We start from the raw sequence: 242,244 nt of genomic DNA on the forward strand, positions 1-242,244 counted from the left end.
GAATTAGGTAAAAAAAAATGCAGTGATCTTAACTGCAATACATTAAGAGGTCACTGGTCTAGAATTACTCAAAACGTGTTGTCATCTCATTTACCCTGGGACAAATCTTTCTGTTATATTAGTCCCAGATTTAACACAAAAATATTAAAACACTGCAAATACACAAAATGTACATGTGTGCAAATACATATTGACACTGGCTGATTTGTACAACACAAACAAAATGTGAGCAATAACATATTCATGTACATGTATAATGAGATTAGCTAGCCTGGCATGTACTGGTATACTGTTGAGGTACAACTTAACTGTACAAATACATACATGTAAATCAAAACTGATAAATCACAGAATGAAAAAAAGCAAAACTTTGGAAAATTATATACGCTGTGGCACCAAAACATCACAGATAAATTCCTGACACATTTACCAGTGTGCCACTCAATGTAATAAGCTTTGTACCACATCATCACACGTGTAACTAAATGTAAATTATAAGCATAACAAAACAACTGAAAATACATCCAATACACTGTATTAAAATGATTTCTGAGACAGGCCAAATGATTGAAAACTAAGTACAGTATGTTGTATATGTACTATACACTATGTATGTATTTATATAGACACGGTTTGTCCTCATGTTAACTCTGGCGATCACAGCTGCACTTAAAACATTCAAATTAGCGTGTGACAACATGAATACATGAGTACACTGATTTGTATACCTGATATACATGTATCCAATTCAGTATGGCTGCTTTACATGTACCTACAGGTATATCCAGAAATTCCAAAAATACAGATGCAAATGCATATGTTTCAAAAAACATAAATTATCTTTTAGAAAAAATAATTTTACATTTAAATTTTGAAGCTCAATTTCTGAAACAGTTTTCATGTTTCTTTAGCACTTTTTTGGAGGCCTAAACACGGGCAAACGTATGGGTCTCTGAAAGCAGAGCTACTGCAGTAACTAGGGTGGAACGATCATGTTTGTATCTGGTAATCAACCTTACTCTGTTGCATCTTTACCCTTATTTTGCAAAAAAATACTGCATTGTTGTGTATTATATTTATAAGGATGTCCACCAAAGATACTGTACATAAATTTCCAGAAAACATAAAGGGACACCTGGACTAACTTTCGGGTTAATGACTAAAATATTTTAAAAATATGGGGCCACCATATTAAAGGTTAATTAAGTGACCAATCAAATTGCCACTCCATTGTTTCCCTGACTACATCCCTCAGGAGTCTAGCCAAAAAGTCACTTGTGGATCTGACTTGTGATACTGCTAAACATGTACATAAAGCTGTGGATAGAACAGACAAGTCTACCTGCAAACATTCATGGATTCTACACATTGAGCAGGGGCCGGTTTCATGAAACATACTGAGTGTAAGGTTGTCCTTAGCTAAGTGCACTTCATATCTCTACAAACATATGTTGTCATGGTAGGGCAAACAGAACCATTCTATATTGTGTGACTCAAAAACGTTTACACCTATCTGGCACTGTGTGGTGGCCTTTCAGTTCACCACTAAGTAGTAAATGCACAGTGTCCTTCTTTGATAGCTTTGCTGTGTAAATGGCAATGCTTGACCCTACCCTCAGTAATGGTAACTAAACATGTCTTCCAGATATACATGTACATACAACCCTCACACAAGGGATCTCTGGTTGTACATGTACAGGTCGATCTATATCTTGTCAATGAGACAATACATGCTAGTAATTATTAAGCATATCTATAGTTTTTCAAACAGACCATAACCAAGTGTTGAGCTTTGAACTGAAATGTCCTAGAGCAAATTTTAATCATAGGGTATTCAGTTTACCGTTTTCTGCTAAAAAGTGCCTATTTAGACATGAAAAGAAACAACGTTGTTATCAAAACGACAGATGAAACACTGAAGCAAAGGCACTGATCCCATATCCCTGAAGAAGCCACATGTACACTGCACCCGTTTTTATCCGCAGATCTCACTTTCTGTTTCTATGCAGAATTTTGCAGCCAGATTATACGGCTGTACAATCACACTGTTGTTTCCCTCCACACAATCAACCTCCTATTCCTATTATGAGGTGATGGTTTCACTGGCAAGTCTGACATGACTGTTATTTTGCGTTCTGGCTCGAAAAAGTTCCTGGACTTGAGAAATGTTTCAGCGTCGTGATAGCCACGGTTGAAATATTTGGTCAGAGTGTCTTTGGAGGGAGGGAAGAAAGCGTGCAGGCCTCTGGCGATGTTTCTGCGGTTCAGCTGGAAATCTTGACTGTGTAGGTTGAAGAAGAGCCCCATACCTCGCTTGTCCTGAGGCGATATCTCCTGCCCTCCACTGAAGGGGGACACCCTCACCGTAAAGCCATCCTCGAACACTGGCAGGTTGTTTGTGAATCCACCGTCCATGTAACGCTGCAGAAACACAAGAGTAGAGAGCATTCTAAATGTCCAATTTTATTTCTTTTGTTCTCTTGAAACTAGTTCTTGCACAGTACATGTATATAAACACTTTTCCATCATTGAGATAAAAGCATGCCCATGGAATTATAAGTGGTACTTGTCGCATGAGGGTTGTTAGCCTTTGACATGTAAATCAGTTAAATTGTGCAAAAAAAGGTATATTTTTCTGGGAAAATAAAATTTGGTGCTGAAAACTATTTTTTTCCATCAGGGTATCATCCTACCTTTCAAACAAACCTCAAAACATCTTTGTGTAATCAATAGATCTTTACTCATTTGTGAAATTTTAGTTATTCACAAAAACGATGCTGGACGATGTAAGAAAATATATATTATCATGGGTTTCAATGAAAGAAGATTTAATTTTCTCCTGCAATAAAGTTTTCATGTATATGTATAGATACGAGTAACAATAATGTGGTGGAAAATCTGGGTGACCAATTTTCAACTTCACTTTGTTGTACTGGGTATTATAATAGTACATTATCTTTGATGAGAAAAATTTATACTGAAACACTTTTGAAACGCCTCAAAAACAACCAGTGGAACTGAAAATTCTTAATTATTAAAAGAAGTCAGGTTTATCAGTTAACAAACCACAAATGTTATGTTTGTCTCAATATTTTTTGTTTTACCTCGATTATGTCTTCAAAATTTCAACAGCTTCTTCTCTGCTTCTATTTTGTGCATTTCCAAAGTGTGTCAGTATCTGTATGGCTTTCTTTGACTTTTTTTTAATAAGTTAATAATAGGTCATGCTATTCGGAATTTGTTTGATCCACTGAATAAAATTTGAATAAGGAATAACCAAAGTCACTGGAGTTGGAGTATGGCAACATGAATTTTGACAAATCACAAATCGTTCGACATTGATCAAGTTATCATCAGGAGAAATTTGATGTATTTGGAGGTATATGTACCGGAAACTGTATAGTAAACAGCCAACAACAAAAAAAAAAGATACCTTGGGATGGGATTATGGTACAATAAATATTATCATTTACTTTGCTTCTCTGTTCAACAGGTGCCATCTGGTATACACATGAAGTATCTTCCTCATTACACACATGCAACGGACGCCCACAAAAACACTTTCAACCTCCCTATCATGAAGATAGCAAACATAAAATTTTGGCCCCTGATGAACAACAATCTATGAGATACTACGCAGACGTTCAACTCTGAGCAGATAGCAATCAGAAACTACAGCAGCAGCGATGGACGTGACGTCTGGCTCTATGGGTCCAGACGTACTAACGACTCAGTCAGCAGATGGTCGGATTCTTCCCTGAAGTACTCCATCTAGACTCCATTATAAAATCTATTTCAGGCTGAGTGTGTGCTGGATCTTAGCAGATGGCTTCTATTTTTAGAACAGGTATGGATTAGGCAAACATATGAATTCATCATTACTCCAGATTTCAAAAGAAGAGAAAAAAGGCTAGTGTAAGCTAGCGTACAGTCAAACATTTAAATCTAGATTATATTTGAACAGTATAATACATGTAAACTGTACGTCTATCATGCCTTGTTTTCACATTTTATAACCCTGCACTGTTTGCATGTGGCACGCTGTTTAATGTCAGTCACACTGGTTTTTCTAGGGCTCACAAAACAGATATTTTACATGTATATGTACATCTGATACAACCAATGAAGCATGAAACCATATGTAAACATGTGAGAATGTGGAACATAACCCCCACCAAGCATTCTCAAAATTTCCAATATTGTTTTAGTACTAATCAAAGATCTGCACGACATTTAGCTGTTACACAACAGCTCTAATAGTAAATTTCCTCATTAACAATTGCCATTTATCAGCTAAAGTCAGCCTCATAAAGTAAAAACAATAAGAACAAGTTTTAAAGAATGTTAAACAGCTACTTTGGTGTCAAAACATCTGTGTTTTAAAAGCAAGGTGAATTGACAGAGACTGGGATAGTCTGAATTGCTTCCTAAATTGTGAAAGTATAGCAGTGAATTAAAACCAACATTGTACGTTTCGTCAAAGTATACGGAAACAAAATATTTTTGTCCCTTCCACTTGGCCTGGTGTGATGTCACCCACGAACACATGACATCATCAATCACTGACGTATATCCACAAAAGACGCTGCCCTTTCAAACGCTCCTGACGTCATCCCAGCATAAATGCCTAACTCAACATCACATCTTCTTGATTCGACGTCAAACAGGGAATATTATCACATCACATCAGGAAAATTATATGGACACAGCTGAAGATTTTGTTTTTCAAGGAATCTTCATTTATATGGCTTAAATAGTGTTATTCATCAAAATCCTATTGAAACATAGTGTTAGGCTAACTCCTTAGGATTTCTTTCATATCATTCCAATATTTTTACGCAGTTTGTATTCTGATCAGAGTGGCACTTTAATATTGTCCCTGGAGAATAAATATTTTGGATTTTTCATATTCACATTAGCTTTGCTTGCCCAGCTTTATCCTACCCTGGTAAACACTTAGGAATAGAAATCAATATTTCTATGTACATACATGTATTTTAGATTAACACAGAGCCAGATGGTCTTGTCAAGGTCTCGCTGCCATACCGTAAACAGGCAAAAGTGTCGTCATTTTTATACTACACTTCAGACATCTTGAACACAAGTGTGTAACAGACAAGTTTTAGTTGCGATTAAAAGATCCTTTTCTTCTCATTTACGACACAAGAACCCCAGAAAGAAAGATTTAAGTGAAGATAAATTATTTTTCTTTTATTGAATGTAATTTTATTGTAATGAATCTGTTCAATTTTCATAAAGAGAAAAATGTCTTTATACTTCAAATACAACCAATGTCATTAACATTACATTTTTTACAAGGAGGTCGTTTTCTCATGTACAGTACTGCCCAATCCTAACGATATACATGTACATGTAGCTTTTGCCCACACGCTAGCTGCAAACATGACACTATGTATCTTCAATTTGCTCACCTAGTAAGGCAGGCCTGGTGAGGATAAAAGTATTTGTGAATGTTTTATCATTTGCCTAACTCTCACTAATTCAAGCCAGTAAAAAGGTGAGCTAGCCAAGTGCCTGACTTTCGAGTTTCGCTTTCCCGTCTCTGGACAAAGTTAATTAGTGTCAGTGTGAATGTAAAATCGTAACCACAGTCCAGGACAACCAATGACGTAAATTCTCATCAACTGCTGTACTAATATTACAAATCAGCCGCTCATGGTGCCTAATTATCATGTATAATTTTTGTTATAATGATCCACTGTATTTAGCGGATAATTTCGGAAACAAAACTCGATTTGCTTATTATTAGGACTGTGCAAATTAGTAAACATGCCAGGCTATACCGTTTGTGAATGTTCTTTTAAAAATTTGGTGACAAACAACATGGCATTTGTTGTAAGTTAGATGAGATTATGTATGTCGTAAAACCCTACTCGGATAATGGTCAGATCCTATGCCCATCATACGCGAATTCTACGCGGATGGTACGCCCATTCTGGCTGTTTGATCAGCGTATGATGTGAACATCTTCCTGTGATATTACGCTCTTACTACATGGATGTTGCAACAAACATGCGTGTCAGATATATCGTTAAAATCGAGCCATATTGTACTGTGTAAATGTCCGCCTTATAGTTCTAATAATTGAAAGAAGTCCTGAAAATCCATGATGAATCTTCATTCTATCCTTAGACAGGTTACTTTATCAGAGTGTCAGTGGTCCTTTCTACATGTAAATATCCTCCTACACACTTTAACATGCACCAGCTGTTATGGTCACATCCATGCTAGTGTTTTCAGCGACAGGATTTAGTTTATATGTCAAGGAATGATATACCTATGCTACAGGGGCCGATATTTGGCCCCATTCCCAGTGGTGTGTTTTCGAATCTGCAACTACAAATGTCCCAATTCAAAACTGCTTTTCCAAAATATACACTTTTCAGATATGAACACCTCTCTTTTATTGTTTAAACAGAGGTGGTAAGATACAATACTAGAACGAAGGCATCACTCTAATATGATATTTATTAACTTAAATACCCAAGCACGAGTTTTTAATCAAGGTATGTAACCTACATGTAGGTTTATAACAAGTACCAGTCACTGTGACGATAAACAGGACTTGAAAGTCACATCTCCCTGGTATGCTTTTTTCCCGAAATATGCAATTTTGCATTAAAGTTTGGAGTCCACAGGCCCTTTCTCAAAATCTTTGGATTATGCCATTCATGTTCATACTCATAAACAGTTTACAGATCAGAATTAAATCTATTTTTCAATTATTAGATTACAAATGTTACATTATATACATGTAGGTGTGCGAAAAGAGTGAAACGAGGTAGACTAGCGTACAATCAAAGGTTGCGTAGTGTACAATCAAAGGCTGCATAGCATACAATCAAAGGTTGCGTAGCATACAATCAAAGACTGCGTAATGAGCAATCAAAGGTTGCGTAGCGTACAATCAAAGACTGCATAATGAGCAATCAAAGACTGCGTAGTGTACAATCAAAGGTTGCGTAATGTACAATCAAAGGCTGTGTAGTGTACAATCAAAGGCTGTGAATGTACAATCAAAGGCTGTGTAGTGTACAATCAAAGGCTGTGTAGTGTACAATCAAAGGCTGTGAATGTACAATCATAGGCTGTGTAGTGTACAATCAAAGGCTGGAGTTGGAGTATGGCAGTGAAACGTACAAAGACACAAAACTTATGCTTACCCGTCCTCGTATCTTGGGAGGCCTGACGCCGGCATAGAGGGGAATGTAGCTACTGGCCAGAAGACACTGTAGACAAGACAAAGGCAAAGGAAAATGATTACTGACCTTTCTAATATGTTCAATCTTGTGCTTCAAAACAAAGGATGAGGGGAGTATCAGGTTATTCTCACATATTGAGGATTTAAGATTGCTTCAGTGAAGATGTCAAGCATAGCCTTCTTGCAGGCTAGCCCCACTGCTGAGAATGCTGCTTCACTGAAATATCTTTCCAAAGACATGACACTCCACACTCTCACATTTGCTTTATAACAGTTTTATTCTCTGAATTTTATTAGTTATGAAATGAAAACTTAAGAAGTAAGTATCTTTCTCATGGTACAAAATAAAGAGAAATTTCTGAATCTCCAGTAAAGAAAAGTAGAGGAAGTTTCTGTACGACATATAACCAAACCTGTCTAACATTAAACAAAAACAGCAAAGTATCAACTTCCTGCGACTAATAGAAACCACTGACCTTTATTAACTCTTCTCTGTTGTTGTATTCTGAAAAGATTTCATTTTTTCTTGTTTTTACATTGGTCAGTGAGATGTAAAGTTTTCCAGAGGCACGTATATGGGCATCCTCAGGCATAGATCTCTCCAGGAACTTTTTTAACGGCTTCATCAGATTATAGCCCGGAGTTAAGGCCCCTACAGGTTTGGACCGCAATTCTGCTGCAAGGTCATATGTGAACTTTATACAATCCTGTAAGGGGAAAAAGAGTGAAATTTGTAGTATACAAATCTGGTACAAATTCCATCATGCAAAAGGAAAAACAAGAACAATATAAAAGACGATGACAAAGAGAGTAAAACAAGAGCAGCCACCAAAGTATGATAGACTGTAAATGGTTGCATGTAATCAGTAAAAAGTAGCCTCCTGTAAATTTACCTCAGTTAGGCTTTAATTCTAACTGTTCATGTAAAGCTATTTTAACTTACATGATACATATACATGTATTTCAAGATCATATATCCAGAAAATATTTCAATACCAAACAAACATCAACTTGAATGCTTAAATAAGTTACATACATGCACATGCAGTTTACATGCAGTCGTTTCTAATGACTAACTCATGATTATAAAAGTTCTACAAAAGTTTACTCTTTGCACATTATTTTGGGATTTTATCTTGTACTCTTTATATATATTTTTTTCCCATTTGTTAAATTCTCTTTGCTTACAATTTCCGTTTTTTTTCCTCAATATCCAATTCCCCAAAACACATGATGTTTCAGAGGAGAAAGCTTACATGTAAGTGGGTTTATTGTCACAACATTAATTCTCTCATTTTCACCCACCTTTAACTTGTCCTGGTCTGTGACTATCGCAGAGGCCACCAGGGAGCCAGCCGAGGCACCGACCACCTTGTCCACCCCTCTCAGGAACCCCTGGCCGTGTCGCACCAGGCATGATGCTGCCCCTAGGTGATACATGCCCAGGAATCCACACCCGCACATCGACAGGTGGAACACCTGCTGCATGTCGCTGTATGCTGATGAATACCTCCTAGGATGATCTCTATCTATACTCAAAGCTGATTGGTCACTGGTGGACACAGCATCTTCAGGCATTGCCGAACTTCCTTATCCTGTATGCAAAGGGACATGTTCACGTTTATTTATTAATGGGGAACTCATAAAACTCAAGACGGTCCAAAGCTATAAACTCATTTGTTCTTTCCTCTATTACATCACAATTATGGGTGTATCTGTGCTCATAAAACATCTATGAAGTACACATGTACTCTAACATCACAGAAGAAAACGATGTGTTCTACTGCCATTTGGACCTTTTGTGTAGCTCGTCCTTAACTCTTCCATTGGTGTTTGACGGTGTAATCTAGAATATTTCTTTTCACTTTAATATGATGGCAGTCAGTGACTGAAATAATGTGTAGTGCACATATTAGACATATTAAACTTGACACAAGTGGTTATCCAGAAAATAGTCCACTACACAAATATCAAAGTTATATTAAAATTACGACAATAATTCTCAACAATTCTGGCCTTGCTTGCATTACTTTGAGGCAGAGCTGCTCACCTTTCAATGTATAAAATAAACAGTTCCACTTACATCAAAATACAAAGAACAGAAAAATGTCTTTCATATACATTTATTTGACTGACTTAGTAAGTTTGCTTAAATCAACAACCTTCCTCTGCAGCCGTACACGGGAAGGTCTTCCAGCAACCTGCGGATGGTCTTGGGTTTCCTCCCACCATTATGCTGGCCGCCGTTATATGTAATCGAAATATTCTTCAGTACAGTATAAAACACCAATCAAATAAATAAATACAGAAATAAATGAACAACTACTGTACTTTGTGCCACCTTCCACATTAATGTTTACAGGCAAGACTAATCATACATCCAGGATTGGAGAAGCAGAAGACAAAAAATACATCCAGGCACATGAGAAGCAAAAGATAAAAAATACTAAAAATAACCATTACTAACAATATGACTCAAATACTACTGTAGCTCTTTTCTCCTTTTCTCATGCTTGCAACAAGTTTTTTTATTTAATCATATTCTTAGGGCATTATTCTGTGCAGACTGATAAAATGACTTTCTCTGTGAAGAGCTGACATTGGCCAATCCAACCAATATAGTTTTGTCTTCAAGATCACCTTAAAAATGTGCACAAATTGCACTTAACGTTGCTTGTTCATGATCCCTCAAGAGCAACATGGTTATACGTCAGAGAATGTATATATAGAGAAAAGCACACCAACAACCTTAGTTCCTGATTCGATCTTTGTGCCAATCCTACACTGCCAAGGTGATGATGTAAATCAATAGATCTTTCAGACAGCATATAAAATTGTATAATAAGCACCTGTGAAACACATGTCTGTGTGTGTGCTCCATCACACAGTATCAGAATCAGACACATTGTTGGGTGCAGGCAAAACAATATCAAGGTGGTCACACATGGTGGTGGGTTTGGTGGTGGTGATCGGGTGGGTGGGGATTTTGTAGCAAAGCGGACACCAGATCCCCCAACCCACAACCCTCACTATTGAACACTTCCCATAAGACTCTATGAATTTATATACAGTATGTACATAAAGACATATCCTCTTGGACAGTACAGCCTACAGTCTATTCCTATGTGTAGTGCTGAACAACAGAATGGATTACAACATAACCTGTTTCATCTACACAATCTGCATACTGATCATTCAATCCTACTAGACAGATAACATTAATTATTGTGACATCACAGTGTGAGAATAGGTTGACCACACCAGAGCAGGATACACATGCAAACAAACACTTCCTTTTTTCCTCAGTACAATTTACGTGGACACCGGTTTCATAAAATAACCTAAATGACCATAAATTTCATCCATGACTAACTTCCCCATTTTTCCTGATTCTGAGAGTCCTATAGACTTAAGAAAAGTGTTTTGCTTGGAATATGGGATGATATTCTACTGGGAAATTGTAAGTTTCAGCACCAAAAATAAAATATTTGTGACATTTATTTGCCTCTAGAAATGCAATTTGTGGGCGAAATTTTAGGTAATTTAGGGTTGTTCAAGTATCAAAAAAACAAAAAATTCTCAAAATTGAGTTTATGATTGAATGTTTTATTTTTGAGATACATTTTATCCATATCTTCCTCAATGATCAGAAATATTCAAACTTGATGCCATCAATGAATATACTGGGAAGGCAGGACAAGCATAGCGCCCTCAATACCGGCTCTCACCACCAGTAAAGTCATAACAACACCAATAATGACAGCTACAGTACCTCTATTGGCGCCACCACGGTAGCCTACTTAATTTTCGGATGCTAGGTCACATCATGGACTCCATATTAAGATATAAATGCCAAGCAGATCTTGTATCCTTTAAGGCATGAAATAGATGGCCTCACTGAAATGCCTTTAATGGTCAAGATGATACTTTAAGAAAAGCTGTACTTGAGTAGGGTGGAATATTCACCTGTACATCAGGTGTGGCAAAAATCAATAACATGTTCACAGAAACTGCACCATATGATACATTTAGATGTGGCGCATCAATACATGTACATACGTATAAAATGTCTTAAAAGAACAAAATGGCTTTTGCTTGAACAGATACAGGCTTCTCGAGTTGGTGCATGAATGAAAATCAGGGCCTGATACAGACAATTCATTTCATTTATTTAATTGATTGCTGTTGAACGCCATACTCAGGAATTTATCCCTTATACCATGGCCTTCACTTATGACTTTTATGGGCTGAGGAAACTGGAGTGCCTGGGGTAAACCATCTATCTTTGGCTAGTTACTACAGAACTTTCCCACATGTGGCGTACAGATGGAAGATAAGTTAATGTGGTCTTAAAGGAGCATTGCTGATTGCTTCTTGTCTCCATGGCCCACACCAAACTAGACATACATGGGAATGAGAACCATGTCCTCATAACTTTGTGTTCACAACAAAATTTGTGAATGGAGATCAAATTCACATTATCATACTTTATTATTTCCTTATCACGCTTTTAAATGTTAATTACCCTTGTTAAACAGAGAAGTGATAACGGTTGGGGAAAGCCTTGTGGGAACTATACACAATGTTGGACATGTCCTGTTTAGTGGACAGTGGGGAATTTGGCATATGAGATGAAAGTCAAATTAAAAACACTTCCCCGCCTCAATTCATTCCTCCTATCTCCTTTTGTCTAACTTCAATGTGCCTACAGTCACACTGTTAAAGTTTACACACTCCATTGATTTTAGATGCTAAAGGCTTGATTTTTGGCAAAAAAAAAAATATTTCTTAATAAAATCAACTTTCCACTATTTACCAAGAATGGCCGTAATTACTCCATGAGAGTACAAAGGAGACTCATGCCTGTACTATTAAGGCTTAAAATGATTCTAAAGTTTGAAAAAGCTACACTGCGACCACCTTCATAAATTTTATTATTGGTAATTTAATTACTGACTTTGAACGATAAGACATGCAACAGATGAGGTTGATATTTTGTTAAAGGAAATGCGACGATTGATTTTTTGCCAAAAATCTTCGGCATAGCCTGGGATAGAATACATGCACATACATTGTATGTATAAATTGTAAAATATCACCAAGGAAATGTCTGATGAAAAAAATAATACTGTGCAAATACACTAGGCCCCTATTTTTAATTACAAAAGCTTAACTGTTTGATGATTCACATGTTGTAATGTGTTGTATACTATTTGAAATATTTTTCTACATTAAAAGACCAGCTGTTCTAATAGCGTAGCCTTCAAAAAAAAAAAAAGAGAGAAAAACACATGACCAAGGTTTGATCAAGGCCAAGGAAAAGCAAAGACATGGCCTCGTTTGTATAGTAACGTTCCAGTCCAGTATTTACTTACGTGTAGTGATGTCAACAGACTGTCTGATTAAGACGAGTCCAACAAACCCAACAGCCTTTTTGCACATAAATAAACAGTTAACGCACGTACAGTTGGTTGTACACTATTCCCAGGAACTGTAGCGCTTAGCGTGACAACGTACCTCCTCACACAAGCGCGAGACTTCTGCTGTGCAACTTTAACAACCCTACAGCCTGAAACAAACTAATGTCTCAATATAGAAACTGTGCTTGCCCCGTCTATTGTCACCGGAATTGCTGACCTTCCCCGTTATGATGTGAACAAGAATAAGGATCCATTTCTTCCTACACAAAACCTGCTACCGCTCCTCATGTAACTTACTCGGCTGAATTTCACTGTCAGATATGAAGTACCGAAGGTTGCAGACGACTTCCGGTTTTGACCGAGATGTCACGACGCGGCCCTAGAGTAGGGGTTGCGCAAGACGACGATTTAACCCACATGTCACAACTGGGGCTCATGAGCGGTAACTTTATATTAATCACCTTTCAAAAATGTCTACCTATAATATTTTCATGACATCCAGGTGAAACGAAACGGATGAATACATTAAATAATGAACGAATTAATAAAAGAACCACAGCAATAAGAACAATTTTTCATTTAGTGTCCAACGGTGTGGGTGTAATCTGGGATATAGTATGGATACTACAGCCCAGTTGTAATCAAGAATTTTTCTCTCCTCTTTAAAGGCTATGGTTATTATCAGTAATAACAGAATTAAATATGTCTGTAAAGATATCCAGATTATGGATCAGATAGGGATATAACCTTTTCATGGATTCTTCATTCTTACTTGCATGTTTGTCATTATACCGGTATATGACAAATTAATAAGGTATATATCGAAGTATTTTTAAAATTGTTTTAATTTTTTCATAAAATCGTTTATAACGGAAATGAAAGCAACGTGTTCTCAAAGATGAGCTTGGATAGGAATTTGTGTGAAGAGTTTCACCGGGGAAAATTGATGTGTGACGCGCAGTACATTGGAGTTAATATATACACCATCTTGGCGAGTTCAGATTAAATGTCAAATGAGACAACTAACCCCATTCAGTTACATCTTATCCACACTAAAATAAAGTAACCCTACAGTATTAGGTAAGTGACGTGATGTGAACCTTTAAATCTAACATGTTAATAGTTAACATGTACACAGAGCTATACGGTAAATCTTCAACCTTTTCAAGCACTAAGACGTTGTTTTCAGTAGATTTTATGCATATATACAATTTATTATTAAAATGACCCTAAAATTATTAATGTCATTATAAATAAGCTTCATAGATCTGTGCAAATTATTTCTCTACACCTTTTTTTTTTCGGAATGTTTGCAGACGCAGTTGAAAAGGCGGAAGAGTTAGGGTACCGATGAATAACATTTTCAATACCGTACTGTTTGTGTGCGTGTGTGTGATGTCACCAGCCGATGCGATATTCGTCTTTCATCGTCGCTTACAAGTTGTACCTGAATTGATTTCCTTTCTTCATTTATTACAGTGTATTTTATTTATTTTATTTTATGCGTGTGATGTGGTGGAGATGGTGTATGACCTCTTCTGTCTGTACAAGCCTTTACACAATGGCTGTATGAGTACATAGATTTATAGGTCTGTGGTCACGAGTGTATGTCGGATCCAAATCATACGGGTCGATCATTTGTCACATCCTGGGTGTTATATGCTTTCTTTGTTACAGGAATATTCTTTTTAGTTCTAGCTTACCACAATTCAACCTCCAGCTACATTCAAGATTCGTTCATATATATGGTTACCGGTGGTTTGCATATAGATGGTTTGCTATGGCAGCCATCTTTGAGGTAAGTTTCTGAAATGCCCACTGGGTGTCTATGATAGATATGTCATAAGCTAGGCAGAGACCCTCGGCTGGTAAGGGCATACAGTGGGCAATATACACAAACTTACCTCAGAGATGGCTACCAATGCAAGCCATCTCTCTCTCTCTCTCTCTATATATATATATATATATATATTTGTTGTGTGCGGTGTGGTAAGTTTCTCTTGGCGTAAACACATCAGAATAATGATGACGTCTTGAGCCACGATGAACGTTCAGGTCAATAATCACAAGACCACTTTCCAAAACAAGGTTCACCATAAATCACCAAGGAACTAATGTATGTAAGAAATTAAGACTTGAGGATGTAAAGAGCAAAAGTCCACAGTTATCGATCATGCCAAAAACACGCAAGGAATGTTCTATTGGGAAGGAGGGATATTTTTTAGCCCTGTGGGGTGGCAATAGTGTGAAGCAAGATAAGGAGCAATTCTTACGTGAAGAATGGATTGTAGCGTAACTTCTACATCGTTACAATGTATCAGTTTCTATTGTAATGTGGTACTGTCATTGTACATTAATAAAATGTCATGTTTCTACTGATTTGACAGGTTCCCATTGAATCAGTATTGATATCATTAACCATCATAGTGTGTGCATGTGTACGTTAAAGCTCATGCTTAAAGCGGTGGCTGGCTGCAACTTGTCAGGCCCTTTATGACAATGCGGTCGGGTGATCGAATCCAGCTGTTGCGGTTTCCAGCGTTAGCATGATTAATCAGGTACAGCTTCCTGCCGGTGGTCAATGGTTTACTCCTAGCGATACGGTTTTCTCCACCTACCCATAAATCTGACCACCGTCATTTATATTACTTCCACAGTGTTCAATAATATTAAACAATATGAAAGGGTTTAACCCTAACCAAATACATGTACACAAATATTTCGATGGTGACGATTTTTTCTCTACACAAGGCATGCAGTTCCCTTACCACCAGGTTAAGTGGAATTATGTAGAGACAAAAATAAAGGAACACGGATTGTGGACACTCATATTTAGGCCTAGGCATAGAAGAATTGTACTTTACAATTCAAGAAATTTAGAGTGAAAGCATAAGATGGAACATTCTGAATAGGTGTATTCACATAAGTCAAAATTGATATAGAGACTTCAACGACTATTTTTGGACCATGAAAGTTAAAATTAGGAACACCTAAAAAGTGTTCTGTTGAGACAAATCTTTCACAAGTTCAACTTTTGGCACAATAAGCAAAACAAACAAAAATCATATCAAAAATATTAAATTTTGACTCAAAAGTAAAAAATCACTTCGTGAATGGTGGGCTAAGTCAATATGTTAAATGGCGCAATACAGCACAACAACACATGTACGTGCTGTACCTCAGTTGTAAGTTTTTAAAGTTTTCATTGACTGTTAACTAGAGAAGTTCACAATTTAACAGACCAAATAAATAAACAATAAACACTTAAATAAATAAATAAATCCCTGCCTGGGGCTAATTTCATGAATCTCACTTAGCTAAGTAAGCCCTTAACTACCATGACAACATATGCTGTAGAGATATAAGGTGCACTTAGCGAAGGGCAATTTAACACTAAGTATGATTCATGAAACTGGTCCCTGGTCTTGTGCTATACATCAGATTGAACAAGGTCAACAAACCAAAAAGACACAAATGCGAAATTTTTAAATATTAACATTTATTTGTTATATAATATCAATACAGAGTTTATGTGAGGAAAACGAATCACAAAAACAGCACTGGACAATTCAAAATACGTGTGGTATGGGACAATAGTACTTGCCAATGACTATGAACAAGGGCTGTAAGAGTTGCAGTATCGTCAACCGAATTCTGATTTAACATTTCCATACGACATCATCTTTATCCACTCACTTTATATACATCCATATGTTTTAGCTTTCTATAGAATCACAAATGGCCAAATCTCCACGATTTCTAAACACCTTTTTTTGCACTTTGTATAGAAAAAAAAAAAAAACATGCAAATATTGTATGCATGTACCTTATTATTGCTCAAAAAATAAGTTTAAAACTGAATTTCACACTTTGGTTTCAAATTAAAAGCACTAGAATTCAAGTATACAAAAGTTTATATGGTTTTATTATAACCACTGTGCGATTTGTAATGCCATTTGCTTGTCTGATATTTAGCCATATCTTACAAATATAATCATTCATGAATTTGCATAGAGCTAACCAGCAAACTGACAAAGAACAACATGTCATCCAGCTAGCCATTTTAACAACTCAGTTATAACCGGATGTAGTTAGATCTTAGAATGAAGAGATGTTAGGTATACTGTAAATCTTCAACCTTTTCAACCACTAATGCATTTATTTTAGCGAGATTTACACATACTTAATTAAGAAAAAAAAAGTGATTAGTTTGTGTCATTAAAGAGGGCACTCTTCATAAAACTGTGCAAATTATTTCTCTCTACACCCCACAGTTCTTCAGAATCTTTCAAAATATTGGTTGCAGAAGCAATTGAAAAGGTTGAGGAATTTAGGATCACAACTGGAATAACCAGCAGCCTGGAGTTAACTTGAGAGTTCAGGTATTATATGAATAACATTTACAACTTATGGTCACAAAAATGACATACATGTAAAATAAATCGAGACATACGTTATAAAACAAACTCTTACTTCTATTAAGGAAGTATCACAAAACAGACCTATATGTCAATAGGATCAAGAGGAAATTCCATGTTTAGATTGTCCATCTCTCCTGGCTATACATCCTCCTCCGGCAACATACTGATATAGAGTTCAAAAAGGACGTTTCCAATTTTCTTGACCTTTTCCGACAGTGGCTGTCTTGAGTAATCGAAAGGAAAAAACCTGAAATCAATCGACCATGAGCTGTCCACATTTTCTAGGAAGCATTTCAACTACAGTTCTTAAGAAATTCTAGCTACACAGAAATATGGCATACGAGTTCAGCAATCCTCATAATGGGTGAGGCGCGGGCCTCAGTATAAGGATTACCAACTCCACATACCGTTTTCAAGTCTCCTTGACACAGAATAACAGCATTAACAAATTTATCCTGCAGAAGAACCATCAATGTGGACTTTTAAAAAAACCAGCCAATATACTTAGGAAGATAAATGTTCTGAACTCATTTAGACCTAAAACTCCATTCCAGGATAATAATCCATACAACAAAAAGCTTAGGTAAATCAGCAAGTGTTCCCAAAACATGCTTCCTAATAGATTCCTTTCTGCACAATTCCATCAATCATTTCAACAATATGCTATTTGCTTTAAAAACCGGTCCAACTTTCCGATATATTTACAGGGTTACAAAATAGCATACAAAGCTGAAAGAATAAACATTGTTTTATGTACACTAATACAGACATTCTTAACTTGTAATGGAATGAGACAAAATGGTGGTACAAAATATTGTCTACGAACTTTACACTACATGATACATGTACATGTAGGCTAGATTATGTGTTCACATTAGGTACACTGCCTTGCTAGGAGTCTTCATTATTCACTAACTTATTTCAATGTTACTTATTTCAATGGAGTTTAATTCAAGAATTTCTCCCTTATACCACGGCGCCCAATTTCATAGGTGGAGAAAACTAATGGCCTGATTAAATCACCAGACTTTTGATAAGTTACTGACCAACTTTTACAAGTATGACATACATTTAACGGTGCAATAAGTTTCTTGTCACCAATGCCTCTAGTACAGTAGAAGCAGAAGAATCTTCAAAATTCCCAATCCATGCCCAGGATTGAACCACTCCTCTGGGGACCTAGCGATCACTTCAATATCCTGCACACTGGATTCAGGTTAAACTTTCTACCAAGAGAGCTCTAACCTTGCGAGAGTAGTTAAAGAGTAGTCAAGTATCAATATGGATTTCAAACGGTACCATCGTCAACACGTTGCACATCATGTAAACCTGGTTTTGACATGCTCAATGCCGTCACGTATTGACTATCCTATACAATTTCTTTACTCAATGACGTCAGGTAGACTCCTCCAAGAGCGCCTTTCTAGATCACAGAGGGAAGAAATAACATTTCTTGTGGAATGCAGAGATAATATCTGCAGAAAATAATACAAAACAGAACAAAAGTGACACATTGATGTAACAACAAAACCACCATACAATTATGGAAATTCATCCTTTGACAAATGAACACCAATTTGAGTGTGCTGTACATTTTATCATGCATATACATGAACCTTCAGTTCAACCCATGATGCAAAAAGTAAATCGCCAATAGGCATAATGACAAAGAGTTATCTCCCTCATCAAACATGTAGCTTCAAGAACTGAGTAAACTACATGTACTTAAGAGCATATTTAAGAGGGTGTTGTGTCATATGACCTGCACTGACACAGAACACCTGTTCAGTTTATGTACAAAGAGATATTTTAATATAAATGCTATTTATTTATTACATATCACATCATTAAGAAATACCTCATAGTATATTATAATACAGTACATGCAAAATCCCTCATGTACAGTTTCACACATCAGCTAACAAGTTAACAACCACCACAACAACAGCGATGCAAAAGGAGCTGTGGTTGTTGGGATTGCTTACATCAAACAGCTATGAGAATATGGTATAACATAACCTATGTATAGTATGACTATGACATCTGCGTTTTTTTTGTTTTTTTTTTTTTTATAATCCTTGTACAGCGGTTTCTTGTAACGTGCATTTCACCATTAATTTCATACCTGGTATAGTTATACTAACAGTCGTTACATTACAGGTAAATATGAAAAGAGTATTGACTTAACTTTCATATGTTTCAATATACCTGACTCTTTTGCAAACTATGCCCTCTGAAAAAAAAATAAAAAGAAGAGTATAGGCCATATGTCTGCTGGAGCCAGCCATCACTATGCCTGAACCAGGTAATGGTAAACCGGATAATACATTATCCCATGACTCCAAGATGCTCCACAGCCCAGCAAACCTTTGCCATATCCTAGTACACGCACTGTGGTAACACAAAATACCGTCCATGTGGGGGGAACTTACGTGTAGAATTATACACAACACTGGCAAGCAAAGGTATGAATGTTGTGGAGAGACTGGTACATTTACATGTCATACACCTGTAGCCTAGAGTACACATTCTTACGTCAGGTACAAAAACACAAGGCTAACTTTTATCACAATATCCTCATAAAGTCATCCTGTCCGGTATGGTTTCCAAAACACACGAATGTTGAGGCATGCTTGTAGATTAACTGTTGGTTACAGACGTCCACTCACACAATCCAGTTGGTTTTCCTCTCGTCTTCTACTTGCTGAGCAGCCATTTCATCCTGGTCCTCCTCTACTGAGTTTATAGAACCTGTCATGGAGCTGACTGAATGTGTCTCACTGGAGACATCTTCCACGTTGATCAAGGCTTCCACCCCACCCACAGCACCTTCTGATTGGTCATTTGAGGCGAGTGTACCCTCAGAGCCAGAGACCTCACAGGCTTCATTGACTTGGCCAACCTCTGACCTCACCGACTCAGGAAGGCCTGCATCGCAGAAAACACAGATGGTAATTCTTCACATCTTCTGAGAAATTAGTCGGAAGTCAACAATCAGAAAAGTCTGCAGATACAAGCACTCTAAAAAGTTCATCCAGGAAAGCAAGAAGTTAGCTAGTAATGAGAAAAGTCAGCTCATACAAGAAAGCCAAAAGTTTGCCATCACAAATTTAGCTCATACACGAAAGTCTGATATTAGCAATCACAAAAGTAAGTTGATCCAGGAAAGCCAGAAGTTAGCAATCAGAAAGTTTAACGGATACAGGGAAGTATAAGAGGTCAGTAATAGAAGGGTTCAGCTGATACAGGACAGCCAGAAATCAGCAATTCAAAATACCAAAAGTCAGTTGATACAGGAAAGTTCTCAAAACATGGCAATCATAAAGAACGGCAAAGTTTGAATGTTTCATTATAACAAAACAATGGCATCACAATTCCCAATCAATCTAATCCCACTTATATACTATCACAAAAGATTAGTTTACTTCTTTTTTTTTTTTTTTAATATATACCCTGATAAAGCTCTGGACATACCTGAATTGTCGAATGTTGAGCGTCTCTGGGGATCAGTTGGGGGTCTGTTTGCCAACAGCGGTGTCCTCTCTGTGTGCGTCTGCTCTTCCTCCTCACTGTCCGAGTCTGAGTCGTCGCCGGGGCCAGGGAACACCTTCCTCTTACACACGGGACACGTCCGCTTGTTCTTAGTTAACCAGGGGTCAATGCACTTCAGGTGGTATGCTGGAATGATGACAGGAAATGGTTTTCTTTTGAGAATTCGGCAAAGTTTGGATCCCAAATGTTAACAAAAATAGGTTCTTTGATCCATTTGTTGTTGAGCTCAATCTATAATGAAGACAGGATATAGAAGTCACAGATATTCGAGGTTATGCCATGTTTTGAGGCCTGTAGGTTCATGCTATCTTTAATATCACATTATTTATTTGACTTTCTTTTTCTTTTTTTATGACTTCAATTTTTTTAATTTAACATTTTTATTTGATTTTACACTTGTGCCATTTTCATGGACAATGTGGGCCCCTAGATCTAGCGATGTAAGTTGCGTGCTTGAAAGATAATGGGATGGACATGATGAATTACCTCAAGAAAAGACAGCAAATATTCTGGATTATAGTCATATTTATTTTATTTGATTGGTGTTTTACGCCGTACTCAAGAATATTTCACTTATATGACGACGGCCAGCATTATGGTGGGTGGAAACTGGGCAGAGCCCGGGGGAAACCCACGACCATCCGCAGGTTGCTGACAGACCTTCCCATGTACGGCCGGAGAGGAAGCCAGCAAGAGCTGGACTTTAACTCACAGCGACCGCATTGGTGAGAGACTCCTGGGTCATTACGCTGCGCTAGCGCGCTAACCAACTGAGCCAGGGAGGCCCTGATTATAGTCATAACTTCAGATGCCAATATATTCTTAAATGTACTGCTCATATGCTGCATCAGCAAGGACATTAGAGAATATCACACGTATACAAGACTGAGGTGTAAATTTTTTCAATGCAGGCCTAAAACTGATCCTGCAGAAAAATGGATTTGTACTCTGCATTCCATTGCTCCTAATGTCATACTTCCTTTCACCTTCCCTCATACTTCAACACTTCCAAAAGTACATTGTTTTCAACCAAATCATGAAGACAAGGCCAGCTGGCTGAGATTTACAGTGATTTTTAATGATCTCACACATAAACTAAGCTAAAAGTAATGAGGAGGATTACTGTTACTGTTGTTTTTGTTGACAAACTTACCGTGAGCACAAGGTAACACTCTTAGCTTTTCTCCCTCTTCATAGTCATCGAGACAGATTGCACAGACGTCGTATTTATCACCTGTGGAATAAATGGAATACAGGTGTGTACGTGTGCAGGATACTCAGTCAGGCAGCAGCTTGACAGAAAAAATCTTCAAACTGAGACCATCAAAACGTACAAGACAAGATCTTAAGCCCTATCCTGTTTTCAACCTGTCCTCTTCAACAAAGTGATGTTGCCATCCTCAAACTCTCATGCCTCACCACATCTGCTATGATACGCCGTACTCATGAATATTTCACTTACATGACAGTGGCCAGCATTCTAGTGGGAGGAAACCCACGACCATCTGCGGGTTGCTGCATACATCTGGAGATGAAGCCACCATGAGCAGGACTTGAACTCACAGAGACCGCATTAGTAAGAGACTCCTGGGACAATGCGCTGCGCTGGCACGCTAACCACCTAGGCCACAGAGGCACCTTATTTGTTTGATGGGTTGGGGTCTACTATGTACCCATGTAAGTAAATAATTATGTAAAATATTTCACTTTAAAGGGATACACAATTGATTCTGATTGGCTGGTGTGAAAGACAGGCAAGTCCAGGCTATGTTAGCCTAAGCCGAACTTTAGGTATGGCAGCTTTATTCAGGCATGACCAAGGTTAAAGAGCTTAATCCCTGCCAGGTTTATTGATGAAAGAATAATATGGAGAAACAACACTGAATATCCTGATGGGAAATAAAGCCACCTGCTGAGCCGGAAAAGCCAGATTTTGAAAGCGCGACCTTAATGATCAAGGGCCAGAAACGCTGGAATAACAAGCTTGCTTGGTCTGTGTGGGCATTTTAAGTGAAAATTTTATCCAAATGGTATGGAAATATGAAAACCTTTCCAAAGAAAACTTTCCTTTTACTCACCTTTCTTAAATTTTTTGATGGGTATTTTCTTCAAGTTGCTCTTGGACAGTCTGGATTTACGCCTCTTCCTCATATCCCTGCACAATTTGCCAATCTGAGAAAAGAAAATCAACCAGTCACTTTCTGATTCTCATTAGTCCCACAATTATCCAAAAAGACTTGCGTTGTCGCCGTTCTGGGTCCATTCAGGAAAAGAACATAAGAAAAAAAAAAAAAACCCAAAAAACTGTGACTGGTCTATAAAGGCTGGTGACACTCATGTCTCCGCATAGCCATAAAGCTCTTAATTTAGAAGCGCTGACTATCCTCTACATTCTTTTTAGCATTTTTCTTAACAACCCATGCACCGCTCTCTGTGCTTGCTTTACATCACTGCCTCCACTTGCGAATTTTGTACACAAATCTTGAACAACAATGAGTTCACTGGGGTCAATGTGATATGGGAGGAAGTGAGGTCAGGAGAGCTATATCTCAATATTTGTTTCTATTAATTACTGATACACATACATTCTCTTTATCTAAAATAACCAAGAATTAAAATAATTTTATTGATGAATGCTTATTAAACAGTTCTGTGTGAGGAAAGCAGTGGTGAGGCTAAGTCGAAACAAGCTTAGGTGTGTCGCACTGGCTCCAACAGGTCAAGTCTGTCTTGTGGTCGCAGTTATGTAAAGTGAGCACAAGAGAGAGGAACATGCGCTGTAAGGAGTCTGTCTAGCTCAAGAAGGGAGATAGTCACTGCGAAGGGCAGACAACTCCTTACCATAAATATAACCATCAAAGTGAAGCAACAGCCAACGACAATGGCAAAGGGAATGAGATAGAGGTTGTAGTTGAAGGGGCTTTTTCCATCCAGTGTCACTGTGTACCTGTTAACAACAGACAACACAAAAAATATAAGGCAGATTATAATAATAATTTTAGTAAAGAGCAGAAACATGTTTCAAAATTCATTCACCTGTGGCAATGGCAAACGGACAATGAGTTGAAATATGGCATCAGGAGGTACACAAAAATGAACAACCAATGAAAGGTATTCTGAGAACTATGGCTAATAATAACGTGAAATTCTAATCATGAATAAACTGATCATTACTAAGGGTAATATTTTATGAGCTTTAATTGCCTATAAAATACATTTTTATGTAAACTTTGAGTGCAGGTACAGTATTTGAATTGGTCTTACATGAGTGCATAGTTCCCGTGCCCGACAGTGTACTCGTCTGCCAAGTACTGTCCATCTGACTCGCCTATGAACACTGATGGTATGGTCACCTTACTGCCAACTGAAACAGAAAGTGAAACCATTCACATACTCCATCTATGTACATGTATGTATGTTACGTTTAGCTGGTCTACTTGAACTACAACCAGGTGAAACAAGCAGGCTTCCACATATAAAAACTGGAAAGAGACATGTTTATAGATTGCAATGGTTCACTACATCTTGATGATCTGGAAACTGTCGTACTACAACAATATTTTCACAAAAGTGTCTACAATTTCAAAATTGAGACAAATGTGGACTACATATTCACAGCAGGACGCCAAGCACAATGCACCAGGCATATATCAATGAGTTTTGAAAATATATGAGGATCTTATTACACACAGAAAAACTTGCACGAACTGTATACACTGTGCACAAATCTGAAACACTAAGCATAATGTAAAACCGAAGTATTCCGAACATATCAAGACATCACAATAAGTTTTATTTGTCATCTTCCTGAATATCTAAGCTTTCACATTCTGCTAACTTTATAGGTCGATATAAATACTGTATTACTTCTTCCTGTACGTATAGAAACATTCGATAAAATATATTAAACCTTTAGACAGTTTTATTTAACTTTATACCAACAAAGTGATTCTCCTTGGGAAACCAAGAGATGAGTGTTCAATTGTGTATTAGCTGTCAAGACCGTTTCAACTTTAGTCTAGTCTATTAGTTTTGCATGACACCAAGATTTAAGACTTTTAACACACTTTTGAACAATCAGGTGTTGATCTCCAAAAGAACTTATGGAGACACAAATGTGTTTTCTGATAGACAAATATGATGAAGAAATAAACTGTACATAGATGCATGTATTTGTACAACAGAAAATAGGCCTACTACTAACATGACACCTCGACAATGAGTAAGTAGGCTGCAGAACTTTATCACTGGGGTCACAAGGTCACCTTGAGAAAGGGTATACAACAGGTGTTACAAGTATAGGAAAAGATAAAGCCATGGGTTTACAGGATGATGTATATCTAGACAGTTATTTGTGGCTGAAGCTATGCAGGTAAAGCATGGTGAAATGAAAATGGCCAGATTGACAGCTGATTAAATCAAGAAAGCTTGTTAGATAAGCAATACTTCATATCAAGCTACCTGTAAAAAATAAACCACACAAAAAAATGAGAAGAATAAAATGCTGAGAAAACAGGCACATAATAACTATCCTTCATAATACAATATATTTTTCATTGGTCAAACAATCTTAAAGAACACTATGTCTGTCAGTTTTAAATTCAGGATTTGTTTATAGTTAGACAAAGATTCCAAGACAACTACCAGATTATATTTACACTACTTAAATGTATATGTATACTCAAACTCAGATCAATTCCACAGAAGAAATACATGCATGCATATTTTTTTAATCCATAACAATCATTGCAGATGAAACCTGCGGATGGTCATGGGTTTCCTTCGGGCTTTGCCCAGTTTCCTCCCACCACAATGTTTGCTGCCATCATATAAGTGAAATATTCTTGAGTATGGCATAAAACACCAATCAAATAAATAAGTAAATCACTGCAGATGAAATTTTGCCCAGAAAACACCATTTTCCAGTGTAAGGTAAAACATATAAATGTACTGTCATACTGTACAATAATTTGAATTCTGATCTCAGCTACTAATACTGTACAGGGACATGCAATTGGGGTAAGAGGACGAAATACCTGTTACCAATAATTAGGTATCATTAAGCCCTGTTATACATGAAGGATGATATTTGCAAAGCAAAGCTTTGGTAAAGAAATCAGGCAGTTAACTCAAGAATTTCTACACAAAGTAGAAGTACAGTTCAACATTTTGGCATGACATACTTTACAAGCGCACCTGTTTAGCCAAACCAGGATGACTGTTAAGAGATATACATTCACATGCAGTGTACCCTCAAGCTAAGCATGCTAAATCCAGAAAGGGCCAAATTTATGCTAGAATGAAAAAAACCATTTTGAAAGTTTGTGTCAAGCATTAAGAAAGCATGCATCTATAGATGTACATGAGTGCAAAGCAAGACGACGACTACACCAGCCAGGATGAGGATTACAGGTTCGGGAGAGAGAAGGATCTACACTGTATGTGTAGGGAATGGCTTGTGTCCCCTGGTCTGCAGCATACTTACATGCCCCGGACGGCATACTCAGTAACTTTTCTGACATATCATTGAACACTATCACTGCACGGTAGCTGGCATTTTGGGCATTAAGCACCTGACAAGGAAAATAAAAGAGCAGGTGAGAAGACAGGTAAGCGAGGTGTTTTACTCACTTTCGCCTCCCCCCATGGGTAACAAGTCTTCCCCGCCCATGTTATAGATGATGGCCCCAGAGTACCCGCTCAGTTGGCTGTTAAGTACCTGCAACAAGCCAGGTAAGGTGATTTCTCTATAGATGTTGTTCATTACAAGACAATCTTTCTTAGCTAGTAAAACATCAAATACACATTTGGGCTTGTCGCCTTCAACATTACTTCCCTCATTCACTGTTTCAAAAATGCATCTTTTTGTTAATGATGCCAATATACTCACAAAGCTAGCTGAGAGGAACACTGTGTCCAGAACACTATACACGCTGCCACCTCCTACCCCATCCGCCCTCTCTTCCCCCTTCACATAATACACCAACATCAGGCCAAGCACTTCACTCAAATGACAGCGGCCCGCACACACACACACACACTTGCATTCATCAACAGCACTTCAGGACCACCCAGGATCATTATGTATTAGGAGTGTAGTACAAAAGTTGGATTAAACTCATTTCATAAAATGAAGACATTTCTGTGTTTCTGTAAATAAGACAGGCGATAATGAGCACTATTAAAAGAGACATAATAAAACGGGCAGGTATGGTTTGTTGTTACCTGACCTTACAACAGAGCTAAATCAAACAAAAAATAAGAACTGTTACACAAAAAAATGTCTGATATTTTTCTCTCTGCTACAGTAAACGCTCTTCATTACACAAAGCTGAAAAAAATATATACCTTTATATATATATTTACATTAACAATTTTAGGGTAACCATGGGGACCTAAACATGTGCTAACACTGACCAGCTAATTGATCAGGTAAGCCCCTCCCATACTGTACCTTGATAGCAAAGTCACATCCTCCTCTCTCTATGATGGCAATCCACTTGATTTGCCCAGACTTGTTGGAGGGCGGGGGCTGTATGGGCAGACAGGCATTCCGAGGTTTGGCCACTACCAGATAGCCCTGTTCAAGGAAAAAAACACACACACAAATCAAAGACGAAATTGACATCCACATGTAAATGTATTGATTTAAGTTTTGCCCAAACTAAAGTGTCCATCTTAAAGAGATTTCACTACCATCACAAGGAATGTCCACTACTTTGAGAATCCCTGATCTAAACTTGGCACGCTTGTCTTCAAACTTTTCAACTGCCTCGGATACTAATATTTTAAAACATTCTGAGAGAATTATGGGGTGTAGAGAAAAGTTTTATATAGTTTTAAGAAGCTTGCATATTTAGTGAGACAAAGAAATCATTTTAGCATTATTTTGATAACAATTGTATGCTTACATTCCACTGAAAAAATGAGCTTTAAAGGTTGAAAAGGTGAAAAGGTTGATTTACAGTATTACACACTTGGTAAAATCTATCAAATTTAAAAATTTGAAAATTTCCCTGGCTCACAAAGGACAGCCAGTGTGCAGCTAAACCCTTGATGTTGCTGAAATGTTCATTAAAATGACACATCCTGTCAGAGAGACATCAGCAAATAAGCTTACAAAAAAGTTAAATTGTGAACAGATTATTCATAGGGAAGTCGTCCTGCTGAATTTTAAATTCTGATAATCAAAGAGATCAGTTTCTCATAATTCATGGAATACCCAAAAAATGTTTTCCTGAGTGCTTCAAACCTGAAAGGGTCAGGTACATGCATACTCACCGTTACGCCGTCATCAGACAGACGGGATCCAAACTTTGCTGGTAGATCGTGGATAACATATACTCACTGCCATGCCGTCATCAGACAGGCAGGGTCCTAACTTTACTGGTAGATCGTGGAAAAATTATACTCACAGTTATGTCGTCACGAGACAGACGGGGTCCAAACTTTGCTGGTAGATTGTGGTAACGTATACTCACGGTTATGCCATCACGAGACAGACAGGGTCCAAACTTTGCTGGTAGATTGTGGTAACGTATACTCACGGTTATGCCGTCATAAGACAGACGGGGTCCAAACTTTGCAGGTAGATCATGGAAAACGTATACTCACGGTTATACCGTCACAAGACAGACAGGGTCCAAACTTTGCTGGTAGATTGTGATAACGTATACTCACGGTTATGCCGTCACGAGACAGACAGACTCCAAACTTTGCAGGTAAATCGTGGAAAACGTATACTCACGGTTATGCCGTCACGAGACAGACAGGGTCCAAACTTTGCTGGTAGATTGTGGTAACGTATACTCACGGTTATGCTGTCATCAGACAGACAGGGTCCAAACTTTGCGGGTAGATCGTGGAAAACATATACTCACGGTCATCAGACAGGCAGGGTCCAAACTTTGCAGGTAAATCGTGGAAAACGTATACTCATGGTTATGCCGTCACGAGACAGACAGGGTCCAAACTTTGCTGGTAGATTGTGGTAACGTATACTCACGGTTATGCTGTCATCAGACAGACAGGGTCCAAACTTTGCGGGTAGGTCGTGGAAAACATATACTCACGGTCATCAGACAGGCGGGGTCCAAACTTTGCAGGTAAATCGTGGAAAACGTATACTCACGGTTATGCCATCATCAGACAGACAGGGTCCAAACTTTGCTGGTAGATTGTGGTAACGTATACTCATGGTTATGCTGTCATCAGACAGACAGGGTCCAAACTTTGCGGGTAGATCGTGGAAAACATACTCACGGTCATCAGACAGGCGGGGTCCAAACTTTGTAGGTAAATCATGGAAAACGTATACTCACGGTTATGCCATCATCAGACAGACGGGGTCCAAACTTTGCGGGTAGATCGTAGAATATTTCCAACGTCTCATTTCGTGGACTGTTCTGTTATCATAAAACACAGCAACAGAATTACGACCTTCTACCGATGCCCACAATCACCCCCACAGCAAATCTTTACATAATACATGTACATGTCGATTCAACCCCATCCTACACCACCTTTTCATTTTTGTGTTTTGTTGTTTCATTTTCCAAATAGGGTCAAGGTCTGTAGCGCAGTAATATGGGCATTATTTACTGCACACAGCTGTTGTCAGAAGGATTTCCCCCCCTCCAAAAATCACAAACTTGAACATTACTGAATACATTTAAAATGTTAATCAAGTCCAACCATGTGTCATGGGATGATGGTAACAATTTCACCTGTGATTAAGTTGCATATTTTGCCTGACTGAGAATTCTATTGATCTTAGAAAGGTGTTTTGGGGCTTGTTTGTAAGATACATTGTAGGATGACATCCTGGAGGGAAAATGTTAGTTTCACCACCCAAAGAAGTATTTTTCATGACATTCAATTGCTTTTAAAAGTGCTATTTTTTTAGGCAAATTTTTAGGATATTTACTATTTGTTTATCTGTCCTTGACATTTTATAGGGTCCATTTTTTTTTTCTAAGCAGAGATAAAACTGGATTAGTGCAATAGGGGACTGTCAAAGGTTCCTTCAGGCAATTAGAGACAAGTTTGTGGCCAGAACATATTGGAGCCAGGAAAAAATAACAGCTTTTGACATGAGAATGCAGGGCCATATCTAGAAAAAAAACAATTAAATGTTCTAATTCCAAACTTTAATGGTGACACTGCAAATGTGCATTAAGAAATTTTAAAAATGTAACTCAAAATGATGCTTTTTAAGGCCTTTTAAGTCTGTGAATGAAAGAAATTTATATGCGAACTTAACTTTTTCTTTGGTAAACCATCATATTTTTGTTTAATTTAGTAGTTAGTTTTAATATATCTTGTTTACATGTAAATGTAGTTTGGGAGCCCAAACATTTTCCAGAGCTGCTTATTAGTAAAAAAAAATCTTTCAAATTCACACTTTTTCTCCTGGAAGCTAACTTACCAGTCTGACATCTGCTGTTACAAGCGTTACCCGGAACAACATCACAATGTTAACAAGGGTAAAGACGTAAAGGCCTGTAATGTGGCTCGGGATTGGACGATCAAGTAACATCCTGTCACCTTATCAACTGAAACATAAGCAAAAACTCCATGTAAATACTCAATATTCTATACACTTACTGTACTGTTAACTCCGTATTGAAGTTAACCTTATCAACTGAATCACAAACAAAAATCCGGGTTGTTGCTCAATGTTCTATACACCTACAAGTACATGTATTGTGCTCAGTACTGAGCGATCCAGTAACATCCAGTTACCTGATCAAACAAAAGAAACAAATCTCCAGGTAAATACTCACTACTCTATACACCTATTGCACTCACGAACAGATGATCCAAATGACATTAAAAAACTTTCCATAAAGATCATTTGATTCTTTCACAATCAGGCAAAATGCGTAACTTATCTTTAGATGAAACACATGTATGGTCAAATGCAGAATTTCATCCACCTACTGAAATGTAATATATCCCACATTTACAATTATTTGTGATTAAAGCTGGAATATACATGTAGATGTGCACAACAGTGGTCCAGCTTTACTGTACATGGTCATCACAACTAGAAAAACCATGTCACTTCACTTTGATTACGAAAAAGTGTGCCTGATCAACTGGAGAATCTTAACACTACTAAAGCGGAGGTACAAATGAACACCTCAATGTCACTGGTCAAACACCACTGATCATACATGTAGGTGATAGTCAGTGCGGGTGCATCTACATGTATAATGACTAAATATGAGGAAGCTCATGTGATAAGCTTATGCATGCTGTACAATGCATAGTTGTATATGTATGTAAACACGTGATCAGTACACGTACATGGAAAAGTCAGTACATGTATACAGTGTTGTGTACTTCACTTCCATGGTTTGAAGTAATGTTACTTAAGCAAAAACAAAATAACCACTTGAGGTCATTATCAAGGTGAACTGCACGTCCCTGACAGGTACACTTCTTTTTTTTTTTTTTTTTTAATCTAAAAATGAAATTTTAAAGTTCTAATTTTGATCTATTTCTGCACAAATCATGCACTTTTGTCAATATTTGAAAAGGCAATAATATTGAACATAATACTGATATCTGACTCTTTTCTATTTATTTATTTATTTGATTGGTGCTTTATGCCGTACTCAAGAACATTTCACCTATACGACAGTGGCCAGCAGTATGGTGGGAGGAAACAAGACTGAGCTCTGGGAAACCAGAAAGAAGGCCCGCATGAGCTCACAGCCACCACATTGGTGGGAGGCTCCTGGGTCATTGCCCCATGTTGGCATGCTAACCTCTTTAGCAATGGAGGCTCCTTTTCTGCTATATTACACAATAATCTTAAGCTGCTGACACATGTACACATAACCTCTATCCACAATTCCTCACAGGCCTGTAACCACTTCAATTTCAGAGGCAGTGACATGATCAGTCCCTGACAGCGGCATTGTTTCAATCAGCATCTAGAAGAACTGTCGCCAACTTTAGCTTAAATATAACTCAGCACTTCCCAGCAAGCATTTTCACACAAAACAAAATACATATAGTTTCCTAACAAAACAGCTACATGGTGAAAGACCTTAATACACAGTCTACATGTACTGCTGTGGACTAAATACAATGTACATCTCTAAAAACATGATTTACACATGCACACAACACGAATCATTTCAAATATCATCCTTAGAATACCAAATGCAGTTCAAGATAACTGCCTGCTCCATTTACATGTATACACGTAAAAAAGGGGAGAAAAAAAAACAAAAAAATGAAATAACCCAAAATGTGTCAAGCATTAGTGCATACACAAGTATGTTACCTTACTTTGTATATGATGTAGCAAAATATATGTACATGTAAACAAACACAGATACTGTAATGTACTTTAATCTGACAGTAAAGATAAAAAATCCTGGAGGAGATTGTACCTGTATTTAAGTCCAAACTCCGGTCGTTTCCCTGTTCTTGACACTGCCGTACACACTACACATACTGTTTTATATGTACATCACCGTTCATCACAAATATTGGTACACACAGGAATTCCCTATCAACATGCCACTTTGGTTAAGGCTGTTCACCTGTTGACTTTTATTTGATATTTCATACAAGTCACTGTTATACAGTACAGCATAATTTAAGACGTGATCTATATGTCATGTTATTGTATCCGGGTTTTCAGTTGGCCCAATGTAGCCCTTAGACTGCAATGGCATCATACATGTTGTACATGGAAGAATGGCAAAATTGTCCCCATTTATTACAACATAGATAGATCAGTTGAATGACCAGTTCACACTCGAATTTTTTGTGTAGAAGAAAAGTTTGATTTTCACCAGGCTGATGTTAACAATCTGAACATACATCAGCTAAGAAATATGTACATTCAGGTACATGTATATACCACTAAAGTACTAGAGAATTACATAAAAGGGACTGAATACATTTACTTTATTATGACATAAAAAGTCATGCACATTTTCTCAGTGGTGGTGTAAAGGAGATATGCATACAATTTATTTTATTCAGCTTTTTCTATACGCTTTATACACATGTCCTACATGTACATGTACACATGCAACCTTTGTTGTATATCTTGTGACTCATTCTTAAACATGGTCTGTAACTTTTCCTTTGAATAAAACTTCCTTGTTACCAATAAATGCATGCAAATGTAGACAAATCAGTCAAAGAATTCATTTATTTCTTTTACTTATATGTACCGGTACTTGCTGTTTAGTACCATATACAAGAATTTTTCATTTGCACAATGGAAATCAAAAGGCAAAAACTTTCCAAAATGTGACAAGTGCTCTTGAACAACACAAACAACACAATTAGTCAGGTAATCTACAAATTTGCTGTCAAAGGCCAGACTTGAACCCGCAAATCATGTATTCTCGGAATTTTTCATGTGCACAATGGCAGTCACATGGCACAAACGTTCCCACGTGACATACATATACATGTATGTATGCAGATGTACTGGTGGAAGACAAGTGCTCTTGAACTACACATACATTGAGTCAGGTAATCTACAAATTCCCTGTCAGAGGCCAGATTTGAACCCACACCTCATACTGTATATCCTGGGAAATGAAGATCCTCAAACCACTAGACCAGGGACTGCTCCATCATTCAAACTAAGACCAGTTTCTAGTTACTCTAACATGGACAAGAGAGTCATGGACAACTAAGTCAGGGATTCGCCAATGGTTTCATGAGTACCTAGATGTAGGTCAGTGGCTATATGAGGCCAATAACCCACATGTTAAAAACTATACCCCTACATAACAGGGTAGGCAGATTTGTCACCACACTACAGCCTTTCTTAATAATGAAGGAGTCAGAGAAGTACATTGTACTCAGCTGTATGTAGGCGATGTAAATGCACACTGCATGTGACAGTGACTAGGCCTGGCTGGCACAACTAGGTCTACGTTTTTCATGATGTTTTGCCGCAGTAATGTTCAAACAATGCTGTGATAAAAGGTCACATGCAGATCTATGTAATTTCAGACCCTAATAAGGACATTTGAAATTGAAATAGAAGGAAAGTAAAAATCACAGGGAGACCAGTACAGTAATTCTTCAACATTTTCACATGTATGTGCAAGGTGTTTACTCAGGCATATTCTGAGGGCATTATTCTCTGTTGATGGAAAAAAAGTATACTTTCTGTGATGCCCTGACACTGACCAATCCTATCAGTGTAGTTTTGCCTAAAAAATCAAATTAAAAAGGTGCATAAATTGCACTAAAAGTTCCTTTTTCATATGCGAAACGGCTGAGAAATTAGGGCACATTTCACCCATAGTTCAGCTTTTTTCTCACTTTGCTTGATTCTGATTGATTTTATAATTCAACTTCTAGGGTCACATGAGTTTTCTGTCAAGTTTGATTACCTTTTTATCAGAAAAACTTAACTGTTCGCATCAGAAGAGTCATTTTAAGGCCGTACCTGCTCTTGCCATTTTCCAGCAGAAAGCTATAAGATGAGTACACGTGAACTCGAAAGAGGCAACTCTAGGCAACTTCCACAATGACACCTGCACACCGTGGTTGAAACATACTAAATTACTAAACTGAACCAGACCCCTAGTGAGCAGTTTATCTTGTGGTGCAGCCCCATGCCTATTTGGGGGTACACCATGCTTCTGTGAAACCACCGTGCAGTGCACCCTGCCTCTGCAAAATAATACTGTAAAAACTTTCATTCGCTTGTCGTATCATATTCACTGAACAACGCTTCCGATTTTGGGATGATTTTTTCCCCTCCAAATAGTGAAGAGTAACTATAAAATCAAAAACCTATGTTAGCCTCATAATTCTTACCGTGAAAGGTTTTCGAGATTTTAACATTCAGCCAACCGGGCATAACAATTAAACTTGAGATTTAGACCATTGCCAACAGTGTGCCGAGTTAGGGTCATCTGGAGGGGAAGATCTCAGTTCACCCACAAAAAAACTAGCCACCCAGAATTCTATTCCATCTTTTTTCAAGAACCAGACGAACCCAACTGTCAAAGCAATAACGACAACTTCCGAGTTGGCCCTCTGTCTTGAAGATTTATGCAATCTTATCATGCTTATGGGGAAAGGAAATCTTTATACAAAGTAATCCTCAGGCATATCAGTCAAAATTTTGAATTTTTTGAGAAAAAACATGATTTTAAAGGTATGAATTTTACAAATAACTTAAGTGACTGACTGAAGCGACAAACTTAAGTGACTTCAGTCACCAAGACCCTTTTGTTTCAAATTCCTTACCCAAATACTATTAGTAATAATCCCTGAACAAATACTATTCATGTCCATGGTGCTATTTGTACTTGATGTCGTGCAAATCACAAAAATATAATGAACTAAAACTACATGCAGTTATACGGCATCCAAGCAGGTGGTACATACAGCTTTTACTTCCACTTTCTAAAACTTTCCACTTTCTCCACCACAGACCGTTCAAATCTATTAAGTTCTATGCTCTTTAATACGAGCAAAAAAAATTAGACATAATCTATTTCTAATCTGTGGGGTTTTATGTCATACTTTTGATGTTTTCTTGGCCATAACCGGAAAACAAGACCAAGTACAAAAATAATTCTTACAGATATGTAATCCGGACGTCAAGCAGTAATGGACAGTTATTGTTATCAAACAATTTTGAGCAGTTTTTTGACTTAACATACTTTTAAACTAATTTCACTGGTCAGTTACAGAATAACTTGCATGCCAAACAAACAGTTTTTGTACCATATAGGTACAGCAATCCACCTAAAACTTTCAAGTGAAATTTCATCCAAAGACCATTGGCCGATTTACGGAAAAAGATGGTTTAAGCTTATCAATAAAATTTAAATTGGCTGCTAAATCATGTGACTGGCTGAACAGCACAAAATGTCGAAAGCTGCTTCATATGTTGTCTATTCAAAATGCCAAGTCTCTTTTTCCTACATTTACCGGTTTTGGAGATATTGCAATTTTACCAACTGACAATGAATGAAAATAACAAGTTTTGAACACATTTTAATGGCAAAACTATCAGTCCTAGCTGTGCGGTCCTAAAAAGAAATCAAGATCTGTGGTTGATGTATCTACTGACCAATTTTCAGCTTCGTAGCTAATATGGTGTTCGGTCACATGACATTTGAAAAATGACACTGAAATGAGCTATAATTGTAATTTAAAGAAAAACTATACAACGTCAGAAAAAATTAAACCCATGGATGTATTCAGAAGGCCAAACTACATCTAATAGCTCTCTTGTTTTTTCAAAATTCATCCACAGGTCATCAGATGACTAAAACAACCATTTATGAATCTGTCCATAGCCATGACCTAACGATCAGTGCCAGGTTTGTTCCTTGCGTTGAGAACAGTGAGGCGGATATTTTGTCTAGAGGGTTTAGCGACTCTACAAAGTCGATGTTAGATCCAGTAATATTTAGGAAAATTTGTCGTACTTATTTTACCCCAGATATTGCTTCTCACACAAATCATCAGTTAGAGCATTACGCATCCCGGGGTCCTGATCATATGTCTTGTATGGTAGATGTATTTAAATGTTCATGATCCAACCATTCAACTTACAACCATACCGTTTTTGCCCCTTTCAGGCTGCTGCCACAGGCCATTTTGGTGGTGCCTCAATGGCCTACACAGCTGCAATTCCCTCAGCTCACAGGAATGCTGATGGATTTTCCAACACTGCTGCCATACAGTCAGGATTTGTTAACCATACCGGGCACCGGAAAGCGTCGCCTAATTGGGAAGAGACTGAGGCTAGTCGCTTGTGTCGTATCTGGCAGAGGCTCAAGACATCGAGCGTTTCTCTCGAGGCTACAATATTCATTGCCAAGTCATGAAGAGAATCCACGAATCAACACTACCAGTATGCATGGAAGTCCTGGTGTTTTTGGTCTCATAACCGGAATGTCAAAATTCCGTTCGCAAAATTCAATAGAGGTTTTAAACTACTTGGCAGAAATGGCCAATACACATTCGTATAGCGTAGTTAATACAAATAGGTCAATGTTAATGCATACGTTGAAATTTTCACTGTGAATTATCTGCATATTTAGTTAAACGATTAATGAAAGGGGTGTATGAGGCTGCACCCCCAAGACCCAGGTATTCCACTACCTGGGATGTATCAATTGTGCTTTTCAGAAACTTTAGTCCCATTGGAAAATTTATCGCTGAAGCATCTTACATTTAAGTTAGTAGCACTTATGGCTTTAGTGACAGCAGAAAGGGTGCAGACATTACAAACTTTGGCCATTTCTGGCTTGAGAATGTCCAGGTGTAGACAAAAAAATGACATTTTTTGTTAGTGCAATCCATAAGACCATTTGATAGGGTGGTGGCTTAAGAAAAGCTGAGTTGATAAAGTATCATCACAGTAGTTATGTCATGTTTCCACTTTGATAGAGTACCTGAGATGTACTGTGTTCGAAGGGAGACCTGATCAGTTGTTACTATCTTTTCAAACAAGTAAACCTGTTTCTTGTAGTAACCATATCCAGGTGGTTGTGTGAAATATTGGACATGGCTGGAGTTGAAGAGTACTACTGCAGTCCTGAGGGAATTTGGTACTTAAGGGTGGAAAGTTTCTCTATGTTATATGTATGATAGTCCATGTACACAGAAAATGCGTAAAGGTTGTTGTTCTGTGTTAATAAATGAGATCTTGTGTACATTACAAACATGTATATGAATCTGTTGTCAGTTCTTTAAAGATGCACTGTGACTCCAATTAGGTCAAGGCCATATGGAAAACAATTTCCTCTCTCACCCAAGCATCCTGGCGGTGAAGGATGAGAGGAATACTTTGAGTAGGGCTGAAGGCCTTGAGGGATCATACCCACCCCGTCAGTGGGGAAGGTTCTCTTAAGTTACCTCTCGATTCTTGACTACCCGCCCATTTTTGGACTGCCAACAGATTGAATTATACTTTGCAAAGACACCGGCCAGAGGTGGTGTGGGCCTTATATAGGGCCTAATAGTAGACCCTGTGAAAATCACGTAATCAGCTGACTGTATGATGGGACATGCACTGTGACCCCTCAAGGCCTTCGGCCACACTCAAAGAATTCCTCTCATCCTTCACCTCTGGGACAATTGGATGAGAGGGGAAATTCTCATGGACCAATTTAAATATAAGAAAATAAGACCAAGGAAAAAGTAAAATTAAAAACTCTTATCAAGATCATACGGAAAACTATAGGGTAGGACTTTTTTTTTTCAGATTACACCCAATGAGGTTTCCTCCCACCATAATGTTGGCCATCGTCGTATAAGTGAAATATCCTTGAGTATGGCGTAAAACACCAATCAAATAAATAAATACACCCAATGAACTTATACTTAATGCTAGCCTAAATACACAGTGGAGGAAAGAGAAACAAAATTAACAACCATAGAGGGAAATTTAAATTCATAATTTCCTTACACGTTAACACTTGACTCTCTTGAAGAGGAAATCACCGCATCAGTTCAGTTAGCAAGTCAGTTTCCACCAATTCATAAAAATCAGATCTCAGGGACATTGCAACATATACAATGCACAAAATAACCAGGAAATACAAACCTAAACCGCCCAAACAATAAAATGACCTTTCCTCATAAACAATGAGGTACTTGTAAACATGTACATGTAATCCTTGGCTATTGAGTCTAGTAATCAACTACAGCTGATATTTTTGTGACAGACTAGGAAGTTACAAGAGCAGCATTACATGTACATGTATGTCTACATACACTGAACACTATTCATCCATGTAGTAAGTAATGGCTGGCCCAGCCACACCCACTCAGCCTGCAGCATGGCACCATGCCTGGTGGATTAAGCAAGCAGTTCACAAACAAGTTACATGTAGTATATCTGTGGTGATCAACACTGCCAGTACATGTACAACTCTTATCACATGGGTTGCTATGGGGAACTAACCGCATTATGACAATCCTATACACTGTCATTCTGAAAGCTTGCAGCCTATCGTTTTCCCTAGACGTCTTTTCTTTTTGGAAATCACAATGCCATTTTTCCAGAAAACTGCAAATCACAGCCGTTATTCACTTACACTTCTCATTACCAAACTATCCATTGGGCTATGTACTGGGTATAAACTTGTACATGTAGACCTACTTAGCCATCACATTGGAGATATATGCAAATCCCTTAAAAAAACGTATTCTTCTGCACCGCTTATCCAATTGCCTTGAAATTTAATTAATATGTGAAGATCTAATAAGCTACAAAATTTGAAAAGTTTATTCAAACTGGCTGAAAGTTCGCCGCAGATTCATTAAGTCCTGTGATGATTTCAAGTTTGAAATAACAAGATTGCAGTTACTCAAAATCGCAGTTGATTTGCTGAAGACAAATCTTGTTTTTTGTCTTGTCCAATGATGTTTTCTTGCAAACTGCAATTAAACCTGAAAATTGTGTGGATTTTTCTTTTCATTTTAAACAGTCATCGAATCATGTGACCTCAAAACATAACCTCTATCTAACTTATAGTGAATGACAAAGAATTTTGACTTACCCTGTGAAGGCAAAAAACTAATAAAAAGTTATACTTTTGACAATCTTATCCAAGACCAGAGAAAAATGGAGAGCAGTAGTTTGTGTGCATCGGTGCATGATTCCTGAAGGCTAGTCCTACATGTAGACGTCCGTACTATTTCTTTGTCTATGCAAATGTACATGCTTAAATGTATATTTAAGTACATATATATTGCCACAGCTCACTTTGTGTTAATTTTGCCAGAATTCAAATGGATTTCATGAGTTGGATAGTAATTATTATGAAGGAATAATTCTGTGTTAACTGATAAAGTTGTACTTTTTGTGGAGCCCTGAAACTGACCAATGTAGCTTAGTCTCCAAAATCAAATGAAAAATCTGAATAAATTGCACTTAAAATGGCTCTTGCATATATGTAAAATGGTACAGGAATTAGGGTATATGTGTACTTTTTATTCCTCAACTGCACAATTAACTGTGCGCTCATTCTCACATAGAAGTCCTGTTAAACAGGTACATACAAATGTAGAAGAATAGTTGTTGTTTTTTTTTAACATAACCTATGGAATCTTTTAACAAAATATTCACTCACCTTGCAAATCATCTTATGACACTGTAAGGCTCCGTGAGTTTACATGTGTCCTGTACGACCCCCTATACAGGTAGCATACAATGTCAGATATATGCATCTTTCACGAAGTGGTAGGAACAACAGTGAAAATCAAAGCGTTCTGTACGCTGATGGCACACCTGTACACCTGAACTAGAAAGCATGCCTCACAGTAAAAGCACAAAGTACTCAGTCAATTTGGGTTTTGTATGTATTATTCCAAGCATGAACGTGTCAAGCAGACTGACTCCAAAATACACAGAGGTAACCTGTTTTATCTTACAGGGCAGTGCAAAGTACATGTCAAGTCTGAGGCATACATGTATATGTAGGATATATACATAGAACTACAATACACAAGCATGTAGAGTTACTCATACAGCACAAGGATGGTACAATTATCACTGAGGTCAAACCATCCTAATTTTAAAGCATCCATTCATCCTCTGGGACCATCCTCCTTACAAACGTTAACCTGGGCGCCATCCTTATTACATGTTAACCTGCTGCTAATGCTAGAGCTCTGACTGGTACCTGTATAAATAGTGCAAGCTGCGCCAGACCAGACGTGTTAGGGTAAATCCCTGCTCGTGACATGAGTGTCGAGGCCAACATGTGGTAGAGATCACAGCCAATATGCAAAAGGATTTATAGGGACAGTGATAGCAGCAGTTTATCCCCTCAACGTGTACATGTAATAACACCTTCGTGTCCTCACCCAGATATTGTACTTCGAACATTACACATGTAGCTTACCAGGTTATATCAATCCAGAAAGGTCAGTCAGGTCAACCAAAACAAACTACTCAATGCACTTGAAATGGCATCTCAAATTACAACCATGTAATTAAGCTTTATGATCAATATCTGTATTCACATGTCTTAACACTGAAGTACATACACATGTACATGTTCTGTACACCTATGACAATCACAATGACTAATGTTGCTTAACCCTTTAGCTACTGAATTATTTATCAGTATTACTTGAATTATAGGCATGTATTTTTGGAATGATGTAAGGTTGAAAGTGGCAAGAGGTAGAAACTTGGTATAATGGTAAACTTTATTGGGTATTACTAGTACCTCAAAATGACACTAATTAATTTGACCTATTTGCATATTAATTAGGTCACGTGAGGTCAAATGAGGTCACAAAAATAGGTCAACCAGTTTATTTCATGTTTTCGTTACTATTTTTGCCCTATTGTCACATGTAAATCATTAGATATGCTAAAATGGATATTTTATAAACACAATAAACTATTCTGGGACATAATTTATGAATTTTACTTCATTTACTTATGTATTTACTAGATTTTCTGGAGAGTCGCCTTCAGAAAATCAATAGGGTTTGCATCAGTCATGTTTCGATCAACACTAAAACCTGTGTCTTTATTGAATTCTATGATCCACGGATCGTAGTTTTCCTCAGTATCTAGCATTTCCCAGTCATTTTCAGGCCTTTGGAACTGCCGATTTCGTCCCCCACCGCCTCTTGCTCGCCCTCTACCACGCCCCCTGCCTCGCCCTCTGCCACGCCTAAAATCCACTTCCTGGTTTACAGTATGATTTGCCGGTGCATGGAAATCACCTTCACTGTCCGTTTCAAAGTCACTTTCAGCGCCATTACCGCTGATCGGGAGATCGGTAGAATCCAATTCATCGTCCAAATCAGACAAATTCGGCTCACTTCCCGAATCATCGTCATTTTGTATCATATCCACCACTTGCCTCAGCGAATACGTTGCCATCTTTCTGACGGAAACTCTCAAAAATTCAGAATGTTTCGCTAATCAAAAACTCCAAAAAATTCAATGTAAACATGTGCGGACAAAGGTACGAAACAGTGGCTGTGGTAGTGGGCTGCGTATATACACAGAGTTATTTCTGGGTTACAGCCGCCTATGCGTATTTTTGGCGCGAAATTTAAACAGGTGTTTTTGCTCGCATTTTTGCGAGCTCAGTAGCTAAAGGGTTAAAGTACACACAAAAATGATGTCCACAATAACAAAAACATTGTTACTGTTACAAATCCAGGGCTCAACAGACAATTTCAGGGCTGTAAAAGATACAGTTTCTTTTCTCTTGTCAGTAGCACCTTTAAATATGTTCATCTGTCCATCAGTGAATTGGCCAATCTGTCAAATTTTTAACAAACACATCTTACATGCATCTTTCTGTTCAACACGGGCCACTGAACAATAAGCTTGAGTACAAGATGACATCCACTTTTTGCAGAATGTTGCTACTATTGTAAATCTGCACTTGTTTTTCTTGACGGGGATTTAAATTTATTTGGTGCCTGTTTTTTACATGCAACAACAATTTTCTTCCTCAATAGGCTTCCTCGACATACATTTGAAGAGTAAAATGTAAGAGACAAGGCCCCCGCTGGCTAATTCAGATAATTCTTGTTCTTGCTACAGCCAATCAGCCCAAGACCAATGAGATTACAGGTTTAAATCCAGATCTGTGCCATAAATACAGCATTATATCAGGCCATTTGTCTGGTACCTTGCCACTGGCAGTGGATAACAATTTATAATCTATCTTAATCATAATTCTATCAAAAACCAGTAACATTGTTTCATCACTAATCTTTCAAAGAATACTGTAATTCACAGCTGAAGCTACAATGAGACAAATTTTTTTGGTGACTGGTCATCTGAACACACTCTTATAAAAACCTGAATGCTGGCTTAGCAGGAAAATACTGGCAAATTCAAGCATAAACATCACATTGATCATGCCACAATACCACTTATTATATGTTTGGATCATTTATCTTCACATGAACGCCTTTGCCAGGAATTATCAGCAGGTCACACAAAATCTGAAAGTGTCTCCTGCCTTGCAACTGTCTTGCTTAAACTGCCATCACATATGAAGTAACGATATATCAAAGTGAACTATCATGAGGTAGCAGCCAAAGGACAGGTTTCGAATTTATGGTAGTGTTTGTATGTATGCGTGAGGTTTTATGTCGTACTTCAGTTATGTCAAATTCCAGTCAAGTATCAAATGACAAAGAATCATAGGCTCTGTGAGCATATGTATACTGTGTCTTCATGTGGCAGGGCGAGTCCATGCCGCCAAAGGGGAATTGTAAAGATAAGGTTGAGTTTGCCGACTCACTTCCCAGATGTTCACTGTGAATATGAGATTCTTTAATGGATGCTACTGTAAAACATGATACCAACCTTGTCTTTACATTAGCTCATTCCTGTTTCCTTGGTCTGACCTCTCAACGCTGAACGCCAAGTGGGAGAGCAACAAATACCCTTTTTAAAGTCTTTGACCCCACCTGGGTCTGTCTCTAGGAGCAAGTCGACATGTTAACCTCAGGTTACTGTCAGTCGTTCATGTGGCAAATTGACAACAATTCATTGAGGAACCAGCTTTTCACAATGAACATCTGAAAACTAGAGGAAGGCGTCCTATGCACTGACTAACAAAAGTATCAACCTTGTCTTTACCATTGCCAGAGCGTGTTTAGACACTACTGACAAAGTTGTTTTAGTGTCTGAACTTTGGACTAGCCGATATTTAACCTCCGTGATAATATTTTTGTGATCGGTCGCCGGATGATCAAACTCGATTCCTTGTTTCCTGTTGATACTTGTTATTTCATTTTTTTGGACCAAGGTGCAGGGTTCACTTTTCACATACTACCATGTGAGATCTACAATACTGGGGCATAGATTGTAAATGAGAATTTCCGAGTCACTTGTTTTTGGGGACACCTGTCTGGAATTGATAGCTGAGACGACTATGAGTACAGACAGACACATTATTTGGTGGCCAACAGTAGTGTATTAAAGCCAGCACAGAAAGTACAAAGGTGTTCAAGGTAAGCTTATGAATCAAAACTGGACTGTGATAATATACGTAATCACAGCCGTACAGAGCCACACTTCACTGTACTTTATAGTTTCATACACTTCAGCAAAACGTTTTGTCCTTGCAAACAGAGTAAAGCAGACAGTGTTTTCCAATCTTGTCCACAACACTTTGGTCATATCAGAATATTCACATGCAAAGACGTGTTTGTGCTAACTGAGCGATGACTGGTCACACTTTTTTTTTCTGTGACTTTGTGTGACAGTCTTAGAATAATGCAAGGATTACATTTTTACACAGGCGTTGACAATGACACGTACTCTATGTTGTTTTTTTTTGGACTTGTACCTTTACTACATCCCCTCTGAAATAAAGAACTACCTAACGGTTCCGGGAATTCTGCTATGGTTTTCAGTTGTGTGATAAACAAAGTGTTACTTACCAAAGATGTTCAGAGTTTTCCTCACATATTTCACATTACCATCACCAACCACACGACATGGCGGATTTTTGTTTTCGTGGGTGACGTCACATTTACGGAGACACGCGAAGGTGAGGCAAAAATTACAAGTGACCGAAATAATCTTTAAAAGTTTATAAAATATCCTACATAGTCCTTATTCATCTTATGAGCTTTGAAAAACATCGATTTTATTTGCTTCTATCATATTCGATATCGCTCGATTTTGCGAGCGATACCAACGCGCAAGGCAAAACTAACCGATAAATCCTAAGTTACTAAGGGGGCGATACCGGCACAAGTACACAATCGCAGTACCGCGCATTTAAAATGATTCCTCAAGATTTAAACAGCTTTATTTCAGGACACACTTAAAACAGAATCAGCACTCCGGTATCCGTAGTAATTATACAAACATTCTGATTAATATTAGATTCAGTATCACACTACGTTATGCAGTCCAAAATACATGCCGCATGCGCAATCAAGGGGTGTAACTCTAGTAGGCAAACGACTGATTCTGGTGGACCTTCGTCCTGTTGTCATGAAAGCATTCTTGACCTACTTCGGTGGGTTTCACGCTGTATTCGGCTGTTTTATGCCACTTTCAAATCAATTTTGCTCATATGATAATAACACTTATCCCCATGTTGCAGTCCCGAGACACTGTATACCTGATATGTCAGCTATATGTTGGCCTATAAAGTGCTTGCATTATGAAGTGCACCGCCGTATAACGTTCAGTCCCATATTTTTTTTACCTTTTGATCGACCCGAGAACAAAATATATCAAGGCAAGAAAGTCCAGCCAAATTAGTCTGTATCACCATTGTCTTATTGTATGCATGCATTCAGTATAACGAGTTATATTACTGTGACGATGAGCCAACAAAGTTCGTCCATATATTGAACGTGCATGCCGCTTCACTGCAAAACAATACATAAGATAATTATAGAGATGGGACAGCCGCCCATCATCATTGACCTGTAGTGTATATGCTGTATGCGTAGTAACACCTGTCCATTATAACTGACATGCAGGGTACGCTGTATACGTTGTGACACCCGCCCATTATCATTGACGTGTAGTGTACGCTCTATAGGCCCTACGTAGTGACACACGCCCATTATCATTGACGTGCAGTATACATGCTGTATACGTAATGACACCCGTCCATTATCATTGGTATGTAGTGTATGGTGTATACGTAGTGACACCCGTCCATTATCATTGACATGCAGTATATGCCGTATATACGTAGTGACACCCGCTCGTAATCATTCACACTCAGTATATCCCGTATACGTATTACCGACACCCGCCTATAATTACTGAAACTCAGTACATGCCGTACACGTATTGTCGACACCTGCCCATAATCAGTGACAATCAGTATATGCCATATACGCATTGTCAACACCTGCCCATAGTCGGTGACACTAAGTATATGTCGTATACGTATTGTCGACATCCGTCCATCATCATTGACAACTAGTGAATGCTGTATACGTAGTGACACCCGCCCAAAATCAGTGACACTCAGTTTATGCCGTATATACGTATTGTCGTCACCCGCCCATAATCAGTGACATGCAGTATATGTCGTATACTTAGTGACACCCGCCCAAAATCATTGATATGCACTCTATGCCGTATACGTATTGTCGACACCCGCACATAATCAGACACTCAGTACATGCCGTATAGGGCTTACTTATAGTGAAATATTGCTCGTGCACCAGCTCTTGCGCTTGAGTGCTAAATACCATGAGCTCAAAAGAAAAACGGTCTTTTTCACTGAAGACTGTGAAATTGTAGCTATGTAGTGCCGCCTATATGGAAGTGGATTAGCTACGTTGTAGCTGCGACTGTCCGCCTACACTCTTAACAAAAGGGGTTCTTTGCCACTCCCATGGGTTCTGTATTGGGTTCTTTTTCATCTCCAGCACACGAAAGGGTTCTGAAACGCCTAGTCGGTTCTGTGTCTGAACTCATTTTTTGTTTTACCGCCGATTTCATTGTCACGAACCATATTTAAAGGGTTCCATATTAAACCTTTTCAAAAGGGTTCTTTATAGCACCAAAAAAGGGTTCTGCAGGCGAAATAAGCCAAAGAATCCTTTCTAGTTTCATAAAGAACCCTTTTTCTTTAGAGTGTATAGCTGTTTTATAGTTGCCAAATTATAATTATTTCACACGAATTTTATATACCAGACAAATCTATATAGTTTATATGCAAGTCAAAATTCCAATTACGGCTGGAAATGCCGGAACAACCTTCAAATTCATCGTCTCAAATACTCTGATTAGAGCTGTCTTTTGAATTCAAATGTTTGAACGCCATTAACCCTTTAAAAAAAAAATCTAAAAAAATAAATGAAAGTATATTTATGCATTGTTATAAATGGTCTATTTAGTGCTGCATACTTCGATTTCGAGAGGTTTTTTTTTCCTTTAAGAAGGTACATCGTTTTTTACGCTATGATGCCCGCCTCCAACTCCCGCTGGTTAAGTTGTGGTGATACGTCTACGGAAGATCTAGTTTCCATAAATTCCATTGTTAATGGTGGGCATTGCTTTTTACTCTATACAATCTCTACCCTTTCGAATACCCTTTGGAACAGCTATTATTGTACGCCCGGAAAGATCTATAGTTGAACTTTCCCAGTTAACGAGTTGTTCGTTGGCTTTTAAACTGATCCCTGCCAATCTCCACTGGTCAACTCAGGTGGTACATGTACAGCTAGAAGGTCTATAGTTACCAATTCCCTTGTTAAGCAGTTGCATATTGGTTGTTACGTTATTATCCCAGACAACTCATGCTGGATCAGCTGCAGGTCTATAAAAGACCTACTTGCCATAAATTCCCTTGCTAAACAGGTGCGCGTTGGTTTATACGTTATATGAGTCCTTTTAGACAAGCTACTACTGTACAACTAAATTTCTGATTGCCATGATCCCTGTTCATTAGGCGCACCTTTATTCTTACGCTACATCTGGGATTAAGGTAGATGTTTATCCTAATCTCAGGTTACATGTATGCCTATCCACTTTCTGATGCATATTTTTGTCATATACGCTGGAATGAACTATCTTAATTGAAAACGACGTACAACATCGGCGAATTAAAATAAATGAATAATCGAATGAATGATAGAATAATATATAGCTATATAAGCTGGATAGACAGAATGAATAAACAAATAGAATGTAAAATAAATGAATAACGACCATGTAAATTAATTGACGACTGGCAGCAATTAAGGGATGGACTGCGTCAATTTAGGCAGGTAAATGAATAGTCTAATCATCGCTGATTGCAAGGCTGGTGTCAGACATTGACAAATTCAGACTGTGCCTAGGATGAGCTGAATTCAGTTAGATACGTGGTGGATTAATTCAAGCGTGACCTAAGCCCATGCTTTAACCTAGGAAATCCTATCTCCAGTGTCAGCCAATCAACATCCATTCTGTATCCCTTTAAGATTATATTACATGTAGTTGGAAATAATGTGTGTCAAGAATATACCGTCAAGTATGGGTGCCACGGATACAACATCAAGCACGTATGTCAAGGACATTCCATCAAGCATGTGTGTCAAGCCTGTTCTACCAAGCACGTGTGTCGAGGATATTCCATCAAGCACGTGTGTCAAGGATATTCTATTAAACATGTGTGTCAAGGATATTCCATCAAGCACGTGTTTCGAGGATATTCCATCAAGCATTCCATCCATCAAGGATATTCCGTCAAGCCCATTCATCTTATGCCTCTTACATTTTAAAACGAGCTAAGCTAGATAAATGATATATGAACAGTTGCAGTCGATACATATTGATTACATATAGATACATATCGATATGCTGATTACACTTATACACCTTACATGCACTGCTTGTGCACTGTTTTGTAAATTAGCCTGTTGACCAGGAACATTCATTGCATTGTTGACGATTGTTATATGAATGTGTTTTTCGACACCTAGATCAAGCGTACATTGCATACACGTCGACCCATCCCTGCGGTTGAAATCCCGTCCCGTCATATAATATATATGTTAAAAAGTTCATTATACATTTGACAAAAAGCGGTGGATTTACCCCTACTGGACTCTAGTTTCCTCGACCCATGGGACCAACCACTGTGGTATTTAAGCGAAATATTCGCTCATTAAAAACAAGTTAATCAGTCAATCTGTATTTATTTGAATCTTATTGCCCCGCTCTCACCGTGGGGCCATGATGAACATGAATAAAGCGGTCGACGTTGCTAGCATATATATGGCCGTTTGCGCAGTATAACACTCGCTTCAAAGACCATTTGTCTTTGTCTTTGAAGATCTGTATACGTCTTATACGTGAAGGAATTCGTCAATAACTAGCCAAATGTCGGTGTTTTACCCTGAGCACACGGGTTTTTTTCCAGCCATAAACTGACCACCGTTGTATAAGTGAAAAGATCCACGCATAGCGTTTCTGAACAACCTTGAAAATAAATATTTAAATCTCTTTCATGGGAGGATGTACCGTACAGCATAATGTGGTTAAATACCAATGATGAAAACATCCTTGACAGTTTGTTAAATTGGCATCACCTCCAACCTGATTCCACGCAAACCATATTCCCAGTGGGCAGCCTATAACGATCAATATACCAATACTTCAGACTAAAACCTTGTATGTGCCAATAAGCCCTAGTTAGGTAGTGGTCTGACGTCACTCTGACGTGCAGACTGTGTAGACATCAAGGATACAGACACGTTGTTTGCCGGTGGTGACGTCACGGTTACGTCATATGTCTGGATCAGCTGCACTTCAAGACATGAGAAATTTGAAGACTGCTAACCTTGCTACAAAAGGTTTGCTTTCCCATGCATATGTACACATGCAAACAGAAATATGCATGTCGTTTATACGTAATGCTATAAACTGGTACAGACTGTTGTTTTTATGGGACAATGGCTTATCAGCTAGTTGTAAAGGAAGCCTTTAAAATATGATGTTTTAATCTGACCCTTCCTCACAGGGCATATATTTATATATACACTCGTTTTGACCGGTTTGGAACACTGTCCTCTGCCAGAAGAAAGGCAAAGTAGGGCAGTGTGTTAGTAGGTGAGATTTACAGCACTCATATCACTGGACTGATGCTTAACAAAGAAAGGGTAATGCGATCCACCGAACTTTCTATTTATACGATTATGTTCTGGAGAAACAAACCTCTCATATGACCTCACTGAGCCTGCATATCATCTCAAACTGTAGGCCAATACGGCTGTTCTTGGGTATCGCAATACATTAAATTGACATTTAGACGTACTCTTAGTCAATCATGTTAAAATCATGTTAAAATTAATATGAACTCCATATTATTTATTTGATGGATTGATGTTTTACGCCGTACTCAAGAATATTTCACTTATACGACGGCGGCCAGCATTATGGTGGGCGGAATCCGGGCAGAGCCCGGAGGAAACCCACGACCATCCGCAGGTTGGTGACAGATCTTCCCACATACGGCCTGAGAGAACTCCATATTAAGGTACATCTATTATGTATTAGTGTAGAGTATGTAAGAATGTATCATTACGTTTAAGTGGATGTCAAATGTAAGGGGAGGTACAGAGTATGGATGAAAAACTGATAGCTTACATATGCATCACAGCTATGTAGTCTTATGGATATTTAAGTGCACGTGACAAAGGTTTCGTTAATTTCATGACAGCCACCAGCATGTATGCGACAATACCAGCTTTTGATCAGATGGACATACACTGTACAAGCGAAATGAAGGGTACTGTTGAACAGAAACCCAAGAGGGTACGTTTGGTCTAGCAGCTCCAGTCTACTCGTCCTTCCGTCCGTTAAAATCCTTGTATAGCAACTTTTAACAAACTTATACCACACGTACACTTACTCTCATTCCTCAACATTTTCGCGTATGAAAGAGCAATTTTCAGGCCAATTTATGCATGTTTTTAATTTGATTTTAAAAACAAAACTGCTTTGCTTGATTGGCCAATTTCAAGGCTTCACAAAAAGTATACTTTTTATCAGTCTACAGAGAATTAAGCCCTTATAAAGTTGCTTGAATAAACACCATGCAAAGGTGTGAAAAGGTTGAAAAATTACTGTAGCAATTGGGAAGACTCTAATATATTTTTGGTGACCCTGGAAAATCTTTTCAAGGTCATTGAGGTTCATTCTAGGTCATAGTTTGTGAAAAGGTTGTAAACATGTTATGCCTTGACGTATTCAAGCAACTATCATCACAGTTTTGCCACAGTTGCATCTAACCATACGGAAGAAAACACTTTTGATTGACCTTGACCTATTTTCTCAAGGTTGCTTTGCTTATGTCTTATATATAGCTTGCAAACAAACTGTACCTCTGCATCATACAAAGGCCAATTTTATGGTGCATTCCATGGATTTTTTTAGTTTTGTGCTGTAAAATATTTTGAGTTAATGAAATACACATTTGTGAATTATTCCTACAACGTCGCCCCTCAATGTGGTAAACATTAACGCGATTTTAATAAAAGACAACATTGTAATAATACCTGAGCTATTTCAGAAGAGAAATTTTTCCAGGTGAGCTTCTTAACTCTATAAATCAACTTTTAATCTGGAATTCGCACAAGATCATGGGAAAAGCCTTGTTAGAGAAATGAAAAACAAATTAATCATGAATTTAATGCAATATGCATGCATCATTATTTTTTTTCAGGACCATGGATTGCGTGCGATGCAATATGTATGATGTATCAATCACTAGGTAAACTCTAAAATGTCCAAAGTGTGAATAAAGAATCTGAATATGATAACGAACATATCGGTGCTTTCGATTTTCTCGATGTGTCTTGATATTGCTTATATATTATCAGATACTTCAGTTATGTGCCATTATGAAAATAAAAAGGAATATATGATTTCTAAACTTATATGTGGGATACTTCATCGATGCATATATCTAGTGTTGTCTTTTCTTTGAATTAGGACTAGACGAATTAACATAGACTGTATCACATATAAGGGGCAGTACGTGGGATGGTCTTCCAGCAACCTGCGGATGGTCGTGGGTTTCCCCCGCGCTCTGCCCGGTTGCCTCCCACCATAATGCTGGCCGCCGTCGTTTAAGTGAAACTTTCTTGAGTACGGCGTAAAACACCGATCAAATAAATAAAGAAAATAAATCACATATAAGGGCATTATGACCGAACAGACATAGAGGCTTTTCAGACAACAGACTGCGCTGACAAGACGTACTGTCTGTTTAACTAAGGACCGGATATAAAACGTGTGATGATTTAAGAAGAGCCGATGGCGGGAGCTAGGACAGTGCCATCGGGAAATTCCGTCACTTGTGGCGCAAGTTCGTGCATGAGGATCCCAAGGTGACCTTCACTCAAAAAGTTAATCTGTTCAATTTAACAGAAAGCCTGTTGTCTAAGTAGTGCTAGAATGTATTTTGTTATCGTAACATAATACTCTATTTTATTCAACAGAATATTCTGTTAGCCTAATAAAATCTTTATGTTGAATTAATAGAATGTATGTGTTATATTTAACAGAATAATCTGCTGCAACAGAAGAATATATTCTAACATTACTCAGACAAAAGACTTTCCAACAGATTAATTTTTGAGAGTTTGTAGCTAGCTAGGAGAGGCTTCATCGGGACAAATACTACCTTGTTTTCTTGTGTATGTATATACAACAAAAGTTATAACATATATATCTATTACAGTGAAGGGCGGCTTATACGTGAACAAATGTAGGCCAACATCCAACTTTCACCTGTTCAGGCTGGCTTGACCTTTGGCCCCTGTGGTTCAGGCTAGCTTGACCTTTGGACTACACAGAGGTCTGAAGGGCAGTGTAACTGCATATTTTTGACACTCGCAGGTAGAACGCATCGGCTTAGCTGTGTTTTGAGCGGTGGTTTTACGAAGTGGATAAGAACCAGCTTTAGCATGTTACGCACGGCGTAAGGTGGGATCAGTGTACCGTGGCGTATCATGGTCAGTCGTCACACTTCAGCGGATTATACAGATCCGCTCTTCACTTGAACACTGTGAAGGTCATTTCAATGTCAGCGTGGCAATATCAGGTTTTCGCGGACTTAAAATACGGTGGCTGATAGCCAGGATCGTCACTTACACGTGTCACGTGACAAACCGGCAGTGTGTAGCACAAGCTGCATGTATATGAGATGGACTGTATTTGTTTAACTGATACGATCACATGTATGTGGTTGCCTGTTCGCCGACCTGAACTGCAGTTGACGTAGATTTATAGGCCGCGTATATATGTCGAATCATATAATGCGGATGTATAGGGCCTGTAAGCCATGCAGTTAATTATATTGTCAGGTGTTCGCACAATCCGAGACTGGGAAGAGCATAAGGCATGTGCATACCGTTTCCCCAGCTAAACCTGCATCCCCACCCTCGCACCCGCCACACACCGGTTCTCGATATTCTCCCCCACCCACCCACCCACCCACCCCTTCCTACAGGCAAAGCAGTTAATCAAATATACATGTGCTCACACAGTCTGAAAACTGGGAAGAGCACATGCGTACAGTTCTCCCAGCTAAAACTGCACCCCAGCCCTAGCGCGCCCACGGACCTTTTCATATTCTCCACACTGTACTCCTCACGTCGCCACCCCCTACCCCAGCTGCCGATCCATATGATTATGCGATGAATCTGAATTCTCTCACACTGACAGTCCAATCTGTCAACCATTCATATATTCATGCCTGTCTGGGGCTCCTTACTTATATGGGCCAGGCGTATAACTATAGTTTAGTATATAAGTGGTCGTCTTCTTCTGCTAAGCTGGTATTCTCTATAAGTACTTAAAGGCCAGGTTTGGACCTGTCACTCAAAACGCGAATTAACATAAAACCTGCATGAATGAAATCTCCACCTATAGAATTGGTATAACAAAAGCTCAGTGAACAAAACATAACTACAAATATGGACAAAAGCTTTAATACCTGCAATTCTTATATATATCACAGTGACAGGACAAATATGTCGATCCCCAGTGTATATATAAGGCCTATAGCTGCGTGCTAAGCGTCTTATACAGATGCTTTAACCGACCAAGTTGTTACCTATGTAGGACATACGAACGTATACAACTCTCAACACAAATAATAACAGAATGTGTTTTCCGGTCTGAGTTATGCTAAAATGTAACTGTACTCTGTTAATCCTTGCAGCAGATTATTCTGTTATTAATAAATGTAGCTCATATATTCTATTATAGATATACATGGAAACTGTATTACACAAACAGGATATTATGTTGAGTATGACACATTATCATGTTCTGATAACAGAATACATTCTATAGCGTCACTCAAACAACAGGTTTCTGTTAACACTAACAGATCAGGCTTTGTGTGTACATAGAGATTATCATCACACTGTGCTGATATGCATCGTCGTGTCTGCTCGAGTTCTCTGCGATTAGGTCGACATTATTCACATACGTATATAGACCTGCAAAGGCTTTGCAGCTATACTGTACGTGTGTACGGTGTTTACTGCTTATCCCGCATCGGACAAAATACTCCATATTTCATTGGACAATAACGGTCACATGAGGTACAGATATATTCTCGAATTCTGCACTCGACGTTACACCCCCATTACAACTATTGTAGTTCTGTGTATTTTAGGGTATAAAGTCTTTTTTTGCTCCCAGGCGTTCATTTTTGGTGTACAGGTGCATGCTTGGTATCAAAATGCTGGAAACTGTCTAAACTTTGAGGAGGTATGAGCTTTATTGATGAAAGTTTGAAATTCTGGGTGAGAGGACACAAGGTGTGAGGTAGTGATGAGGCTGCGAGTGACGTCCCCTTGGCGTTGCTAGGCACGCCTCCCAGATTTTTATGGCTTGTTTCTCAAAGGCTGGGCCAGGTATACACCAAAGCTTATTGGCCAAGGAATGTTTGGGACTGAGTTACAGCGCTGAACGTTAACATTGTCGCTTATGACAATTAATGGGGGGCTGAGGCCATGCGTGTCTGCTGAGTAGCTTACCTCCCCTAGTTTGGGGTCCAACAATAGTCGTATCGCAGATGCGATTCAGCTGTACATCGGTCTTCTGCACTGAATTGATGATTACGCTGTGGTTTATCGGCCGGGTCAGGAAATGAGTCGGCCGGATCAGGAAATGAGTCGCCCCATTTACATGCACTGGCAACGGATGGCATAAGTGCACTATAGCTCTGTATCATCAGAACGAATCTTGGTAATTTCGTGATGAAGTTGACTGAATACTGTAGACCTCTATGTTTGAAATATCTGTCTGGATATGTCTTTACACAAGGCTTTGGTTCGATCATTGTAGGACCTTGTGTTCGGACAAAGAAATTGTATGCAGGGCCGGATCATAGACAATGATCACAATATCGTCTATAAACTTTCCATTGAGCTATTGTATAATAAGCTGCATTAAGAGGAAACTAAGTGGCTCGTCTGTTTTGCTTGCATACGTGTATCAACAAGAACATGCGTCTGTATCTGTAATATGTTCACTGCACTTTTACTTATATAATTGGGGTAAGACCCAAATCGTCATCACTTGCTTGGATCATGACATCCGGATTTACGCAATCCTTTGATCGATACCCTCGCATTTGCCAGCTTTTTTCCCGTTTTACTTCACTTGCTGTACTGTTTCCTTCATTTGGCGTCAGCCCAAGAGCCGTAATGGTATAATTTATAGCACTCCCTTCATGAAGCATCAAGTCAATAACAAAGACTAAAACTGGCCGCCATTGTACATGTATTTACAGGTGAATAATTCTTGAGTGGCTTTAAACACATCTGTCATGGAAAACGCAACAACAAAATCCCGATTAAAAATTTTATTTTTCAAGAATCAGTGATATTACACAACGCTACATATTTTTTCCCCAGTTTTCTTTACATCCCTACACAACCACAGGGACAAACAATACACATGTGGGTGCGCAAAACTGTGCCGTAGAAAAACAATACATCAAAAAAATACCAAGGCAGAACGTGAAAAATGTTCGAGTACAAACTGACCCATACATTTCCACGCGTCCTCGACTCTGCCTCAGCGTATAACTGAAATCATAGGTGATGAATACAAAAAAAAAAAAAAAACACAACGGTTGGAGTACTGAACTGCAGGAGATAAACGTCCACATTTGACGTCAGTCGCCCCCCCGTGTGATGTTGGCCAAGAGCTAGCTTTTCCACATGCACAACCCGCGGAGTTGACACATCTGGGGAATAGCCCAGTGGTGCTACTGGGATCGTCTTCACATTTGTATTATCACGTCCGAAAGGCCAGTTCTATCCGACTGCTGGTTCACTAGGCCTAGCTAAACACGTATCGGGCGAGTATCTGGGATATATATATATGTGTAAACATGAAGTTCTAGGGTACACGGCTGCAGCTATACCTACATACAATGGACATGACTAAGTTTGCATACTTCCTAACGAGATCTGACCGTTTCCATAGAGGAGAGGACCTTGGTGGTTCTATGAAATACTGGTGCGAGCTTAATAAAGACTGCATGAAGCGAAAATAAGAGAGACTGGGTACACCAGAACTGCATGGAGACGAAAATGCCCTCTGGATGTGATAATACGTTATATAACGATCACCTGATTGGGGCAAAAAATTGAAAACTCGATATATGACGCATCTGCATGCAAGACCACATGAAAAAGTTGCACTTTCTCAACGGATCAAACAGTAAATGTCAATATTACACCCACGTGAACAAAAACATATCATTGCTTGAGCGCTAAAATTATGTGGCAACAGGTGTAAATAACGCCTAAAACTAGGCTTCCACAATTTATTCTTTGTGATACACTAAGGAGAACTTGGTTTATTGACTTACAGGACTTCATTTTTTTCATCTGCTTTAATATACGAAAGACGACCAATTTTTCCAGGATCCAATCCATTGTTCTTGCGTTTTAAATTTAATATGCTAAGCGTCATACTGTTTGGCATTTTTTTGTCCTGTCAAAAAAAAAACAATTTGGGCATCATACGAGGAATGTTGGACACAAACATAAGGGAATCACATCAAATGGTTCATCACATGATGCAAACAGACACAAAACATACCTAGAAAGAAAACAGAATTACAAAAACATATAAAAAGTACACTAACGGAACCTAAATAATGTTATTTTGTCAAAATTTACACATATTCCATCATGGTTAAATATATGTTCCCCTCAACTGACGGTTCAATACTTCCATATTAACATGGTTATCTACAAAAAAATTCAATACAGTTAAATTATGAAATGAGTACATACAAATTAGGTTCCAGACATTTCATTCTCAAAAGTTGCATTTCAGGCACTGGATTCTAACACCACGCACACAGGGAACAAGAGGACACCATTGGTCTACTTTACAATCATTTACAACTTTAAATTCACACCCAATTAGTTTGAAATATATCCTTCAGCCTGCCTGGAACAAGCAATGTAAAACTGGTTCACCATCCACCTAGCTACCCCACAACTTTGCAGCACACAGGCTAATAATGCTGCAGGATTTAGGCTATGTTCCAGCATACAAGCTAAAATCCACCGGATCAACTAGGAAAATAAAAAGGACATTAAATTTAAAGCAGGTAAAACTCTCCTCAGCTTTTAAGACAGGTTTAGCAGTAACATCTATATCCCACAATCCGTGTTGCTCAACTCCAGTCTGTGTTGATCCTTCCAATTCCTAACAAATACTGGATATCCACGCCCTTCGTGACATGTACATAATCGGGTAGCTAAAACACACGCACAAAACAAAACTATGACAGAGGATCCTGAGTATTACAAAAGCCATCATTTATCTTCATCAATAATGTATGGATTTAAAACAGATTCCTAATGAAAACTAGACAAAGGTGAGGAATAAAAATTACATATTTGTTTTGCATAACTTTAAAAAAAAAAAAATTCCTGGGAGTCCTTCAAAGCTTTACAATACAACAGAAATGTGCAGTAAAATGTTTTTTTTTTTTTTTTTTTGCCTCAAGAACATTTGCCTCAGTTATCAGTCAAGCTGGAAACGCTTACTTTCTTCCAGTAATATTAATGTACACTTCATTAAAAAGCGATTTAATTTTCTATAAAATGTGACCTGATACATAGAGCAGCTTTATTTATAGAGAAGTATTTAATAACAAAGTGAAACCTGCTACAACAAGCAAGACCGAAAGCAGATACAGACAGCAACGCAGCTCCCAACTTTAATAGACTTTCTTGATTATCCAAGACTGTTCTTTGGCAGGCTGATAACAATGAGCAGCTCTGAATAGCTTAACCTATCATACTATGTTTACATGTACTCAACACTGATTCTCAAAGCTGATATTAAATGCATTTTCAACAACTCCAAACTGTAGGACAATTTGAAGACAGCTATTTAGCTTTAATAAGTCGGGTCATCTCTATGTACACCAAGCCTGAATGTTACAGCTGACAAGTTTACTGGACCACCCCCTTTCAGAATAATGGACAAATCCTTAACAGGACCATACCACTTTCACAACATGGGGGATATAAAAAAACAAAGGTCAGCTACAAAATTCAAGCCTGAAAACAGCAAACTGAGAAAAAAGCATGAGTGTGGTGAAGACAAGATGCAACTGTACACAGGGAGACCCGACATATTTATACATTTGTGAGATTTCTATATAAAACACTACATAATCAGATAGAACTAGCTAGTGGCTTTACGTTAGTCAACCATAAGCTCAAAATGCACGCTGCCTGCTCTCTCGTTGGTATCATAGGCAATGTTCTTTGCGAAAGCACGGCAGCGGACCATGATGACAACGCCATTGGTTACATTCGTGAACTGTGCAAACATGATTGGCTGGCGATATCCTTGCTGGTTGAGAAAGGGGAAATACTTGAAGTGGAATCCTTCTGGAGGGTAATATGCCACATTCCCAATATTTTCCTGGTCCGATGGGTTCTGAAAATAGAAGACACCAAAGAACATTAAATTACAGACAGGCGGAAGTTTACTTTCCTTGTGGCTGAACATGGCATTCACCAATATTTTTCATCACATCACATCACAAGTTTTAGCAGGCCTGCCTCAATGATGAGATATAATATTGTTGTCCAATTGAAAATCCCTGCTAAAACCTCCATGACACAGGAAGATTCAACTGACCAGCACTTGGGTCTATCCCTAGTCCCGCAAGACTAGAACTCCTTTTCTTATATTGGCCTAGTGCCTCAATGCCAACAGTATTAATTTCGCACTCAACGAAGGTCCAGGCCGATTTTCATTATTATAGAACAAGTCTTGTGCAAATAAAATACACCAAATTAAAGGCCTGCCTTCCACACCGCGACCATATGTCCCTACTAGCTTTAGAATAGATATATCATAGCCATGAAGGCTTCCATGGCACATGCTCCTCGGACGTGGCCACCATGTTAAGCAGATACATATAGGACTATACCAAAAGAAACACCGTGATATAAAAAAATGGCCAAAACATGTCAAATAGGATGATTTTACTATCTAGTTTTCAATGACTTCTGAACCTACATGACTAGCACTGAATAAACATGTGTTAAAACACCTATTCTGCTGGAAGTTCTTACCTCTCCAGTACACCTGATATTGACAGCATTATCCATGTAGCCTCCACCCACTTCACCTGGGATTGACCCATTCTCATACTTCTGTGGCATCCAATTGTAGATCTGCAAATGATACATACAAAGACCTAATGTACACTTGTGTGCTTGATGTCAATCTTGATACCGTTAATTTGTAAGTTGTGTTTTGTATTTTAATTTGTCATTTTCCTTTTGTTGCCTGTTTACGGGCATGTATATATGTTTTTAGTTACAGCAAGCTAGACCAGACATCTTCATGAAGATCTTTTGATCAAGACATTTGAAATTTCATATAAAGTCAACCTTCAAGTGACACGTTTTGCCAGATGCAGATTTGACTGATCCACTCACCTTATAAGGAATAGTTAAGAGTTTTCATGAAGTTTGATTAATTTCTTGTACAAAACTCTTAAATGTGGACTTGAAAAGTATCATTTTTAGGCTTCAATACACATCTAGAAGTGCACTTTTACAGGCCAAACTTTAAATATGGTATTTAATTCTCTCTCCACAGATTTATGCAACTAAAAGGAGGGAGGTCCCTAACACATACCTGCATGTAGGTGTTAACACTCGGCTGTATTAAAACACATCACATTGTCTCACTTTCATATAACTTCTCTATTCATTAACAGTTATCACATTTTAGTTCTAGAGGTCAACTGCTGCCTTTCAACCTGATTGAACATTAAAGCAGTATAAAGACATTTGTCTACACTGCCTTTAATCCGAGGGTAAGAAGCCTACAGTTGTTACCTTGTTTAGCTTGATGAGCACACATGGCTGACCGTCGTCGTACCCAAAGTCGTCCTGTTTGATGCAGGGATTGCCCTGTCCCAAGTCACGACTCAGATCAAACTTGCAGACTTTGTTCCAGTCTTTCTTCTCTCTGTAATTAGGGATACTGGAGCAGTCCATGACGTTTTCACCCACCTGTCCAGCATTTTCATAGACTACAAAACAAAAATGAAACCAGAACACTCAAATCCACCATCAACACTGAACAACTAATTAAAGTGTGTCAACTTGTTGGTGAGAAACTGGCACCCAAGAAATCTGTTATTGACCGTACTATGCCAGGAGCCTGATTAAATCATTATTCTTTAGTTCATTCAGGTGTACAACTATACTCAAGAATACTTCAGTTCTACAACAGTGGTTAGGTTTACGAATCAGGTCTGATACAAAACAGCAGGCCTGTAGCTATCTCTTTCAGCTGTGGTTGACAAATGTCAATACCCATGCAATCCAACTGCTGCTCTGAATATTCCCTATGTTCTTGACATATGAAGTTCATCAGCCACTACTTACTTAGTGAACGACAAGATGGGATTTTGATGCGTGATTATTGCTTATTTATTTGATTGTTGTTTTACGCCATACTGAAGAATGTTTCACTTATATACGACAGCGGCCAGCATTATGGTGAAAGGAAAACTGGCAGAGTCCAAAGGAAACTCAAGACCATCTGCAGGTAGCTGCAAGACCACAGCAAGGAAAACTGGCAGAGTCCAAAGGAAACTCAAGACCATCTGCAGGTAGCTGCAAGACCACATATGGCCAGAGAGGAAGCCAGCAAGAGCTGGATGAACTTGGAGCGACTCCAATGGTGGGATACTCCTGGGGCATTGCGCCGTGCTGGTGTGCTAACCCACCTCGGCCATGCAGGCCCTGCCAACAGTTCAAAACACCACGCTCAATCTTGAAAATCAGCTAAAAGCAGTACTGCATCCTGGAGGGAGTAACTGCCTCATGACAATTAGGGTAGCACCGGGACCATATCACAGCCCTGCCACTCATACGTAAAACTTACATTTGAGGAAGGCCTCAATATGATCTGTGTAGGGTTTATATGTGGAAGGCTTGCCCTTGATGAAGCGTATCAGTGTGGTCTTCACATCAGGAAGGGGGCGAAATCCTAGGCCTGAAAAACAAATAATACAGTTCAGTATAACTTCAGTCTTCAATCCAGGTTTTTTGAGATCCTGGTGGAAGTAATAAAATCTACTTCCATGTATTCAGTGCAACAACTGCTCTCCCAATAATTTCGTAAAATCCGACAGGTAGTTCAACTCCATTAAATAAATCTTTATGCCGATTTTTACTCTGGACATTAAATTAACTTTATGCCATATCATCCACTCTTGAAAGATTATGTTGTTTTCCCTTGAAGTGAACAGATGAGATCAATGTTTGTGGATATCCAAAATAATCTTGTTTTATAATGTATTCACAGGGGCGAAATATAAAGTATGAACTCGCGAGAAAATGATCTATCTGATCCCCTGTATGGCTCTTTCGAACATTTGTTATCAAGTGTGACTCCTCTAAGCGCCAACACAGAAGTTTTGTGCTGCTCAGATACTACACGCAAAAGGCCTGTATTTCAAACTCTGACTCAAGATGACGGAGATGTTTTTATAGATCTGTGTACTAGTACATGTAATACCTTAATTCAACTTTTTTAAGCAGGAAAGCGTTAATTTCATTGTGATTTATGCAACATTTTAATTTGATTTTGGAGATTTAAACTACACTTTCAGAGATTAAAGCTGACAATCTCAGGGCTTCACAAAAAGTATAACTTTATCAGTATAATGCCCTCAGAATATGCTTGAATAAAAAGCTTGCAAACATGCAGAAAGGTTGAAGAATTACAGTAGTACAAAGGAATCACTGCCATGACGATACCTGGATTATCTCTCAGAAGGCTGTCCTCTCCAGATAACCTGGGGTAGTCCCAATCAATTGTCTGATAGAACACGGCTATCATAGCAATCCAGAAGCCAGCCAGACAGATATAGTAGATCACGTAGAACAGGATAATCTTGGCTGTGGAAAAAACAGAAAAAAGGCATGGTCAAAATAAGCATGCAGATGGTTAAAATAGATGGGCAGTTCAGTGGTACACTTTCATTTCTACTGCCAATGGGAATTATTATCCTATGTGAGGATAAACCAACAAATTGTACAAAAATGTGCAAATTATTTTACAGCAGATTTTGAAACAAAATCAAAAGATGGTAGGTTGGAGTGAGTGCGAGTGCTTGGGGTTTAACATCATTCTCAACAATTTTTTACTCCTTGAACAATCAGTGCATCACTAGACCAATGAGCCAGGCGAGAATACCAGCCAACTCTAACCTCTGAAGTTACCCCTTAGCACAGACCCTCATATTGCTCCCATAGACGTTTTGATGGATTCTCTCCACACTGAATAATTCCAATAAGTTATTGGCAGTGCCAGGCTCCGGGACACCACAGAATTCAGATGAGTGTAAAACTAACGAATAAATGCTTTATTTTTAAAATTGGTAAAAACTTTGTTTTCGACCTTGGCCTTCCCTATACATACTGAACACAGTGTGACCAGACCTGTTTGATTGATATGGGGACATGAGCCATTGGTAGAATTAAACTGGAGGAGTGATTGAGATTGGGGATTCAACTCCACACTGGCAGCATTTCAGCTATATTGTGGTGCAAGTCACAACATAGGGTAAGACAGTTAACAGGGCACATGTATAGTCACATGCAAATAATCACCATGGCAACCATATTAAAACAAAATGCCTGGTTTCCTTGATATATGTAGTTACATGCATTTAACACTCCAAGAACTTTGTGCAAGAGAGTGAAATCAGTTTTTCCTTGCTTTCTCTGAAAAGGCCTATCCCATTTTACTGGATGTTCTGATTTATTAGCATGCAAGTTTCCCTTAGTCTTTCTGGTGCATATTAAATGCAAAGCAAGCTCTTCTGCAATATCAATATTGAGCCATTGATTATTTCTTGTAACTGTAGATTTACCAATGAATACCACCTGCAGATCATATCTTCACTTCTCTCAATCTTGGCTAATGAAAAACCACCCTTTTTGATATGGCTTCTTGTTTACGATTAGAGCTTTCCCACTACAGTTATCTGCATATAATATAGAATCATATAATGTTAGAGACTATTCGGAAATCATACACCGGACAGGAACTGACGCCAGGCCTGTAATGAACGGTGCAGGCGACCTACATCATTACAATATTCGATGCAAAGAGATGCAAATAGGCCTAACAGGTTTTCCGTGGTCAGGGCGAAATGTAATTAAGTATACTAATAAACACAAGTCTAAAATGTAAACCACAGGCATCATATACACATATCAGCGAATAATGTCACAACAGATGCTGGAAAATGTCATGCAATTACAAAATGCACCCCTGTGTTTGTTGGTCGATGTCGAAATTCGGGTCATAGCAAGTTGACCCCTGCAAGGGTACGCAGAGGAATTCGTAAAAATGTAAGTAATATACATACCCCAACTCAAACCGGTGCGGCCAAGACATTCCGATGTTTCTGGGTTCCACACAAACGTAGCAAACTCTCCAAGCCTTTGGCCTATCGTTTGCTTTTGTGGGCCGGTTGCGCCCGTATCAGCTTCAGAACCTACAGTCGACGCCATTTTCCTGGGATCCGCTTCGGCTTGTGAGAGCGTGAGTTCTGTAGTACCCGGATGATCAGTCCAGGCATGTATAGTCGAACAAATTTAAACTTGCTCTACCAGTGATGGGGGGATAACTCTTGGTTGAAGTAGTTCTCTGTCACATGCCATGTGCAAATTTGAAAGTCCCTGTCTGACGGATAATACTGAAATGATTAAAATTAAGCACTCTCAAAATATGCCATCTCAACTTAAAAATACATGTAGGCTGCTTAGGACACAGAATTATTAAATGTGTTTGCTGCTCAAACCTAGTTTAATTAATTTAGACGATGATGTCTATTTTCAACAATTTGTGATATTTAGGCCTACCTGCCTGAATATCAGAAACTGTTAAAAATACGTTGAATTTAGTTGAACTAGCTCAGACCACGGAGGCTATATACGTTCAAACAAAGAGAAAGGCGAGGGGGAGGAAGAAGGGTGAGTGGTGTGGGGGTGGTGGCGGTGGTAATGAGCCATAAATATCCGAAGTCAACATATAAATAGATATAGCAAACAAGCAAAAGGATAAATGAATTTATTAATCAGTATTATAGAGGGTAATCACCTGTTATGGTATATATAAATGTGTCGTTTAAGCTGGAATAACGCGGAAACGGAGTTATATTAGTTCAAGCCTTGTATACTGCTTTAGACTCATAGTTTTATCTGTTTTGCTGAAATATCCAGCGAGTGCTCTTGATTTATTTGATTTATTTGATTGGTGTTTTACGCCGTACTCAAGAATATTTTACTTATACGACGGCGGTGGGAGGAAATACAACAGAACCTGGAATCCCACAACCACTTGCAGGTTGTTGTCAGACCTTCCCATGAATGACCGGAGAGGAAATTAGTATGAGTTGGACTTGAACTCATTGTGGCTGCACTGGTGAGAGGCTCCTGTGTCACTCCGCCGCGCTGGAACGCTACGAATACACATGACGATAGACAATCTCTACATATCCGGGAAAGCAAGAGCAAACAGAGAGTATAAAACTTCTTAGTTTTCATAGGTCATTTATCTCGAGAGCAGGATATAATATTTATTTATTTGTTTGATTGGTGTTTTACACCGTACTCAAGAATATTTCATACGACGGCGGCCAGCATTATGGTGGGTGGAAACCGGGCAGAGCCGGGTGGACACCCACGACCATCCGCAGGTATCTGGGAGACCTATGACATAATAAAACAAATATTTAACTTCAATGGTTCCGTACAAATGTACAGTACACCTATATTGCTGGGAGTGGACCGTGATCTAGCCGGGTTTATAAAAGCGTTTGCCCGTCAGTCCGACAGGAGTGGACGTGTGGTCCATGAATGGCTGTAGCCGCTTATATAATTTCATCGAGAGTGATCTCCCCTGAATCTGAATTTGAATTAATCAAACAAAACTATTTGTGGTTGTAAATATTCACTTCCCAAGGTAATAATACAGAAATAGAAAATAAGTTTTAAACAGTTATCTTATATTTTTGCGGTCATATTTGTTGTCTTGTAATTAAAATGATCTATTACGCGTACCTTACGTCAGATGTCTAAAAAAGTGCTAGCTATATACATGTATAACACGCTCATGATGTCAGTGGGCATAGCTGATACAATGCTCCACAGTTTCGAGAATAAAGATATGAAGAGTACATTAATTATTCCTTTCCACTTAATACTTCTACATTTTACACAGTGTATATAATATAAACTTCACTAGGTTGCAAGCGCAGATCTACCACTTTAGTTGAGACGAATCGCTCTGTGGAAGGACAGCATTGTTGAAACTTGTTTTTTTTGGTCTTTTTTTTTAATTTTTATTCTGTTTTTTTTTTATTCTTATACTTACATCATCTCGTTAGTGTGGCTGCAATATTCCCATATCGTAGCGCAAAGCCTATCAGTTAGTCAGTCAATCAATCAATCGATTTATCCATCGATCAATCGATCCTTTCAATTATTGAATAAATCTGTATATGCCTTTATCGACCAATCTGTTGAACAAATGACTACTATAGTACCTAAAGGATATCAAGCTTCGAATATTGGCACTTTATACAGAATCGGCGTTGATTGGCTAACAGTAGAGATAGGGATTCCTGGGTTAAATCCTGGAGCCCTAAAAACGCTTGAATAAATCTGCCGTACATAAAATTCAGCTTATTCTAGGCATAGCACGGACTTGCCTGTCTTTCACACCAGCCAATCAGAATCGATCCTGTGCCCCTTTAATAAATGCGAAACATTTGCAGATTTCCATACATATGTAAGTTCTCTACATTGTCCCCCACAGAACTACTTTTACTGTGTTTCGATCCAAGGAGTGCATGGGGAATATACTGTAGTACAGACGTCCATTGAGCAGATCTATATATACAGAGACGGAGCTGTTCTATGAATTATTAAACACTGTTTAATGTCAGTTTGAAATGTCACTGATGAATGTATATGCTGGGTCGGTTGATCCCAGGACGGGAGATGACGATAGCAGGGAGAGAATGGGATACTGTTACGGACAGTTACGTGCATTATCCAGCAGGTGTAGCAGGTGGGCGTCTGGACAGGGAATATCACGGACAAAGCCGGACAAAGCCGAACTCGTAATCCGGCTTTGTCCTACAATTCCTATTTGCAGGATGCTGGTCTACTCATGCGCACTAAACCTGCGGGTATGTACGTTTTAAGTGATAACGAAGGTGATAGCCATGGTTTCGTAATTAGGCCTCATCAATTTTTTTCGGAATACCTTTAATGCTCACAGCGAATATATGGTGAAAGGGTAGGTCTGTGATAGAGGGGTGCTGCAGATCACATAAATGCTTATACATACACTCAAAAATTATTGTCTTAATTTTAACAGAAAGTCTGTTGTCGGAGTGATAGCGGAATACATTCTAGCATCACTCAGACAACCGACTTTCTGTTAAAATTAACAGATACATTTTTTGTGTGTACGACTCAAGTAAAATGGTACATTATTCAGCAGGGCCAGAAAGGTATGGGTCAGGTCGCTTTGTTGATTGGACTGGTACTATACCTGCGTGTCACCGATTGGTCAATAATAAAGATTTCTGGACCGAATGCTTGTTGAATGGTCAAAATCACTGCATTCCGATTGGCCAGGCAGAAGCTGAGAACTGGAAATATTCAACCGGTCCGTGGCTAACAAAATTTGACAAAAATAAACAAATCATAACACAAAGATTGGTCACTGGGGCATGTGTTCACCAAACCTCTGCACGAAAGACTACATATGGAGCGCAATGTGTATAACACTTGTCACTCTATCACTACTCACGTTTTCTCGAATTTACCTGCCTTATACTACATACTGCGTGCTCATTTAAAAATGACGCAAAACAATTACTACAACCTCATTCTTCCTGGGCACATAACTTTTCAAAAATAAATTAATTAATACAAAATTTCACACAAAGTTAGCTGAAATAGAATTAACCTTGGTATTCCCCTTACTTAATAATTGCACTTTGATTATATACCAAATGTAGGCTTAAGCCTTTATTTAACAGTAACACTTCTCCGATCATTTAATAATTATGGTGTTTTCTTGACACACAATAGATTCTCTTCACAATGTCAAATAACCGCAGTATGTATGTTCATGTTATAGACACATGACACGACACTCCCGTTGAACGATTGAAAAGACGGCATAGATTTAATCCCGCTAGGTGGCGCCAGTGTGAAGCAGGACCAAGAGCCATTGTTCCGTTAAAAAAGGATTGTAGCATAACGTCTACACCGTTACAATGTATCAGGGTTTTTTTTTGTTAACGTCAGACTGTTTTTAATGTGGCATTATCGTGATGAGCTGAAAACGGAACATTTGACGTCAATAAATCGAGTTCAAAGTTCTGCTGTCGGGCGTTTTGCCTGTCTCCATTAGTAGATGCCTTCGTGCTATATATGCAAGCCACCCTTGAAATCTGTTACTTGTCAACGTTTAAAATTGATAAGAAGGAAATCCATATCAAATATTCAAATCAGATTTTTTAAAACCAGTTAACAGATTTATGATCAAATAAATAAACAAAATTAAATGTGAGTCACACTTTTTAAAATTAATTCCCACATTTTACTCCAATAGTCGCATGAACATTGATTTGCAAAACGTATCACTTCCTTCTCCCTCCACACCAATTAAGTGATTTGTTTGTTTCAGTTTAACGTCGTTTACCACATTACATGTATTTATATGCAGGTGGGGGCGTCCGTGGCCAAGGTGATTAGCGGGCCAGCGCGGCGCAATGACCCAAGAGCCTTTCGCTAACGCGATCGCTTTCAGTTCAAGTTCAGCTCATGCTGTCTTTCTCACAGGCAGTACGTGGAAGGCCTAGCAGCAACCTGCGGATGTTCATGATTTTCTCCTGGGCTATGCCCGGTTTCCTCCCACAATAATGCTTGTTTAAGGGAAACATACGACGTGAGAAACCAGTCAAATAAATCAATAAATAAATATTGAAAACGTTGTCTCTGACGCGTTTCCGCCATACACGAGATTCCCACCAACTCTGGCCCAAAAGAGTGAAGCACTGACGTCATGCGTTTTGTTGCTAATATCAACGCGATCGTCATACAAGCAGTAACAAGAATGGCGCCGAAACATGTACGTCAACCTCCTCCTGCTGCGAATATGCAGAACTGTGAATATCCAAGCGAGATAAACGCGAGTACAAAGCGCCGAAAAAAGGCGGACAGAAAGGAGATTGGTGATTGTCTTGGACAAGAAGACCATATTGATAAGAAAGTGGTGAGTAAATTATATTGTTGTTCTACAGATCTACACCGTATGAAGTGTATAGGAGTAGACCTATCCCTACACACAATCATCATCGCTGTATTTTTCAGCGTGTATAATTTACTCCTAGTTAATTAGGCATTCACATGAACATTTAGAATAAAATCGTAACTGAGATATATTTAGGATTAAGAGGATGTATATTTCTCCGGCTTCGTGTGGCCATTTTCCAGCTATCACACTGTCGCTTTTGCTTTTGTCAGCAAAAGAAAAATGCAAACTATGTACTCCATGTAGATAATTAAGAAGATGATATTTTTTATAAATGTCATTTTATTAAATCATGATCGTTTTCCATGCATGTAAAATGTATAAAAGGTCAACTGTATGCACTCATGCCACAATATGTGTTATGATTACGAAGGTATTAAATAAATGGATGTTTTCGATTGTTTTATTTCGATAGTGCATGCTGTACCGGTATTGCTTTTGAGAGCCAATATGTGCATGTCATGGCTAATCAAACAATCGTTTGTTTATGGTGAATCACTCCGAGAAATTGGTCAACCAGGCTGGGGTTGTATCTAAAATGCAAAGATTTTTTCAAAGATGTTATTTGTAAACTGATCTGACGGTGCAGATTCCTCTAATCTTTAGTAAATTTTCACATATTGTGTACATACGTGTTGTCTTTACGCATGTATGTTTTGTTTCTCTTTCAGGTGAGGACTGCAGGTGATGATGAACCAACCTTTCGTGTACCGGGTCCTAGAAAAAGACGAAAACGTCAAAGACCCTCCACTGATCCAGTATCACCTGGCCAACCTGTCGCCAAAAGAGGCCCTAGAGCAATTCAAGAAGAGGCCAAAAACGGTCCGGAAACCAAGAATGGCCGGACAGGTACCCCTATCATAGCGGAAGCCAAAAGGCGAGGCAAAGATCGAGGTGACACCAAGGGTTTTGAGACAAGATGGGAAACCAAAAATGTCCAACAAGGTACGCGCGCCATTGTGAAGGAAAACGGACGAGAGAAACATGGCGACCAACCCATGCGGGATGATCCAAGACCGGAAGTTAAGAATGCCCGGCAAGGTACGCCCACCATTGTGGAGGAAAACGGGCGACATAACCATAGCGATGACTCCATGAGGTCTCCGTCAACACCGGAACCAGGATCGGCACCGTCAGGTTTTCACCAGATCAGGGTGCCATACCTGAACGCTGAAGAAGTCAGGTATCGGAGGACGGTTGGGGGAATGGTGAAGATATTCGGAGAAGGAGAGTATGGATATGTGGTCAGAGGAGAGTACACTCCGACAGGTGCTGATGAAGCTGCAGACGTCGTGGCCAAGTACGTCAAGAACGGCAGATCGAGCTTAGGTGGCAGTCACTACGAAGCTCGGATGTTGGCGCATCTATCCGACACAGGGTGTGTGCCGAAAGTTTACGGTCTTTTGAAAGACGAAACGGGCAAGGGCGAACCTGCCATAGTGCAGGAATGTGTGGGTGGTGGGCTGAGCTTAGAGGACGTCCTTAAACTGAAAGCCGCTCAGTCAACGTGGGTGGAATTGTGTCTTCAGTCAGCCCAAGGCCCTGAAAAGATCCACGCCAAACATGTCCTCCTCAACGACATCAAAGCCGACAACATTTTGATGGCTTGTGCTCCTGGAGGAAACAACATTCGGTTCATCGACATGGGAATGGCTTCTTACAAGTGCGGGGTTCGCTTCCGGTCTGAAGCATCCATGGCCAGAAGCCATCACCTCGCACCGGAAGTGAGGGAATGCGGCGTGACCTCTGAACTATCGGATATCTACAGCTTGGGAAAGGTCATCGAAAGTATCGCCCTCAAGGCCAAGAATAAAGTGCTGCATGCCACTGGTCAGCTGATGACATGTGAGGATCCTTCTGAAAGATGTAGTTTACAAACGGTAATCGAACTTCTCAAAGAATTCGCCAGTCGGATGGCTCAAATCCGATCAGTTCATGAACAGAATAATCTATGACTTCATGTACACGATAGAATCATTTTAGCGGAGTTTATCGAATCATGCATGTCTACATTTAATTATGCACTCAAGAATGTCGCTCTGCCATGCACAATACAGACCTATACACGTTGGACGTATTTTATAATTACCGTATACTTAACTGTAGGGCATCTATAATCATATATAGTGGGTGATATGTGTGATCCACTTCATATAAAACACGACTCAAATGAGTAAATAAATCATATCCCCATATTTCAGGTTGTTGAACAATACTGTTTGTGCGATACCGTGTGATACACGCAGTCATGTCCAATTAACACAAGCCTTTCAAGTACATGCATTCCACAATGTTATAAATGAGGTTCTCTCCATGCAGAACCAGCTATGTACGACATGATAACTTTTCCAAGAACATCCAGTATGAGCTATACGTTTTTATCGTGCATATGATATGTTTATATAGCTGTAGCTGTAGGTACATGTAAACAACTGTGCATTGCTGATGTTTGGAGTAAGGTGTGATATTCAATCTATATTTGAAGATACATGTGATATAAGGTACGTACCCTATATAATTTATTTTTCTTGACAAGATTGTGGAACACTGTGTTTAAAATAAAACTGGTCACATATCTGAAGTCCCTGTGATGGTGTTTGTTGGTGGTTTATTTTTTAACTATAATGGTATTACTTTATGACAGTCTCGCTGTGCATGTAGGTCTGCTTACAAGTCAGACACTGTATATATAGGTATTTTGACTTGGCGCAGCATCAAAGGGAAAGCGCTAATAGGTTTATGCCAGTATGCCCGACCCAGTATTAGGGCATGTACATGTACCGGGTGGTGGTGACACTGATACTGTCACCGCATCCTGTTGTGTTTCGCATCTTGTGTCGCATCATGTTTCGGTGAAGCAGAACGATTACAGTTTGAAGTCATTTGGACAGCAAACGAGACATGGGATAGTGAAATGATCTCCAAAATCTTAAAACGACGCGCAACTCGAACCGATATACAATGGAGGGGAAAAACAGACCTACTTATATTTACGCACAGATGTAGGGCCATGATGGTTATGAAGGTATGTTACCTCTAATCAGTAGCATGCTGCGTGAAATATACTCGCTCTTTCTTGCATCAATATATGTGTATTGGTATCGTATCTACTTTCCAAGATATAAGGCGACTTAGAAACAGAAATTTAAAAATATGGAATGGAGATGAGAAGAGTTATCGTTCTTTTGTCCAGTTAACATTTATCGCAATCAAGGTATTGCGATGCGATATTGCACCATGCAACGACGAAGCAATGGAACAGAGCGACACTGGATGTAATACAGCAGTATGGAAGAGAGCACTGGACAAATGAAACCGAGCGAGTGTTGGAAATGCGAATGTTTGTTGGCCTGTACCGGTAGCCTACGTGTAAAAATTGATGTACAGAGTAACATGGAAACCGCTTACAGGCAGACAGTACTTTGGATTGCTTAATTTTACCTGATTTCTGAAAGCCTCCCAGATTACACCGGAACATCAGATGGAAATGCTATTTCGTTAAAACACAAGCTACCGCATTCTGATCAGATAATGAATGAATAATTGACATGGTATACGCCAAATAAATAGCATTACAAATACGCAGTGGTGGGAACAGTGGTGAGATTACAAAGAGTCTGTACATGGTTTTCACGTTTGGATGAATGCAAAACATGAAAGGTAATTAAAAACATACATAAAGAACGTAGTAAAGCACACTTTAAGAACCAAACGTGAGGTCAAATGCTCAAAACTATTCTCAAGGTCATTTTACATATACCAGATCATACATATCAGACATGTAGAATAGGTGTGTGATTTAAAGGTAAGCTTTGGGGCCTTTGTAGCCGAGTGGTTTAGCATGCCAGCATGGAGCACTGACCCTCTCGCTAGTGCGATCGCCGTGAGTTCAAGTCCACCTCATAGTGTCTTCCTCTCCGGCCGTACGTGGGATGGTCTGCGGGTAACCTGCCGATGGTCGTAGTTTCCCCTCCAGGATTTAGCCATTTCCTCCCACTGGCCGCCGTCCTACAAGTGAAATATTTTTGAGTACGCCGTAAAACACCATTCAAATAAATGAATAAAGAAAGAAGAAAAAGATTTAAAATATTCGTGTTATTATTTTCATAATATCCATCTTCCCTATAGCCCTCTTCGCATCACCATATCGAAGAAACAGTTCAGAGCACGGTGTGATCAACCAGCCGGTACTTTGCCAAACAATTTCTGTAAACTTTGTTCCATCCAAGTATTTTTAAACAGGCCCGTTTAAAAGCATGCATGCATGTATTACTTAATGTCCAAGTACCCTATAAAAAGGTGGTATGAAATGCTTTCTGTATTGGTGACGTTGTCTCTGACACGTTTCTGCCATGCTATAGAGATTCGCACCAACACCTCTCTAAGGCAGTGAAGTGACGTCATAAAGCTTGACGTCATGCGTTCTGTTGCTAATATCAACGCAATCGTCACACAAACAGTAACAAGAATGGCGTCGAAAAGCGCACGTCAACGTTCTACTGCTGTTCTAATGCAGAATTGTGAATATCCAAGCAAAACAAACCCGAGTAGAAAGCGCCAAAGAAGGGCGGACAGAAAGGAGATTGGTGATTGTCTGGGACAAGAAGACCATATTGACAAGAAAGTGGTGAGTTAATTATATCATAGTTGTTCAAATCTACACCGTATAAAGTGTATAGGATTAGACCTAACCCTAGACCTAAATGTCTTTTTATCAAATCATGATCCTTTTTCATGCATGTCAAATGTATAATAGGTCAACTGGATGCACTCATACCGCAATATGTGTTATGATTACGAAGGTATTAAATAAATGGATGTTTTCGATTGTTTTATTTTGATAGTGCATGCTGTACCGGTATTGCTTTTGAGAGCCAATATGTGCATGTCATGGCTAATCAAACCATCGTTTGTTTATGGTGAATCACTCCGAGAAATTGGTCAACCAGGCTGGGGTTGTATCTAAAATGCAAAGATTTTTTCAAAGATGTTATTTGTAGACTGATCTGACGGTGCAGATTCCTCTAATCTTTAGTAAATTTTCACATATTGTGTATATACGTGTTGTCTTTACGCATGTATGTTTTGTTTCTCTTTCAGGTGAGGACTGCAGGTGATGATGAACCGACCTTTCGTGTACCGGGTCCTAGAAAAAGACGAAAACGTCAAAGACCCTCCACTGATCCAGTATCACCTGGCCAACCTGTCGCCAAAACAGGCCCAAGAGTAATTCAACAAGAGGCCAAAAACGGCCCGGAAACCAAGAATGGCCGGACAGGTACCCCTATCATAGCGGAAGCCAAAAGGCGAGGCAAAGATCAAGGTGACACCAAGGGTTTTGAGGCAAGATGGGAAACCAAAAATGTCCAGCAAGGTACGCGCGCCATTGTGAAGGAAAACGGACGAGAGAAACATGGCGACCAACCCATGCGGCATGATCCAAGACCGGAAGTTAAGAATGCCCGGCAAGGTACGCCCACCATTGTGGAGGAAAACGGGCGACATAACCATAGCGATGGCTCCATGAGGTCTCGGTCAACACCGGAACCAGGATCGGCACCGTCAGGTTTTCACCAGATCAGGGTGCCATACCTGAACGCTGAAGAAGTCAGGTATCGGAGCACGGTTGGGGGAATGGTGAAGATATTCGGAGAAGGAGAGTATGGATATGTGGTCAGAGGAGAGTACACTCCGACAGGTGCTGATGAAGCTGCAGACGTCGTGGCCAAGTACGTCAAGAACGGCAGATCGAGTTTAGGTGGCAGTCACTACGAAGCTCGGATGTTGGCGCATCTATCCGACACAGGGTGTGTGCCGAAAGTTTACGGCCTTTTGAAAGACGAAACGGGCAAAGGCGAACCTGCCATAGTGCAGGAATGTGTGGGTGGTGGACTGAGCTTAGAGGACGTCCTTAAACTGAAAGCCGCTCAGTCAACGTGGGTGGAAGTGTGTCTTCAGTCAGCCCAAGGCCTTGAAAAGATCCACGCCAAACATGTCCTCCTCAACGACATCAAAGCCGACAACATTTTGGTGGCTTGTGCCCCTGGAGGAAACAACATCCGGTTCATCGACATGGGAATGGCTTCTTACAAGTGCGGGGTTCGCTTCCGGTCTGAAGCATCCATGGCCAGAAGCCATCACCTCGCACCGGAAGTGAGGGAATGCGGCGTGACCTCTGAACTATCGGATATCTACAGCTTGGGAAAGGTCATCGAAAGTATCGCCCTCAAGGCCAAGAATAAAGTGCTGCATGCCATTGGTCAGCTGATGACATGTGAGGATCCTTCTGAAAGATGTAGTTTACAAACGGTAATCGAACTTCTCAAAGAATTCGCCAGTCGGATGGCCCAAATCCGATCAGTTCATGAACAGAATAATCTATGACTTCATGTACACGATAGAATCATTTTCGCTGAGCTTATCGAATCATGCATGTCTACATTTAATTATGCACTCAAGAATGTCGCTCTGCCATGCACAATACATGGGCAATCAGGAATATGACTAATTGCATTGCTTTCGCATGCACTATAATATTGTTTTTTTTTTTTAAATTATAGACCTATTCACGTTGGACCTATTTTAGAATTACCGTATACTTAACTGTACGGCATCTATAATCATATATCGTGGGTGATATCTGTGGTCCAATTCATATAAAACACGAATCAAATGAGTAAATAAATCATATCCCCATATTTCAGGCTGTTAAATAATACTGTTTGTGCGATACCGTGTGATACACGCAGTCATGTCCAGTTAACACAAAGCCTTTCCAGTACATGCATTCCACAATGTTATAAATGAGGTTCTCTCCATGCAGAACCAGCTATGTACGACATGGTAACTTTTCCAAGAACATCCAGTATGAGCTATACGGTTTTATCGTGCATATGATATGTTTATATAGCTGTAGCTGTAGGCACATATAAACAATTGTGCATTGCTGATGTTTGAATTAAGGTGTAATATTCAATCTATATTTGAAAATATATGTGATATAAGGTACGTACCCTATATAATTTATTTTTCTTGACAAGATTGTGGAACACTGTGTTTAAAATAAAACTGATCTCATATCTGAAATCCCTGTGATGGTATTTGTTTGTGGTTTATTTTTTAACTTTAATGGAATTACTTCACTAACTGGTTATTAAACTGAATGACAACCTCACTGTGCATGTTGTCAGACACCGTATATGTGGATATTTTGATCTAGGCGCAGCATCAAAGGGAAAGCGCTAGAAGGTTTATGCGATTATGCGTAGCCTAGGGTCAGGACATTTACAGGGTATGTTGTGTTTCGAATCTTGTGTCGCATCCTGTTTCAGTGAAGCAGAACGATTATACCTCGAAGTTTTTTGGACAGCAAAAGAGACATGGGATAGGGAAATGATCTCCAAAAGCTCAACTGGAACTGTTATATAATGGAGGGGCAAAAAAAGAGAAAAATCTGCTTATATTTACGCATATATATAGGGCCATCCTGTAGCTGATGAAGGTTATGACGGTATCTTACCTGTAATCAGTAGCATGCTGGGTGAAATATACTCGCAATTTCTTGCATCAATATATGTCTAACTGCTTGAACCGTTGAGACAGAAGGCCTACTATATCATTTACAAGGAACTCCAGCCATCCTGCTTAAATAACCTATAGCTGGAGATGGTTCAGGTCGTGGCCTCCAGAGGGCTTGTGTTGGTGATTTTGACCCATACTGAATGTTTACAAAATTACATTAGGATTGTTGCACAACTAGATTCATGCTCAGTTCTTAAACAAATGGAGATAAATCTAAGCACCACTGAGGCTGATCAAGGCGTTTGACTGTCGCTGGATTTTATGTTTCAATTTTGTAGCGGCGGCTTCCCAGATGAAAGCCGGGCTGACCTAGATATCGCACCTATTACACGGTTTGTAATCAACTGATTTTACGTCTGTGGTCACCTGTAAATGATACAGACCTGTCCCACAACACTTTGTGAAATTGCCCTTCGGCTGCATGTAACTAAGTCGTTTTTAACGGTCTCAAAATGATGTCTTATGCAGTAGTTCTATGCTATTATATGTCACTTGATGGAGTGAATGGGGAAGGTCACAGTTTAGGCTGTGCAATCGGATAGCAACGTGTTTGATTGGATCAAATTCTCAAGATTTCTGCCTCGTCTTACAGAAGCCGTTTGTGCAGTTTTGTCAGTTTGTTCCATATGTTATTCGGTGAAATCTCATTAAAATAATAAAGTATGATACCTTTTAGAAAGCCTGAGTATCCTGCTTTCGATTGAAATATGTTTTAGCCAGGAGCTGTCTTGTCCTTTAGTATTACCTGATTTCTGAAAAACCTCCCAGCTTGCACTGAAACAGGAAATGAAAATGTTATTTCGTTAAAACACAAACTTCCACATTCTGATCAGATAATGAATGAATAATCGATGTGGTTTACGCCCGATAAACGGTATTATAACTACGCAATGGTGAAAACAGGGATGAGGTTACAAAAAGTCTGTTAACGGTTTTCACCTTTGATTGAATGAGAACATATGAAGATTTCATTTTACTTATACCTTAGCATATGTCTGACATGTACAGATTAGACTTGTAATTAAAACATAAGAGTTTAAATATTATTATTTTTTTTTTATAATATCCATATCTGCATTGAATCGCTTCCATAACCCCATCTCTTTATCACTGCATCGCATCGCCCCTCTCGCTCCATGGCTGCATTGTATCACCCCCATCGCTCTCATTGCTCCATAGCTGCATCACCCATACAATCTCTCCACCATAGCATATCGTCCCATGGGTGCATCGCATGGCTTCATCAAGTTATGATGAAACCTCAAACGCTTCATACCATCGCCATGAAAGTACGCAGTAACAAGTGAAAACAAGAGAGAAAATCAGTTCAGCTGGATTTTAAAAGGAAAGAAGTATTTCTGGTTGAAAGCACATAATATATATGTGAGCAAAGAAATGAATTTCCACAGTGTAACGATTTCGTACACACTTAATATTAAAAGCACTCATACGCAAACCCAAGCAAGCGGACATTTGATCAAATCAATCAATGAGATGGATTTCTAACAAAATGACATAACACTATAAAAATATTCCTTTACATTTTCTCAATGCCCTGAATCAAAGCATGATGAAAAACACCAGTTCCCGTATGTCTACAGGATTATTTTGGTTAACACTACACGCAAGTGTATCGTGAATCCTGAAGGAGACGCAGGCTGTTCTTCAGACTAGACAAATTGTCTGTCACCCGGTGGCTTCATACGGAAGTCTTTTGTTGTCATTGCGGGAAAAAATTGAGAGGAAAAAGGGTTGAAATGTGTCGAAGTTTCGACTTCCTTTTCAACTTTATTATGTTAAAATTTTGACTGTTTTCTCCACATTTCGACATTTTCGACTCTAGAACATTTTTTCTAGAGAAACCTCGAGAGACTTGTGCGCTCTTCGGGCGCATCCATCAGTATCCCTGTTGATGTACTGTTCTGGAAAGTTATCTTGTATGCATGACTGCAACACCAAAATATGATAACTTCTATTCATGCACCAGAAAGAGGGGAACATTTGGATAGCACAGATAAATCCAGATAAAAATAAAATAAACACTTTTCCACATACACAATCAGTCATTGTCATTACCGGATACTGTAAATGCACATGCACGTCACACAGAAGACGAAATATCGAGATAGGAAAGTTCAAATTTTGAGATAAAGATGTCGAAATTTCGGGAAAAAAGTCTCCCACATAATTTTTTTTCACCGTGTCTAGAATAGGTTTCCTTATGGCGTCTATAGATCAGTGACGTCTAAAAATTGGCTAGACCTCTAAGCTTTATTGAAAGTTTTTCTTTTTTACCTATTTCTCCTTAAGTCACGGTGATATATGGCGTGGTACTTATTACCATTGAGGCATTTACCTGAACAGTTAGGATTAAATCCTAACTGAGGCCATTCATTGACTAACTGAGGTGATTCATAGACTAACTGAGGTAATTCACAGACTAACTGAGGTAATTCATTGACTAACTGAGGTGATACATAGACTAACTAAGGTAAATTATCCAGAGGCTGGATTTCAACGGTTAGATGGGTTACTATCCATGCTGCAGCATTTTATATTAAATATTATGAAAGCCGAATGTTTGGGAGTGACAGGGTCTGGCAGGTTCTCTAACACTGTACACATATATATCCTGTGCCACAGGAGCAAACATTACAAGGCACTTCCAAAACTAGAACAATGACTTCGCTGTGGTGATTCATGGATCGACTAACTACACCACACCTACACAATAAAACCACCAAACATTACTAATCAGTGGAAAGGAGGAAGTTTCTCCTTTAACAACGACAGAAGTATATTAAAGACTATAGTCATATGAAGTATGCAATATGACAAAATCGATATACTATATACAGTCATCTGGTAGCACATTGTTCTGGCCTTTCACATGTATTGCTGCAACAACCCTAACGGAACAATCTTACTTTAAAGTTTTCATATATGCAAGGATATAGCAGTGAATTATCTTTTGTTTGTGAATGAATGAATGAATGAATGATTATGATTTAACGCCACATCGACAATGTTTCAGTCATATCGTGGTGACTTTGTTCTGTTTCTGCCATCAAAACAGACATTCATACACCAGCCGTTCATCAAAGTGGACGTTCCAGTCCAACAATCGCAAGGCCCATTCCCAAAACAACTTTCAACACAAACCACCAAAGAACTAAGAAGGTGTATAAATCATGAAGTATGAAGTTGGATTCATGCAAAAAGCAGCAATCAAGAGTTTTCATTGATGTAGGAAAGACACATATCAAATGTTCTAGGCGAATGAATGATATCAGTATTCAATATTTTATTTAACTTCTTATAGAGGCAGTACACTAGTTTATCTATATACCATATTAACCCGTTCCTGATAGCGAATTAATACGTAATCAGGAGGCGACTAATCCATTAGCTAGACCGAAATGCAATTGGTCAACAGTCAAGGAATGGATTTAATGAACGATTTTTTTTAGACGGTGACGTTTCTTGTGACAAAAGAAATTTATGACATATGGTTTCCAATAGTTTGCTCCAAGTCCGATCATACCAAAGACTTTAAAAATGGTACTTGCTGCTACCTTCCTTGATGCTCAGCACTTAGAGGTTAGAGCAAGGACACGTAGCTGGTTGAACCATTGTCAACATAATGACTATGTGTGGTGTCATATCTGGTGTCTTCGGCGTCACAAAAAACATACTATGTACATATATACACACGCTGAAAGACTCCTCATCTTCATATGACTGATAAATTGTTAACTACGGCGTAAAGTCCTAAGTCTCAAGCATACATATATATGCACACATATACTGCGATGATGTTATGTCTGATGTTTTCTGAATAACGCCTCAGTGACGTAGCACTGTAAATATGAATGATCTGATGATGTGCTATAGAATCCATGAAGCATCAGCGTGATATCACCAAAATGTTGAAAGCAACGATAAATGCCAATCATATAAAGGCGGATCCACATTTGACTTTCAACTCTCTACATATAGTAGCTAAGAGGTATCCACATCTGACTTCTCAACTCTCTGTTCTACGATTCATCACGTTTTCATGTCTAACATTTCGGCCTGGTGACGAATTGCAAATTTGAAAAAGTTGAAGGAAGACTTATATGAAAACAAATAATCATGTCCAATCGACGTAATAATTTTTCATGCCACATGAGCGACCATACAGTGGATTATACTCTGGTTCACGCTGTCCCCTATATACTTTCAAGATGTTGTATACACATGAACTCTTGCTTACGCTTTCCCTTCGTCCATTCTAAGCCAGTTCGAGCTCATTTCCGCATACTAGCTGTTTGCTTATATAATAACAATTCCAGAATATGTCACGTTTGAGGATCTGTCCACCTAACGGTATATTTTGTACCATGGACGTGTGCATTGTTGTATGGTTGGTTTCTATCCAATGTCGATGGTAAGCTGGATGTGGCTCAGTGACTATAGGTGCGCCAGTCTCTCAGGCTTGCTTTCAACTAGGTCCTCGCTCAGCCCAGCTATATGGACTGGAAATTTCTAGATTTCTATACGCTCTCATTGTTCGTGAATGAGGTGCCCATGAGGCTGCTTGCAGAGTCCCTTAAACGCTATATTTATATTCAACCAATATACTGTGCATGCCTGTATGTCATAATTACCAAATTGCCTTTCTATATACAGGACTACATTATTTGCAATATATGTGTAATATAATATAATTCAAATATTTGTTTATTGTAACTGCGGACAAACTGGTTATACAAATCAATCCATTCTATTGTAGAAATGCATATTTCTGCTCAAATTGCATGTTTATTTGTCTATATACATATGAGTCACAGTGAATTTCTATAATACCCCCCCCCCCCCCCAATATACGTGCATACATGCATGGATGAAGTGAGATGGGAGCGTCTTCTCCCATCCATCATATATCTGTGCATGTACACGTATGTGTTTCTATGGATTCACGCGAGTGTGTTTGCCCTGATACAGATAACAGATGGTCATCCTGGCAGCGATATTTTTAGACAATTCTTGGAACAAAAATAGACTATGGTTCTTCATCGACTCTTGCGCTGGCGCACGAGACGAACTCCTTGCAAGTATAAATATTCACTTTCATTTACATTGATGGATTCGGTTTTTCGGAATTTTATAAACATATGTGGAGTATGTATTACAAGGGATTTGATTATATAACAAAAACTCGAACCTCTAATCTTGTCTCTGTGAGTGATGCGTGATGAATATATTGGCCTAAGCCAAACAAATTGCATGCAGTTCGAATTTCTGACTAAACCACTATACATGTTTACAACACAAGAGCTGAAAGCCTTGGGAATGTTATCCTACAGGCCTGTGATCCGATTAACGCCCTGAGAGTAATCACTCATTTGTATCCCAATAAAACGTATATACAAGGTGATTCTCACATATAAATCTATACAACACAATTAATGTGTACTGCGTATATTTTACTTTACCGATGAGCCTTTCAAGAACGTGCAAGCAGAACTATATTCCCACTGGACCGTCGTGACGTCATACTCTGACTCGGCCGACTGTCAAATTCTTCAATATAACACAGTCGTATAATTTACAGGAAATGGCTTTCCATGCATAACAAATCTCGTATGACCACAAAACACAGCATCAAAGGATACTCCGGTATTGTTATATCGGTCTTATTCGAATTAGTATATAGAGATGGAGTCCCTAAGACGTCCGGAAGACTACGATTGTATATATACAGGCCTTGTATACCATTATGGCAAATTTCTCATATATGTTCGAAGCGTCTATGCATTCAGGCTGAATAACAGGATCCCTGACAGCCAAAGGTGACTGTATAGGTCAGAAAATCGGACATGAAAGAATAGGCGAAACACCACAGCTTTTAACCATCTAAAGCTGCACACACTTCTTGAGATTTGCTAGTCAAGAAAAAAAAATACACACAGATTACAGTATACACATATGATTTTGTTATAGGAAATTATATATACTGAAGGTATATATTTTTTACCGAAGGAGAGAAAAATGACAATGGCATCCTAGCTAGTGTAGAAAAAATGGGGGAATATAGCTTATACACCCCAAAACGGCCAGAGCGTTAAAATGATGCCCAGTACCAGCGTTGTAGTGGACGTCACGACATCTTGTATGGCTTAGCAAAGGCTGAAATGACGCAACGAGTTGAGATCGTTGTATACAGTATTAGAGGTGAAAGATTTTTGTATGAAGTTCATTGTTCATCAACATACGAACACCATGTGCCCTGAGTCTACCGTTTACACGTAATTTTTGAACGGTCATATTTCATGTACGTTAATAAATTTTTTTTTGCACTGTATGTGTTTTTTTTTTAATATGAATAACTTTAATAAAGATATCCTACAGGTATATAGGTATATACCTATTTACAATATAATTTCAATAGGTATAGAGTATAGAAAAAACGAAACAAAACGAAGGAGTTCAGAATGATTGTTTTTCTTCCATTTTGCCTACAAACGTCGCCATGCACCATAACTGCACAGAATCCTCCTATATAGGCTAGTACAATATTTGTGTTTTTTTTGGCTCTTTTTCTATCACACATGGGTAGATTAACTACATTTCCAGGAACTGAATTAAATTTGTACAATTTCCAGAGTTCTAAAAATTTTCTGCAAATCGAATCATTTCACGTGGGCTGTCCGAACCATTTATGGGGAAGACAGAACTTGTCCTAGAAGAAAAATCGATTGCGGCGCCGTCGGCAATTGTCACTTAGAGCGAAGAGATAACATAGGGGCTGCTTGATTTAGGCCAATAAATCTGCAAATTTGATTGGCAGGACTGCTGGCCGACTGAGCAGCGTGGCAGCGTGGTCGCGAGCGTCAACCTGTCGCCCCTGTCAACCCGACCAGAATGGTACGACCCCGCGCGAGACTGTCCGAATGTCAGGCAGTGATCGCAGAAAACCAAAATGGCGGCCGACGTATGGCGAGGTGTGATGGAAGGCACGGGGAAAACAGGAGGAATCAGTGGGCAAGATGATTCTTCTGAGAGCGATGGCGAAACAGAGCCAGCCAGGGCCTTCCACAGACGGATTTCCACCAATAAAGAGATTAAGAGCGCCGTGAGTAGAGAGTCTTTTTACACGCAAAAGACGTATTCCGATCTTTTTCGGTGTTGAGCATGTGTGTGGATAACGGGCGGTATCATTTGTATGATAGCAGATAACATGCCGGTGGTGAGAGACTAAGTGGATTGATGATCTGTCGATTTCTCACCATACATCTTCTCACTGACTTGTGATTAGGCGATATGCCAAGAAATCATTCATTCATGAGTGTGTGTCAGGCTAGCGTGCTGGACATCGACACGGACGTCTGGGACGATGATTGTACGGTGTAGTAGTGTGGGCCAGCCTTCTGACGTTCTGTTACACAGGGGTCGTTGTTGTTATTAAATGTCAAAACTTTGCAGTTCATTAGGGTAAGTTATACACGTAGGCCTACTTCATCTATTCCTATATATTGGTTGTCAGACCACTGCAAATTTTAATTTTAAGTCGTTAAGATTTAGTACACTACGTAAATCACCAAAGGTAAAATTTACCCCCTTGCTCCATTTCCCCCATGCTGGTTCAAGTAGACTTATAGAGGTAGTATAGGATAAGGCCTTATATATGTAGAACTTTGTATATACTGGACGAGTAGAGGCAGCTCAGTCTCTGATCTGTCTGAGTTATTACAATACAGTCACAGTGTCACACTTGATCTAGTTGAATTGGTGCATGTGCACTGAATGATATTAGATGACAAAACACAAACAACAGAATAACCCTGTAGCATAATGGTGTCATAATTCAGTCAGTGGTGACATTCACAGTAGGATAACTGGGTTCATTAGCTACTTGCAATCTGAAAAAAAAAAAAATTCAAATCAAAAAAGAAAGCAATGACTAAGCAAAGACCAAGTTTTACTTTGTTAAATTCTATATCAGGTACATCTAGCTGGCTAGTAAGTGCTTTTTCAGGGTAACCTCCAACTACTCAAAAACATGATGTACACCTTGGGTAAACCCTAGACTCAAGGTGGCAGTAAAAGCTTATTGCATGAACATGAAATAGTGCTATACACTTTATGCTGCTTGAAGTTTTGTCAGCCTATAACACTTGGAATACTGTAAGATAAAGTTAGAGTAGCACCATTTGTAATCATCAATACTAATTTTCCAAGAATTTGATGTGGAAGTGAATGCCATGGTCTGGTATAGATAAATGCTTTCAGGAATTTTAATCTCAGACCAAGAGATGGGTTTGATCTATACTATATCTGTATTTTTGTAGCACTCATATGTTTCACTTCATTTCCCATATGATGCATGGTGAGTGATGTCATTGTGTTATTAAATGCTATACTACTATTATATGTTCATGTGTTAAGCCCCATTACAGTTTATGGACACTCCCTTCACAATCCCTATGATTACAGTTTTCATGTGATGATCTTGGGAAAAATATGTATTGTTTCATTGTTTACCGAATAATTTACCACATATGTGATTAGATGGTAGCCAGTTTTGTGGATGGAGGATTCCAAAATTAATGCCGGGTGTAAATCTTCGACCTCTGGCAAGTTACTGATGAACTTTTCCATGCGTGACGTAAAGAATTGGACCTTCGTTGGTGGTTGGTCCCATGAACAGTGTTGACGATATATTGTCACCAAGGCTCCACAAATAGCGACAGCACTAGGAACCCTGTCCTAGGTCAAGATCTAGTCCGCACCACCACGTGTGTCTTGTAATTACCTGCTGAACCTTGTCCCATTCCCTCATGACTGATATATCTTATTATAGTCCTTTGTAAGCCCAAAAGTTTGCCTGATTTGTGTGAAATAAATCTGACCCGGATCTTCAGCTTCTAACACAAATTCCACAAGGACATGACATTGGATGTACTGTATGTGAATTTTCTTATGTCATAAAGGACATGTTCTGGGTATGTTTTTAATATTTAATAGTAGTAAATACATTTACTGACCTTAAAAAGATAAAATAATATTTTAAAGTTTTATCTTCTGAAATGTGAATTTAATGGCACCCAGACATGCTTTGACTTTTTAGCCGATGACGTCTCTCAGGGAAGAACTTTAATGTAAGCAAGCCCATCAGTCTTTATAGCCCTACAGGGATTCTTCTTACAACTCTGTCCCAGTCTGTCAAGTATGGCAGAGATCTGAGATCCTCCACAGACAAGATTTCTAACCAGAAGGCGGAAACATGAGTTAATATACATGTAGTAAGGTGGTCAGTATGATTTTTGCCAGCTATGCAAACAAATCTACATCCAAACCATTTTGAGCCATTTTACGAACCTGGGCCTGGGCAGATTGATAATGACAAGAAGGTTGACAATGTAAGAGATCAGTTGGAATACACTGTAAGTATTAGATGCTGCTAGATGATGTGAAATACATGTAAGCTGAAATCATGCTGCAGAGCAAGATTTGCATGTTAAAAAGTACTTCATTTTACCTAAAGTTTGATATGTAAAAATGTATATTCAGAAGCACACGAAGGCCTGAAAATGGTACTTATGATACCAGCAATAAAGTTTTTTTTTGATAAGAAATTTATCAAATTTCACAAAAAACTCAATAAGTGACTTTATCACAGGGAACGAATCAAGCAAAACATGTCATTTGAAGAAATGCCAAGTTTTGAATAGGTGAAATACATTATACTGGTCTTCAAATGTCCAGTCATTTTGAAGAAAATTCATCCGGAACAGCAGGATTTCGCATCAGTGTATCTCTACCACAAGTAGATGCTTACATGTACTTGCACCTACTGTATTCTGGTTAGACGTAAACCCTACACTGTAGGATCATGGGAAGGTTCTTCATGCTGTTCAAACTCACATCATGTGAAGATGTGTTGTTACAGGCCTTAACAATACATAGTTGGCAAAAAAAAAAGCCCTGCTGAATGGCTTAGATACCATTATATTTCTCAGGCGAGCACACGAAAATGATTTACTACACCTGAGGTTTTTGGGATAGGAAACGCAAACAGTGGCATCCCTCATGTGATGTCACTCTACTGTACATGCACTGAGCCACTCTTGGATAGAGATGTTTATTTATAAATACATCTACCAGTATCTCGCAAACCAATTATGTTTTTTTTGTTTTGGGTTTTTTTTTAAAATTTTTTTTATTGACACATAATTCTTAATTATCACATTTCCCCTATGCTTTATTTTGTGAAGTATTTACAGGTGTTAGCTCTGCGGATAAGCTTCATCTCCTCTGATCTCAGCATCTAGGAGATGAACACTTGTCTGTCTGACCAACCAACCAACCAACCAACCAAAAGATTTACAGATATATATTTTTTTTTTTTACATCTTATCTGTATCAACTTTTTAGCTCTGTCTGAGCAGCTCTCTATGGGTCAGATTTTTGACATTCTGTCTCTTTAATGGGTGTTAACACAAAGGTTCTGAGTGCAAGACTAAATGAAATCCAGTTATGGCAGAATCTGAAAAAGTCTAGATGGACTCTTTTTATCATGTTCACTACTGTTTATTATTCTGTCGAGAAAGGCTATCATAGACTTGTACATTATGTACATGTACTGTGTGATGAGTGAAAAGTACTCGAGGTTGGAGCTAAACAGCAGTAAAAAGAAATGCTTGTAAAAGGTATGCTTTGTGTAAACCAGGAAGTTGACCAACAGCCAGAATAGTTTTTATTCCTATGTACATGTAATAAATTGCATTTAAAATCCATTTTGACATCAGAAAAGGTTAAGGAAAAAGGGTAGATTCCTTGACATTTCTTATATTTTTTTAGTGCTGAACACAAGCCATTCAATCTGCTCACCTTACATACTGTACATGCGTATGTGATTTATTTATTAGATGGTGAGCGGTAAAGTTTTTTTGGCTTGATCCCAGCAATGCCTGGTTTCGCACGGGCTTTACTTCCTGTGCTCCCATGTCTCCCAACCATAAGTCTTTGATTGTTACATGAGTGAAAAATTCTTGAGAACTGCATTAGAACACCAATGTTTTCAATGAAAAAGGCTTACTGTAATTCTTCAACATTTTTGCATGTTTGCAAGGTGTTTATAAAAACATATTGTGAAGGCATTATTCTGTGTACATTGATAAAATTATGCTTTTTGATGAAGCCCCGTTTACCAACCCAAACCACTGTAGCTTTGTCTCCAAGATGAGATTAAAAATGTGCATATATTGCAAAAATATTGAGGAATTAGGGTAGATTAATGTTGTTAAATTTGATTTCCAGTGCACTGTGTTGTTTTATAGTGCTTTTTATTTAAAGAACAGGAAATCTTCTGTCAGAGAATCAAGAGGATTACACTATAGATGCAAAACATCTATAGTGCTTCTTGGTCCGTGGGTGATGAAGAGTTAAAAGTGTTAGAAAAGTCGTAAGAGATAAGAAGATTGATGATTTTGAGACCTGTGTGTCACCACCAGGTTGATAATGACGGATATTATAACAGGTGCTAAGCGTATAGGTAACTTACCTGGCAATGCTTGTGTAACACATCATTACAAAGGCACCATGTAGGAACACGAGGTAACGATGTACAGGTACATGTATGCTGACTGCAGATGGAAATGATAGATGCACCAGAAAATGAGAAAGTAGTGAAGGAAATCATCCCATCTTAAAGTAAGATGGTCGAATTTGAAAGTCTTTATTATAAGATCACTTACAGACTTGGCCTTTTTTCAGGATGAATGTTCTGTGAAATATTGTTCCTGATCCTGATTCCTATATCTGTAACTCAATATGCACTTTAAATCTTCAACCCTTTCCACCACTAAAGCACTTTTTCAGTAGATTTATGCACGGAATTGTTATGGAAATTAAGCAAAAAATGACTTTTGTCATTAAATATGGAAGCTTCATAAAACTGTGCAAATTATTTCTCTGCACCCCATAGTTCTCTCAGAATGTTTCCAAATATTACTTGAAGAGGAAGGTAAAAAAAGTCGAAGAATAAAGGTTATTGTGTTTAAATACATGTGTACAACTTGTTTTGAGACAGAATTTGTGAACATCATGAAAGAAAATAACATTTGTTGTCCACATTTTTGGGATACCCAGCTGTGCCTAAAGTCCGTATCTTTGTTAAAGGGTAGAAAGCCAGCAGGAGGGTGAATAAGTACCAGAGGGTTTTTCAAGGCTCAAACTATTGTAGAGGGGGCCAAACTTTCCTCTGCAATCCTTGATTTATAAGTGGACGATGTTCACTTTGGATTCAACATGACAGAGTTTTTAGTCTGCATTTTCAACCCAGTTCAGTCTTTGATGTTGATGCTCTTTTTTTCATTTGAGCAAACAGTGGGGATTTGCCCAGATGACCTTGGTCAGGGGAGCTGTTGTTGAAATGCAAGTGTTGATGCACCAAAGACCATAATTACATAGAAATTACGCATCTGTACTCGGTTGAAATAGAATCAGGAGATTGCATTATGCTGTCAAGGTCTTGAATTTAGGCTGGAGCCAGCTTGGAACAGTTGACGTATTGGGTGGTGGAAGTGGAAGAAAGAAACTTCCATGAACTAAATAGCCTGACTTGTTACCTCAATTATGTACAATTTCCTGAGTTACGCAACATTCTCAGTGGCAGAGTAGTAATTGTGTGCGTGTATGTTTGGAATGACCGCAGCGCATTTCTTATTATCACCCTATGGCAGCATGGCAGACTATAACAACACAGACTGAGCAAGGCCATTTCATCTGCTCACATGTATGTGTAACAGTGTGTACCATATCTACACAGATGTTCTTGGCTTCGAAATACATGTTTAGCTAAAAATAAATAAGTGTTGAACTAGTGGTGGAGACATGTATGCATTCAGATTTGTTTGATGGGTCAAATTCTTTAAATGTGATTGTGTACTTTTGGATTACTGTGTGAAAAAGTATTTCCTGGTATTGACATCAGTGTATGGTGAATCTACATGTACATGTAATTGTGTACATTCCGTGATAATTTCATAAGTATACAACAAAATATGTGCGTTATAGCAATATTCATTTAACCTGTCTAATAGTACGAGGGAGTTCATTGGAAGGCATTTATTGGCTACCTGCAGCCATTTACTTCTGCAGAAAATTGAGCAGGTAGCAGCTTACTTTGACCACTGCTTCTATTTTGCTTCATTTAATTCTTTATCAGGTGCATGAAGCTGGCTCCTTTTCCAGAGTAGCCTCCTGGTAAAGAAAACCCCTAGCAAATACATAGCACAACTGATTTTCTCTGCAAAGTACCAAACACGAGAATGTCTGAAACAATGACAAAGTGTAGGTGTCAGTGCCTGATTTGATGGGGAATGGGTTAATGATGGGTTAATGCTGGTGGTAGTGCATGTGCTTAGTGCTTTTACAATACACGTACACGTCAGAGTTGTTCTGCTGCGGAAAACTCAGAATGTCCATGTATTCCTGCTGAATGAACCATATGTTAACCATTGGCATCCTGCAGTGGCCTTTTTGTGGCTAGGAGTCTCTATATCAGCCATATGTTGTGAGAAGTAGTGTTTTGGGTGTGCCTTTTGTCACTAAATCTGTAGAGCTCATGTTAATCTCTTCCCTACTGTCATTTAATCCTGGACTCATGACTGGGCTACACCTCTAATACCCGATTGGTGGGGACTATACCCTGGTAAACTACAGTACAACATGTACAGAATGCAATGTGCAGAATAAATCCTGAACACAGCTATGAATTCATCAAGCACATGTGCATGCAAAAGGCACTCCAAAGGAACTTAAATGAATGAGTGACTAACTGAAACCTTTATTTAATGATGGTGACTTCTTGCAACTTTCAAGCCATTAGAGTAGCCTTTAAAGCTTATGGTATGTGCAGAATAAGAACACGAACACAGTTACAAGTCTTCATGTAAAGGGCAGTTCAAAGGAACTTAAAAGAATGACTGACTGAAACCTTTATTTAATGATGGTGACTTCTTGCAACTTTCAGGCCATGAAACTAGCTTATCGATCTAAAACATACCGAGTGAAATCCTAAGAGTGCTTGGTAGTTTGTTTTTGGTGAGTGTCACTAGCTTAAGTGATCTCATGCTGAATGACTTAAGGGTAGCTTTGTAATTTCTGGAAATAAGACATCAAATTTTTTACGTGGGAAGGTCTGTCAGCAGCCTGCTGATGATTGTAGGTTCCCCCTGGTCTGCGCGCAGTTTCCTCCAAGCACAACGCTGGTTGCCATCATATGAGTGAAATATTCTTTCTTACGGTGTAAAACACCAGTCAAATTGGGGCAGGGTACTGACAAACTTTCCCACAGGTGACACGATTACATGTACGTAGATCATATCAGTGGAATACAAGCGGCTGTCATGAACTGTCAAAAAACTCCACGCATAATGAGACTACATGTTAATAACTATCAACTAAAAATTCCGATCTTGGGTTTGAACCTGTACCTTGAAGCTTGAAAGTCCAGATCTGACAAAAGACCTTGCATGTTTTTGACACAGACATGCCAGTGATCAGATTTAATACATTGGTGCAAATATTGAAGTGTTCATAACATTGCATTTGTTTGCATTGTTGCTGATACGGTTGCTTGCATTGTTTCTGATACTGGTGTTTGCATTTTGGCAGCTGTCTATTTGAATTGTTGCTAATACATGTAAATGGATGGAGTGGTGATAGGTTGCTTGCATGGTATAGAAAGCTGTAGCTACTGTGTACATATACTCCACAGTTCCATTAGTGCAATAGCACAAAGCATCAAAGGTGGACAAAACATAAAAATGATATAAAGTTCAGATGAAAGAGTGCGAAAAGTTATACCTAAATGTGGTTTTTCTGATTTTTCCTTAAGGAAAAAAAGGCACTTGAAAATAATTTTTGTATGGTGGGTATTTGGGACCACCTTTTGGTATTTATACTCATTGTTTAATAATGTCATAAATGAGGATGTTATACAGGTTTAATAAATATTTTTGCACTAGAATTTGTTCTTTCAGCAAACAAATGTATTAAACCTCAATTTGGATCATATTTATATTTTTAATACGTTCATAAATATTATCATAATTTATGTTAATGCATATGTTTCAATATAAACAACAGATTTACATTGAAATAAATTTATTACACAAGCATCACATTCTTATTTAGAACATTTTATGCAACAACAATAAATACCAAAAGTTGGTCCCAAATACCCACCATAAAAAAATATTTTCAAATATCCTTTTCTCTTGAAAAAAAAATCCCCCAGAAAAGGCCATATTTGCAAATAAGTTTTGACGCTCTTTCATCTGATTTTGGCATCATTTTTATGTTTTCTTCACCTTTAATATTGCCCTCAATCAGTATCTGATATACTTCATATCCGTAAATAATGAATGTTGTGGGGAATGTATATTTTTTTTCAAGTAAGTAAAAGTATATTTGAGGGATATATTTATAGTATAAGCATATACCATATGTGTACATGTTGTATACTACTCAGTTACACATGTGTTTATCAAGCAAGTCATAAATTGCAAGCCCTTAAAAAGCCAAACCCAGACAGGAAAGAACTCAAATTTTGGTTAGTACTTTGTTCTGTACAAATTTTAAACATTTTAGAGCAAAACATTTTAATTGTACATGTAGCTGTGTTTGGAAATTTGAAATAAGTCTTTAAGACGTTTGGTAAATATGATGCCAGATGTTATTCCTGAGCTTAGATTTGAACTTTACGTCTAATTTTCATTTTTGTCATAAAGGTCTCGAGACAACTCTAGAATCAGTTCCTTTTCCATGTTTCCTGGAAAAGACTCTAATCCCTGCTGGCATTTTCGCTAAGCCATCGATGATTATTGTTGTTGTTGCAACCTCGTCTTTGTCTGGTCTCACATTGACACGTCTTTGACAAACTTTCTTTGACGTACTCTGCTGTGGTAATTTCTACAGCGTGTATATAAGCATGTTTATCTCACCTTTCACTGTTATTGTGATGCTGGTCACAATTTGTAATCAGGAACACTCAAGGCAGGATTTACTTATCTACTGAACACTTTATGAACGATAGGAAAACATGCACATATAAATTAGACAGATTCACACTAGCTGGTGTAACTTTAGCTATGGCACAATTGTATCGCAGAGTCGGTGGTATCGGGGCTCTGGGTACACTTGACAAGTGACAGTACATTTTTATACAAAAACATACAGCATAGTAACAAACAAGTTTTAACAAGGTTTACAGACATACAATTCTAACAATAACGTACATGACTGGTCCTGATATGCAGCGTTGCGGAGGATTAAACAGTAGGTGGTCACCAAGCCTACAGTTCCACTGCAAGACCAGATTAAAACAGATTATGTGTAAGGCCTGCTAACATTCACAATACAACACTGTCACTGTTTTGAAAGTAGCTGTTGCACATTTCGGTCCATTTGTGTGAAATACCTGGTCGTATTGTGTCCTATCCTAACATAATCTGTTTCTCATACTTACATATGTGATATATCGCACATTATTAAGTTTGATGCCCTTCAATTTGTATTCTAGGGTAATTTGAAGGTAGGACACATTCGCATTGGAATTACGACCTATAATAATGTCAGCAGGGAACAATTGATAGGTTTTGTTATGAAACCAAACACAGTTTCAGATGTAGGTTTTTTGTTCTGATTTCAGTTACGTGCACGTATGCTTTTGTACAAGTGTGAATTTGAAATTCCACACACTTTTAACGTACAGTGTGCTAGTCTCAGTGTGAAAAACAGGCTGTTCACAATTGAGGTTGTGAGTTCGAATCTCACTTCAACTTGTTATGGTGCAACTTTACATCAAACATGTTAGGGATTTTTTTTCAGGTACAGGCACCGTACATACATGTACATTGCTCATGGTCAGGGGACCACTTCAGGGTTTCAACTGGGCTCGGAATGGCTATTTTGGGCAATTTTATCAGATTTTAAGGCCTTTTCTCATTGCTTTGTTCTTTTTAAATTGCCATTAGGCTACAATTTACAAAATGATTGTCAAAGTGGAGCACATGTACTTTGTATGATGTGCACACCTTTTTACATGTTATTGTGAGGTTTCATCTTAATACAGTGTTTGTAAGGGATCATGTAACATTTTCTCTGATTGTTGCCTGAGAGTGGTGATAGTGGAGTGAGGTCATTAGGTTAGGCATATATGAATGGGGAAGCAGCCAGGAAATCTACACATTTGTTAAATATGGCATATATCTACAAAAGACCCTAAAGCAAGCAGGGCTGAAAAACAGACTGGGTGTGAATTGGGTCATACACGTGTTGATTGTTGGCCAGGCCTCTTTGATAGACTTTTTTGTTTGTGTGTGATCTGACAGGAGGTTTGCATTATTCATCTGTTATTCACAGACAACTCTCATCATGTATTTACACTGCGCTTAAGGCAGCGGCGGAATTGCCATCATGGGTATGGATGGTCCCTGTTTGTTTGATGGGTGCATCCGTTACGCATGTGTCCACTGTGTACAGGAAGATGAATGGAGATAAGACAATGGCTTTGTAAAGTTCCGGGGTACCTGGTGGTGGATTGAGTCAGCAGTCTCGCCCAGGACTTTCCATTGATAAGGGTTAGCTAGATTAGTCAACCAGACTGTTCTGTAGTTAGTGCTTAAGAAGTTAATGGGCCGCACAGTTGATGTTTGGTATTCTGGATGATCAAAGTACAATCCACAGAGATTAATTTGTGTTCAGTGTACATTGGATCTGAGTTCATACATAAACGGACACATTAAGCTCAGACCACTGAGAAGGGCAGATTTAAAGCTATATGAATCCTCAGCCTTTATTGTTTGGAAACATGTGTTACGGAGCGGGAGCTTTTGTTGCCGAGTGCCAGCGCGGCTACTAGGAGTTCAATTCCAGCTGGTGCCGTTTTCCTCTCATGGTGAATGTGGGATGGTCTGTCAGCAATTCGCCCATTGTCATGGGTTTCCCCCAGGTTTCCTCCCACTATAAGCTGACCGTCGTGGTATAAGTGAATATATTTTAGGATGGCGTAAAACGCCAATCAAATAAATAAAATAAAATAAAATGTACATTTGTGCAGCAAGACTGTGTCGTCGTTCCTTTTCTGTGCATGTACATATGCATTTGCGTGTCCCAGAACACTTTTTTTTTTTAGGAATGGTTGATGTAACTTTCTTAGCTGATCAATTTAGTTGTGTTTTAAGATACATGTACATGTATCTTGTAATTCATGTATATTAGGATAGTGTAATCATGGTCAAAGATGTTGTTTGCTGAGACAAGTGGTCTGAGGTTTCATGTTAAAAGATTTCAGAGGTAACAGTACCTGTCTTTTTTATTAGTACCCTGCTGATCCGGCGGTCTGCCATTTAAACTCTTCAGTAATGTAGAATCTATTTTAACGACTTCATTCGCAAGACTGCATGTACAATATAGACCATTTCTTGTTCATGTTCCTGGTTTTACATAAATTGAAGATATGTTTCCTGCTAAGTTGTGGTCTTCAAAAGAGGGCATGCCAGCTTGTGTGAATTTCTCATTCCAGCATCAATGCATCATACACTGTGGATGCAATCTAGTTTGTTCCAACAAATAGATGCCTACAGTGTCTATATATATATACATATATATACATATATATATATATATATATATATATATATATATATATATATATATACGGGACACATTGTAGAAGACTGCCCTATTTACAGACTTGTACTGCCACGTGGGCTTTATAACTTCAAAATCCATGTACATGTACTCCAGAGAAACATGGATTCACACTAAGCTACTTTACAATGATGTCACAGCTCGGGGGAATTTTGATAATTTGCAAATGCCGTTTCTGTCTTCCAATTATCATTTATCCTCGGTAAAAAAAAAGTTTTTTTTTTCACTGTGTACATGTAAATATCTGGCTTGTGTACATGCAATATGTGTGGCATCAAACAGGAAAAGAGTCAAGATTTCAAGAACCGGGTTGCCATGGCTACTGGAAAGAATGTGTGAGAAGGAGCTAGCTGTTATCTGCCAGCATTTTGCCCCAGAAAGGTCTTTGTTGTGAAGCATGTATACATGTGCACCTTTGAACCTATATCTGCAGGGGCTATCATCAGCCTGTGGCTGTCCGATTTCCTCTACATATATGACAATGACAGGTGTTGAACAGTTCTGTATGTATGAAATATTCATAATTATGGCTTTAGACATCAATAAATGAGTGAATCATTCCATAGCTCTCTGAAGAGTCATAGAGATGTTGTCAGCGCGGAAATTGTACGTTTTGTCTGACTGAAATAGGAGTGATGTTGCCTTAAACTACAACATTTGTTAAGAAAAGCTGTTAAACTGTTTTCCATGCAAGTACAAGGGCAGTATTAACCCTGTCTGTTATCCATTATACAGGTTAAATCCTGTTGAATCTTATCCTAATTGTTTAATATGGTTGTTCTAAAACTTTTGTACAAATCACTCCATGCGATGACGCCCCTCAGAGGTACGTTATTTGAAGATGGTCCCCAATCAGGATGTTGCCCTAATACATACACCACATGCCTATGGTTGAATGCATCGGCTTTTATGATCTGTGCCTCAATGCCTCATTTAGATAATGGACTGTATCTGATCTGTGTGATAATGATACATATGGGTTATTGCAAGAGGGGGTACATGTGGTGTACGTGATTCTGTGGTTTGCTGCACTGCCTGACAGGTTGGGCTGGCGGACGATTTGTTGCCTTCTCCCCAGGCACAAATCCCTTGTCGGCAGATCAGGTGTTGAAAACCTCTTTTCTACCGTAGTCATTCTGGACTTGGTAAAACTACAAAAAAAAAGAAAAATTGTATTTGTAATTTAGTGTCTCTCATTGCTTTGCCTAGCATGTCCATTTTCTTTTTATAGTGGGGGAGGAGGGGAGGGGAGAGAAGGCTAGGCAAGGATTGGTATAAAACCCATAAGATTTGACAGAACTAATCAGTGGAATTTTCCTGTGGGTTTTAAAATGCTTGTTGAGTTCCGATGCAGACTATTGGTGGAAAGGTTTCCATTCAAGTGGAGATTCATGCTTGGGAAGAATGAGTTAGGTCTTAGGCAGTGGGGCTTAGCATACTGAATTATACACAACAGTGAGCGCTGCTGTGGTAGTCTCTCCACTCCCCCAGCAGTGACATTTAAAATAACCCCTGTTTAACAGAGAGACCAGTCCCTCGTATCATTTCACATCCAATAGCTCTGACAATAATTGTGTGTCAGCAGTTCACATGTACCTGAGCCAGACTTGGGCAGCTGATAATCACAACACATGTGGAGTGCTCAGAGGTCATCCTCTTACATTTATTTATTTGATTGGTTTGGTTTTCTATGCCATACTCAAGAATATTTCACTTAAACGGCGGTGACCGGTATTATGGTGGGAGGAAACTGGGCAGAGCCTCTGGAAACCCTTGACCCTCCTCAGGTTGCTGTCAGACCTTCCCACATAGAGGAAGTGAGCGTGCATTGTTTTACAAGTGTTATATGTAACTATATATGTACATGTACATGTATATGGTGGGTCCTTGTCAGTACATGTACATGGTGGGTCCTTGTCAGTACATATACATGTACATGGTGGGTCCTTGTCAGTATATGTATATGTATATGGTGGGTCCTTGTCAGTACATGTACATGTACATGGTGGGTCCTTGTCAGTACATGCACATGTACATGGTGGGGTCCTTGTCAGTACATGTACATGTACATGGTGGGTCCTTGTCAGTACATGTACATTATGTACTTTATGTACATGTACAAACGACATGGTTGCATTATAACAGATACTGTACATGTACAATGTTACATGTCAGCAACAAAGAAAACACCTGCATTGCAGTGCAAGTTCGTATGCAGCATGTTAGGCCAACATTGGGCCAATGAGAATACCCTAGTGTAGCTGTAAAGTAGAACAGTGGGCCAATGAGAACACTCCGGCATAGCTGTGAAAGAAGCACATTTGCCCAGGGAGAACATTCCAGCATGGCTGTGAAAGTAGCTCATTGGGCCAGTGAGAACATCCCAGCATAGCAGTGAAAGTAGCTCATTGGGCCAGTGAGAACACACCCCGGCATAGTTGTGAAAGTAGCTCATTGGGCCAGTGAGAAGACCATGGCATAGGCTATGAAAAGTTCACATTGGGCCAAGTGGAAACATTCCAGCATAGCAGTGAAAGTAGCATTGGGCCAGTGAGAACATCATAGCATAGCAGTGAAAGTAGCTCATTGGGCCAGTGAGAACACCCCGGCATAGTTGTGAAAGTAGCTCATTGGGCCAGTGAGAACACCTCAGCATACGGTCAAGCAATGAAAGTAACACATTGTGCCAAGGGGAACACCCAAGCATAGCTTTTAAAGAGCACATTCGGCCAACGTGCATTGTAGCATTGAAAGAATCACATCAGGCCAGTGAGAACACCCCAATGTAACTTTTAAAGTAACACATTGGGCCAATGAGAACACCCCAGCATACATTGTAGCATTGAAAGTAACACATCTGGCCAATGAGAACACACAAGCATACATTCTAGCATTGAAAGTAGAACATTGGGCCAATGAGGGCACCATAGCAACATAGCAGTGAAAGGAGCACATTGGGTGTAGGAGAACACCCCAGCATACATTGTAGCATTGAAAGTAGTGCATTGGACCAGTGAGAAGACCTTGGCATAGCTGTGAAAGTAGAACATTGGGCAAATGAGAACACCCATATGTGTACGTGTAACAGTGAAAGTGGCATGTTGAGGCAATGAGGAGATCCCATCTGTTCCTATGAAAGGAGCAGATTAGGCCAGCGAGAACACCCCAGATCAGTGAAAGTATACTCTCCAAAGAGAATATGCCTTGAATACGAATGTTCCTTTTCGTTATTTTAGCTTAACTTTGATTTACAATAACATATCCAGAATTTACATTGTCAGGCAATATTTTGACCTTGTTACCTAAGAAATAACAATTTTAAAGTAATTTGAAATTTGGACTGAAGTCTAAGATCGCTTTCTGATCCAAGGGCCTAGGTCTTGACGGTTAGATAGCATTGCATAGCTCTGTGTACATGACTAGTGTGTGTTAACAGCTCTATTTGTCTTCTGGTTCAGTCGCTGTAAACAGTGAATTTCCTCTGCCTGCTCGGCATCTTCAGGCCCAAGGACATGCCATGGCATGGAACTAATCGGCCTTAACCCTTGTTTGAGCAGCTTCATATTGCTGCGGAATGGAAATTTTGGGGTCCGATTTTTTCCCCCCGTCTTGCTGTAGAAGCTTACATGAAGAGGTCAGCTTTTTCCTATATATGCGATGGAAAATCATGGTCAATTAACTCGCTTGGTTAACCAGGCTCATGTGGCTTTATTGACCAGAGGAGGTTTTAATTTGTCTGTGCTGTCTGTACAACAATCTAATCTCCTAATCTTTTTTCACAAAAAAAACAAAAACAACTTTATTTGAAATTGATGTCACAGAATGGTTCTGTTTTGGTCGTCATTATGTGTTTGTGCAAATATTCAGGGTGAGCAGATAGAGGAAGAAAAAAAAGAGCATGATTAAGAAAAATGAAAGAGCCTGAATAAGAAATATGAAAGAAATATGAAAGAGCCTGAATAAGAAATATGAAAGAGCCTGAATAAGAAATGTCAAAGATGGATGACAAATATAAAAGAGGATGATAGATGTACATGAAAGGTTTCCCACAACACATGGAAATTTGAAGTATGGCAAAATAACAAAAAATGCATCAACATGTACCATATTTCTTCCAATTTTTCACATGTTCACTTGATGTTGTTTTAAGAATATTTTGAGGGCAAATATCTTTTTGCAGGCTAGTCTTGAGGCTAGCTAACTCAGCAAATATTAATAATCTTTGTGATCAAAACCTTTAGGTGGATAACTTGCTTTCAAAGTTGCCCATATTATATGTGAAAGGTTGAAGAAATATGGTAAAAGGGGCTCATCTGTCCACTTTGCATAGAAAAATGATGATACTTTCATTTAAATGTACCATATTGTACTCTAGGCTCTATTGATAATATCAAAGCCTGTCCTCTAACAATTTACAGACCTAAACAAGCCTTCATCCACACAGTCTTTGGTCTTTGGTGGAGTGGAATGTCCCCGGGGTAAAATTTAAACAGCATTGTCCTGTCAATACACCTGTGATCCAAGGCTATCCAGATAAAGCCCAGTATAAGCCCAGGTGGGCAGGAGCTTAATCACCATCTGTACCTGTGCTGTGTTTTAATGCGCCTCAGTATTGACATGTTACAGGGGAGAGTTGTGTGAGAGGGTGTTAATTGTGACTTGATTGTTTGCGTTCCTCCAGGGCGTCCAGGACATTAACCCTACCTTTGAGAGGTCGTCAGTTTCCATACTTATGTATCCATTAACTAATGCAGGGCTTGATCAATGACTTGTCCAGTGCACTATTATGTACAGGGGTAGCTTATGCCATACCCCGAGCATCGGCGTCAGTGTCCAATAACAGGAACGACAATGTTATACAAAATGTTAGGGATGGTTTCCTGAAACGTAATGCATGTGCTGACCTCAGGTTTTGCACACACAGAACGCATTCACACAATGGGATCTACTATCATTCATTCACTGTCTGCATATTAAATACCGTAAATTGCAAAATTCATGACCAGTGTATCGTGTATTAGAATCACTGCTTAACAGATTTTAGGGGTGGTATCTCAAAAAGTGTGGCATGTATTGACCTGAAGTTTTACATGCATGTAAAGCACAATGACACAAGGAGGATTTTTCATCGCTGATGCTCTGTGTATATTAGTTACCGTAAATTACCAAATTCACGCTTTCAGCACTTCATGTATTGAGCTGAAGTTGTGCATTCCTGTATCTCCAATGGGGAGTGTCTTTGGTAGCTGAATCTTCAGTACTCAGTACAACTACTGACAATTACAACTTTAGATGAAATATTCATAATTTCAGACAATTTGTTTGATTGCTTGTTTATTTTTAATGATACAAATGGAATTTAATGAATTTCACACCTGTATATTATTTTGGATGACTAGGTCTTCTGTCTGAATTGCTTGAAATATCGGAACATTTTTGATCCCTGTTCAGACAATTTATTGATTGCTTGTTTATTTTTAATGATACAAATGGAATTTAATAAATTTCACACCTGTAAATTATTTTGGATGAATCGGTCTTCTGTCTGAATTGCTCGAAATATCGAAACATTGTTGATCCCCATACAGTATGTATAGCCAAGCGCCATCTCAGTATTTACACATAAATAAGATTCCACTTCAGACACCTTGTGGTTTGATTGTCCTCCTTGAAGTCTGGGGATCTAAGATCAAAACCAGGCTGGGTTATACCAAAGACTTCAATAATGATACTCGTGGCTGACGTTCAGCATTGAGAGGCTTAGAACAAAGGAACAGAACTGGTTGGCTTGGGGTCACCATAATGTGACCAGTTGGGGACCTACCGCAGGAAGACACAGTGTATTGGGTGGGCATAAAAAAATGGGTCGTACTTTGATGCTGCATTGCTCCATTATCCTTTGTTCAAACCCTTTCAAACTTTAGACTTTCAAATGGCATGTTTTTGTTAATACACTGACAAATTTTCAAGGTCATAGCTTAAGTAGTCTGTACACAGGGTTAAAATGAAAACATAGCCTCAAAAACGCACGTTCCGGTGACCCACATTGCATCACCTGTCAGGTGTCATGAGTAGAGCGTGCGCTTCACCTGTGTGATACACACCAGTCAAGTGTCTGGAAAAATTGTCTGGCTCTAGTGTCAGAGAAACCCTTCTGCCAGATAGGCACAAGTTTTGCTGAATCAAGATGGTTTTCTCTGCGGCGGACAAGGGATTGATCACCCTTTCAAATAAAACAAGGTAGAACATCATTTTTAAATGTCCTGAACATGCGTTTTTCACTCTATTTTGATTTTGTTCCTATGACAGGGCCTAATCTGGCCTCAGAAGGGCAGTGGGTGGAACCACCAGTGAAGGGCACCTCATTGTTGAATATTTTGAATCTCATACATTTTTAAGGGCCTCGGTTCCTGTGTTGACCTCCATCCCACGTGCACAGCACAACACGTACCTAGCCCGAAAATTCAGTCTTTGGATGGGTTTTATTTACTGATCTCTGGAGGACTCTGCCATCCTGGATGATGTGTACATCTGATCATCACAGTGTATCATAGCTACCCCAGACTGTCATTAAAAAGTTCTTTATTTTGGATAACAAACCCTGTTATTTGAAGTCGGGTTGGTCGGAATGTTTTTTTTTTTTGAAAGTAAATTAAAAGTAATTCCTGGTCCGCATAATCTGAATGCTAATTGAATTTCCATTTAAAATACATTTCCAATTTTAAATGCTCTTTTAAAAACTATGTTGTTTTCATTACCAAATTCTTTAAAACTGAAGTCAAATACTCCTTCTTGATTCTTGGCGAAGGGACGCCAATTTGCTTTCGCCACACAGAAATTATATTTGCCAAAACAAATGTGGCGATTGGCTAGCCCAAGCCTAACGACTAAGTAGATAGTCTGAGTCTTATAATGAATTTGGGTTGTTTCATTTTTTTTTTTTTTTGTATTTTTAAATTTTTGTTATTTTTTTTGTTTTTTTTCTGGATACTTACTACTGGATATTTTGGTCTGGATACTTAGGACCTAATGGCTTTTGAGTGTGTAAATTTCTAGAAGTTGATGTAAGAGTGTTTAGGAGATATTGAGCGTCAAAGTATGGCCCATTTTTTTATGTCCACCAGATATATGTATGTGTTCACATCAAATGACTCCTCATCATCCTGTGATTTACAAGTACGGTTTAAGTTGCCAAGCATACATACATGTACTTGTCATGGTGCTTTACAGCTACAGTTTGTACACACGCTCATTCTGCCTCCCTCTACAGCCATACGTGGGAAGGTCTGCCAGCTACCTCAGGATTGTCGTCGGTTTCCTCCCACCATAATGTTGGTTGCCTTTATGTAAATCAAATATTCTTGAGAATGGTGTTAAACACCAGTCAAATAATTAAATAAATAAATGCATGTTTGCATGTTTGTGTACAATTTGTGGATTTTTTTTTACTGAGGGTAAATAAAACAGCAGACAAGAAAAAATATGTCAGAATTGATATCATAATGATATTTAATGACTTCATGACTTTGACAGGTATGCTCCTATGTATAAGTACATTGTGCAAGTTTTAAGAATATAGAATGAGATCCAAGTTTCTTACGTTCAGTCTGTGAGTACGAAGATTTTAAATTTTTGATCTCATCTCCCATTCCATGTACACGCACAGAGAGAATCATTGCACACGTATATCTGCAGGGAAAAGCTTGTACATTTGGTGCACTGTCATGTTGATGAACTGAACATAATTCCACCTTTCTTAATCTGGGAACAGTGATTAAGTACATGTACTCTAAATGACCTCATATTTCGTCCATGACTAAGTTGCTCATTTTTCCAGATTCTGAGAGTTTTACTGATTTGAAAGGTAGGATGATAAACAACTGGGAAAATGTAAATTTATGAACCAGAAGTAACATCTCATGACATTTATTTGTGTCCAAAAATGCTCTTTTGAGGTTGAATTTGTAGGTCATTTAGGGTGTATGCTGGGCTATCTTTGTTAAGTATTAGAGGAAATAAACATGAAGTATAGAGCATGATTTAACATCAGATTTAGAATTTTGCTTTGGTTACTGTATTATATTGTATAAAATCTATTCTGTCGTTACCTGATGTTTGCTATGTCAGTAATGTGAGTTCTTAATCTTTGTTCTGATATAAGATATGTTAGAAGTGATAACATGCCTGTATAGACATTTGCTCTAATAGATTCTTGTGAATCAGCTCAACCATTGCACAGATATCTACTTGACAAAGTTGCCTCCCTTGAATAACACTTTCAGCTGTATGTATTTATCCCTGTGGTAATACATGTACACGTATACCCCTGTGTTGATAGATCCACTCGTTTGAGATTTAAATCAGTGACCTGTTCAGTGACCTTGTACAGGTCATAATATTTAGTTTACATGCAGCTTGTAACATCTTAAGGTGGCTCATAGAAGTTGATAGCTAGCTGGACTTGGTTTTCAGTGAATGTAAGCCTGCGCACACCATGGCATGAGAGGTTATTTTCACCATGGTCTCATGAATGAGAGCTTGAAAGAAAAAGACATCAAATAATATAACCAGGGTTATTTAGGGAGAGGTGTGGAAACAGGCCTAAACATCATTTTTATGACGTCATTGTTAACTCTATCAATCAAATTTTAATTAAGAATTCCCATTTGTAACCTATGTGCGTATGTGTATGGTTAAAGGGCAAAGCAAGGTTCAGATGTTGTAAGCGAAAATAGCAGCAATCTTGTGTTATGGAAATAACTTTTAACTCTGATTAGTTAAAACTGATAACATGTTGACGCTTTCACCACTGTTATATCTCCATTGAGCAACATGAGCTTTTCAAAGTCTCTCCTGAATACTTCATTGATCCATATAGACATTTGGTCTAGTGTTTTTCATATTGCTACATGTAAATAAGTACATGCAGTTCCTGACATCAGTCAAAATAGTTCAGTGAAGTTGAATAAATAAAATATCATTATAACTCAAGTGGACAGTTTCACATTTTAAGAACACATTATGCTACAAGACCACAGGCCTGGTTCCCTTACGCTTGATCACCTAAGTAAGTAATCCCTTATCCACCATGCCAGCATGTGTTATAGAGATATGAAGTGCACTTACATACATGTAGTAAAAGGCTACTTAACAAAGTACGCTTCATGAAATTGACCCATTAGGTCAGTACCGTGTATACATGTATTTATGTTAGCTTATCGTTAAAATTTGTTAAACTGTACAAGTTTGACAACAGCTGTATGTGAAAGAGGTGTCTGTCTAATGCCTTTTTAAGTCTCACGATGCCTACTTTATTTGCCGTGGCAATCTGTATTGGTTGCTGGGCCAGACCAAGGCATAACTTCAAGCTTCATGTACTTGTAGAATCCCCACTCTCATTCCAGCATCCCGAAGGGATGAGCAGGATAAGAGGGATTCTTTGAGTATACAAGGCTGAGGCCTTGAGGGGTCACATTGCATATTCATGATGCGGTCAGCTGACAGCGTAACTTAACGAGAGTCTGGTATCACATGGTATGACCCAATATAGGCCATGCTGTGACTCCGCCACATATCTTGTCAATGACAAGTTTGTTTGCATTAATGGTATCACTTGGGTGGGTTGAAAGTAGCTCATACATCATGCCTCTCAAGGTAACCTGAAACTCATCAACAAAATTGACAAACGCGGGTGTGACCCCTAAAGGATTCGGCCTTGTATACTCAAAGAATCCCTCTCATCGTGCTCATTCCTTCGAGATGCTGTAATGAGAGGGGAGATTTTTTGTTGTAAGGGCTCGGCCATTTCAGGGTCACATTGCTGGTTCAACGAAATGACAACCGACAATAAAACATCTTTAATTTGTGCATGTATATTCTTTTGTCTTTCTAAGACAATACAGATCCTGCAAATTGTTTAGAGGTTTCATTTAAAGAAATTTACGAAAAGTCCAATCAGCTGTTCTCAACATATCACATACAGAAACTCCCTGGCTTAAAGCCTTGGGTGTGGCTGTACTTCTGAATGAATGCCCATGATAAATATGTATGTCTATTTCTGACAGTTTCATGACTTGGCACAACTCGGCGCAAAATGCTTTGAGAGCATACTGGCTTGAACGTTTTAAATGAAAGAAGTAACTGATCATCACATCTGCAAGGATTTGTCATGTTAAGGTACACAAATAAAGTCTGAACAACACTGAACAACATATGGGCCCCATTTCTGCATCCTGAAACTTGCTAATTTCAACACATTTTGGAGAACTATTCCATCTAGAGTTTTTAAACAACTGGGTATTATAAGAGAGATTTTCCGTCGACATTTGCTCTAGATAATTCACGACAGTCGACATAGCTGGCGAAAGTGGTTCAACTATCCTCCAACTGCACCAAATACACCATTGTTGCCACGCATATTGGTAATGTTTATTAGTTGACGTGCGCTAGGACTTTGTGACAAGTTATGAAACCCGAAAGTCCTGAACCATGCAGGTGTCGCCAGATATTGTGCAAGCAGTTAGTTTTAGCTTCCATCCCATAGGATGACGCTTGGTTGTACCAGTATCTTAAGCACATGTGATAGCATGGATGTTGGGTTTTTTTACCTCCCGATGATTTATACAGGTCACTGTAGTCGTATTATCCGAAATAATTTGAACATGTTTATTTCTACGATTAGGCATAAAAAGGGCTTGCAATCATAACAGAACTGCATGTAGCTCCAATTCATTTATGTGTCTAGGCACCTCTTGTAGGCGGCCGGCAGCTTTACGGCCATCACAGGTGGTACCCCAGCCAACCTTAGAACTATCCGAAAACAAACAAATAGCCACTGGAGGCTTACGAATGCTGTTGCCATTATTATTAATCTTATGCTCAATCTACCATGCAATATGTCATACCCCCCCCCCCCCCCCCCCCGCACAGGAAATAACCATTGGTAAATTATAATCATCTTTTCCATTCAAGGCAACTATTTTATCTCTTTCCAAAGCCCTGCACTGCTGAGCACCTAGTTTCATAGCTGGTACACTGGAGGTAAACAACCCCAACAGACGAGTCACCTGCCTGATATTTACTGATGAATTTATTTATTTGATTGGTGTTTTAAGCCATACTCAAGAATATGTCGCTTATACGACGGTGGCCAGCATTATGGTGGGAGGAAACCGGGGAGAGCCCGGAGGAAACCCATGACCATCCACAGGTTGCTGGAAGACCTTTCCACGTAGGGTCGGAGAGGAAGCCAGCATCAGCTGGACTTGAACTCACAGCGACCGCATTGGTGAGAGGCTTCTGGGTCATTATGCTGCGCTAGCGTGGTAACCAACTGAGCAATGGAGGCCCCCCTTATTGATGAAGAATACAGTACTGTTTCACCTGTGTTAATGACCTTGTTCATTTTCTCGGCTCACAGTGAAACAGTAAACGTCCTCGAGTCAGTAATAAAGCCAAGATATTCAATTACTTGAGTGGGCGTTGGTACTGATTTATACTGATTTAATATGACCAGTTTGTTGAGAAAGTTTACATGTAGCTACATCTCTATTCATAATTAGATACTCGTCTTTAAAGTAGCCACACTGAATGCCATTCGCTCTAAAGTATGAATATATTGGCTTTAATGTTTTTGTAAAAACCTGCAGGGCAGATGACAGGCCAAATGGGAGACAACTGTACTGAAAAGTATTGTTTTTCCACACAAAGTCTTCAATATTTTCTGTGATCTGAATATAGAGGTATACTATGATAAGCATCTTGCAAATCAGTTGATGTGAAAAAAAAATCACCTTGTTGCACTGATTCCAGTGTCATTTGTAAAGTCTCCTGCTTGAAGTGGTTGTACTGAACAAATCCATTCAAACCACGAGTTCAAGTCCAGCTCATGCTGGCTTCCTCTCCGGCCGTGGGAAGGTCTGTCAGCAACCTGCGGGTGGTCGTGGGTTTCCACCGGGATCTGCCTGGTTTTCACCCACCATAATGGTGGCTGCCGTCATGTAGGTGAAATATTCTTGAGTTCGGCGTAAAACACCAATCAAATAAATAAATAATTAAATCAAACAACGACGATTTAGGATTGTTCGGAATTTCCCATTCTTCTTTTTCTCAAGAAAATATTTGACAGAAATTGACCTGGCTCATTACCAGCTTGTTCTATTACTCTTTTTCCTAGTGATGTGCATATTTCTTGTTTAATCTGATTTTTTTCATCAACACCAAAACTAATAGGCACTGGTGGTGTAAGTTGGACTGGATTACCAACAAACTCGATATTAAGGCCACAGACATTTTGCAAAACCCAGGGGTTATCAGTTAATTTTTGCCATTGTAGTAGATGATTACCTACGCCACCAGCTTCAAATCTTACCTCTACTTCCTTGAGCCTTAACTCATATCAGCTGGCTGAAGCTGTGTTCACCGGCCTCTGGTGGCAGTGTAACCTCCGTACCTTAAATTGTACTGTCTTCCCCTGCGGAAAAACTCTGTTGGTTTTGCTGTGACCCACTGGTCACAGCAAACTGAAACTGAAACTGTTTTTTTTGATTGAAAAGAGTCAGTTTTCCGGCTAATTTGTGCAACTTTATCAATTTCTGAGACACCCTCTTTTAATGTCATCATGAAAAAGGCTGTCTGTTCTTGGGGTCGTATGATGTGCATAAGGACGCATATTTGCGAGACAGGAAAGGCTTCACCTCCAGAACGACAGACGGAAAAAAGTGTTTGTCAACAGTGAGAGTGATTCAGAAGTTAACTCACGGCACTGACGTATATCAAGTTTTGTTTCAGCCCCACGGGGTGCTTGGGCATTTTGTTTCAGCCGCACACAGCACTTGGGCTAAGTGAGTCACTGACATTATCTCATGGCCAAGAAACTCTTGCACTTTAAGTGTCAAGTTATCTCTAGTTTTGCAGGTAGTGTTTTAGCGTATCCCAGATTTCAGCGTTGATCTTGGGTGGAGTGAAATACTTACAGTTCTCTGGTAAGGGGTGTTTGTCATAGCTTCTACATTTGTCATTCGTGACGAAGCACAAGTAATAAATTCGGGGCCTAATGTAGCACCAGAAGACTGCCTTGTTCGTGAAAATATTTTGGGTAACAAACCCATCTGTAATATCCTTATGTTGTTGTTGTTCAGCCTGTGGGACCTGATTCTCAAAATCCTCTGAATCGCTCCGCTTCGGTACATAACTGGAGGGGTTGTACCGAACAGCATTCGTCATCGTAACGCTCTCTGCCTTGTGGCCATGTAGCCTGCATGAAAAAATCTGGCTGTGACTTGTGAAGTCAGTCCAGTTTTGCTTCTAAAGAGTCCATGCCTAGGTGGTCTCTTAGCGCCAGTATGTCACCATCTTGGACTGTGTCTCCATGTAGACCATGTGGTCCCTGTATGTGTGCTTCTGTGAGCAGTTTACTGTGATAGTGCTTGGTTACGTGTATATGTACATGGTAAACTGTGATAATGCATGGTTACTTGTATATGTACATGGTAATCTGTAATAGTGCTTGGTTACATGTATATATACATGGTAACCTGCGATGGTGCTTGGTTACATGTATATGTACATGGTAACTGTAATAGTGCTTGGTTACATGTATATTTACATGGTAAACTGTAATAGTGCTTGGTTACATGTATATATACATGGTAAACTGTGATGGTGCTTGATTGCATGTATATGTACATGGTAAACAGTGATAATGCATGGTTACATGTATATGGCTTTGTTTGGACAACATGACATACGCGTGAATGATCTGTTACTCCTACTACTACTGTCATGTACCATTTGTAAATGTACATGTAGGTGGTATGCAAATCTGGACATACATAAACATGTCCATGAATATTCATAGTATGCAAATTTACCTGGTTGGAAGTGTGTCACTATTACCTGTGTAGAACTATGTACAGTGTACTTTCACATCATGATTAGGATATGCACATGGTGTGTACATGTGCATTTATGTGAATGTGTGAGAGGGATTATTTATAAATGTACATTTACCTATATAACTGTTATAACTGAGTGATGCCAAATACATGTGCATGTACGGTACCCTAATCCCTCAACCTTTTTGCATATAAAAGTGCAATTTGTGCACATGTTTTTGATTATTAAGGCATAACTACTGTACATAGGTTGGACCAGCCAATTTCAGGGCTCCACAAAAAGTATAATTTTATCAATCTACATCGAATATTGCCTTCAGAACATGCCTTGCAAACATGCAAAAATGTTAAAAACTTACAGCACTGTTTAAATAGTGACCCAGTGATAATAGTCAAATCCGAATATGTTCTTTCCTTGGTCTTTATATTTTGTTGTTGTTGTTGTTTCACGTAGATTGCTACTGTTCATTGCATTGGTCTCTTCACAGTTCAAGATTTTGATGGTAAATTTCATGTAAAGGTCACAACTTGTACACAGTTTTGGAGTGATGACAATAACAGAAATGTTATAGAGTAATACAACTGTAAATATGTTCATTGCTTTGAATTACAACAGAAAGTAATTTAACGTGTTAAAAAGAAATGTTAACTAGCCTGCCTGGCTTTCTTGGAACTCTACCACAACAGCCTGTTAACATTTTCAAGGTAGACTTTAGTCCAGAAAGTTTTTTTATTGCGTTGATGTTTGAAAATCTGCTCCATGTTTCTTCATGTAATTAATGTTGGTTTAGGACACCTGGCGATCAGACATTGTAAGTCACTGTGTTACACTTCTCAACTGTGCGTGCTATCAAGCAACTTTTGTGCCTGTGACTGATGTTCGCCATTTTGATAGACGTTTGTTGAAATCGTAGTTATTAAACTGAGTGTACTATGTGTAAGACATCTCCAACTTGTTTCGTCACAAATAAAACTTTAGTAGCAGTAACTATGGTTAAAATATTCAGCTGTTTTTTGTATTTGCCACATGCGGCAAGTGGATTCGTTTCTTACTTTGCCAGCAGCAGATAGGACATTTGATATTTCAACCCCTGATCTGTACATGTAGCAACAAATATCATTATTTTCAGCATTACTACGTTTACTATTAAGGAGTACACTAAAGAATAGTAGGTCTTGAGCTAAAAATGTAACACCTAGAGGTTAGATGTGATCAGATGATCACACACCTGTATTATACACTAATACGACCCTACCTAGTTTTTTTACCTGTAATTTCCTGCCACAGGTGTGTAGTCTCTCGCTGTCACATTCCATTTTTAGCGGGAACCACAGCAGGATTTGCACTCTTATACATGTCAGTTATGAGTACCACATCTCGGTTTACATACATGTAGGTGTAGCTTACTGTAATTGACACAATTTTAGTGAGCATCTGTCGTGTGCAGGTCCGTTTTTAGCCGAGTCCAACAGCAGGATTTACACTCAATCTGTGTGGCTTTCCTGATCATTATATCCACATTTAGAATATAGTAGTTGACAATAGACATTGTGTGGTGGTCTTCTGCCATGTACTACAAATGGACTTAGTAGCCAGGCACAAGTTGTAGCCAGGTATTTTACCAGTGTTAACGGATCATTGTGAATATACATGTATGCTCCCATATGTGATTGTCACATCAGATGTACATGTACGTCTAGTGTAGATACTTGTGATTATTGCCCAGGATTATACGTCTTCACAATACTACCAGGGAACAGTGGTACATGTATCCCAGTGCAATCTGGTAATTGGATATGTGCCTCACTAATAACAGATTCATGGACAGATTCTCGGTGAAGGTAGGTACATTTACATGGATAATCGCTCATGATTCAGAAATCTCACCATAATGGCTCATGATTCAGACACCTTACAGTACCATAATGACCCATGTGACATGTTATCATAATGGCTAATGATTAAGAAATCTCACCATAATGGCTCATGATTCAGACATTTTACAGTACCATAATGACCCATGGTGACATGTTATCATAATGGCTAATGATTAAGAAATCTCACCATAATGGCTCATGATTCAGACATTTTACAGTACATAAGGGCTCATGAATCTGACATCTTACAGTAGCAAAATGGCTCATGTGACATGTCATCATAGTGGCTTATGGTTCATAAATCTCACCATAATGGCTTATATTCAGAAACCTCACCATAATGGCTCATGAGTCAAATATCTTACCATAATGGTTCATGAATCTGACATCTTACAGTAGCAAAATGGCTCATGTGACATGTCATCATAGTGGCTTATTGTTCATAAATCTCACCATAATGGGCTTATATTCAGAAACCTCACCATAACGGCTCATGAATCAAATATCTTACCATAATGACCCATGATTCAGAAATCTCACCATAAGGGCTTATGATTCCGAAATCTCACCATAATGGCTCATAATTGAGGAGTACTATAATGGCTCATGATTCTGATCTTGCCTAGTACCATAATGGCTTATGATTCAGAAATCTCACCATAAGGGCTTGTGATACAGAAATCTCAGCAAAATGGCTCATGATTCAGAAATCTTGCCATAATGGCTCATGTTTCAGTATCTCACCATAATGACTCATGGTTCAGACTTCTTACAGTACAATGGCTCATGATTCTGACATCTCACCATAATGGCTTACCATTCAGAAATCTCATCATTATGGTTCCTGATTCAGAAATCTTGCCATATGACTCATGATTCAGAAATTTGTTGTCTTTGTCAGATGGTTATTCTTGGATTTTCACACTTACTGTTCATAACAACAGGCAAACTCATTTTAATATTGCTGTTCTTAAACATAGAGCAATATATGTATTACATGTATTGTCACTCCGGATAATGGCATAATAAGATGCAAAACTTCAACCAGAATGAAAGTTTTGTTTTTCAGAGTTACATTTTTTGTGTATCACATGTATTTTTATTTTGGAATTTTTTGGTTTATTCTGTCTACACTGATAAAAAAATATATATATATATATATTTTGAAACGCAGAAGGTTTTGGAAAATACAAAATTTGTCTGTGGACAGCTGTGCGTGTTGTCATGTGATTAAGATTGAATTTGTGATTAAATCAGTATATTTTACCATATTAATTGTTATACATGTATATCAAAATGCTGATGATAAATTCTGTGAGTATTTGCCTTGTGTTCCAGTCAGACATTAGATCATGTATATCTGGTATAAGCTGCACATGGCATCATGTGATGATGTTGTATAGGGGAAATGTTCTTATAAGTATAGTGTAAACAGACATGATTTTTTTCCGCTTTTTAGGCGGAATTCCGCTGTTTCTTTGTTCAGTTTCGATTAATTTACCTGTTTTCCGCAGATTTTTCCAGCTTCCAGGGCCTAGGCGGCCCCTGGACCCGGCCTTTTTGGGCTATGATAGTAAATTTCAGCTATTTTCTTGGTTCACCACAAATCATGTCTGTGTAAAACTCAAGTCCAAGAGATAAATAAAATAAATACATAAATAAATTGTTTACTAGGAAAGAATGGAGGAAATGTACAGATTCTCATATGCTGAGCATTGGGTTATCAGTGTAGTATCAAAGTAGGTATCAGATAGATCAAGGAAGGAATATATGTGTGAACATTGAACTGATGACCCTTTTCATTCTGTCACAGTATTCAAACAGAGAACAAGCAGTACCACAGGGTTTTCATGTAGAATTGGAGACGGAGGTCAGAGTTCAAAAGTAGATGGCTGAAATGAAAGTAATTAGGCCACATTTACTATTGATTTAAATAGTAAGAATATTCAAAATAGGTGGCTACAGGGATGGCAGTAGACAGCTGTGTGCAGCCTGCTACTTGACCTTTTTGAACACCCTGTTGTAGGTTTTCATGTAACACATAGTTCTGTGTTATTCTAGATTTGCATCCCACTTTTAAGTACTAAACTGAATTACAGTGGTTACAGCTTTGTGTGAACGGGGCTTTTATTTGATAATAAATCCTTCATCTCCTTTACCTGAGTACATATAGATGGTACAGGTTGTGAATTGACAAATATCCAGAGCTCAATACAGTCTTCAACCTTTTTGCTTATGAGGGAACAACTTCCAGTGCAATTTATGCACACTTATATGTAGATTCTGGAGACAGAACTACATTGGTTAGACTGGCCAATTTCAGGGCTTCACAAAAAGTATAACTTTTTCAGTCCGCACAGAATAATGCCCCAGAGTATACTTGAATGATCACCTTGCAAGCATGTGAAAAGGATGAGAATTACTGTTGTTCTTGAGTGCATTCAGGATACAGTGTATAAAGGCTAAGTATAGTGATGCATGTATAAAGACTGCCTGCTCAGAAGCTAGCTATCCTTTAACTGGGATGACACAGAATCCTGTAGTTTTAGTACTTAATGACTTTACTACACAACTGAAAATGAGTATAACGTTGATTAAACAGGGAACTTGGAGCAGGATTATAAAAGATAGTCATCTAGGTAATGACAATGTAGCTGTTGAGTTTGGCCATGTGACCATTACATGTGATGTACCTGTAGCTACGGGGTGTGGTTTACAGTCTGACCAGCATTGTAAGTCAGAGATCCATTGTATTTGCTCCGTGTACGTTTTGTTGTTTTATGTGGTACTCAGGTATATTTCGCTTAAATACATGCGCGGCCAACATTATGGTGGGAGGAAACTGAGCAGAGCAGGTTGCTGGCAGACCTTTCAATGTATGCCCAGAGAAGAAGCCAGCATGAGCTGGACTTGAACTCATAGCGGCTCCCTATACACAAGCTGAATCCACACTACATATTTGATTGTCGTTTTCAGGAGAACTTCGTGCCAGTGTGAACAGAGATTATCTATGGTGTATATAATAATGAGAGAACAATGTACAGTGAGTGTGACAGTTGAAGCTTGTTGTCCCATTCACACCTAGTATGAACAATTTATGTGTGTATGTGTGTAAGTCGTCAAACCCCAGCATTGTGACAGGCCAGTTTTACAACAGCACTTCTCATAACATTTTGCATTTAATATCAGATACAGTAATGTAAGCTATTCTAAAGCAGTGACAGCAATCCTCAGAATTGTTTCTCTAAATGGCTGTTGGGGGGGGGATATTATGTAACAAGTACAAAAGAGAAAAAAGGGGAAATATCAACAGTGTTTTGTAAGCTGGTGAGCAGACACATAATTTTTCAAATAGTCCTTCTGTTGGTAAGGTTCCAGCACACATTATGTAAGATGTTAGGCACTAGAGTGGCACTGTTATCTCCAGTGTACAGCTAATGACTGAACGTCCTTAATCCAACATGTCTTGACCCCACTTGGCCTGACCATCAAGTACTGGTACATTTTTAGTACAGTAAGATTTGTGTATGTCTTACATGTATTAAGGGGACCTCTGTGGCTCAGTTGGTTAGCGCACCAGCGTAGTGTAATGACCCAGGAGTCTCTCACCAATGCAGTCGCTGTGAGTTCAAGCCCAGCTCATGCTGGCTTCCTCTTCGGTCATACGTGGGAAGGTCTGCCAGCAACCTGCGGATGGTCGTGGGTTTCCGCCAGGCTTTGCCCGGTTTCCACCTACCATATTGCTGACCGCGGCCGTATAAGTGAAATATTCTTGAGTACAGCGTAAAACACCGATCAAATAAATAAATAAATACATGTATTAAGGCGTAATTAACATTAAAGTATACTGGTACTGTGTAAAGTCTTTAACTTTTAACCGTCCATTCAAGCATATTCTGAGGGGATTATTTTGTGTTAGGATTCATATCACCAAATAGTGAAGAGAGGTCAGAACATGTCTTAAAAGCAAGATTAGGGGATAAGGATCAAGATAGTCGGAATTGCTTTCCTAAATTGTAAAAAAAAAAAGATTGCATTACATTAAAACAACTGTTGTTAGTTTTGGAGGACAATATGGAAACAAAAGTTTTCTGTTGTTTGCAATTTTGCCTGGTGTGACGTCATATAAGAACATTTTCCCTCTCATCGCTGAAATATAGCCTCCAAATGATATCATGCTTACATGTACAAACACACAGACTGTCATTCTAGGGTAGTGATCTACTCGACGTCACATCGGCCCGATGCATCACATCTCATCAGGAAAATCTTACTGAAACTGCTGAAGAATGTGTTTTTGAGCGCTCTTCACTTATGGGGTTAAATAGGGTTATTCATCGTAAATCTTTTTGAACTATAGAGTAAGTTTTTCGATATCTTTCACATCATTTTAATACTTCTGCCTGGTTTTCCTTGGGACTGAAGTAGCTCTTTAGATACATGTATACTTTCATGCTGCAAGTCAGTGACGCTCTGCATATACAGGTGTTGTCAAGAGGTTGTTCATGCTGTAGGAATGCTTGATACAAGTGTACAGTACATATATTTGTTATTGTGTGTTGGACTTCTCATCATTTTCCACAATGTACAGATTGAATCATTTCTTGGTACAGGCACTGGTAAATCTCCTTGGTGCCAGTTTATTTGTTTGTCCAGGTACAAGTTCATCTCTTTCCAGGTATTTGGATTAATTGACCTGACATTTCTAGGAACTCGCTGGCACATATCTGGCCATTGGTTTGTTTATTGACACATATTGCTTCACCTGTTTTTTAGGACTGGATTGTCTCTCTTGTGAATGGTTATATGTATTTTTGAATATTGGTTGGTATTTGTTGACCCATAGTTCTTGTGCTGGTTGATGTGTTTCTCTAGGTTCTGATTGATGGATTTGGGAGTTCTTCCTGGTGTATTTCTTTGTAGAGATAATCCCTTTTTTTTTGTAGTCTTGATATATTTTTAGTCACTGGTTGATCTAGTTCTAGGCACTGGTTTGTCTAGTTCTAGGCACTGGTCGATGTATTTATAGGCACTGGTTGATTTAGTTCTGGGCATTTGTTGATCTAGTTCTAGGCAATGGTTGATCTAATTCTAGGCATTGGTTAATGTATTCCTAGCCACTGGTTGATCTAGTTCTAGGCACTGATTAATGTATTTCTAGGCTATGGTTGACCTAGTTTTAGACATTGGTTGACCTAGTTTTAGACATTGGTTGACCTAGTTTTAGGCACTGGTTGATCTAGTTCTAGGCAATGGTTGATCTAATTCTAGGCATTGGTTAATGTATTCCTAGGCAATGGTTGATCTAGTTCTAGGCATTGGTCGACCAAGCTCTATGTACTGGTCAGTCTATTTTTAGGCATTGGTTGGTCTGTTTTACTTTTAGGCTGTTTGGAGTCATTGGTAGGTCTATTTTTAGGCATTTGTTTATCTGTATGTTGCAGCATGTCTTTTACTAACTAGTTTTATATTTGGTTGTATATCAATAAAATTATCTGCTGTCATTAGGAAACAATGAAAATTCCCTTTTTTACACAATCTGGCTATAACTCTCTTTAGTGTTAATATCGTACATCCAAGAAAATGCTTTCGTACATGTATTTCCAATGAAGATGTATTCCCTAATGCAAATTACAACTTATGTGCCTTTTATACCAGAATACTAATCCTACAGTATGTTGAACCGCGGAGTATAAAGGAGGGTATGGTGTCCAGAAGGTGCTACTGTGGCCCTGCACAGACATTCTGGCCTGTGTTAGGCTGAATGTGGACAGAGCTAATGTCTAAAATAAGCCCTGCTGTCCAACAGCTGGCTGTAGGAGGCTGACATTACCAGCAAGATCTGGCTAAATATAGGTTTTCATGAGGAGTTTATTATAGTGAGATCAGACACAAGGGGTACTCTGAAATGTGGAGGGGAACAAGACTTGGGGTGGATGCTGAATCAGGGCAGCAGTGTACATGTATCTACCCCAGCCCCAGCCCCCCCCCCCCCTTATCCCACCTCAACATACATGTACTGCCACTACTTTGAGATGATATATTACAGGCTTAACACCACCAGTCTTGGCCGTCACTAACTTAGATTATTCAGTGGGAACAGAGTAGAGGCATGTGGCCTGCGATGACAGGGATCTGTGGTCAGTTTTGTGTTCTGGCTGGATTCTTGGTTCAGATTTAGTAGATGGACATATACCTGAACCTGGTAACTGTGTTATGCAGGTCTTTGATCTTTGAAATGGTCGTTTGAACATTGTAGGTAAGTTTGTTAAGAACAGTGCACAGTTTTGTGTTCTGGCTGGATTCTTGGTTCACATTCAGTAGATGAACATATACCAGGACCAGTTATATGTACCTGTGTTGTGCAGGTCTTTGATCAGTGAAGTGGTAGTTTGAACATTGTAGGTAAGTTTGTTAAGAACAGCTCAAATATGACACTCTTGTACAACTTAGGTGCAGGATTCTCTTTCCTTCACAATAACTTTTGCAACAAAGTAAAATATGCAGAAATCATAGGAGACGGAATTGTTATCGGGTTACAGTAAGTTTTGATGCTATAATTTTGTATAATGATAAGAATAGATTTCCTCTTTAAGTTTCCTTTCAGATGTTAACTTTGTGTTTTTTTTTTCTATGAAAAAAAGTCATTGTAATGAGACCATCTCTTGATGCGTGTGGATGTACTGTATATCTCAAGTCTTCTCTAATAACAAATTCCAGTATCTGGTGTTTTAAATGTCTACATGTATCCAACAGTAATAAATATGTGTGTATTTTACACAGTGCTTAATAGTAGCCAAAACTGTCACCAGCCATGGTAGTTTAATGCCATATTCTCACCGGAGTTATCCCCCCTGACCCATGCTGTTCCACACCGATTTGCCACACTGGCACTATCCCACACACTCAGTGCATGAGGCCTCCAGACAGTACTTGTTCAGTATTACAAAATGTAACTTAATGTCACATTTGATCACTAAATATTTACATGAGCCTTAATTTTTCCCAGCTTCAAATTCTTGGTTAATTTTGCTCATTGTGGAAGTCACCAGTAGAGCTTTTATCTACATTAGTAGAAGAAATACATTTGGTATACTATATACTATATTTCACCTAAAGAAATGAATCAGACTTCAGTTCTTAAGTGACTGTAAGGTGGATGATTAAATCAGAATCAAGCATTATGTGTCACTTGAAAAATGCTAAACTTCGGTGCATTATAGTGTTTGTTGTAGTCTGGCTGGGCTGTGGCTTCATGTCAGGAAGTTTGCCAGATACCTGACAAAATGGGGTAGCTTTGTCCAGGTGCTACCCATGTTTACACCTAAACCTAACAGCTGTGACATACATGTGCATGCTGTATGCAGTACATACGTAACTGAAAAATGCTTGGGTGCTGAATTGAACCATCAGTCAAATAAGTAAATACGTACTTGTACATGTTCTGATATGGTCATATTTGTGTTTTGCAGGCCTGCACCAAGGATGGATACCTGATGAAACAGACCAGCTCCTTCCAGGTACGTGTATCTGCCGTTAAGGTTTTCCCGGTGTACAGCCGTCATACTCTCCCCTCAGGTGTTCTACAAGTGTTCTGTATGGTACGTCCTTCAGCATCTGATCACTTGATGGGAGAAGTACTGAAACCCTTGTTTGAAGTACCCTATTTCCTCAACCTTTCGCATGTGGAAGAGCAACTGTCAGCACTGTTTATGCACATTTTTAGTTTTATTTCGGGGACAAAACAGCACTGGTTGGGTTGGCCAATTTCAGGGCTTCAAAGAAAGTATAATTTTATTTTTCTGCACAGAATAAAACTCTTGAAATGTTCTTAGACAAACATCTTGCAAAAACATAAGAAAAGGTTGAAGAATTACAGAGGAATTAACATTTCGCCCGTGAAAATGTGTCCTTGCACGGAAATGGAAAGTACCACAGATGGTCTGAAATTTTGCCAGTGGCAATATTTTTCCCAATGATTCATGGCTTTCAACAAATTCTGTTTTGCAGAGATGGAGACGAAGATATTTTAAACTCAAAGGAAGAAAACTGTACTATGCAAAAGATCATTCGGTATGTATTGTTTGTCCCACAAGACAGACAAGTCGGAGCCGATTTCACGGAACCATTTCTGACAAGTCAAAAATCTAAAGTACGATCTTAACGGTTATTTTCAGGCTTTAGAAATTGAAATTCGTTCGCCTCATCAGTGTTATCTTAAGACAAATGTGACTAAATTTCAACTTTCTGTGTCAAAAAATACGCAAGTTAAAGAGTATTAAAATTTTGACTTGAGTCAGGAACAGCTTTGTGGAACCCTCCCCCGAATTGTTTTGTCATCTTAGAGTTCTGATTGTAGCATACAGGTACAATGTACTCGGTCCATTCTTTGATTGCACGTAGATAGAGAGTCTTAGATTATAAGGTGAGAACCCTGGTTTCAAGCATTGTCCATGTCTTGTCAGGAGAGACATGTATGTTGGTCTTCAATAAATTATTAACCTGTCTGTGTCATTATTGAGAAATGAAACATCAGAGCATAACGTATGAAATTTAGTACACATCTGTGATTACCATAAGCCTCCAGGTTACCTCCACCTCTAGTACAGGCTGCCATTGTGCATTTAAGTGAAAACTGTTTGGTCTTGACACTAAACAACAATCAGTCAAAAATATAATTTAGAATTTTAAATTTGGTTTCAGTTTACCCTTGGTTATTTCAGTGGACAATTTTGATGTGCTCAACTGGCATTTTTCTGTTTTCATGACCTGTCACCTGAGCCCTGGTTTGCGTTTTAACCATTAGTGTAACATGAGTGCTGAGACATCATGTTTCCAGTTAGTTTAAAATGGCCCATAAAGAATTCCAGATAACAAAAATTCATTTATTGTCTTATCAAGCACATCAGAAAAGTTTTGTTCCTCCTCTCTTCCTGAATGTCTCCAGTTACATTATTCAGTGTCTTTCCTTTTAATATAAAAGTACATGTACATATAGATTATGGTCTGTCTTTTTCATCAATAAGAAAATGACTGTTTACAGATGCTCATTCTACCTTAGCTGCTCATTTGCCTAGGCTCATTAGCTGCTTAAGGTGATCATTATTTTTGCATCCATATCTTTAGCTGAGATTTATTTATTTTATTTATTTGATTGGTGTTTTACGCCGTACTCAAGAATATTTCACTTATACGACGGCGGCCAGCATTATGGTAGGTGGAAACCGGGCATAGCCCAGGAGAAACCCATGACCATCCGCAGGTTGCTGGCCTTCCCACGTACGGCCGGAGAGGAAGCCAGCATGAGCTGGACTTGAACTCACAGCAACCGCATTGGTGAGAGGCTCCTGGGTCATTACCCTGTGCTAGCGCGCTAACCAACTGAGCCACGGAGGCCCCTCTTTTGCTGAGATGACTATTATTGCCCAACCTTTTCACATATAATATTGCTGTATAGTTTTAACACTTTTTGAGTAAATTTCTTCTCCTCAACGCAAATAAATGATTTATTTTCATGTATAGCTAAAGTGCTTTTGCTGGGCTAACAAGAAATTGTTGTTTTGTGTCAAAGTGCATGGAATTATTCACATAAAAATGATGTTTAAAGTCACCTTTCCATGTCAGGTATGGTCGTGAAATTTTGGATACGAGCAATTCAAGTAGAAATTTGTGATTTCCCGTGTCACCATTTTTTGGAATCACATTAATCCTATCCAAAAGAAGCCTAGTTCCCTAATGCTTTTGAACCGTGAAGAAACCTGACAGAGGATTTTGTTCCCAGCTTGTTTTTACCGCTTACTCTCTAACAATGGCAGAAAAATCTGGGTTAATTTCGGCCTTTCGTTGTTTAGGCTGACAGTTTGGGGTTGAAGGAGGATTACATGGTGATGTGAAATGTGTCACTGTTTGAGAGGACTTTACCATTAGTGTTCATGTTGAAAGGTCGTGTACATGGTGTGACAAAATAATGCTTGCGAAAAAACCCCCACACCTTTACACTGAGATCGACCAATGACGAAGCGGAACCGCTTTACGAAATCCCCTCATCCAATCATGATGTTTTGGGATTGGGGTCTGTAAATAGCGTCAGCAATGTATATCTGCAGCACCTGGCCCGATAGGAAATGTTTCTCCATGCTGACATAAAGGAATTCTTTCCGGCCCACAGGAAGTGAAGTGGTGATGCTTCCATTTGGGATGGAACTAGGTCATGGTTAAGGAGGGAGGTATTTGGGGGTATCTTGTCTGGTGGCCTTAGGCATCTGCCTGTTCCTCATAGGATCCACTTAGACACGAACATCAATACGCTCACCATTTAAACAGCTTGCCCCCCCCCCCCCTTACAATTATCAGTTATCAAATGACCCAGACAGAATGCCTAAACCCTCAAACTCCCACCATCCCCCAGCATTTCCCCTTGGCGTCTAAGCATGCCTCCTCAGTCTGCCTCCCAGGGACAAAGATAGTATTAACACAGAGATCCTTAGAAGTGGTCCATCATTGTGCTATTTACACAAAAAATTTGAATTTTCTTATTTATTTGATTAGTGTTTTACGTTGTACTCAAGAATATTTCACTTATGGAAAGGTAGCCTTTTTCGTTGGAGGACACTGGGCAATGAGCCCGTGGGAAACTTACGACCATCGGCAGGGTGCAGGAATACCGTCTCATGTATGGGCGAAGAGGAATCCAGCATGCCAAAGAGTTGGAAGGCTAGAGGAATATTCTGTCTCATGGGAGAACGCTGGGTTTTGTGGACTGGTATTAACATACAGGTACATGTCCAGTCCATAAGCTCTTACTGCTCATTAGACATAAAGGTCCTCTGCTGACCTTGACTGTAACAGCTGACCAGTGTTTATGCATCATGGCTTGTATTCATGTGACTGTAATCGTGATTCTAGGAACTGAGTGTTTTAACATTAACTACAAAATGACATTACCTAGAGGGAGCACACATACTTAAACCATCTGATGCACTGAACATGATGATATCCTCAGTTCTCAACCTTTAAAAGCATATGGGGCCTCCATGGTCCCCAAATATATATATACTTGTACATATAGGTTTATACAAAATGTTGAAAAACATGCACCTTGCTGTGATTGTTTGTGGGGACTTTGTGACCGTTATAAGGGAGCATAGTCAGAAATTGCGAGTGTTTCAAACGCGAAGTTTCCAGGTCGCAAATGATTGATTCTAGATTGCAATGGCAACTTTCATACTGTTTCCAATTAAATTTAAATTCAAGTATTTATTGAGTGATATTTTGAATTACTCAGTGTCAGCTCAGCTGGGTGCCACACTTCGCGGGGAGTATTCTGATGTTACATATTCACCCTTCAGAGAATTGTTTCACCACCTTTACTGATCTCCTTGTATTGGGATTTTCTTCTCCTGCTGCTGACCCTGCAATATCCAGCAGTGAGACAAAGTGTGGCAGCTTCTGCAGGCCTACAGTGCAGCACCACGCTGGGTCGGTTGCATCAGCAGTAACAGACAGTCACATTTCTATCTTATTGTAATGCATATGCTTTATTCTGTTTGCCAAGGTCCTAGACACATACATTCCAGTCAAAAACATTATGATACCGCCGAAAATTGTCCTACTTTGTCTTCCTTTATGTACAATAAAACAATGACACAATGTTATTGTAAATACACATGATCCTTATAGATGCTTTGCTGTATATTCCCAGACCTTACCATTGGCCAGGAATATGGTGGCTGACGATGAAATGGCAAATTCCCAGTCGTAATTGTTTGTAACCTGTTTACCTCCAGTCATGCTGATTTGTGAATCAGTAATGAGGCAAAATAAACAGATTTAACTGAAAGTCTGAGGGACATTATGCTATATTCTCTGTGATAAAATAAATTATGATTAAATTATAAATAAGAGTATTTTAAAAATTTTGTGAAAAAGTACAGTTTTCTGTTGAATATGAAAGTATATAAATAATCAGTGGGACTTTCATGACAGCATGCTTAATTTAGGCAAAAGTCCCGCGTGCACATGTTATTATTAGCATAGGATTTTTAAAAAGTGTCAAGTACATGTATGTGGGCTAAACGGTGCACCCCATGCAGATTATGTGCATCAGTAATAAAGAAAAATATTATTGGTTTTCTGTTAGTTTAAGCTGGGTTGCCATGTCCTATATTCCGTGTAATAAAATGACACGGATCTAGATCTTATTGTGACGAAGCTTGGTGGAATTTTCCTGGATGAACAGTCGTGCCGTTGTTGCCATGTTGTACAGAAGAGTCAAAGAAATTTGTCTACATCAAAAGAAAACACTCAGTATTCACGGTCAGAATTGTAGTTATCTTCTTGGAAAGTATATACTGACAAGGAGTAAAATATATACAATATCATTTACTAGTGCTCATAGAGGGGATTTCCAGATTAACATCTGGAAATGAAGTTCTGACACGCCTGTGATCTGATTATCAGCAGGTGTCGTAAGTTAATGAAATAAACTCACTCACATACCAGCAGAGGCACATCTAAAAGAGCAGTTTGCTACAAAGACCAAATAAATTGAACATTACCTGTATGTAATACTTTATATTGTATTAATTTTAAATACTATGCCATATCATCCAAGGTTCAAAATGACTTCCTGAACTCCAAATGGATCACTTAACTGTTCCCATCCACTGACCGCTATGGTAATAGGTAAATATTTGTTGGTCTTGCACGACTTCCCACGTACAAAGCGAAATAAAATCATGATGAAACTCTGGAAACGTTAGGTCATGAAGTAGAAAGCTGTGAAGAAAAATTGTCTCTGTTATCTGTGCATAGAACTTCCATTTGTTGATCGCTCTCCCGCATTATGTTGTACATCAGACATAGAACTCCGAAAAACTGAAAGAGTTATACGCTGTCCTGAAATACATGTTTAGCTTTTTATGCAGAGATTATTTTATATAACCGTCCTTTCAGTAAGAAGATTATTTAAATGTATACTGGCAGAAGCACTGTTGTATGTAGGTCTACTTCTAACTTGACTCAGAATTTATAGTATTATACGAGTTTGTCGCTATTTGGTCTACAGGTACCCGCATATTTTCTTTTCAAAGTGAAATATAAAAGAAAAACGTGTAATTTTCATGAACAACTTTAATTACTTTTAGTAATCAAAACAGCAATTATTGGGGCACGATAGTAAGCCCAGTATCTCTCCGTTACTCTTTAGATTCCCTTTCGGCAGCTCTCCGAGGTGAGGAGGGCCACTGGATCTGTTTCAAAATTGATAAAGCGCAAAATTTTCAGATCACGAACGATATGTTCTCGATTGATATTTGGCTGAGCTCCCTAAGTGGTCAACAATGCTGGCGTGGCCACTCACACAATCTTATTGTTCGTGGCAGATCATTTATTTTCCAGCAGTGGTGTGCATACTTGTATGTCAACTGTGGGAAAGTTTGTCAGTAACATGTCAGAAGTTGGTGGTTTACTCCAAGCACTAAGGTTTTCTTAGATAATAACAGTACAATAACATAATTGTTGTTCTGTTTTCATTTTAAGCGCTGAGCACCAAAACGCTGTTGACCCCTCTCTGGTTGCATTCCCGAGTTTGTTGCCAAGAAAGATGGCGAACTCGTGAGTTCACATGATTAATCCAGTTCTTGCTGATTCCGTTAGGGCCACCTGTCAACTAGGTGAAGAAATCTAGAGAGCGACGTAAAACATCTATTACATAAAATAGGAAGAAAAAAAGGCAAATGTATCAAGTTAAAATGTTGTTGTTATTGGTTAGAAACATACTCTTGGATACAATGAACAGTAATCAAAATGCATTTGAGCAGAAGCATTGAGGCTTTCTTGTGTATAAGTGTTGTTTCGTATGTATGGAAAGCAAAAGCACAGTCATCATCTGTCCAAATCTGTAATTTGCGCTGTCAACACAGCAATTCAAGAAGCACTTACTCCTATCATGTACAAGATATTATGCTGGATAAATTCATATCATTAGGACTGGTAAATTCAGACTGTCCTGTTTATTATCCCTGGAAATACACCAATCTTTGATGTCACAGGTTGTTGTAAACAGTGTTTATCTTGGACATTAACATTAACTTTATTGTACATAACATTTTTACATAACCAGTGTTAAGTTAATTTCACGAAGGGCTACCTCACAAACGGAGTGAGCCATAAACTGTGATGTTTGTTCTGTCTGCAGAGTGCTCACTCTGTCAGAAGAGGATGAATCAGGTTTTATTTTTTTTCCTTTTGCTTTATCACCATTGTTTCAAGTAAGGCTCACAAAGGCAAAGCATGGCTTCCTCTTCAGCTGTAAGTGGGAAGGACTTCAGCAACCTGCGAATGGTCGTGGGTTCCCCTGGGCTGTGCCCGTTTTCCTCTCACCATAATGCCCTCCGCCATCGTATAAGTGAAATATTCTTGAGCACGGTGTAAAACACCAATCAAAGAAATAAATTTAAGAGACTTTTCTGGTGAAGTTTAGAATGGCAGTTTACGGTAGCACCTACGACAGCTCACAGTAGTATCAGTGGCCGCCCACAGTAATTTCATTGGTAGTTCAGAGTAGTATCAGTGTCAGTTTACAGTAATATCAATGACAGTTCACAGTAAACCATTAAGGGAACGTCCACTTACTGGTCAAATCTTATCATGAACTTTGTCAACCAAAAATAGGCAATGCAAGCAGGTTGTCATAATTTTCAAAATAACCAAATGGTCTGAAATTTCCAGTTTACTACTGGTAAGAGTTTCGCTTCATTAAAATTATCAACATGGAATACGCAAAATCTGTTACTTCTATTTGAATTTAAATCATTCACTTTAAATAACATCCCTGTGGTATTAAACTTGGACTAGATTTTTATACATTCTCTCCATAGCTAATCTACTAGAATCAATTTAGAGTGGCAAAAAAGTGTTAGGGCTTAATAGGAGTGTCCAGTGGTTGTAACATCGCCCTTAAGGGAGGATATAGAGGTACTTCTGTGTTGGGGTTTAGAATGACAGCCCTGCGGCTGTAAGATAAGCCCTAAGGGAAATGGAGGAACTTCTGTGGTGATGTTTAGGATGACAGTCCTGTGGTTGTAACATGAGCCCTAAGGCACATAGAGGGACTTCTGTGTTGGGGTTTAGAGTGACAATCCAGTGGTTGTAACTTGAACCCTAAGGGACACAGAGGGACTTCTGTGTTGGGGATTAGAATGACACTCCAGTGGTTGTGACATCATCCCAAAGGGACATCTAAGTACTTCTGTGTTGGGGGAATAGAATAGCAGTCCCCGTTGTAACATGTAACATGAACCCTAAGGAACATGGAGTGACTTTTGTGATGGTGATTATAATGACACTCCAGTGGTTGTGACATCAGCCCTAAGGGAAATTGAAGGACTTCTTTGTTGGGGGATAGAATGACGGTCCAGTGCTTGTGACATCAGCCTTAAGGGAAATTGAGGGACTTCGGTGTTGAGGATTAGAATGACAGTCCAGTGGTTGTAACATCAGCCCTAAGGGACACAGAGGGACTTCTGTGTTGGGGTTTAGATTGACAGTCCAGTGGTTGTAACATCAGCCCTAAGGGACACAGAGGGACTTCTGTGTTAGGGATTAGAATGACAGTCCAGTGGTTGTGACATGGAGGGACATGGAGTGGTTGTAAAATCCAGTCCAGTGGTTGTAAAATCAACTCTAAGAGACATGCATGGAAAGACTTTATGCTGAAGTCTAGAACAGCAGTTCGTTCAGTGGTTGTAACATCACCCCTAAGAGACATGGAGAGAATTCTGTATTGAGGGTTAGAATGACAATTCAGTGATTGTAACATTATCCCTAAGGGATGTGAACAAATTTCTGTGTTGGGGATTAGAATGACAGTCCAGTGGCTGTGACATGAAGGGACATGGAGGGGTTGTAAAATCCAGTCCAGTGGTTGTAAAATCAACTCTAAGAGACATGCATGGAGAGACTTTATGCTGAAGTCTAGAACAGCAGTTCGTTCAGTGGTTGTAACATCACCCCTAAGAGACATGGAGAGAATTCTGTATTGAGGGTTAGAATGACAATTCAGTGATTGTAACATTATCCCTAAGGGATGTGAACAAATTTCTGTGTTGGGGATTAGAATGATAATCCAGTGGTTGTAACATCAGCCTTAAGGGACATGTTGGGACTTCTGTGTCATCACCCCTTGATGTGGTTACAATATGTCCTAGCTGAAGGACTGTCACTGAAGCACTGTCGCTGCTGAAGCAAACATTTGAACAGTGAAGTATAAGTTGAGGTGAGAATTATATATTGTATATGTTTATAACATTTTAGGGGTATTCATGGCCTTCCGAGATATCACAAAACGACCTACCCAACTAGGAGAATTGCTAATCTTCTAATGTAATATGTATAAATGGTCAATTGTTGTCAGCATTTAGACTGGGAAGTTTTGACTTGTTTTGTGTACATGTACGCATATGAGATCAATCAAGTTTATAGCTTTGAAGGCATTAAATGCCAATCAGTTAGATTGGAAAGAGATAGTTTTGATAATGAAATAGGAGGATAGCAGGGTTCCAAGCCTGCGTCAAAACAAATAGGATGAAAGCATGGTTACAAGCCTGCGTCAAAACAACGCAGGAGTGTTTACATGCGCCTTTCATGGCCAGTGATGCTGTCAATAACGTAAAACTGAGAGAAGTGATCTGATTGGTGGGACAACCAGAGCAAACCTGCCACATGCCATCAGTTGTCAGAGTAGGTTTGATGAGTTGGGTGCTGCCGCATGCCCCTGGGATATTTGTAGGGAATTAAACTGATGAAAGGTTAAAGCACTGTTGTGTTTGGTCTAGACAGTGGCGCTAAGGCAATACCTATAGCAGCAGCTCCCAGTCTCCCACCATATATGATGCTCATCTCTATTGATCCTCTAATGGATGCTTGGAGAACGGCTTTGGTCAGTGTTCCATGGATGCCCCACTAACAGTGCCCCTGTGTTTGCAGAGACAGATCTTTTGTTTTCATTTTTGTTTTTCTGACCGTGTTTTCTGTCAGATGGATCAGCAAGTTGGATTGTGTTCAGGTGGTTTGGACTGACACATACGTAATGCTGTGGACACCAACTCTGCATGGTACATGTAGCAGTAGTGTTCAGATAGTGCCAAGATGATGATCTCCATGAATAAACTTGAATCATAATTTTTGAGTGGAGTCCTTTTTTATTCATATTTAAAATAAATTTGCTTCCAATATGATTTTTAATACAAATCTACAACCTTGTAATTGCAGTGATTGGAAGGAGGGGGGGGGGGGGTGCTAGGTGGGGAAAGAATTTTCAATTTCTTTTTCATTTTCCTACATTTTGTACACATTTTGATCTTTCTATACTAAGCAATATGAAAGGAACATACATGTACCGTCTGTGTTTTGTGAACACTCATTGGAGCTTCTAGTAATTCAGCTATGTGTAGAGCAGCCTTTTGGGACTTCATATTAAATTTTAATGAAATGTTGCGAAATGAAGGTGTGCGCATAGGGAAGTTGATGTGTCTTATTAAGTTACATTGTACTTTGTGACTTGAAGTCTTTTTTTTTTTCTTTTTTTTTTTTTCATTACACAAATGCTGTGATTGTGATATTGAGTGAACTAGCCCAGAGATCTGCACCATAGATACTGTGTAAAGACGTTTATTTTGTTAATAAATCAATTTTGACTATTTAAGACCAACGATTATGGTGCATTAGTCAGTTGATGCGCATAAACAAATTTCCTTCCATGCAATATGTTACAGAGAAACCCCCCTTTTATTTACATTTTAGACTTCTAGTCCTACACCATTGATGCTTGTAACAGTCAAATGTCAGTTTGGCCCAGTTCTGGGACTTGTGCCGTTAAACGCACACTGCTGGACGCTGTTGCCATGGTGATATGACTCGCTCTTGTACCAGGCGACAGGAAGCGCTTGGCTAGCTCTTCTCTGATTAGATCGGCAGGTAATGGAGAGAGTAGGGAGCCCGTCATTTGACTGGGTATTTCCTCCACAATAACTTAATGGCCGAGGTATTATGGTGTCCTGCAGAGCAGGTCTGACCCGCCTCTCTTATCCGGTCACTGACCTTGACCTTCAGCTGCCTTGTATGTTGTACATGTAGTTCATGAGCTTCACCATTTGAGTCTGCATTTCTGTTTACATGAATGTGCAATTTATGACAAATTTATGACACAGTTATGCAGTTTTGTCTGGTACATGTATATTTGGCATGGCGTTGCACTGAGGTTACTCTACTGACATTGGTTCTAGTTTGCTACAAGTTGACACTGTCATGATCTGATGAAAATATTGTTGAGGACTATGTAAAACCCCAATGAAACATTTCAACTACAACTACAAAAAAAAGTAAGGAAGATTTTAAAATCAGGAACCAACAACAGTGCATCTTTTACCGGCAGAATTAATGAATCACCAAACACGCCGCAAGCTATCTCTGATAAGGAATAGTGGTAAAAATTATGCCTTTTATTTATTCTATAATATTTTTTATGCCAGCTTAACGTAATTGTGACTCAAGAAAAATAGTGCTAGTTGAAGCCTCGGGGCTGCGTTGACCTTTGTCCAGGGATAAACCCTTGTTGTCACAGCACAGCTTTGAGTTAATCAGAGATCTGACCCAAAGGCTTACAGCCTGGTTTGTACAATCAACATTTTGTTTGATCACAGATTTTATACAATCTATTCCCAGAATGTATGTATTTTAGAGCTGATACCAATACTACTTGTATTTGAACAGTCCAATAAAAGATCATTTAATATCATAATAAAGCTTTCTTGTTACAAGGTTTGCCATGGTAGATGATCTGCAAAAACAGGTAAGATTTCACAAGCAAAAGCTTAAAGGTTCAGGCTCAACATAATGTCTTTAGCCTTGAGGAGCATTATCTAAACAATAATTGAGTGTTGAATGGGATGTGTGAAAGTGTGTGTGTTTTAACTGAAAACCAGAGGGCCCTGTTTGGCAGATTTGGCAGGTGTTGTGTTTTCGGAGGCCAATTTGTCTTTCACCACTGTGGTCAGGTGTTCGAATTCAGCCCTTGTCAGATGCAGTTAATGGATTTCAGGATGTGGGTCAGGTACCTGCTGAGGGGCAGTGGTTTTCTCTGGGAATTTTCTTGCTTCTGTCCACACTCAAACCTGGCTGATTGCTGTTGCAATGTTGAAGAACTGGTAATTTGATAATAAACCAAGGCTGCGGTACATAATAGTATGAAGAAAATTTGTACATTCATCCCAGTACCGGTACATCTAGGCGTAGCTTGTCCCTAGCCTACTGGTTGTTTGGTTATTGTGTGCCTGAGGTAAGTAAGTAACAACTTTCCCATGTGTGACATATAGACTGTACAAATGGCCCCATAAGCACTAACAGCCAATTCTTGTCACCATTGCCATCTGGGTACTGGAGAAGTTTAATTTCTCCGCCTCTTGTATACCAGCAGTTGATAATCATGAGCCTTTTACCTCTGGGGCATCTTGCACGAAGCAATCGTTACCTAAGTCACTACCATGGAAACATATACATGTTTTTAACATGTTCTGCCATAACGATTACAATCAATTTAGCATTAAATATGATTGCTTTTTTGCGAAGCAATCATATTTAATGCAACCTCCGTTGTGAGCAACCTCCAGATAATTGTGGGTTTCAGAGCCTAGTTTCCGCCTACCATAATGTCGACTACTGTCATGTAAGTGAAACCTTTTTGAGTACTTCATAAAACAGCAATCAAATAAATAAATTTACCTCTTAAATACACATGAGCCATTCCCATTCAGTACATGTACCAAGATAAGTAGCTCTTAATATGCCCCTGTTAACAACAACAACAAGCTTAAAATCCCAGCATTCTCCATTGTACACTGGCATGTGTGTAAATGGATGGAGTATGCAGGTGCTGTCTTCAAGGGACATGGGTAATACCTGTGGGATCTTCTCACAATATACACCGAGCACAATCCTGTATCCTAGCTTCTCTTGTCGGAAGAAATTCCTGTCTGACGTAAAAGGATTTTGTTTGAGTGTCAGCATGGACGCCCTCTGGTCCTATTGCAGCAGCGCGTTCTCTTTGGCTTTAGGCCAGCTCAGTTGGCAGAAAACCCGTGCCGACTACAGATGGAATTCAATCCCTCCTTTTTAATACCTCGGCCGCAGGCTCAGAAGGAATATAGGCAATTAATGCTGGCCCTTAATGTGTTTAGTAAAGCAGAAAGTTATGGCAGTTTGTTACAAGGTCATAGAGTCATGTTGTGTTGGGTGGAACCTTATATCCCCCCTGAAGCTAAGGATGACCGCCCCTGGTGCTTTGTCATTATGATGTTGACTTCATAACTGTGCATCAAGATCGCAGGGTCAGGTACACTGTGTGAAGGTCTCACAGCAAAGCTTGAATCATATTCTTACAGGCTGAGAAAGCTGTTTCATATGTTAAAGTGAACATAAAGTCTGCCACTATATATACATAGAAAAAATAATATATGACACAGTTATCACAGAAAACTATGTAAAAAAGTTCTATTAAGTTTTGAAAGCTGTGAAGATAAAATTCAACATTGGGGATGTGGCAATGACGAACAATTCACTCAGAGCAGCCATGTTGTGGAAGCCCTCATGAACTCGGCCAATCACTAGCCCTGAAAGTGTCACATGATAATTAGCTGTCACATGAAACCTGTTAGCTCTTGATTGTCATTGTGGTTTCTCATAGTGGATAGACAGATACATGTGTTGATGCAATAAATTGGATTTTGCAGTTAGCATAAGTGTTAACACAGCTGCCTGTGCACTCTTTGGTTGGGTATCAGGCGTTTTTTTTTGTATTTTCTCATGGTCACTTTGTTTAATACCATTGATGGAGGAGGGCTCCTGGGTTTTCTGACGTACCCTAGACAGCTAAAACATGGCAAAATGGTGTCACCATTTGGTATTTACTTTGGTTGATAAGTGGTGTAGAATATTTAAAATATTTTAGGAACATTTCTGGAATACTACTTTATTAATTAATTCGGCTTTAGTGCCTGATGTTATGTTCACTTTAAAAGCGTAGATTTGTTGGTTAGAAGATAGTTTTAATTGAGATTTATTGAAAAGTCCAATATTTTAATTTTATTTTTTCATTGCGCCCAAAGCGATAGCTACATGTATGTAGGGATCTGGATATAGGCACCTCTCCCTCTCCCTGTCTCCTCGCAAGATTTGCAGGCCTTTTACCTGACACAAATGCGAACAGAAAATTAATTTCTTTTTGCCTTTACATGGCAGTTTGCCTTGAATGCAAAGTTTTCTTGACACCATTTATATTTCTTTATAGCGTAGTGTAGCGTGCATTATATACTATTTTTTTTATTAGGATTTGACGGTAGACTGATCATTGTTAGAGCCTTGTCAGTCAAAAATGCATGTAAGGCGAAGCACAGGGCATACATTTGCATGTAGTTGTTAAAGATGCAGCCCAGTATTCATTGTCAGAATTGTGTTGTCATCCAGCAGCACTATTTGTTTCCTTGACTCCTTAACAAAGATGGGGAAAGCACCTAATGGTATCACTTTGTGCATGCATGTATAATTTTAAGGCCTTTCTCTTCAACATTCCCCAAGTTACCCTAACCATTACTCCCTCCCTCCCCCCCCCCCCCCCGACATCCACCCCCTTCCTGGTGATTTGAATTCTTTCATATGACCTAAACTTGCATAGAGCATGTAGAGAGGAACAAATTAGAGTAAATGGTGCAACTCTGATTGCCTTACTTTGTATGATCAGTTGGTTATAGAAACGCAGAGGATGATTAGTTGGTTATAGAAACGCAGAGGATTCTCTTGTCCCCAATCAGCTCTAACTGCGGAACCCAATAGATGTTTGGTTAAATTTATGATTTAGCTGACTGTGCTTCGTTGCTAACTGAGTTTTTGTTCCTGTCTATGTCTGTATTTTAATGATACTCCTATGTATGGCAGTTTTCGATGTTACCCTAAGTACTCAAGCTTTTCGTGTATGGAAGAGCAACTTTCAGTTTGATTTGTGCACATTTTGAATTCGATTTTCAAGACAAAACTACAGTGGTTAGATCGGTCGGTTTCAGGGCTGCACAAGAAGTATAATTTCATCAGTCTATGCAGAATAATGCCTTCAGAATACCCTTGAATAAACTCCTTGTCAAGCATGCCTAAAGCTTGAAGAATTACAATATGTATAGGTTTATATTAAAGTTGACATAAAATCAAGAGGCCAACGTTATTTTAAATGTGGTATTTTTGTCTGAATGACTTATTTTAACTTGCGTCGGTCAGTCGTAGAGCTAATAATTTTTGGGAGCCTACGGGGCGTACACTAACTTGAAGAAAATGATGAGCTTTCTGGGTTCCTCCTATGAAATGGCATATGAGGTCATGTCCAGACATTCTCAATTCTCTTTGCAGTGGTCATATTGATTTCAGAACAGCTCCAGAATTCAACTAAAGACACAGTACTTTGTCTCAGTGCTATACAACAAATGCTTATCAAGGATAGTCTTTATTTTTAGTCAGTTGATTTGAGTTGACTGATTAACTATAATTAACTGTCAATATAATCCGAGAATGTTTTAGTCCAATGCCATCATAATTTGGCAGCGTCTGTGGAAAACCACTTCAGTGGTCTATTTGTCTGCTATGAAGGCTGGAATCCTTCCATCAAACGTGTGTTGGGCCTTACTGATGACTTTAAAAATGGTGTGTTTGTTACTGCCAGGCTTGGTGCTCAACATTGAAAGGTTGGAGCAAGGAAACAGGACTGGTTGGCCCAGTGTCAATGTAATGTGACTGGTTGGATGTCATGTCTGGTGTCTTTAGCATGATACAATAGTTTTGGTAGCATGCACTCACCCTTCCACAGAAGACACAATATATATGTATGCATATAATGGCTCCTCGTTGTCATATGACTGAAAAATTGTCAAGTATGATGTAAAAACCCATTTATACATACATGTATATTCTGTGGAAAGCAGGGTGTGTTTATAAATCAGTCGAGGCCTGTGTATGTGGTGGCACTTTGTGAGAAGTTTACCTCTGCCTGGCGTCAATATTCATCCATGAAAATACACGTATTGTAGTGAACATGAAATATCATTAATGTCTATAAACCATGAAAAATGGTTAAGTAAATTTTGGTGTGTTTTTCTCTGTTTCTGCAGTCTGAGATATTTAATGAGATTGAGCTGACGGATTTAAGTCTGGCGGAATGTAGCACCAAAAACATCAACCACAGTTTTCAGGGTAAGTCAGCATACATTATGTCTGATTGGTAGAGGGTTTGCACACCTGACTGTCCTTGAAACTTCTTGGGAAAACAAAATTCTGTTGTCAGATAGATTTACTGTAAGTCTTCGACCTATTCACATGTTTGGATGATATTTATTGATTCGTATTCTGTGGGCACTGTTGTGTGTAGACCAATGAAATAATAGTTTTTGTGATGCCTTGAAATCGGTTAATCCAACCAATAAAGTTTTCTTCTCCAAAATCAAATTATAATGGTGGTTAAATCATATTGAAAGTTGTTCTTCCATATGTGAAAAGGTTCTGGTACATTCAGAGTTCCAGAACAAAAAGGAAACCTCCTTTGAACCAGTTTTGCATGTAGTGAAGTGTTTGTGTACATATTTTAGTGTTGTTTTTTAATTTTTTTTAAATGCAGAGAAGTTGAATTCGTAGTGCTAATCTTTCAGACCAAACCCTCAGGTGCTTGATGCATCGTGGTCTAAAATTTTTTTGTTTTTACACTAGCCTTCATGTTAATAGTAATATGAGTATATAGACTTGTAAATCTTCAGCCTAAAGAGCTAATTTTAGACCAGTAGAAATCGGGGTGGTATTATATGGTGTGGTTTTCTGGGGAGCTCTGTCCATTAAACCTGTGCACTACCATAAACATTATTATTATCAGGTATTGTCTTTGAGCACAGCATTTAACAGCCCGATACAGGGAGACTCAAAGATGGAATTACTGAATCATTATGGCTTAATGAAACACATTGTCAATATTTCACCCATATACATGTATATCAAGGTGATCTAAATTGATGGGATAATGCTGAAACCTGGAGCAAACAAATAACGAGATCTCTAAGGAGTGACATCAGGGTTCCCACTCATCCTGGAAGTCTTTGAAACTACACTAATTCGACCTTTTCACATGTAAAAGAGCCACTTTCAGTTCAATTTTTTTTTTTGATTTTGGAGATGAAACTACATTGGTTTGATTGGCTCTATAATTATATCAGTCAACACAGAAAAATGCCTTCAGAAAATGTTTGAATAAACAGCTTGCAAACATACAAAAACACTGAAGAATTACAGTACTTGAATTTTGTAGAAAATGTTTTACTTGAAAATAAAAAAAACCCCTTATTTTGGGACATCAGAGTCTTAGAAAGTACATGTACATAATTCATCAGTAGCCCTTAAATGTGGCTGAAAACATTTGATACTTTTTGAAACCCTGTGATACAGTTTGGAACCCTGTGATACAGTTTGAAACCCTGTGATACACTTTGACACCCTGTGATACAGTTTCAGCATAAGAACTGTGAAGGGTGGAAACATCTGTTAGGAATCTGTTTGATGGTATGCATGCTTGATGACCGTCAGTCAATAGTCCACTGTTTTTATAGTTCCACTGATCTTGGCTAGATGTATGTGGATAAATTCATCCGGTCTGGAATTCATTTGGTTTATGTTCACGTACCAGTCATAAAAATGGGACACAACATGATATAGAGCATTACTTGGACTAAACCATTCCTCATTGCAATGTATGTAGATAGGTGATTCCCATTCTTGTCAAAAGCCTGGTGAGAGGCTCCTGACAGGCCAACCACCTTGGCCACAAAGGTCCCCAAATAAAAAAAATGAGAAGGAATCTCTGTGTACATGTGTATGTGTGAACATATGCCTGTGCTTTTTCCACAACCATTCATCTAGTGGACTGCACACTTTCCATGTGTGCTGCTGAGGACAAAAGGAAATACAGTGTCTTAAAAAAGAAAAAAAAAAAAAGAATTTATTACGCAAATTAGGCAGTGAGTTCATAAATTATGTCGTTTATTTTAAGTGGGCGCTGCACTAGTATTTTTAGATTTTTAACCACTCGTCCTATGGGATAAGTGGGCACTTTTTGTCACACATGCCCCTGAAGACTCATTGTGACGTCATTGTGACCGTTTAATGGACACACCACTCGTAAACCTGCCCCAGGAGTTGTGCACGCAACTGGAAACGAGTGGGGTGGGCCGTGCTTTTTCAATAAGTATTAAGTAACATAAAATCTGATGAAACAAATAGGTCATTGAAGTTCCTGTGTTATTGTAATAGTTGTGATTAGTCTCCCCTTCCTCTGAAGGGAGAAGCGAGCTGATAACTCATGGTTAACTTTCTCATAGTTCAGAGCTTGCAGATGGCGCAGTTCCTTAGCAAAGCGTGGGACACAAGATCTATGATGGCTCTTTTACACTGCGTATTTTTACACACGTATAAATGTGATCTGAATTAAAGCCAAAAAGGTCAGTGTATCATGTGCAAATGGCGGCTGCAGTGTGTTTGTAGAAGATCCACTGAGCCTAATTCTTCAATCTTTTCAACCACCACTGTGACCAGTATTTTGAAACATTGTGAGAGAACTACGGGGTGTAAAGGTGTAAAGAAATAATCTTCACAATTTTATGAAGCTTGTATCTTTAGCCACGTAAACAAATCATGTTGGGTGTCAGTTTCATAACAGTGCATAAATATCACTGAAGAAAGTGCTTTAATGGTTGGAAAATTGGAAGATTTACGGTATGGTCACAATACTCTGGTTTTTGACCATGATTGCACCACCCTGTGTAGATAAATTGTTCACATCCAGTAATAATGACAAACATTCCTGCTTATACACCTCCTAAAGTCGACTCCTTAATTATTACATATTGTACATGATTTTGGATAGAATGAATGAAAGATTATACTCCACTGTTTCAGCGCTATGTGCGTTAAATTTCTGCAGTATGATGACGAAGTTTTAGAAAGGTATTTGTTTTGGATGGAAGATATTTATTGAGTTTTACATGGCTGATGTTTCAGCTTTCAAAACTGTTCTCAAGAATATTAAACTTCATCACCTTGGTCAGATCTGGGTGGAGAAAACAGGGATAGGCCACATCCACGCTTTGAAAGCTGTTGACCAGCTGATGTAACTAAAGTTGCTTAAACTAAATTCAAAGTTACGATCTCATTTGTAAGGGGATAAGTGATCTGAACTGAGGACTGGCATTCAAAGAGTAACCATTTTTTGGAGATAGTCCACAATTGTAAAGGATGAAAGTGCAATAACTGGAGAATATTTGTTCATATTGTTTGTACTTAAGACACTAAAACAAATCCTTAAAAAATCACAACGGCAACATGAAAGGGGACACGGCCCAAAGATTAGGTATGTTTGCATTATTCAAGAATGACATGAGTATCGGGTGTTCTTCTCAAAAAATAAAAATCACAAGCTTTTTGTTAATCCCACTCCCAGCATTGTACCTTAAGTGAATGTTTAACAATAATAAAAAACTGAAAATTCTGCCAGAATATTAAAATGAGGCGCTGTCAATTTAGTGGCGGTAAAGCATGCACACAGTGCTTGGTAAACTTCATTTGCAAACAAACATAGCTGATTACAGGCGTACAAGATGGACATACTGCTTGCCCGTGACAGGATCGTGACGGGGATTTCTATTTTTGTGTAAATCTTATAATATTCAAGCACCATTGGCCTTTGTGTACATGTGCCTTTATTAGCAATCCTGTTGATACCATTTCGAGGTTTTTAATGTAGCCTGTTCCCTTGCATTCTGGTTCTCAGTTGGTACATTTTTTGTGGAAGTCATTGGGATTGTCTCTGATGTTATGATATCCCCCTGATAATGGTGATCCCCTACAAGTTTATTTTCCCTAGACAAAATATTTATGCTATCTTTGCCTGTAAACTGCATTTAAAAATATAACGTTAACTAGTTCCAATTAAAAAAAAAAAAACATTTAAGTCGAACTGTGTACCTATCTTGATGGCCACAAAGCCCTGGCCAGGTGACATCATGCCATGAAGGCCTGCTGGAATTATGTACTTACAAGCCCCTGCAAAGCCTTAACAAATCAATGCATTACCAACTTTGTGCCTTTGTATGATGTGATCTATAAATTACCCCTGTTAATGAAGGTAATCTGAGTAAAACAGCTTTACAACAGATGTTTTGTTTGTCATATTTTATCTTAAACTTACACAACTTGTGCAAGATAACCTGAAGTGATGCCGTGTCAGATTATTTTGTCACTTTTTGATTTTCTTGCGTAATTGTCTACACTTACCCATGCAACAAAATATATGTGTCTCTCGGGTATGATATGGCATGCATGTAGGATTCTTAAACTTACACAGTATTCTCTGTGGCTGAGTGGTCTAAGGCACTCGCCTGACGATTATTGTAGCCTCTCACCAGTAGGTCAAGGCTATTATCCAGCTTATGCTATATTCGACAGTGGGTCACTGTCATATAACTGAAATACATGTATTATTCTGTGCGGCGTAAAACACCAATCAGATAAATAAATCTTTAAGTGGATAAGTCTGTGTTATTGAAGCATGCCAATTAGTGTTTGAGACATCCCCCCCACCCCTGGGCTGTGTAAGGCCTCCTCAATGTGATGCACTGGCTGCTGTCACATTACCTGAAACACTGCAAGGTACCCAAGCAAGCAAGCAATTAACCAACCACATATAATCAGATTTTGAAGATGCAATTATAATGTAATCAGTTCTCAAGCATTCTGCTCCTCATTTGGTACATTTATTATGGTAGTACTAAGGATTATGTCATAATTTTACTCTGTTATTTTGCCATTCATATTCAGATGATGGGAACAAATGTGTTCAGACTTTAAATGGTAACTTAGAAAGTCAGGTGAATATGACCTTTGGCAGTCTGTTGTTGTAGTTTTGCTGTTAGGGGATGATATAAGTGTTCTTCACCTGTCATTTTAAAGATTAAATTCTGCAGTATTTTGGTTGGTCCAGAATGCGACCATGACTGTTTAGCAACATTAACATGAAGGCTAGAGACAATATGTGTTAACTTTCAAAATATGACTGTGACCTTTATTGTTATTGCTTTTTACATGGACGCCATATTTGACAGACATAAGCTGAACTGTTGTTTTCGTATCAGATATCGTTCTGCCCTCTGACTGTTCTGAAGGATTTGCCCCTGGGTTGTTTTCTGCACCGTTTACCCGTCAACTGTTTGTAATTTCCTTACACGGCCACAGGTTGATGACAAAGTGTTTTATGAAACCTGATGACTTTGGACTAAACACACCTGTGGCCTGCTCACTCATATTGCTCTCACCCTCCAGACCAATTTCTTGATTTCCATTTTTCCCCTCCCATCCCCTGAACAGTTGGCTGAGCCCTAGACAGGATCTCTGATTACCTGAGCTTAGCCTGACAAGATCTGGTGTTTCCTCATGTCGAATGGACGAGGCAGTCATAGCAACTATTATCATTGCTGCTTTCAGAAATTTACCTAGGCCAAGAGTTCCTTAACCAATTGTATCATTTTGAATCTTTGCTAGTTGTTTTGGACAACATTGATTTAGGGATCATTTTAGGTTCAGAAAGATACAGATTGTTGGATTTGATTCTATATTATTAAAAACTGGCTTTTTGATCAGATGTTTTCTTCCTTGAGGTCTTTCATGTGAAGAGGTTTTTACCTAGACCTAGATATTGTTGGAATTGAACATTTATTGCATAATTTGTTGCCTGCCTTGCGAAGTTTGATTGTTTACCCCGGGCACTCTGTAATTTCCTCCGCCCATAAATTTGATAGTCCTATTCCTGTAAGTGAAAAATTCTTTAGTATGGTGTAGAACACTTAAAAAAAACCCAGCAAAAACGTAAAGTAAAAAAATTATTAGTTCGGAATACAGGATGCTGTACTCCTCGGGAAAGGGTACCGTAATTTATGTTGCTTTAAATGTTTTTTATGATGCAGCCTAAACTGTTTACAAAAAAAAAAAAAATAAAGTAGTTTTGGGGAGACTTTTGCCCGGTGTTTTGAATGGCACTGACTTTGACGCTTTGTTTATGTTTTAAAAGTCTGTCAACCTCAAAGTCATTTCTCAATGACATGTGTTTTCATTCTTCTCAGTCATCTACATGAATGGCTAACTACTACGTGTAAAATCCATACTTGGTCTATTTTGTCTGGTATAATGTCGTTAAGATCAAAATCGTTATCAATGTCAGCAATCTCCCTACAGCATGTGAATATGTGTGTTAATTACATGGTAAAAGCATGTGGAATTTGTAAAGCTGTGCAGGGGGTGGGTTGTTGTGTTGAGATGTACAGGGGGCGAGTTGATCAGATACCTGTATATACCCCAGCATGCTTTAGCTACCACAATGGAGGGCTGCACTCATGCCTGCAGGTGGGGAAATCATTCGCATTCGAGATCACTATCGATAGAACTTTGACCATTTTAATTCATTTCATCCTGTAGAGACTGTTAATGAAAACTGGGATTAAGAGACGGATTATGAAGACATCGCTTAATCCCAGAGTCTGTATGTCATTGTAAAACGTAGCTAGCAGAGTGACCAGTTAAGTGTGTACCTGCTGTTGCTGCTGATAGGCCTGAGGAGAGTAGATGGCTCCCTAGCGATGTTTACCTGACACAGGTTTGAGGGAGGGGGATAGTGATTGTGATGAGGAAAGGCATATAACATGGGCGTAATTCCAGAGTCACTTTGATCCGACGTATGTAATGGTGGGTGAAACCCCAGGGGGTATTCTGTGATGCTTGGCCCATGGAGAGCGACGATGACCTTTGGTGTTATCCTGCTCTCACAGGGATTCAGGCAGGAGGAGGCGGGTGCAGCATGGCCGTCACAGCCGTGTTGTTAATCTGTTGAGCTGCACATGCTGATCTCCGCCACATCAGGCCTTCATGTGGCTGGGCTCAGAGGCTTAACGCAGGACCGTGGAGAGAGGGGTGGGGATCAGCCACAACCGGTTGAGCGGCCCGAAGCTTTACGCTCATCTGATGACGACAGAATGGTAAATCGCTAACGCTTGGCTGGGAGTGAAACGTCAGCCACTAATAAGCCCTCGTTGACGACATCTCCCCAGTTTGTCACCCGTTCTGTCCTGTCTGAGGCCATTATCTCAGTGGCTGTCATAGCTGCAGCAAGTCGTGGAGACAGAGACACTTAGCTTACCATTTGGATACTTTAGGGCATCAGAAACAGCATGAGTCATTCCAAACGCCACCCGCTTGATGCCATCGTCGAGGCCAGCCTCAATAACATTATACCGGTAAGACTTTTTCCAAAGTAATATAATACCTGTAATTTCCATAACATGTTTACCTGTTAAACAAGTTATGTGTTATAACGAATAGTTTGTGTTTAGACGTTCGGGTTCACACAGTCAGTGCAGCCACATGGGGTTAACAAGAGGGCCAGAATTTTTAAGTTGAACTGATTGGTTTTTGTGAATTCGATGAAATGCTTGTATCGTTTGATTTTAGGGTAAATGAATTTCATCTTTGACTGAGTTACTCACTTTGCCTGAATCTCACTAATATTGATTTTATAAAGGCATTTTGAGTTTTGTTTGGAAGGAAAGTTCATATCATACTGTAAAATTATTAGGTTTCCTGCTCTGGAACATAAAATTTTGTCACCTTTTGTTGTTTTAAGTCATATTATTTTTTTAAATCATTTAGTCATCATACTCGAACATAGATTGATTTGCAATGATTAAACCACCCAAGATATTGATATTGTTGGGTTTGAGTGAAATGTAGAATTTCAGTTTTACTGTGGAGCAGAATTTGAGATGATGTCAGTCTCTCTGTATGCCTCAGAAACATTGATGTGGATGCCGGCAAGTTCATACATGCATACATATAGGTGTATGTATCTGTGTGCATGTAGGTAGATGTGCATACACAAAACTTCTGGCTTAATCTTTTTAATTATTGCTGAAAGCAAATCAAATCAGTGAATTATTTATGTCATTATTACTGATTTGGGAGCTGTAAATGCATATATATATTTATATTTTTATTTGTGTTAATGTGCAGTTTTATGCCAGAGATGGAGGGCGTTACCCTTTGTTTGTCAAGTCAGATTTTCGATAAACTGAAAAACCTGCTGAAGGGTGTAAAAGTGTTCTGTCAGTTTGTGCTGCATTTTATTAGACTAAAATGTGAACATGATGTAGAGCAGATCGAATCTTTAATTTGGGGGTTTTCATTTAGTCTTGCAGTGATCAAGTTGTGTAGGAATTATTTTTCCAATTACTGAATCAAATTTTACAGCTAAGAAAGAATTTTCCCTTTGCATACAAATTAAAGTAGGAACAATTTTCCCAATAATCCTAACATCTGCAAGGATATAACATGTTACCAGCTTGTTGTAAATTAACAGGGAGATTTATAATGGACTTCAGCAATTTAAATATAAATTAAAAACTTAAAATTAGAACAGATTAATTTATTTGTTTATTTATTTGATAGGTGTTTTCGCTGTACTCTAGAATGTTTCAATTGTTTCATTATGGTGAAAGGAAACTGAGAAAATCTGTTAATTAAATTTCTGTCTGGGCATTGAAATTTTTGTCTATGTAGGCAGTAGAGGGTTCTTGTATATAGGGTTATATGGGGTGTTTCTTGAGATTTGTGGTTCAAGATTCTATTGGACAATTACAGCGCTTTGTTAGAGGAATACCGAAAAGAACCAAAAAAAAAAAAAAAAAGAATAAAACCCCAAGTTGTGTTTTAAAGTGGGATTGGTGAGGATTTCAATGAGATTTGCTCAGACAGGCATGCTGATAGAATGAATTAAGTGAGCATAGTGCTTTGTCTTTTTTATTCAGACACATTGTGACATGTTGGACAATCCAGTTTGATCTGGTGGATTTGAATTCTGTGTGTTGTTTGAATTAAGTAACCCACAAAGACCACCCATTTCTCTCTGTATAATGTCCTAAATGTAAGAGCTGGGATTGTCCGTGCGTCATCAGTTTGTGGCTAACGATTCAAAACTGACACTTGTGCGAGGCCTAGATGTAAGTTAACCTGGTCAGTGTCGCTCCACGTTAAAACAATGAATCATAAAATGAAATGGGTTAATTTCATCTAAATACTCCGTTTTTCCGCGCCAGAAGGCTGTAGTCTACCTTTTTCTTCCTCTGCATGGCCGCTTTCCTCCCACTACAATGCTGGCTGCTGTCAAATAAGTGAAATATTTTTCAGCATGGTGTAAAACACCAATCGAGTATGGCATAAGACATCAATCAAATAAATAAAAAAATTTGAATGAATAATTTTGCATTCAGGAAGCGATTGTTACATTGTAAGGCTCAGGACAGGTATGATAAGTTCTTCTGACAGGTATCATAAATACTATAAGATGGAATAAGCAAAAACAGTCCTACAGAGAAACTTGAAAGCATTACGTGAAGTAATGTATCAATTTTTAAGAATTCACAGGAAGGTGGTCCACGTGAAAGTCAATGATTTGTACAGTGGTTTTTGTATTCAGAGTTATCAAAGTTAATATTCAAAATGTTGAGTTTGGTATACATACTTGTATGTACGTAGAGTTAGGTCATGGGATTGTTAGTATGTAAAACACACAGTTGTAAGATTTGAGTTTTAGCCTGAAGCAGTGTTCAGTATCAGTCTCTCTGTTAGTCCATCTAGGTGGACTCGGTGTGCTGAAAAATTCTGACATTGATTATTATAGTGAGTCCATCAACCGCTCTCAAAAAACATGATTTCAATCTCCCATCTTCTTCCGACTTATTGTAATGTAATTTTATGGTGGAATCTCTGAAACTATCCTGTTAATTTACTATCCTCGTCTTTGAAATTAATGATTTTGCTGCCTGGTGGTCACATTGACTGCTAGAACTTCGGCGATACCGAGTGTCTCTGTCGACAGCCATTTTGAACTGTCATGTGACCTACTTCTGAGTTTGAAATACAACTGAGTTTTGGTATTGAAATTGTCCAAAAAACTATTATATTTCTATTGCCGTCTGCAAGAACAACTTCAGCCTTCTTAATTCAGTGCAAAAAGGCATGAAAAAGAACTGGTTTTTTTAGTGCAGGTAAGTTTGGGTGCCGTGAACGTGGACCTCATTGAGATGGGCTCCATTGAGTTGAGGTGCGCAGATGTGTGGCGATGGACTCAGTGTTACGATGAACGTCAGAATTTTGAAATAGCACACTGAATCTGTCTCGATGGATTATCTGTTTGTGTGTTTCAGGGAGATGTGCGTGGCAGAGTGTACACATTCAGGTGTGTGCATAGGTAAACTTGCATGCACGAAACCTGTGGCTTAATCTCATTGATCTGTATTGAGTCTTTAATTATTCATGGAAGTATCCCAGAAAATCAAATCAGTGAATTATTTATGTTTAAGTCATTATTACTGATTGGTGAACTGTTACTGCATGTATAGTTATGTGGCTGTGTTTTTGTTAATGGGAAGTTCGGAATGGCAGTGCCAGAGATAGCTTTTGTTTGTCATGTCAGATTTTTGATAAACTAAAAACATACTGAAGGGTTTAAAAGTATTGTTAGTGTTGGCTGCAAGAATTCATAGGAAGGTGGTCTTCGGGAAAGTTTAATGATTTGTACAGTTGCATTCAGATGTATTAAATTTAATATTCAATATGTTGAGTTTGGTACATGAACATAACCAGCGTTAGGTTACGGGATAGTTGTGGGTAAATGACACTGGTGTAAGGTCCTATAAATATGTTTTCAAAACAAATTTTAACATTTTTGTCTCCAAAATTTCAATGGGCAAACAAGAAAACAAATAATTTACCTAGATAACAGTGGGTATATGAGACAGGTGTAAAATCCCATGAATGTGTTTTCCGAAAAATGTTAACATTTTTTTCTCCAAAATTTCAGTTGACAAACACGAAAACAAATGATTACCAGGGTAGCAGGATAAGTGTGGAAATAAAACTATGTGCGCAGTGGTAAAGTTAAACAGTTCGATTCTGGCCTAAAAAACTGAATTTGAACATCAAATATAATGTTGTTAGGCTGATAGCTAGCTGAGTTCTCTGTGGTGAGAATTTTTTGTTGATTTCACCCCTTGACTAAGTTGTTGATGTTTGTCCATCATGATTTCACGATTAGCTTAACAAATCCTGTGTGTTCCAAATAGGTCAAATGTCCAAAGGTTCATGCCAGACTTGACTAGTGGTCTTGTCGCTAACTGCTATGTCCATATTAGTTGCTAGTGATGAACCATAAAGCCACCCCTGGGGGCAGCTTTGGGGGGTGGGGAGAGACTGTTGGAATTCTAAGTAGAGTAGCCTTGGATGTTTGTTTGTATCAACATCGTTGGTTAATCATCTGTGTGAGAGTGTTGGAGACAACTGTACCATGACCTGTCTCTCTGATGCTCTGTCACAGCAGCAATATTTAAGTAGTGCAGTGACTGTCGGCCTCCAGTGCAGTGGTCAGCGGCTTTAATCAACACTTACAGGGATATTTCGAAGCGTCGTGATGAGGATACACCAAAGGTATGACTGCTTTGTCGCCAACTGTTGCCATGGTTTTCAATGCTCGCTGTTATGTAAGTATCGAATGAAATAATTAGTTTGATATTGGATGCATGGGTGGAGGCATAAGTGATGCATTTACGGACATCAGAGTGCTGCTCACAAATCATTGCTTTTCTTGGGATAATTAGTATAATATAATGTTTATTTGGAAATAACTTGATTATGTCACATATACAACTCAATCAAGAAATGTACGGACTGTGCCTGCCATGATAGTCCTCTTTATCTTGTTTCTGGCAAAATGCGCTAGATCCACCAGATCTCTAATAAAGCAATGATGCCAACAGTCTTGATGTTCAAATTTGATTTTTGAAATCACTCTTGATAACTTAGCCATGCTGGTCTGAGCACACATATTTTGAACACGATTTTATCAGTGCAAAAATGCAATCAGTATGTGTTGTCAGACGAGGGAGTGGAAGTGTGTCAGTTGTAGAAATTATATTAAGTCACATATGGCTGCAGCCAGTTAAAAGTGTGCATTGAAACAGGTTTTTTATGTCTGCACTTGGATTTATTTCAGAGTTTTTCGGTTAGAATTGATGAAATTTAGAGGTATCTAGTACTGTGATTTTTCAGCCTTTTCCCCATGTTTGCAGGGTGTTTATTCAAACATATTCTAAAGGCATTATTCCTTGTAATGTGGAAAAAATATACTTTTTGCGAAGCCCTTAAATTGGCCAATATAATCAGTCTAGTTTTGTCTCCAAAATCAGCCTCAAAATGTACATAAATTGCACTGAGAGTAGCTCTTTCATATGCAAAAAGGTTGAGGAATTGGGGTAAATATATGAAAATGTGTATTAAGTTGCATTGATTAAGGTAGAGCAGGGTTTGTTTCTGACTGTTTTGAAAATTTCAAACCGACATCAAATTCACAGCTCTGGATAAGGTAGTGGCAGTAGCTGATAAGGGTCGATATGCATGGGAAATGGACCATTCTGGTCCGAACTTTCAGTGTTAAATTATGAAGAGTGCATATTACATGCTAATTTAAACAAAATTCATAATCATAATCAGAAATAATAATCAGAAAAAAAAATGCAGAATTTTTTTTTATTTATTTCTTTTTTATGTGAGTAAATCATGATAAGCTAGTTATGAATTTTATTTGTTGAGCTCAATATGTATTTATATGGTTTCATATCCGGTCATGATAGGGATTTCTTAATAAATCAGCTTTTTTTTTAGGGTTCGATATAACGACTTCGTGTAGTTCTTTGTGACCAGGTTTGGTTAACCACAAATCACTCATATCTGTAGTTGCATCCTTTTTTCTTTTCTTAAAACGTGTTTGAAAATCATGTCGTGTAAACAAAATTAAGACGTTAAGGCTAACGTAATGGTTAGCTGTGTGTAGTCTGGGCAGATTTCATCTCTGGCCATTGATGCCTGCTTTATAGGATTAAGGAAAAAGGCCTTGACGCCAGAGACAAGCCCTAAGGGTGGGGGAAATGGGGGAGGGTTAACCTGGCTTTGTGTCTGTTTGTGGTACATGGCTGATAACCCTTTCCATTGGCTTGGAGGAAGGAACAGGCTAACTTGTATCATATTTTACTCATCCCATTGATTACATCTTCTTAAGCCTCTAATGCTGTAAGCTAACATGGCGTAAATCCGCAGAAGCATGATTTTGTGGTTTGGACTGATTGAGCAAATTTCTTTCTTTTTTTCTTTTTTTTTTTGCTATTTTGCCGTACATTTCCCCTTTAATGCCATCATGTGCATGCAGCAACAACAACCATTGATGAGGATTTCATCTAATGGCGTTTAGCTGTTAATCTTGTGGTTCCTGACTGAAGCTAGTCTAGAGTCGATTAGTCAGCTAAGTGTCCAGCACGTCAAACACACTAAACACTGTCATCGGGTGAGATATTAGTAGTGAAAAAAACAGTTGCCTGTTTGACCTCTGGACCGGCCAAAGGTCAAATGGTTGTTGACATACTCTTTGTCTCAATTGTCTGAGTGAAGAATTTCAAAACAAAATGGCACTGAAGTATTATTAAAAACAGGAAAAAAAAAAGAAACCTCAGTGTCTCAGTTTAAGGAAGAATACTGTAAATGTGATGAAATTTTTATTCCTGATTCGGAGATCTATATTGATTTTATAAGGTGCTATAAAGTTTGTTCAGATGATAGAATGATGACGCGGGAGGAAAATTTAAATTTCATCTTCAAAAATGATATATGCCTCTAAAAATATGCTTTTGTAGGTGAAGTTTTAGTTGATTTAGGATAAGAGAGGCATGCACATGCAATTAGGTTTACTATTTAGCAACCACTGGAAAGGAATTTGACCCCAGCCTTGTCAGTATCACAAACCCTTTAATCTCCCCTTACCTGCCCACCCCCCCCCCCCCCCACCCCCGCCACACACAACCACCACAACCACACACCCCCCCAAAAAAATGAATTTTTAAATGGCAGAAGCCTGTCAAAGGATAGATTTTTCAACATTTGTTAATTATCATATTGCATTATGTTCAAAATGAAACTATATGCCAAAATATTATCCATTAATCTTCACTTGAAGGTTTGTTCTTGAACTTAATATCTTTAAACTGAATGCCATTAGAAGCAAAAGAAACTTTTTTCGCGATGGGTTTTACACAGTTTGTCAGTGCAAGGATCAGGTATTTCCTGGCAGGAAGAATAAGAAGTAATTTATCGTGGATGCTAGCATGGATTGTGATGGATTGCCCCAGCTTATGATTGGCTGCAGTTCACTAGTGTCTGGTCCTTCACCTGACACACTCGTGCCGACCGAGGCATGGGGGGGTGGGGGGTATTTTAATTGCGTGTACATCCTCTGGGACCAGTAGACAAGGAAGATAGGGAGTGAGGGGGAGAACCTCTAGCAATGGACGTGATCAGTATAAAAGCTGTCCACTTATCCCATCCCTGCCCCAGAGCCCTTACCTCTTAGGTGCATTAAGATTTCTGAGCTAGATTTGATTGAATGGCCAGTTCTCCCCACTCCGACCATTTTCAATTTTGTCTAAATTGATTTGGTTCTGGAGGGGAGCAACGTCTTGCTGCCTTGTATTTGCACTGTGGTTCTATCGCTGGTATACATCGTTCAGGACTATTAACCCTCTCTGTCCCGCCCTGGCCCTGGCTGGCGAGATTGTCGAAGAGATCAGTCATACGATTGGGTGCGTTTTGCTGCCCGGCCACTGATGGCTAATGGTTGGTTCAGCTCTCTATCAACAAAACACAGCGACAGTTTGTGGGCTCTCAACAGACTGTAATATCCAGTCTTAGTGCTTTATAGGGTATGTGAGCTATTCCCAAATAGCTTTTCTATTTATCGTCGTATAATTTTTGGGAATTGGAAGCCTCAAGGTAGCCATGAAGTCTTGAAGTAAATTGGTTTAAATCATTACTGTCTTGAACTGCACTTCTAAAATTAAATGTGGAGTTAAAAAATCTATATTATTCAGCTAAACAAGGTACAGGGAACACGGTTGTTGGTAGCATAATTTACACCATATTTGTACCGTGTCAGGAATTCTCAGTGGTGTTACTTAACACCTGCCCACATGCCAAATGCAGGCTAAAATTGCTGCAGGCATGTTATTGGCTAGCGTATCCTGCCCGATTGGGCAGCCACTATTTCTCGATACCCATTTTCTTCTTTACAAATAAATTCAAGACGTAGTGTCTCACGGATGTCATGCGTTATCGTTTTACTGTTGTTGTTGTTAACTCCACACACATGCCTCAGCCACACAAGAGTTCCGCAAATTGGTGAGGAAGTTTTCTGTTTTCCCCGTGACTCTGTTCCTTGCGGTAAAGTAACCACAATGCATACATCCAGGACGGGAAGCTGGGCACTGGAGAGTTAGAATTTTTAACGTCAAATCCCTTGCTAATGAGAAGCTACAATAGTGTGGCGTGCACTGTTTTCTGACGAACATTGTTCCGAAAAATCCAAACAAAGGTAAAGCTACCAGTTTCTTAATTAAATTAAACATTAAGATCAGTTTTCAACAATTTCTGATACTCATTTCGTAATGCAACGTAATGTGCGAAACGAAGTTGGCCGTTAAATCCACTCCAAAACAGTGGTACACGCCGATTTTTGATATGGACTGAGAAGTCTTTTCAATCACTCCTGTAAGTTTCAACCAATTTCAGACTAGCTCTATGCAGAAAAGGTGATGAAGTGTTGACTTTTATTTTCAATATCGCGTTGTGCAGCCTGATGCATTGGGTGCATCCAAGACCCAGATTGTATCTGAGGCCACAGGTAGAAAGCATGGATAAAGAAGCAGATATGCACATGATATCTGCAAGCCTTGACCGGAATCTTTAGGTCATTACCTGACAAATTGTTCTTTCTATTCTACATCTATGATGACAGATGAAATCATGGCTAGTTGTTATTTAAGGTTGGTTTTTTTTTTTGGTCTTGTTAGGTTTATTTCCGTATTTTTTGGCATGCGGTTCTGAGATTTAAGCGCACCCGACTTGCCATAACAGCAAAGTTATTTTGTCAAGGGAGAAGGAATTTTTTCTGTGGATTTCAACAACATTTCGACTCGGGAATGGATTTATTCTTGCAGGAGTGGTAATAAAGGTCCTGTTGTCTTCAATGCACACCACCATTTGGCGTTTCAAATTGGATTTAAATGCCCACTTCGTTCTGCAAAGTGCCTTGCCGAATGGACCTCCCTGGCTTTTTAATTCAATGATTAAACGTTGGAGCAGCTAAATATTAGAAATTGTTGAAAACTATAGACCTCAGCATTTAATTTAATTGAACTAGTATGACCAAGACAGGCGAATGATCAATTTATATACATTATGCGTGTGCTTCATGGTGTCATCCATTTCATCGATGGCATTTTAGTTGGTAATGTTTGGTCTTGTCGAACATTGGCTGTGGGAAGGTAGATTAAGGCTATTACATGCCCTGATGTTAAACCCTTTCCAGTGAGGGCAGGCTGACTTGAGCTGCATGCTGCCCTGATGGCAGGCACCAAAAAAAAAAATTAAGTTACACTACTGATTCTATAAACAAAGTGACCTGTCTTTCTTAATGTTACCATTTCTTGGCAGGTGCCTTAAATCTCCATTGATCGACTGTAGCACCAAAATCTAGAGTGAAAGCATAATACATAATGAAGATATGTCAGTAACCAAATGAAAAGAAAATTGATTTGTTACAGGATTTGTTACCTGATATAATGATATATAAGCTTAAGTGGTTGGCATGCTTTGTTGGATAATATTGCGTTGTGTCAGTGCAGTGTGTGAGACTGATTGTTGAGTATGGGCAGGACAAACCACTTGTGTATGGTGTATTGATTTGACACATTTCCAGTGCTGAAAAGTGACGATGATCAACACAAAAAGCCAATTCCGCTCTCCTTCTTGCCCTCTGGGCTTAAATATTGGTTGATGCATCGCTAATCCTTGCCCCATTATGGGGCAGTGTTACGAGGGGATATTCTCGAACGCTGTGTAATCAGTGGGCATGATCCACTTAGCCTTCCTTTTGACAGGCACTGAAAACCTGTGCTACTGGCAGAGCATGGGTACAAGTACACCAATGACTGTGCTATTGTCAGAGCATGGGTCCAAGTACACTGATGACACTGTGTTACTGGCAGAGCAGAGATACAAGTACACTGATGACACTGTGTTACTGGCAGAGCAGAGATGCAAGTACACTGAGAATCGATTCTATGGAAGAGCTTGGGTACAAGTACACTGATGACTCTGTGCTACTGGCAGGGCATGGTTACAAGTGGACTGATGACTCTGTGCTACTCGCAGTGTGTGGATGCAAGTACACCAGTGACCTAGAATAGGTTGAATTACTGCCTGTCAGTAGATGTCAGACTTGCACCTGTATTACTTAATATGTTAAAAAGATTTTAAAGTTTGGAAAAGTTACAGTGCAACCTACTTTTTCTATTGATTTTGAATAGTAGCAACTGCAAATAAACCAAATAGATGTCCTCAATGTTTATTGTTCGGAAACTGCTATAGGCATAAATCAGAGTATTATTCAGAAAGAGTCATTAATTTGCTGACGACTGTTGTGGGGATTTCATGTTGACCTTATTACTTCGTCCAAAGATGTTAGGTTATCGCAAAATGTATTTTTCTGTGTGTCAGCAACAGAAAAGCATTTGACTGAAATTTAGATTTAGATTACCATAAGGATATACATGTAGTATTTATTGAACGATTCTTCAAAATTGCCATATAGGACACAAATGCATATTTTTCTTTATATTGGAATAGAGTCTAGCAGGAACTCTTCATGGGCCAGATAGTCCGAATTTCGGCTGACTATAACTAACAACAGATATTGTGATAAGCCTAAAGACCGGATTATCCATTCTATCCTCTTGTTTTTTCTATATGTACATTCAAGCACTTCTCGTTCTTTTCTCTTCATCTACGATCGTAGTGATGTGAGTGGAAGTGAGACAATTTGCATTAGCATTTGAGAGCGACCGTGCTTTAGTGGTGGTTTGTGGTCTGGGAGTGCCGTTCAGTTTTAGGATCTGCCTTTTCCTTACATGGGGAATTTAGATAACTGTCAATATCAAGAGAGTGAGTGCTTGGGGTTTAACGTTGTACTTAAGAATTTTTCAGTCATATGACGATGACTGTCAATATCATTGAGAAAGCCCCATTGTATTGCCATCTTGTTGACTTTAAACAATTGGGTGACTGCCATACTGTACTTACTAGACCTCTGTCAATTTTGGCTAAAAATATCAACTCCAAAAATTACCTGTGAGTATTTGTTTGATTTACGTTAATTTTTGTCCCCAAATCCACCTCTGCATGTAGGTAAGGAGAGTAAATATTGATATGTAAAATTAGATTGCATCTTGTGGGAATCAGTGTAAGTTACTGTTGGTAAAATCTGAAAAAGGAGGAGTTTATGAGGCTCATCATAAATGTACTGTACGTATACATTACTCTTATTAACATGGCATCAGGTAAAATTGCTTTCAGTTTCGTTGTATGTATCTGTAGTACATGGTGGAGAAGCTGACCTGTGCATCTGTGTATACCAGGCTTCAAAAAGTTTTACAAAGTTTGGCATACTATACCAAAGATTTATAAGATATAACCAATACATGTACCTGGCGTTAGGCTGGATTTCAAGGGAGGTAACTTCGGATTACATCTCACTTCTGCTCTTCAACCAGAGCCCCATCAAGTGTTAAATGTGCTAAGCCACTTAACCCATCAGTGCCTATGATCACCAGGCGGCGCTGGTGCTCCAAATAACAATCTATTATAGAAACATTAACATGATAGTGTAGCTTTGGGGATTGGGCAAGGAGGGTGGAGAGGAGTCAAACAAGGACCGTCATGTGATGATCTCGGCTTCATGCTTGTTCTCACATTTTTTACCGATGCTGAAGTACACTTATATAACTGCCACAAGTTTTCTCTTGCTATTACTGTACGTGTATACACTAAATAGTATTAACCATCGTCAAATTGATCAGGTGATTGCAGCCATGCATTTTGTATATATGGCAATACTGCATTTTGATTTTTTTTTTTTTTTTTTTTGTACATGTATGTATATATGGAAAGGAAGGTGTCTCTGTTGCTGAGGTGTCAGTGGGCTAGTACAACACAATGACTCGAGAGCCTCTCACCAATGCGGGCATTGTGAATTCATTGTGAATACGTGGGAAGGTCAGCCAGCAACCTATGGATCTGTTGTGGGTTTTCCTCTGGGCTCTGGCTGTTCTGTGGCAAGAGGAAAGAAAATTAGACGCCAAAAATGTGATCCATGCTTTCACAAAATTACAAATCATGTTTCACAATTTTTATTTGTCCATTTATTGGAAATAGTTTATTAATAATATTACTTAAATTAGATACATCTGTAAAGACCCTCGTGATAAATTATAAACTGATCAGCCTGTGGTCTTATGTTATTGTACAAACTATTTCATGTATGCTCTAAAGATGTCTGAAGTAAAGCCTGTCAGCTACCTGCAGAGGGTCGGAGTGGGAATTCCCCTCGGGCTGTGCCTGGCTTCCTTCTGCCATAATGCTTTGCTGTTATGGAAGTGAAATATTCTTGAGTAATTTAACAAACTTGTGGCAAAAACAGATTATCTCAAGTATGTAAAACTACTATCATATTCACCCATTTGATCCTGACTTTTGCTAAATAAAAATGTAAAATTTGCAATTGTTTGAGATGTAATAGTTTTCCAGTGGACATGAAATATAATTTTCTAAGCTGTCAAATTTACATTGTTTCTATATATGTAACATTGCTAGTTTGTGTTAAAAAATGTGTGGCTTGACAGCAGTGGTAAGTAAAAATTAGTGTGTGGCACATGCCCTCTGTTTTAATGATGTAAAGTAGTGAAGGTACTTTGGGGTGCAGCATTTTTTCGTTAACTCTGGTGATGGTATTTAAGACACTAACAACATTACCCCCTTACCCCCTTATGTTACATTTTGGGTGATTCAATTCAGCTGACACCTTCCTACAGGTATACCTGTGTGATACAGTATGCAAATTGAAGAGTTGCAAGATAATATTGGCTTGAACATCTGCTGTAAATAGTATATCATGTTACAACCAGTAGTAAAAAGTCCATGGTTTGAATGTATGTATGTATGTATGTATGTATGTTTGGGGTGTAGCATCATACTGAACAATTTTTTCACTCGTATGATGACGAGGGGTCAATAGGTGCATCATGGTTTGAGGTGTCTTACTCAAGACACGAAGGTTTCTTGTAAAAGGAAAAAGGGAGAGTTTGGCAAGCAACACCAGTCAGTCAATCTCCATTTTCACCAGGGGACCTGTGCAACTCATTAATAAAATATTACTATAACATGGTTGATGGTTGATGTAAACAACCAGTAGTATGGGATCCATATTTTGCCTGGTAATCTGACCGTATAATTAATAGAATATGTATTCAACATGATTTCTCGTTAGTGTAAACAACCAGTTGTAAGCGATCCATATTTTGCCACAAGACCTGTACAAGTAATTAATAATTAGGCTTCATTAACAGGTGTGTTGACAGCACTGAGTACAGTTCGGGTATGTGTGGATCAGACAGGCAGTCTTAAGGCGCGTAACCTGTGCTGAATTATTCAAATGTGACATTTCCATAAAGGAGGCAAACGGGAAAATGTCGGCTGACTGGTAGTAATCCTTCCTGCTGTATGAGGGGTGTCGGGTAAGGTGAACAGAAAGTGTGCCTCAGTAGGATCGTAGATTACCCCTCAGCACTGCAGGTGTGAAGTGCAGATTTTAACGCTTGTGTTTGAGCGCTGTGTTCCACTGGCTGCTCATTCAGCTGGCAGTGTGCATGCTTCCTCCATCCCTCGTGCAGTCCCACCTGCCCCTCCCTGTATTGTGGTGGACTCTACCACTTTGATGAGTCTTTTGCTAGGGGAGGTCATTCCCATTGTGAGCTGAAGAGTGGGTGAATCCAGGCTGTGGACACTTGTAAACACACCCAGTCTACAGCCGGCTCTAGTGACATACATGTACCATATTAACCTAATTGCCAAGCGAAAGGGAGATACATCCAGCCTCGATCGCTGTCATGTGGAGTCTTACTTATAACCAGCAACCACTGACTTCAAACTGATCAAACAGGATACCTGTGTTTCTTCCTCTTTTTTCCCTTTGATTCCAGGTAAGTTTTTTGCTTTGTTGCTTTTTTATTTTTATATTTTTTTTATGGTAATACAGTGTAGAATGTATCTGCTCATTTGCTGTGTCAACATGGCCTAACAAGTTCAACCGTGGCCAATTTACGACACAATTCCTTCACAGAGATGCGGAATGTTTAGCCGACGAGACATAAATGTCCCTCTCGAGGCAGACGGTCTTTAAGTGAATGTGGGTTTGCTTTTGCAAGTCAGGAGAACATACAGGAGTGTATTCATGGGTTAATTACATGTGCTGAATTATATCACTGTGTTAGGGAGCTTGAAATAAATTTCGAGTAGTGTGTGTGCATTGTTCAGATTGCTCATCAGTGCTACGCCCATGTTCTCTTAGTATACCGTTACATGTTCTGTGTGCACTTCAGTTTTATAAGCAGGGCTCGGGTTCTCAAAAGAGGCGTAATGTTACACAGGTGTTGCATACTGATAGCATAATGCCATCTTGGTATTTGTGACTAGCGCAATGGTATGACCACTGTGAGAATCAGCCCCCATGTGTCCCACTGGTTCTGAAAGCCTTGATGTTAGCATTTGAATGTTGTTGACAATCTTTGAAAAGTTGTTTATTTTGGGGTGAGTCCTTGAAAGTATTTGATATTTCAATGTGAAGTAAGGTACCAAATTAGTACATCAATTAGTCTCCATGTGAAGGTTTGTACTGAATGTGAATGGTCCTTGAAAGAGCTGGCAAGCAGAGGTTTTTGGTACATCCATTAGCGACCACGTGAAGGTTTGTACTGAATGTGAGTGGTCCTTGAAAGAGATGGTAAACAGAGGTTATTGGTACATCAGTTACTCTCCATGTGAAGGTTTGTACTGAATGTGGATGGTCCTTGAAAGAGGTGGTAATCAGAGGTTATTGGTACATCAATTACCCTCCATGTGAAGGTTTGTACTGAATGTGGATGGTCCTTGAAAGAGGTGGTAAACAGAGGTTATTGGTACATCAATTACCCTCCATGTGAAGGTTTGTACTGAATGTGGATGGTCCTTGAAAGAGGTGGTAATCAGAGGTTATTGGTACATCAATTACCCTCCATGTGAAGGTTTGTACTGAATGTGAATGGTCCTTGAAAGAGCTAGTAAACAGAGGTTATTAAATAGGTCCTTGAAAGTTCTTGAAAACTGTTTTCTTTAACATACAGCCTGGAAAAGTGTGTAAACCCCCAGGCTTTCAATTTACTTGAAAATGGCAGAATTTAAATTCAGTGAACTGTACTTTAAGAGAAAGAAAAAAAAAATAGCAGGGTGACTTTTCCAAAAGTAAGACATGTTTACTATTTTAAGAAATCCAAGTATAACCTGTAGAGGTCTCTGGATTTGAAATGACAGAAGCAATTTACACAAGGTTGATTGTTTAATACAATTAAAGCATGTAAAGTGTATCTACCTACTTGACATGCTGTCCGGACAGTTTAACCCAGGATATTACTGCGATCTCATTTCTTTTATTAAGCATTTAATCTTTTGGTGCAGACTAGTCTAATTTTATCCATGGTACAAAAGTACGACTACTATTGTACATGTACTACATCCACTCACCCTTGACTAGGCAGGTCAGCTGTTTAACACTTCAGCAAGTAGTTTTCTTAGACAGAGGTTTTGTCGCATATCTAGCATATGTAGAAGCTTAACTCAGTTTTTAACAAGTCAAAGTTGTCTCAACCCTGTATAAATCTTGACTTGTCAGTGAAGCAGTTTGGAATAGATGTGTAACATATGTCATCATAATCAGTTTTATACTTGTACCTCTCTCTGAGAAAGCTTTCTTTCATAAGGCTGATGTTTTAATAATACAGGTATTTCAGTTTATTCCTCCCATGACACTGAAAACCAGCATCTAAGGTACATGAACCAAAATTTTGCCTTATGACTAAATTGCTAATTTTGTCAGATTTTGGGAGCTCTGTCGTTCTACGAAAGGTTTTTTGAGGGTTCAGCATGGAAAGAAATATTTTCTGACCTTAATTCGCCTCTAAAAATAGACTTTTTTTGAGTGAATTTTTTAAACTAATACAGTGTATGTAACACTTTCCATCAATAAATAATTATGTACCTCTATGTGAGAAAGGCTGTCCATTGCTTTCCAAAGTGAAATGCAAGAACTTCAGTTTCCTCCACTCGTGTGACTGAATCATGTCATATAAGTGAAATAATCAAGAATATGGTTTAAAAGGCAGGAAATGAAACAAGCCAATAGTCTGTGAGAATCAGTGAGTATCATTGTTTTATTGACATAAATTTCTCTTTAAAATTATAACTTTGCTTATCGGCAGGTGTGTAGTCACAGGGTTATAGTTTCTAAGCATTTTCCTCGAAGCTGGGACACCCTTGGATCAAACCTGGGTCAGATCATACCGAAGACTTTAAAAATGGTACTTGCTGCTGACTTGCTTAGCACTGAGAGGCTAGAGCAAGGAAACCTGACTGGTTGGCCCAGTGTCAGTATAATGTGACTGAGTCATATTTATATATGTGTGTGTATATATATATATATATTTATATATATATATATATATATATATATATATATATATATATATATATACACATATATATATATATATATATATGTATATATATTACCAGGGTATCTTTCTCTATTTCTTGAAAAATATATATATATATATATATATACATACATTCATTCATTTTGATTTTGTTTGTGAATTTATAAACCTAGAGTTTAGGAGTACTTTATACAGATGTGTCTTACGCAAAACCACACAGAACTTGTAGGCTGTGGACCATGACATACCCTCATTTCATGTAGGCTGTTTACCAGTGAAAACACCACAAAACAAGCACGCAATATGCTTATGCCGATATTAATGGTGCAGAATATGCCCCTAGCTATGTTCTATAAACAGTAAACCTGTGAGAACATGTTGTTTGTGCACCTGGTGCATTTCAGTGACAATTTTGAGGATCGGTGAAGTTTTACGCATCTCCTGGTGTGTGCATTTCCATGCATATTGTACATGTTTGCTGTTTCCTGGTATGAACGAATGATTATGGGTGAAGGGCACATCAGCAATACTAAATCAGCCATGTCTTGGTGATCTTCTGGTGTGAAATCATACATGTGTTCTATGAGATGAGCGTTACATTTGTGATATGACATTATGTTTATTTTTTATATAATTATTAGAAAGAGAGAGAGAAAAAAAGACGTATTGTGAATTAATAAAATGGTCTGTTGAGTGAAATGTGGATTTTTGCGTTCTTCAGAAGACTACGCATTTTGGGACTACCTACATGTATTACACAATCACCAGCTGACTCTCTGTCTCTCCTTCACTCTCTCAGTTCTACTAACATGGCTAAGAACACATAACCCATCTCCTCCTCTCCATCCACACACTGCCCTTCGCCCAGCTTCACTTAAGCTCTCATCTCCGCACCCTTTTTCACTAATTCTCGAGAAAGCCCCAGCACCGTCATGATATAAATTTATGATGTACTCAAGAGCCCACATAGCTGTGCATTATTTATATGCACATTCCACATTATGTGAACAGCGCCCCAGCATTCCACATAAATGGCTTGAAAATTGCTGGCAGATATGACGTAGGCTGTACAGCTATTATTAGGCATGCACGATGGAAAGGTAACATTTAGGCAGCAGTTGTACTATGTTGCTGACATTAAGACGAAATTTCAAGGCTGCTGTGATGCTCCTCTTATTATGTCCTCACTATCTTTTTTCAATTATCGAAGCTCAATAATAGCTCATAGAGGCAGTTTTAGGATGGGAGATATGTGATCAAATGTGCTTGGCTTTCATCAACCTTCTGTCCTAAACCCATGTAACCCTGACAAGAACAATGCACTTGTCGTTCTGGGGTTTGTGTTTTTTTTTTGCCAGAAAACTGTGTTATTTTTTTTTCCGAATAGCTCATACATGTAGTTAGATATAGTGGAGAGAGGTGGTTTTAAAGAGTTTTAAAGATGCTTGTCTTTCAAATGAAAGGGTTCAGTTCAGTCCTAGCCTTGGACTGGGAATGATTGATTTTGTCTCACCTCCACAGTTACATGTATAGGGGCCTTGGGAGGCGACAAGAGGTTGACAGCATTGGTCAAAGCTATTCAGGTAGTGTTACACGAAGTTTTGTTGGTGATAACTTGAGTGAAAATCTGTTTTTTTTTTTGTGCCCACTCATGTCATGTGTTAAATAATTGTGTTTATTATAAATGCCAGACTTGGTTTCATTTCACCAGACATACATGTGTGTATTCGGTTGGTCTGCATGGTTATTTTCAGCCTCCAGATGTAGAAGAGCTCCTGGTTTGTTCTAAACTTAACTCCTTTGTTTAACTTAGGGATGTCTGTTTTAATTGGTCTATTTATTATACACCCCTAGCTCACCCATTTTGTTTTAAAGTGGCCTCTTGAAAATCACTTCCTGCTTGTGAATTCCCTTCCATGACTTTCAGTTGGTGCTATAACTTGCCAGAGAAATCCGGTATTTAAGATCGCACACACGTGCCGTGCTGCATGTCTTAAGAGGTACACGCTCCTTTGCTGGGATTGGTCTAAAAATAATTTCATTTTCAAGCCTGAGGGGAAAAATCTGATGCATTCAACATGTGAGTCAGTGAGAGACTGTAGTTGTATTATTAATAGTTTTGACATTAGGCCTGGTAGATGAGCTCTTGTCTTAGGGATCGGTTATAAAGTGCTTTGCTCTGGCCTCGGGATCAGTGTAGGACTTCTAGTTTGAAATATATCTGGCATCTATCAACGATCAGGCCTCTCTGTTATCCATGATCGTAATGTAATTTTGCTTGACCAACCACAACTGCTCTGATCAAACGTATTTACTGGTGACGTTCTTTGTGTCCTCCTCCCCCCCCCCAACCCCCACCCACCCCTCAAGTTGCTGCCCTATCCCTCAGGCTCCCGGTGTGTTAACATGAGACAAGAGGATGTAGAGCTGTGTGGCTATAAGGTTAGTACTGGCACCCGAACTGATGACATGAAAGTATTTGTATCTTACACTCTTAACAAGTGTATAAACCCGAAAACAAAGGTGGCTGTATGTATGTATGTATGTATGTAAGTACATGTTTAGGGTTTAGTGTCGTACTTAACGATTTTGCAGTTATTTAATGAAGAGGATTCATTAGGTATGTGTAAATGTACATATACTGTATCTTCTTGGGACAGGGTAAGTCCATGCTGCTACTGAAGCGTCAAACTGAAGACACCAGTCGTGACGTCCCACCCAGCCACATTATACTGACATTGAGCCACCCCGTCTTGTTTCCTTGCTCTAACTTCTCAGTATAGACAGAGCGCCAGATGAGGCAGCAACAAATTAACAATTTTAAAGTCTTCAGTATGGCCTGCCCCAGGTTTGATCCTGGGTGTTCCGTAAATATTTGGCCACCTAGCTGACTGGTTTCTGTAGTAATTTGTGGGTTGAAACATTATTCTTCCCACAGTAGATTTTTCTCTAATCAGTGATGTTGAACCCAGATCTCATTGGTCCAGCAGCTGCTGTGAGTCCGGTATTTTATCTGGTATATTTGATAATGATGGGTGATGGTTTTGTACTCCGAGTAGCTTGATTTTCTCAACTGATAAGTGAAACGTGACTTCTGTTTTATGACACCATTTCACCACCAATCAATGAACAAATGAATTAATTTTTTTTTTTTCAAAAGTTTAAACTTTAGTTCACATGTACTTGAACTCATTAGTACTTATGTTACACAGGTGATAATTTGTCTATGTAGAAATGATGAATTTCCCATCATTGATACGAGCACATGTTATAATATGACGTATGATGTACGTCAACGTCTGCAGCATGACTACATGTGGTTACTGTAGATAAAGTTACGGTATGAAGTGATAACTAGGGCTGTCAGTGATTGGGCGTGGCACCTAATACCTCACCGCTCCTTCAGTACAGCTAGGCTTTAGCGGGACTCCATTGGGCAAATCTTTTCTCATTCCAGGGATAATGCCAGCTTTTTACCTCCTGTTCAAATGTATATTTGTTCTGTGCGAGTCTGTGTGTGCGCGTCAGGCACAGAGTGAAATGCCTGGATGAACAGTGAAAGCCCTGAGCTGGTGACAAATTAACAGGCAAACTAACTCGTGCACCAGCCATATGTATTGATGTGTATATGTATACATGGAGATGGGTTTTCACAGCTACTTTATATCCCGGGCCTTAGAATTTCTTGTTTACGTACCCATTTCAAACACATTTGCAAACAGGAATCCTTTAGTATAATGCGATCGTGTATTTATTTATTTATTATTCCTTCTGCGTGTGTCATACATGGACTTGTATACGACCCAAACAGGGTGTGGTACGTGGCTCGCTCACAGAGACTTTGGCCTCCACCCATTACAGCTACTGAACTCCACGCTATCATAATTTAACCAGACATGATACTGTCACAAATTTGCCATTTAGATCCCTCTGTCATTAATCAATCAGTACTAAGACAGAAAAAAAAGTAGACAGTAATTAGGGTGGGTATGGTAATTAAAACGAGAAGAAATTGGCAACACACCCATTAGACTGTGCTTTGTCTTTATTACTGGCTTATTCAGTCTTACCCTTTACAATTTAGTTAGTTTATTTGATTTGGTGATTCACACAGTGAATTATTTCATTAATTGTCATGACTGGGGTAAGGATTGTGGATGGGGGAAGGGGTAAGGATTGTGGATGGGGGAAATCTGGCCTAGAAAACCAGTTCGCACCTCACCAAGTACAGTACCCACTTCTAAAAAAATCATAGATGGATTCGAGCTCAAACAAACAGGCATGTAAACTCAGTGGTCAAACGTGAGCTGGGAGAACCCTTTGTTTATGGGGAAGAGTAGTTAAGGATGCATGTTTATAAGTAGCTTCTGCACTTGTCACGTCACGGGTTCAAACCTGGCCTTTGACATTGTGGGTATTTATTGATTCCTCAGCTGTTTGACCTTAGCAGCATCAAGCAGTGAACATTGTGTGACCTTTCGGGTAATGTGTAACATTTGCTGAAGACCACATTTCTTGTATCTGTACCATATCTGATGGAGAGTCAGTTAGTAATTACACAAAAGGCAAAGTTGAAGGCAACTTTAGATGTGAAGAATTTTATGTATTGAATGTAATTGCTTTAGTCCCCCCTGGATGTTCAGGACAGGAGCAGCTACCTTTTCAGCCTAGAGCCAACTTCAGTGACCCACATATCGCAAGACAAAGGGCAGAAGTCTAGCAGAGTTCAGTGTGACAGTCAGGAAGTGGCATAAATGCTAGTAATTATACACACAAGATTGGAACAGGACAACTTTGAAAGTCTATTTTTGTTCTGGTGTAAGCTGCACTTGTAGAACAGCTCAGGAAAGTTAAGGGCTACTTGCTGCTCTAAAATATCCACTGTAATTCTTCAAACACTTTTTTGCATGCTTGCAAGGTATTATATTCAAGTATATTTTGAAGGCATTATTATGTGTAGACTGACAAACTTATTGGCCTGCTCTTTTTAGCCGGGTCACTGTGGGTTCAAGTCCAGTTCATGCTGGCTTCCTCTCCGGCCGTAAGTGGGAAGTTCTGTCAGTAACCTGTGGATGGTTGTGGGTTTCCCCTGGGTTCTGTTCACCGTAATGCTGGTCGTCGTCGTATAAGTGAAATATTCTTGAGTAAGGCGTAAAACACCAAGCAAATAAATAAATAAATCTTTTTAACCAATACACATGTAATAGGAGTAGACAGTCCATCTAATGAACAATATATATCCCTACTGTACTGAAGAAAAAAAAAGAGAGAGAGAAATGGAATTTATTCCTTTCAGCCATTAAAATCAGAAGTGTCCTTTATTTTTAGTGTTCTAAAAATTAGAAGAATTACAGCATGCACAATTATATTGTAGCCTATAGTGTCAGTTCATCCCAAACATGGCTGTTGTAATTTTTCAATGTTTTCACATGTTTCCAGCATATTCTGAAGGCATAATTCTGTGTAGAATGATAAACCTGTACTATTGGTGAAGCCTGAAATTGGCCAATCCAACCAATGTAGTTTTGTCTCCAAAATCAATTAAAGGTGCGCTTAAATTGCACAGAACGTTGCTCTTTCACGTGTGAAAAGGTTGAGGATTTAGGGTATAGTAGTAGCTGTTAAATGTCAAATAGATTATTCGTCGTCATATGACTGAAAAATTGTTAAGTACGACGTTAAACCCGAAGCACTCACTCACTCAAATAGATTATATAAATCTTATGTTGAAAATGTGCTGAGGACTTAATTTGTCCATTTTTTGTTTGACACTGACACTGATTTGAATACTGAATCGCCTGAAACAACCATCATTAAAAACTGCCATCATTTACTGCTTTTCTTTGCGCAACTGCATACGTTCTTTATGTACTTTCCTTAGTTCTCTGGTGGTTTGTGTTAAACGTCGTTTTGAGAATTGGCATTGTGATTTTATTGTTACACATGGTGGTTGACGATAGAAGTTTCTGTTTCAGTGCGTAGATTGATTTCTTACTTCTCATCCATGGTTGTTGAAAGTTCAATGTTAAACCCCAGGCATATATACATACATGTACATATATACATTGTTGTTGTTGTCATGTCTCACACACAGATAATACCTAATTAAAAGAAAAAGTACTATATAAATGAAAACAAAAATGTACGAGATAGTACAAGATTTGAGGCTTACACTTGTGGGACTTCTCATTTAATATTGTGGCACTTGATGTTGTAATATGTATATGTATGTATAATTACATTGTAATTTACATGCACATTCCTAATATATGAAGGTACCTGCATGTACCTTCATGTACATACATGTAAGCCTTATTCTCAGGGGTGACATCTGATACCTTGCATGAATTGTAAATTCCCTCCACCACCCACCCACCAGGCATAAATATGGATGTACAATTTACATGTCATTCAGTATCAGTGGTATATGGTTATATACACTTAGATACCTTTATACACTTTACATAACAATAGGAAACAGATGTAGTGCCTGCCTGTCTGCCTGCCTGCCTGCCTGCCTGCCCCGGTCACTGTTGATAGGGTTTCTGCATGATATACAATTTATGCCCATGTTTAAGTTCATTTTGGAGATACAACTATCTGGGTTTGATTGACCAGTTTCAGGAAGAAACCCCCCCAAAAAGTATGATTTTGTCAGTCTACATAAAATAAATACTTTGAGAATATGCCTAAATAATCACCTTGAAAACATATGAAAAAGATTGAAGAATTACAGTATATTGAATTTTCACTCGCAGTGCGTTCATGTGAACATTGGTATTAATTTGGTGTGAGGATGAAGGGTTTGGGTGCTTGCCATAGAGGCATTCCTGTCTCCCTGAAAACCAGTGGACTACAGTTACGTGGTATACTATATCCTTCACATGCAATTCAACCCATTGTATGGGCATTGCTATAATTTAATGATGACTGTAATGATACAAAGGATAGGGATAATAAGGAAGAGAATAGCTATTACATTAAGTATGCGGTTTATTTTCTAAGGGAGTACAGTTTGTACAAAAGCTTATCTTCTGTTTCTAATTTTGATGGAAATATTCCAGTCTAATTTCACTATGCCCCGAAGGCATGTAGCTGTAGCAACTGTGTGAAGACACGATTGTTCCTGATTTAATATTTGCCTGTGTAGTGTAACTACTGTCCGCCTTCCTGGATTGTCTTATATTAATTACATTTTCGTACATATAAAGTTTGTCATGCATTTGATCTTCATTCATGGCTGATTTTCATTTTCATGCTCATTTGCAGTTTTGCTTTGTCTTGATATTTGAGTAGGATGAACTTTGTCTTAGTCTCACTTTGTTCGTATATGCCATAATCTTATGAGGAAGATGTATCGCAAACTAATATTGTGATACTGTTCAAATTTGGTATACACTTTCTTTTTTTCAAGTTTTACCGGATCTTTCAGATTGAGCAATTTCCCTTTTCTGTAGGTTTGAATACTATTACACTCTGGGCAGCTGTGACCAATAATCAGCATATGTGGATGTGTTTATAGAAATTGCCCATTACACAAGGACGCATGGGCTGGTGGGTTGGGAGCGGGGAGTGGTGGTGGGGGGTTAGGGGTGGGGTTTGTTGGGTTGTGAGGCTTAAACCACCATATGTGTTTTGTAAACAACTATATAACATGGCTTTGATATTATCATCCAGCATGTCAACAGTAGATGTTTGTGTTATTGTGTGATGAAGCATTTATCACATTTACTATTCCAAGAGAGAGTAGTTCTCACGAATGGATTTGTTTTGATCATTGTTGTTTACCTCATTTTGGCTAAAGTGAACCTGGCCCATTCCACAAGGCCATTTCTGACATAAATCAAACCTTGAAATACGATCTTAACGCTTTTGTGGGGAAATTAAAATTCTATCCACCCAGTCAGTGTTATCTTAAGACAAATGTATCCAAATTTCAACTTTCAGTACCAAAAACTAAAAAAAAAATTTTTTTAAAATTTTTGTGTGGAATCGGCCCTAGCTCTTTACCAGTGGCTAGTGGGGTCACCGGCTCTAATCCAGCTCTGGCTGCTTATTAGGCTATGGGTTTGTAAGTAGAGTTGCCATGTGTGTGTACCTACCAGTAGTTCTAATATGCATAGTACAGGCACTCCAGCCTCTTCCAACTGTAACTCGAAGATCAAGAAAATAAATAAATTGTAAACTGTGAGCATGGCACTGCATACTAAGGATGTAATCTATACTTCTGCGTGCACTGTAATACTGCAGAACTGGCATATAGCCACAATCAGTTTTTATACATCCATCTCTGAGGTTTACAGGCACACGTACATGTATGTGTTTTAAGCAGCTGTAATATTCAGCAATTATCTGTCTGAAAACTATGAGGAAATTAGCCCTGGTGTTGTCCTCTCAGCGGGTAGATGCACTCGTGAACCCCTTATACCTCCAACCTCTTGAACAGACCCATCAGAGAGCAGCAGGTCATCACAAACCTATCCAGACATGTTGGTTTACCTCATCACAGTTTGTTTGAACCACTGCTGACAGATAGGGCCTGTTGCTAATTGAGCACAGCAGTGTATATGCCCTACCGTTGACCTGGAGGTGTAGAGACACATACAGCCTATAGGGCTGGACGTGCACTTGCAGCTCTGTACCTGTGTGAAGGCCTTGACTTGTGATTGACAGTAAGGCGGGAGCCAGATGTACATATCTTGCCTTACAAAATGTGCATACATATACACTTCTTACATAATATATCAGCTTTATTTTGTAGGAAAATTAAATTTTCGGCTGCAGTATATCACGTATAATTTCATGAACTTCTCGACAAAGTAATCGTCATACTGTACGAACTGTGTTGCAGAAGAGTGATCAGTTGAAGATAAATAATGTGTGGGTACGTGTGATTTACTATTCATTGCATAAAATTTCACATGATTTTTGTCACCAACCTAGTCCAACAGGATGGTCAGTCGTTATAGTTGGGTGATTTATTTCGGTAGTCTTCTCAAATTATAATTTTTGTTACCTCAGTTCTATAGAGAATTGGCGCTGTTGTCTCCAGCCATACATATGTTATCAAAATCAAATCAACAGATTTGTGTAGGCTTATTATAAATTTTGTGAACGTATTTCTGCAAATGTGCTGCAGAGTCTTTGATTTATTTATTTGATTGGTGTTTTATGACATACTCAAGAATATTTCACTAATATGAAGATGGCCAGTATTATGGTGGGAGGAAACCGAGCCAGAGTCATTGAGTTTTGTTTGATGCAGCTTCTCAGAAAGTTTTACATGTATATTACACAATTTCTTCACTGAGTCACCCAAAATTCAGCTTTTGATAAACATACCGGTCTAAGAAAATACAGTTTTGAAATTACGTTCAGATTTACTGCCTGAGGTCACCAGCAGAACGACTGTGTAATTAAGGTAACCAGCAGGAGAGGCCTGAGAAGGTGTAGCTGATAGCCCTCCGTACAGCAGCTACCACAGGTGTAATAGTTACTGGCCTGTAAACCCAGATCTTCAGGTGTTTACATTCACTGTGATGATGTTATAACATCTGGCCTGTTCCACAGTCATCAGTGCCCAGATACCTCCTCCACAAGTGTATGTTCTGCGGAAAGTGGCTGATGTTTGCAATGTTAACCTGTAGTTGATCTAACCGTAATGTCTCGAGAAAACTACATACCTCTCGGTATGTTGTTTCTCCCTGTAGTGATCAAATGATTTATTCATTTGTGTAGGATAAAATTACGGTACATGTATAAGGCATAAGGGTTTCCCCAGGGCTCTGCCCGGTTTCCTCTCACCATAATGCTGGCAGCTGTCATATAGAAGTGAAATATTCTTGAGTAAGGTGTAAAGCACCAATCATATAAAGTGTGAGGCAAATTGAAAACAAAAGTACCATTTACTTTGTGAAATCTTTCAGTCATCAACCCTAATAACCCTATCCTGTACAACCGATTTGTACAATATATCTGTATTCACTATCCCAACAATGTCATAAACACAAGTCTTCATTACTAATGTACAATGCATTGACAAGTAGAATATGTGCTGAGATGTACATGTATCTTTGAACAAAAAGAAATAGAAAAAAAAAAAAAAAGAGATTCATTTACTATAATTGTATAGTATATCTATCATATAATTATTTCAGTTTTGTTATTATAAAAGGATGAGGTAGTTAGCTGATTTTATGTGTGGGAGTGAAGGATAGAAAGTAGACCACTTCTCCCCTGTGGCTCATATGTTATCCCAGCTGGTGTCTGAGGTAACGTGCACACCACTGCTCTTATTAGCTCGTTCCGTGTTTAGACTCCACCTCTGTGCTGAGCTGAGCAATCTGAGGTGTCTCTGTAGTCATGAAATCCCTGTGCTGAGTGATATTATATAGTGTTATTGCTCAGGTGTTTCACGTGAATATATGTGGATGGTGAAGGGTGAAGATCAAAGCTGTCAGGTAAACTTCTCAGAAGATCATCAGTTTATAAATGGAGTAAGCTGATGTGTATATGGGGATGACGGGTGAATATCAAAGCTGTCAAGTAAACTTCTCAGATGATCATCAATGGAGTAAGCTGATGTGTATACGGGGATGACGGGTGAATATCAAAGGTATCAAGTAAACTTTTCAGATGTGTGATGTGATCATCAGTTTGTAAATGGAGTAAGGTGATGTGTATATGGGGATGACGGGTGAACATCAAAGCTATCAGGTAAACTTCTCAGATGTGTGATGTGATCATCAGTTTGTAAATGGAGTAAACTGATGTGTATATGGGGATGACGGGTGAAAATCAGAGCTATCAGGTAAACTTCTCAGGTGTGTGATGTGATCATCAGTTTGTAAATGAAGTAGGCTGATGTGTATATGGGGATGACGGGTGAAAATCAAAGCTATCAGGTAAACTTCTCAGATGTGTGATGTGATCATCAGTTTGTAAATGGAGTAAGCTGATGTGTATATGGGGATGACGGGTGAATATCAAAGCTATCAGGTAAACTTCTCAGATGATCATCAATGGAGTAAGCTGATGTGTATATGGGGATGACGGGTCAATATCAAAGGTATCAAGTAAACTTCTCAGATGTGTGATGTGATCATCAGTTTATAAATGGAGTAAGCTGATGTGTATATGGGGATGACGGGTGAAAATCAAAGCGATCAGGTAAACTTCTCAGATGTGTGATGTGATCATCAGTCTGTAAATGGAGTAAGCTGATGTGTATATGGGGATGACGGGTGAAAATCAAAGCTATCAAGTAAACTTCTCAGATGTGTGATGTGATAATCAGTCTGTAAATGGAGTAAGCTGATGTGTATATGGGGATGACGGGTGAAAATCAAAGCTATCAAGTAAACTTCTCAGATGTGTGATGTGATAATCAGTCTGTAAATGGAGTAAGCTGATGTGTATATGGGGATGACGGGTGAAAATCAAAGCTATCAAGTAAACTTCTCAGATGTGTGATGTGATCATCAGTTTGTAAATGGAGTAAGGTGATGTGTATATGGGGATGACGGGTGAATATCAAAGCTATCAGGTAAACTTCTCGGATGTGTGATGTGATCATTAGTTTGTAAATGGAGTAAGCTGATGTGTATATGGGGATGACGGGTGAAAATCAAAGCTATCAAGTAAACTTCTCAGATGTGTGATGTGATCATCAGTTTGTAAATGGAGTAAGCTGATGTGTATATGGGGATGACGGGTGAAAATCAAAGCTATCAGGTAAACTTCTCGGATGTGTGATGTGATAATCAGTCTGTAAATGGAGTAAGCTGATGTGTATATGGGGATGACGGGTGAAAATCAAAGCTATCAGGTAAACTTCTCGGATGTGTGATGTGATAATCAGTCTGTAAATGGAGTAAGCTGATGTGTATATGGGGATGATGTGTGAAGATCAGAGCTGTCAGGTAAACTTCACAGGTGTGTGATGTGATCGTCAGTCTATGTATAGAGTAAGCTGATGCATATATATGGATGAATGGTGAAGATCAAAGCTGTCAGTTAAATGTCCTAGGTGTGTGATTTGTCCATCATTCTGGATACAGACATGTACATGTATAGGTCAGAGTGAGTTTACATCAAATTAGTCAAGATATTATTTTTAATGTCTTAAATGAAGGTGATGCAGTGTGTAATACACAGTGTATAACATGTAGTGTATAACACAGTGTATAACTTCCAGTGTAGAACACACAGTGTATAACTCACAGTGTATAACATGTAGTGTAGAACACACAGTGTATAACTCACAGTGTAGAACACACAGTGCATAACTTCACTGTAATCTATTACAGATGTCAATGTGTTTGAGTCATGGACATTATAAGTCTTCTCACACTAAAACACCTTTCAGTTACATACAGATGCATGTAAATAGATCTGTGCGTGGATTGAATGATGTTAGAGGGTTTCTCCCTGTATCCAGGATATAGGTTTATACTGATTAGGCTTCAAGTGTAATTACACACAGGTAGAATCAATACAGAATTGCTAATTAATGCACCTGCTTGAGTATCAAGATTTACTTGTGCATTTATATATGTGTATTACGTGCTGATATCCAGAGTTAATGTTCCAGTCATTCAGGTCACCAGTCTGAAAAAAATACTGTCCGATTTTGAAAAATTATGGGGGTTATCTATTCATAGAGAGTCAAAGTCCAGGTAAATATTTACTATGATTATTTCAGGCTTCTTTGGTGGAATGTCAGACTACAGCATATTCTCATAGATACTCTACATACCAGTTGTACATGCGTATGTGTATGGTGTACCAGTGTACATGATATTTTTGTGTGTTGTAATCTACACTTGTAGCTTATTGATGAACGGGTGTATGTATTATTTAGCAATGTCTGTTTTTTCCTTGCACATGGGGGCCTCCATGGCTTGGTTGGTTAGCGCACTAGAGCAGTGTAATGACTCAGGAGCCTCTCACCAGTGCAGTCACTGTGAGTTCAAGTTCCTCTCCGGCCATAAGTGGGAAGGTCTGTCAGCAACCTGTGTATGGTTGTGTGCTTCCCACTGGGCTCAGCCCACCATAATGCTGACTGCCGTTGTATAAGTGAAATGTTCTTGAGTGCGGCGTAAAACACCAATCAAGTAATAAGTAAATAAATACTTGTACGTGTTCGAGTTTGCTAGAAATAATGTGCACATGTTGTAACACACTGCACCAAAACTGACTTACAGTTTTGCTATACTCATACATGTATATACCCAACCAACCGGCAGGTCTCTGTACAATATGTATATGTGTGAATGGTATGCTGGTGCAGTAATGGTTGTCGATTTAGTGATCAGTGAACATGCCCTATTTCTACTAAAATTTGGGACAACTGGTCTGCTCATTTTAGGCAATATATTTGTAATTCTAACAGGAATATTGAGTTTTTTTTTTCCTCACATGGTGAGACCATCTAATATCATTACTTTTCCAAAAGGCTTGTAAAGGAATGTAATATTCTACTTTCAACACTACTAATATCTGTCCAGAATAAGGGTAGTTTAGATATATATGAACGGATTAACTCCATTGACTTAATTTATCTACACAATTATGCGGAAGCTGCTACAGAGAAGTGTACATAATGCTCATGATTGGAATCTCGGTTCACAAATTTGGGGTGTAACAACTGTGTGAATTCTGTTAAGCAAAGAGCTTAATCTAATCCTGTTAGTGAGATGTTTTCACTTCTGAATGAACGACTCATTCCAGCATTAGATTTTCCTTTGTTTCACTGATAAATGCAGGGTTTTCATTTAGAATTGGAAGAGGAGGTCAGAGTTCAAAAGTAGATGGCTGAAATGAAAGTAATTAGGCCACATTTACTATTGGTTTAAATAGTAAGAATATTCAAAGTAGGCTGCTGCAGGGACGGCAGTAGACAGCTGTGTGCAGCCTGCTACAGGGACGGCATTAGACAGCTGTGTGCAGCCTGCTGCTTGACCCTTTTTGAACACCTTGTACAAGTATATTGACATCAGTAACAATATGCTTGTCTAGTGTCCTTGATCACTGCGTCCATAGTTAATGCGTCTTACCTGAACGACCTACACACATGTTTTAAGCCAACCTGATCAAATAATATTGATCTAACAAGGCCATATTAATTATTTATTAAGATGTATTCATGAGCAGCCCCAGGTTCTCTTCCCCTCCCCTCCCCTCCCCAAACCTCATCACAAACACATACACCTACACTCCTCTCCCTATTTGACTGCAGTAGCCCCAGGGTGCAGTTGTTACTACATCATTGAATGAATAGTAAACAGATGTTCATGTCATTCTTTCAACTAACGGCATGGATAAGTTACATGTACCCATTGTTTTACATGTACCTAGTGATAATGGTCTGTGTTGTGTTGATCTCTGATTTACCAGCAAGCCTGAGTAGGCCTATAAACAACCGTGTGTAGGAGCTGATGATCGCCTGTTTGTGTCAATCCCTGTGTTATGATTTACCAGCATGCCTAAGTAAGCCTGTATACAACCATGTGTAGGAGCCGATGATGGCCTGTTTTGTGTCAATCCCTGTGTTATGATTGGCCAGCAAACCTGAGTAGGCCTGTAAACAACGAGAGTAAGAGCTGATGATAGTCTGTGTTGTGTCAATCCTTGTGTTATGATTTACCAGCAAACCAGAGTAGGTCTCTTAAACAACCAGTGTAGGAGCTGATGATGGTCTGCTTTGTGTCAATCCCTATGTTATGATTTACCGGCAAGCCTGAGTAGGTCTCTAAACAACCAGTGGAGTAGCTGATGATGGCCTGTGTTGTGTCAATCCCTGTGTTATGATTTGCCAGCAAACCTGAGTAGGCCTGTAAACAACGAGAGTAAGAGCTGATGATGGCCTGTGTTGTGTCAATCCCTGTGTTATGAATTACGTGCAAGACTGATTTGGCCTGTAAACAACTATGTGTAGGAGCCGATGATGGCCTGTGTTGTGTCAATCCCTGTGTTATGATTTACCATCAAACCTGAGTAGGCCTGTAAACAACGAGAGTAAGAGCTGATGATAGTCTGTGTAGTTTAAAGCCCTGTGTTATGATTTACCAGCAAGACTGATTTGGCCTGTAAAGAATGAGAGTAAGAGCTGATGATAGTCTGTGTAGTTTAAAGCCTTGTGTTATGATTTACCAGTATTCCTGAGTATTCCTGTGAACCACCAGTGTGGGAGTTACTGTAGCAGTAACTGATGGATATCTGGGCATTGCTGCTCCTGACATAGATGCAATGTTGCTGAAGTTGTGTTAGGTCGCAATCAAACATTTCTCATGTAACCAGATGAGACTGGGACTTTAGTTGAATGCAGTACTGAATAATAACTGAAGGCATTACTGTCAGCTGAATGCATTACTGTTCAATAACTGAATGCATTACTGTTTCATAGCCGATTGCATTATACTGTCAGGTGAATACATTACTGTTGGCTGAACGCATCACTAGTAGCCTGCTGGTATTTCGAGGCCCCTTGTATTATCTGTTATGAGCATCCCCAGAACTTACATGAAGACTTCCTGCTTGTATAGTATGAACATGTTACAGATGTTGGGTTATTATAACATGGTAAGATCATGACATTCCTGTAAGTATATACCATGCCAGAGCATCAGCCACCGTCGGCTGTTCCAGCAAACACCCTCGGTAATTACCATGGTTCAGAAGAGCTAAGGGAAAAAATAAATCATTTATGATATATGTTCCTAGCTTTTATGCTTAGTGATATAAACCATTACTTTGAAATCCAAATTTCATGAAAAATTCTGAATGTCAACCATAACTTTGACTGTAATCAGAAAAAAGTACATGATCACGCCTGTACCTATCTTAGTCCCCCACCCATTGCTCTACATATGGATCCAGTTGTCCATTAAACTGAGCTGGTAATTCAGACAGTCCAGTATGTAGGTCACACTGGTCAGGCTGTAGTAGAAATACAGGCAGTACTTGAGTTGGTTTGTGGGGTGGGGTGACAAAGGTACATTGCCCTCAACTCTTGCTATTTGTGGGGCTTTGGTGACAACAAAATGTCCACATGTACGATACATGTGGATATTTGTGCATTCAGAAGATGACTTTTCTTCCACCAGCACTGCGTGCATATCTGTAAATTACAAGTGGGAAAGTTTGTAACTTGTCAAAATGCGCTGGTTTAACCACCCTAGGCACCTCGGTTACATGCAACAGTGTCTGCAGTGAAAGATTCTTGAGTATGCGTGGTTTATTTTACTAGTTTTAACCAGTTTCAGTTTGTTTTGATGAAGCTATAATGTGACCTATCTAAGTTTGATTACCTGCAGAGAGGAAAACAGCTTCTTGAGAGACAAACATGTTAATTACTTCAGGTAAATACTTGTCAGGTGTGAATTTCAAACATCTGTATGGTCACAGGTGTATATACATGTAGGATGAGTACTTTTTATTTGTTACATATGTATCTCTTGACAGTTGGCTGTATACAATGTGCTGAAGTGTCAATCAAAGCGGTTGCTTTGTAATGGTATATCTAGAACAGGTAAAGCATACCTGAACAGGTGAGCTGTGGTTCACTGGTATTAAAGACTTAGGCAATTGATCAGCTTACACAGGTGGGTAGTTTATTGTAAAGGGTTGGTGGCACTAGGCGAGTCACATTACAGGGGACAGCGGCTGAGCGATAGTCGATATCAGGGGACGCATCGAGTCGGCATACCTGCCTGCAGACAAGTTCATCAGCACTGCTGTGAGCGTCGTGCGTGGGAGGCAGGTAGCCGCTGTGCAGAGTGCGAGCTCAAAGCAAACACATGTGGCGGGAATGTAGGAAGCTTCTGGAGTGGCAGCAGGCGGTGGGCTCGATTGTCATCTATTAGATGGGTTAGAGTCGTAATCAAATGCTAAATATTGTCCTAGATAGATGATGATTTGTGCCCGTCAATGTTGACTCAGCTAGACAGAGACTGTTAATTATAATATGAGATGTTAATAATACACGAAGAATCAGATACGTGTATATGTTTGGTAGCATATGTGCAGTTACTGACCAGTCAGTAGAATTGTAGTCTTGACGTCATTATCATTTTCATTTGATGTTGTATTTATGGCAGCTGTGTCGTATCAGTATAAGTGAAAATGTTGATTAAATTTGTACCACAATCCTGAACATAAATGGAATTGTCTTGTGTACAGAATTAAAGACTAATAAAATACTACTACATGTAGTTGCCCTCAAAATTCGCCCCAAACACTTGGGCCCTAAAAGTTCGCCCCAAAGACAAAAGGTCATAAAATATTAATTTTGGTACTGAAGCTTACAGTTTTCCATAAGACTGTTTTCTTGCCTTCCAAAGAAAGATGAAAATATCTTTCTAAGATGAGTAATGGAGTGATGAACAAAAATTCGGCCATTTTTGTAAATAAAATTTGTGCTCAGTATAAAATACATGCAGCTGGAATGCACATGCACGTAAGATGTGTATTAGACCGAGCGAAACATGCGGATGTGTGACACGTGCACACATAAGCTGCTGGGAATCCTAAATGTCTGAATATAGCTGCCTGACAGAGACTCACTTTACAATTGAAATGAGTTACTCCAGTGAATAACACAAGTGGGAATTGCATAGAATTATCCACAGCCTGGGGGAATCTTACTATTATGCAGTTAAAAGAAAAATTGTGTAGATTTTTAGCTTGCCATTAAGTAAAGCAAGGCGATGTATTGTGATGGGAAAGTAAGACTGTTTGTTAAGACTGGATTGGGTGAGTTTGCAGGGTACATAAATATGCAAAGCTAGACTTCATTGTACATGTTGTTATTGTGTTTAGTAGAACAGGTTTAATAAAGGCGTAAATGTATCTTGAAGGCTGGGTTACACTTGTTTGTTTATCAACCTGCAATTTGCTTGGTCAGGTTATTTGTTTTTTTTTTTTTTTCTTTAGTTTAGCAGATTCCATGTGACATGCTATGGCAAGATCCATGTATAGACCCTGTGTGTTTTTCTGCTCATTTCTGAACTACACCTGTAGAACGTCTCCCCAAGCTGTCAGACTGTTCTATGAGTTGTTGTTGTCCTCTGTTCTACCTCAGGTTATTTTTAGTTGTTTTGTCAGTAACATGCTAATGTGGTGTCATCTCGTACCAATGTTCTAATTGTTTCAGATCTCACTTGTGTGCGTGTTGGTCTCACCTATGGTCTTTTCTCGTTACAGGTAATCACACCTTTTCGTAACTTAGTGCTGTGCGCCGAGAGTCGCCGGGAGATGGAGGAGTGGATATCCGCTTTAAAATCTGCCTCCAACCGGGAGTACTATGAGGTGAGACATGTGTTAGCTGGGTGGCAGTTAAACAGGTAAATCTTGTTCACCTCAGCAGCATATCCTGTGCCTGAGTCAGTCTCAACATGTGAGAGTCAGTTTGCGTGTCTTAGTTACCTGATACATGTTAACTATCCCATGTATTTGAAATGAAGTTGGACGATGTTTACACTGAAATTACTAATGAACATAATTTATGTTTCAATCTAACATGTGTAATGAATGTACCTGCTGAGTGAGCGGTCTAAACTGCATCTCCAGATCTCACATACTGAAGCTACATTGTACCTTCTGCTGGAATGAGTGTATGCTCCAATCCAGCTCCTGCTGGAATGACTGTATGCTCCAATCCAGCTCCTGCTGGAATGACTATATGCTCCAATCCAGCTCCTGCTGGAATGAGTGTATGCTCCAATCCAGCTCCTGCTGGAATGACTGTATGCTTAAATCCAGCTCCTGCTGGAATGACTGTATGCTCCAATCCAGCTCCCGTTGGAATGGCTGTATACTTGAATCCAGTTCTTGCTACTTTGACTGTATACTTGAATCCAGTTCCTGCTGGAATGGCTGTCTGCTTGAATCCAGCTCCTGCTAGAATGGCTGTATGCTTCAGTCCATGTCCTATTGGAATGACTATGCTTCAATCCAGCTCCTGCTGGATTGGCTATATTCCTGGAATGGTTGTACTTGCAAGGCTTGTCAGGTGGTGGTATTCTACAGGCTCTGCTCAGTTCCTAATTTTATGAATGCAATTCCCTCCATGTAAAATACTAGCGTTATAATTCAAGGAAGAAATGTTATTGAGTACAGGAATTCGATATGGTGATTTATAGTGTTCTGTGAAATGAATGTTTGTTTGTTTATTTATTTGATTGGTGTTTTATGCCGTTCTCAAGACGGTGGCCAGCATTATTATACCTTCCCAGGTATGGCTAGAGGAAGCCAGCATGAGCTGGACTTGAACTCACAGCGACTGCATTGGTGTGTGCTCCCACCAGAGTGGTCCCTGTTAGTTCAAATCCAGCTCGTTCAGACTTCTTTTGTGATCGTTTTTGGGACGGTCTACCAGCAACCTAAAGATGGTCGTGGGTTTCCTCCGCGCTCTGCCCATTTTTCTTCTACCATAATGCTGGCCTCCATCATTTTGGTGAAATATTCTTGAGTACAGTGTAAAACACCTTGCAAATAAATAAATAAATAAATAAATAAACTAAATAGTGGACTATTTTACAGCTTGATCCTTATTTTGTTGTTTTCAGTCGAGTAGTGACCACAAAGAGATGATGTCCGGACAACACAACTGGTACGCCTGCTCTCATGCTAGACCAACATACTGTAACGTGTGCCGCGAAGCGCTTTCAGGAGTTACCTCTCATGGCTTGTCATGTGAAGGTGAGTTGAAGTCGTCAGGTAGCACGGATTCTCATTAGTAAGCGAGAAGCCCCTACATACCTGTGTTTGGCATTTTTACTAAAACTAAACTATGTTTACTAAAACTTACAAATTACTGTGGTATGATAAACAAGGAACCAGTCAGACTTCAAAGGGGAATTGGAATTATCAAGGATGGTGTCTTACCTGATATAGGTTTGTAAGACTGTTGCCTACAAAACTGAACGATCACCGATAATCAGCTGTCTTTACACTTAAATGAACCTTGCTGACAAAGTCTTCTAGAAGTCAAGTACTCTTGTACTGCTCCTGAATCCAGCTCCAGTGTTATGTCACATATTTGCTGCACAGATGTTTGTATTCTGTGAGCTATAGTTTCTTCACAACTCTCCAGCTGCTTCCTCATGAATATTGCAGATATTTTCTTTCATTGATATCAAAAGCAGTACAAATTGTAACCACTATAGAACAAATACACCATGTCTGTTTCTATTGTAATTATGCCAGGCATGCTGTTGATGACCATTCTCTTTGCCTAATCTGAATAATTCTGATTTGAAATTTGCTTACATTAGCCAGAAATACATTTTTGAGTAAATTGGTTACATTTTATTGTTGTTGTTGGTTTGTTGTTGTTGTTGTTGTTGTTTTTCCATTTCTCTTGCTTGATTTGTCTTTGAAATGTGACTGGGGGGCATAATATATAAAAAGTTGAAAAATGAAAATTCTTGTCTACGTGACAAGAATTTGACAGGCTTGACTGATATTGAGCAGATACATGTTCATGTAGGCCATTTCCGGGCACCTGTGAACCTAAACTTAGAAGTGAGATAAGAAACGGAGTCGCTGAATAAAAGTCTATTAAAGTGAATCCGTGATAAATAAAAATGTCTGCAGTTTGAAGCAGGACATCACAGAAAAATTATACACAGCTTATGTGTAGCCTCAGAATTAAGATAATAAAAAGAGTCCCAAGGATATTATTAGATGGAAAACCTTCATCCGCCCAATTTGACTTGAGTGTCAGAGGAAAGAAGTTGTGACTGTGTAATGATGCAACCGAGCTGACGTCGTTCTTCTGGTGGGGATGTAACCCAGTTTGAAGAGGCCGCGTGGAATTGGGTCAGTTTTGATGGCTTGACATTGTGACGCAGGGGATTTTAACAGACCCGATCGTAGTATTAGTCGTCCATGGAGAAGTTTGGGGGTTGTGGCGGATGGGGGAGGGGATAAATTTGGCCATTGAGAGAGGCCAGTGCGTGCAGGCAGAGATCATCCTGCCATTAACGAGTATTAGAAGTGCGGACCTGACCTTTCTGCCGGGCACTGTACATCAGCCGATCAGACTCTGATCAGACGAGTAACGTCACAGCACCGATAAATGACCCCAGGGCCCCTCCTTGCTAGTATGAGGAATCAAAGATGGATCAGCTGGGGATTAGGCCAAGGGGTTTTATAGACATCCCTGCGAGAGATGGCTCGCGATGCTTCCCGATAGCTCTGATATGTTTGGTGATTACACAGCATAGAGACTGATTACAGCAGTAGGCAGACAAGCACTGGTGAATTTGCAGGTGACTTTGCAGCCGAATATGCATCATTTCAGGGCAAATATAGGTTCCGAACCGTGGTGCCAAGGCTGGTGGCGATGTATTATAAAAAATTTGAAATCATTAAATACATACAATATTTGCTATTCTCACACACCACCACCACCACCATTACCCCATAAATGACCTTTGCTAATCAATGAAATGTTATACATGTATTTTATTTAAGAAAAAATATGTTTGGATGTGACCTGATTTAATTTTTATTATTTGATAAGCTTCATGGCTTACATCAGAGAAAGTTAACTGACCAATCAGAAACTGAAATCTGAATAAGTCTCATACATGCATGACAAGATTGAGGGGATAATATCCTGTCATGGTTGTACTTTGTGAAAATGTTTTAAAGGATATGTAATAATTGAATAATAACCCTCGATTTTATTCCCTACGTAATAGCAGAATTAAAATGTTACGTAGCTGGTCTACACCCCCTTTGCCTTAGTAAGCTAAAGAAGTGACCTTTTGTTAGCCACTCAGCCTCTGACCAAGGAGATTGTTGAGTGTCATCCAGATCTGGCACGGTCAGCTGTAGATTCACACTCGGTTAAATGGTTTATGAAGTACACAGCAAAGAAAGGGCACTTTACCCATGACCCCAGACACCATCATATTATAAGCTTTAAACTATTTAACAACCAATCACATGAATAAACAGACAAATAAATATTTAATTAAAAGAAAGGTGTGTCCAGGCAATTCCACAGACATAGGCACTCCATTTGGACAGGCTTTAAGTACCTTGTTCACACAACCATTGTGTTTGGGGCTTTACTTTATGGGCTATGAACGTAAAATATCTCAATAATCAGCCTCGTTTTCCACCCTGGCTTTCTGGGTTAGGATGCCATGCAGTATTATGTAATAAGAGCTAACTGGAAAAAAATCTCCTGTCATTACCAAAACAAAAAAAGGTGTTCATTTCATTGTCCCTGAGTAGGTCATTGATTAGAGGAACTTATCTCTCTGCCATCCATCAAGAGGCTGTTCTCGTGGAAAAAAAAAAAAACAGCCAAGTCATGTACTGAATCAATATGTATCGGCTTAGGTACATTATTTGGCACTGGGGTTATCCCAGTGCTGTTTTACTCCAGGGTTTTAGTTTGGTGTTGTGTTACAGCCACCATGGTCGAGGAAATGAGCAGATGATGATCAACATCAGGAGACTTTGATAGAAACTTGACTGATGCCCATCTTGTTACTAGCCAACTCCCTCCTGAAAAGGTCACCGTGGACATCTATAGACGGACAGACGGATGTAAAATCAATAGTCGAGTTGAATGCACTTTTTACCCGTTGTCTCTTTGCAGTGTGTAAGTTCAAAGCCCACAAGCGATGTGCAGTACGTGCTAATTATAACTGTAAATGGACAACGCTGGCATCTATAGGGAAGGACATTATAGAGAATGAAGATGGGGTAAGAGCACTGTGTAACCTCTGAATGATGGATGTTGTGTAGTTGGTTGGATTTAATTAGCTCAGCATGAGACACATTTCAGAAATTTATACATACACTTTATATACGTGGGGGGCCTCCGTGGCTCAATCGGTTAGCGCGCTAACGCAGCGTAATGACCCTGGAGTCTCTCACCAATGCGGTCGCTGTGAGTTCAACTCCAGCTCATGCAGGCTTCCTCTCCGGCCATAAGTGGGAAGGTCTGACAGCAACCTGCCGATGGCCTTTGCTTTTTCTCGGTTTCCTCCCACCATAATGCTGGCCGCCGTGGTATAAGTGAAATATTCTTGAGTACGGCGTAAAACACCAATCAAATAAATAAATAAATTTATATATGTGTTCTTATGTGTTTCTGCCATGTCATGCTGTATTTTTTTAGGCGTATTGTAATGTTGTTCTTGTACCTGTTCCTGTTCTGAACTTCACCTAATGCAAAAATGAAAAAATCCTTATATCTTAAGTGACAACCTTATATCCTAAATGAAATTATTTCATTTGCAATGGAGAAATAAGAATACTGCTTTTCTAATAGTTTTTAGATCGCCATGTTTACGGTTTCTCTGCTTTCACCTTCAGACCGCCATGTTTACAGTTTCTCTACTTTCACTTTCAGATTGCCATGCCCCACCAGTGGATAGAGGGTAACCTTCCTGTCAGTGCTAAATGTGTGGTCTGTGACAAGACGTGTGGGAGTGTCCTGCGATTACAAGATTGGAGGTGCTTATGGTGCAGAGCCTTGGTAAGTCTACAGCCATGGACCCATCTGTCAGGCTTTTGGACTGGAGAGAATTCATTTTGACTCCCTCAAATTTGCACCATTAAAATTAGAAAAAGGATAACCAGAATTTTTAATAATGTGGTCAGGACAGGCATTTCAGAAATCTTGGCGTAGACACTATTGGTAAAGAGCAGTAGCAGTTGGAATCAAATGTAACTGTTTTAGCTGGAAAAAGTAGCTCTATAGATTCATTAACGGGTCCTCATATAAGTTTCCCACACTTGGAATTATATCTCCTTCAAAACAAACCTCAAACCACAATTTGAAGATCATTAAAACTGATAGAATCAGGTGGGAGTTGGACTGAGGAACATGGATGAAATATTAGGTCACAGCTTGTTTTGTCATCACATGCATTAGTTTGGGATTGTGTGGCAGAAATACTTGCTGTATTCCTCTAGTGTTTTCTGTTATAGGTGCACTCAAGCTGCCGGGAGCAGTACCCTAAGGTATGCCCCTTAGGTCAGTGTCGTATATCTGTGCTACCCCCCACAGCCATCAACAGCACAGACTCTGATGGCTACTGGGAGGCATCTCGACCCCCAGGGACAAGTCCTCTACTCGTCTTTGTGAACACTAAAAGTGGGGACAATCAGGTGAGAGGGCTCCGGCAACACTAGAAATACCATGTGATTTAACCCCACATTAAAGGGCCATATCCAGAAAATCATGGTTCAGTGTTCATTGTTGCAAATTTTTGTGGATCAGTTTTTCATTACTCGTGAATCACTTTTCACCTAAATCACATCATCTTTTTCTGGGATTTAACCTAAACAATGTAAAATTTTTTTTTTTGATATTTACAAACTAAGAAGGTTAGTTAAGCATATGCTCGTCCAAAACTTTATAGGCCACAGTGTGAAGTTGTGTGAAGAATTTTTGTTATATGTAAATGGAAGTGAAAAACATGCTCTCTAAGAGCTTTTTACAACGAATCACTTATCAAGGCTAAGACGACTTTCCATATTGTCCATTTAAACTTTTCTCCAATTATAGTACTGTATGAATGTTTTGTGTGTGTTGCAGGGAGTTAAATTTTTACGTCGATTCAAACAGTTGTTAAATCCTGCTCAAATCTTTGATCTCATGAATGGGGGACCACATGCAGGGTAAGTCAGATTTTCACAGGAAACTTTCAGTGGGACAACATTGTTGGTGGCATAATGAATGATTCCATTAGGCGTGTTCTGGATCTGCATAGCGGTTGTGAACCATGTATTCTTAATTCATCCTTGGTTAGGTGGCTCTCTGCAAATGATTTTCTTTGATCTTTATAGTGGTAGTGACTGGTAGTGTGTGTCATATTGTCATGTAAAAAGTGATGTTTTTTTTTTTCAGTTATATGTACACTAGGGATTTCTTATTTTACTGGCTGAAAATTTGCCTCTGCAGTTTGTGTGACAAAAGTGATCTGATTTGATTTGTACAGATGTTAGGGTGTTATATTTGTTTTGATTGGTTCTTCACTTACATTATAGGGTATAGCTGACCTGAATGATTGGTAACCATCAGCAGTCTGATTGGATGGCAGTTGTCAGCAGAATGTTACATCTGCTGTGATTGTATGACAGTTGCTTCTCAGCATGCTACATCTGCTCTTATTGGATGACAGTTACCAGCAGATCTGTTGTGATTGGTCTTGTTTTGTGTTACAGGCTACGTCTGTTCCAGAAGTTTGATCCATTCCGTATCTTGGTGTGTGGAGGAGATGGCAGTATAGGTTGGGTTCTGTCAGAAATAGACAAACTAGATCTTCACAAGCAGGTAATTACCACAACGTGTAAATGTTGTTAACGTCCTCGTTAACATTTAAGAGACACATCATAGTGTTCAACATCTCTTTTGAATTGCCTTGACACATGGAAATATGCTGTCGAAATATTTCATGTTAGCGACTGTCAAGTCCGTCCTGTTCTCTCTCATAGCAGTTTTAACATTGTCATAACTTAGTGAAGCAGCATCTGTACCATGACACCAGATGTGACACCTGTGGTGTAACATGGCACCAAAGTGTTCATTATGGCCACTGTGTGAGTTACTTTGTCCTCTCTCATAGCAATGTTAACATTGTTCTTAACTTCGTGGAGCAGCATCAGTTATGTATCTGTACAGCAAACATGATATGTGTTTATTATGTCCCTGCCATAGATAGGGTATCAGTTATGCACCCTGACACCAAATATGACACCTGTTCTTTTTGCCCACAGTGCCAGGTAGGAGTGTTGCCGTTTGGTACAGGTAATGACCTGGCTCGTGTGCTAGGCTGGGGAGGGGCCATAGATGATGACACACAATTACCTGCCATACTGGAGAAGTTAGAACATTCACAGATTAAAATGCTAGACAGGTGAGAAGGCATGGATGTAACAGCTGAACAAAATGCTGACTGTCAAAGTGCATAGCCATTTGATCAAATCAGTATTAAAGTGCTTCTTAAAGTTTGTCAGGACAGCTATTCGGCTATTACTTTCTCCTTTGCAGCACTCAGAGAGAGAGTGTGCCATAAGAAAGTAATGCCTCTGATTGAAGCTTATTATCTCACAGATTTTCACCTAATATAAGCTTAGATTAAGTTTTGCATCTTATTTTTGTGTTTTAAATTTTCATTTACTTGCACATGTACGAGTATATTGGATATAATGAAATTCATCAATTTGAAGACATCAAATTACATTGCTTGAATCTATTGACATTAGTTATTCACTTCAAGTATGATTTATCAGGTAAGAAATAAGTACTGCTCTCTCAGAAACTGTTAGAGGTGGAGCGGGTTGTGATCACTGTTGTTGTTGTTGCCAGGTGGAGTATATGGACGTACGAAGGAACAATGCCACCTCCACGAAAACTCTCTCAACAGGTACGTGTGCCTTTATTTATAATCTTTCAATTTGTAAAATGTGCAAATTTTATAATGGTTGGTAACAAAAATAATAGGGGTTGCATTAATATGTTTTCAGTGTCTTTTTCATATGACTGAAAAATTGTTACATACATTATTAAGTCAAAAGCATTCACTCTTTTTAAGTGTGTTTATAATGATCAAATCAGTTTTACTTACGTAATGAGCAGATTCTGAAATTAAAAGTCTTTATTAATATTGAGAACATTTTCCAACAAAGTTTAAAACAGTTTTAGGGTTTTTGATTGCAAAATTCTCTTTACCTACATGTATACATTTTCAACAATGATGCTGTCAGTATTGTCAAATTTGAATCTCCGTAATGTAAATAATGGTTGAAGTTTTGTAAGTATTTGGGGTGCTCATTGGCTCATTTGGCTACAGTTTTTTTAATTTGGTTGCTAACCAATGAGATTGCGGCTTTAATTCAAGCTGTCACTTGTTTTATTGGGGATTTAAATCTGGAGATTCATTATCTACAGAGCAAAGGACTCAACCTCTGCCAATTGCTTTCTTCCACCCCACTATAGTCAGAATAAATCTGGCTTGTATGAATCTCTGAAACTAAACCACTCATAGTTTGTATTTGATGGTCGTTTTCAGTTTGACCCTATATCTGTATATGAAGATTCTGTGGCAGCACATCTGTCCAAGATTCTTCATTCTGATGACCACGCCACTGTTATCTCATCAGCCAAGTAAGTAGGGTTATACTAGTTTTAGGTGACGCCCATTTTATTTTGTGTTTTACATCGGAGCCAACACTAAAAAATTAAAACATGGAATAAAAATAAAACTGAAAATCCGCCTTTTTATTTGGTCCGATCTTGATGTCTTCATGATTTTCCTGTTTTTCAAAGCTTTCTGATTATGTAAGTATGTCTTAAGAGGTAAAAACTTGGTGAGAGAGTCCACGTTATTTTTATACCCTCCAATGACATTAGAAAAATATTTATTCTGCCCGTAAAACAACAATTTCAGTTGATGTGGCCTTATCTCACCAGCCAAGTCAGTCCTTACATCAGGGTTGTCACAGTAGTGAGAAAGACCTCAATAGTCGTCAGTAAATGTACCAGTCATGAAGGATCTTAAATTGCAAAGTCATGAATTTTCGAAATTTCGGAGAAAGTTGTGAATTTGTTTCTCTCACAACATCCTGAGGTGTACATAAATCCAGCGTTCAACATGTTGAGCTGCAAAGTGTACATGATAATATTGGAGTTGTATTCAGATGCTATTGTTTTGTGCAGAGTTTTGTGTGAAACTGTGAAGAACTTTGTGGCTAAGGTTGGAGAGGACCAAGAGAAAGACGGGGATGAAAGTGAAGAGTCTATAACACAAAAGGTGAGAGTTTGTAACATAGAAAGTCATAGTGTATAACACAGAAGATGAGAGTCTTTGAAACAGAAGGTGAGAGTCTGTAACATAGAAGGTGTGAGTAAGACAAAGGGGGTGTTTAACACAGAAGGTGTGAGTATAGCAGAAAGGGAGTGTATAACACAGAAGGTGTGAGTATAACAGAAAGGTGTGAGTAAGAGAAAGGGAGTGTATAACACAGAAGGGGTGAGTATAACAGAAAAGGAGTGTATAACATAGAAGGTGTGAGTATAACAGAAAGGGAGTGTATAATACAGAAGGTGTGAGTATAACACAGAAGGTGTGAGCATAACAGAAAGGGAGTGTATAATACAGAATGTGTGAGTATAACAGAAAGGGAGTGTATAATGCAGAAGATGTGAGTATAACACAGAAGGTGTGAGTATAACAGAAAGGGGGTATATAACACAGAAGGAGAATGTAACATAAAGGCTTCAGTGTATAACACAAAAGGTTAGAGTCTTTAACACATTGTGGAAGGTGATATTGTAATAGGAGGCAATGTCATGCAAAAAATGAGTCTCTAACAAACCATTGTGAGTAGATAATGAAAAAGGGGAGCCAGTAAATGTAAAAAAAAAATATATATGAGGATTATGGCACAAAGGAAGAGACCACATAACCTAAACAGCAAGGATGAAGTAAACCATAAAAGTTCATTCAGATATTTAGATGTTAAAGAGAGTGTAAAGTTTTCGAGCTATTTTCACTGACACACAAACTATTCAATCTACCTAAATGACCATAGATTGCCCATTTATCCTGATTTTGAGAGGTCCATTGATTTTAGAAAGGTTTTTTGAGGTTTGCTTGGAACATGGTTTCAGGTTTCAGCACCAAAAATAATATTTTGTGATATTTATGTGCCTGTGGAGAAATTTTAGTGTATTCCCATGTATGGATTTTGTTAAAAATAGCTTCTGTGTTTTAAAATTTTTTCTTCTATTTCTATTTTTTGCAGTGTGTGGTATTGAATGAAAAATTAAAAAATCTGCTTTCTACACTTAACCAAGAGGCCAAAGCTTCAACTCAGGTAAGTGTGTTTATAAGGAAAGTAAAATGTTTGTCTGCATTTCCTCATAAAGGATTATTGTGTGGCAATGTTACAGTAACTCATAGATAAGAAAAAATGAAATAAAATGCTGAAGTTATCAATTGAAGGTAAATATTGCTTCTGTCAACACATACTTGTCTTGGGATGTGTGAAGTGGAAGAAAACAACCTCCTAGTTCGGGATGGGAGTAGTAAAAATATGAAGACTCAAAATGTTATTGTAAGGTTCATTCTCTTTGTGTTCAGGAAGAAATCCAGCCCGTGGAGGAAGTGATCGTGGGGTCACCAGAGAGGGACACAGTGCCAGGGGAGATAACTGGACCAACACGCAAAACTAGAATAGTAAGACAATGTACTATGTATATTACAATGATTCTTGAACCTTTTTTGACTTGAATTACTGAAATCTATAACAGGTTACTATTGCTCAAATTCAGTGTTTTGATTATATTTTTGTGAAAGAGAAAAAAAATGTATTTGTGTCTGATCAGGGTAGAAAGATTGAAAAAATAATGATAGACATGAGAAAAAAGAAAGTTTCATTAAAGTAGCACAAAAATTTCACACAGGAAAAACAATATAATTTATTTTGGGTTTTTAAAGAGAAATTTTATTTTTGGGGAGAAAGTCCTTTATAGAAATTACAATTACAATGGCCAAATAAGTCAATCACTTCATCTTAACATTAAGCTGAAGTCTCTGGTTCTCCATAATGCTATCTTCTTATTAACTGAATAAATTATTTTTGTTGTCGGGAAGGGGCCTCTGTGGCTCAGTTGGTTAGTGCTCTAACACAGCGTAATGACCCAGGAGCCCCTCACCAATGCGGTGGCTGTGAGTTCAAGTCCAGCTCATGCTGGCTTCCTCTCCGGCCGTAGGTGGGAAGGTCTGCCAGCAGCCTGTGGATTGGCGTGGGTTTCCCCTGGGTTCTGCCCACCATAATGCTGGAAGCAATCGTATAAGTGAAATATTCTTGAGTACTGCGTAAAACACCAATCAAATAAATAAATAAATTTTGTTGTAGGGAACATTCAAGTCCAAGAATGCCTTAATGTGTCGAGCAAACAGTCTGAAGAAAGCTGTGCGTCAGATCATAGAGCACACAGAGAAAGGTAAGCTCATAGCAAACTGCACATAACTCTCAGTGGAAAACTCCACACCAGTGTTAAAATACATGCTCATACTGTGTTCTATGGTTTTAGAAATGAATTGTTTTATGGGGCTATTTTTGCCATTGTTTTTTTTAGCTGATTAGTTCGACTGTCACCCTGAAGATAAAATTATCTTTATGTAATTAAATTATATTAAGTACACTGCTCACCAAGCCAAACATTCTTATGGAATTCTGCCACCTAACCAGTAGCCTGCTTGTAGCATTCTCACTGGTGAACTAGTAGCAAACCACCAGCAAGCTACTAGCAAGCCAATGGCTGGCTTCGGGGTTACCCATACAGAATATGCAACATGGCTCGACAAAATAGGTCAATACACAAGTAGATATGAAGAGTTGTTTGTTTGTTTGTTGTCTAGCTGTTGATGAGCAGAACGCCCAAACGGAGCAGCACAGGTTGGAGTTGGAGGAGCGGTTACACGGCCTGGACGTGGGCGACAACCGTATCATGGGTCTGCAGGCGTCTAGTCACACGTCACGGTCAGCGCCTACATTTGTGGGCATGGAAGACACACCCAGAATACCCACTGTCACCTTCAGGGAGCCAGGTAAACACCCGAGCTGGTCAGTGCGTGAACACAGGTGTTGCTTGAAATAGGTTGTCTACCCCAGGTGTAAAGCTGTGGGTGACGTGTAAGATTAGTTTGTGGACTTCCCATCCTGCCATCAGAAGCTTCTATTCAGTTATTAATTAACCAACATTTGCAACATTTAAATCAACATTAATTTTTCTAAACCATCAAATACAGAGAAGTAAACATCATTCTTTGTATTGTTATAAACTTCAAGGTTTTTTACTAGTTCTCTGAAAAGTCAAGCCATTCAGTGGTTGTGCAAGTCCATTCGCAATATGTTTTCAGTATAAAGCATCACAACATAAAAATGACATCAAAGTATACATGGGTGCCAGTCTTTTGAGGCTCCCGGTATTTGTAATTAAAATGTCGGGGGATTTTCCCAGCTGACCAACCGATCAACCAATATGAGGGTACTTGTGTAAATTAGAATGAGTTTTTATCAGATAATCATCTCGTTCTGTTTTGATGTTGTCATTGCTGTCTTTTCACTGCAGTGTTTAACTTCTTTTTCAGAGGGTTCACTGTCCCCTAAGGGCCCCACGTCGCGTCGTATCAGCAGTATGAGTACCTTTAACAAGTCTGCCAGTGTGGGTTCAAACCTCAGCAGTCGTGGACGGGACAAGAGCCCGTCATCCATGCCCGCACCTGCCCCACCTGAGCAGCCAACTGTCACCACACTGCCCTTCCTGGGCTTAGGCGTTCAGGGACTAACAGCTTTTCCCAGTAAGATCGGACAGTTGTTGTCTGACATCCTATGCACTTCACTCTATGCCAGGACTGAAAAATTTTTAACATTTTCAACCTCTAAAGCACTTTTTACAGTGGAATTTATTACATACAATTACAATCAAAGTGACACTAAAATAATCTGTTTGTTTCACTAAAGATACAACCTTCATGACACTGTGCAAATAATTTATCTACACCTCAGAACTGGGCCTAAAAACAACAACAACAAAAAAATACAGTCGGTTGACAATAAAAAACAAAAAGTGTGGTTCAGTTGTCATTGGCAGAATTTTTTTTTGTCTCGCCCAGAGCTCAGACACCTCAATTTAAAAACTGGACTGGAGAATGTGTTTTTTTTTGTGTGTCAGTTTCCTCATGCTGTTGTTGTCAGTTGTTGTTGTTGTCAGTCCTCTAGAAAGGCTATCTTGTTTCTGTTAAAGGTTTAAGCAGCAGTATAGCAGGCCGACTAGCAGGAGGTAGTTTTATCAGTAAGGTGTTGTTGGCAAACGCTGACGCTCTCTGTGCTGCGGCTTCACCGTTGATACAAGAAGACATTCCACTGTAAGTAAATCAGGAAATGTTCGATGTAACATTGGTTTTTTTTTTTTTTGGCCAAACAGCATTGTAATATTGTGACTTCATTGACAAGGTGTTTAATATTGAACTCAAAATTAAAAATAATGCTAACTACAGAAGTGACAAACTCTCCGAAATGTTATTAAAGCAATGTGATTTGTTGTTCAGGATCAACCTTTCTGTATTCTGAAGAAAGAATTTAAAAAAAAAGGGTGTTTATCTTTAGGATCAACTATGAACCATTTTGAGGATAATTTACCAAAATCTAATCGAGTTATGATCAAAAGCTGTTGGTTTGTTTTCTCAGGTCAGAGTATGAAGAAAAATGTGTGATGAATAATTATTTTGGAATTGGTTTGGACGCAAAAATAACTCTTGACTTCAACAACAAACGAGAAGAGCACCCTGAAAAGTGCAGGTGAGAGAGCGCCAGAGACTTTGAACGAGGCACCAAACTTTCTGATTGGACAGACTTTAGTTAATCCCTTGTTCCTTGACGCTTCTAGTCAAATAGCATTTTGTGTGAAATCTTGTATTAAGTGGTACTGGCATAATTAATCAAAAGGTAGATGAATAATGATTAGTAATAGAATTGTTTATTTATTTACTATTATTATTATTATTATTATTATTATTAGCCTATAATACTTCATGCAAGTACATTCACAGATATTCTAACCCAGTTTTCCACTCTGAGATACTTGTTAACATGATTAGGTTAATAAAAATTATTTTTTATCATTTATAGTTTATGTTGGCCTCTAAGAAATAGACTTTATAGGTTTTAGAAGACATAACATAGGTGACCTGTCTTAGCTGTTACTCATTTCTAGATCAACATCACTTTAATCATGCTAATGCTTGAATTAACTAGCATTTAAGATTATTAGGTGCTAACTAGCTCTCCTTTACCCAAAATATTGCTGCAAGAATGGTCAATATGGAATTGCAATTACTGCACCATAAAAACTCAGATTTATTCCTCGTTGCACTTTCCAGGAGTCGAACAAAAAACTTCATGTGGTATGGAGTTATAGGTGGAAAGGAGATGCTTCAGAAAACGTTTAAAAACCTGGACCAGAGGGTACAGTTAGAGTGTGATGGCCAGAGGATACCTTTACCCAGCTTACAGGGCATTGTCATACTTAACATACCAAGGTATATCTCCCCTTGCTGTTAAACCAAACTGCTCTGGTCGAAAGATACCTCAAATTTTACTGCAGTTGTTATGCCTTTTACCAATGAAAACGCCAGTTCAAATTCAGCTATGGCTGTTTTTGAGTCCGACTTAGTATGAAGTTCTTCAGGTACCCGGTGAAGGGTGGTTTTTCTTCCATCATAAATATAAGTGAAAAATTCTTGAGTAACGTATTACGTACCAAATCAAATCAAATGACTTTGCATGAATCGAGAGATTATTGTGTTTTTGATTTGTTTTTGTTTTCAGTTACGCTGGTGGGTCCAATTTCTGGGGGGGGCCGTAAAGAACATGATGTAAGTGAGATTGTAATGGACTAACCTGTTTATACATACATGCAGGGCTTCCTCTGGGTCACTATTTTTTTTCTTAGCCCGTCACGTTCGCTACTCATCAGATTTTTTAGCCAGTATTATTTTTCTTTAGCCACACTTCCTTAGCGACCTAGACTTAATCTTTGTGATCATCAGCTGATTGAATAGTAGCAGTATCCGTATGATATTTGTTGGTCTCCAGCTATAATTTGTTTTTATCCGCCTTGATATAGCTGCTTGAATCAGTTTGGTCTCTTCCAGCTATATCTGGAGTTTATCCCAGTCTACATTTAGAACAATTGCCATCAAAGTAATGGACCAATGCTTGGCAGTGTTTTTGATTTTTGAAAAAATCAGTCCTTTTTTCAGTCAATCTGTGTAGGGTCCTAGTAAAATGCAAAAAAGATAATGCTATCAGAAAAATTTGAAAGTTGAATTCATTTAAATTCAGCATTAGGATCAGTACAGTGGAGTAACACAGTATGACAGGAGAAAAACAGACATTGTACACATCGGTACATATTCTGAAACATTTAATTACATGTTCTTGTAAAAAAAATAGATTATTGAAGCCGAAAGGTCAAGGGAGGTAACTTCTTTTACAGGTCCAACACTTTCTATATTCATCTCCCGCGCCAGCGGAAGCCCTGTACATGTATACTGTGTGTGTCAGCTTAAGTCATGCTACACGGAGACCATGTTGGCACTTGAACCAATTTCATGTAATGTTTCGTGGAGACCGATTATATAAAAACCGTTTCCTTCCACCATAATGCTGGCCACCCATTGTATCAGTGTACAAAATACAAGTATGTATTTATTTACTAACCGTGTCTTACAACACATCAGCCTAGGCCATGTTCAGACTTGAAACCATTTCAGGTGATGCTACAAGGTTATCAAGTATATGAACCAAATATAACAACCCCGTCTTAGACAGGTTTTATAGACATACTGTATATATACATATATGTATTGTGGTATGTGGTGAAGTTACTGCTTGTGCTGGTATGTTAGTGTGTTTCATAGTTACACTTATATTACCAGCTCAACCTTATACTGCAATCAGCCCCAGATAAAAATCTGCTAACCTTATCTGTAACATGTGATTTTAACAAATGCGGTTTTGTTAGTGCATTTAGGTTATTTTGTACCTGCATTTCAGAATTTTACAGCTCCAAGTTTTGATGATAAGGTGTTAGAAATCGTGGCAGTATTCGGCGGAGTCCAGATGGCAATGTCTCGTGTGTTGGAGTTTCAGCATCACAGGATAGCACAGGTGAGAACGGTTGAAGAATGGCAGTTAAGTGTGTTTCAATTATTAAGGGAATCTCTGTATCAGCAGATTTTGAGACTCTGAACAGTACTGCATGGTTCAGGGCAACTCAGTGACATGTTTAACCTATCTAAGAGGTCTGCCATGACCTAGTGGTTAGCATACTAATGCAGAACAATGACCTAAGAACTTCTCACCAATGTCATTTCGGTGAGTTTAAGTTCAACTCAAGCTGGCTTCCTCTCTAGTCGTACGTGGGAAGGTCTGTCAGCAACCTGCAGACAGTTGTGGGTTTTCTCCAGGCCCTGCTGGTTTTTCACCTACCATCCGCAGTCACATAAGTAAAATATTCTTGAGTAATCAAATAAATAAATAAACTCCAATGAAATAATAATATAAAATAAAAACTCTGAGGTGATCTTTTGTGGCTTTGTGACTGTGCTTCTTTAATGGTTTAGGAACATCACTTTGACAACTTGAAAACCAGAAGGTAAAAACTGTGAGCATAGTAGTAAAACACCTGCATGTGGCTTACTGTGATGCTATCTGTTCACAGTGTCGCACCCTGAAGATAACGATCATGGGGGACGAGGGTGTACCTGTACAGGTAGACGGAGAGGCCTGGATCCAACCCCCAGGGTACATCCGCATAGAGCACAAAAACAGGGCACAGATGTTAACACGCGATCGGGTGAGTAGCACAGTCGACTTTAAAAGTGAAAGTGAAACACTAGATGTCTCCGTGCTTGTGTCAACACCTTTTGCTCATATGCCTGGTAAAAGTGATGAGTATATTTACAGGCAATTGTATGTCCCAGGTATTTAAAGATTGAGGTAGGGTATGGAACATTTGAGTTCAGCTTATGCATGGTTGTGATGGTGAACCAAAATAATACCAAATAGAACATGTCCTTGTCTTAAATTTGACACCACTAAATTCACGTTGATTGTTTTTCAGTCTTTCGAAAACGTTTTGAAATCCTGGTCCGAAAAACAGAAGATGGATCGGCCAATTACAATTCAATCACAGTCGTTAAATGAAGAAGAGGCAGCAATTTTACAGAACTTCATCGAAGTTGCAACATTGTTAATAAAAAGGTAAGCCAAAGCATAACTATGAGATGGACGATGTTCAGAACTTGGGACTTGTTCAGCTGAAGCGTTATAGCCAATTGACATCTGACCCATAAATCTGATTGCTGTAATAGTCAAAAAAGTCTTATGTAAGGCATGAAAAAAGAAAAACAATTTAATAAATCACTGCTGTGTTGACTGTTTATTTGTTTGGCCTGTGTTTTACCCCATACACGCTCTGTCGACAAAGCGGATAAATGCTGAGATGATTTTTGTGGTTTGGAGGATCATACAGTAAATCCAATAGTTATGGGGAGAAAGCCCCAAAAGTAAAGAAGAAAATGCTGACTAATTATTGTTATATATACATTGCCAACAATCTGATGTATGAAATGCCATGTGATGAGATAAAAAGTGGAGATTTTGTTTTTGGTCTGTCCTCAGTGTCAAAGTGGCTGCTTTGAGCCACAGTACAGTAGAGCAGGAGTTATTTCCCTTGGCCACTCTTGCTTCAGACTGTTTGGATCGACTTTACCCCTCAGGAAGATTACTAGAGGTATTTCAATGACACTTTTGTGATTTCTTTCTTTTTTTTTTTTGGAATTTCAGTATTTCTTTGCAGGAGATGCCGTACTATTCTTGTACATGAAGGCATACTGACAAAGTGCTGATTCTTTGTCAGCACTTCCAGTAGCTGTGTTTGTGTTTTAATTAGGGTGATGTGAATGGATCTTTGGTGCACAACTAGTACACTTGTTGCTGGCTTCTAGCTTTCCACTACCACTTTTCTTCATCTTCATCTGGTGAAATGAAGAACAGTACTGGAGTTTAAAGATTGAGCTCTTTTGTCACTAAAGGTAATCAGAGTCGTACAGTACATCATTTCACTTGTCATAAATGTCATACAACTTTTGTGGACATTGATTTACCGATCACCTGCTTCATCGTGCTCCAGAGGCAACAAATGACACCCCTTTTCTTCATGGACCTCTCAACTTCACAAACACTCAGCTCGTCAATTTTTCTTCATCGTTTTTCTACTGTAGATAACTTTTTGTGGGACTCAGACACCTGTGTTATAGTAAATGTAATCAGAAATAGTTACCTGTACATAATCTTACTGACAGGTCACATGATACAGTGGGACTTATTTTACCTTCAGTGATAAAAGTTCAAAATTGAAAGTCCGCGGTTTCTGTAGGCTGTGTAAATGGTGGCAAGCTAACTGGACAATTCTTGCAGGGTATCTACAATGTTTTCTGAAGGCCCACCTGAGTCAAACAGGCTGGGTAGTGGCCCACTATTTAGCTCACTGTGGAGATCATTTATTTTGGTTTTTACTGTTGTTGGATTTCTACATTTTTAACTTGGCATACCCTGAGCGTCGGTGCCCAGTAACGGTCAAAGCAAGTGTTAGGTTTGGTACATGTATTGCAAAAAGTACTGCATGCATTGAGCTCAGGGTTTGCACATATGTAGAGCAAAATAGCACGAGGGGCATATTCCACCGTCCATACAGTGTGTAAATATTAAATACTGTAAATTTACCAAGTTTAATAGGCACGATACAGTAAGTCAGGAATTACCAAATTCCTGACATAGTGTATTGTGTATTAGAATCACAATTCTAAGTTGAAGTTAAAAAAAAATGTTAGAGGTGGTATCTCAGAAAGTATTTTATGTATTGACCTGAAGATTTGACATGCGTATAAAGCACCAAGACACAAGGGAGATGTTCTCATCGCTGATGCTCTGTGTGCGTATTAACTACAGTAAATTACCAAATTCATGATTTCAGCTTTTTATGTATTGAGCCGAAGTTTTGCATTCATGTGTCTCCTTCAGGCAAGCTCTTTGTAGCCTTGGTACCAAATCTAAGTTGTGTCAATGCTGAGGATGTGAGGTAATCTATCTTACACGGGGGTGTGTTCATTTTTGAAGGACAGCTGTACATCTATAGTCAGTGATGTCAAACCAGTGACTGCCACAGTTTGGGTGTGGCCTCTGTATGGAAATAGTTAGTTCATCCTTGCAACAAGGAGGCACATTACATGCACTGTAAGAACTCCTTCGTCGTCATATGACTGAAAAATTGTTGGTACAACGTTAAACACCAGGCACTCACTCTTAAGACATGTGTCATGTGTTCAAAAAAAAAACACAAACAAACAAAAAACACCTCTTTTTGTGAATGCACCAAAAATGAAGAAGTTTTGATAAAGTGTATGCCCAGTGTTTTCATCTGAAGTTTGTTTAGAAACAAAAATCGAACTAAATGACTGTATTTATGTCGGTTTATGTTTGAAACAGATGGATGCCTCCGACATAGAAACTTATCAGGTCAATATCAACTCCTCTTCTTGTTGTTGTTACCTTGTGTTGTCTATTCTTGTAGACGTCGCTTACAGAAGGAGTTTAAACTTAGATAGTTTTCGATATTTGTGCACTTTGTGATAGATAGGCTGCATGTAAAAAGATTGGAACGATTGCCTCATTTATTTAGGCAGATGAAATCTTTATCGTCAGTGCACATGATCATACCACTGGTGGATTTTTTAGCTGTGGTTTGTGAATGAATGAACGCCACCTCGGCAATATTTCACCCACATCGTGGCGAGCTGTTGTTTGTGAGCACTGCTATAGTTACTATGGCCTGTTTAAGTACAGTGTGTATATTGGATGTCGATGAACATCGTGGAAGTTTTCTGTATTACCCATTCACTGTACGCACTTATTTCTGTTTCTGGAGTATTCTTTGTGGTACCCATGCACCCATAGCTAGGACTGTGTTGTGTAGATGTTTACATTATGAGTTGTTACATTGTTGTTCTCATAGCTCTGCTTAAGATTTTGACACATTGAATTAAGTTGTCACACTGCTATTGTCACAGTTTGGCTTTAGATTTGGTCAAGTTGAGTTCACTTATTACAATGTTCTCACAGCCCTGCTTTATTCTCCTCTTCTCTCTGGCCGTAAGTGGGAAGGTCTGCCAGCAACGTGCGGATGGTTGTGGGTTTTCTCCGGGCTCTGCCCGATTTCCTCCCACCATAATGCTGGCCACCGTCGTATAAGTGAAATATTCTTGAGTACGGCGTGAAACACCAATCCAATAATAAATAAATAATTCCCCTCTTTTACACATTTTTGTATCAGTATCATATTGGACGTTTCCCAGATATTTTTTCCCAGCACTACATTGGCACATGGATGACTTACAACTTCAGGAAATAACCGTTATCATTCCTCCAGTCACACCAGCTGTGTCAAATGATTTAACCTGTGTGGGGTGTGTAGGTCTGCCAGCAACCTGTGGATGGTCAGGGGTTTTCCTCCCACCGTAATGTTGGCCGCCGTCAAATACTCTTGAGCACGGCATAAAACACCAATCAAGTACGTGGGAAGGTCTGCCAGCAGCCAGCGGATGGTCGTGGGTTTCCCCAGGCTCTGCCCGGTTTCCTCCCACCATAATGCTGGCCGCCGTCGTATAAGAGAAATGTCCTTGAGTATGGTGTAAAACACCAATTAAATAAATAAATAAATCAATCAAGTAAATAAATAAATAAATTAACAAATGTGGGGAGAAGGGTTTGGAGATACTGCTGAGCAGTTGTTCCTGTTTTCTGTGTACTACAGGGGCCACTTTCACAAATATACTTGTGATGTCATCACACACAAAGGACAACAGTACATTAACAGTGACATACAAAATATCATACGACAAATGTATGATAAAAAAAATGTTGTAGGCTGATTTGTGAAACTGGGCCCTGAGCACTAACTATGCTTTCTGTTTTCTTGATATCATTACATGTCCAGTTTAGCCCTCTGCATCTAAGCTTGTCGTGAGTGACATTTTTATCGGAGATGAACGTGAGTGAATGTATAGACTATATGCCAAGTTTCAAGGCGACCCTGTTTTCTTTTTGCAGCCGACTCCTCGTAGCCAGGTGATAGAGTTCATCCTCAGTGTCAAGTCCCTGTACAACGACACAGGTGTCTTCCTGGCTGATAAGGCCACTGTACTGGTAAGCTTGCCCGGATATAGCCCAATAGTTAATTCTGTATAGAGATTAACAAAGAAATAAGGGCAAAAATCTTTTCACATTTCCTAAGTGGCATTTGTGGTGTAACTTACAGTCTCCTGGTAGGATATAAATCCTGCCATCCAATCACTCCTCAGAGCACCTTTTCTAAAAGCAGTAGAATTGCCAGAATCAGCATGAACAACTTCGTCATGAGTGAAACTTTGGGCCATTTACCATATATACTTTATAGCCAATCAGATAAAGTGATGTGTTTTAAATTATTCTGTAGTTTTCCATGGTCATGTTAACCAATAAAACATAAAACTGTCACGAATACTTATTTTATCATCTGTCTTTTTCCTCGTTGTTTTAGCCAATAAATCCGGAGGTCCAGGACAAGCTGAACTCAGCGCTGGCTCAGACGGAGGTGGAGTTACGAAAGGTGATGGACATAGCAGGCGTGTTACAAGCCCAACAGTTCAGTCAGTACCCAGCCCATACAGATGAGGTGAGAAGAACACAGAAATACTAGTGCCCCCTCACACAACCCACCCATGCTGAAACTGAGTAAACTTTCCAAAACAGGGCTCCATTTTCAATAAAATATTCCCACAAATCCAGGTTACAGGAATAATGTGGATTCCTGTGAAAACACAGTAAAAAATAAAAAAATTACTTCAATGATATCTTGGATACACCTTTATATAAGAACAATTTCAGCATAAAGGATTCAAAACTCAAATTTCCGTATGTTGAAGTTCTTGGATTCTGCCAAATTCCGATTAAAAATTTACCCAGCTAATGTCTTCCAAGTAAAGTCTCAGAGACAGATTCCATAAAGCCATTTCAGACTTAATTCAGAATTTAAAATGCAGTGTTAAAGCTTCTTTTTCAATTTTAGAAATTAAAATTTCGTACATCTTATCAATGTTATCTTTAGACAAATTTGTCTAAATTTCAGTACTGGAAACTGAGCATTGTGGAGAGGTGTAGAAGTTTCACTTGAGTCTCAAACGCCTTTATTGAATCGATCCCAGATCGCTGTCAAAATCTACAACAACAATCCAGCCTAGAGTACAAGCATTGGACTTCAAGTAATTCACCACAAAAAAAAAAAGACAAACAAACAAACAAACAGGTGCTTTTAGATATTGGTTTCTCTGGTTTTTCTGCTGACACTAACTTTTTTACCTTCAACTACACTTCATCAAATGGAATGGGTGTGGTATACATTCCTTGTTAGTCACTGTCTGTGTTTGTTTTTTTCATTTTCAGGTGGCCTTCGTGGAACACAAACACCACAAGAAAGGCAAATTAAAACAAGTGTTTGGCAAGATTAAAGGTCGCAGCAAGGAGAAAGATCGTGATTCTGGGAACATTCCACAAGGTGAGATGTTATACGTGTGGACATTGTGGGTTTTAGTCTACATTATTGCTGTGTATCCATGTTTAATGTGTACTTACGCTATTTGTCCATGATTTCAGTATAAAACATTTCTATTTTTCAAAGATATCAGTATAAAACCTGTCCATGATTCCAGTATAAAACATGTTTGTTTTTCCATGATCTCAGTATAAAACTATTTTTCCATGATTTCAGTTTAAAACATGTCTATTTTCCCATGATTTCCATATAAAACATGGCTAATTTTCCATGATTTCATCATATCATGGTTATTTTTCCATGATTTCAATGTATAACATGGCTATGTGTCCAGGTTTTCAGTTTGTATCAGTACTATTTTTCCATGATGTAGCACGTTACCTGTTTTTCTTTTATCCATGCTTCCAGTGTATAATGTGCACCACTGGACGAGTGAGGAGGTGGGCTTGTGGTTAGAAAGCCTTGGGCTTAGCGAATACAAGAACTCGTTTGAGAGCCACGATATACGAGGGTCAGAACTCTTAGCATTGGAGCGAAGGGACCTAAAGGTGAGCATGATTAAAGACTAATATCTCATGAGGAAATTGCCCTGTTCAAAAAACTGTTATATACATATAGGTTTGATAGGGATACAGAATTGGCGCGGATGATAGGTGTAAAGCCTGGCAAACACAAGAGCTTCACCCAACTCAACTCAGTTGATTTTACAGAGTTAATCCCAGTTCAGTGATGGCCATATGACTTTAAGATTGATCGGCATACAATATGGTACAATAACACGAGTACATATGACCCCACACAACACCCGAGTTGAGTCTGAAGCTCCTGTGAATGCCGAGTTGAGAGATAAGCTTGTCCAGGCTAAGTTTCAGTTAAGCTGAAATTTAGGTATGGCCAAGTGTGGCTAAGACTGCAGGCCCTAGTTCTGGAAATCCTGTCTCCACTTTAGCCAGTCAGCATCAGGGGCCAATTCCTCGAAACCATTTTTTGACTTAAATCAAAAAATTGAAATTTTTATCAAATACAATCAAATAAATAAATAAATAAAACTTTTTGTGATTAATCAGACTTGTTTGTAATGATTTATATTTTTTCCATTTCTGTAGGACTTGGGCATTTCCAAAGTAGGTCACCTGAAGCGAATACAGCATGGGATCAAAGATTTAATAACTCGAAGTGCAGCTTACGAACGTGCGACAAGCGGAAGCACGTGACAACAGCACTCCTGACTTACCTCCCCTTTTTTAAAGTAGTCCACTGCAGTATCTGTGATAGTCTCTCTATGACTTCATTGTAAAGGGCAAGGTTGTGGCGTCAGGTAATACAGGGTCAAGGTCATGGCCTTGAATGACCTCAATTTGAGATGGAAGCAAAAAGCCAAGATTAGGGTAACCATTGTAACAGCACAGGTGAAAAAATTGCTTTCTGTCATTTACGGATGACAAAGATACTTTTTTCTATTCTTGGCTCTTAAGGGAATTGTCTTTCTGAGTGACAGTTTGTGTGTGTTTCTTTGGAGTTTTTTTTTTTTTTAAGAAAACTACACTGAAATAAGGCTGTCAATGTGACTTAAACTCCTCTTTGGGAGAATTAGATGCCCTTTTTCGGGGATGGCTGTTTTCCTACTGGAGAATGGGGATTACGCTGGAGAAAGGCTGGTTGCTTGTTGTTAGTTTCCCATGTCTTGTGGCTGGTTTCCTGCTACTGCAGGCTGGTGTCCTGACTTTACAAACTGGTTGCCTGAATCCGCGTATCCTTTTCTTGGATCTTGGCGGAAATGTAACATTGATGTTTTCCTGACAGAATCTCAGGTCCCCAAGGGAGACAACGCCCTGAGGGGGCATGCATCAAGTGAGGAGCCTTGGAAACATTCTGACCACACCACCACCACCACAACCATCCCACCGCCGAAAGTCTCATGGCTGCAAGAATCCTTACTGATTCTCTCCAGTGTTTCAATGCAAGTTTTTTGTCTCAGACACCAAAGATGTAAGGAGGCAGCTTTTCTATTATTATACATCATGTCTCTGAGGGCCTCGGTATCTCTGCAACCTCACTTCTTTGTGAGGCAATTTTAAAAAACAGGAAGATCAGCGTTCCTTTTTCAACTCCAACAGACTGTAATTACCCACAAACTTGTTTTGCGAGGTTTCCTACCAGAATTGACTGATCTTGATGCTTTTGTGATTAATATTCTTTTATTTTTTTTTATTTTTTTGATCTTAAAAAAAAAAAAAAGGATACGTGTACTTCATTTACTGTGTCCATGACAACCAAAACCAGTGTCTATCTGTGTTGTTAGACTAGTTATCTTCTTTTGAATGCAATTTGTGGGTTGTGTCCCCTGAGATGGCAAAACTTATTTTCTGCCTCTCAAACTGTCTTCCTTTATATTAAGTGTAATCTGACACATGTTTGTTACCTGGGAACCTTTACTTGTCTCTTGTAAGATCAATCTTTATAAGTGTTCTGTGAACCCATACGACCTGATGGGGATACTGGACAATTGACAGTTTGAATATTTGCATGTTATTCCAGTGGCAATATGTATTTAAGCATTTGATGTACGTATGTATGTATGTATGTATGTATGTATTTTTGTATGTTCAAAGTGTAGTTTTTTCATTAACTTATTTGTCTGTTGATAATGTTATGAAATTCTTTCATAGTTGAGATGTGTGAGTGTGGGTGATGTGGAAAAACAAAAAAAGTGAAGTGATTGAAAATATTTCATAAGATATTGAAAAAAAAATTGAATGTGTTGTATATGTATTTTTTTCGAATGTTCGCTTATTTTGTACAACCATATTTTGAAAAACAAATATCACATTACAAGCTCTTTCTTACTTGTGAAGACTCTACATTTTATACAGCCATTTCTACACATGGGTTTTCTACGGTTGTTGTTGTCGTTGCACGGTAGTCTCTTGACTCGGTCTTATCTATCATGTTTTAGACAGTATAAATAACCACTTGGCCAAGTTGGTGTTTTAAGTGAAAATCAAGGTGCGCACATGCTTGATAAACTGCAGTTTATTTTTCTTGACAGATTATTGTTGACTCTGTGTTTGACAGCCCGAATGCATTGTCCAGATTTTATTCTTGTCTCTATCTAGGGTGTCGTCTCAGGTGAATATTGTCAGCTGCTTTCCTCGGACAACACAAATACACATGAATTCAGCAAGACCTCATGATTTATACTGTGTTATAGAAGTTATATCAACTTCCAGTATTCTTTCCCGCATTCTGTAAAACAGTCTCGATGTGGGAGATCATGTGATCAACCAACCATGGGTGAAAGCAAGATGGCCAGCCCGTGATTAAGCCTCAGTGTGTCATAAGTAAACCATAGTTGTTAAAAAAAAACAAAAAAACTGTCACGTTAATAGCTCTACAGAAATACTCAGACCATCTAAAAAGCTGAAAGTTACACAAAGCCAACGAATACATTGTTGCTGACAGTGATTGAAAAATAGACATTTTTCTATGCTGTTATATTAGGGGTATAATTTTTTCGTCCACACCGACTGAGATCACATAGTCTCTGGCTTGCGGGACGTCTTATGTTGTTCGACGTAAACAGTTGTCCTCTCTTTTTGACAGTTAATTCTCACTGCTTTGTAAACCTGCCCGTTATTGTTAATACCGTAAACACGGCGATGGTTTTCTCTGAAACTGACTGCTATCGAATTAGTGAAATTTTCTGCCTTAAATCACAATGATATATATGTATACACTGCAGATGGTCGTGGGTTTCTCCCGGGCTATGCCCGGTTTCCTCCCACCATAATGCTGGCCGCCATCATATAAGTAAAATATTCTTGAGTATGGCGTGAAACACCAATCAAATAAATAAGTAAATGCATATATAGATATAATAAATAATAAATAACAAAAAGTCTTTCTAGATTGAAAAAGTTTAAAGTACATCCTGGTATTGTTTTTCTCAAACTGTTGCAACGTTTCTGTTGTTTGCTGTGATTTCCCTGTTCCTGTCATGTGTTGTGTATTGTGCTTTTCCTACTCAACACTTTTGTATGCTAATTGAAGGAAGTTAATGCTGCATTTCATACATGTAACCGGTGAACTTTTTCTAACAATTTTCTACCCTTGTTCATCCATATTTATGCAAATATGAAGTGTTATGTTGTTCAGGCTTGTCCTTCTTGTTGTCATGGTGACAGAGCCCTGTTGCGGTTGTGTTTCATGTTTTTCTTTTTTTTCCTTTTTTTCCAATTAGTTTTTTTTTGAGCTGCAATAAGCAGCTCTGTAAGATAAGAGTCAAATTTTTGACATTGTCTTTGAACATTGGTCATTCACTTAACCTAGGTCCTAGGTGTAAGATAACAACATTTTTGCCACATATGCCGGTTTTGTCAATTTTTGCTGGTTTGTATTTTTGGTTATACATTTATCTTAAAAACTTGATAAAATGCACATACTGTACATGTAGCAATCTGATTTTCAGAGCCAACATATGTTCATTTAGATTCGTTATGGTTCAAAAAATTTGTAAAATGTAGACTGAAGTACTTCTATGCTGTAAACTTTATATTCAGCGACATTTTCATACATGGTGAGGCATGGTTTTTTGCGTGTATTTCATAGAAATATTGGAGGCTTATGCCATACTCTGCCTTTCAGTGTTAAGTGTTTGTTGGAATTTGCATGTTTGATTAGTGTGTATATCAAAACATGTTACTCCTTTAATTTATTATTGTAGTAGAAATAGAAAGCTTTATTTGTATCAGTTTAACTTAATTTTATGTTGCAGTAGTCCCATTTATAGTTTGACTGGTGCTTTTTGTCATGGTCAGTATTTTTCATGGCAAATTTTCTGTCAGACAAATTTACTTTCACATTGTTTACATTGTGATACATTTGTATAAAATTTGATAGTGTTTTTTTTTTTTTTAGTAACATCTGATGGCTTTACAAGAGATTTTTATATTAGATGATAGATTGAGCTCCCCTTGGTGTACAACTCCACTGGAGGGCAGCATGCATTAGCTTTGAAGTGACACCGCCTTGTGGCCAAGGGGAGATAATACCATTTAGCGGGACTGGTGTTAATGAAAGCTGTCTACAGATATTATTGATTCTCACTACTCATGCAAATATTTATGACATTCCAACATAGGTCATGGAGAACGGAGACACCTAACAAGTAGTAGTCTCCATTTTCTAGTCCTGAACGACTTTTAATAACTGTATCACTTGATGATCATGGCATACGTTAAGATTGTGCACTTTTGCCTCCTGTAGATATGTGAAGCTGTTGGGTGTATCTGTAGCGGCGACATGAATTGATGACACACATCCCTTTATTCTCAAACGGTTTACAGTGAAACTCCCATGTCTACATGTATGTAACCATTCGTGATGAGACCTGATGAAAAACCTGTCCTGTTCTATTCAAATTTTCACTCGCTTTTATATATTTTTGCTACTGTTCATGAATTCGTTATGTCAAAACTACATGACAACCAATGAACCAATCAAATGACTGCTCTGTGTGATATCACATGTTGCTTTTTTGACATGTATTTTTTTTGTTTTGTCTTTTTGTCAAGCACATAGCGATTCGTTGAAATGTTTTGATGTGCATGAGTGGACTGTCTCATTTCAAATCTTTAAGAAATTGTGATTGGTCCAAGTATCATTCACCTGCTTCTTTGTGACAGGTGTGTTTCATTTTTCCTGGGCTGATCTAGTGTTCAGTAAGGTGTACATGAGCTTTTTCTGAATTGTACTGATATCTTTTGGATCAACATTTGTACCAATACTGAATTTTTCATGAAAACTGTTCCCATAGAAGACGATAAAGCATTGATCATAATATTATTGGTGATACATGTAATCAAAATATATGTGAACAGGCCTATATTTTGTCTTGTTCAATCGTTGATGTCATCATCGGTATCCAGGGTTAAATAATATAGATCCTATCACCCCTGAAGTGAGGTGATTACCTCACAGATTGTCAACAGTGGGCAAGCTTATTTTACTTGGTAGGGGGTGATTGGTGAACGTGAAGACATATGTGCTCTATTTTGATACTCCAAACTGTAATCTGTACAGGATTCATTGCTTTTGAGATTTTTTTTGTCTCCTGTTTACCAGTTCACTGTAATCAGCTTTTTCTGCTTTTTTTTTTTACTTCAGAGTTGTGAAGTTACTGATGTTCTATGGCTGTTTTTCATTTTCTGTCATGTAAGGGGCCCATCAGAGTACTGCGTAAGGCAGTTGTGTTTTGTCACTGAAGCAATGTCAACGTGGTATCTTTGTCTGGTACCTTTAGTGAAGCAGGTTGTTTTTGTTTCCCACACATACTGACAAAACAAGTGGTTTTGATGTCTTTTTTCTGTTGGTCTGCAGAAGATTGTTTCTTAACAGTTCTATGTTGCCTCAGTGTTTTCTCAGCAGTTACGTCTGTTGCCGCAGCAGCTAATTGTTGCCGGTCAAATGTATTGTACCCACTTATTCAGTTGTTGGCGATCGGCCCTTGGCTTTCTGAGCAACCAGATGTTGTTGATGTTGCTTTTACACTTTATTGAAATGCATCTGCTGTTTCAACAGCTGAAGCATGTTAAGGGTTGTCGTGGCTGATGAGATGTCATGTTTGTCAGATTGTTTGCACATTTTCATCTCCTCAGAACATGTAAAATATTTGATAAAATTCAATTAAACCACCTATTAAAAAGGATGCATGCAAATCAGGTAGACCCGAGGAAAATGGACAGAAATGTTGTGAATCTTGGCAGACATCTAAACACATTGAAATTCAACAGCATTGATACTATTCACCCAATACATTTAGTGGTAATGATGGTCAAGTTTGTTTTTTTTTATTATTGAATAGCTAAATAGAAAACAGTCTAGCTGTTTTTACTTAAAATCCCACCGATAGAGCTGGTAACTATACCAATCGAAAGGCCACACCTTTGTAAGGTAAAGTGATATGGCACCAATGAATCAAAACATTTGATAAGACTTACAGGAATTCCACGAAGTCCTGTGTTCTTCACTGCATTCTATATTTGGTAAAATATGCTGCATTTTCTCTATGTTTCAAGTACTGTAATTCTTCAACCTCTTTGCGTGTTGGAAGGTATTTATTCAAGCATATTCTGAAAGCAGCATCCTGTGTAGACTGATAAAATAACATTTTTTTTTTGTGAAGCACTGAAACTGGAAAATCCAACCAATATAGTTTTGTCTCCAAAGTCAGCTTTAAAATGTGCATAAATTGCGCTGGAGGTTGCTCTTTCATATGCGAAAAGGTTGAGGAATTGGGTTACTTGTAAAGCCGAGACTCCTTGTTTCACACCTTGCAGCAGACAATGTAGCACAGTGTGATGCTGGTGTTGATTATGGTTGATTACAGTTGCCCACGGAGTAAAGATATTTTGATTCTCTCATCCCCAAAATAAATGTCCTATATTTTGGTCCTGTATCTCCAAAATAAATGTCCTGTATTTTGGTCCTGTATCTCCGAAACTAAATGTCCTGTATTTTGTCATGCATTCCCACTGGTAACCAGTGGAAGTCCCACACATCAGTGTCTCTATATACCAGTAATGCTGGGAAAGTCAAAGCTGATTGTTTAGCACATTTACATGTATTAAGTATTTTCACGTCACACCTTATAATTACTGATACCGGTACTGCCCTTGATCACAGATCAACAGCGTCAAATACTTATCCGTGGATTTAGTTTCCTTGGAAAATACGCACGAAAACAAGCTCTTTGGCTTGTGAAGAGCTAGCCAGAAAAACTGAATATATAGTATTCATGAATGAATATACGCAAACTTGACATCAGCGGATATTACATTGTATTTCTACAACAGTTTTGTTATCTTTTCAAATGATCACGATTCTGTAACTAACTGTCAATCAAGTATTGTTACAGCTAAATGAGTTATTGTTGTTGCATGTATCATGGTACGTAACTGGACCGTTAACAAAACACAAGTTCCTGGCTGATGGGGAACACCCGTCTACTTACATGGCTACTTGATATCTATGTCACTATAAACCTCCCACAGTCTTTCATGGTCTGTCGTAATGGCGGTCTTGTGTGGAATGATATTTGGCCATGGAGAGACGGAGAGATAAAAAAAAAAAAAAAGAGACCTTCTAACACTCTTTGCCTTAATTGAAAACCTTTTTCTTCAAACCTAAGTATTGTCACAATTATATATCATTGACTGTTTTTTCTGAAGGACTTTTCATTGTATGTTGTTGTTGTTAGAATCATGTCAACAAGAGATGATAGTTCAGTATGTGTTACCATAGAGATGCAGAATGAGTGACACTTTTGTAATCTCTGCACACAAAGAGAGGGGACGCCATCTCAAGCAGGATGATGAACAAAAACTGTTCCCTTCTCCAGGTTTTACCCGCTCCTTAATGTGATCCTCTTGACTTTCCATGGAGTTTTTTCAACGATAAAATCTATTTTACATTGGATGTAATTTTTCCATTGTTCATTAAACATTTGTATGCACTTGGTGATGTTGTTCATTTTAGTTCTTGTTTTGTTCTTGCTGGGATAGTCTGACTTGCGTTTTGACATCCACTCGACGCCTAACTGGGATCATATGGCTAAAAATATACTGAGTGGTTTTTATATCTACCCCTGGCAGCCTTGTTATAATGTATGCTTCCAGCCAGAAGGTGTTTGATTTCATCCACACATGATTAACATATCTAACCAGTATACAATATATATATTGTATACTGGTTTCCCACGCTTCATTACAAAATACACTGTGGCTGGTTTCCCACACATCATTACAGTACCAGTACTGTGTGACTGGTGTACCCACGCTACAGTACATTCAGATGTTTTTCCCACAACACATTACCATACATGTGCAAAGATGAAAGCAGGCAAGTTATAGATATCTCACAATGGCCAAATTATATTCAAAATTCAGTTAACTTCCTCAAATCTCCCAACAATTTCTGAATGAATCATGAAATTTTCACCACCGCCTGTGGATGGTTTCCCACACCACATATTAAAGGAGTACATTGTGACTAGTTTCCAAATCTCAATAACACTGGTATGATGATGGATTCACACACCTACACACAGTAGTGCAATGATTGGTTTCCCACAGCTGGCAAAAATGCTGTCGCTGTGAGTTGAAGTCCAGTTCATGCTGGCTTCCTCTCCGGCCGTAAGTGGCAAGGTCTGCCAGTAACCTGCGGATGGTCTTGGGTTTCCCCTGGGCTCTGCCCCATTTTCTCCCACCTTAATACTGGCCGCCGTTGTATAAATGAAATATTCGTGAGTACAGTTTAAAACACCAATCAAATAAATAAATAACAGCTGGTAAAAATGCCCAACCCATCCCCACAAGATCCGCTGACCACTTATTATCACCAAGACCCCCAGAAACGTTGATAGTGGAGAGTAAATGAATTCGCTGTCCAAGGAATATGGCCTTACACTGCCATAATGGACATCGTCACACTCAAGAACGGTTTTATTTTTAATTTTTGAATATACAAAATACAACAAAAAGTCATCCATGTACTGAATGACTTCCATTGAGCTGTTTTGTGAAGCAGTTGTAATAACCAACACGTGCAATAATTTCAAGTGCAAGACATTGTCGGTATACCTCACCATAGTAAATGTGCTAAGCATAGTACTGAGATTCTTAGCCTGCTTTTAGTGTATTTCTCGTGGTGCAGGGAGTGTTGACTGCCATTCCCATAATGAAACCACACAAACCCGACAGCAAGTGAACAGCCTAAACTCAGGAAATGAACATTCTGTACAAAGGTGTGTCTTCAACAGACTAGAGCAGTGCTCCCAAGTGCGTTGGATGTGATGCCCAGCATGGCATCAGACATCTTGGTTGACTGTGTAGACTTTGCCCATGTTCGGCAAAGATTATAGTCAACTATATATGATTTGTCACTAAATATTTGAGGGCCATTGGCCTGTATCATAAAATATAAATTTTAATTGCCATAAATATTTATAGACAAAAAGTTACATACATACAGTTTTCTATATACCCCATTTTTAAAAATAGGCCAGTTTTCAAGTTTTAACTGTTTTGTTTTTTTTCTTATCTGATTTTAAACATGTCCAAACATTTGTTTCATTTTTGAGGTTTTCACTACCATATCGAAAACCTCAACCGCCTAGTGTCTTTTCGAGATATAACCGATGTGGCTTTAAGCCATAATCATTCATTCACTAAACAGACTAGAAATCTTCATATCTCATTCCTAAGCTGAAATAAGCAGCAGGACAATGGCAACAACCTGCATCAAATATTTTGACAGGATCCCAACTGCTACAGGACAAAACTGCTAAGTGAATAACATTGTAACTTAATAATGTGAACAGATGGATAATTTGCCATTAAGACCTGCACAACTTAAGTTATTTCCAGGCTTGCATTCAACATTTCGTTTCAAGTTCATCCATCTTCCTGGGCAATATGAGAATGTTTGCATTTGAACCAGATATTGGATTGTTCTCTATTTCAAAAACTTCACCTTTAGGTTTGATTGATCACATTACACTTGAGAATTTTCCATTTGCACAGTAGCAGTCGATTTTATGGGTGGAGGAAACTGGAGTGCCCAGGGTAAAGCACCAACCTTATAAATAAGCACACCATATTGTTGGAAGACAAGTTGTCTTCAGTGGGTAAGAGACACCATAAAAAGCTATGCAAGCATAGTCAATCACTTGGCGTCACTCCCACGAACAGTGACAACTCATTTCCACTATTCTCCTTTCATTATCTCTCCCAAAATGTTCAAATGTCAATTCTGTCAGAATAGTGTCTGAGACACCCCCTGGTTAAACCTATGTAGAGAGCTCTTGAATATGCGAATTCCTTGCCTTGCACCTTAAGACAAAGGTCAGGACTATAACTACTTGGATACAGTCCCCTCCCTCGCTCAGTCACAGGGTTGAAGGAAATCATTCCTCTACTGACAGTAGTCAAGACCACTTCAGCAGTCACGGCACAACTTTTGACAATTGTGCACTCAAAGTCAGCAGTTTAATATTTTAAGTTCATGTTTATACAACAATACCTCAGTTTTTAAAGTTGTCTTACGCCACACCTTTTGTTGCAATCAACTTTCATGTTGCCAAAAACTCTTGCATAATTTTTAATTGCGTCCTTCAGCAAATCGTAATTGTAGCACTATAAAAACAGTGGACATGCAGTCTTTCAGAAATTCAGGCAGACAACAGCTGTTAAAGTTAAATAATTTTTTAATACACCTAGGACTTTGTTGTACTTCACATGAAATGTGAGCCTCCAAGCTGAGTATCAACAACAAATACAAAGTCTTTACAGTCCGGGTGGCCATGCCAGAAGAGGCACCTCCGCATGTGCAACGCAGCACGCGCGACACCAGGGGAGCTTTAACACGCTCCATGCCAACCCACGGCAAGTTGTTTAATTTATACAATAATGAGAAGGGCTGGATAATAATGAGTTAATTGCGACTACAAATAGTTTTTTTTTTCAAGAAGTAAAAGCTGTGCTCTCGATAGACCTCAAAACCAGATGTACATTTACATTAAAAGTTAAACCTGTTAGGTATTGAGAAATAGACAATTAGTAAATACAGACATACAACACAGTGGTTTTCGTTAGCGCCTCCTGCTCACTAACTGAGAGGGATTCCCTTTAGCACTGTAGCAGTGAAAGGTCAGAGTTCATTGGAACTGTGTACTCCCGTCTTTGGCACTACAACATGCGTCCGCAAAATGCTCCCCTCCTCCAACGAACACCACAGAAGTCTTCACTACAGCAACAAATCTGACAAATAATGCACAATATATAAAGATGTCTCGTGACCTCTTTTTTTTTTTTAAGTTCAGACCCAGCAGGGTCAAAGTTCAGGCCAATCTCTCGTGGACCTTTAGTACTGCGAGTCATTCACACTCGTGTCACATCGGAATTCACATGGAACAAGGCAGGTCAGAAAACCGGGAAGAAATCGCTGCTTCAAAATCGCCTGGTATCCTGTGAATCTGCGGCAGATGCTAGGGAGCGTCGGAAATGAAATCGCAATATCTCGGGTCGTCTATATAAGATCGGCAACATTCATGGGCATCTCCTCAATAGCAGTGTTATAAAACTGTTCAATATCGTGTAGAGTACGGATGTCATCCTGAGTGACGAAGTTCACCGCCACGCCTTTACGGCCAAATCGACCGCCACGGCCAATTCTGAAACACACCACCAAAAGAACTGAGTTTCATGCAATGAAGCGACTTCATTTACCTTAAAATCCACAATAGATTTGAGGACTGCTGTTACTACGGGGGGTGGGGGGGTGCCGGGTTTGGGGGGTGAGGCATTTTATGATTTATATGAAAACTCCAAGCGTTATGAAATGTCTCAAGTTAAACTTTACAGGTGCAATTTGTCACATATTTGGGGTATTACTGGAACTGTAAAAATGGAGAGATATATTCTAGTTCTTGACTAGAAATACTCACCAAAATATTTAGGACTAAAGCTTTACAAACAGTAAAGCACTCCTTTACCATTGAGAATAGTTAATCCTCAAGACTCACCTGTGGATGTAGTTTTCCCTGTTGGTGGGTAAGTCATAGTTGATGACCAGCGACACTTGCTGGACATCAATCCCCCGAGCTAGCAGGTCAGTAGTGATGAGGACACGACTAGAGCCGGAGCGGAACTCTCGCATAATCACATCACGTTCCTTCTGATCCATGTCGCCGTGCTGCATAGGAAGAAAAACAAGAGAGGCTACTGTTAATATGGAGACAAGGTGATTTAGCAAGGTCAAGATTTGACTCAAAAAATCATCAGAATTAAGTACATCCACCTTTAAATTTAAATTACCACTTATGCTGGAACTAAAACTTCTATTTTTTTTTTTTCCAGGACGGACACGTGAATCTAAAAACTTTATCTCAAGGATGAGCTCCTCACACCAGGGCTAGAGCTTACCATAGCAGACACGGTGAAATCACGAGCCTGCATTTTCTCCAAGAGCCAGTCGACTTTTCTACGAGTGTTAAGGAAAATCACGGCCTGTGTGATGGTGAGAGTCTCGTACAAGTCACAGAGAGTCTCCAGTTTCCATTCCTGAGCAAGAAAAAAAAAAACAAAACAAAGTTTTTCAAATGGTTGCTGGAGGTTTTGAGAAATTGTACTACCTTGTTTACAGGATAAGAGGGTCTTGCACGTGTATGTGTGTACACATTATTAAAACTTAACCTAATGATCAGTTCCAATTTGGCCAAGTATTTTTCAGAGGTTACCATATGGTATTAGTTTGTAATTGGAACCGGTCTTCTAAACTGCATAAAACACACACACTCTTTTTTTCTTCTAGTTTTTCACCCTCCAAACAGCTGCATGGGGAAGAGCAAGTCACATGAAATATTAATGTATCGTCAGTTCTAGGTGTAGCATAGCGCAAAGCCCACTGACCTCTTTCTCCACCTGTACGTAGAACTGTTTGATACCCTCCAAAGTCAGCTCTTCCTTCTTGACAAGGATTCGCTTGGGTTCTCTCATGAACCTCTTGGTGACCTCGAGTACATCCACAGGCATGGTAGCCGACAGCAGGATCACCTGAGCAACACAACAGGAAATTGATCACAATCAGGAGAGACAATCAAACATGCCACTTTGACACAGTTATACACATACATTTAAATCAAAAACTAGTTAGATTTCACTCTGGAACAAAAATACTTTTTTTTTTTAAAAACAATGGAGATATTATTACTTTCTCACATGTTTCTAGCTTTACATATCTTAACTCATCAAATTTTGTAGATCAAAATTACGCCAAATCATAAATCTTTGTGTTTTTACGGTATACCATAACTGAAGATGGCAGGGCTTACCCTCTTCCTGAACAATTCATTACGTGGTTGGGCAAATCATGTACTTATTTATTAGATTTATGAATTAGGTTAGTGATGAATTGACAGTTGCCACCAACTCTACGACGATAAGTTTGAAAGGTGAATTTTAATTGCTAACCTGAATGCTCTGAGGCATAAATCTGAAGACATTTTAATTGCTAACCTGAATGCTCTGAAGCATAAATCTGAAGACATTTTAATTGCTAACCTGAATGCTCTGAGGCATAAATCTGAAGACATCATAGATCTGATCCTTGAATCCTCTGGACAACATCTCATCAGCCTCATCGAGAACAAAAATCTTGATGTGCTGAGTGCCTGAAACACAAGGCATAATTAGTTAATTATTGGGAATTTGTTAATGTCCTGAAAAAATGTTCATGTTTAGTATGAACTTTGCCCAACTAAATGCCTTTGTTTTTTATTTATATGATTTGATTGATGCTATCATCAAGAACATAACAACTGAGGTCAATTTCATGGGTGGATGAAACAGGAGTGTCACCTACCTTTGGCACATTACAGACATAACAATCCCTTGTACGATATGCTAACATGCGCACCATAATGGAGAAGTGGTCTAAAACAATTGAAAGGCAAGAGCCCATTCTTAATCTGCTGTTTGTCACAGCAGAGCTTAGACTGTGTTGCGAGACTCACCGAGGACTTTCCTCTGGATCATGTCATGTACGCGGCCTGGCGTTCCCACCACCACGTGGACACCCTGCTGCAGCTTGTGGATGTCCTCCTTAATGTTTGTGCCCCCAATACAGGCGTGGCACTGGGCGCCCATGTAGTCCCCAAGGGCAATCACAACTTTCTTAATCTGAAAAGAGGAATCATTATGCGCTGCAATTATTCTGTGTCCCCTGGTAAGGAACCAATTATCAACAACTTAGATTTATGATATCAAGAGCTTACTTGAAATTTTACATATTCATAACTCATTTGAAACTTTATCAGTAGAATCAGAAACTCAGCAGAATTAAAACTGATCTATGTGTAGCTCTAAATTATGCCAGGGTGACATTACAGCTGACCAGACTTTTTTTTATTCCATTAAGAAAATATCACACTCCAGCCTTAATGTGAACTAATAGAGTATAGCTTGAGTGTTGCTGTAAGTTTCTAAACGACAGTTTTCCCCGAGGCAGCTTACCTGCTGTGCCAACTCTCTGGTGGGGGCTAGCACCAGAGCCTGGCATTCCTTAAGGTCCACATCTAGCTGCTGTAGGATGGCTATAGAGAAGGTGGCAGTCTTCCCAGTGCCAGACTGAGCCTGGGCAATGACATCCTGACCTGTACACACAAATTCAGGGTTAGGGTTTCATGACATATTCAAATACATTTTACACATGACAGCTATCAGGTTTATAGGTGGTGAGAAGACTGCCCTTTTGCCTTGTATCTGACAGCCACAGATTAACCTGAGGACTAGAATAAAGCACTTATCCTTACTGCTCAGTGACAGATGCCTGGAATCAACCACTTATCCAGACTGCTCAGGGGCAGATGCAAGGCTTTATTGAGTAAGCACACCCAAGCAAATTAACACTGGCCTTTCTACTCTAAGAGCTCACGACAAGAAACATGCTACTTCTGACGAGTTTCCACAAACCATGGGTAAATTCCACATGGACAACTTTGCCTCAGTTCAAAATTTGAGATGTGGTTTTTTTTGTTTTTTTTTTAGCAGATTCTGTCAAAATTATGTTTAAACAAGCCTGATACAATTTTAGATCTCTCACGCTAATGAACTAAGAATTATAAAGAATTCCGAAAAACAATTAAAATCACTTCACCAATCAGTCCCAGTCAAGGCATTCAGGACGATTCCTCCACAGCCAAACAACTGAATTCATCTAACTGCGGTTTGCTTTTCCGTTCAAATGTCTTTATTTGATTAACAGCCAATGCAGACTTGTAGGGATTTACCTTTGGTGCAGGGGGCAATAGCACGTTGCTGAATAGCAGAAGGTTTCTCAAAACCATAGGCATAAATTCCTCTTAAGAGATCTTCTCTTAGGTTCATGTCATCAAATTTGTCAATGACCTCGTCTGTGTCGGTCTGTGGAGTGAAAATCATTTTGTGTATTAGAATTTACACAAACGCATATGACAAATGATTAACATGAACACTAAACTGTACAGTTTCAAGTATGTCTAAGTAAAACACTGAGTATGCTGAACAGAATACAATTATAGCATGATACAGTATACTACTGGGTTCAATAGCAAAATACCAAAAACAGGCAGCCACAGGAACTACAGTATGACAATGTCTTGCAGATCGCTTCTTGTTCTTCATAAAAACCTTCAACATGAGGCAACATAACCTTCAGACATATCAAAATAAGCACCATATAAAGTATGGGCATTGCTATTGCACTTTACTATAAGATAGTGGTTTCAGTACATGCACGCTTAAAGAGAAGTGTTCATACCTCGATAACATCAGATCCTGCCCCAGCTGGATCTGATCCCTGGTACCCGTACCCATCGTAAGTCTGCCCCCCATCTTGAGGCCTGGCAACAAAATTACATTTGGCACAAAGTGATATTAAATTAATAACAAATTCATGATTCTAGTGAAAAGTTTGTTTTCCATTGCACTGTGCAAGTAAATACACATCTCATAACACAGTATATAGCCATCAAACTCCTGCACACTGATTTATAAAGACAAAAAGATGGCTGTTGGGTTTCGGCTGTTGCATTTGCCTCCCTCTGCAGGATCTGCAGCTCAGGGAAAATTAACATAGGACTAAGCAATAATGGAAAAAACGTTCTCTTGAATTTAATTTCTTGATAGTTATGCAAAATAGTCTTAATTGAAAGTATGTTGGTTTGTACTATGTTATTCTCTATCGCTTACAGCTTAACATTGGAAAACTACTATTTTATCTTTTGTTCTTGTTCACAAGCTTATTTCCTGTGTGGCCTGTGTTATAAGGGAGTATGTACCATGGATCAGTCAGTTCAGTCGGCTAGGTTATTCTGAAACCATTAAGTCAATGAAATCCACACCCTAGTACACACATTGGACTGGAACTTTATGCTACTAAAACTAAGTCTTAGTTGCAAACATTTTCATAAAATGTCCATCCATAACAATGAATTTAGAAAACTTCAGTGGAAGGTTTCATGGAATGGGATTCAACTTTTGGATTTTGGCAGCTGGAGACACTGTGTTAATAAATTAAGAATAAACGTAACTTTCCTCATCCCATTCTCAGCCAACTGACTTCATGCCTGTAATATGTGTATGTGTAAGAACCGTAACATAGTGTAAATGGCCTGCTGTGAACACTGAGTCGAGCAAAGTGGCCGTGTTGTTAACGTAAAACAGATGCGAGTCTTTTGTCTGAGATACCTGACGGCGTCTCGTGCACCATTATCTCTGAACTATTCCTTGGTGATAACCCTCTCTAAACCCCTTTCAATTTCTTGAGGAATTCCATGTCCATATATTTTTTGAGGTGGGATTGTCAAAATTCCGTTTCAAGTCTATCCGATCACAACAAAAGCCCTTGATTACCGATTTCAAAGAAACGACGTATAAAAGAAATGGCCGCGACGGAACAGGAAAATAATAGAGATGAAGGGAATGAAGAAAGCCGTATTCTCCTAACTAAAATATACTTCCATCCACAAAATCGCACATTTTCTTATTATATGTTAAATTTCGTCTCCTAAGTACGAGATCTTAGCATGATAGAAACCATAAAATGTAACTCTGGGGAAATTTTCCAACGCTAGGGCATATGGTTGTCACACGTGCTACTGTCATGGCGGACTTGCGAAATTTTCTCACCAAGTGGGAGGTTCATTGTTTCGTCATTTACGAACGAAGAAACGAAAATTTATGACAAAGAAGAGTCAAATTGAGTAGAAAAATAGTTAATGGACACATTAAAACCAAAACCGGCTCGATATTTGCCCTATTCATCGCTATTTTCTTACCTTTGATCATCTGCAGAATTGTATGACATATTCACGTAAGTTAACCGCGAAGAAAAGACTGAGTGTCGGGTCAACCGGATTACTCAGCGGAACTGACAGCATGTGCGCAGGAATACACAACTATTCTCTTCTCTGTAGTGGGCGTACTCTCACCCCAGGAGGAAAAGTTACATATAAAACTTCTTTTCGGTCTAACAGTTTTCTGCTGTTAATCCAAAAAATGTCTTACTGATTTTATTTATGGATTAATCACGCTAGTGTTCTTTTATGCCGCGGCAGGAAATATACTACACATAGACCTTTTACTCACACTCGTGACGTCAGAGATGTTGAGTGCAGGGAGTGACTCTAAATCATGTTTCGAGAAATTTGCATACTTGTTATTTTAAGGATGTAGACATTGTAAATTACAAAATGAAAATTTCGCGGAATGTACAATTAACACGTGAAAGCTTTCTGATAATACAGAACGAAGAAGACAATTAAAATATATATTTTAGTGATAAAGTTTTGTCATTTAATAAAATGAACTTAGAGAGCGCAGGCCTACATAGGCGCATGTAAAAACTTGACTCGCCCACGCGCTCTATCAGGACTTACACAATTTCATCTCTCTCTGTCAAAGAGTGCAGAGATATCAAATATATTTTTTACACTATCTGTGGGGCTATGAACACGTAACGTGTGCCAATATAAATAGGCATATAGGCCTAACCATGTGGCGTAAAAAAAAAGCCGATACCGGTATTCATCATGACAACAATAATTGGATTACTTTTTATTGGTAAATAATTAAAATCCATGAAATAAGAGACAAACACAGGAAGTTCAACTAACATGCAAGCATGCATGTATACTTCTGAGATTTATTAATCTGCTCAAATATACTTATATTAAACTTAGTAAGCTAATTAATCAGCTTCCTGATTCATTTACAAATTGTTTTTATTAGCCTAACATCGAGTCGCTGTCTTCTATATTCCACAGGCCATTTTCATGAATTTCACCGAAAATCAAATTGCATAATTGCATATAGGGCCTAGGCCAATTTAAACGTTCGTAGGTTTAGGCGTACTATTTAAACGTAAATTTAGGCAGCGGTGATTTTTTTTTTTTTTTTTGATACCTATGTACGTGTATGTGAGTATAGTGTGTTCCATACTGCCATAACCTTTATTCCGTATTCTTCGAATGTAGAAGATTGTGAAATATCAGTCAGGCGCTTGCACGTGCTTGCGAAATCCTTTGGACATGCGCATATAATATAGGACTGCACAAGTGTATGTCTGATTTATTAGTTATAGGCCTATTAGAGGGTGTACACGATAAGGCTTTCACTTTACACCAAATTAAGTCAATTTTTTGCTTTTAAAGTAATTTATTTGTTTTTCTTTCTTTTACATTATTTTAAGGGGCCTCAATGCGTTCGCTGTGAGATCAAGTCCAGCTCATGCTGGCTTCCTCTCCGTACGTAAAAGGTCTGCCTGCAACCTGCGGATGGTCGTGGGTTTCCCCTCGGCTAGAGCCCGGTTTCCACCGCCGTCGTATAAGTGAAATGCTTTTGAGTACGGCGTAAAATACCATTCAAGTAAATCAAAAATTAAAAATACATTACTTTATCACTTGTTTAAACGCAAGGAACTACACGCGTGCAGTCAGCAGGCAAACGGCATTTTGCACATTTCAGTAAACGACGTCATTCATTTAGGAATCAGCTATACAGATGATGAACAGTGTTCATGTACATGATAAAGGTAGCTCTACAACAAAAATGTATCTACCTATATTACAGGGGAAAAAATTGTCTTCTCCATAATATAAAATATAAAATCCTCGGTCTGCTTATAATGCCACACATATAGTCGTACTCCTACAATTAAGAGTATAAAGGCACTAGTTCGATTCCATCAATCACAGTTTACATAAACGATCCTTTTTCATTTTACCTTCTTTCCCACTTTTTCAGACTGACTAATAATATAACCAAATGTTCAGTTATTATCTGAGATCAAAACTACTATTTCCAAATAAATTTAAATAATACAAGTTAATATATCATACCTTTTTCCATCATAGAGCTTCTCATTCTCGTCGAAGTCTCCATTGGCGTAACTCTCCCGGAAGTTACCTCCCTTTCTCGAGTCAGTTCGTTCGCCCGTGAAGTAGTCCGCACGTGGCCCGTCAGTCTCACCGTTGGAGTGATAACCGCGAGACCTGGATTCCTCTGGGCTCTGGTCGATTCTTGAGTAGCTCATGGAAAGAAATTAACAAATGATCCAAAAGTTTGGATGCCGTAGAAAAATGGATTTTGTTGTTGACGCAGATGTGATCTGTGTAATAAGCTATATGGATTAAGGGGGCAGCCTGTTTATATGTGACCTGTTTGCACACGATATTCTCACGTGTTCACACCAGTGAAGTTGGCCTGTGATAGGCTGGAGCTAAAGGTTATGTCGAAATCACAAACGTTAACAAAGTTAAGGTGTGTCGAAATACCTGTTAGATAATCGATAACCAGGTATTAATATTAAGCGTGGGGTAGGCCTAAAGTATATTTATAATGCTTACGCGCCACACGAGCCCAATATAGCACAATAGGCATATGTAAGCCTATACGCACAAATTCAAATTCTTTTATTGGTACGAATTAACACAATACAAATTGAAGTTAAAGGGTAAAACAAGAACAGTAGACCCTTTTGCAGATGGTCGCGGGTTTTCTTACTTTTATGCAAGTATTCTGGTTGCTTTATTTTATATGTAGACCCTGTGTATGTAGATTTATATGCTTGGGGTTTAACATCGTATTTAAATATTCTTGTGGAAGAGCGAGTCCATGTCGCCAAAGTGCTGCCGCCACTGAAGTATCATGTCGAAGACATAATGCATGGCATACCATCCAGTCTCATTATACTGACAGTGAGACAACCTGTCCCGTTTCCTTGCTCCAAGCTGTCGGTGCTGAGCGCCAATCGAGGCAACAAGAAGAACCATTTTTTAAAGTCTGTGGTATGAATAGACGCGGATTTGATCCTGGGTCTTCCCGATCGTATCACTTTTATCACCCCCCCCCCCCAAATTTTGTAATTATACAGTATATGCAGATTTAAGCGTCAAAAATCTTGGCACCTAAGACAGGTCACTGTGTGGATTTCGAAAGGACCATCACAGTACCGTATATAAGTGAAAACAAAACTTTGTAGGCCTATGCTTGGTTTATTAACACAGTTTGGAACAATGGTTTTTTGTTTGAATTGTTGAAGTCAAAAGTAAATGGCTAAATTGATATGCCCTAAAATTATGAAATCTGTGTATAGCGATTATAACCTTTGGATTGAACTGAAGAATGGCGTTACGAACTGGTATCGAGTCGATGTGTACTACAGAGAAATAGTTTGAGCCTTACACAATTCAAGGTCTTTTTGGATGATATTTCAAATGAATTGCATCACTTCATAGATTTTTGGGCAGGAGGTGGCCGAGGGGGTTAGCATGCCAACCTGGCACATTGACACAGGAGCCTCTCACCAATGCCGTCGCTGTGAGTTCTCATGCTGTCTTTCTCTCCCGTCGTACGTGGAAAGATATGGCAGCAACCAGGTTGTGAGTTTCCCATGGGGCTCTGCGAGGTTTCCTCCAACTATAATGATGGCCGCCGACGTATGAGTGAAATATTCTTGAGCATTGCGTAAAACACCAATTAAATAAATAAATAAATAAATAAATCATAGTGTTTCTAAGGCCTGTTGTTTACCATTTCCCACGTTTCCATATACCACTTACCAGTGGAGGAAAATAAGATACCGAGATATAAATATTGTGGTACAATAATTGGTATTATTTCCAATCTAAACATTAAAGCAAGAATATATAGACCCGATTTCGGAAAACACATGACATTAGTTTTACAAAAAATAAACCCTAGTTTCCATTTGTTACAATAATTGTTAATATTGGACCGTGCATCATCAGAACTTTTGAAGGTGAACTAGTAATGACAAGATCTCCAGCATGCAATCAACAGTGGAGGACAAAAATTCTACAGAGCAACTATGTCACATTCGTCACTGAATATATCAGGAATATCATACATAAAGATATTGAACGATGTCGAGTTACCATGTAATACTCTTTGACACTTTACATATTTATTTATTTGATTGGTGTTTTAAGCCGTACTCCTGAATATTTGACGTATAGGACGAAGGGTAGTATTATGGTAGGAGCTATGGTAAACTGGGCAGAGCCCGAGGAAAACCCCCAACCACCAGTAGGTTGTGGACAGACCTTCTTACGTACGACCGGAGAGGAAGCCAGCATGAGCTGGACTTGAATTCACAACGACCGCATTCTTCAGTCGAACACAGAGGATGTAATTGCTATCCATAGATGTGATAATATTTTAAATATTGTCAGAAACTTTGTTTTAGCGTTGATTTATTGAAAAAGTACAACAAATCATAATGCCAAACTACGCTGTATGTCAAATGCTTCCCCTAGCTCAATAAAGCTATCATATATACTTTTTGACCTACAAGAGTATCAATAGGGGTTTCAAGACCAGTGCCACCAATGAGCATTGAATAGTGGACATTCGCTGATGGGCTAGTACCACCCATGGACACTGAGACATTAGGAAATAGGCCAGTACCACCCATGAACATGGAATAGTAGACATTCGTTGATGAGACAGTACGACCCATGAACACTAAGACATTAGGAAATAGGCCGGTACCAACCATCAACACTGAATCGTCGACATCCGGAGAGCAATACCACCAATCAACTCTGAACATTGGGCATTTGAAGATAGGGCAATACCACCCATCAGCATTGGAAAGGGAACATTTGGAGGTAGGCCAGTACCACCCATGAGCACTGAAAAGTGACCGGCCCGGATAGCACAGTTGGTAGAGCGTCCGATTCGGGACCGGTAGATCCAGGATCAATCCTTGATCGAGTCACACCTAAGACTTTAAAAGAGGAAGTTGTAACTTCCCAGCTTGGCGTTCAGCATGAAGGGGATAGTGCAACCACTGGTTGACCCGTATCAGTATAATGGCTCGGGCGGGGCGGCTTGCTTGCCTTCGGTAAGTCGTCTCAGTGAGGCAGCACTAAATAAAAGAGCGGTGGAAATCCGTCCTGCAACAAGGAGGCACATTACACGTACATGCACCCTAATGATTCCTTCGTCGTCATATGACTGAAAAATTGTTGAGAACGACGTTAAACCCCAAGCACTCACTCACTCACTGAAAAGTGGACGTTTGGAGATAGGCCAGTACCATCCATCAGCACAGAATAGTGGACGTTTGGAAGTAGGCCAATACCACCCATCAACAGTGAATAGGGGACATTCGGAGATAGCGCAATGCCACCCATCAGCATTGAATAGTGGTCATTCGGAGATAGAGCAATACCACCCATCTCCATTGAATATTGGACATTTGGAGATAGGCCAGTACCACCCATCAACAATGAATAATGGGCATTCGGAGATAAACCAATTCATGCCACCAATCAACTGAAAAGTGAACAATCGGAGATAGACCAATAACACCCATCAACATTAAATAGTTGACATAAGGAGATAGGCCAAATCAACCATCAACAATGAATAGGGGACATTTGGAGGTAGGCCAGTAGCACCCCTGAGCACTGAAAAGTAGACGTTTGGAGATAGATCAATAACACCTATCAACATTAAATAGTGGACATAAGGAGACAGGCCAATAACACACATCGGCAGTGAATTGTGGACGTTCAGCGATCAGCTACGGGCTTACTAGACACAGGTTTAGCAATTTTTTGAGCTCCAGCATGTCACCAGGACGAAAATGAAGAGTTGTGATGTTGTGTACAGTTAAGCCACAGTGCTACTGTACTCAGTACCAACTATACACAATGTGAACCTTGTTGTTATGGGTGACGAATCTTTCTTTATTGAACCCATAGAGTTTAACTCGTTTTACTTCACGTTTCGCTTTGAATATGTTCATGATATTATCGAATACAAATGTGGCAGTGGGACGATATACATGTAGTGCAGATTTTGAATTATGTCCCTCAATGTTTAGCTTACAGCAAGTTTTGGGACATGTATGCGTATAAGATATATCTGTGTGTGCTCTTAACTCAGCTGTGTATATGTATAGCGCCCATTTCCACAGACTGACGACACAATACGCCCATTCACCCACCCTTATGTTGCTAAATTGGAAGCCTTAGAATTCACAAATCTGGTGACAGACAATCCCTTTGTGTATCACGTGATCACTCCGCCTTGTCGACAGATCACTATAGGGATGGTAGGTAGATGAGAAACTATGTGTCGCGCGAATTGTTCGTACGATTCCGCGGATTGGTTCACATGGTTTGACGCCAGCTATGGTAGATGTCTGCTTAGAGCTTTTTGGACTGGGCTGTTATAGGTTCTGTTTTCGGTAAAACCCGAGGCAGGAAAAAACAGAACATCGCCAAAGCCGACGGAAATATCATATTAGCGGCTTGAAATCCACAGAAACCATCTGATAAGTTTTTGCGGGATTGTAAAATAACCCAAAAGGCAAAATGGTAAGTTCACCTGAATCGCACTTTGGACGAAATTCGAAAGCTAAAGATTTAATTAAACTGAACAACGCTGCGCGCTACTATAATTAGAACATGAAAGTTTGGTAAAAAATAGTTAATAACTAGGCGGCTATATAAAACGATTTTGATTTACTGTAAAACTGATTTAAATACTTTCTTGCGCTGTAAGGGATGGTCGTTGGTTTCCACCGCGGGCTCTATCCGGTTTCCTCCCACCATATAATGCTGGTTGCTGTCGTATAAGTGAAATATTCTTGAGTACGACATAAAACACCAAACAAATAAATAAATCAAATAAATCAAGTTACATCTGTGTATATGGCCTAGCGGACATGGCATGAACTGCAGCATGTGATAGCGGTCTGGTTGAAATGTTGTGGTTTACAGTTGTGGTTGTGCGTGTGGAGTTAGTGGTAATTTGGCTAAATTTTACTACGTCACGCTTCAGTCCTGACTTTGTACAGTTTGTGCTGTCAGTATAACATAGTTCGTGTTTTACTGAACTACTCGATCATGCGCACTGTCTTTTTGTTTCAGTACGGGCATCTAAACATCATCATAAAGGAGTATATCATAGACTCTTATGGGGACGAAGCCTGGGACAGAGTCGTGTAAGTTTTTCCCGAGCATTATTCACATACCTATACCCGATGGTTAATTGTATAATTATTTGATATCGCGCTGAACCCAAGTTGACTTGTTTGCACACGGGGGTTCTCCCTGTAGATAGCGTTCCAGCGCGGCGGAATGATCGAGGAGTTTGTCATCAGTGCGGTTGCTGTGAGTTCAAACCCACATCTAGCTGGCTTCCTCTTCGACCGTATGTAGGAAGGTCTACCGGCAGTCTGAAGATGGTCGTTAATTGCCCCTACCATAATGTTGTCCCCCTATGTATTTGTGATATATTCTTGAGTACGGCGTAAAACATCAATCGAATAAATAAATAAGCATATTTGCAGGTCTTCATTTTTACTGAAGTCAAGTCGAGCTGGGAGTAATCATCATCTCATAATAAACAGACCATTCATGTTAACCGCATATATTGTCCCTACAGAGAATGTGACTGACATTTAAATGAGAGTTTATTATACAATCAACGGGTATACATTTATTTATTTATTTATTCATTCGATTGGTGTTTTACGCCGTACTCAAGAATATTTCACTTATACGACGGCGGCCAGCATTATGGTGGGTGGAAACCGGGCAGAGCCCGGGAGAAACCCACAACCATCCGCAGGTTGCTGGCAGACCTTCCCACGTACGGCCTGGGTATGTATCGATATGAAATAAGATAGTATAGATTATATATCTGCCAACTTTTAAGATGAATCAAATCTGTAGTAATGAGACTTCGGACACTGAAGTTACATATTGGACAATTATATATTATTATTGTTATGATAATAATTATAATAATAATAATAATAAAAGATTAAATATGAAAAACAATATATCCGCCGTAGATCTGTTCTCTTTAAACGTAGATCATTGTCCACTAACACACTTAAACAATGACTAAAAACAATTTTGGATATGTTCATGATAGGACTTTAGATAACAAAAACCAGATTAACTCTGGATTCACTTGAGAATTACCTGACAATTCACTAAAACTTCCAGAATTTTACAAATTTTACGTAAATTCAGATTGAATGAATCAGTTTCAATTGAATATTTCGGAAATGACATATTTGGTAAGAATTAATTCACTTGGCATTAAAAGCGCAGCTCTGATCTTATTGAACGCCCTATAGAGGGTCAAACAGGCCAATCCAACGCACAAAATATGTCCATCTCAAAATGGTGGTCATATATTTTCGTGTTCTCTCGAAAAACATAACAATGGACGTCAAAGCCAAGCACCATAATGGTCCACCGGTTTAGGTCTATACCGTTTGTTCAGGGACGACCTCCCCAATTTACGTGTGTCTCACCCCAGAGACAGTGACAGTGAAAAGAAAGAATGTCTAACACGTCTGAGGCCGTCGTTTAGCGACATTTAACTCACAGGTGTGGTTAAAAGCGGTCTTGTACTGACGTCACAGTTCACGAGCATGACAATCAAAATGTATTCTCGCTCGAATGATGTCGTCCGAAACTTTTTAAACTATGCATTTATAATACGGGGCTTATATTCTGTAAACAATATCCAGTCAGTAAATTTATACGAAAATACTGAGCTTTTGTGTTAAGAGATTTGTCATCGTTTATTTGTTTTTACCAGTGAAACTATGTCACCCATGGCACAAGGTTCACTTAAACTTTTCTTCAAACTTGTAAAGACACTGGTAATAATGTTAACACACGTTATTAGCCTTCTTCCATTCATGCCAGAAAAAAACCAAATTATTTACATCAGTCATTTTAGATCTGTCATTGAGCTCAGTGTATATATAATGGATAAACAGCATTTGCGGTTTTCAGTAGATGCTTGTAGGGTAACTTGTAGGCCCCTAAAGAGCGGTCGTTTGCTCGGGGTACTTTGGTTTCCCTGACCCACAAACCTGACCCCGGTCAAATAAGTCCAAGTGCGGTGTCCGCGGGGGTCTTAGAGTCTTTTAGGCATTCTATTCTAAAGAAATCAGCACGTGAGAAATAGAGTAAACAGGAAAAATTTGCGAAATGTATGTATGCACAGCAATCAAACAAATATATTAATAAAATTGGATACAGCAATGTAACTTGAAAGTCGTCATGCCCGAGTTTACATTGCTTTTGAAAGCATAGACAAAATAATATTTTAGATGAAATAACACTAAAACATGTCCAAGACAATAGTTCGATTTATTATTTTTTTTTACGTCAGTGGTCCCAATATTGTCAGAACAGACCACCGTAGAATCCAAACATTCACATGCATTTTACTAAATTGAAAAAAATTCTAACAAAATAAATCGAACCATTTTTATGGACAATGTATAAAGGTTTTTCATCTGATATACACTTTACCTTTGTGTTTTCTTTACCTTTAACATACTACTTGTTTCATAAATGATTTTATTTTAACTTTGCAGACAAGCTGCTAGTTGTGAGTCTTCATTTGAAGACAAGACAAAGTATGGAGACTACAACACAAAGGCCATGATTGATGCCGCTTGCAAAGTGTCAGGTCTGTGTTCTTTGAAAGTTTCACCTAATCATCATTTGTTATCTTTTTTTTTCATCTTTGGCATGGTTGTGGCTAGAGTCCAGGCCGAGTTTCATCATGCTGGTATTGAGTGATAACGGATGCTCTTTCATCTCTCCTCTTTTAAACTCGGCCACCAGTATATACGTGAAATCTACGCATGCGCGGTAACAAACGTCGTCACGTAGATCCGTAACAAACTCGCTGGATCGCAAGACCAGAAGTCGAAACGCCAACCACATTCTCTGGTTAAGAGCCAGATTATGTTTTATATCACTCGGCCAAGAACAATCCTGTCGCATTTTAAGACACGTTAATTGTTCCTTTTTCGCAGTATACAATTAACGTGTATCCTGTGACATTGAGCATTAACTGTTTATGTTCATTTGGCTATCATGAGTTTCTGTCCTATGGGTATAAGGTATCTGATTCAGATTCCTGAATTCAAGAAAGGTTCCACTTGCACACATGTTTCGAGACAAGAAAACAGGATACAATATGAGATAAGAAGACAAGACACAATATGAGACAAGAAGATAAGGGAAAGGTTATAAATGTGAAAAAAAAATTAATGATTAAGCTACTTCAGAAATGTGATACTATTTTACACACTCCATTTCATTTCATTTCATTTTGTTCACCATAAATCTTAAAATAAATACACAGATATATATGTGGAATACAACTGGCGGGAATAAAGCTCATAGGAGCTTGTTCTATCCCATGGGAAGTAAAATGCTATCAGGATATACAGCGAATATTTGCATGCGATGACAATATTACAGTGTATCATATGAATACATGGCAACAAAACAAAGTAACACAAACAGGAATCATAAAAGAAGTAAGAAACTTTGTGGACATTTATGCTTGAGTTTTATTTTAAGAATTTTAAGAATTTAGGCTGAACAGAAAGAGGAAATTGTGTCCTGTCGTACCAATACATTACATCATTTTTTGGTTAATGACCTCACTTGTTAATATTCCCAATACTTTGTCCTCGGTTATAGGTTTGAACCGAGAGCCGTTTCTGGTCATGCTCGGTGAGCAATACTTCCGGTATCTACAAAGGAACGGCCATGACGAGTTTCTGCGCAATCTCGGCGGCAACATGCTGGACTTCCTGCAGAACCTCGACTCCGTGCATACTTACATGATGGGGACGTATCCGGAGATGAACGCGCCATCGTTCCGCTGTGACGCGGACTCCTCAACAGACAGAATGGTGTTACACTACTACTCCTTCAGGAATGGTTACCATCCTCTCGTCACAGGTACACAGATATTCACTGGTGGCAGTCTAAGACATGGTCCAGAAATTGTTTAATTGCTTTACAGGGGGAAATGCTGATTTCGTTATACATGTCTATATTGTCTTGCGGTTTGCATACATTCAAACACTATTTATTCATCGAGTTGCAATGTTCTTGGATTTGTCAAAACAGGAATAATTTGGCGTCATACCGAGCGAATTAACACGGAAAGCATGCACTGAAGATATTAATCTGGCAATATTTCATTTATACCACTCATGTTATAAAGATTTTTTTTTTGGTTTTAAATCCCATCAATGTAATCAATCTATATCACTTTTCAGGAATAATTAAACAAGTAGCCAGGGTTTACTTCAAAGTTGATCTGCGCGTGGATGTCGTGTCGATTACTCAAGAAAATGTCTGCGATAAAAATGGCGATCGTGAGCACGTGATCTACAACATCCTGGCAACGAAGATGGCAGAGAATGTCAAGGAAGCTCCGCCCACATTTATCGCCCAGACAAAGAAGCATGGGGAGAGGCAAATTTCAAAATCGGTAAGAAAGTGAATACAGAATGACAAGAAGCGTGATTTGGTTACTTTGTGATAAAAGTACCGGTAATTCGGGCATAAGTATAGCCTTTTGTTCAGTTCTGTCTTTGCAATGATGTTTTGTTAGCAAACTAGTAATGCATTTTTCAGTCTGAACCCGAATCGCCACTGCACAGGAAAAGGTATACCCAATTACAATAAAATAAATGAACTACAGCAAACGTGTGGCTGCAGATGTTGAATCTTAGTTAAGGAAGTTGAAGTCTTGCGTAAGTCTACGTTAAAAAACGGAAAACGGATTAACGAAGAGGTATTAAAATACAAATGAGTTTACACTAAAGTCCATTTTCCCATTGTTCTCTTGACAGGATGTGGAGGCAGTCGCCGCCCGATTGGAGCAGATCCGACGAGAGCACGGTGAGGACGCCCTGCCATTAGCTAAAGCCAGGAAGGCCGGCGCTGCTAAGGCCAAGTTCCGTGCCCTGGCTAAACTGAGTATGCTTCACGGCGGTTTTGTGCCAAACTACCCTCAAGAAATGGTACTGACCCCCAAGATTTTCTGCGATATCTTCCCCTGGCACGTCATATTCACCTCGGAGATCCGCTGCTTTCAGGTCGGTATCCAGATCCAGAGGCTGATGCCGAATATCCGAACGGCCGGATCCGACCTCCTGACCTATTTCGACATCATGCATCCCCATTCCGTGGACCTCACATACGAGAACATCCTAAACTTCATCAACACCCCGTTTGTGCTCAAGTTTAAGGAGGCCAAGATGTCCCAAAGACCACCAGGTGCACCAATTCTTCTGCTGAGAGGTAGGTGGGCAGGACTATAATTGATGCTACGAATGTGACTGAATGTCCTTGAATAGATGTGGTAAGTTCAGGTATTAGGGGATATTAGAGGAGTCACAGTACGCACGAAAAAACTGAGTTGCTTGCATATCATTGTGATATGAGATAAATTCTCCCAGAAGCTTGCCGGTGAACCTGAGAGAACGTTTTGATCGACAAAAGCATTTCTGATTTAAGTCAAATATTGAAATTCGACTTTACATGTTATTTTGGGGCACTAAAAAATTGTAACCGCTTAACAAATGGTCTCAGAGGACACTATTTTCAGTAACAAAAACCGAGCGTTGTGACGAGGTTTTCAGTTTTATTCAAAAAATGGCCCAGTGAAATCGAGTACATTTCCGATTACCGTGATTTTTCGGCTGGCATTGTTTTTATGCTGTTATATTTTGTTTTTCCTGAAAATTTGCGATTTGCTATAAAACGCTAGGGATATTGGATCAAATGGGTAACACTGTGTACCTAAAACAAGTCCATCAAAGCGATGTAGTCTTTTGTTCTTTCCTGAATAACCTAACGATTGAGCCATAACAGGTCGGCAATATTTCAGCCATATCGGGGTGGTGGTCTTCATCTGTAACATGCATCACACACCAAAAAAAAAGAACACAGCCTTGTGTTCCTCCCATCAGAAGTCTTGTGTCAATTGTTAACAACTCTATCTTGTGTTGAATTAAAACAACTCTATCTTGTGTTGAAAGAATTGAGCTCAAGATGTGTTGGATGTTGCACACAATACTTGTTGTAAAATACTCAAGTTTTTGTTGTGTTGAATAAATTACCTCCGTTTGGTTTAACATAAGTTTATGTTTTATTATTTTGCAACACAAACGTGCACTTCACATTTATTTGACGCATATTTGTGTGGTTGTAAAACATTTCTGTGTTGAATGAAAACAACGTAAGCTGTTGAGTGTATAGTTGTCTTCGTAAAGCAGAGAGATACTCCACATGGAAACCGGAGAATGTTGTGCGATCATAGAACCAGGTAATAAGACTGCGCACGAAATGTCTTTAAAAGTTGCTCACAAAATCCCATTTGCAGGTCAGATGATCCATCTCAAAGACCGGAAGATGATCTTGTACTTGGCATCACCCTACGTACGCACGCTGAAGGACTTGGAGGACCGGAAGATGTACTTCGCGGAAATCCCTGTTCATGATGTCACGCGTGACCTCATACTGCTCGACATGGAATACAGGTATGACGTCAATGCCAAATTTGCATGTGCACTTGACATTTTCCTTAGATCCACAGCAGTATACCAAACAAGTGTTTAGTCGATAAGATGAAAGAGTTTGTGTGGAAAATCCAAGTACATTTATATCGTTAGATTTTCATTTGACGTGAACATAGTATAGTGTCTGATGGCATTTTCCTGCAAAAGATAAAGCATTCAGTTTAAGGAGATACATAATTGTTGCCCTTCCCACAGAATACGAGGCGGTATGGGCGGTCATGGTGGTCTAGGGAACACAGGGGACGGTGGCGGGGGCGGATTTTACGGGTTCGGCGCTGGTCTGGGAGGTGGCGGAGACGGGGGTGGGGACAGTGAGTCACTCATGAGCGAATTGAACAGAACCAAGATGGCGCTGGAGAAAGAACGGTTCAAAGGGGATCAACTCATGCATTACTACCTGCCGCGGCAAATGGTGGACGACTACCGCAGCGGAAGAGTAGTGGATCCCAGTAAGGGAGTTTGTACATCACATTCACCTGCTGTAACTAAAGATCATCCTAAAACTGTAATAAATTTAAAGGAAAGCAAACCATTTTGATCATATCAGCAGTGCTTTCCATTTGATAAAATTTTCTAAGATCATTTCTCTGGTCGGAAATGACCGTGTGCCTTAACATTCCTTTGGTTGGGATTAAAATTTTGAAAATCTATAAGAGATTTCCTGCGAAAATTGTCTATTTCGTCTTCGTTACACATCCGAATTTTGTTTTCTTCTCACAGCCGAGTACAAAGAGATTTCCGCTCTTTTCTGTGACATCGTGAACTTCATTGGTTACGCTGCTAGGTGTCGCCCCTTTGACGTCATTAACATGCTGAACCAGTTACAGAACAAATTTGACAAGGTCACCAAAGTTCACGACACATTCAGGGTAAGTGTAATGGTCTGAACACGACAATATACCCTGCCCTGCGCTCATATTGTGACTAGTGTTTAGCCAATCACAATACAGGCGAGTACAGATAATTTCACAACGCGTTATCTCATTGGCCAGCTATGTTTTAGGCTACCGTACGAATGCATAGGTCATTTCATAGAATGTTTTAAACATGGGAATGAGATTTTTAAATGAGGGTCGTTTTTCAGAGATGAGGATGATTTAAGGTAAAGATGATGTTTCTTAAGATAATGATTGTCTTTCGTAAGATAAAGATAATCTTTCTTGATGATACTTTTAATATGAGGAGGACATTTTAAAGATGGTAATGACAATTATAAGTTGAGCAAGTTTTTTAAAGATATGGATAAACCTGAGTTCATCCCCGATGTTCGATCTTTCGAGATGTTTCCGCATTGTTCAACGTTATTTCCGTTTAAATGTGCTCAGTCTTTGAAATCTTCTCCTTCCGACAGGTAGAGAGTATAGGTGACGCGTACCTTGTCATATCGGGTGTGCCGGACCGAATCACCACCCATCCTGAAAGAATCGCTAACACTGCCCTGGGGATGCTGTATGTCGCCGAGTCGGTGAGGTCGCCACTCTCTTCCTCACAGTCAGTCAAGGTAAGGCGGTGTCAGTGTGTTTGAAAATACCAAGATGCTACCACATCCGGTTCCATTCGCATTTAAATGTACCAGTTATAAAGATGTACGCTTCAACATGAATAAACGATGATATATAGCAAGCAGTTGTTAGCTAGATATAAAATTCTTTCAAAACATCACAGAAAAATGGGTAAATTTTACTAACATCGTTGAAGGCATATGGAATGGGGCGAGAGAAAAAAGGGCAAAAATGCCTATATTAAATAGGTATAATAAGTGTACCATTCAGCTTCTGAGGGACTGTCAACATATAGTCTACCTATGCTGCAAAACGAGGACGAGTTTTCACCGCGTCTCTTTGAAAAACAATATTTTGTTATGAGCAGTTTCCTGAACTTAAGGTGATTTTTCGATTCCAGGTTCGAATCGGAGTCCATTCTGGTTCGATCAAGGCTGGTATTATTGGAGACAAAATCCCGCGTTTTATTGTGATGGGCGAGACTGCCGTGATCGCGTCACGAATGGAGAGTCACGGGATAGCTGGCAAGGTTCACATCAGTCCTGCCACCAACAAGTAAGTTACAGCGGTGGTTTATATCAACTGATCGCCGATCGACTGTCGATCGATGACAATGATCAGCTTAACGGGAGACAGAAACTCAGACGAAGCAGGGAGGAAACTAAAAATTGCGAAATACCTGACATATTTAAAGGCACGGGGAAACTAGATGAGGGCAAGCGAACTGGTGTGTATTGCTCTATAGGCAGGAAGAGCTCAGAAAAAATATATTAAATGCATGCTCAAATATACTAAGAATTAATATCTCCGTTATCTATATGGTTTGAACAGCTTGAAGCTATGCCTTTCCTCTTTACTGTAGTATGCATGTAAAAGGTTCGGTACTGATGAAATAAATAAATAAGTTTGTAAATAAATGAATAAATAAATAAATAATGGTTGCACATCATCTGTGCTACAGACTGCTGAAGGGTAAGGGCTTCACAATAAAGGATCGCGGAGAAATCCAGCTGAGAGGCCGTGGTAACATTGACACCTACTTGATCATACAGAACGACCATGCCACTGAGGAAGATCTTACTAGTGAGTCTGTGTGTCTGTCTGTTTGTTTGTCAGTCTGTCTGTCTGATTGTATGTCTGTCTGTTACATAGTATAGTGAGGATTGTGATTTTTATTTAGTTTGAAAATTGTCGGCGATTTGTTAAAATTGTATTGAATGAATACATTTCTGAATCATTCAGTGAATGTCTGTGTGTTACATAGTATAGTGAGGATTGTGATTTTTATTTCAATTGAAAATTGGCGGCGATTTGTTAAAATTGTATTTTATGAATACGTTTCTGAATCATTCAGTCAATCGTAAGATCGATCAGTAAGTCATCTCATTCCCACCGCTCTGTTTCTGTCTCTCCCCCTTAGGTGGTAACGGCATGAGCACAGACCCAGGCCTGGCCAATCAGAAGGTCTTCATGTACAGCGACACACCGGGAAACACCAGCTCCAAGATGCATTAAAACAGTAAACACTTTACAAGTACAGATCAGACAAGTGAAAGCGTTTAATAGTTAAACACGTCCATCCCCTCCAGCGAAATTCTGATAACATACGTTATGGTACAACACACTTACACTACGTCTTTGCTGACAGTTTAACTAAGAATTCCCATCTGTGGTTTGACGTCTGTGGTTTGTGGGTATGCTCGCAGACTTCGGGTTCTGCCTGTTTGAATTCTGTACTTATACTTCACTTTTGCTGTGGCTTTGTGTCAGAGGTTTTGTCACGTTCCAGTGAAAGTCGATGGTTTCGTTAGGACTATGACAAGTTTCCTTCAACTGTGAAACCAACCACAATCATACATAAACTAAATATTCTAAAGTACGATGTAAAACCTCAACCAAATAAATAAATAAACAGTGAAGCAGTTAAGACCCTCGTGTCATCGCAGCCGGAACATAAAATGTAAATCTGGTGTGGCTTACAATCGTTCTACTTCTGTGTTACGCGAGAGATTCTTTCTGAATTATTTCGCTATATATATCATGTGTCTTTATTTAAATTCAGGGACCAAATTTACGTGTTGAAAAAGAAATCATTTCATTTTGAAAAACTAAATTGAATCTCCGGCACCAGATTAATGGTGCATGGGACAAATGAATAATCGTAATAGAATGTACACAGATATCACAGATCTTTCTTGATGAGAATTATATTATACTTTTAATGCATGAAGTGATTGACAACATTTCTTTATAATTTGATATGTCTACAATTGTGCCTGTCGGTGAAAGGAACTTGCGATGTAACATGTTTTGCCTGCACGGTATCCTATATTTAGTTACGCTGATATTTATTTTCAGTTGTCACGTCATTGCACACTGTACACATGATTTGTGGCTTGCATGCCGACACACAAGTAATTCACAGATAAGTTTAGTGTTAGTTAATTTATTGTTTTGTTTTATAAGAATATTTTTAAGCAACCTGTGATAATAATTGTTTTGAGTATATATAGGCATATCTCTACCGAAGTGAGCTTGAGTATTATTTATCGCTGAGTTCCGACTTTGTATCTATATTGACAAAATAGCCCAAGACGTAAAGCAGGAAAACGAACGCAAGAATATACTCTTACATGTGAAATGATTGTACTTTGCATGCATGCTGATTGTATAATGAAATAAAGATATCCCACATATTACTTGGCTTCCACCAGTATGACTCGTTCTTTGAAGTCGCTGTGTGTGTCATGTAGGAAAGAGTGAGTGAGTGAGTGCTTGGGGTTTAACGTCGTACTCAACGATTTTTCAGTCATATGACGACGAAGGAATCCTTAGGGTGTATGCAATGTGCCTCCTTGTTGCAGGACGGAATTCCACCGCTCTTTCATCTAGTGCTGCTCCACTGAGACGCCTTACCGAAGGCAAGTAAACGGCCCCGCCCATTACAACTTCCTATTTTAAGGTCTTAGGTGTGACTCGACCCAGGATTGACCTGGGATCTACTGTTCCCGAAGCGGACCATGTGGGAAAGAAGTTACTTGCCCAGGGTCGGTGGTTTACTCCACTGAATACTGATTTCTTTCAGCCGTTAACATTTATAAATGGAATATTCATTTGAGCAAGTGGCTCGTTCACTCGCAGAAGTAAAATGATTTTTCATCGGTTCAGAAAACATGAAAGAGCCTCCCAGTAGTCAATCCGGGTGATGTTACATTACAGCCATAGTGGTGGAAATCCTTCAGAAATAATTTCCAGACATTTGGAAATCAAAGACAGAGCAAATGAAGACCATTACCTGGAGTTGCAGCGATACGAACGTGACCGTAAGTTGTAAGTAAACATTGCTTACTCTTTTCAAGCCAGTTGACTATTTGGGTACCGGTAACGATTAACAACTAAACCGCTGACCCTTCGTCAGGAAAGAAAAGCCCATCTGCGAGACAGAACACATATCCATGCAGGTTGTAACAGATAAAACTCATTAACCCCATCTTCATTAATCCTGCTCCCTCCCTCATTCCTAACCGTTCATTCGTGCACTACGTCACAACGCTTTCATCGGCACGAGTTGTTGGCCACGCAATGCACCAATCAAATAAATAAATAAATATATATCTGTATATTCTTTTCTAATAAGAAAAGAATATGCAGATATATGATATATTTATTTATTTATTTGATTGGTGTTTTACGCCGTACTCAAAAATATTTCACTTATACGAAGGCGGCCAGCGTTATGGTGGGAAGACGGGGGAAACCCACGAACATCCGCAGGTTGTTGACAGACCTTCCCACTTACGGCAGATATACGATATATATATATATATATATATATATATATATATATATATATATATATATATATATAGTATATATATATATATATATATGGAGGAGGAATATATTCAGTTACTCCTTTACAATGCTTATGGTCCTAGGCCACCAGACTGTTAAAATCACGAGCTGTCGATTACACCTAAGGTAAAATATCCATCCATATTTGTCAAGCTCATCCAAAACTAAGGTTTGTTCGATTGATTGATGTTTTACGCCGTGCTCGTATATATGTCAATTATACCACCACAGTCTGATTTATGGCATGAAGAGACCGGGCAGACGAGGTGGAGGAAACTTCAATAACACCCTGAAGGAAACCGGAAACTGGATTGAGACTATGGGGGAAATCGGAAACTGGATTGAGACTATGGGGGAAATCGAAAACTGGATTGAGACTATGGGGGAAATCGGAAAATGGATTGAGACTATGGGGGAAATCGGAAAAAGGATTGAGACTATGGGGGAAATCGGAAACTGGATTGACAGTATGGGGGGAATCGGAAACCGCACTGAAACCCTGAAGGAAACCAGACTAACACCCTGGAAGAAGAAGAATCGGACTGACATCCTGAAGGAAACAAGTCTCTGACCCCAGAGGAAACCGGACCCGACACCGCGGAACAACACGATTTAGTGCATGATTAATTAAATCACGATCACAGGCTTTGAATATCAGCTAATATTTTATTACCACAATATTAAATGTGTGTGGCAACTTGGCATATAGCAGTGGCATATTTATCATTTTTTGGTGAGCGAATACATGAGCAAAAAATAGGCCTATATATATATATATATATTAAACAAAAATAACATGTGATGCATTTATCGTTTGTATACCTACTTTAAATATTTCAATAAAATAGTTTAAAAAACAATATGTATATATATATATATATATATATATATATATATATATATATATATATATATATATATATATATATATACATGAATTATTTACAAATAAATGTAAAAACACAACAAACGGCTACACAAATGTACAAAGCGTATACTTAGCCATCGGGAACAGACTATAGGTTGATTCCACAAAACTTTTGGTTTTTGGATTTCAGCAATATTTTGAAGAACAGATTTCAACGCTCATTATGTATTATGTCCAGTTAAACCTCAGACAATTTGGCCTTTTTGACGCGTTGTAATTGTAATTTCAAATTTTGAAAAGTCGCAAAAATCGCTTTGTGGAATCGGACACTGAAGAACCTATAAAAGCCATGCGTTCTTAAAAGAAAAGACAACACGTAATATAATCTTAGTTGTCTCGGAAGAGGGGACTGAAGCTGACGTACACGGCCATTGCCATTTTGTTCTGACATGCTTGGTAATTCTTACTAGGCCGTCGGATAAGCAACGTCAACGAAACTGGAGGCACGATGTCGGATGTTACTTTGAAAAACATGCGATTTTTCGGTTATGCAACATCACAAAAATAGAAAGGTTTGCGTTTTAATCTTCATGTGTGATACGTAATCTATCCATATATGTTGGTCTCGAGTTGTCTTTTCTCTTAATACTACATAACAGATATAGATGACGTCAGACTAAGCTCGCCCCTTGCGAAAACATATTTCCACTGGCCAGTCAGTTCTGGTTTACATTTAAAGTGGTAAGGTAACCAATTAACACTTACTATTAACTGAACAATTACATCAATGGTTACGTAAAACATTGTTTACGAGATGGTAATACATGCACCAAGACCATAGCATTTTCTATCGGGTAGTCTCCCCTTTCACGCATGGCAAGAATGAAAGACATTTTGTCATCCCAAATACTCTCATTTGTCAACATTTACCCACATACACCAACCTAACAGGCAACGTATACAGTAGAATGTTTATATACCATAATCAAAACTGCATTTTCTGATTTTGTCGAACTTCAGCACTTAATCTGCATAATTATATGGCTCCTGAATATAAGACACCACAATATGCAGATAATCTTACACTTGGCTTTCAGACACTGTTCTCTTCTACGAAGAATCGTTGACCATGCACGGTCCTTAGAGAAAATAGCTAAATGGAACAACTGATGATCGTATTACATAAGAAATGAAAAATTTCACCTGAGATTGAATTACTTTGATGTTTATAAAGTCACCTGAAGTAAATTAGCATAAAATGAGGATATGTGCTTTGATTTCAGTTGCAGTGTTCCAGTTTACCTTCAATTTACGGTGAAATTCTTCTGCCCAAGTTATATTATGGTGATATTTGAGGTGCGCACCTACGGTTGTCCGTTACAAGACTAACTTTACGTTCTCCTCAAAACCGCCCTCCGTGTTGCCTGCTGGGAAATACCGGCATACAACAACTTTTGTGCCATCCGGATTGGTTGCCTTGCCAACCCCAAGGTGTAGACTCTCGTTCCACACTAATTGTGTAAAACGACCTGGAAATCAACAGGAAAAGACTTGTAACTTTAGTCTTGAAATTTGCTGTGGTCTGAAATAATTCAATTTTAGCAGCTGTTTAAAGACCGGTGACAAAATTCAAACATTGAGAACAGAGTGAGTCTAAGTGTGTCACAGAAACTCCTTTGATAAAGAAATATACACTGGAATTTAAAGCCAACATGTCGTGTTCAACTCTGAGATCTGAGATACAGATTTTTTTTTCTGCGCAGTTAGATTTAAACTCACCTGTATCTTCAGTATATCCATGTTTCTCGAAATTATAATGGTCAATCTCTTCATAAAACATCAAAGTCGCTTCTTCACCTGAGAAATTTTGTATAAAAATCCATTTTATTGTCATTCCACATACATGTATAGGCTTAAGAATTGGCTAAATCATCCACATACTCAAAAGGACTTTCCAATCGGAGTTATGATCTTTATTTAAAAAAAAAACCCTGAAATTTGCTTCAGAAATGTAAGAACTCCCTCGAGAATCTTACAGCCTATATTGGGTCTAAGTGAAATTACTTTACCTGAATGCTTTAGAAGAGAAGTAAAACAAACTGTTTTCTGACAAAGTTTAGAGAGTTTTAAAAAGGGTTTTCGTGTTGATGAATATCAAGAATATATCACTTATACTACGACAACCAGCATTACGGTAGGTGGAATCCGGACTGAGCCCAGGGGAAACCAACGGTCATCCACGATTGCTTGCAAACCTTTTCACGTACCACTAGAGATGGGCAGCATGGGCTGGGTTTGAACTTACAGCGACCGCATTGACAAATGCCTAGGACATCACATATCTACTAACACTTACCTGTCAGTGTTTCAGGACCACTGGTCACATTCTCTCCAACCGCCGCTCCATCCATTGTTCTACTTTCTTCCGGGGATCGAGTCACATTTTCAGAGGAAGCTAGCTGGTCCGCATATTCCTGTGCGGCTATGCATAACTCCTTTTTGAGACTCATTTCCGGTGCGCCATGCTTGGCCCTGCATTCGTTGTGGGATTTTAATGTCGCTTGCTCAAACTCGTTGAAATCCCCGGGGTTTGCAGGTTCGGCTTTGTCCTCTGTAGGGGGTTCAACCACCGGCACCGTCAGGAGATCGGAGCCACATTCTGCTACCGGTTCTTCTGTTGGAGTCTCGTCTGATTTAGCTTCCGCTTCTGCCTCTTTGGTGGGTTCTTCGGCCTTTTCAGGCTCTGCTTCAGGTGCCGATTCTTCTGTTTGTGGTTCTGCTTCTGGTATCGCTTCCTCTGGCTTTTGCTCGGTTTCCTGCGTTGTTTCTTCTGTTTTTTGTTCCGTGTCCTGTGTCGCTTCCTCCGTTTTTTGCTCTTCTTCCGGTGTTGCTTCCTCTGTCTTTTGTTCTATTTCCGGTGTCGCTTCTTCTGTCTTTTGTTCCGTCTCTGGCTCTGCCTCAGGCTGTGCTTCCGTTTCTTTTTCGGGCTCGGCTTCTTCTTCCGTTTCTTTTTCTGGTTGGGTATTCGCTTCAGGTTCTTTCTCTTTCTCGACTTCTGGCTCTGGTTGAGATTCTTTCTCTTTCTCTACTTCCAGCTGTTGTTCAGGTTCTGGTTCTTTCTTTACTTCTGGCTCCGGCTCCGACTTCTCGGTCTGTGGTGGTGAGGCAGCAGCTGGTTCCGATGCCGCTATGACCGTCGGAGCCGGTTCTGATATTGGCTCCTCTGCAGCGGGGGTTTCCCTCACTTCAGGTTTTGTCGCGGGCTTCCCTTCCTCATTTGTCGCCGTGATAGTCTGAGTTGGCTTCAGTTGAGGTGTTGGAGTCTGTAAGAAACAGTTTCAGTTTGAGAGAAAAATGAAATAATGAAAAACCTTGCAAGTTACATACATTATGTTGGATCTGGTCATTTAATGTTGTTTATTTTACGGATAGAACCATTACACACAAAAAAAACAACAACAAAAAAAAAAAGAAAACAAAAAACAAAAGGTAAGGTGTGCTGGAACAAACGTAAAGGGAGTCGCATCAAAGGTAAGGTGAGTGGAACTAAAAGTAAGGTGAGCCAAACCAAGGCACAAAATAACCAATGAAATAACTCACTGTCTGACATTGTTCTCCAGTATATGAGATATTTGAACGTTTCTGTATCCATGTCACGTGTGTCTTATCTAATACATAATATGAGGTCACATGTTGCCTATATATATGCTTCAAATTTTTTATGACTTGTTTCTCTGCATAATATGTTTTGAACCCTGGTGGTGATTGCACGCGGTTGTCATTTAGGTCCGCGCTTTCAATGACAGTTAACCAAAGCGACCACGATACTTACCTTGGCAGAATCTGTCACATCTGTGCCTTTGCTTGATCCACAACCCATGGCGAAATTAAATAAAATCGACTTGGAATAAAATAATATATATAAAATTCTTGGAAAATCTAAGTGTACCGACAAATATATACACCTGGCTAACCTATCACTGTACTAAGAACGCGAGAGCGGTCAGGTAATTGAGCCAGGTTACAAAGTGTTCCTCTTGAGAGTTTCAAAGCAAATGTATCAGGATTTGCACTCGTTCGATATTTATACACCTACCCTGCATGTTGGGACCCATAGCCAACGCCCTGTTACATACATGTTACTGCAAAACAATGACTTGTATAGTGGTTGCCGTGGTCACGTAATTTTTGCTCGCTCAGAGCATATGCCATTAATAAAACTGATTGAGTGAAAGGATTACTGCACGGAGAGGTGCAGGCATGTATTTGTTACACCATCCTAAGCTATTTACTATTATACCGACGCCCGGTAGGGTGCCGTTTGTAGAGAGACCTTAACGACCGTTTACACGTTTGCCGGCCCCTACCCCAATCCCCATGCAGTCTCACCGGACGCTATTGGTCACTACTGGTCCAACTGCCGATAAACTTTGGGGCATAGTTTAATAGTGTCATCATTTATATCCAGTATTTTTTCTCGTCTCTTACCCAGTTAAGGACGGAGAATTTGCAGAATACACGGTTCTCAATGTTCGCAATGTTCTTGCTAACAGCTTTTGAAATCTGCAATAATGTTTCGCGGGAAAGAACAATTCGTGCAGCACCAGAATAACAATAATAAACAAAGACGATAAAAAAAACTTGCACAAGTAGCCGGAACTATCGGCCTTTACATTGCCGCTTGTTTGTTGACAACGTTCGCGATGTTCAAATATTAGAATGGTCAGAGGTAAGATTTCTCGACTAAGCCTATGCGCTAAGCAAAATTTTTGGATAGCTATATTACCATATGCATATATGTGTTCTATACTTTGCTGTCAGTACTTCAGTTTACAGTGCTGTATATATGTATGTATGAAGTACAGTATATAACCATCACCCAGTCGAAACCAGAACTGGAACGAAAAAATAAATTTGTCATAGCCATATATATCAACTGTTTTATTTATTTAGCTATTTATTTGATCAGTGTTTTATTTATTTGATCAGTTTATGTATTTAATTGATCAGTGTTTTATTATTTTTTTTTTTGATCAGTGTTTTATTTTTTTTGATCAGTGTTTTATTTATTTACTTACTTATTTGTTGCCGCACTCCAGAATTTTCGTGATAATGACGATATTGGTATATTTACAATGTGATCCATGATCTGTTAAATGGCTTCGTTAACAGTATACAGACACATGCCTGATTTGTATTGGTGTCATTCTAACGGAATACAGTTCATTCACGTCTTGTAAAAATCTTGTTAAGCTGATTGTCTGCTTAGCTCAATATGATTGCGTTAACTGTACGATAAACTCTCCTTCAGACGAGGGGAGTGGGGGCGTTAGGGCGAGGGTGGGCAGAAGGTAGGGTGGTTGTTTTTGTGTCTCAGCGTGAATGGATCGAGGAGGTGGGGGTGGGAGGACGTGACATAACCCTGGATTTGTAAGAAGCCTATTATCGGTGGTAGTTTTTTTGTTGTTGTTACTGAATGGCATTTCTATTCTAATGAATGATGCGCGCCATGAGAAGCTTATAATCAAATTGTTTAGTACTATTATGATTTGATAACAATGTCTAAAGTACGAATAAACATGGTGGCTAAACAACTTGTCAAAACTCAAGTGTATTTCAACTACATACATGTATAACGGGATAACCGGTTGTCATAAACTTTCCCTAAACAATTAGTTTTAAGTGAAAACTGTAATCTGCCAAATTCTGTATTTTAACTTTGATAACTTGGTTTGAAAATCGTGCAGTCTTACTATTCAACTGCGACCTAAAATATTAATGGGGAATATTATGTAGTTAATGATCTGATTACTTTTGTGTGTGTGGAGTTGAGGGAGGTCGGGGTAGCGCATTTTCCTTACTTGTAGGACGGGGTTTTACGCGTGGCGGTAACCTGAGTACCGAGTAAATCACCGCTCTTTGCCAGGTACCCAACAAAACCGCCTGACCTGGAGGCGCGGCGGAAGAAACGACAGCTGCACTGAATGCCAGACGTCAAGTAGATAATGATTTCTTCAAACTCAACACAGCCGGCAATGTACCTTCCAAACGTCTTGTGTTTATCTGTCAATAGAACAACAACGAATCAATACATTGGTCAATGTTGAATGTGGCATGCAGACAAAACTAATGACTCAGTATATACTTGGTCGGCCTACCGCACGTGGGAAGGTCTTCCGGCAATGATGGTCGTCCGTTCCCCCCAAGGCACTACTCGCTTTCCTCTCAGCATATACAATGTTTGCCGCCGTCGTATAACCGAAATATTCTTGAATACGACGTAAAACACCAATCAAATAAATTAAATAAATATACTTGGTCGGCGGACGTCTTGCTCCACGTGGTTAGAAGGCGTGGTTTTGCTGTG

At 38.9% G+C, this 242,244-nt stretch overlaps 8 protein-coding genes across 12 annotated transcripts; 3 read left to right on the forward strand and 5 right to left on the reverse strand.

Annotated features, from left to right (window-relative positions):
• Positions 1-729: 729 nt before the first annotated feature.
• Positions 730-12,962, reverse strand: LOC135479228 (patatin-like phospholipase domain-containing protein 4). 2 transcript variants are annotated; one of them, XM_064759028.1, is made up of 5 exons: positions 12,740-12,962; positions 8,528-8,817; positions 7,699-7,929; positions 7,185-7,250; positions 730-2,421 (listed from the first exon to the last, which is right to left on the reverse strand). In XM_064759028.1, the coding sequence occupies exons 2-5, from the start codon at positions 8,798-8,800 to the stop codon at positions 2,041-2,043; spliced, it is 951 nt and encodes a 316-aa protein (XP_064615098.1). In that variant the 5' UTR covers positions 8,801-8,817; positions 12,740-12,962; the 3' UTR covers positions 730-2,040. The 2 variants fall into 2 exon arrangements, with proteins under 2 accessions (XP_064615098.1, XP_064615099.1); XM_064759029.1 differs by having other exon boundaries at positions 12,598-12,962.
• Positions 12,963-19,123: 6,161 nt separating this feature from the next.
• Positions 19,124-44,126, reverse strand: LOC135479227 (E3 ubiquitin-protein ligase RNF13-like). Of its 3 annotated transcripts, none has more exons than XM_064759027.1 (11): positions 44,019-44,126; positions 30,043-30,169; positions 28,937-29,020; positions 27,070-27,195; positions 26,101-26,188; positions 23,880-23,979; positions 23,457-23,562; positions 22,694-22,787; positions 21,769-21,849; positions 20,538-20,741; positions 19,124-19,991 (listed from the first exon to the last, which is right to left on the reverse strand). In XM_064759027.1, exons 2-11 carry the CDS (start codon positions 30,151-30,153, stop codon positions 19,729-19,731), a joined length of 1,257 nt encoding a protein of 418 aa, XP_064615097.1. In that variant the 5' UTR covers positions 30,154-30,169; positions 44,019-44,126; the 3' UTR covers positions 19,124-19,728. The 3 variants fall into 3 exon arrangements, with proteins under 3 accessions (XP_064615097.1, XP_064615095.1, XP_064615096.1); XM_064759025.1 differs by lacking the exon at positions 26,101-26,188 and adding an exon at positions 26,247-26,334; XM_064759026.1 differs by lacking the exons at positions 26,101-26,188; positions 44,019-44,126 and adding exons at positions 26,247-26,334; positions 42,937-43,222.
• Positions 44,127-55,381: 11,255 nt separating this feature from the next.
• Positions 55,382-63,191, reverse strand: LOC135479229 (sodium/potassium-transporting ATPase subunit beta-like). Its single transcript, XM_064759030.1, has 6 exons — positions 63,017-63,191; positions 61,398-61,538; positions 60,520-60,630; positions 59,463-59,659; positions 58,689-58,790; positions 55,382-58,044 (listed from the first exon to the last, which is right to left on the reverse strand). Exons 1-6 carry the CDS (start codon positions 63,159-63,161, stop codon positions 57,805-57,807), a joined length of 936 nt encoding a protein of 311 aa, XP_064615100.1. The 5' UTR covers positions 63,162-63,191; the 3' UTR covers positions 55,382-57,804.
• A 9,263-nt stretch (positions 63,192-72,454) lies between these two features.
• On the forward strand, positions 72,455-74,370 carry LOC135479743 (uncharacterized). The gene is made up of 2 exons (XM_064759646.1): positions 72,455-72,613; positions 73,087-74,370. The coding sequence occupies exons 1-2, from the start codon at positions 72,455-72,457 to the stop codon at positions 74,368-74,370; spliced, it is 1,443 nt and encodes a 480-aa protein (XP_064615716.1).
• Positions 74,371-82,566: 8,196 nt separating this feature from the next.
• On the forward strand, positions 82,567-199,655 carry LOC135479233 (diacylglycerol kinase delta-like). Its single transcript, XM_064759033.1, is given in 34 exon segments — positions 82,567-82,687; positions 117,521-117,568; positions 118,059-118,121; positions 133,253-133,330; positions 175,154-175,261; positions 176,521-176,653; positions 179,574-179,680; positions 180,333-180,458; positions 180,914-181,093; positions 181,524-181,606; positions 182,153-182,261; positions 182,705-182,844; positions 183,297-183,354; positions 184,000-184,094; positions 184,647-184,740; positions 185,735-185,806; positions 186,073-186,168; positions 186,851-186,938; positions 187,357-187,545; positions 188,089-188,298; positions 188,745-188,865; positions 189,188-189,298; positions 189,880-190,038; positions 190,328-190,355; positions 190,357-190,374; positions 191,558-191,671; positions 192,225-192,359; positions 192,627-192,766; positions 193,187-193,298; positions 196,673-196,768; positions 197,142-197,276; positions 198,044-198,155; positions 198,561-198,700; positions 199,259-199,655. Coding segments are annotated over 33 exon segments (3,582 nt in total). The 5' UTR covers positions 82,567-82,687; positions 117,521-117,544; the 3' UTR covers positions 199,367-199,655.
• A 9,742-nt stretch (positions 199,656-209,397) lies between these two features.
• LOC135479896 (eukaryotic initiation factor 4A-I-like) lies at positions 209,398-218,319 on the reverse strand. 2 transcript variants are annotated; one of them, XM_064759802.1, is made up of 10 exons: positions 218,086-218,319; positions 214,506-214,587; positions 213,997-214,129; positions 213,221-213,360; positions 212,722-212,887; positions 212,270-212,379; positions 211,619-211,762; positions 211,133-211,270; positions 210,733-210,902; positions 209,398-210,381 (listed from the first exon to the last, which is right to left on the reverse strand). In XM_064759802.1, exons 1-10 carry the CDS (start codon positions 218,277-218,279, stop codon positions 210,237-210,239), a joined length of 1,422 nt encoding a protein of 473 aa, XP_064615872.1. In that variant the 5' UTR covers positions 218,280-218,319; the 3' UTR covers positions 209,398-210,236. The 2 variants fall into 2 exon arrangements, with proteins under 2 accessions (XP_064615872.1, XP_064615873.1); XM_064759803.1 differs by lacking the exon at positions 218,086-218,319 and adding an exon at positions 216,025-216,084.
• Positions 218,320-220,725: 2,406 nt separating this feature from the next.
• Positions 220,726-232,669, forward strand: LOC135479744 (guanylate cyclase soluble subunit beta-2-like). Its single transcript, XM_064759648.1, has 14 exons — positions 220,726-220,878; positions 222,195-222,332; positions 223,153-223,226; positions 225,633-225,727; positions 226,756-227,019; positions 227,343-227,557; positions 227,922-228,372; positions 229,457-229,613; positions 229,848-230,101; positions 230,373-230,521; positions 231,004-231,153; positions 231,555-231,709; positions 232,116-232,237; positions 232,575-232,669. The coding sequence occupies exons 1-14, from the start codon at positions 220,726-220,728 to the stop codon at positions 232,667-232,669; spliced, it is 2,472 nt and encodes an 823-aa protein (XP_064615718.1).
• Positions 232,670-235,986: 3,317 nt separating this feature from the next.
• On the reverse strand, positions 235,987-239,757 carry LOC135479745 (proteoglycan 4-like). Its single transcript, XM_064759649.1, has 4 exons — positions 239,710-239,757; positions 238,234-239,206; positions 237,657-237,734; positions 235,987-237,406 (listed from the first exon to the last, which is right to left on the reverse strand). The coding sequence occupies exons 1-4, from the start codon at positions 239,755-239,757 to the stop codon at positions 237,255-237,257; spliced, it is 1,251 nt and encodes a 416-aa protein (XP_064615719.1). The 3' UTR covers positions 235,987-237,254.
• Between the last annotated feature and the right edge of the window lie 2,487 nt (positions 239,758-242,244).

The sequence above is a fragment of the Liolophura sinensis genome, chromosome 12 (assembly GCF_032854445.1).
Source record: "Liolophura sinensis isolate JHLJ2023 chromosome 12, CUHK_Ljap_v2, whole genome shotgun sequence".
In the NCBI taxonomy this organism is placed as follows: domain Eukaryota; kingdom Metazoa; phylum Mollusca; class Polyplacophora; order Chitonida; family Chitonidae; genus Liolophura; species Liolophura sinensis.

Coding starts and splice junctions, on each gene's coding strand:
- LOC135479743 (XM_064759646.1), top strand. CDS start 72,455: ATGGCGTCGAAAAGCGCACGTCAACGTTCTACTGCTGTTCTAATGCAG. Junction 72,614..73,086: donor ACCATATTGACAAGAAAGTG/GTGAGTTAATTA, acceptor TTTCTCTTTCAG/GTGAGGACTGCAGGTGATGA.
- LOC135479227 (XM_064759027.1), bottom strand. CDS start 30,153: ATGTTACTTGATCGTCCAATCCCGAGCCACATTACAGGCCTTTACGTC. Junction 22,788..23,456: donor CTTTGATGGTTATATTTATG/GTAAGGAGTTGT, acceptor TTCTTTTCTCAG/ATTGGCAAATTGTGCAGGGA. Junction 21,850..22,693: donor CATCAAAAAATTTAAGAAAG/GTGAGTAAAAGG, acceptor TTTATTCCACAG/GTGATAAATACGACGTCTGT.
- LOC135479896 (XM_064759802.1), bottom strand. CDS start 218,279: ATGAGCTACTCAAGAATCGACCAGAGCCCAGAGGAATCCAGGTCTCGC. Junction 212,888..213,220: donor CCAGAGAGTTGGCACAGCAG/GTAAGCTGCCTC, acceptor TCCTCTTTTCAG/ATTAAGAAAGTTGTGATTGC. Junction 212,380..212,721: donor GATCCAGAGGAAAGTCCTCG/GTGAGTCTCGCA, acceptor CTTGTGTTTCAG/GCACTCAGCACATCAAGATT.
- LOC135479228 (XM_064759028.1), bottom strand. CDS start 8,800: ATGCCTGAAGATGCTGTGTCCACCAGTGACCAATCAGCTTTGAGTATA. Junction 7,930..8,527: donor CAGACCAGGACAAGTTAAAG/GTGGGTGAAAAT, acceptor TTCCCCTTACAG/GATTGTATAAAGTTCACATA. Junction 7,251..7,698: donor ACAGAGAAGAGTTAATAAAG/GTCAGTGGTTTC, acceptor TCTTGTCTACAG/TGTCTTCTGGCCAGTAGCTA.
- LOC135479744 (XM_064759648.1), top strand. CDS start 220,726: ATGAACACTAAGACATTAGGAAATAGGCCGGTACCAACCATCAACACT. Junction 220,879..222,194: donor TGGAAAGGGAACATTTGGAG/GTAGGCCAGTAC, acceptor CCATTTCCACAG/ACTGACGACACAATACGCCC. Junction 225,728..226,755: donor TGCCGCTTGCAAAGTGTCAG/GTCTGTGTTCTT, acceptor CCTCGGTTATAG/GTTTGAACCGAGAGCCGTTT.
- LOC135479229 (XM_064759030.1), bottom strand. CDS start 63,161: ATGGCGTCGACTGTAGGTTCTGAAGCTGATACGGGCGCAACCGGCCCA. Junction 61,539..63,016: donor CCGCACCGGTTTGAGTTGGG/GTATGTATATTA, acceptor TTTTTTCCACAG/CCAAGATTATCCTGTTCTAC. Junction 58,791..59,462: donor TGCTCATCAAGCTAAACAAG/GTAACAACTGTA, acceptor TATCATTTGCAG/ATCTACAATTGGATGCCACA.
- LOC135479745 (XM_064759649.1), bottom strand. CDS start 239,757: ATGGGTTGTGGATCAAGCAAAGGCACAGATGTGACAGATTCTGCCAAG. Junction 239,207..239,709: donor ATGTGACAGATTCTGCCAAG/GTAAGTATCGTG, acceptor TGAAACTGTTTC/TTACAGACTCCAACACCTCA. Junction 237,735..238,233: donor TGGTCCTGAAACACTGACAG/GTAAGTGTTAGT, acceptor AAAATTTCTCAG/GTGAAGAAGCGACTTTGATG.